This window comes from Pimephales promelas, chromosome 9, assembly GCF_988280905.1.
Source record: "Pimephales promelas chromosome 9, fPimPro1.hap1.1, whole genome shotgun sequence".
NCBI lineage: Eukaryota > Metazoa > Chordata > Actinopteri > Cypriniformes > Leuciscidae > Pimephales > Pimephales promelas.
In genome coordinates, this window is record NC_142777.1 from 31,694,629 (window position 1) to 31,933,511 (window position 238,883).

General features: G+C 37.5%; 10 protein-coding genes and 1 long non-coding RNA gene across 24 annotated transcripts; 7 read left to right on the forward strand and 4 right to left on the reverse strand.

Moving 5' to 3' along the window:
• Positions 1-4,637: 4,637 nt before the first annotated feature.
• LOC148977581 (uncharacterized) lies at positions 4,638-61,896 on the reverse strand. The gene is made up of 3 exons (XR_016169798.1): positions 61,614-61,896; positions 15,120-15,251; positions 4,638-5,137 (listed from the first exon to the last, which is right to left on the reverse strand). It is a non-coding gene; the product is annotated as an uncharacterized LOC148977581 (long non-coding RNA).
• On the forward strand, positions 48,164-52,539 carry LOC148977582 (uncharacterized). Its single transcript, XM_089135006.1, has 11 exons — positions 48,164-48,991; positions 49,128-49,224; positions 49,341-49,518; positions 49,700-49,976; positions 50,057-50,234; positions 50,393-50,469; positions 50,550-50,736; positions 50,989-51,237; positions 51,403-51,574; positions 51,733-51,881; positions 51,952-52,539. The coding sequence occupies exons 1-11, from the start codon at positions 48,710-48,712 to the stop codon at positions 52,125-52,127; spliced, it is 2,022 nt and encodes a 673-aa protein (XP_088991132.1). The 5' UTR covers positions 48,164-48,709; the 3' UTR covers positions 52,128-52,539.
• Positions 61,897-66,995: 5,099 nt separating the features above from the next.
• On the forward strand, positions 66,996-80,197 carry sncb (synuclein, beta). The gene is made up of 6 exons (XM_039649331.2): positions 66,996-67,151; positions 67,973-68,103; positions 71,826-71,855; positions 72,877-72,995; positions 77,424-77,510; positions 79,384-80,197. Exons 2-6 carry the CDS (start codon positions 67,983-67,985, stop codon positions 79,411-79,413), a joined length of 387 nt encoding a protein of 128 aa, XP_039505265.1. The 5' UTR covers positions 66,996-67,151; positions 67,973-67,982; the 3' UTR covers positions 79,414-80,197.
• A 709-nt stretch (positions 80,198-80,906) lies between these two features.
• Positions 80,907-83,060, forward strand: adirf (adipogenesis regulatory factor). The gene is made up of 3 exons (XM_089135007.1): positions 80,907-81,694; positions 82,358-82,420; positions 82,705-83,060. Exons 1-3 carry the CDS (start codon positions 81,616-81,618, stop codon positions 82,806-82,808), a joined length of 246 nt encoding a protein of 81 aa, XP_088991133.1. The 5' UTR covers positions 80,907-81,615; the 3' UTR covers positions 82,809-83,060.
• Positions 83,061-87,307: 4,247 nt separating this feature from the next.
• On the forward strand, positions 87,308-90,335 carry gprin1 (G protein regulated inducer of neurite outgrowth 1). Its single transcript, XM_089135008.1, has 2 exons — positions 87,308-87,540; positions 87,976-90,335. Exon 2 carries the CDS (start codon positions 88,052-88,054, stop codon positions 89,606-89,608), a length of 1,557 nt encoding a protein of 518 aa, XP_088991134.1. The 5' UTR covers positions 87,308-87,540; positions 87,976-88,051; the 3' UTR covers positions 89,609-90,335.
• A 16-nt stretch (positions 90,336-90,351) lies between these two features.
• Positions 90,352-107,462, reverse strand: cdhr2 (cadherin related family member 2). Its single transcript, XM_039677206.2, has 31 exons — positions 107,401-107,462; positions 106,845-106,916; positions 106,554-106,619; positions 106,311-106,450; positions 106,164-106,217; positions 105,995-106,084; positions 104,131-104,220; positions 103,923-104,045; positions 103,569-103,712; positions 103,041-103,116; positions 102,816-102,934; positions 102,437-102,655; positions 102,166-102,321; positions 101,451-101,609; positions 101,307-101,368; positions 100,890-101,133; positions 100,504-100,743; positions 99,983-100,055; positions 99,284-99,868; positions 97,953-98,024; positions 97,751-97,800; positions 97,426-97,583; positions 97,100-97,196; positions 96,917-97,005; positions 96,748-96,816; positions 95,861-96,008; positions 95,587-95,708; positions 95,046-95,159; positions 94,856-94,939; positions 92,120-92,183; positions 90,352-91,178 (listed from the first exon to the last, which is right to left on the reverse strand). Exons 2-31 carry the CDS (start codon positions 106,894-106,896, stop codon positions 91,017-91,019), a joined length of 3,921 nt encoding a protein of 1,306 aa, XP_039533140.2. The 5' UTR covers positions 106,897-106,916; positions 107,401-107,462; the 3' UTR covers positions 90,352-91,016.
• Positions 107,463-111,469: 4,007 nt separating this feature from the next.
• rnf44 (ring finger protein 44) lies at positions 111,470-128,806 on the forward strand. 5 transcript variants are annotated; one of them, XM_039677208.2, is made up of 11 exons: positions 111,470-111,774; positions 116,873-117,073; positions 117,191-117,410; positions 118,670-118,837; positions 119,495-119,668; positions 121,165-121,326; positions 121,699-121,814; positions 122,929-123,016; positions 123,306-123,427; positions 123,506-123,605; positions 124,492-128,806. In XM_039677208.2, exons 2-11 carry the CDS (start codon positions 116,967-116,969, stop codon positions 124,552-124,554), a joined length of 1,320 nt encoding a protein of 439 aa, XP_039533142.1. In that variant the 5' UTR covers positions 111,470-111,774; positions 116,873-116,966; the 3' UTR covers positions 124,555-128,806. The 5 variants fall into 5 exon arrangements, with proteins under 5 accessions (XP_039533142.1, XP_039533145.1, XP_088991135.1 ...); XM_039677211.2 differs by having other exon boundaries at positions 111,471-111,774; positions 118,670-118,789; XM_089135009.1 differs by lacking the exon at positions 111,470-111,774 and adding an exon at positions 113,892-114,303.
• Positions 128,807-130,889: 2,083 nt separating this feature from the next.
• On the reverse strand, positions 130,890-136,586 carry faf2 (Fas associated factor family member 2). Of its 2 annotated transcripts, none has more exons than XM_089135010.1 (11): positions 136,483-136,586; positions 135,492-135,560; positions 135,326-135,403; positions 134,920-134,996; positions 134,685-134,823; positions 134,463-134,548; positions 134,282-134,373; positions 133,416-133,593; positions 133,146-133,317; positions 131,794-131,937; positions 130,890-131,613 (listed from the first exon to the last, which is right to left on the reverse strand). In XM_089135010.1, exons 1-11 carry the CDS (start codon positions 136,543-136,545, stop codon positions 131,431-131,433), a joined length of 1,281 nt encoding a protein of 426 aa, XP_088991136.1. In that variant the 5' UTR covers positions 136,546-136,586; the 3' UTR covers positions 130,890-131,430. The 2 variants fall into 2 exon arrangements, with proteins under 2 accessions (XP_088991136.1, XP_039533139.2); XM_039677205.2 differs by having other exon boundaries at positions 135,269-135,403.
• A 506-nt stretch (positions 136,587-137,092) lies between these two features.
• Positions 137,093-139,969, forward strand: higd2a (HIG1 hypoxia inducible domain family, member 2A). Its single transcript, XM_039676602.2, has 2 exons — positions 137,093-137,316; positions 139,129-139,969. Exons 1-2 carry the CDS (start codon positions 137,130-137,132, stop codon positions 139,293-139,295), a joined length of 354 nt encoding a protein of 117 aa, XP_039532536.1. The 5' UTR covers positions 137,093-137,129; the 3' UTR covers positions 139,296-139,969.
• A 212-nt stretch (positions 139,970-140,181) lies between these two features.
• On the reverse strand, positions 140,182-147,426 carry cltb (clathrin, light chain B). Of its 6 annotated transcripts, XM_039676597.2 has the most exons (7): positions 147,299-147,426; positions 146,945-147,193; positions 145,421-145,470; positions 145,204-145,324; positions 144,079-144,190; positions 142,713-142,766; positions 140,182-141,360 (listed from the first exon to the last, which is right to left on the reverse strand). In XM_039676597.2, the coding sequence occupies exons 2-7, from the start codon at positions 147,132-147,134 to the stop codon at positions 141,189-141,191; spliced, it is 699 nt and encodes a 232-aa protein (XP_039532531.1). In that variant the 5' UTR covers positions 147,135-147,193; positions 147,299-147,426; the 3' UTR covers positions 140,182-141,188. The 6 variants fall into 6 exon arrangements, with proteins under 6 accessions (XP_039532531.1, XP_039532534.1, XP_039532532.1 ...); XM_039676600.2 differs by lacking the exon at positions 142,713-142,766; XM_039676598.2 differs by having other exon boundaries at positions 145,204-145,321; positions 146,945-147,376.
• Positions 147,427-148,611: 1,185 nt separating this feature from the next.
• On the forward strand, positions 148,612-191,200 carry pdlim7 (PDZ and LIM domain 7). Of its 4 annotated transcripts, XM_089135011.1 has the most exons (14): positions 148,613-148,771; positions 151,847-151,945; positions 161,603-161,754; positions 168,722-168,752; positions 174,322-174,338; positions 174,777-174,815; positions 176,581-176,735; positions 177,616-177,652; positions 181,952-182,013; positions 182,467-182,704; positions 183,096-183,276; positions 184,690-184,810; positions 188,029-188,144; positions 189,589-191,200. In XM_089135011.1, exons 1-14 carry the CDS (start codon positions 148,751-148,753, stop codon positions 189,673-189,675), a joined length of 1,356 nt encoding a protein of 451 aa, XP_088991137.1. In that variant the 5' UTR covers positions 148,613-148,750; the 3' UTR covers positions 189,676-191,200. The 4 variants fall into 4 exon arrangements, with proteins under 4 accessions (XP_088991138.1, XP_088991137.1, XP_039532595.1 ...); XM_039676661.2 differs by lacking the exons at positions 174,322-174,338; positions 174,777-174,815; positions 176,581-176,735; positions 177,616-177,652 and adding an exon at positions 170,160-170,353 and having other exon boundaries at positions 148,614-148,771; XM_039676662.2 differs by lacking the exons at positions 148,613-148,771; positions 174,322-174,338; positions 174,777-174,815; positions 176,581-176,735; positions 177,616-177,652 and adding exons at positions 150,056-150,215; positions 170,160-170,353.
• The last annotated feature ends 47,683 nt before the right edge of the window (positions 191,201-238,883 follow it).

Sequence of the window (238,883 nt, forward strand, 5' to 3'; positions counted from 1 at the left end):
CGACATGAGGGTGAGTCATTCATGACATTCATTTTTGGATGAACTAACACTTTAAGACAAGTTCATTTAGCTTATTTCTCTTACCCTTTGAGAAATAAAATAGGCTTTTTGTCCTTGTTTTAAGCATGGATAAAATTTGGATTAAAAATATAAAATACAAAACTGTTTGCTAATTGAGTAGGAAAAATAATTTTCATTCAAATTGTATTTTCTGAAAACAAGTGTTAATACTACATGCAATTTTGATAAACACGTATCTTGTTTTAAAGATGCTTAGATATTCTTATTAGAAAACAAGACAAATATGTTTTGTTTATATATATATATTGTTCTTTATTGATTTTTTCATATGGTGCAGTGATGTTGGAAACTACCGGTAGAACTTTTGTTCTCACGCTGACTTCACTTGAGGGTAAAGACGGCAAATTACCCTAAGACTACCTGAAATATCTCTAAACCTCAGCATGAATACACCTACACAGTAACTCTAACCTTAGACATGCTCCACACACAGCATGATGTTCATTTTGCATCTGTTTTTATTGCCAGTTCTCACCGCATTGCTTAATTTGTATCTTTCACTACCTGCTGAAGTAATCAACACAACACCTCACAATATGGATGTTGTTGCAAGTCATTTTCATACGAAAGCTTCTGCCAAGAAAACAAATGTAAATGTGTTTCTATTCAGATGCTAACAATGGGCCCACTTCTCGGTTGAGCCTTCCAGCTTTTCTTCTGTTCAAACAAAGATTCTCGGCTGATATCACATTGAAAGCATGGCTTCGTTCTTACACTGCGTCTCTGTGGTGGTTTTCAAACAGAGGCTTTAATGTCCAAAACTTGTCTTGTTTTTCACTCACTATTTTGTTAAAACAGGATTCAAATAGCATTGTTACTTACTTGTATGTAGGGATACATGTATAGTCATGTATTATTTAATATTGTTGACTCTTGTATTTTAACATTTTGTTTTTCTGAAATGTTGAAGAAAAAAAAAATCTGTTACTTACCACATTTTAGCATTTAGAGAAACCATGCAGGTTCAACAGCATTTTTGACATTGCCATTTGATTACCAATGAATAATTCTGCCGTTGTTTTAAATGAATCTACACCGGTAACGCGTTTAAAATGAAAGTAAACCAGGGAAATGTTCCAGAGGGTATAAAAGCAAAAACTGTGAAGCTATTTTAATTAAAACAGTTAGCAAAACTATATATTTTTTTGTGGTTTAAAACGTCCTTGTTTGATCTGGGGCCACTTTTCTAATTGGATGAACTTCAGTTTATGCATAACTGACATAATTCAAATGAGTTGAGTGTGCCAACACTGCTAATATGCTTTTGAATTTTTTTGGTTTCAGTTTATTTGGATGGTCCCGTTCTCATCCCAAGACGCCATATAACTGACGCTTTTGACCATACGTCAACATCCGACGTTTTAGGGTACCCTTTACTGTGAGCTAGATGACGCTATCTAATCCTAACCCTACCCCAGGCCTAAACCTACCCACTTCATCTAACTGACGTTAAAGGTAAAGGGTCAGTTAGATGACGATCAGGGTGCCCTGGTGTTGACGTATGGTCAAAAGCGCCAGTTAGATGACGTCTTGGGATGAGAATGGGTTGCTTTAACACATTCAGTTGACTATAAGTAACATTGCACCAACATCCCTTCTTACTCTCACTAGAGTGTTAGTAGAGTATTAGTAGACTGGTTTGTGATATATGTTGACATGTAGTTGCAAAGTTACTTATAGTCAGTAAAGTGTCTGTTGGAATAGCATTACAATAAATGGTTAGCAAATATCAAGCAGACTGTCTCTAATGAGAGTTATTTGACATTGTTGCAAAGTTATCATTGTTACCATTCATACAACTGTTACCTTTTTTCCCCTTACATTCCCATGATATCCTTGCACATACTTTGCAGAAGTAATATCTGCAGGTAATATCTTCTTCCCAACCTTTCTCAACCCCGTTGTCCGACACTATATTCAAAGGCACTCCATATATAGGTCAATGGTATTACATTTATTTTTGCTGCAATTACAACACAGCTTACTTACTTTTTAAAACTTTTTTATTAACAGAAACTGTGAGTATTGTATATAGCCTACAGTAAATGCATCATGTTCCAAGAACTGCATGTTCTTTAATTAAAACAAAGATATTGCTTTACAAATTTACTGTATGCTTTTTGGCATGGTAATTTATATTAGAGTCTGATTATTTAAATATATTAATAATAAGTACTTTTAAGTTACTCCGCAGCCCCCTAGTTAAGAATAGCTGGTCCAGGTCATTCAGTAATCTCTCTGGTCTCAATGCCAAAACGCATAAAGACCTGTTTACACCAATAAAGATAAAATACTAGAGTCCACATCAACGCATAATATCATTTGATTTATTATAAGCACACGCTGCAGTGCTGTCGTCTGCAGCTTTAAAACGCTCGAGCTGTCAATGTTTTTTATCGTTCATCGACTGAAATAAAAACCGAAACTATAAAAAAAAACTCTGTACTGTTATCATTGTTGTGATGTGGACATTACTATTCTTTTACAAATAGAAAATGATAAACAATATCTTTTTTATTATAGTTATCATCGCTGGTGTGAACAAGCCTTCATGTCCTTCATTTTATTTTTGTAAGTTACTTTAACACTTTTTTTTTTACTGAGGTAGGAGTTAAAATTATTTTCTGTGCTAAACAACATCATGTCAAAAATGCTCGATCATTCCTCAACGTCAGCTGTTCCAGCTCAACCTGTTTTTTCCATATGGATAGGAAGAGTTAGATGAAGCTCTGTCAGTGTGAATATATGGCCAGCCTTTAGTGAAACCTATTGGGATATTCCACTCTGCGCTCCCCAGATACAATATAGACTAATGTGACATTTGGAGTTCCTGTGGGCTGCATCGCTTTTGACATACATCTGTTGCCAACATGTTGATAACATAATATTCTAAAAAAAGACTTGTTTGATATGGGCAGAAGAGATTAGATGCGCAATGAATAATTCCCAAACATGTTTTCCGACCAGAAGTTTCTGCCGAGAGCATTCGCTGACATTTGTTTCAACTCATATTACCCATTTCCCTTCTATTAAAACGTGCCATTTGTTTTGCTAAGTTGGTGCAGAGTCACGCTGTCGCTCGGTATACAAATCCAAGCTGTCTTTCATATGGATGGGCTGAGAATTTCAGCCATGCACGCTGAGGTACAAACACAATTATTCTTTGTGGTCTCGACCCCATGCCGAGACAAAACACAACAGGGATTCCTTAGACGGTCTGAAGAATTTTTTTTTTTTTTTTTTTTTGAAGGAATGAAAAAGCAAGCACTCTTGTCTGGGTTTAAGTCTGGCAGGGGATTGAGTGGTGTGAACATGGGGTGTGTGTGTGTGTGTGTGTGTGAAGCAGACCTTTTTTTTTTCATCTTCTGCAAGGTAAGCAGTGTGTGTATACTTTACAAAGAGGGGTCATATATCATAAAGATAAGCCCTCCCAGTTCAATAACCGTGTATCTAATGGCAGACCAAAAAATAAAGGAAATCAATTCATCTAAAAGTGAAGTTCAGTTGAGGAAGGTCATGTGTCACGTGTTCTGTGACTAAATATGCAAAGGCTTCAATACAGACACACAGTATATGAGTTGTGGGTAATGGCTTTGTATGGCTTTGAAGGCATGACGGACATTTAAATTGTCTATATATAACCAGCAACTTCAAGACGTGCCTTGAAACTCTATTTCTAACCTCTATAATGAAGTAATTGGCGGCAGGGGAGGCTATTTATTGATCAGCTATTGCCTAGTTAATGCGTTTCCTTGAGTAAAAGAGGTCTAAACACATGCATTTATTCATACGAATGACAATCCCGCTCATAAGCGATGAAAATCACCGTTGATGATCGCATGGAATGCAGATAACCCGACGCAACAGCTCCAGGGCTCTCCGTTTATAACTGACGGCTGCTGGAATTATTGGTCCAGATAAAAATACTAACAGAATGTTATTGCTAATATCCATTTGCTTTGTTTTCCGAGTCAAGAATGATGAATGCAGATGGAAATTATAAGGACAGAGTGTGTTTTTGTTGTTTTTGTCAAAAGAATTACATCCATTTTCAACTTCCCTTAAATTGCTGGCATATCCTCCATCTTGTTTGCTTGCATTGTCAATTAACAGGGTTTCACAGTATTTAAAAATATAAAATTTTATCTAATTATCAGGAAGTTTTTTTTTTAAGATTTCCTGGCCTGAAAAGTAAAGGTACAATAATGTACCAAGTGCAACATGTTCCGTAATCAACATCTTTGTTGGTCCTGGAACAACATTCCAATCAACCAATCAGATTTGAGGGACAAGTAAGCTTACTACCAATGATGAATGCAGATGGAAATTATAAGAACAGAGTGTGTTTTTGTTGTTTTTGTCAAAAGAATTACATCCATTTTCATCTTCCCTTAAATTGCTGGCATTGTGCATGACAGCAACCAGTGCATGACGATTAAAAGGTGCATTCATTTTCTTTTCTTTATTAAAACGAGATTGCATTCCATCATTTTCTTTTCTTTATTAAAAAAGATTGATAGATTGATTGACTTTTTGCTATGTCTTCATTTCGTTTTGGTAATTTTCTCAAATGCATACATTTAAACAAGTCTGTATATAAATTTGAAAAGCAGCAATAACAAAAGCATGATGAAAAATGTTCCCAATAAAGTTTTAATGTGACTTGCACATTGCTGGTGACTTGCACAAATCCTGGTACATTGTATAACCTCTGGCATTTCGGAGGCTGAGATTCATTGCAAAGGCAGACTAAGCGATCAAACTATTAGAAAATATATTATTTGCAATCAACAAAATTTCTCATACATCATAATCGTGGCCAAATCCGTACAACATGCACCAGGCGGGGGAGAGGGAGGGGATGGGAGGAGGGATGAATGGATGACAGTGGGTTGCATAAGACAATAAAATCAAGGCTGTTCAAGAGCCGAGATGGATTGATGAGCCCGTTGAGAGAAAATGGCAGTCAGCCAGATATCTCAGAGGTCAACACAGAAGGATACCTCTCCAAAGAAATGATGCTTTTAAGAAGGCCAAGGCTGCCAGGGCAGGTTTCCTGTAGGGAAATCAGAAAAGGAGCGTGAAAGAGAGAGAGAGAGAGAGAGAGAGAGAGAGAGAGAGAGGGATAATAAGAGAAAGAGATGCAGCGTGTTGAACCTAAACAAGTGAGGGTGGGGAGCTGAAAGAACATGTACGGTTGAACTCTGCTAATTTAGATTAAAAAATTTCCATAATAATGAGATGAATTTCACTTCTCACACGTTACAATTATGGTTCTTTTTCATGGCTAACCGCTGCTAATTCATTCAGGTGGTGAGGCACACCTTGGTGCATTTAAATTTATTTATACCTCCATTCTCACTGCCAGAATTTACATACATTATTCTATTGTCAATCTTGTTTTATTAATCTACGTAATTGCATAAAAAAAATGCAACCGGAAAAAAAGAATAATGTGACACTTTTACATAAGTGAAAAAAAATCCCCCCATCTGTCCGTTATCATTTGCAGCACTGCTTTGTACAAACACTTGAGCTGTCAGAGCAGGATGCTGAAATCAGATTTATGCAAACCATATGCTGTGAAGATGAGTATGGTTTATAGGCAAAGAATAGTCTTATGCTCAGGTATTGCTTAAGGGTCTCGTGAAGTGTTGGTGCACTCTAAAAAACGATTCGTTGGCCGAACAACCATTACTTATAAAAGTAATTGGATCAAACATAAAAAATTAAGTATTCATAACTTTTCAACGTTTACTTAACATATATACTGTAGTGTGTGTAACACAAAAACATAAGTTACTAGGTGCACTTAAATGTATGTATAAATAAAATGAAAAATACATAAGGCATGTCAAAATTAAGTAAATCAAGCATATCATTTTAAGTACTATATGAGCCACGTGATGTGCAATTTCCCGTGATGCCTATCCAGACAAAAATTTTAAGCCATTTTATTTCACAGCACATGTGAAGACGTTGAGAAGAGGTAAGCTTATTTTTTGTACTTAGGCCTACACATGATCATTTATTGCATTTTTGGTCAAGAAATTTACTTTTAACTGAATTTCAGAATTGTTTCAAATTTTGCATCAACCATTAGAAACGTGTTACTTACGAATGTAAACGTTTGTAGTCTACATGTTAATGAATGAAATAAGTGTTTTGCACGTGAGTATTTGAAGAGTATATTGTGTTTTTTCAAAATATATGACCATGATGTTGGCTTATGCATTAATGGTGTGTTCACACAGAACGTCAATTTAATTATTTGCGATAGCAGATCTTGAAATCTGCCTCACACATTGTGCATCTCCTATCATTCACCTTTTGACTCCCTGTGTCACCCATGCTACAGCCAGCACCAAGGGCTACAGTTTCCTTCTCATGCACCTCTCGTCTCTGACGGGGCAGTAAAGAATATATCTGGGGTCTACAAGTAGATTTATGGCCAATATGGAAGCTTGCAAAGAATGATGTTTACAATTACTTGTGGCTTGAACACAGAATGAGCCAAGAACACACTACAAGACTTTAGAGCAAGCATGTCACACTTTAAGGTTTGAAATGTGTGAACAATTTGCGACAAAAGGTCCCAAATCACAACACTGATGATGATAGTGATAGGTACAGATGCTTTAATGAATTTCAAACTACTTTGAAATCAGACCGACCACTGTCGTTTTCCATTTTTTACTTTGTGTTCTGTGCAAATCAATGCAAAAATATCCTCCATGTTGTTTGCTTGCATTTTGTCAATTAACAGGGTTTCACAGTATTTAAAAATATAATATTTTATATAATTATCAGGAAGTTTTTTTTAAAGATTTCCTGGCCTGAAAAGTAAAGGTACAATAATGTACCAAGTGCAACATGTTCCGTAATCAACATCTTTGTTGGTCCTGGAACAACATTCCAATCAACCAATCAGATTTGAGGGACAAGTAAGCTTACTACCAGGGCTAGCTACTTCTACATCAGTGTTATTCACCAATCACTCCCTTCTGATTTTTGGGGTAACTTATGGGTAGGGTTAGATTTAGGGATAGGACTACATTTTCAGACAGAACTGTTTTTCCAGGATCCACAAAATATTTTGATCAAGGAACATGGGTAAAATCACAGTGACCAAAGATATGTTTGCGGTTACGTTTCGCTGTTAAATATTGGTAAAACTTTACAATAAGATTTCAATTTTGAACATTAGTTAACTACAACAGTAATAATTCTACAGGATTTATTAATCTTAAAGTAAATTTCAAAATTGAAGTTCAAAAGTTGCATTTGTTAACTTTAATGCACTGTGAACTAAAATGAACAAGAACATTTTCATTAACTAACATTAAGGTTAATGCTGCAGAAATATATTGCTCATAGTTAATGTTATATTTAATGGATTAACTATGTTAGCAAATTAGACTTTATTGTAAATTGTTACCAAAATATTTAACTGGCTAGAAATTGCTTCTTGTGAGTGCTGTAAAATCTGTAAAATATATGTTTTAAATCCTTTTAAACAGTTGGATAAGAGCATGATTGGTTGTGTAAAGCGAGCACCAACATGACAGAAAACTAGAAACTGTGGATCTGTGTGCAAGGCGTCAAGTCTAGTAGTATCTGCCTGGCATTAGCAAAAAGGCTTTGAAATCCAACAAATGCGCTGCAGTGGAAGATCATTATTCTGCCATATAGGTTCAGAAAGGACAAGAAAGGAAAGAAGTCGTGTCATGTAGCAGTGGGTTAGTTGAACACATGACATGTCTTGTTTTTTCATTCAATATCAAGATTTTAGGTAAAACTTGAAATTAATTAGCACTGTAACCATACAATCACCTTGCTTTCTTCCTTCACTCATTTATTTTAAATTGTCCAGCTGTGTGACAATCGATTTTCAAAAGTATAAAACGGAAACTCTTAATTCATTATTCATATGCGGTCATAAAAGGTGCATTCAAAGCTGTAATTAAGCAAGTAGAAAATGTATTTTGAAGTATGTCACATTGCATGTCAACTTTCCCAAAGTAGTTCATGTCACTTCACGATGACTCCTGTGACATATATTTTTACGGTTTTTTTATTTATTTAATTCCCCCATATAACACAGGGCCATTGCAGCATCCTGCAGTGCGGACAATGTTAAAATAAAGGCCCGCAGTCAGCCCTGCGAGAAGTTCCTCAACATTATTTTTTTCATCTCCGTCTGTCAAGAGCAGTGTCTCTCACTCCACTTAACAGCCTGCAGAAAATAAAGTACAGAAGCTTGTCATAAATGCCTATATAGCTTATTAGAAGCTCTGCCGACAATGTCCAACGGCTAAAATCAAACAAATTAAGCAAAGGGAATGTTCTGTCAGGCAGGAGCTGTCATACATACATATAGGTCATTGTGAGGCTGTGGAAAGACACAATTATGCCCCCTGCTGCACTGCTCTTTGGCCACTGATGGCATTTTTGTCCCATGATTCAGCCTGAGGATTTAAGCTTGCTCAGTCGCTTTCATTCCTTTTGTCTATGTTCCACTTTTTTTCCTAGTACCCCGAACAAAGCCTGTAAGGATACATGTAAGCTAAGAAAATTGAAAGGGGTCATTAACTGTATGTCAACTCATGACATTCACTTGTTCCTTGCCACTGTTGCCTTGGCTTTTGGCTTGCTTAGTTGGGGACATTTAATATTCAACAATTATTGATCTGTGTTGTATTATTTTCATGTTATCACTGTGAAGCTGCTCTGATACAATCTGTTTGGTAAAAAGCACTATATAAATAAAGGTGACTTGACCTGACTTGGTTTTTGCATTCAAAAACATCAAAATGAATAAGTAATAGGCTATTTTCTACCCTAGTTTTGAGCCAAGTTGAAAAACGCTCGTTTTTTATGGCCGTTTCACACTGATGACTTAGAAGTAAACGCCCACTGCTGTGAGTGGATAACAGTTTTGCATATTATAATGAGTTTCAACTCACCCGTCAGTGCAGATGGGGGAAATTGTTTTGAAAACGTCCAATGTTGTAAAATGGCACAACCGGAATGATTCGAGCATACATGTTCGCCCCAGAGTCCGTGCGTTGCACCATTCCTATCACTATCACGATTTTCACTATCAAGTGTAACTGGGTCACGTTACACACGCGATTATAAAGGTATAAAAGTAGTTGACAAGTAGTCTTCTAAAGCCATTAGCATTGTATGATGGACAAACCAACATGTAATCCTTATCTGCTGAAAACACAACATCTGATCATCACATGACATAAAAGAATGACTTTTGGGATCACTGACATCAAATAAGTTTAAAGCATATATGACTGCAAATGAGGTTTGAGGGGTGTGACTAATGAAAAGAGTAATTTATGGTGATTTATGGTACATTTTTGGAGCTTGGCAGTGAAAGTCACCATCGCTTCCAGTTTTTGGATACAGCAGCCAGGTCGTTCTACAAAACATGTTGGCAACGTGGGGTTTTAGACGACGTCAGCATAAATCACTCTAAGACGATTTAATATGGATAGAAAACAAAAACTATGAAAACATTTTATTAAACAATACACGGTTTCATTTGGTCTGTAAACCAATAATAAATGTTTGTGTGCATTTACACGTTTTACATTAATCAAAAAGTAAAAGTCTTTCTGGTGTTCACTGAAAACTGCAAAAACTTACTTGAATCCATTTGCATTAATATATAATGAAGATTTATGCTGATATTGTCCAAATCTTTGCTTTGCCTAGGGCATTTTCAAGCTTTTTGGAGGGTAATTCATCTTCTGTGTTCAATGGAAGAAAGAAAGTTGTACAGGTTTGGAATGACATGACATTAGTAAATCATGACATTACTCTAATTTTTAGGTTAGACAATCCTTTTAATGTTTCTCATAGTAGTCTGATCAAAGCACCCTTCAGACATCCTCATTATGTTCTTTGAAGAACCACTAGCCTTACTGCACCCTTTAGTTGAATTAATTTTGCTAACTGTGCAAACTGTAGACTCTGCTGGCACATGAACCCTCCATGAATAATACAAATTGATTCCACAAAGAGGCTATAAAACTTTGGACATTTACTATGCTGCACTGCCTGAGTTTTCGTTTTAACTCCCTCATAAATGAACACTCATGCAGGGGAAAATAAATAAAATCAACAAATAAATTATGTAGGTTTATCCAGATGTTAATCGGTCAAGTGGATTGAACCCTGAGTTCCAGGATTATCAGGAGAGCTTATCTTAAAGCATGGCCGTGTGTCCGACTCAAACGGTCTGAGTTTCTTGTTGAAGGCTATGACATCCCATCAATATATAATCTTCATAAAGTGCGACTTGTAGGGCACAAGGAGTTGAAGTGTTTAAATTCAACAAAATCCTTCACAGTTTGACTGAGATTTCATTAATGGTCATGGCTTCAATTTCAGTTTATCTTTCCTCAGGCCTTTATAAATGAACCGCATGACTCTTGGGCAGGAACATGAGCTCACTAGGACGGGTCAAATGTTGACAACTGCGCAAACCTCGGCTAAGATGTTTTAAAAATGTAGGTGCAGATAGGAGACATTAATAGCACTCAGGGGAGATGAGCATTTGCCAAGAGAAGATGGATTGTGTGTAAAAAGGCTGGAATTAACTTTTCACTGCAGAGGTGGGTCAGATAAGGGCTGCCTGCGGGACCCGGAAAGCAGCAACCAAGAGAAACAGTGGAACTGAGTGAGAAGGTGGGCGATACAATTATAAATTATACACTAGTAAGGAGTTGAAGGTGAAGACAATGCTAGCAAATGTCATCTTGTAGTTTTGGAGAACAGACTCCACTCTGAGAACATGATTACTCGCGTCTTTATTCTCAGAATGATGTCATCTGTACAAGCATAAACCCGGTTAAAGGATAGACATTATTCATCATCACTGCATGATTGTCACTTTTTGAATCATCTGATTTCTTCTGGCGCTTTCCGGCGCATGCGCAGAACGATGCGCATGTTACAAGAGGTAAAAACGATATGAATACTGTTCGTTTTCTCACACAAATAGCTCGTTTCGTGTCTTAGGCCATCAATGTGTACTTATGAGTCATTGATCATGTTTAATTTGGACTTCTCTGTGCATGCTCTTTGAGGTGATCCCGGGGTGGACCCCATAAATCTCCATTATATGTTCATCTTCATTTAATTTGGAAACAATAAGCCGTTTTGATTTAAACGCTGTTTAATGTTTGATTATCACGTTATTATCCAATTGATTGAGCAATCTTCTATCAATTGTTTCAGCTGCTTCTCCTCTGTTTTGATTCTGTACTAGTGTCATAGCACCCCGTGTAACAGTGAAAAGATGGGAAGCTGGAAAATGTTAATTAAAGTAAATTCTTAAGCACACTAGCATGCGACTAGACTACTCAAAAGTTCAGATATGCAGAATTAGAAATTCAAATATTCTAATCAATATTTTCAAACAATGCAAGTTTCATAAGACTGTATATGAAAAGCTATGTATAGGCTACTCGATCAAAATAGTTAACAACTACAAGCCATGTATTTGAATAATTTTACGTTTAAGTATATCTCGATCAAAAGATTGAGTACAAGTACATGCCAAATATACTGTATTTGGACTTTGCTCTCAGTATAAGTACAATTTAAATATATTTCTGAGAAGTACATAGAAGTATATTTTTAAGTATAAATATAGACTGAAAGAATGCTTATTTTTAGTTTAAATTTGAATTTGATATCTTTATTTTGAACATGGAAAAGAAAGTATAAAATATAAAACAATGTTACATAGGAGATGTACAATTGATGTGCTCAACAACAAATGAGCAGCAAACAAAGTACACTTATTTCATTAAAGTTTTATTAAAGTTTATTAAGTTTATAAGTTTATTAAAGTGTAAAAACCCTTACAAAAAAATTACATCAAATGGGATATGTAGCACAGCTCAACTTTTTTAGACATGTTTTTAGATTTTTCAGAAATAATATCAATATTTTCCATTAGATGTTAAGTGTTTTTTCTGTAAACTGGCTTCCATACCTGGCTTATTTAAAACAGTTGCTAAAAGTGTAGTTTTGCAAGACACTCCTTCAACTGGTATTAAAGGTTGATGTTCTTGACTTAAAGGTATAGAGTTAGATTATGTACATAGAAGTATAATATTTGCATTTACCACCCAGAAGAAGAAAAAAAAAACATTTTCCTTTGATGCAAGAAATGAACACCAAGTGGGATGCATAAATCAAATATGAAATGCAGTGTGTTTACAAAATCACCATAGGATATTGGCTCAAGCAGGCTTGAAGCGTATGAATCTTTTCATTTGGAAAAACATTGATGTAAAATAATTTATGGAAAATAAATAAATTATGTAACCCAGCAGAAATATGATCTTACATCTTGGGTGTTTTCTTTAACACTTCTCCTCTTGACATTATTTCAACAAGTCTAGCAACACTTTAATTAAAAACAGCGCCACACAAGGGGTTACGGTTGAATCAAGCGTGCCGCACAAGCCCTGAAAAGTGAAGCCAAAATGTCTCGATCGCCCCACGGTGACATGGTCATATAGGTCATAAACCCCGCCTCCCCGTGTTATTCAACGAGACGCAAGACTTTTTTCCAAAGGTGGTTTCTGTCATTTGCTGTCATTTATCACGCTAATGTAAGTTTGTATTAAGTTTGATTGACAGGTTCTCTGAGTGAAGTGGTCACTGAAGCACCAACAGACCTTTTTTCGGGAGGTTCAGAGGACAGAGGAGATTGTACTTACTTTATTTTTAACAAGCCTTTTATCATACTGCAATTCTGCGAGAGTGAGGGCGGAGTGTTGATTTTGCAGCTTTTCTTCCTCACAGCTCGCAAGCAAACAGCATTTTACTTGAACCGCGGACGATAAAAGATTGCTTAGAGATTATTTAATTAAAAATTGAGTTAAAATAGGGAGTCGAGACAGCACAAACCTTACGTGATTAAAGTGCAGAGGAAAAGAAAGCGAAGAATGACAGAGGCTACGTGCCAGTGTACAATACACAAAGCACTTTGGGTGACATGAAAATTGGATTCAAGCACACTGTAATACTGTACTACACCCCCAGGTAGCTGACAGAGGCAAATTTCTGGAGGAGCAGGAGACAGATCATGCCTGAGAGTATATGCAAAGGACAGTCTACACGGCTGGCATCTGATATGAGCCGAAATATCAAAGACAGACAGCTGCCTGCGCAGTCCTCCTCCACACTCAAACACACTCTCCCCTGATGCTCAAGAAAAAAAAAAAAAGCTTTTGATCTAAAACAACGTGAAGCTGCTGTATTCTCAGATGTGAATTAATATTGCATGGAAACAACCTTGCAAGCCATTCCTCTTTTTTTCTTTTTCTTTTCCTTACCCTCTGCAATGGAGTCTGCTGCAGCCAATTTGTCATTCAGACCCATCCAGAAATCAAGCAAACAGTGGATGTGCCTTATCCCCCATGTTGATGATGAGTCAGTGTCAGTTTGGGCAAATTAATGACGACAGCTGCTAGTGTTGTGAGTTTGTGTACAATTCCACCACTTGTCAATCATGTTTTTCCCGACTGGGGAGGTTTTTTTGTGCTGTCGTACTACAAACGGCATCAGCCTCGCTGTCAGCGGCAAGCTAATGATCAGAGCAACCCGTTCAAACATTTATATTGTTTTAGGCAGGTATCTTAATAAGACAGCAACGTCACCCCAAAAGACTATCAATCCCTAGACAATTGTGTTCAAGTCTTTTCTTCTTAATGCAGCAAAAAGCTGTAGGTTTGATATACAGTGGTACATTGTAAGTCGGATGTGGGATAGTCTCACTTGATATCCAAGACTTTAAAACAAAGAATTTCTGTTGCCTGATCTTCAGAAACAAAATGAAAACATTAGTTCTGTACTCAACATTAGTTTTGTACTGCGTTTGATTGTCAACAAAGACGTCTAGCAAGCAATCACATTTTGGAAAACAATTATGCCATGCGATGCTGTCATTTGTTCCTAAGTGTAACTAGGACCTAAAGCGTGCTAAACTGGTTTCATGATGGGTGCCTTGAAGAGGGGGTTGGGTTAACCTGCTAGTGCTAGTGCTAGTTAAAACGTGGATTATTCCTGAAATTCATAATTTATTTGGATATGTGTTTGTGTATTATTACATTAGGACATATCTAAATTCTATTGTACAACAGTTATATATTTCTGTCAAGTTAAACCGAACTTTTATTTTGACGGGTTGTCGTGATGACATTTTGAGTTTCTGTGTGTTGACGTCATGATGATAGTTTTTCTCAAATGAAGCGGTTAAAACAATGGTAAGGGTGATTTGGAGAATGTGACTGAAGAGTAATGATGCTAGAAATTCAGCTTTGGCATCAAAGGAATATTAAATTATATTTTAAAAATATATTCAAATAAATTATTTCAAATTGTAATAATATTTCACAATATTACTGTATTTATAATCAAATATATGCTACCTTGGTGAGCATAAACATAAAAATGAGTCTGTCTATATATATATATATGTGTGTGTGTGTGTGTGTGTGTGTGTGTGTGTGTGTGTAAAGTTTTGGTTTCACTATTAGCTACAGTACATGCTCGTTGGTTAAAGGGTGCTCATATGGAAAGCACTGTTCAAATACAGTGTGACACTTTTTTCTGATCCCATTCCTCCTCTATCAACCCATAATTTCCTGTCCTATCTCTGTTATCTTTTAAATAAAATTTAATAAAAGTTTGTGATAATTTGCAGCACCTCACTTTTAATGTTGTGCTTTTAATCACCTCTCTTTCGTTTTTATCTGAAGCCTTTTTTATTAAAAATTGGTTCCCAACTGCTTTGGAGTCCCATCTATCAACATTGATTAAGCAAAGCATATGCAGAAATAGGTCTGAAATGGAAGCTTTAGCGCAAGTTCGCCCATGAAGACTCAATTGTTACATCACTTATTACTTTCTCATCGAACCAATGGTGTTCTAACACACGTATTATAAAAGATGGGTACTTGCACATGTCTGAGTTCGCAGATGCTGGCGCCTATATTCACCTCCATCCTCCCCACCACCATCAGGACGGTCCCTTCCCATTCCTTCCAGGGGGTCGGCTGCGCACATGCCTTGGTCTTCAGGCAGGAAATGCAGAATCGGTTACCCTTCGGATTGTGAGTTACAGACAGGGCCTACAGGCAAAAGAATTTATATCACAACACTTGCTGGGCTGTTAATAAATCGATGCTTTGTTATATCATTTTGCCTTCCGAGTCTTTCTGGTAGTACTACACGATGGCAAAACAGTTTGAATTGTTAAACTTCCCTGGCATTTTCCATAGTGGCAGGTAATTTTAATCAGCATTTCTATGCTGTTAATCCTCCTGCACATCCCTTGACACCTGGAGAAATGAAATGCACTTCATTTGTCTTTTAGGTGCAGATGTAGACTCCAGCTTATGGCATTAGAGTATATGTCAGAATTCTTTAATTTGAAATTTCTGCACACAGGATCTTGATAGTAATTGCTGTGAGAATATCATATGAGCTGAGATACAAAGAGCATGACAGTAGTCCGGGCATCATGAATTAATGGACAGAAATCATAGCTGAATCTTATAAATATGTTTATTTATTTATTTTATTATTTTTATTATTATTTTTTTTTTTTTTTACATTTGTTTACAGTGGGAGGTTATTTTCATGAAATTAGACTTTTTTCATGATATTGTAATTTGAACCAGCTGGAAATATAAAATATAAAAATACAAATATAAAAATAAAGGCTGGAAATATATACATTTTTAAATAAAAATAACTCAATTTAAATCAGCATCAACAGCAGCAGCACAAACATATTACAAATAAATATTTTAATATTTAAATAAATCATGAATTTGAATAAAATGTATATTTCAAAATTATATTCATACAATGATGTCTTAATCTCCAGCAGAGAAGTGAATTGCACTGATTGCCTGTTTGCTGCAAAAGTCACTCTTTCAGATGCACACGCTTCAGAGTTAATCACTGGATCAAACCCTGAGTTGACAGAAAACGTGTTTGCTGAACCTTATCTAAACCAGGATGTCAACTCTAAACCTACTCTGAGCTTGTTCAACTAGCTTCATGCAACAGGCCTTTATTGTCCTTCTCTAACAGGACAGGAGTGGTGTTCCCCGATGAATCTGTTATTTAAAGAATTGGTTTTGTGAATTAATCAATGACTTACTCATATAGACTGGTTAAAGTGGGCCGGAACAGTCCAGAACTGCGTTCTGGCACCTCAGATAAATAAATAAAAATTAATAGATTAATTAATCTTAATCTCAACGACGAGCCGACTGACCAAAATCCCTTCCTCTCCTCCCCGCTGAACGCGAGCAATTACAAATGCGTGAAATACACTCACGATGGTCGAGCGCGGTAAAGTTAGCTTTAGGTTCGATATTCACCAGACATTTGTTTTCCCTTGCCACTGTTCTAACTAAGACGTAAGCAATGGAAGGGCATAAAAATGGACTTAAATGTAGCCTTGATGAGTGAATTATTCAGTGACTCACTACTAGACTTAGTCCCTGAATGAATCAGTGCCTTTACGATTCATCGGTTCCAAACGATTTGAAGTAATTGTTTATAGACCATTTCACAAGATGTAAACAACACTAGTCCAGAAGCACTTCCTGTTTCAGTTTGTAACTGTTTTCTTTATTTCACATGTAAAGAAAACATCTTAAAGATGTTTGTTTAAATTTTTGATTCAGTTTTAAATGTTCTGTTGGTTGTATTTTATCCCAGCTTTTATGTAGTGTTAAAAAACTGAAACAGGAAGTGCTTCTCGACCAGTGTTGTTTACATCTTGTGAAATGGTCTATATACAATTCAGCAACTCATTCTTAAAGGCAGTCACTTGTTTCTTCTGGCATATTTATGAAGTTCCAAACAAAGCCACAGCAGAAAATAGAAAATAAAATGTACCTTTAAACAGCAATGAATGAATTAATTGCCTTAATTAGTATTGCATTTGAGATCAGCCCAATCAGCAATGAATAACAATATATTTTTTTAGCAGAGACCCCACTAACTTGAAACAATCTCAAAGATTGTTTATCTCTGGGTAACCAGCAGGGAAGCAGTTTAAGAATGCTCTTAAATTTACATTTTAATAATTTTACATTTGAAAAAAAAAAAACCTGTTAGAGTCTGCATGATGCCCACAGCAGGCAGCATAGTACAAACAAAGAAGATACATCTAAAGAAGGGCGGTTCTAAAAACATGCATTAATGAATCCAGGCTCCATTAGTAAAAAAAAAAAAAAAAATAGAATGTCTAAAAACATGTTTTCAGGAGTGAGAGCCAGATAAAAGCTGTGGAAAGGAGACAGAATTATATCACATGTGTGTGTGAGAGAGAGAGAGAGAGAGAGAGAGAGAGAGAGAGAGAGAGAGAGAGAGAGAGAGAGAGAGAGAAAGAGCATTGATTGTAGAGTGAGATAATATCCAAAGCTCTCGCAGTTTTAAAGAAACCTTTATGTTTGATCAGGCCACAATGTTTCTGCATTGTTTTGCATCCAAGTTGCACTGACATGACATATGTGAATGTTCTCTGATGGCAGATGAAAGTATCGTAGGAAGGAAACGTGGCACAGCCAATCAATAACTAGCGAATCAACTATGACCATCCGCTTCATTAATGAGCAGCCATGTTGTTCACAACCCAGCTTTTCTTATTTTCTTACACACTTTTCCCTTCTTTCACAGCCTAACAAGGTAGTTATTTTATCACACTTTCAGCTTTCAAATGTAGTTACGTTCACGAAATGATGAAGTGCACCAAGGGAAGGCAATTCTGAGGATGAAACTGTCAGTGTCTAGGGGATCAAAGTAATTTGCGAAGAGCACACACATCAAACATCCCAGTACAATGTGTTACCTAGCAACCTCAGACCAGGTGTCTCACAGCAGATGGGAAAAAAAGAAGTCTTTTCTTCAGTTACGCAAGTTTATAAAAATCGATAACCAAGCAGAATACATGTGAAATGAAGGTAGACTGTGCCCTCCCCGATGCCGTTCTTCAGGCAGTCCTTCATACAGATTGCCAGGCTGCTTCCCTCCTACACACTCTCACATTCTCACCTGAGACAAAGCTGCACTGACGTTGGTGCCTCAGGTGGCCCGTTTCCAGCGAATAGATCCGTCAAGGCTAAGTTGGCCTATCAAGTACAATACGTCTCGAAAGAGGGTTCATTCAGCCACTGAGGGGGTGATGCTGCTGGGGTACCAGCAAGTGCTCAAAAATCATATTTCTGCACTGTAAAAAAATATTGTTGGTTTAACTTAAAAAAGTAAGTAACCTGGTTGCCTTAAAATTTTAAGTTGATTGAACTGGAAAAAGTGAGTTAATACAATGAAGGAGATTAATTTAATCATCAGAAACTCAAAATAATAAGTTCTCAACTAAATAAATTAAAAAATTATTAAAAAAACTATTATAAATTATTTAAGTTGATTTAACAAAAGATATATATATATATATATATATATATATATATATATATATATATAGAAATATATATAGAAATATATATATATATATTTACAGTTGGTTGAATGCAAGTTTGGTACAATCTAAGTTTGGTATAGGGATGGGCAACGATTAATCGCGATTAATCGCACCCAAAATAAAAGATTGTGTTTACATAATATATGTGTGTGTAGTTTTTATAATTAATTTGTATATATAAATACCCAAACATACATTAATATATTTAAGAAAAATGTGTTATTAATATAACGAATATATATATATATATATATATATATATATATATAATATTAATTGTGAATAAATATATATAAAATATATACATACAATACATGCATGTGTGGGTATTTATATTTCAGCAGTTATTATGTGTGTCCCGTATTTCTGTCGACTGAACCAGCGATATTAATCATTCGTCGAAACGATCGAAATGATTCGGATTCGTTCAGACCGTTCTGTCACTGAATCATCTGAAGCGGTTTCTCGGTCAGTAAGAACAAATAGAGAACAAAATAGCACTGGGTTCAGTTGTTTCACTAGTTTACTTTGAACTAGGCAGCATGGCCCAGTGGATAACGGAATGCAAAGCTTAAAGGAGTCGCGTTTACTCCCCGTCCCGGACACACTGTTAGACCTTACCAGGTTTTTTACTGTAAAATACTGGTAATTGCCAGTAATTTACTGTAAAAATGCACTAAAACTAATAAGTTGTATTTTTTAGTTAACTTGAGTTTTAGTGCATTTTTACAGTAAATTACTGGCAACAGTGTTGCCAGTATTTTACTGTAAAAAACTTGGTAAGGTCTAACAGTGCACTATTATTAAACAGCGTTGCAACATCCATTGAGAAGCGTTTCAATCGGACACTCCTCTCTGTTACAAACCACAAATCACTCAAGGATTTTAACTAGTTTTAAATCGGATGAAACAGCCTTAACATTCCCAACACCACTGATGAGGTAAATAGCAGGAACATGAACAAAGTTAGAATACTATAAATGCCACAATCACCACCCTTACAAACATTTACCATGAATGTAATAATTTACCATATGGTTTGGTTTGGGCAGAAATGTGGAATATTTATATTGAATACTGTGTTATAGTCATTTATTTTGCATTAGATTTATTAGGGGGGTAGAGGAATATATAATTTACTGTGTGCATAATTGTTTACCTGTTTAGGCATTTTTTATACAGTGGTAGTGAGCCACAAGTCTCACTGTCAGGATATTTTAATTTAAGCCTATAATAATTATTAATAAAATAATTCTTACCAATAGCTATGATAGCTGTAAAAAAGATATTTATTATGGTCTGCATACTGTTGGGTACCACATTTCCTAGTAAATGCAAAACCTTTTTTTTTTTTTTTTTTTTTTTTTTTTACTTTAGCTTACTTATTGATACTGTTATGTGTCAATAAATAAGCTAAACCCACCGGCCCAGCTCAACTTTTTGATTTAATAATGCGGCCCTCAAATGAAGCTAATTGAATAGCCCTGTTGTACAAGTTTTGGGGACATTAATGGACTCAATCAATCTACTCCATCTATCTTGTGACCATCATTCTGTATGATGAAGTCTTTGATTAAAATGTGACTTTTCTTTTTATTCAAAATGTTGCTTTAAAGAAAATCCCATTAACCAAATCTGAATTGGTCCCGTTAAAAATATTATAAAAACAAATTAATTAAGATAGAATATTTTTTCTGTGTGTGTGTGTGTTTAAAAGCATAGGCTCTGTTCTTTCTATTCTGTTCCAGAAAAACGCAGAGGTTTTTTGTGATTGTTGCGGGCAAAAATCCTTGATTATGTAGCCCGTTTTCTTTAAAAATTGCGATTTTATGCAATGAAATTGGCAGGAACTTGCAAAAACTGTGGTTTGATAAACAGAAAAAAAAGTGATTCCCCCAACAGTCAACACCCTGTTCTCACTAAGCTACACTGAATAAAATAATATGCTTTATCTAATCATAAAATTGTGGCAACATATTACAAGCAATATTATTAATTAAATTGTACAAAATGAGTGTCCTGGGTGAATGGAGTCCTCAGTACAAGTAAAGCAAATAAACCATGAATTGACACAACAGGAAATATTTATCTTTATCATTGATGTCTGATAAATTAACCAAAGATGCCTCTCTGATGCCTGCGATGGCTGCAATAGACCGCCCAATAGCACAAGCGGTCTCTTTCGCGGCTCGGAGAGAAAGATCAGTGGCCCGATATAGTTCTCGAATCACATCCCCAGCAGACAACAATAAGTAACACAGAGCACTAAACCGGATGTTCTATCCTTTCCTGGTCATGACGTCATTCGCCATGACGCTCATTCTCGCCACTGGACTAGTTAACACGTGCTTCAGACACAATCACGCAGGGACGTTCTAAAAAAGCGTCATCGACGCATCGCGAGTTCCCTCGAAAGGTGACCAGGAAGGAACATCTCCAGTTCACTTAGTTAAGGTTCTCATATTAACTCATGGGAGCGTGATATGTTGTTGCCCAAAGATCATTTTGTTGAGGTAACATGCCTTCCCGTTCACCATAGTAATCCACTTTTTCTCTGCTTCAGATGCCTCTTGAATGCTAGAGTTCATCAATAACAGCAGGGCTTCGTTTCGGCCGAAGTGGGATTTTCAGGAGAGACTCTGCTGGAGGGAGGGCAGAGGAGAGGAGAAGAGAGGAGATGTTCCTCTGGCTCACAGGGACACTTAAGTCAGCCAGCAGGAAGATTGATGTGACACTGTGTTTCTGGGCTGTCTGTCTTACGCAGCAGAAACAGGTGTAAATTAAATGGCTGATGAATGCTTGCTCTAATGTCTTTGACTGATCCACTCCTCGATTCCGACAGCTCGTCTGAAACAATGCTAAAACAAGGACACCGGATATCAGAGCTTACAAAAGAGAAGGATGTAAGCCCAACTCTTTTAAAAAATCATTGAAAAGGAATCAGCCACCCAAAGGCATGAAACATCAAGCGAGTGGCGAGGTTCAAAAGAATTAAATCAGCATTGAGAAAAGAGGAATAATTACTCATGTCAGAGTAAAACAATTGGGTTTGCAATATAATAATACAAGAACAACAGCATCCGGTACAAAAGTCAGATAATAGCCTGACTGTCATAAAACAGGAGATGAACATTGCAGTTCAACAAGCAGACACTAAGGACTCTTTGTTTATTTGCAGAATGGTTAGATGAGCACACAGATGATGAACAGTCTGAAGGATCGATGGATGGAGGAAGAAGGTAAATAATCAAAGGTAGGTGGTCGAGAAGGCAGTGTTGTAGTACTCGAGACTCGGACTCGTCTCGGACTCGGTCTCGAGACCATATTTTAATGGTCTTGGTCTTGTCATGGACTCGTGTGCATTTGGACTCGGAATTGACTCGTACTCGAACATTTTTTTTTTTAGGACTCGGAATTATTCCCGAGTCCACTCGAGTTCAATTAAAAATATTTTTCATGATTATTAATGTATGTTAATAAAATATTTCTTTAAATTGATTGACACGCCCAGTAATTGGTGATTTTCTAGTGCGCAACTGCGCATGACAAATTGTAATAAAATTACTTAACACCACCTACTATGTGGCCTTTTTACCCTAAACTGATCATATTTTTTAAACTAAGTAAATTCAGTAAAAAAAAAAAAAAAAAGGATTTCCCTAAGTAAATAAAAGTAAATTAGGTAATCAACCCTCACTGGTCTCTGTCTCGACTCGGACTCGACTCTCTGTGGTCTCGGTGTCGACTCGGACTCGAGTGAGGTGGTCTCGTCTACAACACTGCGAGAAGGTAGGCTACCTTCTCTTGCAGAGAATGAAGAGACCGGACAACAGGTGAGTGTGTGCTGCGTGCATGATGGAATATTCATTTGCACAATAGGGCCAGTTTACCATTTGCCAGTTTAAACATTCAAACGATTTTAAACGAATCAGTGCTCGCACGCTAGCGGAGATGATTTTCTCTGCCCACATTCAAAGAAAATCCGCCTCAAAAACAGCTGGCCAATAACAAAAGTTATTTTTCACGGAATATATTGCTTTAAAACGCAAAAATGTGTCAATTTCCGTCTTCGTGAGTATACTCTAAACATAGTTGGTTTTGTCTTTAATAAGCATAAAACACATGCCAGTATTCATGAACACAGAATCCGTGCGTACTTAAAGTGATGGCAGCCATGTGTCTGTCATTAATTTTGTTGTCAAAACAATAAAAGAGAGCTTTAAGTTAAAGGAATCAGGATTAATAGCCTATGTATTCAGGACTAAAATACTACCCAGTGTTATTTTCCATTTGATTACTTTATTCATTTTCTGTATATGAATACTAGTGTTAGACCTATTCAAAAACTTCTCTTTATTTGTCTTTATTTGTATCTTTATTCTATTGTGTTTATTTGTGCTACTTTTTTCAATTTAACTAAACAATTTAAAAATCAAGCTTCCTTGTCTTGTGTAAATGTTTTGAGAGATCTCTTTTTCCTAACAGTTTAGATGTTTTATTTTTATTTTATTTTTAAGGGAAATTTAGGCCCTTGGGATACTAACTATAATTTGCGGTTTTGCGTGATGGGACAACTTATAAGCAATTGTTATATTAATCAGTGCGATTTACTGCAATGTCAGAACCAGAACAAAGGTGGATGTTTCTTACTAGTTCAGATGACTAATTCTTATGTTGGTCATACTTCAAAAAATAATAATCTGTGATTCTGAATGCCAGTATCCACATCGGCAATGTGTTAGGCATCAAACAATGTTTGCACCAAAAAAACGCCGGACTGCAACTTTTTTTTTTTTTTTTGTCTTTTTACTAATTAAGGCCTTGCAAAGTAGTTCCATAAACCACAACTCAAAAATCAAAATTGCATACAGCAATTAGCAAAAGAAAAAAAAAAGATTTGGCTGAAAAATAACAGCTTAATGAGACTGCGAGGAAAATATTACAGAGATGTAAAACAGAGAACCAATATACAAAAGGCAAACAGGACATCCTCAACAACAACAAAAACAGTCTTTGGGGACTTTAGAAAATCTCTTCTTTTCCATTGAAAACAAGAGACCGTACCCTGAACTGTTCTGAAATGGGAACTTGGCCTGGGACCCAATGTTTGCAAGACTGATGAGCTTCCATTAACAACACCATGAAGCATCCCTACAATGACAGCTGTTATTTGAATACAGAGAGCAAAAAGAAATACTTCAACAATCTGTCATCAGCTAAACTGATGAGGGTATCTCTCCAAAGGCCTGTTAGCCAGGAAAAATGAAGGGCATGAATCTGGCTGCAGTCTTCCCTTTGAAACCAATTATTTTCTCCATCCTGGGCAGCACTTAAGTCTTACAATATGTCACCTTTTATCCAAAGTGTTGAGTGAAGTGCCAGTGCCTGGAGGTCAGTCCCTTGTCCACTCGGATCAAGCTCATTTCAAACGCTCCATGAAGTCGGCGCTCTGCTGTTGCGTGGCTCAATCGTTTATTGCCAGATTAACAGGAAACGGTTGCGCGCAATTCACCTCCCCAATGTTTCGAAGGTCAAAACCCTATTAATGTACAGTTAATGGCTTTCTCAACATGTTTTGTTAGTTCTTTTCAATCCTATTGATAGTTACTCAGAGAGGAGCCTTTTCAGAATGGAGTCACACAAGGTGAAAGTATATAATAATTTCCTTATTCTGAGCTAAACACAACTCTGTTAAAGTCCTCTTTCAAGTTTCAGTTCTGAACGCCACAAATTCTCATCAAAAGCCCTCTTTGTCTTTCTGTTTCATTGTCAGGGCGACTAAAACAGCGTTCATCTGTTCCACAACAACGTCCACGTCCGGATCAAAGGAAAACGCATCTTCTGCAAGAGCAGCAACAAATAAAAAGTGCGTGTAGGACTATCATATGATGCTAACTGTCATGCATGCATTATTCAACGGCAAGTAAACAAGAGAGGAAAGAAGAGCGAGACGTGTTTTGGCTCTTTACCAACTGTCTCATTAGCCTCACTCTGTCATGAAAAACAAACACTCACCAGGCTCACAGAACACAGCCAGGTCTCCTGTGGATGTGCTACATTCAGTCGCATAGACAGTTCCTCCAGTCAAACAACAGAAATCTTGTACTTACCTCTCAAAAGTCACCGCAGAGGCCTACACCTCGACCACCAGGGGCCAGTGATCTTCCCCACATGGAGCGACAGCGTATTCAGACTTACTGAGTGCCCCATCTGACACTAACACACCTGACTCTGCTAATGAAGGCTTGGAGAAGTGTCTGGTAAGTAGATTCAGGTGTTTTGGCACCAAACTGTGCCAGAACAACAAGAGGATGCTTGACTGCTCTAGTTGCGTCTGAAATATCTACACTGAGTAAAACCCTGCAAGTGTCAGGTCGTCGGTAAATATGTGCAATCATTTTATAGTATTATCTAGGTTAGGGTTGAGTGAATTTCTTAAAAACCAAGATTGAATTCAAGTCACATGATTAAAAAAAATGACACTAAAAATTACTAATGTAGATTAGCAATTAGATCAATCGATAGAAAGTTTTTCCGAAGAAAAAAAGAACACGTCTACTTCCAGAAGGTCCAACACATTGAAAATGTCTGGGATACAGATAACTACACTGAACAAAATTATAAACTCAACACTTTTGTTTTTGCCTCCATTTTTCATGAGCTGAACTCAAAGATACACAAAAGGCCTATTTCTCTCACATATTGTTCACAAATCTGTCTAAATCTGTGTTAGTGAGCACTTCTCCTTTGCCAAGATCATCCATCGCCTCACAGGTGTGGCATATATTCCATGTAGGATAACCATTACCAGCCAATACATTTACATTTTACATTTATCCATTTAGCTGACGCTTTCATCCAAAGAGACTTACAATTGCTATATATGTCAGAGGTCGCACGCCTCTGGAGCAACTAGGGGTTAAGTGTCTTGCTCAGGGACACATTGGTATCTCGCAGTGGATTTGAACCCGGGTGTGCAAGCAGAAAGTAAACTGATCTGGGACCGTATTCACAAAGAATTTTATCTTACCACTAGGAGTACTCCGAAAATCGCACTAAACTATTTTAGCTAGGAGTTTTCTCTTAAACGTTATTCACAACGCCTTTCAGACCTACTCTTGGTAAGGAAAAATGACAACTCCTAAACTAAGAGTGAGTCTTTGTTGCTACTGTATGGATGACATCAATTCTAACACAATCTCATCCCAAGACGTCATACAACTGACGCTTTTGACCATACGTTAACATCCGCCGTTTTAGGGTACCCTTTAAAGTCAGTTAGATGGGGCGTCATCCAACTGACACTTTACCTTTAGCGTCAGTTAGATCAGTGTTTCCCAACCCTGTTCCTGGCGGCACACCAACACTGCGTGTTTTCTTTGTCTCCCTAATCAAACACACCCGATTCAACTCATCAGCTCATTAACCCACCTGATTATGAGCTGATGGGCTGAGTCAGGTGTGTTTGATAAGGGTTACAAAGAATACACGCAGTGTTGGTGTGCCGCCAGGAACAGGGTTGGGAAACACTGAGTTAGATGACACGGGTAGGTTTAGATCTGGGGTAGGGTTAGGATTAGATAACGTCATCTAACCGACGTTAAAGGGTACCCTAAAACGGGGGATGTTGACGTATGGTCAAAAGCGTCAGTTGTATGACGTCTTGGGATGAGACTGCGCTGTCAATTCTCATGCTTCCTCACAATGACCAGAGTTATTGGTTGTTAGATGACAGGGCCATCATGCGGAACATTACACAGACGCAAAACAAATCATGGAATTACGACATCTAAATATAGCTTATGGTATAGTGTCCTACACAAAACAATAATACTAATGTCATCGAAATGCGTAAAGGCAGAGAGAGAGATTTAAATTAAATCAAGGTATAATACCCTAATGAAAACCGCCACTTGCCTAATAATGAAAAATGACACTTGCATTAACCCTTGCTTGGTTAATTGACATCCTATTAGCCTAAATCGACTATTTAAAGCAAGGAAATATTGCTCCTATTGTAATGTAATGTATGTATGTAATGTAATGTAAGTAATGTAATAGTTGAATGACAGTGGATTATGAACTTGCCAAAACAGAAAAGAAAGCCCAACTGGACGCAGGATCAGTTACTGCTGCGTGAGACATGGGAGAGGATTTGCATGCAGATCAATGCAGCATTCCAGCTTGTGTCGCGGACCCCAGACGACTGCGAGACGCGGTGGTGTGTGCTACAATCATTTTTGAATAGGTCATAGTGAGTTAGGAGTCCTCTCTACTTCTTTTAAGCTGTCCCAGACTTAGGCCCCTGGTCATGTGACCTTTCACACTAGTCACATGACATTAATAGATTTTAATCAAGACAATCTATTTAGTCATTCAAAAGTTGAATTTCTTGCTCAAAGTCAACAACATTTTTAGAGCTTCCAGAAATAAGAAAAAAGATGCGGTCACAATTGTGACCGGTTGGATTATACAACGGATTATAATCACTTATCCATACAGGTATATTTAAAAATGCTTTTTTCATTATTTATTTACTATAACTTCTCAACTTTATTTCAGAGTCTGAATGTTACTTAAATGTAAGTCCAAGGGATTTTTATACACATTTCTTCATCTCTCACTCTTTTTTTTTTCTTTTTTTGTTTGCCTGCCAGGTGAAATATGTAAGTCTAGTTGCTTAAAAAATGTATATCATTATCACACCTCTAAATTTGATTGGAAGTCTTATTCATGTCCAAAGCACATGAAGCAACAGTGTTGCAAAGATAATACTTAGGGTTTGGGGTTCATAAAATCCATAAGCTGCCACTATGAGCATTATTGAATTAGGACTTTTTAAAAATAATTTTATTAATGTTATTTTATTATTTACTGTCTTTTTTTCTTTTAATGTCCAGGACAGGGAACATGGAGGGAAATTGGACAAATGCATGATTCATTGCCCATTGCTCCACAGCTAACCGACACTAGGTGAATTTTAGGCTGTAATTTTTCAGTTTTGACTTGGAATATTCTAGACATCCACTGTCATGGTGCCTTCAAGTAGCTGCACAGATGCACATTATAAAAGCAGATCAGGCAGCGCTGAACAGGGTGAGATTAGGTGAATTCTGCTGCGTGACACCCTGACACCAATCACAAACATCTCTTCCGAGGTTAACAATCAATGAACCTCGTACAACTGCGATATATCCACAGCAGAAAGAAATCAGTATGGCCGAATAGAATTGATTCAATTTTTGAATTGCTCTGCTTTCCTTTTTTTCTTTCAGTGGGATTCATTCTGTCTGGTGGCTACACAGTAGATGAATTCCAGGCTTTTTATTGTTATTAAAAAATGCTGAGAAGAGGAACCGACTTTCATGTGAGAAAGCAGAGAAGCTACTTTTCATGAAGCACCTGTCACATTTTTTTTTTTTTTTTTTGCACATTTCAATGCACTTTTTGTTGAGTTACAACTACTTGCAGCAGTTAATTATAGGCCTAACATAGGCGATTCAAGATGGGGGGCTTCAAAGAAGGGCAAATACATTTTTATTTTTAATAATTAATTTTGTGACTTTATAGAAGTTATACTGTGCTTTGTTTGTATATCTGCTGGAATCTTTTACCCCTTACCTGTCACCCCCCTTTTGAGAATGGGGGTTAAGTTTGGTCTTGTTTTAAAGAAAACACTTCAAAAAATGAAAGTATAAAAAAGAAAGGACTGTTTTTGGCTTTCGATCTCACCCAGTCGATGAGAGTGTGTTTTCTGCATTTTCACTCGGGTACTTCCTAAGTGTAGGTTACCTAATGTTGTTGCAAACCCTGAAATGCATCTTAAATTGCTGCCCAGCCACAGCAGAAAGCCTCATAATAGAGGGGACGAAATAGATGCTAAAACACTCTATCCTGATCTTTTTCAATACTCGCAATTCCATTCCTGACTCGCTACAGTGGTTTTGACGAAACAAGCTGGTTTTTATACTGCCAAGGGTGTAGCTCGTACCAAGAGCATGATGAACTGAAACGTGTGTACGTCACGAAGAACCGCTAACATCCAATAGGAAAATTCAACTGCTGTAGCCACCGTTCAACCTGAAGAGGGCAGCACTAAGACATTTTTACACCATATATTGTAGATAAAACACTTTATACACAATTGTCAAAGTTACTCGAATTAATGACTGGTATTAATAAAGATCCATTCTTACAGATCATTCACTAAAAAAAGGTGGTTTAGGGTTTAGTTTACTCTTTAATCGAGTAAATTCTTGTCGACAATTAATTGATAATCGATTAACCGTTACATCCCTATAAGAGGCCTTTTCATTTATGTTATAAAATCTAACCAACCAAACTTTTCAAAAGTATTATAACATAACTTTCTGGATATGATTATACCCTACATTTCTTCTAATTGCCTCTGTGTTGTCTGTACAACTGATTGCTGCTGACAGACACTGCTGTGCAATTATTTCAATGAGTTTTTCGCTGGTCTGTTATTGTAGCGTCAACTACTTCAGATAAACACACCTCTCAATGGCACAAAAAAACAAACTGTGATTTGTTGCTTTACATGTTGGTCAGACAGTCTCTTCCTGTTAAAGTAGGTGGTTCTTGGCCAGAATAAGCTGTGAATCAGAGTTTATGCTGCTAGTCAGAAGTCCAAGATCTGTGATGAATCACTGCTGATTATGAATGTCAGAAGACATCCAGCATAGTGCATCACTCACCTGTACCTAGAATTAAACTCTTGATAATGTCTGACAAGTGTGACTTCCTTTCCTCTAACATAAACAATGAGCTTGCTTCTGGCTGCTCTATATGTGGGATGTGTCTGTTCATTCACAGAAGCATTTTGCCCCCAGTGTGGGCAATGAAAGTGGGTTTGAGTGTTGACAACATATCACACAGTTCTCCTCGAGTGATAATGCATGACAGCAATGATAATATGCAGAAGAAAGTATATTCCATCAAATGATCCAGATCTGCACTGCAGACTTTATGAAGTCATGACCTTGGCTGAGGTGAAGCGTGAGAGTAGCTGATTTGTTCTTTCTTATTTAAAGGTGAGCTGTGTATTTTTTATTTTTTTTTTAAATGTAAGCATTAATGCATCCCTTAATCCCATTAATACATACATGGATTGAAGACAATCCATTCTAATCGATGTTGGAGTGTGGTTGTAGGCAGCTGTATAAGCTTGAGTGATTGTACTTCATTCTTAACTTGCACTTGAGTACTATTGAAACTGAATGTGTGCTCTACATTCTAAGGTGAAAATTATACTACAAAGTATGATGTACACTTTCATTAAAGGTCGTCATGACTTAACCCTTGTGCATCAATTAAAAAAAGTTACACATAGGTACATAGAGGACAAAAATGTTTGTCAATCATAAAAAATGTGACACTTGGGAGCACAGACTTAAGTTTGGTATCATTTTAAAGAAGACCACAATTGCTGAAGTAAAAAAAAAATATATATATATATATATATATATATATATAATAAGTACATCCCCAAAAAAGTTATAAGTTTATGAAAATTATGTATACAAATTATATTATATTTTATAAATCAGGTTGAACTCTAAAACAGCAAGAAAATCAAAGCTATAAATCTAAATAGGTTGTGTTCCAAATTTGAGGATGATATCTCAAAAAATGAGCTTTCAATATGAGTTTGTTTGGGCGTACTGACATATATTTCCCTATTGGGTGCCAGTAAAACTCCACTGGTGCACACAGTGATTGGATTTGTTATTTACAACACACCCACACAAATATTGTTGCGTAATTTATCCAGTTGGCTCGAAGCAGAAAACAGGAATGAATCAATATTTGTTTTACAGGCCAAACCTAATTGTTAACTGAACCTGGGATTAAAAATGGCAGTTATTTGACCCGCTCTGAGCGGGATTCGAACCGTGGTTTCCGCCATGGGAGGCGAAAACACTTACAAGGACGTTAAAGACAGCAGCCTCTATAACATCAGTCACTAGCGCGCCTCTTGAGGCCAGGGGAGTGAGGATCTAAAACATGGCAGAACAGGGAGTCATTATTTTTGCAATTCCATCTGGTGACCCAAGTGACAGAGAAATTAACCCCTTCCCCCTTTAAATAAAGAAGAATGATCTGATCTGAAAGAAGGATGATATTGGAAGTTGAGAAAGAAAGAGATAGAGATTATCTGGGAGTGTTTCTCTGATGTGTAATTGGCCTCTTAAGAGGGGGAGTGTGAGCCAGAGAGAGCTGATGCAACAATAACGTCCCAGTTTTTCCTCTCTCAGCATGTAAACAAGGCTCGACTTTTGTACGCCAAAAAAATAAATAAATAAAAAAAGACCAAGATCGATCGATCTGATTCTAGGAAAAGAGCAGGAGGATGATGTGAGTGATGGAAGGCAGATGGACCTGAGCGGCCCACAGAAGAGTATCAGTCTCAGCTGCAAGCCGCACACTTCCTCACTCCACAGGCAGGAGGGAAGAGAGATAAGCCCCCCATATCTCTCCCCCCTGCCTGTGCAGATTACAGGCATGCCAGAGCTGTGGGTCCTGCTCTAATAGTGCTGTCCACTCACTCACAATTAGCCGTAATCATTACCACCCCGCTCGAAGGAGATTAACTCAGCCTTCATTTGTTTGGAGTTTACAGAGCTGCTCTCTCACGCCGAGGTGAGTCGCGGCAAGAGGAGATTCCAAGGACACAATATTGCCATCTGTTGGAAGGATGCCGGAGCTCCAGGAGTAATGTTAGAGAAAGAGGTAAAAAGTTGGAAGAGGGAAATATGGCTAATTATTTGTGCACACTGCAAAATTCAATCAACTATTCAACCTGGCATGGCACGTTGCAATCACAGTGTAGACCACTTCACTGATTACAATGGGAGGCGTTGCGCCATATTTTGCTGCTCTGTAATACGACAAGAAATCAAGGCATAACACGTGAATATTAAATGGGTTGTGCAGACGTTTATCTTTCAGGAGCTTATTGTCTTGAGCAAATCCTTTACCTTAGTAGGATATGTGGTTACACTTTATATTAGGTGTCTTTAATTTTTCATGTTGTATTGCAAAACTTTGAGGTGCGATACAGGTAAGGTTTGTGTTATGGGTGGGTTAAAAGGAAAGGGAAGGGTCAACAGTGTTACTATAGCAGTAATTATGGTTATTGACTCTGATTTTGATATTCTGTTTTGTTTCTATTAGTTCCTGTTTCCCTGCTCTGTTTAGTTTCAGCTTCCTTGGTTACTGATTATGGCCTTCTTTGTTCTTGTGGTTACAAACGATTTGCACCTCTCTCTCACTATGTTCGTCTTGTATTCATTCTGCCTGTTAAGTTCAGGGCCTTGTTCTCCTGAGTGTTTATAAAATAAAGACTGTTCTTGAACCTGTTCCGTCTTTAAGCAAGCTTACCACTATCGTTACAATTAGAACAATGTAAAAACATATGTTAGTACATTGTATCAAGTAAATAATTTAAAAGATTAAATGTTTTCACTTTTAATCCGATCCCGATACCTCAAAATGAATATCGGCCATTACCGATAAAACATTGATATCAACAAATCAAGGTTTTAAAATGTAAAAAATTGCAAATATAAGAAAAGTGCAGTAACTAATATCTTTAGGCGGTTTTTTTTTTTCATATTCGTGATTCGGTTGCTCTGAATTGTCAAGACACCATTCAAACTGCTTACTACAGATGCTAAAAACACAAAAACTCGAACCTGATAGTTTTTTTTAATGACGGGCGAAAGTTTCAGTGGCAGTGTGCAAGCGCGATTGACAACGTGAGGTCGTATATATATATATTATTGTGTGAAAATTTCGGGCTCAAATTTTGGACTCAGTGTGGGGCGCACACACACACTCCCAATAAAACGGCTCCCGTTGTCTTTGTGCCCCCTGGCAGGTTCTGTGCCTTCCAGAACACAATAACTATTACAAAAACCAAAATAATAAAACTAGAAATAGGTGTCCTTGTTACAGTGTCATTGCTCATTTAAGTACTGAGTGATATTAATTAACTACATGTACTTATAGGGTTAGGGTTAGGATATGGGTTGGTTTAGGGTTAGTTGCATGCAAGTATACAAACATAATTTATTAATAGTTATTAATACTATAACGGTGGTGGTGGTGCGGTCGAAGCAAGCATATAGGCACTGGATCCAAGTGCAGCACGCGCTTTATTTAACAGACTACAAACTCAAACAGACTAGATGCAAGACTCGGACTCTGACTCAGTAACAACCGACATCAACGTTAACCAATCAAACATTAAACAAGAACTCACAAAGACAAGGCTGAAACACAGGGCTTAAATAATCAGGGACAAACGAGCTAGACAAGATAACAAGGGGGCGTGAGAAATAAGCAACACCTGGGATAATTAATAGACAGGGAACCACTGATAACAATATTACAAGACACAAAACCCACACTATGACAAATACAGTAGCTACTTGTAAGATGCATAACAAAGACACTGTAAAATAAAGTGTTACCAAAAAAATAAATACTAATAATACTTTAAAATAAACTTACAATTTGCTTATAAATAAAGGTTCTTTAAACTTACTGGTAGCCTTAATTTCACTTTGGTTTATTGTTGCTTAGAAAAAACATTTTACACCAATATACACCCTGGACATGGGGTGTATTTTATAATATTCTTAATTTTAAACATAATAAAACAAATAGCTGCTTTTTGTATTTTAGAAAAAGGGATCTGTTTGCAAGGAGATCGTGACTGTATTTGATGGTCCGAATAAAATTTGAAAACCTCTAGAATAAGTAGCCAGAATGCATTTGTCTTACACTCAATCTTATGAGGACATTCTATTACATGATACCTGTTTTTTGTCATTCCTGTTCATATGCAAAGAACGTTGCACCAGACCTTGGAGCGTAGAAGCATTTGGAATGCATAAATCATCGGCTTGACATTTGAATGCTTCTGAGCAGTGCATGTTAATAGAATAACTTAAGAATACAAATTACTTCAATGCTTCATGATGTATTGAAGAGCCAAATGGGGTTTTTGAGCTAAGGACAGGCACAAAAAGAAAACAAATCTGACATGGCTATTACAAATGCATAAATGTGGGATCCGCCTAGGAAGGTATTTCTTTGCCCCGCTGTCCCTTCAAGTAACCTGTCCATTTCTGGTATCATTAAGCATTACATTGCATTAAATCTGGGAGGTTCCTCTATGCAATCCTTCAGTTCTGAGGAGACAGCAGATGTGGAGCTGTGGCCAGGTTGCTGTTTCTGCCTCTGAGTACATGCAGCCTCTTTGCTGTAAATAACACATTCATTGCTGTGCCGCCGCCTCCTCCTGCCAACTCTCTGCAGATACACTGTGACGTCCTGTGTGATTAGGAGCTCTCAAAGCAGACCGACCGGCCGTGACTTCAAAATTAGTGAGTCAGATTTCTAGAAGCTTTAGTTTGCTTTCCATGCACTTAACATTTATAGCGTTCCTCTGCTACTCGCACTCACGAAATTCACACTTAAAAAAACATCTGTTACTACTCTGTCTGCACCAAAAGCATCCGTATGTGTATTTTCCATGCAATTACAGTGAATGCAGACTGAGGCTTTCAAACTTCAAAAGGGATGCAAAAATCATCATTGAAGTGTCATAACAGTGGTCCACAGGACCACTATCGTCAAATACGATTGACGATTAGCACAGTTAGGATTGGCGGCATGGTTCTGTTCTGGGCGAGAACTCCCTGCCCATCCATGCAGCCTAGCATGAATACGAGCAGCAATATAACCCCCATTAGGGTAAACAGAATAGATCCAACTTGAATGCATTGCATATCATTAATTAATTTTAACGCACAAAATTATTAGAGAATTTTAGTCTGATTCAGGGGTAATCAGAATGCCAAATCCTGACTGGCGATGGAGGAGCTGGGGATGGAGGAGGGTAATTTGCTCCTGAGAAATGCAATAGATGCTGATAACACTGAAGGAGCCTATATATGTATACAGTAATTGGCATCGTATTTCTGTAGGTAGATGTGGTTCAGCTGAGAATCAGCTTATGAGAGCTTGACTAATGTGACCTGCCAGAACCTTTATGCGAGGAACAGATTGAAATTTAAAGGCGTCATCACACTTAGCAGGTTTGGTTAGACTGAAACAAACTCATGCGATTGTTGTCTTAAAGCAGCTGCCATCCAAACTCTGGACCAAGATCCAAATTTTCAGGTTTCAAATGAACTCAACACACAGAACAATGAACACAACACAAACCAAAGACAAACCAAAAACAGGACGTGATGTCACAAGATGCGCAGCACACAGCATTGTGTTGGATGTTCGGGAAGTTCTGAGGCAAAATATTTGTTATAAAAGTACATTTTTTCTTTCCTTAGGATTGGTGTTAAAACATACATTGTGAACACTAGCAAATCTTTTCAGTGAATCAGTTTAATTCACGAATAAGATACGGTTCTTAAGTTCAACTCATCGATGTAGCCCTCAATAGGGTCATGGGGTCTATACAACCCCAATCGACTTTTCTTAATTAAAAAAAAGGTTCCCTTCATCTCAGTGGAATAAGATTTTTTGACTTTTCATACATTATCTATCTGCACACACACACAAAAAAAAAAAAATAAATAAAAAAAAACGGCTTGATTCAGTTGTTCGGAAGGTATGTAAAAAAATGTTTACACTTCTGGTCTTCGGGGTCAATATGACCCCACATTGAAATGAATGGGAAATGTGAAAAAGCTAAATATATTTTCTTCATGTGTCAAAAAAAAAAAAAAACATTCGTCATAAATCTGAATTTTTACAGAGAAATTAAGGCCTAGTACTAGAGCATAAATGCAATGTTTCATAAAAAAAATAATATTTCATATGAAAGCTAATGGTGTAGCTGAGGAATTGTGTGGTATATGGATACAATAGTACTTTATATCTCCAAAAACACAGCATTAATGAATAGATGAGAAGTAGACAAAAATATATATATATTATTTGTATGATTAAAAATGTATATTTTTTATACAATTGTTGTGGTCGTACAGACCCCGAAGCCCAGAAGTGTAAACAGGAAACGAAGACCATTTGAAAGTTAATAACAGCATCACTGACTTTAAGGGATAGTTAAACTGAGAATGAAAATTCTGTCATAATTTACTCACCCTCAAGTTATTCCAAACCTGTATGAGTTTCTTGCTTCTGTTAAGAATATCTTTTGAAGAATGTTGATCACCAGATAGTTGAAAATAGCCATTGACTTCAATTACAAAAATGTCAATGGCTGTCCACTTTTTGTGTTGCACAGAAAGAAGAAAATTAGGTTTGGAATGGCATGAGGGCGAGGAGAAGGTTTAATTTTTGGATGAACTATTCCTTTGACATTTTCAACATTTCTCTGCTTCAGAAAGCTGTTACTACTCTGCACAGAAAGCATCTGCACTTTTTTGTTCCTTGTCACACTTTCTCCTTGCAGGTTTTCATTGACGTTCCAGCTTGGATAGCTGCTTTTCTTTCATTGATCAGATGAGGTTACAGTGAATAAATATTTTAGATCAAATTTGATGCATGTTGTATATCTGTGCTATGAAAAACACTGGAATCTTCCAGTCCAAGACTATATTTATGATAACCACCAGGCAGCTCATAAGTGATCTGTTGATTTCAAGACAACAGTGGAAATGCATTATACATTTTTATTTAATATAGCTTTTGTCAGGGGAAGAAGCTGTATGCTTACCCATGCCCTACAAATCAAAGCCCTTCAAGCTTCAGTTTTCACGCATCGCTCTAAATGATTCATCGGAAATTATCACTGGGGGGAAAATTAAATAGACTGATAAGCTGTATGTATTTGGTAAGTCGTATTAACCTGTGAGGGGTTGTAACCTTCGGTTGCATGGTACGCCCAGCTTATGCTATTGTGATGTTATCAGAAGAACTAAACATTGAATAGACCTTAAATGATAAGTAATTTTTTCTTTATTCTTGTAATTAATATTTCGGAAGACTTTTCTCAATGGTTTATTTGAAAGCATACACACAAATTTTTCTTTAAAAAAAAATAATTTCTGATTTTTTAAATATATATAAAAATTACATCAAAGGTATGCTTCAATATTTGTCATTATTCTTATATATAATGCTCATGTAGTTCCAAATCAATATTCAAATCCAGTTCCAAATCTATCCATCTTTCTTATTAATAAAATGACTTAAATCACTCATTTTCATAGCCTGGGTTTCCCCATACTGACGTTAGCCAGGCTATAATTTCCATGCAATTAAATAGAAACAAGAGATTTCAAGTTTCAGGGACAAAAAAAAAAGCACAATGGAAGTAAATCCTATGAGTCATGCACTATATTAGACACTTTTTGAAGTCAACAACTAAACAGAATAAACTGATTTATAAAAAGATTGGACTAAAAAATTATTAATTTCCAAATTAGTCATCCTTAAATCTCTCAGGAACTCTCATTTGCTCCAATAAGATCCTGAATGGACTTCAAGATTTATAGTCAATAACAACTTAAAGACTTTTAAAGATTTGGAAAAAATCCTGTGAACCTTTATTATGATATTTGATGGTGTTTTGTATCCTATTTGAAGCTTGAAAGCTTCAGTCACCATTGTAACCCTACCCTTGCACGGAGAAGAAAAACGAATTGCATTCTTCAAAGTAAAGTAAGTCACACATGCAGGATTGGAAAGACATGAGTCAGCGAATGGCGAACGGTTCCTTTAGACTTCATCCATTAAAACGAAGTGCATATTTGTCATGTTGGATTAAATCATCTTCATGAAAATTTCATTTGCATATCTTTATATGGCATTATAAAATATTATTTTAAAACACCATGTATGATTTGAAGCACATTCCCAAAGAGAGATTAGAAAAATATGAGAAAATATGGGCCAGTGCATCACAGTGTTCCCCACCGTTTCCCTCAAAGTGTTGCTTTATTTGGAGCCGTAACGTCCTGGCCAGGAATAAATTGAGTAAAAACTTGTTTCACAGTGAGAGAGAAGAGAAAAAAAGTGTGAAATTCCTTTTTAAAATGAATGCTGCATGCCACTTTTCCTTTCATCACTTATTCATTGAGAGCAAATGTTTTTCTCTATGCTTTTCTACATAAAGCAGTGCAGGAGCTTTAGACGTCCTCAGAAACACTTGCTGCTCTATCTCTCCACGTACTCACACACCGTTGTGGTTAATATTGTTAAAGCTGTTGTTCAGCAGGAGAAGAACACTGGCTCTTTGGATCTGCCTGGGGCCATGATGGATGAGGAGATGTTAGGTGGCAGGCAGTGATGCCAGGTTTCTTTAACACAAGAGTTGTAGAAATATCAGTTTGGATATTGGTGTTAGATTGCTGTCAGTAGAAACTCCAAGGCGCTTATTGTTTTATCTCTCAAGTTTATGTAACCTTCTTTTGCCCAAAGGTCTAATAAGTTTAGAAAAAGAGTATGAACCATGATTCTGTTTACATGCAACTTTGACATTGTCTGTTGTAAAACCAAAACTCATGTTAAAACTTGAGTCTTTCCTATAATTACAGTCAGGTCCATAAATATTGGGACATTGACACAATTCTAATCTTTTTGACTCTATACACCACCACAATGGATTTGAAATGAAACGAACGAGATGGGCTTTAACTGCAGACTTTCAGCTTTAATTTGAGGGTATTTACATCCAAATCAGGTGAACGGTGTAGGAATTACAACAGTTTGTATATGTGCTTCCCACTTTTTAAGGGACCAAAAGTAATGGGACAATTGGCGGCTCAGCTGTTCCATGGCCAGGTGTGTGTTATTCCCTCATTATCCCATTTACAAAGAGCAGATAAAAGGTCCAGAGTTAATTTCAAGTGTACTATTTGCATTTGGAATCTATTGCTGTCAACTCTCAATATGAGATCCAAAGAGCTGTCACTATCAGTGAAGCAAGCCATCATTAGGCTGAAAAAACAAAACAAACCCATCAGAGAGATAGCAAAAACATTAGGTGTGGCCAAATCAACTGTTTGGAACATTCTTAAAAAGAAAGAACGCACCGGTGAGCTCAGCAACACCAAAAGACCCGGAAGACCACGGAAAACAACTGTGGTGGATGACCGAAGAATTCTTTCCCTGGTGAAGAAAACACCCTTCACAACAGTTGGCCAGATCAAGAACACTCTCCAGGAGGTAGGTGTTTGTGTGTCAAAGTCAACAATCAAGAGAAGACTTCACCAGAGTAAATACAGAGGGTTCACCACAAGATGTAAACCATTGGTGAGCGTCAAAAACAGGAAGGCCAGATTAGAGTTTGCCAAACAACATCTAAAAAAGCCGCCACAGTTCTGGAACAACATCCTATGGACAGATGAGACAAAGATCAACTTGCACCAGAGTGATGGGAAGAGAAGAGTATGGAGAAGGAAAGGAACTGCTCATGAACCAAAGCATACCACCTCATCAGTGAAGCATGGTGGTGGTAGTGTCATGGCTTGGGCATGTATGGCTGCCAATGGAACTGGTTCTCTTGTATTTATTGATGATGTGACTGCTGACAAAAGCAACAGGATGAATTCTGAAGTGTTTCGGGCAATATTATCTGCTCATATTCAGCCCAATGCTTCAGAACTCATTGGACGGCGCTTCACAGTGCAGATGGACAATGACCCGAAGCATACTGCGAAAGCAACCAAAGAGTTTTTTAAGCGAAAGAAGTGGAATGTTATGCAATGGCCAAGTCAATCACCTGATCTGAATCCGATTGAGCATGCATTTCACTTGCTGAAGACAAAACTGAAGGGAAAATGCCCCAAGAACAAGCAGGAACTGAAGACAGTTGCAATAGAGGCCTGGCAGAGCATCTCCAGGGATGAAACCCAGCGTCTGGTGATGTCTATGCCTTCCAGACTTCAGGCTGTAATTGATTGCAAAGGATTCGCAACCAAATATTAAAAAGTGAAAGTTTAATTTATGATTGTTAATCTGTCCCATTACTTTTGGTCCCTTAAAAAGTGGGAAGCACATATACAAACTGTTGTAATTCCTACACCGTTCACCTGATTTGGATGTAAATACACTCAAATTAAAGCTGAAAGTCTGCAGTTAAAGCACGTCTCGTTCGTTTCATTTCAAATCCATTGTGGTGGTGTATAGAGTCAAAAAGATTAGAATTGTGTCAATGTCCCAATATTTATGGACCTGACTGTATGTGGATTTTATGCCGCCATGAAACAATACGGCATGTTTTACAAAAAAAAGAAAGAAAAATAATAATAAACTTTTAAGCCACATGGTTTTCCATCCAAAGATCACCTCAATTAACACAAATTCATAATGATTAGTACCTAATTTTGACCTGATTTTTTCTAAATCGCACATATTTTACGAGAGGCCCAATACGTATGAATTCGTACGAATGACATACCCCTGACCCCGCCCCAAAACCTAACCGTCATTGAGGTTTAGACAAATCGTACGAGTGAGATTGTACGAATTCATATGTATAAGTCACATTTTACTCACTCGTATAAATTTGTACGAATTGGTCGTGAGATAGCATTGGCAGGTCCACTCCATTGTGTAAATTTATACTGGACGTGAAAATATTTGTTAATTTTTTTTAAAAGATTTATTTTTCTATACATCTATTAAAATTCTGCTAGCGTGCTGTCCTTTCCTTGCTAGTAATGGCCTTCTCCTATAACGTCCACCCTGTTAATGTCACATTTGGTTTAGGTTCGCGTTTACGTTTCATTTCAAATTTGGCTTAGTAGGGCTGAATCTGAAATCACCCCCTATACACTATTCCTTCAAATTAGAGCCAGACAGATTTATCGCCAGGCCGATATTATCAGCCGATATTAGACATTTTCCAAACTATCGTTTTCGGCAGTTATAATGGCCGATAAATGAATATTTAAAAAATCTAATAAAAATGGACGAAACGCTTCAATCATGTCTTAAGTGTTGGAGTTGTATAGATTGTCCACCAGAGGGCACTCTACACCATCCCTGTTGGCAACACTCGTGTATAACGAGCCACACATCTTGCAACCCGGTTTATTCGGTGTTGTGAAGCCTCCTCTCCATTGACATCCATTCATAAAAAACGGCCTCTGCTTTCATTCCCTGTGTACCGGCATTAGATTTAGCCCAATTAGCCATTACGCTTTTTTGGCTAAAGGTTGCAGGCTTGTCAAAGTGGCTTTGTCATTAATCTCTATATAGCCCTCAAGTTTCCATTGTTCCATTCAAAAAGACATAACATTTTGAAATATGCACTTTAATGCAATTTAACAAGAACACACTGGTTTTATTTTCCTCAAAACTCAATAACATCCCTAAGACGAGATAGCATGACATTAGCGGCTACCGAACCTTGCTTGCCGCCATTATTAATATCGGATTCTGATACCATATAAGATTAAGAAGACATGACAGCTATATCAATGACATAAATGAGAATACTTCCCAGTCAATGTTGTAGAAATAAACAATAGCCTACTTACTGACATAATCTCTCATCGATTGACCGCTTGGCTTGAGTACTACTTCTCCCGGGAAATTTATTACCACGAGGTAAAATTTCCAATACAGAAAGGGAAATGACATCATACCCAGTGTGCCTTGCGAAACTCTTCGTGATTGGACGATGAAACGCTATCAGGAACGCCCGATGGGCCTTCTTGTGTCATTACGGGAACGCCTTGAACATTTGATTTGTGTCTTTTGCTGATGCACTAATCGTCAAAATACACTTACATCCTGCTGCTTTAATATGAACTCCAGCCATGAAAAAAATATGTAAATAAATGTCAAAAGAATTATGATCTCTCTCATCTTGCCTATATAGATACTGGCCCTCATTTATCAAAAGTGCGTACACCACATTTCCAGCGTACACCTTGCGTACACTCAAAACCACGGTGAGTTTGAGATTTATCAATATGGACGTTGGCGTACGGCACGCTCGAATCCTACACCAGCTCAGGAGGTGGTGTACGCACGTTTTGAGTTAGTGAGGAAATGCGCAGAAAAATTCCTAACACCACAAAACGCACTGACAAACTAAAAGATGACCCACTGTAAAACAAACAAACAAACAAAAAAAAAAAAACAACTTAGAAATTATAAACTTCAGTATTTATTTTTGTGTAACGTGGACTTCAATGTTTAATTTGTGTGACTTTACCAAAGCATTTGATTTGTAGCCTAAGCATATATTCCTTCAGTTGCGAGCCCACTTTACCCTGACGTTTCAGGATTATCCCCGGCAGGTGCGCACAGACTGGGTTCGGTAGCCTAATGAAAGGCTTTCAATGAACAAAAAATAATTCAGACTAACAAAATAATAAAAAATACATTCTTCTTCTTTTAAATGATAATAATAATAGAAATAATAATAACGACATCCTTCTTCTAAATAACAATCACAAAAAAAACAAAAGCATCATTAATGCAAATCATAATAATAAGAAGAATACTATTACAAATTGTCATGCAATTATTAATGTGAATGAATGGTACTTCACATCACATCATCATCACTATTATACATGTGACGTGATTCAAAAATTGAATACTAATTTCAGAAGACGTGCTGTAAAATAATGCATTGTGATAGGTCATTTCGGCTCCATGTCGGAGAAGTTTCTCTTCTTTGCCGTCTTCCGTGTGTCCATGGCGTAAAATAAGGGTGTGGGGGGAGCGGAGACTTGAATATTTAGGGGCGTGTTATTCTAATGACGATCGTTTTCGGCCGCGGGATTTATCATGGACAGGCATTGCGTACCTGGATTTCAAAGGTACGCACATCTTCATAAATCAGGCGGTGAGAGGAGTGTAAGCATAATCTTACACCAAAATATACACCCGTTTCTACGCAAGATTGATAAATGAGGGCCACTGTCTATGGATTTGAAAAGAGCAATAAACTCTTCTCTCTTTCTCTCTCATGCAAGCTGTTGTGCTTTCACAGAAGGTTGTAAAGATATGCTGTTAACTTGAATGATGAATATACAGTATAGGAGTAATTTTTTAGTGTATTTATCTTGTTTTCCAGTACAAATAAGTTACTTGAGAAGCAAAATTACTTAAAGGAGTAGTTCACTTTAAAAAAAAAAACTTTTTCTGATAATTTACTCACTCCCATGTCATCTACGATGTCCTTGTCTTTCTTTCTTCAGTCGAAAAGAAATTAAGGTTTTTGATGAAAACATTCCAGGATTTTCTCCATATAATGGACTCCAATGGGAACCAAATGGTTCAAGGTCTAAAAGACACTTTCAGTGCAGCTTCAAAAGGCTTTAAACGACACCAGATGATGAATAAGGGTCTTATCAAGCGAAACGATAGGTCCTTTAAAAAATAAATTAAAAATGTTAAGTTTTATAAGCTCAAATGCTTGCCTTGCTCTGTTCTGTGATGAGCGTTTGTGACTCTCGTGTTCAAACTCGTTCATCAAAATGAACAAATCTTTATTCGAGTCATGACTCGTAGGGTCCTAGATAAGACCCTTATTCATCGTCTGGTGTCGTTTAAAGGCCTTTGAAGCAGCAATGGAACTCTCATTTGGACCTTGAACCGTTTGGTTCCCAATGAAGTCCATTATATGGAGAAAATCCTGGAATGTTTTCATCAACAACCTTACTTTCTTTTTTACTGAAGAAAGAAAGACATGGACAGCTTGGTGAGTAAATTATCAGCATGCGTTTTTTTTTTTTTTAAAGTGAACTATTCCTTTAAGATATTACAATAAGTCTTGGTTTCTTAAAAAAATATCAATATGGAGTCAGAAAAATAAATTTTATTTAAAAAAAAAAAGCAAGTTTATTTTTCTGACCCTCATTGGCAATACTTTTTTCTTGTTTTAAGCATAAACTCACTTCATTGATTTGTCAGAAAACAAAACTTAATATCTTATTTTTTTTCTCAAGTGAATTTGGAAAACAACAAAAATACTTTTTTTTCCCTCAGATCCTTGTGGGTAATTTGCTTTACAGAGGTTTGTAGGGGGGGGAAAAAAGAGTTGTTTGATTCAGACGGGATTTGAATCACAAAATAGGTCTCTGAAACTTGAGGCATCCTTTTGAGGGAAAACTAGTTCCCTTTTTTGCTTATCCTTTGTACATGGAGCCGTCATTCTTGAAAGACCCAGCCAGAGTCTGATCAGAGACTGAAGCAGAGGTCAGAGGAGAAGTCAGGCGAGGTGACATCGCACCTCCACTGGGAGCCCATCACTGCGATGCAGATCATAATGATGCGCATATTCCACCTGTCAATCATGCCTCGACAGAAAAGAAAAGGATGAGAGCGGTGACGCAGACGCCCTTTTTCCAGACGGCTGAAATTTACAGCGGGTCAACAGAGATCATCTTCAAACCCGCATGCTTGTTTGCGCTCACTCGTTATTTCAAACAGACAACGATAACAACAAATCAACCAAAAGAAACAACCAAAACAAGGAAGCAAATCAGACGCTGTCTTCCTTTGAGAACTCCTCATTTGCCGTGTCATGTTTAGGGTGCACTACAAAGACTCAACAAGTTTCCAACTGAAACGTAGGTCCTTTTATCGTGACAGGTCCAAACAAAGACCACAGTGAGACGACGTTGCTTCAAAACATCACAGGGACAGAGTTTGTGAAGTCTCTTGGTGAAGCGCACAGCGTGAACTATAAACTCCCATGACAGTGTTCAACAGACGAGTGTCAATTCCCCTCTAACCCTTCATCACTAAGAGGATGTTGAGCTCAGGCACAGAGAGACAAGGCCACTTAACAGATTGTTATCATGATGCTGAAACTAGCAGCTACTTGCAGGCGTGCAATTCCCATTCACACTGAGATTTCACAGCTAAGTGGCTTTGAATGCAACCTCAAAACAAAGTTGCATCATTACGCCGAGAATTGAAAACAGGTGCTCTTCCATTCACAAAAACTCTACTTGTAGACTCTGAAGAAATGACCTTCCATTTTCCATTTATAATCACATAGGCTATTTGCTAATGTTAACCAATTACCAAATAGCAATTTAAGCATTTGGCCTTGCTTAATTCCAGTATGCAGTGCATCACTTTTCATTATCCAATCAGTTGGATGAAAGGGGTTATGAACTGCAATTCACATTACTTTAAGATGAGATTTAAACCATTAAATCATTAATATTTGAAAAGGATTTCATGTGCAACTGAAGAAGGCACAGTCTCCCTTAAATTTTAAAAGGGACCTGGAACAGACAGAAATAATTCCTAATTCATGACTGTATATGAGCATCAGAAATGTAATGACATATTATTGATGTTTAAAGCTGAATTGTGGTATTTTATTATAAAAATACTCTATCCTCTCCCAGCTTAATATGCAGAGACAACTCTGAGTAAGCCATGGACCCTTTTCACATTTCCAGGGTTCTCTGAAAGTCTCAAAAGTGATTATAGTTGGGTAAAGTTATGTACAGGTGAACGTACACCAATTATAATTCCCATTTGCCCCAGTAGCAAAATAAATAATCCAAAATAGCTTTTAGATGACTTTCCAAAAGAGGTAAAAGAGAGATTGCCATAACTCCCTCAGCCATTGTCATCTGTTTGCTATTGTTCTTAATGCCAAGTTAAGAAAAGTATAGTGGGTAACACTTTATTTTGATGACCCACTTTAGACATTTTACTAACTAAATATAACTTTACAAAGACATGTCAAGTACCAGTCATAAGACTGTCTGCTTTATATCTGCAAACACTTCGAAGCTCCTCCAACTGACATGTTACTAACTACAAGTAAATGTGTAACTACAGTACATGTCAAGTAAGTCAGTAGAGTATTAGACTGTCTGCTTTCTACTAAAATTATATTTTTGATCCTTCTCAAACAGACATTTTACTAACTACATGTAACTTTACAACTACATGTCAACTTTTTTGACTAAGCCGAACCCTAACCGCAATCGCAAAGTAACTAACTCATAGTTAGTGAGAGTAGTGTCAAAATGGACCATCAAAATAAAATGTAACCATATAGTGTTAAACATTTACATAAAATGATCAAATAAAAAAAAAATATATATATATATATATATAAAAACATTTGCTACCATAATATTTATTCTTTTTTAAGTGGTGATGAACTGAGAAATCAAACTTTCCTTGAGCTTTTGACATCTAAGAGGTCATCATATTATAAGAATATCCTGTAAGTTTCAGAACTGAAAACGTCCTTGTTAGTCAAATAAAAGCTTTTATTAACACCAGGCTCAGCTAACGACTCGTTTTTCAAAGTGGGGAACTATGACGACAAAGAGGATAAAACACCACCAGAAGAAGATCAACGCCTACTTCAACACTGCCAGTTTAGCCCCGCCCACCGATTCACGCATTACACGCATAGCTAAATAACATAGGCCTGCCTACCTCGTTATGACAAACCTGATCGAGAGTGAAACTCGTTATAATATGCAAAACTGTTATGCACTCACAGCAGTGGGTGTTTACTTCCAAGTCTTCAATGCGAGATGCCCATAAAAACCGAGCGTTTTTGAGCTGGGCTCAAAATTAGGGTAGAAAATAGCCTATTACTTGCATAAGTTGACCTCAGACAACAATATATAAAAAAAATTAAAAAGCCAGTTCATGACCCCTTTAATAACTGTGGAATTGCATCATCACATTAGAGGTGAGGGGGGTTGGGAAATCTGTTTGAAAACCATCACTGTACTTGCACTTCAGTTTGGTCACGCCAGTGATACAGACACGGAAATTCACCTTTAAACCTTAATATATTGAAAATAATGGAATAAATATGAAATAATACAATTATCAATACATTAACAAATGTTAAATCTGACAGACGTGGTTGTGATATTTTCATGGAACAAACAGTTGAAAAAAAAATTGGATTTTTAAGTATTACAATTATTGTTTCCCTTACTGCAAGACATTTTCTCAAAACAAACAAAGCTATTAGACTATTCATTCTGGCAACCGATTCTGGCACACAGCCAAGTGAGCTGACAGGAAACAAAGCAGCACCGATTGTCATGACAACGACAAAGTTTACCGCATTGCATTTCATTTCGGTAGGTCAAAGCTGCATGTTATAGCCCCGCTTTTATCCACATTTTACGCAGACTCTGGAGCCCCTTTGTGCAGCCCTACATCAGCTATGTAAATGGGGCCTTGTAAGACGCTTTTAGAATGTGTAATTTCATTTATTGCTTGACAGTGGTGACTAATACCAATTAGCTTTACTTTACAATAACCATTTAGCTGGAGAAAGTCATCCAACTTTAAATGTGCCTCAGGCTGACAAACAAAGCTTCTAAGGCAGAACTCTGACTTGATTTTAGTGGAAAATAGAGCTACAGTGTAAAGCACTGTGATAAAATATGTAATGCGTTTGCCATTTTTAGATATTGACTTCTTAAGATTAAGGCAACATGCATAATCAAGTATTTGGTTTAAAAAAAACGGCGAATGTTTACATGTACAGCTAAATGTTAAATGTTGTGCCCCGATGAGAGCATATTCTCACTTTAATCTTAAAAGATAAAACAGGTTTATTGCATTTTATAACACAAAATGCACCCTAATAACATAATTATTAGTTTAAAAGCGAAACGCTCTAAATTACAGACTTTTCCAGCCGTCTGAAGCTTTGTTTCTTTTCACAGCAGTGTCTCTTTGCTCATTAGATGAGCGCATTGATTTTATGATCGTCTGCGAGGGAAATGCACGATAGTAAGAGTTTAATGAATTGCTCGTTATTCAGTGCATTTCGTAAAAGTCTCAAGGCACCACATTACACTGATGCAACTCAAATTGAAAGGAAAATGCTAATGCACGTTTCTTGTAGCGGCACCTTATAAATATTCCCCAAATAAAGCATCTCCACAAACAAGCTCCCTGCTTCTCTTGCTCCAACACTGCTGTGTGGTTTTGGTTGACATACAGCAGACATCAGAGAAGCTTCAACCTTCAGCAGCAGTGCTGCCAGATTTGGAGGCAGAGAGCTGGGGGTGTTCAAGAACGCATCCCTGGATCTCAGCCTGAGCTGAAGACACCAGGATAGTCGGTCTGTGACTCTCCTGCAGTCCAACTTCTCAGGGACTGCCAGAGATCTGATAAAAATGAAGAAACATGGCACTGGAGGCCTCCTCATCTTTATGCAGAGCCAAGTTTAGGACAGGATTATTATTAAACCAAGTTTGCAGTGTTTGGCAAGTCACTCAAGAGCAGGCGGTCTGTGTGTGTGTGTGTGTGTGTGTGTGTAAGGGTGATAGTAGAAAAAATTCTGATCCTGAACTTTTTTTCCCTGCCACAGATGCATAAAGGCAAGTTTATTGCTAGTTATAAAGCAACTTTATAAAAGTTTATTCATTACATTCCACATTTTAAAAAGTACACGCATTAGCTGAATAAACGTTAGCCAATAGGATACATTCTTATAGAAAACAGTTGACTAGACAGGAGTCCAATAATAGCAAAACGAATCACTTATTCTAAAAAGAATTAAGGAAAGTTTAGACGTAACCGACATAAGGCTGTTTAAAGGGTAACTAAACACCAAAACAACTTTTTTTAGTTAATGATCTGGTAGAATGGAGCTTCATTAATGCTGTTCATTGATTCGAGTACATTTTTTGACAATCGAGTATAAAGTGTTTTCATTTTCAAATATATGGTGTAAAAACGTCTGAGTGCTGCCCTCTTCAGGTTAAACGGAAAGCTCCTGCAGTAGGGGTACTTGCTGACGTAGTGAACTCTCAGACGCGACTCTGTCACGCCCTTGGTGCGAGCTCACCACGCCCTTGGCAGCCCCTGGTATAAAAGCATCTGGTTCCGTCAAAACTACTGTAGCGAGTCAGGAGTTGGATTTATGAGTATTGAGAACGATCAGGATAGCATATATTAGCATCTAGTTAGCATAGCATTTATATAGTTATTTAGATTATTTCGTATAGCCAGGTAGTTAATTAGCATAGTTGTTAGTATATTGTTAGAAGCACAGTTAGTTAGTAGGCTAGCATAGTATTGCATCAGTTAGAATAGCATAGATTTTTAGCATTAGCTTTATCTGTGTTTAGTACAGTGGTCAGGATGGTACGTAGGTGTTGTGTTGCTGGTTGCAACAGCACCTCTGGACTGCATAACTTTCCACTAGACTTGGAAATTAGGCGCCAGTGGTTGCATGCACTTGGCCTGGAAGACCGGGAGTTCCCGCCTATCGCTCGAGTGTGCAACCTGCATTTTACGCGGGATTGCTTCTCCAACGCAATGGAGGTGGAAATGGGCTTCTCCACACAGCTCGCGCTGAGAAGCGACGCAGTGCCAAACGCTGCTCGTCCTGCATGGACTCCACCACCGCAGCGGCGTCATGATGTGAGTGAGCATATATTTTTAATCACAATTTACTGGATATTTTTTTCCACATAGCAGCAAAATATACTGAACGTAATAGTAATAATAATCCTGGAAAAATTACCTCAAAATGACTGAATATAAAAAACTTTTTTAGCGTAAAATGACCAGAGAAATTGGGTGCCAGACTGAACCAGTCATCTCCAGATCTGCAGGTGTGCAGGCTAACTTGAAGCCCATGAGGAGAAGCAAAGGTGATTTTGAATACTATATGGAGCTTTTGTATGTCTCATCATGTAGTCAAGATTATATAATTTTGTTTTGTATTTTTGCTGCTTATTGATAATAAATCTATTATTAATTTGTGCAGCCACCCAGGCCAGAATGCCTAACAGGAGTGTGTCGTGTGACACAGGCACACTGATGGAGCCTTTCACAGAGTGTCCCGGGGCAACCTCGACACCAATAAAGAGGAAAAGATGTGAGGTGTCCACTGATGACTCCAGCTACCATCAAGATGGAAGTGAGAGCACCATAAACTGTACAAGGTAATGTGTTTAGTCTCGTTAGGTTTTTCAGTTAGGCTATATTTAAATGGTCTAATTTAGCTATTTTTAAATACTTTTGATTGATTGTCATTAAGTTATTTCTGATACACATTACATAACCAAATTATGATTATTTATGCTTTTATTTAAATTTGTTTTAATTTTTTTTTTTTTTTTACAGAGTCTTTAATGAAGTATTACCCCACAAAGTGACTAAGTACATCGTTTATGAAGATAAACTGTTGGAGCTTTTTAGAAGATGCCCTGTCTGCACCCGGAGTTTGTTTGTTTCACAAACAACCATTGGGACACTTCTCCGTGTCAAACAGCAATGCGATTACTGTGAGTACTCCAGTGATTGGTCGAGCCAGCCAATGGTAAACAATATACCAGCGGGAAACCTACAGCTCTGTGCAGCTGTTCTGTTCACTGGCTCATCGTTTTGCCAGATATCGAAGGTGAGAGATAATAACATAGCGCTGTCATATTTGCATGTAACCCCTCAGGTTATTATATGAAGATGTATTTTTTCTTTTAGTTCTTGGATGCCTTCAAAATCCAGGGGATCTCTGAGCCGTGCTTCCACAAGCATCAGGCCAAACTCCTTATCCCAACCATAAACTGGCAGTGGAAGATTGAGCAGGATAACATTATTGAAAATGCCATTGCTGATGGGGCTGTGACTCTTGGTGGGGACATGAGAGCTGATTCACCTGGTAATAAATAACTCTTTAATTATATTATATAATATTATATATATATATATTGATGTTGGCTCAATATATATATATATATATTGATGTTGGCTTTGTGCAAATAACGATGAATTTATATATATATTGATGTTGTCTTTGTGCAAATAACACAATTGTAGGACATTCAGCAAAATACGGCAGCTACACCATGATGGACCTCAAAGCCAATAGGGTCATAGACATCCAACTAGTCCAGGTAAACAACTACACAATGAAAAAAATGTATTATGTGGTTTACTACATACTCTGTATTGATTTAAGTATTTGTGTTTGCAGAGCAATGAAGTAGGAAACAGCCAAAGAATGGAGAAGGAGGGATTTGAAAGAAGCCTGTCTCTTCTTGAGGAAAGAGGTGTTGTGGTCCAGTCTTTGGTGACTGATCGTCACACAGGGGTACAGAAGTTCATGAGGGAGCGAAAAAAGGACATTAGACACTACTTTGACCCTTGGCATATGGGAAAAGGTTAGTATTTTGAATAGAACGAAAACAGTACCAGTATTTCTAACAGAACATTTTTCAGTTGAAGTGGTAGACAATTACGCTGGAAGATTGCACAAAGTGAACTTTTTAAGATGCCCCAAAAAGGTTAATATATCACAACCTTTTATATTTATCATATAGCCTATACTGAATGTTAGTCCACCACCTTGGTCTATAAAGTGCAGTGGGAAACCACTGATTACAGTAATTGTTTTTATTATTGTTTGTGTTCAGGGCTTGGTAAAAAAATGGATGCCCTTAGTAAGGGTAAGGGACTGCAGGACGTGGGGCTGTGGAGAAAGAGTGTGGTCAATCACCTTTATTGGTCTGCGACCACATCAACATCTGGGGAGGAGGTAGTGGCCAAGTGGAGCTCTGTAGCAAACCATATTCAGAACATCCACTGCCACGAAAACACCCTGTTTCCTTCCTGTCTTCACGAGCCTCTGGTTGGTGATCAGACAAGACACTGGCTCAAACCAAGTAAGTACAGATAAGCTGTAACACTAATGTATTTTATTTTGTAGTTGCGTCACTCACTCTCTAGATTTATATTGAACTATCTTCATTACATCAAGTCAAAGTTAATCCAAATGATAAAACACTGTGATCAACTGTTGTATTAAGAACTTTAAGTCTTTTGTTTAGGCACAGCAGCATGTGAAAAATTCACAGCAATTTTGTTGTCACCACGTCTTCTTAAAGACATGCTCAAAATTAGTCCGGAATACCACACCTCTGGAATCGAGTGTTTCCACAGCCTCATTCTGAAGTTCTCACCTAAAAATGTGGTGTTCTCCTTCAAAGGAATGTTGTGCAGGTAAACAAGATAATGGATTATGCATTTAGTGCTGCTAACTAAATACACAAAAATTTTGTAACCTGTAAAAAAACATTTGTACCTTATTATAGTCAACTTAAGTCATGTTCGAGATCGTTTCAATATAATTTTGATTAATGTATTTTTTTCCCTTTCAGACTACAGCTTGCTGCGATGCATTATAATGAAAATGCAGGCAGATCACAGGCATCCACTGCAGCTGGTGATCTGCGATACTCAATAGTTTTCCCGAAATTCAAGCATGGAGAATTTACAGTGAGAGCTCTGAAGAGCAATCCTACCACAGGTAACTTATACTTGTCTGAGTTATCTCAGAAAAAAATATAATATATATTATAATAATTCTCTTTCTGAAGGCTACATTGACAAATTAATGGAGCTGCTGTTCCACCATGTGGTGGAAGACCCTCAGCCGTACCTGGACTTCTCTGGACAAATGGCTGTACCAGAAAAGCTTTGTGCTCAGTTTATTCGGCCCGACAAGGAGGAGGCAGTGAGCAGACACAGGTCAAGGTTCTTTAAGAACACATGAGGTTATACCCACTCTGACAGCTTGGACACACCTGTCTGTCATCTACAACATTCAAGAAAAAGCACTCTGAGATTTTACTTTGTTAAGGTTAAGAAAAAAATATTTTTTCTTTTAAGAAATAGGAAATTTCTTGGTATTTCTTTCTTTCTTTCTGCTGTATCGAAAACGTTCCGAACCGTGACTTTAAAACCGAGGTACATACCGAACCGTGGTTTTTGTGTACCGTTACACCTCTAGTCATTACTCTATGCCCGATATACTAGCGTTATAGGCTAAACTGTTTTTAGAGATAAAACTATTTACATTCGATAATCATGAAAACAATTCTCAGATAACGGTTTATTTTTATTCTAAACTGTTTTAATTTTTCTTATTTATTTTGATTATTTTAATTCCCTCTATGTAACGCACTTTGAATGACCATTGTGTATGAAATGTGCTATATAAATACCTTGATGAATGAAACTGCAAACTATCTTCAGTATTATTTCTTTAATTATAATTCTGACTCCGGGTCTTCATATCTGGTTCTGGGTCTTTGACTGTATACCCCTTACAATACATATTCATTTTGAGTTTTTTTTTTTTTTGTGTGTGTGTGTGTGTAGTGTGTTACTCCAGTTAAAAATGCTTCTTTAGAATTCATTTTTTACTGTATATATATATATATATATATATATATATAAATAATTCAATGCAGTGGGGGAAGGAAACCTCTGTATGGGCCTTCTTCAGGAAACTCTTCCCTGATCCGTGTCACAACGCAAGAAGGTATGACCACCCGAATGTGTTGGCCAAGGTACCCCCAACACCACCTAACGACATTACGATATGCAAGGTGTCTATAAGCGCTGAAAGACAGGTAGTGCACATGTATGTTGAAGTGGAAGATACATTGGTTTTTAATTAAGTATTCAATTTTTTATATATATATATATATACATTTATTTTTTTATATAAAATTTAACTAACCTGTTTGTAACCGTCTCTTCCATCTCACCATATAACTGTACGTAAGTGCCATATACAGCTTGTAACACATATGGGTTCAGAGCTACAGGCTCAAAGCCTGGATGTGCTGTTACACAGCCCACTCCACCAATCTGGTCACACCTGTGTACTACCTACAACATGAGAATTGTTTATTACTACTTTGTTAGGATGATTTATTTACTATTTATGTGGAGGTTGTGTTTTTTTCCAGGGTTCGTACAAGGTCCTTAAAATGCTTGAACTTGAAATATATGACATTGAACTTAAAATATTGAAAGACAATATGTGAAATCAGTGTTTCATTTTATTGATAAAGCAAACCATAAATAATCAAGTATATGATACAGCTTACATAGCTATACCTTGGGTATTTCCCGACAACAGACATTCTCTACCAGGGACAGTGAGCTGCAGTGCCCACAGGTGCACCTATTGAGACAGCATCATTTGTAATTGTAGAGGGAGACTTGCAATATATGTTTTTCACTTAATTATTAACACTACATCATACCTAAATATATTGGTTTTAATTTTTTGATAGTTCCGTTAGCATTTGTAATGAGCATTAGCCTAATATAGCCCTAATGCTAATTTTTACCATTCAGACACTGGCCCCATTCCTGCTTCGGATGCCGATCGCGATGCGGGAGTTAAGACCGCAGTTTGAGCCAGCGGCTCGAATTGATATGGCTCCGGACCTGTGTCCACAGACAATTCACCCTCCTCCACTTCAGGTGAAGGTGGGGGAGAAAAGTCCTCGACTTCAAATGATCGCTCCGTGGCAAAGCTACTTGCGTCACTCCAGTCACTCTCCATTTTAGAGTCTGACAGCAGCTGTCAATTAATCCGTCATTGCGGGTCTCATGTGCACGCCCCCCGCTCAGCCCCGCCCTCGGCTCGTCCCCTCTGTCTCCGCTGGGGTCTGCCCACTTTTTCAGCATTTTTCAAATTTTGCCAGTGGGTGGAGTCAGGCTTTGACCAGGGGTTTAGTTACCCTTTAAAGTACACTGTAAAAATGAATACGAGTTATCTGATCAAAAAAATGTGGCACCAGATTACAATCAATATTATTAAGTGATTTATTCATAGAACCACAAGTCATTTTTTTTTTTGTTTATGCCTAATTTGAACCAAACCAGAAACAGCTAGCAGGAGAGTTAAATCCGTCAACTGGCACATTTTTATCACGTGCCAATCTGTAGTCTAATTAAAGGGGAAATGAAGCAGTGAATCAAGTTTACATGATTTACAAGATGGATTTCCAATATAATCAACAATTATATAAGAAACATTACAAATGTAAACATTTAGAAGAAAAAAAGAAAAAACTTTGAATCTTTCGCCGCCAGGGCGCCGCCATTGTGCAGTTGACGTCACGGGGTTGGTTGGCTCAAGTTTAACAGGCTCTGGGCATTGAAAATCGCGACATCAAACTGTGTTTACACCAGTGTTTTGACCGCGAACGACTAATGTTAGGTACAGTCATTAGACAAAAAGACGAAGTCTCATGTTATATGTTGACAAACTGCACATAGAAACATTGTTCGCGATGTCTGCCGTCAGATATTCCCGTCTCGTCAACAACATGTAAGTTAGCATGTAACGTTATTTGTTAAAGGGGAAATGAAACGTCCATATTTTCGCACTGGTAGTGCTAGTAGCTACAGCCTACATACTAGGAAAAAGTGTCTCCGCTCTGACATCCTTCAGGGAAAGCATCGCCGCTGCCACACGTCTAACTCCCGGCACAGCATGGTAAACGTGCGCGCCGGTGATGCAGAATTGACCACGCAATACATGCTCAGCTCAAGATCAACCTCTTGACAACAGATGGACTCTGACACGGAGGGCATCGCAGGAACGCTACAACACCCACACTGACACCTTAAGTTAGCGTTGCAAACCCGCTCTTCGCCCCAAACCACCCTCGGCTGTTCTACATAGCAACGTAATTTACATGGTGTTGACGAGACGGGAATATCTGACGGCAGACATTGCGAACAATGTTTCTGCAGTTTGTCAACATATAACATGAGACGTCGTCTTTTTGTCTAACGACTGTACCTAACATTAGTCGTTCGCGGTCAAAACACTGGTGTAAACACAGTTTGATGTCGCGATTTTCAATGCCCAGAGCCTGTTAAACTTGAGCCAACCAACCCCGTGACGTCAACTGCACAATGGCGGCGCCCTGGCGGCGAAAGATACAAAGTTTTTTCTTTTTTTCTTCTAAATGTTTACATTTGTAATGTTTCTTATATAATTGTTGATTATATTGGAAATCCTTCTTGTAAATCATGTAAACTTGATTCACTGCTTCATTTCCCCTTTAAAGAAACATTTAAGATACAAAGAATAGCTTTGTCTGTTTCTGGAAGTGCTAACATGTGAACTTTGAAAGGAAGTAAGACTATCTCAAGAAATAATAACTCTTTTATTATTGTTCATATCTGCTGATTTAAACAGACCTGTCATTAAATTGTGTAAACTGTAAGCATGCTAAGTAATAGCCTTTTCAAAGTCATAATTAACACCTTGTAACTAAACAACATTAATATTTGAATCAAAGAGGGAAGCTCATTAACCAATGTGCTGTGGGCTTTTGGAAGAACAATGAAAAATTGGTGAATATTTCAACAGAGGTCACCGGTCCTCCAGAGGCTTGCTCTGGCAGACGGAATAAGGGAACTTTGTCAAATCTTTCCCTGTATTATTGATTAGCACGGGGCATGATATTGCATCTCTTTAATGGAGTGAAGATGGCGTGATTAAGAGCCAAGAGCAATGTCTAAGGGGCCATTAGTGTTGTGCTACAGCTGGACTTTATTAGACAACCAGGGATATCGATAAAGGTAAATGTTTTTTTTTTAGACACGGGCACATTGGCAACGCTGGGCCAGCATGTTTGAGCCATAATTAAAGTGAAGGTGAGCATAATGGCTCATTGCCATTTTCCCCATTGCCTTTCAAGTGCGGACCAAGGTTGGCTAGAATAATCTCCGCAAATTGTTGCATTCAGTCTTGATAATCTTCTCTCGCTCTAATGGATCCTAGGTATGTTTACCAAGTGGGAACACCTCACAAAGTCATTTTGCAATCGTTTTCTCCTTTGACACAATAATAGAACTTGAATTGGCTTTTTGATCAATGACATCAGTGGTTAACTTGATACGTTTGATAAGGACAGCCACCTTGAGCCTTGATTGCATAATGTATGGAGTGGTGTGTGTGTCAGTGTGTTTGTCTTCACTAGGTCGTAAGCTTGTGTCCAAATCATACATATACTTTTCCAATTAAACTAAAATGTATGTAATGTCACAATAGTATAGCAAAAAAAGCACTCTAGTAGCACCAAAGGTAGAAAAAGTCTCAAGAGGCTTTAAAGTGTCAGTGATACATGAGCTAAAAGAGGGAAGCAAGCTCATTTTCTTTGGAGGGTCTGGCCGCAGGACAGTCAAGGATGTGCAAAAAGGGCTGATCTGTGCAGCAAAGAGATGCAAGGAGCCCCTCCACTGCGAAGCGGTGAGAATTGTTTATTTGATATCCCTTTTCCTGGCATTAATAGTTGAATAAATAGGAATGGACAAGGCTGAAGTCTAAACAAGACTAGAGCCCCAAGCATAGCGCCTTGCTAATATTGGCCGGCTCTGCTTTTGCTGATGCGCGATAAAAGCTTCATTACAGCTGTAAGTGTGATACCCTCTAACATCAACCACAGACTTGTCAAATGAGCCCACTGGATGCTAAGAAGGGAAACATGTCCAAACATTGAACATAGATGCCAACACAAGCAATTGTGCACATGCACAGTCTAAAGATTTAAAATTGAACAGGATTTAACCAATTATATTTTTAAAAATAACTTTTTGAGTTATGTGATTTAAAAAGTTCTGTACATGCATTTAAGGATGTCTAAGTATTTGGTTTGTCCCCCATTTGCTTTAATAACAGCAAAACTCTCGAGCTGCAGGGATTTTGTGTAAAACTTCACAGCATCATTTTAGAATGATCCACAGAGAATTTTGTGTTTCAGTGAAAGCAAAAAAAAAACATCTGACAATTTAGATGATCGTCACAAATTTGCTTGGATTAGAAACCAGACTTTTTAAATATTATAACTTAATAAAGAATTCATGTGGTCTCATATAAACAAGCACAGACGTAAACACTTTAAAGGAGAAACCGGTGCTCTCCTAAAGAGACAAGCACACTTCATTTCTCATTTGTGAAAGCTGAATCAATGTTACCATTGTGCCTGAAGGTGCAAGCTGCCAGTAGATCTCATCTTGAGTACTTCAACATTCTGTGATCCCTCTTCTAAATCCCTCCACTTCAAGCTCTTTTTGTGTATCTGATCACATTAAGTGGTTCTAAGTCCACTGCTTTAGCAAAGGAGCTTTGAAAATAGCTAGCGTCTCCTGGATTGTGAAGTGCAGAATTCCATACTTGATGGTCATGGTTGGTGAAAGGCACAATATCCTCATAAAGGAGCTCAGAAGACGGTGTGGAAGGTGTTTTCAGCGTGACGGCAAATAAGGAAGAAAAGATTAGTGAGAAAAGTGTTTTTCTTGCTTGTTTTCTGTTCATATTTCATGAATTGAATGCTACAACAACCTAGTTAGCTTTAGTAAGGCCAGCGGGGGTGCTCCCCCTGTGGTCTGTGTGGGTCATAACGCCCCAGTGTAGTGATCAGGACTCTATACTGTCAAAAAGCATCGTCCTTAGGATGAGACGTTAAATTGAGGTCTTGATTCTGGTCATAAAAAAATCCCAGAATGTCCTTCTAAAAGGAGTAGGGGTGCATCCTGGCCAAATTTACCCACTGGCCACTATCCATGGGCTTCTAATCATCCCCATATACAGAAAATACTGATTGGCTTCATCACTCTGTCTCCTCTCCACCAATTAGCTGGTGTGTGGTGGGCATTCTGATGCACTATGGCTGCTGTTGCAACATCCAGGTAGATGCTGGTGGTCGTTGAGGAGATTACCTCCTTCCTTTATTACTATTATTAGAACACATTCTCATCCCAAGACATCATCTAACTGATGCTTTTGACCATTTGTCAACATGCAACGTTTTAGAGTACCCTTTAACGTCAGTTAGATGACGAGGGCGTCATCTAACGTAAGTAGGTTTAGGTCTCGGGTAGCGTTAGGATTAGATAGCATCATCTAACTGACGTTAAAGGTTACCCTAAAACGTCGGATGTTGACGTATGGTCATATGACATCTTGGGGTGAGAAGAACGGGCTGATCATTATTATTACAAACTTGTTTAGATGTGTCTACCCAAGAACTGCTTGTATATGCTGAAATGTGACAGCCAAAACATCTTTCTTCACTAACCACCATAGTATCCATGTATTCTGACTAAATATATTTTGAATATATTTTAAATATATTTATATATGTTTTTAAATATATTTATATATATTTAAAGATATGTTTCAATATTTTTAAAGCAACCTTGACATATTAAATATTTCATTATATTATTAACAAGTTATTGTTTTCAATCTTCCCATTTGTTTCAAAATTGACCTTTTGAAGACCTATTACTACTAAGTGACTTTTGGACGGCTCTTAAATTTGAAAAACAAAAAAAGGGGGAGGGGTCTATTTAAGACCTCCTAAATTACAGTTATAAGAAGTATGTGAACCCCCCAACAACAAAATGGCTTAAATCCATTCTCTGGAAGAGCCCTCTCAGAGTCCTGTCCTATTGAGATACTTTGCCATCTCAAGAGAGCGATTCACACCAGACATCCCAAGAATACTGCTGAACTGAACATTTTGTTTAAAGAGCAATGCTGTAAAAAATGGTTCCACCTGAATCATTGTGCAAGTCAGAACCACAGGTCTATCATGACAACTATCGGAAGATTTTTAGTATGATAATTTATTTAGGTCTTGACGGAATCGATCTGCAACGCTTGCTGCTGCTTCTGCAGAGTAAGTACATGAACTTGCTACTGCCAATACATACGCCGTTACGCTGCTGTATGTGAGACGTACTGCTTCAGCACAAATAGCATGTATATGAACTAGCCAAGCCATAGCAGATCTATACAGGTGGAGCTTAGGAAGGTGGAGGCATTCAGAGGAACTTGTATATATTCTTGTATACATCGCAAGTATGTATGCTACCAATTGTGCCCCATTTCTGATGGTAAAATTGTATTTTAACACTTTTTTTGAATTGTCTGCATAGTAGCCTATTCATAATTCTGTACTTTCTAAGGACTGTCTTTCCCATGTGAAAATGTTTGCGTCAAGATTCCCTAAGTTCCAGAAGAAATGGGGATTGAGGTGGTGACAATGGGAACAACATTACAATGCTTTGCACACAAGATCCTCAAAGCCTGGACACAAAAGCAGTAACAAACCTAAGAAGATAGACGAGGAAACTCATTAGCTTAGCGGCCCCCAGTCGAAGAACATAATATGGTGAGCAATTCTCTGCTCGCCGGTTGCCTGATAACACTTATTTGTCGTACTTCAAAGCCAAAGCGGTCTCCAGAAGCCATTCTGATTTCAGTGTCCTGCTGGCTGAGTGAGGAATGAGTTGAGAAATATGTTGCTTAACATACTCCTTCTATCATGAATTGTGTCTCAACTCATATAAACAAGTGCATGAGCGCATCGCCCCACTCTATTTCGAGGAGGGCCGAGAATTAACGATAGGTCTGTGGTTTTGCTTCCTTGTTTTTATTTTTTCCTAGAACGTACATGAACGTACACAAACCCGGACCTTGAAAGATCTGTTCATCATCTTTTCAGCATGACAAATGACATGAAGTTGTTTCAGAACATCTAGACGTGATGCTTAAACTTCTCACTTGTTTCGAAACTGACTTTGATTGGTTTCAGGGCATGTCGCCGGAAATAAGCCCAATACGCTTTTGATCACTCCAAGGGGAAAAAAAAAAACCTGAGCAACAATTTGAAGACCTATTACGACAAAGTGACTTACGCTTGCACGCTTTCTGGGGAAAACATTTTCTTTGTAGTGCAAATTATGCCCTTGTTCACAAATTCCCTTTTGACTTATCACAGTAGAACAGATCGTTCCCTTACTTCACCCCAGTGCACTTTTGCTAGTCTCCAAACTCGTCTGTGACCGTGCAGAGAGGGAGTAAAATCTATAGATGAACATTTGTAAATATTTGTTTGTTTTTTTCATTACTGGACTGACAAATTCTCCCTGTGTTTGCTCGTGCACCCAAATGTGTCTATTTATTGTCTCTTTAACTCTTTTCTTCCAGCATTTCTCTCTCGGATATCGGTTGAGGAGTTGATTTAAAATGCAATCGTAAAAACAAAGCATACCCGAGAGAGATGCTTCCTCCAGATAGAACCATAGATTCTGCATTAATACTTGATCTTGCATCACGTAGTTAAACTGCCCCCTGGTGGCACACAGGATTGAGAAGAGCTACCAGTAGCTAATTTCATAAACCGGCGCAAAGTCATTTTTGTTACGGTAATTTTCCCCTAAGGGGGGAAGTCAGTTTGTTATTAGAATGGTAATAGCATTCAGAAAGAGCTAACACTATCTCTCCAGTAGTCCTGAGTTTGCATTCATTATGCAGCCTTGTTTCTGAACACAGAGTTGAGGTTCCAATCACAGCGAGCAGATGTCTTAAGTAGCTTCACTTTGGCAACCGCGGTCTGCCGAAACCCTTGGGAAGCTCGTCTCTTGATGTGTCCCAAGTTCATGTGAAGTGCTTTACCGATGCAGAGCACTCGATCGAGCACGAACGCATAACATTTGCACATTAATAGTCACGAGCTTCTGTCTGACTGATGGCAGTTTATAGCTTTTTCAGCTGCTATCATCCACGGCAGCTGCTCTGTATATTTACCTATATTTATAATGAAAAAGATAATAGGATGCTATGCCATGCAGCAGTTATAGAGAGAGAGAGAGAGAGAGAGAGAGAGAGAGAGAGAGAGAGAGAGAGAGAGAGAGAGAGAGAGAGAGAGAGAGAGAGAGAGAGAGGTTTTGCGCAATAAGTTTGTATCTGCCTCCCCCTTCCTGCCTTATCAGTTTTAAATGTTTTTTTATAAGCATTTTATGTAACATAATTGTAGATTAACACTTAAACATTAATAGCAGCCGATAGTGCTGCTGGTAGGCAGCCAACTATAATGGGTTTACATAACTGGCGAGATTAGTGAAAGCACATTTTGATGTCCTCCTCAATGTTGTCAGATAATTATCCTTGTGGGAATAAATAGCCTATTTGAATACGGACCTCACTGGAATTACATTTTTGAAAATCTTAGCACATTCTTTTCTGTTTTATGTTATGTAGTTATGTGAATTGTTTCGGCTTTGCAACAGCTGAGGAGAATTAAGTTGCTGTGCGAAAACATGGTCTTTGTCGTCATCCGGCGGTGACGATGCTGAACTGCTAGTTTTGGCCTAAAGAGTATTAAAGGAGTAGTTCACTTTTCAGAAAACTTTTTTCTGATAATTTACTCACCCCCATGTCATCCAAGATGTCCATGTCTTTGTCAGTCGAAGAGAAATTAACGTTTTTGATGAAAACTCCAACATTTTTCTCCATATGCACTTCAGAACCAAACGGCTCAAGGTCCAAGTACACTTTCAGTACAAACTGCAAACTGTTCAAAGGGCTTTAAACGATTCCAGACGATGAATAAGGGTCTTATCAAGCGAAACGATCGCTCATTTAATAAATAAATTACAAATTTTAGGTTTTATAAGCTCAAATGGTCGCCTTGCTCTATACTGCGATGCACGTTTTAGACTCTTCTCCTGTTCGAACTCGTTCATAAAAATGAACAAATCTTTTCCCGAGTCAATTTGTTCGTTTAGTTCGTTGAATGAATCAAATGACTCGGAAAAAGATTTGTTCATTCTAATGAATGAGTTCGAACAGGAGAGTCGCAAAAAAAAAAAAACTAATCAATGAGATGACAGGTGGCATGTTGTAGATCGTGTACAAGTTTTTATTATCAGTTTTGATCATGTTGACAATTTGGGGGAAATATAACAAACAGACAGTAGATCAGGCTTTAAAAGGTTAACTTTAATGCAGACCCGAACCACAAGAGTTTTTATGTGAAGTATTTCACCACACTTTGACAGTTTTATTGACTTCTCTTGCTTTTGGCCTTTGACTTGAAAAGTTTCATGTCGTGAAGGCTGGACCTCGAACAGGATCATACAAAGCCAAACGTCTCCTGATTTCTTTTTGATCTCTGGAAAATAGAAAGGACCTTAAAGAAATCAAGTTGGACTGGTTTGAAGCACAGTGTTAAAACTGTTCACTCAGTGGAATCATGTGAGGATTGTAAGAATGTAAGCTCAGTCTGGAAGTATTGAGAGACCAGTACTAAGAGCCTGCAAAAACAATAAAAAAAAATAAAACAGGTAAAGAAAGGAAAGATCGAATGGGGAGACTTTTAAAATTTCAATGGCCAAAGTTAATTTGAAATGCATTTGTGGAGAGAGACTTCAATATACAGCTTTCAAATAACACTGACTGATAGGTGACTGTTGTCATTTCCTGTTCCCAGATATTGCGCTTCTATCAAGGGGCTTCAGGGCTTATCTTCCAAATTCTGAACAACAAGTTCATTGCATGGAACCACGGAGCTGTAATGGTTATTGTCAAACATGATGTCTCTGTGGGATCAATTCTGCTTCTGTCAACATTTTACTCAAAGAAACAATGCATTACAATTTCCTTCATTTTTCTTCTAAAAATGGATATTTGCAAAGTCAAACCCTACACATGATGGAGTTTTTTGAAAGTCTAAAAGTGCAGAAAGTTTTCTGTGACGGGTGAGGGTTAGTATAGAATTTGTAAAATTTGTAATGAGAAAACAAACTATGATGTGAATAATAATAAAATGCAATATATTGTTACTTCACCTTTTTGTCTAGGGGTGGCTGAAGGGAGAAACGTATTAAAAGGAAAGAAAACATATCTCCTTGAAATAAGACAAAAATAAGAGTGAGTTGGTTCTGTCTGCAATCCCAGCACTCACCTCTTTTACAGCAAGACTTCAAGCTTCAAGAGGGGGTTAAAACCAAAAGAACAACAAAAGGGTAAGCTACCTGGGAGTAAGGGAATCTAATTAACATATCAAACAAAGAATTAAAGAATCAACAGATCTCTTCCCTGAGGAGAAAAGCAATTATTTGTAAAAACAAAAGTGGCACCCATCTTCCTGCGTCGGCAGATACCAACAATGGGGCTATAGCACCACCATTCTCTCTGTCACAGCAGATACATCAGGCTTTCTTAAAGAAGCTTTAAGGCTCAGAGCACACAATATTCAACAATGTCTGGGAAAGCAGACAGGCCATGCTCTCTGGTGAACAACCACTTCCCTTTGTTTAAATGCAAGTTCTTCTCCTCCACATACTCTGACGAGGAACAGGTGGCACTGGCATCAATAAGACTCCTACAAGAGGACATGGAGGAACAGAGGGAAACGGGCAAAAACTACACATCCCAGCAGGCTGGGAAACACAATCTCACACACATTTTCACCAAATTATCAATAAATGGCATGCGTCCTGGGAGGTAACAATTTATTATGCAATATATTTATGAATACATTTATATTTTTGTTCCCCACGAGGAAACCAGCTTAAATCAGACTAAGTTTTTTGAACATGTAAAAATGCAGAATGTTTTCTGTGAGACTTGTGTTTAGGGTTATGGGATAAAATATACAGTTTGTGTGTTTTCTATCCCGATGGGGACTTAAACCTGAATCCACACAGACTCATGGGGACTCGTGTAACTGTAGGGACCTAAACTGAGGTCCCCATGGGTAAACACGTTTCCTGTTGGGTTGGTTTAGGGGTAGGCTTAGTGTAAAGGGATAAAATTTACAGTTTGTTCAGTATAAAAACCAGTATGTCTATGGAGAGTCCTCACAAAGATAGTAAACCAGATTGCGTGTGTGTGTGTGTGTGTACATGTTTTTCTATCCCGTTGGGGACTTAAACCTGAATGCACACAGACTCATGGGGACTTGTGGCACTGTGGGACCTAAATTGAGGTCCCCATGAGTAAACACACTTATAAATCATACATATTTTTTATTTATTTTTTTAAATGTAAAAATGGAGAATGTTTCCTGTGATGGGTAGGTTTAGGGGGGTATAGGGTTAGTGTAAGGGAATAAAATAAACAGTTTGTACAGTATAAAAACCATTGCGTCCATGGTGAGTCCTCACAAAGATAGTAAACCAGACGTGTGTGTGTGTGTGAGAGAGACACATCCTTGTCTTTGTGGGGACATTTTTGGACCCCATGATGAAAACAAGCATTTTAATATTTAATATTTAACCATTTGTGGAATGTAAAGGCACCATGAATGTTAAATATTCTCTATGTAACCATAGATGCAAATAAAGAACCTTTATTTTTAAGCCTGAGGATAGCCGTGTTGCTACTATAAAACATGCTGCGTGGAGGAAAAACAAACAAACAAAAAGTGAAATCACTTTGTCAGTCTTGGAAGACCGCGTCAGCTTCGTCATGGAAGACATAGTGCTGTTTAATAAACTTATTATGAAGTATGAAAATCCAAATATCGTGAGATTTTGCTTCCCGGTGTTTCATTAGGCTTGTTTGAGATGCGCCTCGCCTCGCCTGCAATGTAGTCGAGAGTAGGCGGCTGCAGTGAGAGGAGAAGTGAAAAAAAGCGCAATCAAGCCGGACAGATCTAGGGTTCTCGCAGTGAATCAGACACCTGTGAGATCAAAGGCGGATATCGCGGGATTAACGGGATTCACGCTCGTGCACGTGTTGCTAATAAACTGGATGTGAGTTCTGTTGCTTTTATATAAAAATAAATAAAATGTAAATAAAAACCAAACTACTTGTTATTTAATTACATTCCAAATAGCCTATGGTTTATCAATCTTTTTTTTCTTTAATACAGACGTGTTTTTATATAGCCTATTGTTTTAACAAAAATGAAATATAACCCATATGGCACTGTCAGATAGTTTATTCACCCATAGCCTATGTATACACATAAAACATGATATCAGTTTTAAAATCAAACATTTTAAAAGAGAACAATTCATCTGGTGTTCTTTTATTTTTATTTATTTTACTTTTTTATTAGAATGCAAGTTACAAACATAGCCTGCCTACAAGCACCACAATTCGTGAAACAAATAGGCCTATTATACAGCGACAAATACATAAACATCAGAATAAAATTAATAAAATAAATAAATCAATCAAAATAAGCTTAGCTTAAATAGACAGACTTACAAACTTCATCATCTATAAAATGAGAGCTATTTTTCACTTGAACATTTTAGAGTAGGCCTAGTATATTTGAGTTACTGACTATAGCTTTCTTATTTTTAACCCGTTTAAGAGATTCACAATATAGATCAGTTTCAATTTGAAAACAATAAATAAATAAAACATGGCCTTGATTTGGAGAATTTAGCTTAATGAATATGGAATTTACCTTCATCACTGTTGTTTAAACCAATGAGCATTAAGCTGTGTCGTCAGCAAGTCGTTTCCCATCATGCTTTTGATCAGCGCAGTCGGTGGAGAGCAACTGCGCGCGACTGCAGAATCCGACCCTTCCGCCTTGCGCTCGCGAGAGTTTTTTGACATACGTCGGCATGACATCAGAGCCAGGCGGACCGTTCTCGGACACATTTCTAACCGGCATGCATCTCGCGCTGATCACCGGTGATCGATTCTGCGCAGAATTTGCTCATCTCAAACAAGCCTATTGTGATTTGGAGGCTGCTGTCCGTGGTGCTGAAACACTACCTTTCCGTCTACAGCCAGTGCTCGTCAACAATCTTTACGAATTAGCGAATACTACTGAATAACTTCAACCAATGCTATACTAGGATAAAACAGCAGATGGCACGATAGGCATAAAAACGTGTTGTGTGTTTGTTACAGTAACTGCTGATGTCATAGGTGTAAGAGCTACGTCACTAAAAAGAAATCGACGATCCCCGTGATGTTTTAATGTGTGAAATCTCATTTTACTCCATTATACATAGGCTAATTAGGCGAAAATACGTATTCTAGACAGATCGTTCGGGAACTTTTGAATCACCAGTTGGTATTGATCTTTACAAGACTTTTGGACGAAATCAATTGGCCAGACGCGCCATTCGATTGCCTTTCAGAGGCAGGTGTCACGCTGCACCCACTTCAAGCAGATGGACAGTGGACACGACACTCATCGCTCGCAGAAAATCCCAACAAGATATGCACGAGAGCAAGCCTAATGGTCACTCCCTTCCTTCAGGATCGAAAGCATTTTGACTTACATTTATTATACAATTAACCGTTTAACATCCGGCTTGATTTTACTGTAACAGCCAGCTCGATATTAATCCACAGAAAAAAGAAGAGGGCACGCGATCACAAAAACATATGGATGGACGGATGGACTTGTCCCTCCACTTCTGTTTGGTCAATGCATATGGTAGTTTCTCAATAGATAGATAGATAGATAGATAGATAGATAGATAGATAGATAGATAGATAGATAGATAGATAGATAGATAGATAGATAGATAGATAGATAGATAGATAGATAGATAGATAGATAGATAGATAGATAGATAGATAGATAGATAGATAGATAGTAGTTATTTGAAACACGATATGAAGGGATGTCTATGACACGTATCCTCTGCGAGTAGCCTAAGTGCAAATGACATAACACCTGACAGAACAGTATTCAGCAGATGTTAAATTTGTGCGCGCGTGCCTCATCTCTTGACGATCTCAGTCACCTTTTTATATGATGAGGAGGATGCAGCATAGTCTCACTGTGTCACAGGCCATTACAGCCGGGGACTGACACCCCCCATGATCAATACCATGAGTTACGTCGATCGTCTCATCCTCTCGTCCTCATTGGCTGAGCGCATCCAAAGGAAGGCCCACCTCAAGATCGTAGAGTAAAATTTCCTTCCACGATATTTCAATCTACTACGCAATTGAAGCATAAGGTCGAAGAAGGTGCTTTAAAAGGTACGTTCTCGTTTTAATTTTCACGTCTTCGAGCCTGAAACGCAGTTGTTAGTGTTAAATATGAACCGAGATCGTGTGAAAATACCAAAGGTGCGCTCGTAAGGACACAAAGTCCCGTGCACATCGATGGAAACGAGTATTCGCGCGCTTGTATGAAAATTAAAACATTGCTTGTTGAATAGTGTATGCTACCTGATGATTAAACGGGCAATTTGTTTGTTTTCCCCGTGTCGTGTCCAGCACATCTTCTGTGTGAGGACATTGGAGAGGTGACACCATATTGCAAATGAGTAGTAGCCTACAAGATCCATCTTCTTTTTGCGTTTAAAATGAAATATCCTGTCTGAAACACTGTCAGTAATGTGTCGGCACACATTTTTCTCCTTTATAGCAGTGCATTCGGTCTGTAAGACGCCTCAAATTGACTGCATGTGCTATTTATATTTTACACAAGCATTAAAATGTCTCTCAGGAACCCATATGTATGTCCAGTGTAAATACGCGCTTTAGGAGCTTTGAGTAAAAAAAAAAAGAAAAAAGAAAAAATGAATGTGTTAGTGAACATCTCGATGACACCTCCTGCTGTTAAAGCTGAAAAATAACGTCAGCTGATGGTGTGAATGCTCTCATCTCATTGTGTGAGCATGTTTGGGCGTTTTATCTTCAGGGAAATTAGACTCCTTTTTGTTCGACTGACAGGCTGCTATTAACACACACACACTTGCTCTCAATTCCAAATTAACCCACATTTGTCATATACAGTGCAACACAACCCCTGTTTTCATTGTGCACTGCCACATAACTTGCTTTCTTGGATGCAGAGGGGCCAAGATGGATGTTTTTATGAAGGGGCTTTCTAAAGCTAAAGAAGGTATGGCAGTGGCCGCAGAAAAAACTAAGGAAGGTGTTGCGGTGGCTGCAGAGAAGACCAAGGAAGGCGTGATGTTTGTGGGTAAGTCATGGAGCATATAATGCTCTTTTTTTTAATGCATTCATATCACGAATCAAGCGTGAGCTTGGTGGGAGTGGGAGGGACCATGAAGCTCAGAGCCTGAGGGCCAGGAGGGGGTTGCTATCTGTTTCACTGCCTCTTCTCAGAGCATCACTATAGGTTCAGCCACTATTGTGTAATTTTGTGATTGGCTGGGATATTGGGTGGGGATTTCCAAGCCTCTTACGTGTACCACATCTTATTAAAATTAATAGAACTTTTTTTTTTCTTGTGTACTTTGTGGGCATTTTGAGCATGTTTATGTCTCTGTTTAGTCTCTTCACACTAAGGACGTTTAGTTTTTGAAATGATTTTAAAATAACATTTTCTAGTGCATGATGATTAATATAGGCCTACTACATTAATGATTAAGGCTCAGACCATTTGCACATTTATTGTGACAAGCACTCTCCAAATAAATGTGGAATTTAATTGTAATATTTTAAATATTCTAATATTTTAAGAATATCTTAATACATTGGCAATGTAAAAGCCAATTATTTCATTTTGTTCAAATATATATTTGTTGTATTTTTTTTACATTAGACTTGTGTTTCTGAAACAATACGAATGTGTTGTCATGTTATACTTTAAAATATATATAGCTGCCTTTATATTTTAGAAAAGTGGTCCATTGCAAGAGTATCAGCATATTTTTAAATATGCTCTTTCCCTCATTACTTGATATTTATTTTTAAACAAAATCTTGCTATTGGAAAAAATATATATTTTTCAGTGTTTTAGAAGCAATTGTTAAGCCCCCGGCTAACTGAGGGTTTTCAGCAGGACATGTATATATAATTCATTAGGGATTTTCTTTAAAAAATATATTTAGAAGAGTATATTTTATTCAAAATACACATTAGTAAATTAAGTTGTGTTATGACAAGCATTATTATAAAGTATTGTCAGGATAATCTATCTTTTTTTCTTACTCGGTTCAGTTTTCCTGTGCACATCATTTGTGGTGTGACACTAGATCACTCATCTTTGCAATATTTCCCACAGGAGAATACATAGTTGTATTCTCCTGTACAACAAATGCTATGACAGTCTTGTTTGCGTATCATTTCTGAGGTTGTCATCACTCATAAAGTGCACATGGCATGTTTAATCAACAATGGATTTTACATCTGGAAAATGAAAAGCTCTCAAAATACTGGGCTAGTATAACATGAACTGTAAACCCAGAAAATCCATTTAATGCAACCTGATCTTATAAGGTGATCTTTAATGTACACGCTAATTTGAGAGTGAAATAACACCGCGTGAGATGGTTGACTTCTGGAGCTGATCCAGCAGCTCCCAGATCTCCTATCGGGTTGGAAAAAAGCCGTACGGGCCACATGTCACACAATTCCATGAGCTCATAGCCCTCTATATGCACAGCACTCGTGACAGAGAGCTCTCAGTCAACACTGACAGGAGTGACGGTCCAAATTCTTATATAGAATTGAAAGAAAGGAAATATATCTCTCTAAGCTTGTCTGAAATCATTCCAGCCTGCTCTTCTCGATTCCTTGATCTTTGATCAGTAAGATGAGACGTTGCTGTAATTGGAGTCTCAGAGGGCATTTGTGTTTAAGTGCACACGGTCATCCCCAGCCACAGCTCTCATTCATACTCCTCTATTTTGATGTTGAGATGAATGAATAATTGAATCCCTTCACATAAAAAAAAAAAAAAAACTCACATCTGTACCACCAGTGTCCCAGGGAGAGACAATTAGGCCAGATATCTCAAGCCCATTTGCGGTTGCTTTGCGAGCACATCAGATCGTCCTGTACGGTTTCTTGCTGTCGTTTCCTTTGCGGTGAACACAAGCTTGCACAGTGACCTGGGATGCTATGCTTGAATGGCCTTATGGGAGTGTGTGTTAGCGCATGGAGGAGGGGTGACGGTTATCTGATAGGTTCTTGTTCCACCTTGGACAATAGTTGCACACTCACACACCTTCATGCACATGTGCCACCAACCCATCTGAGGAGAGATTGAAGAGGAAGTGGCCTCTGTTAATCTCACTCTGGCTCGTTTTGTCCCACTACTACCGGTATTAATTTCCTGTCCGTCTTTCATTTATTTCCTCTGAGGTTCCTCATCCTCATATCGAGCTGTGTATTCTCTGATGTGTACTATAGTAGTATATTTACGGTTTATTTTTGCTCACACACTGTTTGTTCTCCATACATGATTGTGTGTTGTGTGGCTTGCTGGGAGGAGATGTGCCATTACTTTACAAAACAAAACTATATTTGAAGAGTTCAGATGCAAAAGCCTCTAAATGCCATTTGAAATTTTCTTCTTTAATGATGATTTTTATCACTTGTAACTTGTATATTTAAGTTCAGTAATTTGACTTAAATGGCAATGATAATTACCTATTAATTGTTATTTAATTGAAATTACTGAACTTAAATATACAAGTTTGATAAAAATCATCATTAAAGAAGAAAATTTCAAATGGCATTTAGAGGCTTTTGCATCTGAACTCTTCATTTGTGTTTTTAAAAGAACGTTCTGCTAAACAATAACGATATACGTTGTTATATGTTTTATATGCCGTTTGTCCAAATAGGAATGCAATATAAATAATATGCAAATATATATAATATTATATAAATATATAAAATATATAATATTTGATTTTTTTTAACACTTTTATTGCATTTTATTTTCCCTAAATAGCAAATAAAAACTTATAATGGTCATCAAAGCTACTTTTATTTTATAAAAAAAGAGCATAAAACCAAAATCTTATGAAATGTGTTTATTATTATAAAGAAATTAAATTTCTATATTATTATTTTAAAATATTTAATTGAATTCTATAATGGAAAAACTACATCTAGCATCATTACTCCAGTTTTCAGTGTCACATGATCCTTTAAAAAGGCTCATGAAACATTCATTATTATTATTAATGGAATATTTATAATATTTTATGGAAACTAATACAATAGAAAATTCAAAAGAACAGCATTTTTCATCATATATATATATTACTGACTACAACCTTTGAATGACATACTGTATATATTTAGCATTCCAAAAAAGAGAAAAGTTTAGTAAAATGATGTACTTTACAGACATTTCTGTCAGTGATAGATTAAACCTAATAAATCACTTGTAATCTGCCCTTTTTATCTAAAAAGATACTTCTGCCACACTGTGCATTCATGAGCAAGTCTTTCCCCTTTTAAGAAGCAGCTTTGTGTTATAATGACTCAATTGCTGTAGATGAAACATATCAGCTTTGATGAGTCATGGTTGAATGACTCTAGTTTAAACAATCTATTAGCTCAAGAGTAATTTCTCTTCTTCTCTCACTTGTAAGAAACATACTCAAACCGCGACACAGAGTGCTATTTCCCATTACGGTATGTTGTAACTCCCTTTCTAGTGCTCCTGAGGTGTATTACTCATGCTGGCTGGTTAAAGTGACAGCCAGGTCTGAGATACAGGTTCTATTAGCTCTAATGATTTTTCAGTGAACCTTTAAATGAAGCTGCTCTGGGAGTTCCAGGCTTGTATTTCACATTGTCTTTGTACTTATTGCCTGTCTGTATCGTGGACCTACTTTCAACCTTATCACAGTTCCTTCAGAGGGCTTATTTAATGTGTGTTTCTATATTGTAATGGGCTGGGTATAAGTCATTTTACAATATTTTTTTGTGTGCTTGCAGGCAACAAGACCAAAGACAGCGTTGCAACAGGTAAGGTTATTCTGCAAACTGTTCTTTAGTCTTGTCTTGTAAATAATGGATACGTCTCATTTAATGTGTTCAAAGGGCATGGCTCACAGCCAGTAAGTGGAACCGAGACAAATAGCTCTGTGTGCCTAGGTGATATTTCAGAAGGTTATTGTCTAGGACAGATGGACAACTAGAAAAGTCACAGTGTTTTTCCGTATGATTAACTGTGAGCACAAAGTCTCTAAACCACAATACCTGACACACATTTAAAATAATTAAATATTGCTTGAATCTATGTTTTAATCATCCTTCTGGATCTCATCCAGACGTAGTTTTTGACAAAAAATGCAAAAAAAAAAAAAAACTTGCATGAAGCTAGAATAAATCATGATTTTTGTTCATCCATAATAATATAATGCATTCAATTCATGAGTGTTTCTTTTTCAAAGACAGCCATATATTCAATTATTTATCTTTTAAAAAAACATTGTTGTTTTAAATGCACAGTGGAAAAAAACTATTTCAAAGATCTATCTACCTGGTCTGATTATTTAAAGTGACTTTTGTTGGTATAATCCAATATAAGCAGGCTCTGTAAGTCATATTAATAACACTTTACAATAAGGTTCATAATGTATTAATTAACAATAAGCATACATTTGTTACAGTACTTATTAATCTTTGTTAATGTTAGTTCACAGTGCATTTTAACAAATACAACCTTTGATTTTAATAATGTATTAGTTAAGTTTAAATTAATATTAATAAATGCTGTAGAGGTATTGTTCATTATTAGTTGATGTTAACTTAGGTAGTTAACTACTAAACATTGTAAAGTGTTACCGTCATATAAAGTTGTATAGAATTGTTTTTTATTGAATAAAATCCATTTATTTTCATATAACCTCATAGCATTGACATAGTATAGAACAGTTGCTTTGTTAAATAATTGATCAATTTTTTTTTTTCTTGTCACCAAATAAAGATTGAATCCCTGAGTGATGTGTTTGTGTTGGAAATGGGTTGTCTTATCTCCGGTTAGTGGCTGAGAAGACGAAGGAGCAGGGCTCTCAGCTGGGAGGAGCTGTGATGCGTGGAGCCGGAAACATCGCCGCCGCCACCGGCCTGGTGAAGAAGGATGAGTTCCCCAGTGACTTAAACGTATGTTCTTTTATATATCATTATTGATTATTCTCATCTATCATTTTATTTTCATTCTTTCAAAAATATCACTGTAAAAATGTTCAGTGGTTACCTTAAGGAGCTATTTCTACCTGATCAAACTCTAAATAAATATATATTTTGTTGATGTAGTCAATGAAATGTAGTCCGTTTGACTGTCATAATACTTATTGTTTTTACTTGACTTGACATCGATGATTTGTCACATTTCTGCAATACAATATTCCTGCAATCAGTGGTGCACGAAGTACACAAATCAAGTTCTTAAAAAGTAAAAGTACAGAGACACTAAAAAAAATGACTCCAGTAAAAGTATTAAGTACATCTTTTACATTTTACTTGAGTTAAATTACAAAAGTACTTGATTTTTAATGAACTTAAGTATTAAAAGTAAAAGTACTGAGATGAATGTTTATTTATTTTACAATTTGATATTTTCCATCCTACTGTGTTGTGTTTTTTGCTAGTTTCAGCCCGACGCAGTTATCATTTTCACGTCCTGCGCCAGGATGTTTAAATAGCAAATGCACATGTGCCCATTTGTACGCCCATGGGCGTGCTGGTCTAAAAATACAGGTGCATTGTTGGTGCGTTGCTATTTTGAGATTATATTGTTTAGTTATTTAGAGACCGTGCTAGTAATAAGCGCCTATAGCCTATATTTATTCGATAATCATGAAAACAAATCTCAGAGGACGGTTGACTATGTACCAATTTGTAATTGGCTATATGCACGCATAAGTTCCGCATTTGACGCAAAGATGCTCAACAGTTTCTGGTTAGGGAGATTAAAGTGGAGGAAAACTGAGGATTATGGCAGAGTCTTCAAAATTTACTGTCCTCCCATCTTTGAAACAAAACTTTCATACGTGTAGATGTAATTTTGTATATAGTTATGTTTATTTAATATAATTTTAAAAAGAAGCATAAACACAACGAGGGGTGTCTGTTTTATCTGTTTTTGTGACTAACGTTTCTTTAGTACAACCATGGAGTATAAAATTCAATATAAATTCTCGGTATTGCATTGGACTCTACGATCGGCGGAAGTTTTCGAGCATCCTTAAACCTTCATTGGAAATACCTCCATGCATAGAGCCCATTTGACCAAAGGTTCATTTTGCACCAGAGTTGTCCTTTAAACTGCACCCTCCGGTTTGCAGGTATACCCTACTCCATTTCTGCTCAATTCATAGGCTAGAAAATGTATGAACGCTAATAGATGCACATGCACATCTTCTGTGTGTCCATCAGACATAGTCATAGTTGTGTGTTATTCCATGAGAAATAAATGCCACCTGAAAAAATAACTCTGTATATCAGACGGCTGTACACCCTACACACTCACCTTCACATCATAACACATGCCATAATAGATCGCCGCTTATCCCACAGGGAATATTGTGTCTTACTTTGTCTTTCTGTCCTGCTGAGCCCCCTCTGCTCTCCCCTCCCCCTCGTCTCTCTCTCTTTCTCGACCTTGCCCAAGGTCACTTAGCACTTTGCATATTACTTAATAATGCACAATGGGAGGAGAAGTCGGACAATCTTCAAACTTATGCAGATCTGTTTCCGTTTAAACAAACTGTTGATATCAGAGCTCGCTGGATTTTGAACAGTAGCAGTTATAGTGACAAATGTGTGGTCTTCCTCGGATTTTCCCCACCCGGCTTAAAAATTAGTCTTGTCCTATTTGGTGACTCAGTAATCTCTTAAATCACTTAGAGACAAAAGCTTCATAAGAAGCTTGCAGCATATGTGCTTTCAGTGTTTACAATTTTAGTGTGTGTGTGTGCATGCAGCCCACAATGCAACACAATGTCGCTGTCATTGATTTTAAGTGTTCTAGTGCATGATTTATGCCATCATCCCAGTTCATTTGGAGTACAGTTATTATCATAAGAAAAGTGTTTGATGGCCGGTTTAAGTGTGTAGTTTAGCGGTTTTGAAACTTACGAATGTGTGTGGGTGGTCAGTGCTAACTGTGTTACTGTACTGGACTGTGCCATTATGTGTGTGTGTGTAGACTAGAATGATCTTGTACATAGACACACTCACAGTGCCATTTGTGCCACACACAAATAGCACAGTCCAGTCTGATTGTGGGTCGTTCTCAGGAAACAGTGTCACTTGTGTGTTTTAGTGTCCACATGTCTTACTACTGATTCAAATCTAATTGATAAATAAATTTGAAACATTTAAATGTATGCTTTTAATCTGATTACATGCCACTTTTCATGACCCCACATTTAATACCATTACATTTATTGTGTAAATATTTTAATTAAAAATAGCCAAGTTTTTACCCTCCGTTTACTTTTAGAAGTTATTGTACCCGTGACCTTTTTAAATTTTAAATTTAAAAAAGTGTTAATTACAATTTTGTTGCAATTTATAGTATAAAATGTATGACATATTAAGAAATGTTTTTATAGACCGTAATTTAAGAATCTATATCCTCCGTTGCTCCGTACAATAATAAAAAACATGATTTCCTACTATAAGAGGATGTCAAAAGTTTATGTAGGCCTTTATTTGTTGTTTGCGTAAACCTTGCACTACACAAATTTACTTATTATAATTATTTTTATAGTGGCTTACATGGTGTACATGCCTCAATTTATACAGCACAATGGGTTAAATGAATAGATAAAACATTATTTCCTGATGACGATAAATTGTTTGATTTATCCAACCAGTCTTTTTGTGTTCATACATTATTTGCCTCTGTCCAGTCACCTAAATGCATAGTTATGGTTTTTTTGCTGTGTTTACTAAGTGCAAAAACTTTATTGTCAGACTAGCTGGGCCCTATCGTGTACCCGGCACAATTGACTTTTTCCACTGACGTATGTATCATTCCTATTTTGCACCCGTGCAAAGCAGACTTTTCCCTCCACAGTAAACTAGGGAATGAACTTGCGCTCCCTGGGTGGTACAGCGCAAATATGAGGCATGTTTTTTGCAGTTTTGCAGTTCCAGAAAACAATTGCGCCACTGACCAGAAAACCTGGTCTAAAGTCACTGGCGCGTTGCGCGTACATTCAGATGCTATTTTGAGCGCATGCTTGGCCATAATACAGAGTGTGAGCCATCAGAGGGCGCAAGAGTAATTTATCCCGCTGGTAAAATAGCAACACCGCCCAAGACCCGCCCACAAAGTTACTTGCACTTCGCGCTTGATACTTGCGTTTCAGATCGTTAAAATAGGGCCCTTAATTTCCCTTAACAAATCTAATCTGCCACATCTGGGAAAGTCAACGGGCATAGGATACAGTACTTACATTGTTTGTTTGAACAAGGTGATTGTTTTTTGTCTCTTCATTGCCGATATGTGGCATTTAGACAGTCGATTTTGTTCAGTTCAGGGTCATGTCCCCCCAGTCCCTAGTGCCATCTGTGCCCTTGAATAGCATTGTTTCTTGATTGACATGAAGTGTTTGACAGGCTGTGTTGTGATATTCGGACTGTAGATCGCTGAAATATGACCTAATTGACTGTGATAGCTCAGTTTAAAAATAAACCTTCCATTGACCCAGAACTGTAAAGAAAATCTTAACTACTTACTGTATGTAGGTAATGAGGGTCTCTCTTTCTTTCTGGCAAGACATAAAATGGAGTTTGATTAAACATTTATTGGGTACATATGAAGATGTAGCATGCTTATTAATGGACAGTGGCAGATACACCACTGATATATATTGTACATAGAGTAAACAGCACCTGAGACAAGTGCTTATATTTAACGTATATATACTGTATAAATGTGGAAAAACAATTATTTTCAACCCTCATTCTGACCCACTGTCTGAAATGATCTGTTTTAATACTTGGCTCATTTAAGGCTTGTGCGTGGAGTATGTCAGAAACTGAACTGTGAACAGTGTAGACAGCTTCGGTGATTATAATGGGTTCTTTTTGCTTTTGAGTGTACTGTACTGTACAGTGGAGGCAAATGTCAGCTTGAATGCCTGGGGACATATATATATATAGTGATGTCATGAATCCCACAACATCCAATCAAACAGTTTTTGGAGTTTTTTTACATAAATGCTTTGTTTCTAAAGAAGAGGACAGTTAAAACTTGCACTGTGTTTTAATGGTACAAAGACCATGTCAAAAGATTAGGGCAAATTGGCTTTATGCCCAGCTGCACTACTTCCTGAACTTCAGCCAGCTTCTTGTTTCCTGTCTGCCATTATTGGCCAAATTGATTAATTCAGGTGTGTCTGATTATTGTTTCCATGACTACTGAGGTCAAGCACACCTGAATGAATCAATTTGGCCAATAATGGCAGACAGGAAACAAGGAGCTGGCTGAAGTTAAGGAAGTAGTGCAGCTGGGCATAAAGCCCATTGGATTTCTCATGTCATGACATTTAATTGGTTTCACATGTGTATTCACAGCCTGAGTTTGGTCAGGAAGCCACTGAAGAGCCAATGGGAGAAGGTCTCATGGACCCTGAGGGACAGACATATGACGAGACTCAGCAGGTAAGAACACCAGCACTCACAGTGGCACCAAGACACACAAATCACAAGTCAAATCTCACATTGTTTTCTTTATGCTTGTATAGTTTTATAGCTATAGGTTAAATTTAATTTAATAAAATTCAAAAAGATACCGTAAAATGTACATTATCTATGAAATGTATTTATATATAATTATATATAATAGCATTAATTATATTATTGATTAAACGAAAAATACATTTTACGAAGTTAGTCTTGTCTCTTATTAGTCCACAGTCTAATTCTCCTCACATTCATTATTTAAAAATGAAAGCATAAAATAATGAATAATTTCATGTACACTTTTTCTTTGGTAAAGGACCCATGTAAAAACAGTATTAATAATCACCCTTTTATTTAACATTAATAAAATAAATAACACTTTATATGTATACACACACACAAACACACTCATTCCATCCTTCACAGAATTGTAATATGCAATTTAATCCCAGACATTTTTCTCAAACGTGTCTTCGGCATCTTTCTGCTTCCTCCCTTTCTACTATCACCCCTCCCCCTCCTTCTGTCACTGCCATGCTGGATGTGCCTGCATGGGAGTGGCAGTGATATCAAAAGCCCTGTTGCATTGTGGGTAGCAGATGAGGCTCCCCCTGTCCTGTTGAGGATATGAGCTCTTCTAGTAGATCCCGAGTGGGGCCATCAGAAAATTATAATGACATTTAAGATGTAAGGTATCTTCAGATGTCAGATCTTCAGACATGATGTGTACTTACAGTATATTCATTTAAATAAACCAGATGCTTGTGATCTGAGAGCTGTAGCTGCCACCTGCTGGGGGAAGTAAGGCAATGCAACAGACCTAGTTTACCCAGAAATGAAAATTCTGTCATCATTTACTCACCCTCGAGTTGTTCCAAACCTGTATGATTTTGTTTTTCTTCAGTTAACACAAAAGAGATTTTCTGAAGAATGTCAGTAACCAGATAGTTGATGGTAGCCATTGACAATAATAGTATTTTTTTTTTATTCCTACTATGGAGCCCATCAACTGTTTGGTTGCTAACATTATTCAAAAATATTGTCTTCAACAGAAGAACGAAATTCATACAGGTTTGGAAAAACATTTGAAAAAATTTTGGGTGAACTATTCCTTTAAACAATCAATGCCATAGGAAAAGCATAAAGCATATAAGCATATGTATAATTATTTTATATATATAAATACATGCTTGTAGATATTTAAGAAATATTTTCATTTATACACTGTATATAGATTTATATATAATTTATATTATATAAATATAAATATTTATAGAAATAATATTTTTTTCTTAAATATACAAGCATGTGTGTGTATTTATATATATATATATATATATATATATAAACAAAATAATTATACACAGTGCACCCACATATATTATGTAAACACAAACTTTTATTTTGGATGCGATTAATTGTTTGACAGCCCTGGTATTTATTTAATAGCTAGTCTTATTAAAACCTGTCTGAATTTCTTTCTTCTGTTGACGAGGATAGACGATATTTTGAAGAATGTTAGTAACCAAACAGTTGATGGGCTCCATAGTAGGAATAAAAAAACACTAATAGTCTTTGGGCTAATCAAAACCTATATGTTAGATATTAAAGAAAGTTGTTTAACTACAGTGAAAAGAACTGTAGTTAAATTTCAGTAAAAATGAAGCTGGTAGCACTTTACCAAGCTGGTAATTTTCATTAAAACAATGCATTAGTATTTTTGTAAGAAATGTTATGCAACCAATAAATGTAATGAACCATATGTGAGCTCATTTCCTTGTTGAAATCAAGTTGTTGTGAAACCAATTCTTCTCATTTTTAAGAAATGTCATTTTTCTGTTTCTACTCACAGGACAACCAAGATTATGAGCCAGAGGCATAAACTACACATTCCAAGTCCAAGTCCAGCCAGCAGCACAAAAAGTTTCTATCAATAACAAGTACAAATCCTAAACACAATAAACCCTGTTGCAAAAAAGAGAAAAAAAAAATCCAAAAACATAAATACGTATTCCAGTTAATCCTGCCGAGAAATGTTCTTCCTATCAGATATATACTTTTATTATGATCTATTGTAAATGTCATGTTCTGACGGTAACGTGTTGGATGTATCTCTACGCTGACTGCCGGAGGGCGCTCTGTCTCGTTTCCTTGACTCCCTCCCAATGAAACGAGACCTGCCCTCCCCATTGTGACTCTTTGTACTTGTGTACCTGCATTTCTATACGCGTAATAGATGTTTCAGATCTTCCAATAGCATATTGGGGGTTCAAATATCTTTGGGTAAATATGATATTATATATAGCTGTGTGCAATGCCTGTTTGTGGGATTCTACTTTTATTTTGTAATATTGAAGCAAGTCATTTATTTAATGTTTCTGAAGTAAGAGTTTTATACGTTGTGACTTTATAGTTGCTTGTGATATCATTCCAGTGGATTATTTGTTAGAATTGGGCAATTTGTATCTGTGTGTATGTATGCGTTTGTGTACTGGAGATTTTAAAGTTAGTGTAAAGTGTCTTGAGATGTTTATGGATGTCAGGTCAATATGTGCTTTACAATGCTGGAAATGTCAATATTAAGGTTTCTGTGTCATTCAAGACAGAGAATCCTCTGTATATAAAGAAAACAAACAAAAGAAATCTTTCTCTTTCTTTCCCTGAAAGTAAGTCTTTGTACACTCTTTTATGCCTGGTTCAGATTACACTATTTTTTATTTATTTATTTATTTATTTTATTTTTTTTGTCTGTTACGATTGTCACTGTGTCAAATTACGCGATTTTGACTCCTAAAATCGTGTCGGACAAGACACAAATGAGACTACACGTTGCTTCCTGACCAGTCATCGCATGCCGTCTTTAACGGCGCACGTGATGTTGTCGAGAAGGCGAAACTAGTTGCGAGTGACTTCCGGAAACGAACGTAAACAAAATATGGATAAAGCGGTTGTATTAGCTATCCTGTGTTCAGGAAGAAAAAAAAAAGAACAAGAAAGAAAATCCGACAATGGTCACGTTCCTGGATTGCTCGGCATTGGATTGCTCGGTTCAGCTTGATACACGGTATGGTGTGTGAAGTGGTTGAATTGCGTGCCATCACGGCCATTGCGTGAGACTTGAGAACCCTGCTCGAAGAGGACAGTATGGCTGTCAATCCTCCAAAGAAAACTTGAGGTAAAATTGTTTTCTTATATATTTTTAGTTTTAACGTTAGCACCAGTCTCTCTTTCGTTTTGCCATTTTTGAAAGTTGTGTAGGGAAAAGCTTCTGTGCTTCTATTGGTCAACCTCATACATGTGATGGAACCGCCATGGACGACCAATAAATTAAACATGATAGTGTTTTTGTCGTGATGTCGTGAAGCATCGCAGACGCGACGTAGGTTGTCGCCCACTAGGCTATGACACGCTATACGAAATGATACGACCGAATCTTGCGTCCCGTTTACCCATCCCCACGACACCCTAAGTCAAACGGATCATGCTAAAATCGGGCTAAAATCGTGTATTCTGAACCAGGCATAAGGTTACGTTTACACGACAATGCTGTGCTAAAACACAAATGTTTTTCTTTGTGATTTGCATTTTTAAAATGATCTCCTTCCCACTGAAGTGCATTATGAAAAAAATGTGGGAATGTTTTCATCAAAAACCTTAATTTCTTTTCGACTGAAGAAAGAATGACATGGACATCTAGGATGACATGGGGGTGAGTAAATTATCAGCAAAAGTTTTTTTTCAAAAGTGAACTACTCCTTTAAGTGTGTCGATCTTTTGGCTTCCAGAAATGTATACATCCAGAGAGCCCTGTCCCCCGTCCTCCCCACCGTCTCTTATCAACAGGAAGTCTGGCTGTGTCTCAGAACGTAGTGCTCCATACAGACATGCTGAGCCCAGCAGAATCAGTACTGTGCAATGGCTGAATAACTGGCATACCTGCATAAGCCGGGCTCCATTGATGGATTAGCATGTGTTATTACAAGAGAATGTGGTGCCCTCCGGAAGCAGAGGGTATTTAAGGGCCTGCTGGCAGCATCCCTCTTACGCCGAGCCGCTAGGACTGTGAGTGTATGTGCTCAGTATCATGGCTTCCTTTAAGAAGTCTCTGGAGGGGCTGAAGAACACAACACAGTCAGCCACTAAAGGCGTCACTGACAGTGCAGGTACTAATGGATGCACACTGCTCATCCTCTCTGTATGTTTGGTAACGTTCATTTATAGTTTAAGAAAGAACGGCTGACTAATTTACTTATGTGTTTTATTGTGCCACAGATAGATTTTTTTCAAGAACTTTGACCACCAGATTTCATTATTTAACTTTTTATTTGTTGATTTATGTTTTCATGTATTATTTTATTATTTATTTATTTTATCTATAATTTTTAAGATTTGATTTTAACATGTTTTTTACCTTTGTTTTACAAGATTTCATTAAACAGATACAGGATTGCAGAATCCAAAAAATGTCTGTTTTTTTAAGATTTGCATCTTTCAATTATATGACATATTTTCGTCAAATTTAATTGAGCAGTTGAGTAAAATAATACGACGAGTAAATTGTAACAACTGTCAACCTATTTAAGCCAGTCTACTAATACTACTAACACTCAATGAGAGTTGCAACGTTAGTCAACAGAAGGTGTTAAAAGGACCATCACAATAAAGTGAAACCAACATTTTTTTTATTTCATTTTATCATTATTATCATTTTATTTATTGTTTTCCATTTCACCATGCGTTAATGTAATTTTTAGATGCTGCTTTTTGAGAGACCCTTTCCCCATTGCGCATGAAAAACATCCAGCATATTTGATATGTTATTTCAGTTCAGGCATCGCAGGATGTCGTGCACCAGGTGGCAGAGTCTGCCAAAGAAACCACCAGTATAGGTAAGAGAAAGCTGCTAGCTGACGAGTCTGATATACATCTGTACAGAGATAAAAATGCACTTGTGTTTGTGCTTGATATTACAGTTTGTGTATGCAAATCATCTACAATCGTATAATACTGCACACAGAATATTCTGTGCATAATTTTGTCAAGCCATAATGTTTTCAATCTAAAATTGTATTGATTTGCTTATCTCTATCTATTTACTTGTATGTTAGACAAATGCGTCCCTAACGGATCTCTCCCTCTCTGTGCACGTGTGTGTGTGTGTGTGTACAAACAGCTGCTGAGGAGGCGTCCAGACAAACACAGTCTGCTATAGGCACCGCTGCAGAAAAAGCATCAGACACCATTAAGGAGTTTGGACAAAAAATGAGTTCTAAATAAATGCTGCACTGCTCAACCAATTGGACATTCCCTCTATAGATTCAACTTTAAACTTTGTGAAAAAAAAAACTATTAATAATTAGCAACTTTGCAAATGTACTGGCTTGATTTCATCTGCAGTTCCAACGCAGACTATGCCTAAAGATTTAATTTGAGTTTAGTTGTTGATCCTCATGTTTCCTGTTCAAATATGCATATGCTTTCAAAATACACGATACATTCCGTTCAACTGCTGCAGTGTCTCTTTATATCCATCTTACGTGCATTTCTATTCTAGTGTAGACTAATACGAAGACGTGAGGATATAGAGTATGCAAGAACACGTTCACTCTCTTAGTGAAACCTTCTATTATTTTTCTCAGCTCCCACGTCACTGGGGAGGAGGGGGGATCAGAGGAGGAGGTGGTGAACTGTTGCTATGGCAACATAACACAGATAGACCACAGTGAAAGAACTTTCATTGAAAAGTGCCTCGGGGCATTTCCTGCTATTCAGTATTCCTGTGGATGTCAAGACCAGAGATGATGTTTTTGATTATGAACAATAACCCTTTAAATAACGTGCAAAGTGTTGGCTGCTATACTCACCTATGTACGCATCCTGTTTCAAACATGTTGCACTGCTTAAAATCAGTGTTTATCAGTTCAGTGAAACTGCAACAAAGCATGGCAATGGATATCCTTTAGATGCTTTTTAAAAACTCATTTAGTTGAAAATAAACATCTTCATTATGGATGTATTTTGCCCTGTAGATGAACTTGTTGGGCTGTGTTTAGACTGCAAGTCTTAATGCACAGGTCTAATCTTTGGTTCACCCTGTTTACATTCATATTAGACTAGGGGTGTAAATCAGACAGTTCATCACAATACGATATGATATGATGCCAATACCTCAAAAAAAAATTCTGCGATACGATTTGATTCGATTCAGGGCTATGTTGATTGATTTATCGATATTTAGATATTATGTGGCAGGTGTACAAATGTAACTCATTACAAATGTAACCTAAATATATAACATTAACTTTTTATTAAACTCTTTGCAAATTGCAAATTGTACAGCGCTACCCACAAGGCGTGGAGACCCTACTCAACTCACGTACTCGTTCCCTCTTCTAGAGAGAACCGAGGTTACGTTAGTAACTAAGTATGTCCTTTTACAAGAGGTTCTCCGTACTGCGTAATATCTTACGCTAGGAGAACAAAATGTGGGATCCAACACCAAAGTCCCAAGGGCAGGTGCTTCAGGTGGCTCTTACAGTGTATAAACACCAGGGACTCACAGAGAGTCTGAGAAGAGAGGCTAGAAGCGTCATTCCCAATAAGTAGCATCCTAAGGGAGCTAATCACATCAACAGTGCTCCACACAGTCAGGGTGAAAATGTTCGGCTTGAACGGTATGGGTCTTACTTTTGCCCATGGAGATATTTTACCGATCAGCAAGGAGTGCTCAAGCGGCTTCAGTATTCTGAGCCAAAGCAATGGGGCAGACAGTACTGATCTTTAGACCGAAAGTATTTTAGCCTGTAAGGTGGGAACTTCTAGGTTATAAAACCTTATAAATGTAGACGGGGAGGCCCAGCCTGCCGCCATACAGATATCCTTCAAGGTAATCCCGCTAGACCAAGCCCACGACGAGGCCACGCCTCTTGTGGAGTGCGTTCTGACACCCAAAGGACACTGCAAGCCTTTAGAAGTGTGTAGAAGTGTGTTATTACAGGGCTATGGTCTCCCACAGACCTAGGATCAACAATTCACTTCAACAGTCTTCCTTTCATTTAAAACCAAGGAATTAGTGTCATACCAGCTGACAAATTTGTCAACATCAGAGAAACACTGCAAGGGATTTGTAGTCTTGTTCAGTAAGCTTATATTTTGCTGTGCCGTCAGAGAAGCCCCTTTCACACAGCGCATTAGTCCCAGAGTGCAGGAAAATTGCCAGAATGCCTTCTTTGTGAACGCAAACACAACCCGGGATTGATACCGGCATCGATGCCAGGTTGGGGACTTAGTAACATTGCCGGAATCAGTCCCGGAACACGCGCTGTGTGAACAAAAGCCAGGACCAATGTCGTAAAGGGTGTGTCATAGTGATGACGCTTGTGCCATTGCGCGAAGAAAGTTAGAAGAAAATTTGTGTTCGTCATCAACAAAGAAAGGACGAACAAATGTCTGCAAACTGGAACGAAGCAGAGACCAGGAGCTCCTCACTATCCGCGCTGAAGCTGAGATCGTTCACCAGCTTTGTGGAACGGTATGCGCGTGTACATGTTTTCGACGCATATGTTACATGTCTCATCCTGAAGTCATGTGTCTTTCTGGGATCTTTACGGGTTGTGTGTGAACGCACTGGCAGTGTGAATGAACCGAAATCAAACCATCCCAGGACAAATGCTGGGTCACTTTATCCGTGTATTTTCCGGAATCTCTGTGTGAAAGGGGCTCAAGTGGAAGGGGAGCAAGGCAAGAGACATTGGAGAAGGGTACAAACTCAGCTATCATGGTGTCACGTCGAGCCGAAATGGAGTAGGCTGCCAACAACCTCAAGACAGTATCATCGAAGTCGAACCGGCGAGCTTTTGCAGGCTGGAGAAGGCTCGGGGAACCGCTGAGTACTGCGCTTTTTACGGCGCAACACCATAGCGGGCGGAAGTGCACACTCGGGTAAAAAAGCCAGGCGAGTCCTTAGAGTCACTATGGGCAATAGCTCGCAATGATGGCAACCGCCGTCAGTGAGCGCGAGAGCCGCATGATCCTTACTCAGGCAGGAAACGCAGATGGCATGGTGGTCCCCATGTCCGAGTGTGGCTCGGCATGAGCCACAGGAACGAGGCATCTTTAAAAAGACGCTGCTCTATTACATATAATAAGAGTCAGAGTCGTAGCGGCACACACTCGGCAGAGTAAAAGGATATAAACGCCGAAAAACGTAGCAGGTACGGCGACTGAAGGCGGCAAGTCCCGCAGAAGGCTTTTTCTCAGACGGTGCGGCTTCTTCACCCCAGATCCAGCGACGCATGAGCTTCGCTGAAGAGATGAAAAATCAGATTATATCAGCCCATCGAGCTATATTTATAGGCCCAGGCCACGCCTGTCTCGGCGGGACGTGACGTAGTGGGCGTGAATCGCCCTCCATTGGATCTGACGTCACCAATTGCCTCTCTCGATAGGCTGCTGCACTTGCCGCAGGACAACCAATAGGCACGCAAGCCATCTTTCTTATGTTGTCTGCATGCTGCCGCAACGCGCTTTACATTAATTCAAAATTAAGAATTAAGAGGTTTTCCCCTAGTGTAATATATTATGCAGTACGAGAGAACCTCTTTTAAGAGAACTGCCAGCCACTGAGCCCATAATAGTGGTGGAAAACAGACTTGGTACGATTTCATGCAGCTGCAAGGAAGAATAATCTATAGATTCTTTTTGTTTTATATTTTCAGTTCAGTTCCTTTAAAACACAAATATAACACAGAAAGCTTATTTTGCATTTATGGCATGAAAAATCAAAAAGAATCACTTATCAATGCCAGGTTGTGTAGGTGTCTATACAAGCTACGTGGAAACACATTTCTTGAACTGTTTATTAATGGAAATTCCCTGAAGATGTAAGCAGACAAGATGTACCCATTAGTGTTCATATCTGTGGTAGAGCAAATGTCAAACAGTTTCATTCTGAGGAAAGGTTTCTCACCGCGACTTAATTTACAGTTGATCTCCACAACTTGTGGCATAATCTCCACCTCCACACTACCCACCATCTTTACATCCCTATCCACCTCCACCTCCTCCTCATCATCATTTGCCTGCATCCCCTTGTTATCAAAATATGGCATGTGTTTTCTGAACCCCCCACCCATTAACATGAGCACAGTCAACCCCCCCCCATGTACATGGCTGGTTGCTAGGCAACAAATATTCTGCGGGAGCGTGGTGTTGGCAAAAGCCCTCGATTTCTATGGTGAGAACATAGGCGATAGATAAGAGCTCTCCAAAACACAATCCACAGAATGGTGAGGTGCAATGTATGCGACCACATACATAAATCCAAAAAACCTGGGATGAGACATTTTATAGTAACCATTCAGGCTTAAACTTGCATGCTGTTCAATAGAATTCAGAAAGAATTTTAATTTGAAGATAATCTAATACATCTTTGCATCAGCATAGTGACCTACATTGTTTGTCCAGCCCTTTACACTAACATTGTTAACTGTGACGTGATGAAAATATCAGTTCATTCCATATATTTCAAAAGAAAAACTTAGGTGTATCATTTTTTTTTTCCAGAGATCACAAAAACATGACCGGTGCTCCCTTTTAGTGTCTTGTCTGCCACAGTAAATTTGTTTCATTTGATTTTTTAATTACATAAGAGCCATGTGTGACTTTTTTCTCCCCTCTTTTTTAAAAAAAAAAAAAGAAAGAAAAACGGGTTTTAATCACCATCATTTGCTTCTAATCATAAAGCTAGGGATACTTTGTCATTTCATTACCACTCACAGCCAGGTTGAGTCTGGTTTCCAGGGAAACTAAAAATCAGAAGCTTTCAGTACTCGCAGCCAAAGTGAAATCCAAGGACTACCATCCACTGAGATTCTTCTGGAAAGCAAACCATCTACAGTCTGCCTTTTATTCCGAGCACCTACAAGAGGAGCTTGGAGTGTGAAGACATGCTTTGGCTGAGAAATCTTTAAAAATATGGATACCGCTTTTGATCTGTCGTGCAGTTGAGGTATGTGTTGTTGGGGTGTTTTGCAATAACTGTCGCATTGTGTGTCGTCGTAGTTTTGGTTTTAGAGTGTATTGTTAGTGAGCAAGTTCTCTGTGTGTGGATGAACCGAATCAGACAGCTATGACATTACTGGATCTCTCTTTTTTAAGAATAAAAAAAAATCAACTTATTGACAAATGACACTATTCTTATTTTCTTAAGTATTATAAAGCTGAAATTTGATTGCAATTTTATGTAATAATAATTTTTAAGAACAGAAATTATGATTTTTGTCAGTGTCTGAGATCATTGCTTATCAATATGATTTGATATGAATTTTATCTAATGTAATGTTTTCAAGTAAAATGAGTATGCTATCATTAATGCATGTCAAGTGCCATTTTAATGACTGCACCAACATTAACGCACTAATGCATTTATGTAAATGTTTTCCAGCAAAAAACATCAGTGGTGTGACACCGTGAAGCTCAGACATTTTCCTGCCCCTCAACACAAACTCATCTCTAAACCCATGGAGGGTCCTGTTCTGACAGAAAGTGAAGTTTGGAAAGTTGGCTCAGGGACCAGCTCAAGTTTAAACACGGATGACAGAAGTATTGACTATTCGCCCCTTATGAATGACACCGTAACTGACGAAAACCTGTCAAAAGCATCTGAAATCCCAGGGATCTCAATCCAAGAGGATATCTGCGGCAGCATTCAGGAACAACCCGACCCAGAGGTGACATCAGATCAGATCAAGTCAGAAATTCCACATGAGCAGCAATTAGAAGAAGATTTACCTTCCACTCAAACAGCAGTAGAGAGCAATAAGCCACTTCCCGAGTCATCGTGCAAACAAGAGAGGTGTGTCAACCGAGCAGAGGAACCAGCAGATAATATATGCTTGGCGCTTGGCCGACAAAACCTTGACCAGGAGATTAACCAGGAGATCACCATACTGGTGACCAATCATGACTGTATATTTGAGGATGAGGAGGATGAGGAGTTTGGGGAGCAGACTGAACCTACTGAACACGAGACTGTTTCTTCCATTGAGGGTGGAGGAGTGACTGAGGAAGAGAGTCTCGATGGTTCAATCGTGGTGGTGAACATGATTGATGTCAGTCGAGTTCAGAAGACCAACGTGATAACCAACGCATCAACTGAGCAGAATACCACCAATGAAGAACCAAGATTGCCAGAAGATCCTGGGGATAGTAGCAGTGGGACAAACTCTGGGAGAAAAGGTTCAAGCACCCCTCAGGAGACAGACGCAAGGGCCTCAGTGGAAGTGAATGTCTGCAGTCTGGAAGATCAGCCTAAAGACGAAGGGGTAAAACCGGAGATAATCGAATCGACTGACTCCAGGAATGTCGTACGGCAAGAGACGCTTGACGTGACTCGGTCACCTGGACGCGCACAGCATGTGCAAACCCAGGTCAGCCTGGAAGTGATGTTCCAATCAGTGGCCACCAGCCCCATGACTCCTCCCGAGGGCTCTGCAGCGTTCATTTTTCCAAGCACCTTTGGAAAACTCGCCAACAAATGTAGTACAGAGGTGGCCTCGACCAAAGATGCAGAGTTGCAGGTGGGCTTGCAGGTGGAAGTACGTTCAGTTGCCACAGCTCCCATGAGCCCGATTACTCTGACCGCACCTGAGGTTATCCCAGAGCCGGAACCACGGATCGGGGTGGAGCCAGAGGAAGCTCCAGAACCCGTGCCGGAGGTGAGCTGGGACGAAAAGGGAATGACTTGGGAGGTGTATGGTGCAGTGGTGGAGGTGGCAGTGCTGGGTACGGCTATCCAGAAACACCTGGAGAAACAGATAAAGAAGCAAAATAATCAACCTTCGGCCTTGCCTGCTCCGACAGATGATCTGTCAGCGGATCTGACTGAAACATCTACGACGATGCCTTCCAGTCCTCCCCCCATTCCAGACCCGGGTGAAAGCAGCCCGGCCAAAGAACAAAGAGAGGAAAAGACGGTGCCGAGTGGCAGGCGTCGACAGAATCGTTTTCGCCAGTGGTTCAGGAACGTCCGGCGACCAAGTTGTTGTTCAAGGCCACGTCAAGATGAGGAAAACTAAGAAAGGCATGAAATTTGAAATCATCTTTAGACAATCTCTCCCAGCTTTGTGCACTTTGGTCGTGCACAGGACTGGGTTTTGTTCGATAATACACCCCTTTAACATTTTTAAGAGACATTGCGCCACAACAAGTCCCTGAATGGATCATCAACATTTTTTGGTTTAGTTTGATACACTGCAAACAATTACAGTCGTCTTGATTTCTCCTCGCACTTTGACTTTACAGTAAAATGGCTCCTTCTAGCTTATGAGTGTATATTTGCTTGCTTCTGTCAAGACCATGCTACCCTGATGTTGTGGTCAGTGAGGATCACTTTTAAAGTGCCCTTTTACAATATTTTACACAAATAATTTTACCTTTAAAATTTATATATTTCAAACATGTATATTTAAGGAGTGGTAGAATACATTTATAGAGTGACAGTACCAAGTACTGTATGTTAGACGAAAATTACCCTAGAAAATTCTTGGTGTTTCTGGCAATATGTAATGATTTTTTGACCGTGAAATGTTTGGTGTTCTTTATGGGTTTCAGATTCTTCTTTTTCTATTGGCTTTTGTATAACCATGTAATTATAAATGGATTTGTCTTGTTTTTGCAGTTCAGCACAATCGTAACAAACACACCTTCAAGCCTTACATTCTGTGTGATGTTTTGTGACTGTTGTAAAAGAGCTGTGAAGTGAATAGTTTTGAAAATAAATAATCTCTACAAGGGAAAAGCAAACACTTGATTTTGTCTCTCATTTTGATAACATGATACATTTTATTTGAGTAAAATCGTTTTTGAACATAACAATACACCAAAGATAAACAGTTTACGATATATACACCCTGGACACCAATCTGGCTTAGCAAGATATGATTTTTTTTTCTTTTGCTTGTTTTGATCAGACCTAAACTAAGCCGGCTAGTGCCAGGTAATATTTGGCAGAGAACACAAGTAGTTTTATACTTTATAAGTTTATGTTTTTGTTCAGAGACAGAAAATTATATGAAAAGAATTTTAAAAATGTCAAAATTTTAGAGTTTCATTCTTCTATAAAGCAAAACTTTGTACACAGTTTGAAGGATTAGGTATTACATATTGGAGATCAGACTTCAAAATGAAAAAAAAAAAGAAAAGATAATGAAAGGTAAAATTAGGCTTCAAAGTCTGTTTGAATTACCACTTGTTTTTAGTGCATTGAGAATGGCTCTTTTACAAACATCCATTTTCCCCCCCTGACCAACTCAACATTTCAAAGTGCATTGATGACTCAGCATTCAAAGTCATGGGTTAACATTAAAGGTCTTGTTTAGAGTTAGAGTTTGGCCAAACATAGAATAGGGTGAAATTAAGTCTTTTCTCCTTTTTTGGCAGAACCACATATAAAATGGCAGACAGGTGGAGGTCAGAGGTTGAAGGTTAGAGATCAGTGGTGTCTATGGAATGGTTTGTAAAAGTGAGACCAGGGCTGTCTGCATCTCTCTTCTTCCCTCGCTGGGCCAATGCAGCGCCCAAAGGCTCAATGTATGGAGAATCACTCCTGTTCTCATCATACTCCTCCTCCTCTTCTTCCTCAATTACCTATCGCACAACAGAAAACATAAGCACTAAGCTTATAAAGACTTCAAATGCACTTGTGTCCCCAGCATTTTACACCCTTGCACCATGAATAAATATGCTTGAAATACTGAGGAATCCAAAAGTCTGAATGCAATCACATTGAAAATCTAATTTAAATATCTTCAGAGTTTTGTAAACTTTTAGGGTTTAAAAAAAGCAAAACATATAAAAGAAATAAGAATAAGAAATATTTAAAATGCTACACTATTTCTATAATTTCTACTCAAATTAGTGACATCATGAAAGCCGATCAGGTGATCGGATGTTTTTGCCTCCAGTGAAGCACAAGATGCTCTTTGGATATTCACAAATTTATGTAAAACCTAATGATCATGTTCTTTAGCATGATTTGAGGAGTTCATGCAGTTTGAGTTCTGCTGGTAATAAAGCAAAACAAATAATAATAAATAAATAAATGAAATATATTATAAATACATACACAAATGATCAAATTCATGTTAAGGAGTAGTTCACTTTTAAAAAAAACTTTTGCTGATAATTTACTCACCCCCATGTCATCCATGTCTTTCTTTCTTCAGTCGAAAAGAAATGAAGGTTTTTGATGAAAACATTCCAAGATTTTTCTCCATATAATGCACTTCACTGGTAACCAAAAGGTTTTACTCTCCTGTTCGAACTCATTTATCAAAATGAACGAATCTTTTTTCATGTCATTTGGTTCATTCAAAGTCCATGGAATGTTTTCATCAAAAACCTTAATTTCTTTTCAACTGAAGAAAGAAAGACATGGATGACATGGGGGTGAGTAAATTATCAGCAAAGTTCTTTTTAAAGTGAACTACTCCTTTAATTCATTGCTTCACTTTTATGTTGTTTTTCACCAGTGGCCTCAGACTTTTGCACCCCACTGTATATTATATTCATTTTAATAATAAATTTACCATCATTGGCATTGTGTCTTTCTCTGTCATGGTCATATCAATGTTGTAGTCCAGGGAATTAAGGCTAAAACAGAACAGACACAACATACACACATAATCAGAATCTCACAAAGCAAATCTTCTGCATTGAGTCATAAGTGACATTATGGTTGAACGTTACCAGTAGAGACATTTTGGACCAGTTATGTAGCTTGAAAGAAAATCAAAAAATGCTTAATTTAGTATGCGGCATATAGCTTAGTGTGATTCTAAGAAATATAGGGTCACCAATATCACCACATCATCTAACTAAAACTATTGCTATAAAACTAATAATCTACTATTGCCCACATATCAACACATGCAGATGTTCATCTCTCATGGAGGACCACAGTATTGTTTCTTGACAATTGGTATATCTTAAAAGGATTTGGGAGATGCAGTAAGGTGGGCTTCCATGACAAGATAAATATGCATGCAAACACTTCCAGTGTAGTTCAGTGTCTTTCATCTTTTTCAGCAGAGTCAGTTTTTGAATATCCAATCTGGCATCATATTGTCCTGGGCTGAGTTTCCCAAAAGCATAGTAAAAACGATCGTACAACTCATCTTATATTACCGTCTGTTTCCCAAGTAGCACTTGAAAATCATCGTAGATCTTATTGAGAATAATTGTAAGTGCATTGTAAGAAGACAAAGTAATGAGGTCGCCTGCAGGACAACTGGCAGATAACACATTTAACTTTATTCAAGTGCCATGTGATTATAATATAAGGTTTTGATTGTAATATAACACTTTATTACTCGTTTTTTGTTTCATTGAATTTATAAATAAAATTGTTAAAAAGGGCCGAAAACAACAACAAAAAGAAATAATTTATTCTAATAATTAAATGAATGAACAAAAAAAATTGATAAAATAAAAGGCCATGTAGCCTATTTCTTGGTTGGCCATCATATGGTCCCATGCCATCTTTGTCCTTCTCTTCCTCCTCCACCACCTCTTCATCTTCCTCCCTGTTTGGACACTCTCATATGCCCTGACTATAAACATTCTCAAATAATCATGTTCTCAATATTCTCAAACTGCTGAGATGTTGTGTGTGCAGTCTGGACAACTGAAGATGGAGGCTGGGGCCTGGAGGGTTGTTTGGAGGACTAGGAGATGGCAGATGAAACTAATAGTTCCCCTGAGCATGAAGGCCCTGACTCAGTACCCCACCATGCATTCCAATACCACCACAAATGCCTTGTCACCACTTGAAAACAATTAGGCTAAACATTTCCAAATACAATCGTGTGCTACAATTACGAGCCATTCTACAAGGAGACATTTCAGCACTTGACATACTGACAGCGACACTTAAGTATCACTTCTTAAAGCACAGCTGCGTACGATCGTGAAAAGCACGTGAAATGAACATGAACGTTCGAAAAGTCGTCATTAAAAAATGCTCGTAAGTGCTAAGATCCATCATTACCTGGAAACGCAGCCCAGATCATTTAAGAGCAGGCGTGCACATGCATAAGTTCATATTTTAACTCTTGCTGTCCAATATAAATCTATGCAATCACAAACTTCCCTGAGAGACCAACAACTATGATATATTACGTAACTAAAACACTGGGAAAAAACAAACATTTTTCTTTTAAAAGTTTTTGCATGCATATTTTTAAAGTGAATTTCACATATGGAATACTTAGTAAGTATTTAAGTAAAATTAACAAAGAAAATAAGTAACTTTAATGTGACAAGATAAAGTAATTTTCTACTTGGTTGAAGTTTACGCTGCAAAATTCTGTTTCAAATTTAACACAGAATTTAGCCATGCTTTTAAAGTGTATGCTTTACTTAGTCTTAGAACATCTAAGTAAATAATAAATTGTATATTGTGTAGACAACATACTGTACATAATAGAGGTAATGTGGTATGCATCCGAACAAGGATGTATTAATTTGATCAAAAGTGACAGTGAATACAGTTATAATGTTATGAAAGATTTCTATTTAAATATAAATGCTGTAAATAAATAAAGCAGCACAAACTTTTTCAAAGCTGATAATAATTAAAATAAAAGTCACTATATCAGCATATTAGAATGATTTCTGAAAGATCATGTGACACTAAAATTGAGCTTTGCATCACATGTATAAATTACATTTAAAAATATATTAATTGCATATTTATTAGGGCTGTGCAAAAGTTAATTGCGATTAATCGCATCCAAAATAAAAGTCTGTGTTTACATAATATATTTGTGTGTGCTGTATATAATTATTTTGTATATATAAATACCTATGCATGCATGTATATATTTAAGAATTATTTGCGCTTAAATTCTGTATATATTTATAAATACATAATCTATATTATATAAATATAAATATTTTATATATGAATAACACATTTTCTTAAATATATACATGCATGTGTGTGTATTTATATATACAAAATAATTATATACAGCACACACAAATATATTATGTAAACACAGACTTTTATTTTGGATGCGATTAATCGCAATTAACTTTTGCACAGCCCTAATATTTATATTACATTATGTATTCATTTTTAAATTACATTTAAAAGACATTTTATATTAAGTAAAAATATTTCACATCATTACTTTTTCTGTATTTCGTAACAAATAAATGCAGCCTTGGTGAGCATAAGAGACTTTTTTTCCTATGCAGAATGTCATTTTTTTTACACTGTGAATCTCTAGCTCGATGTGTAAAGTGTACTTTCACTGTACCTCTCTCTGTCTGCGCTGGAGCTATCTTCATCAAAGCCGAGGTCTGTGGCTGTGTCGATATTCATATTCAGCACTGGGTTTGCTCTGTGGAATATCAGACAATTTCACACACCAGCCTGCTCCTGAATACCAGTTCAAAATGATATTACACTGGGCCAACGTTTTTGGTAGCTTGTTATTTCTGTCTCACCCTTCTTTGGTGTATTTGTTGGTTCCAGGAACAACAGGCCCGGTCTTCTGATTCTGTATGACCACTGTGGCTGCTGAGTTCATGGCTTTGGCTGCCTTCAGTTTCCTCTTGTAGCTGAAGGGTAAAAGAGACCAATACCATAACGTTGTAAAGTAGCTCCTGTATGTTCGTACATGTGTGTGGGTGGGTGCACTGCACATCAGAAGAGCTATTTTAGAATCATTTGAAACTAGTTAGCAGATTTGTACTGTTTGTGACCCAGACTGAGGTGAGAGTGTATTGTATAATCCTGGCTCCATGCATAATGTTGGGAAAAAAGTCTGACAGACATGATCATTCAAGTTCTCTGCATAGTACATTCACCCTAGATGAGCTTCAATGTCTTCCTGTCCAACAATTTTAGCAACATACATTTTACAATCTGGCTTTAAAGTTTCTCAAAAGGTGAAATATAAACAAATGGTATACATCAGAGACTGATAATCATGCAAACAAGACAGTGAATATTTCTTTAACATCATTAAACTATAATGGATCTTACTTTCTTCTGATGCACACGAGTGAGGTGGTTGTTACAACAAGAACGATCGCCAGTGCAGCCATCAAACCAATCATGATGAATACCTCTGTCTTGACTCCTCCGGTCTCAGTAATGGTTGTCGACTGTTAAGGGAATCGACATTTATTTAAACAAAAAAACTGTTTTGAACAACAATGTTGGCCTTCGTGCTAACTTTTGGAATAACTTGGAATATCATAATTCATCATGTGTTTTGAAAAGGGAAATTATTAACCTGTCATTTTAAATTACTTACAATGCCAGTAAATCCAAGCTCAGTTAGTTGGTATCCAAATTCCCTATAGACCTCCTCTGAATTCAGGATTGAGGTCACTGCATCGTAGTCAAGAGCCGTGCCATTTCTGAAGACAAAATATGCCTCCAAAATAGTCGTCTCTTCAGCTCTGCAAAGGACATAACAAATTCTCCTTTCACTGTATGGAAACCACAGTTAATTTCTGTATAATTTATATACTATGATAGGGTTAATAATATTTTTAATTCGCATGTAAATATTTTTTAAGCTTTCTCTGTACTTTTACTTTGAGATATTTTGATATTTCCTTATGTCATATTAACTTTGTTTTTTAATATTCCTATTTAGCTTTAATCTTATTTCATTTTTTTTTTCACCTAATAATTATATTTTATTTTATTTCAGTTGACAAAAACTATTTAAATAGTCAAAAATTAACAAAACTGAGCAGTGTGAACATTCTTTAAAAAAGTTTCCTTTTTTGTTCCACAGAAGAAAGAAAGTCATACAGGTTTGGAAAGACATGAGAGTGAGTGAAGAATGACAATTTTTCAGTCTATAAATGAAAAAACAAAATGGATAAAGTAATACTGGCCCTTTGTCAAAATCAAATCTAGACTTTACTGTAATTATCCGATAAGGACACATTTGCTTAATAACTGTGGCACTGGCAAGACAGGAAAGACCCTTTGGGGGAGACAATACGAACCGACTTAGATTCATTATTCTATGATGTACACGCCACCTGCTGGATCTTACAAATTCCAACATCGGAATGAAATAATAAAATAAAAAAAAATACAGATATTCCTGGTGTACATGTGTTTAGTGAGTTTTGATTTAGTTTACTGTATTTATATGTATAAATGGGGATGGTGGAACCTTACCGTTGAGCACGAGACTCGCTGAACACATTAAAGAATTCCACCGTTGCTTTTGTAGCACTTGTCAGAATACTGAAAGAGATACAGTATATCACACACATTTACTTTTTGTTTCTTTGTTAGAAATATTAAATAAATAAACAAACAATAATCACAATTCATATTTCCTTACTTTCTGATTTTACCCAAATTCTCATTGACCTCAGGCACAGGCGCATTAAATCTGAGACTGACTCTGTAGGAGCTGTCAACTGTGAGAAGCTGCAAAACAATGCCATTATGAATTGACCAAAACAAACAAGTCTAAATGAATGAATTAATGAATGAATTAATTGTAAGGATGAAAATTTTCTACCTCAACCAAAGAGGTGGAATTGAGACCATCTGGGTTAAATGCCTCCACCTCCACCAAGAACTTCCCTTTTTTATTACTATCCATTGACTTCTGGGACCTGGACATTATAAATAGGCATTTGCTTGTTTATCTTGTCCTCAGTGACGTGTAAAGCAATACATTAGTTATTCCCTAACCAGGGACATCATCATTTTGACTGTCGTACATGTGACAATTGATATTTTCTGATTCTGTTTTGACTTCCTTCAACGTAGACGGACAAATAATTTGATGGTGAAAACCACATAAGAACTTACAATGAGAAATTACAATTGTTAATTTCTCACCTTATATGTGTAGTGAAGATTCCTTCAGCATCTTCCTGAGCGGGAGAGTCAGCAGAAAGAAAATTTTCTGTGGAATTCCCGTCACTGCCGATAAAGTTCACCTTGGTAACTTTAAAGTTGGTTTTCCTGTTCTTTTCATCTGTGTCTTTGTCTTTGGCCTTAATAGGGTAAGAGGAAATAAACACAGGGAACTTACTTTATGGAGACTTAGAGACATTGCATTCTGACTTATACATTTATCCACTGTTATGTAATGGTTTATTACAGTACAAAGAGTGACAGATATAAAGAGACCACAAATTGTCAAGTAAACAATCACACTTACATAAACTCTGGCGACAGATGTGCCCTGCTCTACTTTTTCAATGACTACAACTGGAGAAGAAGAAATATGTTAAAACTTTTTGAAAGCATAATATACATTTACTTAGTATACATTTATGCTCTAATTCACATCAAAACAAGGTCACAAAGTGAATATTGAATATTATAAATATTACAAAATATAAATGAATATTTTGTTTTACCATAGAATTCCTGCGAGGCAATAAACTCTGGGGCGTTGTCATTGATATCCACAATATTAATAGTCACAATCCCTATAAGCAGGTAAACAAAATTTTATGAATATTTAATGCACTCAATATTAAAGGTATTGGTCAATATGATAGAGGAGATGGGAAATAAATATATATATATATATATATATATATATATATATATAAGATAAATGCGATATGTTAAACTTGAAGGAATAGTGCATCTAAAAAATAATTCATCCTTATGTTGTTTGAGTCCTGTAATTTTCTTAATTTGTAGGGTTAAAAGTTTGAAATCACTGATAACAAAGGAGTGCCACATAACCAATCATGACATGTCAAGTTTGAATATATATATATGGCTAGAAATTGTATTTAAAGGCAAAATGGAACAAAAACTGGAAAATGGAAATTATCATCCCAAGTTTTTCTATGGAAAACACCTGCTGTGCTCGATTTGAATTAAGAAAATTATACAATCTAGATCATTTTGGAGATGAGCTATTCCTTCAACAACAACAAAACATACTATTAAAAAAAACAATACTGGAAAGAAAGACAGGTAACACTTTACTTGAAGGGGTGTGCATAAGACTAACATGACAACTTCATAATCATGACATGACCTATGCTATGAATATGAAGGAAGTTTCATGCATGTTTATGACAACTGTCATTAAGTGTCATTTGCTCATTTTTGACATTTTTTATGCAAATATGACATTGTTTGAGATGTGTTTGTTATGACATTTTGACATAAACCAATAGATCATAACCTGTCGGTGTCTTTGTCATGACAACTTTAACTTAATTATTTAAGCTAACTTAAGAAACCACCAAGCTTTATTGGTTAACATTACATTAAACTGTCAGGTGGTTGGTTTTGACATTGGCTGTCATGAAGCCATTATAACCTTTTAATGACAAATTCAATGTGTACCATTGAGGTCACGATAAATATTCATGACAGTTATAATGCCTCATGACAGCCAATGTCAAAGCCAACCACATGACAGTTTAACTTAATTTCTGTCAAGTTGTCATGACTAGACATGTTATGACAGGTTAGGATGTTATGGTTTATGTCAAGATATCATAACAAAGACATCTTAAACAATGTCATATTTGCATTCAAAATGTCATTATTAAGCGAAAGACATTTAATGACAGTTGTCATAAACATGCATAAACCTTACTTCATATTCAAGACATATGTCATGTCATGGTTATGAAGGTGTCAGTCTTATGCACACCACTTCAAGTAAAGTGTTACCGAAAGACAGCACATTTTTAAGACAGTAAGAAGCAACCAAACACACCTTCAGTACTGTTCTTCCCCTTCTCAGTTAGAACATCAACCACCATGGCAGTCAGGAACACTTTATCACATTTCTCATAGTCAATATCATAACTTCTGATCGCTTTCACATCACCGTTACGCTCAACTTTGAACCACTCTTCTGGACATGGGCCTCTGGTGCCATTGCACTGGCATTCAGTAGAAACAAGCTCATATTCTAGACGGTGTTTGGTGTCCACGTCTTTGCCTTCGATTGTTTCCAGAATCTCTGGCAAATCGCTGTTCTCATTTACATTCAGGGTCATGCCGGATGGGAATACAGGCGGAGTGTCGTTAACGTCGTCCACTATCACTTGCACTTCAATTGTATCCTTTTGTTGACCCAAGTCTGAGGCCTCCACCTTCAGTGTGAAAGTCTTGCGGTCACTTTCGTAGTCCAGCTCGATGGCAGGATCCACCGTGATGTTGCCTCTGTAACCATCACTGAGCTTCTCAGAAAATAATATGAAACTCCCAAAACTGCCATCGGTGATGCTGAAAATGATACGGTTGTTTAAGTCTGTTTGGTCGGCGTCGCGAGCCAGCAGAGAGCCAACCAATATGCCTAAAAGGGACAACAAGAAGTGTCAGTTTTCATATTTGAAGTTTTATAGATAAGGAAATAATTACTTAAAATCATAAAGAAATGCATTCAGAAAAAGCACAACAATCTACTTGCCTCCTTCACTTTCCTTTACATGAAAGGGTTTGGGAGCAGGATCCAGGCACTGTGGAGAATTGTCATTGACATCCTGGGAAAAAATAGAAAGAAAAATCTAATAAGTTTGAATTATATTCATATATATATATATATATATATATATATATATATATATATATATTTCTAAATCTATTTTAAAAACTGCATATTAGACATTTAAATGTATAGGTTTAATTGCAAAGTCACAGAAGATTTGTTATCACAACATTTTTTCTTGTTAAATCAACTTAAATAATTTATTTAGTTCAGATAACGTATTATTTTAAGTTTCTGATGATTAAATCAATCTCCTTCATTGAATTTACTCACTTATTCCAGTTCAATCAACTTAAAATTTTAAGGCAACCAGGTTACTTAATTTTTTAAGTTAAACCAACAATATTTTTTTTACAGTAAAATTCAGCTTAACTTGTTTTGCGGGGGCACTTGCATGAAGTACCATAGTTGCGTCTCTAACTGTATAAATGGCGGATTCTCACCTCAACGTTGATGGTCACATTGGCTGATGAGGAGAGGGATGGTGTGCCCTTGTCTGAAGCGACCACCGTCAATTTAATCACACCCTTTAGAAGAGGGTCCATGGCTTCAAGGTCCAAATGACCCTCGTTTTTAAGCAAACCGGTGTCCGAGTTTATGGTGAAGTTACTACTGAAAAAGCTGTCCTTAATTTGATACTGGATTTGGCTGTTTGGTGTATTTGGCTTATCTCCGTCTATAGCCTATCAAAAATTCAAAAATAGGGAGACTTCTATTACATGGTAGTTACATGGATTAAAAATGTCATACAGAACATTCACACAATTTGTTCTCATCATTTGAGATGTCTACGCTGCTTTTTCAATCATAGTTACATCCATAAAGTCACCTTGATTTGAAGCTCCAAATTGCTGTCCTCTTTTACATAGGCCTCATAAACTTCTCTGTTCATCTCCGGTTTCTGATCATTAATATCCATAATGTCGATCATCACAACAGTGGTACCAATATTTCCTTTAGAATCTATGGCCTGCAGGGTGGGTGAGTAGGAATTGGTGCCTTCCCAGTCAAGACGTTCTCCATTTTTTACATAGATAGTTCCATTATTTTCATAGACATCAAATAATGACCGACTGAAGTCAGTTTGAGAAGGAAACATAGAAAAAAAAAACATTTAAGGTCATCATTTTAATTTTTTTATGCTCCAGTATGACCCTAAACAGTCACATATTTAGCTAGAAACTTGCACTAGTAACTGAATAGTTCTGGCTTAACCAAATTATTTCAGACTGAATATTCAACATACATGGTGTCTGGCATCAATCTGTAAGTGATTTTGCCATCATCCAAGGCATCGGCATCTGTTGCCTGTCAAAGCAGAACATCAGTGAGTGCAAGATAAAATTTTACTCACCACGCCAAGTTAAAGGTGAAATGAAAGTGCTCTTACAGTAATGGTAGCCACAACAGTTCCATCTTCACAGTGTTCATTAACTTCTGCATTATAAACATTCTCCTTAAACAAAGGAAGGTTGTCATTTATATCATTGATGTTAATGGTGACAGTGGCCGTAGAGGTGAAGGCTGCGCTGGCATCTTTAGCGATAATCTGGGAAGATATAATTAAGATTATCTTTTTGATTCAACAGTTGATTTTTGATTGAAGTACATCGTTTTTCTACAACAAAGAGGTTTTCTGAACATTATCCCTGTTTGACTGTTTAGGCATATTGATAGTCTCATCCTAAACTTGCATTTGGCATTGGTTGAAGTTAATTTAGAGGAACCAACATTTTTGACAAGTCATGGACAGCTATTTTTTATTATCATTTTGACTTCACCAATGAAAATCATTTAGTAAAGATGTTGTGAGATGTGGTGCATTTTCTCTTCAAATAATATACATTATACTACTGGCATAAAATGAATTGTTGTTGTTTTATGGCTAGTTACAGATGCCATACAGTTTAACATTTCCTGGTTTCCAAGTAGTTGCAATTAGCTTGAAACAGTAAAGTCCCCGCCGCGGCATGCTCTTCGATATCTGTAATCACTCTAAGTAATTGATCTTAAGTAGGAAAAGTCCTTTTCACTAAGCTGGGATAATTCTGGCATCTTCCAAAGTAACAGGCTGGTTATCTTATTTCACGCCTTCAAATACATACCTGAACATTCATTACTGTCTTCTTCTCATAATCAACCTTAGCAGGATCTTTTATTGTCACTTGTACAAAACTGTCTCCCAACCCAGAGCTGGGACTGACCAGGAACGCATCCTTATCAGGTCCGGCAAGTTCGAGATTAAACTCGCTGTTTTTCCCCTGGATCATAAATAAGTTAAATAATCAACACAATCCAAAAACATAAGTCATCATTTCAATAAAACACAAACAGAATCTCCTCAGAAGAAACCATCCAAGTGTTGTAACTACAAACCTGGTCTGGATCTTTGACTCTTATATTCAGGTCATTTACTGCCAGTCCTACAGATGAATGCTCATCGACCTTGCCTGTGAAGCTGTTTTTCTGTGTGCAGGTTTCACCCTCACACTCGTAAAATTCAGGGCCATTGTCGTTGATGTCGCCAATAGAAATCTGTAAATCTAATACTGTACTCGCAATAACTCCATCCACATTAGGGTTTGTCTCACGTGCCTGAAGTACAGGAAGAAATACATGAGCAAAAAATAAAAAAGTGCAGAAATCAAAGAATATGATAGGTATTTTTAAAGTTAAAAGTATTAGCCGTCATATAGTAATCACTCCGATATCATGATAACAGGACACAATCAAATTCATTAGTCAGTAAACTCACATTTATGTGCAGTGTTACAGTAGCAAGTATATCCAGTAACTCCTCACGGTCAAATTTAGTTTTGACAGAAATTTCACCAGTCGTCTCATCGATTTGGAACAGATCTGGTGCATTGGTATCTGTGTAAAAGGACAAAATAATAGAGACAAAAAAAAAAGATTTTTTTTTTTTTAAGAAAAAAGCTGTTTTATTTGAAGATTAAAATAGAATTTCCAGCGGACTCACTTTCAATGCTGTAGAGGATTTTGTCGTTGACCCCAGTGTCTGGATCTCTGGCTCTCACAGTAAAGACTGACGTACCCTGAGATAGAGAAACATATGGTGAGAGGGTCAAAGGTGAGACAAAGGTCATACATATATTTCACCAGTGGATCTCAGATGTTTAGCTTTGTTATGCAGATTTTACATTAGACACCAAGCAGTACAAACACAATACCAAAACTGTTTAGCTTACACTGAAATAAATATTAAAATGTATTAATATCAACTGCTTAATCTATTAAGGTTGAAAAGTTAAAACAAATCTTGTAAAATCTGAAGCAAAAAAACAAAACAAAAAAAAAACAATACAGCCAATACAAACAAATGAAACACTTGTGGGTCTTTATTTTGCAAGTTTTTTTTATTAATTTAATTTAATATTTTATTTTATTGTATTATTTGCATTTAACATTTTGTTTTTGCATTGGGATGTACAAGTAGAGAAGTACAGCATGACAAAATTAATTTTAAAACAAAAAATACACCACTCACCACATCCGAATTCTCTTCAATAGAAGCAAAGTTAGGTAAATTCAGAAACTGTGGGTTGATATCTGGCACATCTTTAACCGTCAAGAATGCAAATGCTGCTGTGGATTGAAATACTTGTGCACCATTCAATTGTCCACCACCATCCTGACAAAATCAATGAACACTTAGCACATGATGACACAGTAAAATGTATGTAGATTTTCAGATTGCTTTTTGCTTGTAAAAATTTTTTTTTTGCATCTTTTTTGCATTTCCTACACAGGTATCTTCCCTCAATCGTTTTCTAAAAACAGCCCATCACTTAGGCCTATCTAAATATGACGCCTATCTAAATATGATGCTGATGATACTCACAGATGCATTGATTCGTATCTGATAGAAAGGGCTTTTCTCAGTGAAGTTTAAAGTTCCCTTCAGGACAACAATTCCATTGGTCGCAGAAATTGAAAACAGGCTAGTCCCTTCATTTGGTACCACCTAAGACAAACATACTGTGTTATAAATACAATAAATGTGAGATGTGAGAGTGAACATGCAATTTATGCCATGGAAGGAAACATACTTCATCAATTTTGTAGGACACTATAGAAGCTTGGTTAAAATCAATATCTGTGGCGCTGGCTCTGAACAGTTCACTGCCGTCAGCTACAGTCTGAAGGAGAGAATAGGAAAACATCATGTATGTGAACAAAATAAACTGACACACACTTTCAATTCTTGAAGATTACTCTTGCTCAGAGACAAAGAGTAAAGTTATTGGAGAAGATTACACACAGAATTAGCCTCACATCAGCTCACATTCATCACACAAGACCATCACAGCTTGTAAACCTCAACTCCTCTTAAACGATTAAATTCAGCATTTACTCACACTCATGTTGTCCTAAACTAGTTTGACTTTCTTCTGCAGAACATGAAGAAATTCTACTTTTCTAATTCTTCTTCTTTCTTTAAAGTGGACTCATTTGCACCATAAAAATATCATAAAAGAGGTCTGTAAGATGTCAGTTTTCTGTCATTCCGAATTAAATTAGTCGTTTTCGTTTAATGAAAAAAAAAAATGTGTAGGCCTCTGGCTTCCATGTTTCAACCTTCAACGAATAAATTAGACTCGAATTATACTGATTTTTGACTGCGGTGTATCTAACACATTAATTAATGAAGGTTAACAAAACATAAAGATATTAATAGGATAATTAAATGTTGTATATTCTATGGCTTCCAGACTGTAGCAGTAATCTGCAGTTTTATAGAGCAATTCGCGCTGTTTTTCCGCTCAGTAAAGCATCCCACAAACATTGCAGTCCCACTGCACGTTTAGCCGTACGTGCTATAACACCAAATATATATAACATTTATTCACAAAAAGAACACACTAATTCACAATAAACTGTGTGCAACGAAAAACTGACTGTCATAAAATTCTAACTGAGGAGCGTCACGTGACGTGATCCAAGCCGTTACGCTTTTTCCAATGATAAAAGCCACAGAATCATCAATAAAATGACAAAAAAAGACAATCCCTGCCCCAAGACCAGAAATATGTAGATAGGGAGACTTCCAAAATGTTGTTCACTGTTGGTGGTTGTGTGCGATCAAGGAAGGGTTAGGAAACAATGGGAAAGGCTAGGCTACATGAGATTTTTGAAGGGGGAAGATGTTTCAATGTATAACAAATCAAATTTAAGCTATGCAATAACTACAGAAGTAGAAATACAATACTCAAATGAAATCGGCTGCTTTTGATACTTGCTTTTTGCCTTAGCATGAGCACCGCGTTTTTAAAACAGCTTTTAAACAATAGCCTACCTGTTTCGGCCAGTAGATGGGGCTGTTATCAATCATAAGATTTCATAATAACTGTGCAAAGTTTACAACTTGAACATGTTAATTTACCTTATGGGCTATATATTTTTGGAGAAATTAAATACTAAATACAATACAATAATATATATATATATATATATATATATATATATGAAGAGTTCAGATGCAAAAGCCTCTAAATACCATTTGAAATTTTCTTCTTTAATGATCATTTTTATCAAGCCTGTATATTGAAGTTCAGTGATTTCACTTAAATTGCAATGAAGATTACCTATTAATTGTCATTTAAGTGAAATTACTGAACTTAAATATACAAGCTTGATAAAAATGATCATTCTAGGAGAAAATTTCAAATGGCTCTTAGAGGCTTTTGCATCTGAACTCTTCATATATATATATATATATATATATATAATGGTATTTATTTTTCCAACCTAAGTAACGACCCTGTCATGGAAGACATGATGCAGAGTGGCCTATAATGCTAAATGATAAAAGCTACTTTGAAGGCATGCTTGAATGAAGAATGAGGAAAGCAGTTACAGAATACATTTTTAAATCCATTTCACCACACGATACAGTTCTCATGATAAACTCACCTCTAGGACCTCTATGTTGTAGGGAAGACCATTGAATACAGGTGCGTTATCATTAGCATCTTCCACGGGAATATATATGCTTTTTGTCACCTAAAAGGGCAGAGATCATATTAGGATAAATGAAAGTGAATTTTCTGACCATTGTAATACCTTTATATTCCCAACTTACATCTGAATAAACGCCATCATTCACCACAGCCTCTATGAATAAGAGCTCTTTTGACTGATGAAAGAAAACACAAACATTCATAAAGTTTGTTTGTTGTGCTTAATCTCAATTCAGGAGTAGAAGGCAGACCTTCTTAACTAACTATACCTCTCTGTCCAGCTGATTCTTGATCTTGACTTCACCAGTCACTGTATTGACCTCAAAATAACTAGCGTCAGTTCCTCTGATGCTATATTTTAGAGTGTCACCATCCGGATCAGATGCAATAATTTGAAATGCAACTTCGCCTGTAGGGTTAATAGATCATTGGGAAAAGGTTACATTCAGGCATAGAACAAATAATGCAAAATGGGATTGAGTTTAAGAGTTGAGACTGGCTGATGTACAGACCAACTGGAAGATCTTCTCTCAGGGATACCACACCCATGGTAATCTCAGGGACAGAATTACAATACCCTGCAGAAAACACAAATATGAACCAGTACGTGAGTCAGACTTTTATATTAAATAACCACGTTTTCTAATTCTTCTCTGTAAATGACAGTGAAACGAGACTTAATCACATTGGCTTCTCTCCACTCAATATATCATTGTCAGATTTGGACTTTGAGCTAGTGCAGTATAACCAGCCACATCTTATTGAAAGATGAAATGGACACTGACTAATTCTCAGATACTCACCAGAGGCTAAAAAACAGAAAAGGAGAAGCAAAGAAGTCCCCATCCTCCCCATGTCTGTCTATAAAATAATGTCTGTAATATCAAAGAAACGAAACACAAAATCACAGTTAAACGCAAACCATTTCCACCTCTAAAATTAAAGAAGATAGAACTTTGATTATTTTGCTAGTGGTTTATTTTTCAAATGTTATGAAACAAAAAGAAAGCACAATACCTAATACCTTATAGTATCAAACTCTAATAACAAAGTAATTAATAGTAAAAAAAAATTAAAAGCCCTGGAATGGTTGAATATCATAAATACTTTCACAGATTTTCCATTTAGAATACTAATGAATAAATAAAAAGTAATAAATCTCAAATATTTCTCCTTGACTATGAGATTAGATTTGTCAAGATATCGAATTCAACATTGAATTAAATCTCAGTACAAACCCATCATTCATGAAAAAGTAATCTGCAAATTTTCCGGTTTATAGGCTATTGTTCTAAATGGTAGTAACTGAATATAAATAAGATATAATAAGTGAAAATGAAATGGCTGATGAAGACTTACCGTGCCCAGTCTGCTCTTATAGTGCTATTCCGACAAGTGGCGTTCTTCAAAATGAGGGAACAATATAATATCTGAGACCTTTGCCTAGTGCATCACTGGCTATCACTGTCCTTCAGTTGTAAACATTAATCATTAACAACGCTGGGGAGAAAAGCCTGCGTGCTTAAGGCAGTCTTCGCACCTTGTAGACAGATGATAAAGCTGCTTACTGGCACCACATAATCAGATCCTAAAAAACAGTGTTCAGGGAATGGTTTAGCGGAGCAGCAAGTCTGGGTAGGCAAACAAATGTCACAACAGATTATGTCTAGAATAATCGTCCATTCACACATTCATTCAGCAACTCAAACGATTAATGAAGGCTGCAAAGTAGCTAACTGGAACATATTTATTATACCTGATTGGAAGAGATCATAAAAGGTATGGAAACCAGAGAAAAAGAACATGGCACGACACCATTTCTAGTGAAGTTATAGGGCAGCCAACTACTGAACCATGTGTCCTCAGATCCAGGTTTTCTTTTCTGGCTCTTTCTTGGCATCACCCCAGTGAGCTGAACAGAAATGTGGTGTGAGAGATTTCAGGGAGCAAATGAGTTCATTAGCTGTTCAAGAACCTCCCTACTCTCTGCCCGGCTCTAATGAGCCCACTTCCCTCGTGGACCTTCATAATTAACGAGAGAAAGACAAAAGATAACTCTCCCCTGGGAGGAACTTTCTCCTGGGACTGACAGAAAAGCTTGTGTTTGTTTGTCTCTAATTGTTTGGTGTTTACCACACTGGAAATGCTGTGGAATGAGGGATCAAACCCACTCAAGCCCTAATCCGAGAATTAATTCTATTAAGCAGCAAGCAACATATGCTCTATTTTGACTTTGTACTGCTGATATATACAATTCAAGATTCAGTGCTTTAAACTTCAGTTTATAGTTCTGTATCACTGAATAAAATAATTTACTTTGTATATCGCACACACACAAACACGCACACACACACACACACACACAATGTTTTTATGTTTTGTGGGTACTTTCCATAAACAAAAGGATTTTTGTACTGTACAAACTGTATATTCTGTCCCCTACCCCTAAACCTTCCCATCACAGAAAACTTTCTGCACCTTTACAATAAAAAAAAAAACAAAAACAAAAAAACAAACAAAAAAACAACAACAACACAATTAGTCTGATTTATTGGCTGTATTCCTCATACACTATAAAAAATGCTGGCTTATTTCAACCCAAATTTGGATCAAATATTGACAAACTGGGTTAGTTGGGTTAGCATTTTAAATTACATTTTTTACCCAAAGTTTGAGTTTGTCCATATTTTACCCAAAATTGGGTTAAAACTACCCAGCATTTTTTAGGGACCAAACAACATGTCCAAGGATTTTGGATATTTGCCTTTTTGTGGGGATATTTTGTTCTCATAACATAAGGTTTACCTGGATACACACACACAAAGCGCATAAAACAGGTTCAGTTGTTATTTTATTTTATTTTATTTTGGTTCTTGACTCAAAAGAACCAAAAAGGTACATGGAGACATGTCTTAAATTACTGCAAAATACTTTCATGTTTAACAGGTTATTTATTTTTGTTCTAGCGATTTTTTCTTTTTCACAGTTTATCAGTGGCAAATTTGTGTGGCCTGTGACTTTGTAATGCGTTGATTTTAGATATATAAAGGTGATAAAAATGAATGTCATGAAGGAATAAATCTGTAAACAAACAAGCAAATCACTATCACAGTACTGCTATTTAACAAATTGCAAATGTTTGCCATTTAAGTCTATCGTTCAGGTATCATCTATTCATTTCTGACTTAAAATTATGTGGGTATGCTAGAATAGTACACACAAATACACAAATCTCTCATAAATTTTGTAAAATGTGACCTGTTCATGCCACATGATGCATTACATTAATATGCCATAATCTTATCATTTTAGACTTTGGTTTACGACTTCACATAAACTGACGTGAAATAGGTGAGGCCCAGTGATCATCCCATCCTAAGGCACAAGTCTTTAATGATATGCAAATTGTGTAATTATGCTGGAAAAAGAAGTAGTGTTTACAGGCATCATGCAATCATTTTCACTGTAATAACAATATAAGTATGTGTGATAAGTTGCTTTGTTTGTCATACACATGAACACAGTTTAGTTAATCATTTATAGATCGAATAGCTTTCCGTGACAATAAAGTGTTTTGCTCATTTATTGCTGACAACACGGCAGCCATCTCACTAAGCAACGGTTATGAAAAGTATGGACTAACACCCTATTATTAGACCTTAATGTTTAAGAATGCAAAATAAATAAACAGACAAAAATTTGATTTCAGTAGTCAATAGCTTATACGATGGCGAATGATTTATTGATAGACCCTCACTATAATATAATATAGACTTTGTAAACACACTCCAAACAACTTTGTAACATCTTGTTTTATGAAGAAACAATGAAAGAATCACATAATGGTGTAATCATCTCAGGTAGTGTCTGCTGTTCCTCGTCTGGCTGGTAGAGGGAGACAAAACAAAGCACATTCTAATCATAGACTGGCAATTACGTAATGTGACCCTGATTAGTTTTTCCATAATGGATGCAAGGAATCAAATTGATGATGACATATACCTCCCTCATGATGCGAACAGCTTTAATAAAAAATATACCACAGGCAATAACCACAGATCATCATCGTTATAAAGTAAAACAATACATTCAGGCAGCTGTCTATTTAGAGGATGCTCGACAAGGATTTGAGCTTTTATTCATTTTTATTCAATGTGGAGAATATAGGATAATGGCACAGTCTATGCAATGACCTAACTGTAGCCCTGCAATCTTGTTAACCGAGACTTGACATTGGGAGTTCATGAGGACAAACTTGTACAGTGTTTACGGTAGAGCAAGACAACTGTGGCAAGCCATTTGAACATGTATTCCTTAGCGTATCTATTTAGTTTCTTACATTTTCAATCCATGGTTTGATTGAATTTCATATATAAACATCCACTTGCATTGATTGTTCATTCAGTATTGAAAGTATAATTCACACATACAATCATAAAATTTCCAAGAGATTCAACACATGTATGAAGACTATACTGCTTTTTTCAAAGTAATATTAAGAATCCTAATAGTATCTAATCCACGTGTACTATAGTATTTATTTGTTAAATTCTAGTACATAATTATATTAGTATCTACTTAGAATAACAATAATTCATTATGTGGAATTTACTTGTTTGAATATGAAAGTGACTGCTAACAAATGAAGTTAATGAATAAGTAGTGACTAATTCAGTATTTGTCCATACTTGAAATACTAGAATGTAGTAGGCTACTAATGAATAGTTAACGACACTTAAAACGATTCTATAGTTGGACAATTATTTACTAATAGAAGTAGGCCTATCACTATATTTCACTGTAAAAAAAAATCAGTTCAGTTCAGTTTATGCCTTGAATTTTTAAGTAATCAATTTGGTTGTAGCCAACTTTAAATATGTTAAACTGACTTATAAATCGAGTTAACTCTTGTATTGTAAAAAGTTGGAAATTGCTCAATTTTGATGAGTAAATGTAATGTAAAAACTAGGGCTGTGCAAAAATTAATTGCGATTAATCGCATCCAAAATAAAAGTCTGTCTTTACATAATATATTTGTGTGTGCTGTATATAATTATTTTGTATATATAAATACCTATGCATGCATGTATATATTTAAGAATTATTTGCGCTTAAATTCTGTATATATAAATAAATACATAATCTATATTATATAAATATAAATATTTTATTTATGAATAACACATTTTCTTAAATATATACATGCATGTGTGTGTATTTATATATACAAAATTATTATATACAGCACACACAAATATATTATGTAAACACAGACTTTTATTTTGGATGCGATTAATCATAATTAATTTTTGCACAGCCCTAGTAAAAACCTAAGTTGTGGCTAATGACTAATCTTACAATTTATGAGGAATAATGCTCAAACTGCTTGCCATAAGCAAGCGGCCTCTAAATGCCCCACATAGGGGTATGTCACAAAAGCACGCAAATAGGCGGCGGATGATAGTGGGTTTAACCGAGTGCATTGGGTTCTCCAAAGTCTGATGCATTCCGAGAGTGCTTGTTTTGCGCGAGATGCGAAGAGTAATGCCACATTCTGCCTTTATTCTTCGTGCGAGCTCCAGTTTGTACCTTTTTCCCAAATCAGTGGTGAAATCCACGGAATGTTCCATTAACAGGAACAGCTGAGGATCATGCCGCACCGAATATGGGAGAGATGTGAAGAATTACAAGGAGAAATGTCAGCGATTGCGATGCTCACAAATTAACAATCAGGTAACGCACGCGCCTGCGTCTTCGTGTTGATGGCGTGGATTTCCGTGGGTTTTCACGGTCTTGAATGCATCGCACATAGGTATAAGCGTGTTTTTATATCTTGTCCCCCTAAAGCCTTGAGCCCCTCCTTGTTTTGTTGCTGTAATGCTGTAATGTTTACATCGGATTGGAAGTGCACGGATGGATTGGACGCGTGTTTGCTTGTCTCGCGCTTGATGTGCGTGATTGTGTGCACGCGCAGCGCAGGTTTCACTAGAATCGGAATTATTTTCGCTGTTTTCTCGTGAGTTAAAGATTAGGAAGGAAGGTTACATTGCGGCGTTTTCTCTGCAGTGAAGCCGCACAAAAGAAAATGCTGCAAAAATGATTCTGACCCATGCGATTAGACGAATTAAAACTCAAGTATTAGCCTATAAAATGGTGCACTTTGCCTTCCTAGTTCTTCTATAGTCTCATTAATGCTTTGAATTGTGCATTTTTTTTAGATCAAGTGAAATCTATATTTTTGATGTCAGTTTATGCACTTTAAAATGCATTGAATAAACAAGATGTTACTCTGACAGCTTTGAGACGCTTGCATGTGATTCTGTCCGCCGGCTCGCCATTTGGCGCAAGGCTTATGTAACAGACTGGGCTGTGTCACACTGTCTCTGATGGAGGGACGGATGAGAACTGCTAGAGAGAAGAGAAACCAAACACAGTTAGACTCTCCAACAACCTGCCTTTTATTTATTACACACACTGATAATAACACTAAACATTGTGTTATTATTATACCATAATTTAAAACAATGCTTAACATGTTTTGCAATGGTAATTTAAATCTTCATCATAAATTAACTTGTGTAATAAAATAAAAAAGCAACTTAAACCTGAAAACTGCTGAATGTGAACAATTTCTATTCTACTCTGATTTTCTATAGGCTACTTTTCTTTTTTTGTGATAATAATAAAATCAGTATTTATTTTGTAAAATTATACTGCATTTTTAAAAGAAATGTTTAACACTATTTTTTTTGCCAGATAAATTAATACTTTATTATGTTTGCCTCATAAAGTATTATTAATATAAATGATAATGAAAATACAGGCCTAATATTGCATTTATTATGTTGCAGTGGTTTAGTGATATATTGCAAACATTTCTATATGAATCCCATATTTTTTTCTTGATTTTGTTATTAAGCATTATCCTATATAGACAGTCAGTTTAAATTCAAGAACACATTTTAGAGAACCATAAGATGGTTCAAGGAGTGGAGAAAAGGGCTTCCACTTACAATAATAGTTTGTGTGATGTTTATTTGACATTATTTTGAAGCATCCTTTTTTATTCCCATGACATGTTATTTGAACTTCTTTATATGTAGCCTAGTGCATTGTACTGTTTTAATTAGATACTGTCTCACTGAATTGTAATATACAACACAACTGTGCATTGCATCACTGTTGTTTGATCACTGCAACAAATCCCTTGTGACAAACAGCATCCCCTTTATCTGGGACTACCCATGCAACCTCAAAATTAATGTCAGTGGCATTACCGATAACATCCACTGCCATGCTTATGGTTAATGTTTTGACTTCTGCACAACACAAATCAACTGACTTCATCTGTCGGATTGCAAAAAAAAAAAAGAGGTGCTTATAGTTTGCTTCTTGATTTGTCAGTTATTTACTTATAAAATAACTTTAAAGTGAACCGATTGTGAACAAAAAAAACAAAAAACAAAACACTTTATTTTCTCTTTTGTTAAGTTAATAAATTACGACAGCTATATAGGTTATACTATAATATTAATCTATCATTCTAAATATTAAAATACAGTATTGAAGTTAGCTTGTTCTCTTGAAAAACACAATGTGAAACAATGGACTGCAGCTAAACTAGACCAAAAAAAACTAGTGTCTACAGGCAGTGTGAATACAACTGCGTCCCTTTTTAATTCAATGAACTTTTTTTAGGACCACTTAAAGGGGGTTGAGTTTGTTTTTGGCAAAGAGGAAGTGTGAAAACACCCCTAAGGTTGGTATCAGGCTGGAGCAAAGCATCTAAAAAGTGACTGGCTGACTGTCTGTTGCGTGGTGGTTTTTAGAGGAAGAAGGCGTGACTACATACAAGCACAGTAGCAGCACACAACCACCACAACAATACTGAACAGCACCCATGTCACAGATAATACCCAGTTTGCATGCGACGGATGTATTAATAAAGGAAACAACAACTGTACGCTATTACAAGTTTGTTGGATATAGTTAACGGATGTTAGGCTGCGGAAGAATATGTGTTTTCTCTTTCTGTGCTGAAGCTCAACGTCTGTTCAACAACAAGATCGAGCTCGTTGACGTGAACTAGGAAACGGGACGATACCTTATTTTAACCATGACTGTTTGCTAGTGTACCTGGACGATTTGTTCTGGATTAGTCTGCAAATTCACCAAACAAGACAAACTGCATCGTTTTAGTCGCCAACAAGCAGCGCGTGGACGAGTCGGAAACTCGCGCGCCATTGAAAACAAGTAAGCTCGGTTGGTGTGATCATACTTTGATTATTGGACACAGAGCTGTCACGTATAAGCTAAAATAAAACCGACAACACTCTTGATATTCAAACATTGCAGACTGTCTAAATGTGGCTTTCAAGCCAAACCATGTTTCTTTTGTCAGGGGTGCATCCCTCCATTTCCTGTTTAGGGCTTCATCTGCTCGGGCTATATGCTAGCGATAGCATTTAGAGCTTGGGGGGTGCATGAGATTGATTTAATTCAATTTAATGTAATGCACAAACTCCGTGTAATCTTGAGAACATGTTTTAAAAGCACGAGGGCAACTGCGGATGTTTGCACGAGCTCCGCGCGCGCGTGTATAACTTCGGCCTTACGACTCTTTGTGCTATTGTTCATCTACTGCTGGGCCCAGGTGACAATTTAATTTGTTTTATTTATAGGAAATGTGTACTGTCCTTATGTGAAACACGTACCGTGTTTTAATAATATCCACCAAGTTCATTCAAATGATTATTTTTGTTAAAAAAAGGCACGCGAGGTTTGGTGGCGCTCCTTTGTTATTGCTTTGTCTGTGTGGGAGCACATGGCCATCCACGCTTTTGTTGTTGAAGTTACAGCTCCCCCTCTTTGTGGCAAATCAGCCCCGTCTTTCCATTAAACACTGTTTGTAAAGATTTGCTGTTATTTGTTTTCTTATTTTACACATGGCATTGAACGTTTAAATGTCACTGTGATGAGAAGTTTTGCTTGCGTGAATCATGCACACTTCACTGATTTTGTTAAGAGGAAAGTAATACAAATGATTTGAAATGTATATAAATAATGACAAAAATGATATAAGAAATCATTCTGATGCCTTTCAGTGAGGTGTGATGTCTACTTGCTTGAAAAGGCTGGTTTTATATCATTTCTGCTCCCACAGTCTTGGTTTACTTCAAGGATTACACAATGAATAATGTCACAATCTATAAAACAATACAATACAACTTTTTTAAGGCAAATCTAAGCATATTTTAATTCAATTAGTATTTCACTGTTCTTGGATAATGGAAAATGACCTATTTGTTTATTAAAACTATTCTTGCTGTTTTGCTTTGAGAACATTATATATTATATTATATAAGGCTATATTCTGGTCTTCACATTTTCACCAAGTCAGGGTAATTTTTTAAAGGAATTAACCCCAGAGTAGTTGTTAGCTTGTATTTTTTTTTTTTAATGAAAGGAGACATTTTGAAGAATGTTCTGTTTTCCATACAACAGATGTTTATCGACTACATACAATAGACTGAAAATATTTGTTGTCAAATGTCATTCGGTTGCTTGTGATTCAGACTACAACAAAAGTATCTGTAAACAAAATATAAATGCAACATCATGCAAATGGGACTTAAACTAGGTTCCCTGCATGCTAAACAATAAGTGTATCACAAGACTAATTTGCCTTGTGTTTTGAAAGACGTGTTATTACAGCACCTCTCTTCTCAGTCTGTCAGTAACGCTAGGGTGAGCTTCAGCTTCCCAAAAGCATTGTTAGCCAACTATGGTCAAAAGTTCCGTCGTTTTCAGCATATTTCAACAAGTCTGTGTTTCCCGAAACCATAGTTCCAAGTAACGAACATTCGCAAATAGCATTGCAAAGTTGTGTGGTTGGAACGGCAGCTTTTAGAAGCATCGTTTCTTGTTTGCATGACTCAATCCTTATCTTGAACAAAATAAGCAAGCTGACGTTCAGGACAATTTATATCTTTCATTTTGAATGTATGCAAATTTCATTTGCATCTTTTAGTTTGTCAACAGATTTAAAGCAGTTTTTGAAGCGCGTGCATGTGCTGTAGTACAAGAAGGAGCCTATGATTGAATCTGAAAATTAAGCAAAATAACCTAGAAAAAAATGAATTTGTAATTTATAGTGCAATTGGTTCACAAAAAAAACCTAATACTAGCCTGAGGGGGAAAAAACAACCCTCTCAAGCTTACTGAAGGAAACAGTAAAAAAAATAAGAGCAAAGAAACTATTTACAAGCATAAGGACAAAACTACAAGGCAGGCACTAAATAAGGAATGCTACATAAATTGTATAAATTAATTCAATACAGTGCGTAGTCTTAACTGTGAGTTAAATACATCCAACATGTATTCTTATTAAAGTTACAAAAGTGACTCAGTCAGGAGGAGTGAGTGATATTCTCTTTGTCTTTTGTTGTTTTATTAATATTAATGTCAGCAGGTTTATTAGGCTGCTGTCATTTTAAGACACATCTGTTTTTATGAAGCCCCTTCTTCCGAAAAGCACGATATGTGCTCTTGTCAGTTGGCTGGACCAGTGTGTTGTGATTGGTCAACCGCTTCGAGCATATTTTAGAAATGTCACACCACCATTATGAGTTTTGAAATGCTACTAAAGCAACTCAATGAGGCCGTTCCCCTTATTTGCTTATACCTTGGGCGGGAATTATTTAAATGAGGGATATCGAGGTTGGAGTGCTTCATAACTTTCCTGACCACACTACGTCCTCTTTAATTAACTTCACTTATAATGCACGCTTTATTCAATTCACAAAACCAATATTTCTTGTGTTTCAAACAGAGTTCCGACAATCTGAAGCTGTTAGACACAAGTGCCTCTTGCACTACTGGTTCCCCACCCCAGGCAGGTGTGACTCGTTCGTACAACGTCACAAATGCGACCATGGGAAGTAGCAGTGAGTAGGCGGCCATCAACAGCCCCCTTAAACCAGAGGAGGGTCGTCGGGGAGCCTTGCATCACCCCTCTGCACCTCAGGAGAAGGTGGGTCAGGCAGTGGCATTTGAGTTGGATGAAATTAGCGTTTTATAAAAAAAAAAAAAAAAAAAAAACATCTTCACAGTGACTACTACTTACGTTATGTGGGCGTTCATGTCCTAGTCCTCCAGTACGACGTCAGTGGGGGCAGCGAGATAGACCTGCTGTGCACACTTCCCTACATCAGGATGAGAACTTCCTCCACCCTGTCTTCTCCCAGCATCAGCAGATTCCTTTAGATGAGTCCAGGCAATATAGCCACACCAGTGCACCTCCACGCATGCTGCATACTGCCACACAGCCCCCCCAGCAGAACTCCATCATGGTGGATCTTCACGAACAGGTATCAGTTCAAACGACAGTTGGGTCCCACACTCACATTTTTTGGAAGCCACTCTCCAGGTGTTGTTCTCCATTAGAATAAAAACCCCTGTTGTTTTTCACAATGCCCTCATGATACTGAATAGACAACTAAACAAAATAACACATACTTTACTAGAGTTTCTGTTAAAATGTTAATTGATAATATATATATATATATATATATATATATATATATATACATATATACATATACGATTCAAATATAAAGACTTGTTTCTTTACTGGTGGAATCAGTGTTTTTGAACAAATCGCTTGAATGAATGTTTCAATGAAAAAAAAAAAAAACATTTAAAGGGATAGTTCACTTTGAAATTAATTTTTGATATGTTTTAGCTTACCTCAAGGTCATCCAAGATGTAGGTGTCTTTGTTGCCACAGTATTTTCAATTTTGAAATTTTTAGGTCAAACCGTTCTTGTCTGTCAGTCATATAATGCAGGTATATGGGGTCCACCTAAAAGAGCATGCACAGAAAAGTCCAAATTAAACATGATTTAATGACTCGTAAATGTAAGTACACATTGATGGCCTAAGACATGAAACGAGCGGTTTGTGTGAGAAAACGAACAGTATTTATATAATTTTTACCTTTTAAAAATGATATAAATACTGTTCGTTTTCTCACACAAACCACTTGTTTCGTGTCTTAGGCAATCAATGTGTACTTTCATTTAATTTTGACTTCTCTGTGCATGCTCTTTGAGGTGGTGACCATAGAGCTGCATTATATGACTGACAGAGACAGAGACAACAACGGTTTGACCTAAAAATATCAAAATCGAAAATACTGTGGAAACAAAGACACCTACATCTTGGATGCCCTTGGAGTAAGCTAAAACATACCAAAAATTAATTTCAAAGTGAACTATCCCTTTCATATAGACATTATCCCTCGGTTTCACTGACAAGGCTTAAGTCTAGGCTAAAATGCATGCTTGAGTTGTTTTAACTTGCACTGACTCGTCTAAAAAACATGATTGTGACAAAAGTTTTGTTTCAAGATTCACACCAGTAATGTTAAAGGCACGTTTATAAAATCACCTATCTACAATCCTAATTGAACTAAGGTCTAATCCTGGCTTAATCCAAGCCTTGTCTGAGAAAGTGTGATCAGATTGCAGTGATATTGCTGACATCAGATGATTGCTGTGATGATGAAAATCAGAGATAGTGGCTGTTTTTTAACAAGTAACCTGAACTTTTTGTGTCGTCCTTCAAGATGCATCAAGGATCAGTTCCGATATCTTACACAGTTACCACGGTGACGACCCACGGTTTTCCCATCCACACCGGGCAACCTATCCCAGCCTGCAATGCTCAGCAGCTCCCAGCATGCTCGGTAATGTTCAGCGGACAGCTCTCTCTGCTCTGCTGCCTTCCTCCTCCAGTGAGTTTGAAAAGGAAGAGCTGGAATGTCAGTGAAGTCTGTGTAGAGCACACCTAACATGTCCCATCGCTCCAGCTTTACTTTAGCCGATGTATGTGTGTCCCAGGCAGCCATTATGCCCACCTGTCCTGCTAGCCAAAGATATTCGATTACGAGTCTTGTTCTGTACGTCCCACTCATGCTTCCACATTAGACATTGGTATAAAGCTACATTGCATTACATTACATTTTATGATGCAACTTTCAAGGGACAATGTGAAACCCCCTTAGTTTGTGTTTGCATTGTCACTGCAAATGTCTTTGGGGTATTTGATCTTTACAAAAGGTGTACTTTCTGCTAATTTCACCATTGCATTTGTGTCAACATACCCACCTCTGTACTACTTTTTATGTGGCAATAGTGATGTTTTTCAGTCCTCTTTACGTTATGTATGCTTAATGAAATTATATAAACTAAGCTTTTCCCCGTCATTAACCCTAATGCTTTTGAAATGGTTTTGAAGATTTCTAAATAGTACAGAGTAGGGAAAGTGATTTAGTCCAGAGTATGTTAGCATGCAGTATTCAATTGCCCATCCTCACTTTCTTCACGAGTGTATCTATGGTGTGAGTGACTCTTTTGTTGTCTGGTGTTTCTCTCTGTCTGTCTGTCTGCAGCTCATTCAGGCCTGCACCATGCAGCACCTTCCAGTGTCCTATCAGGCATTTCCACCAATGATCTCCAGTGAGCATTTTATCCTTCACCCTAGTCCGCCAGTGCCGCCTCACCAGCCGCCTCATCTGCCTCCACTCAACCAGTTTGTTCCCATACAACCCCAGCACCCGCGCATGGTGAGTGCAGATCACATCTATGAATGCTACTAAATGGAAGAGAACTATTATTAATGTCCTTTTTAATGCCCTTGTGTTATATATAATATTCTTAAAATAGCATTATGATTTTGACATATTATTATTATTATTAAGGATGGTATTTTTTGATTGCTGTTATCTTGGACAGCATGGTGGCCGTTGGCTGATATAAAGCTATGTGTAATAGTAATATAGTATGTGATAGATGTAATGATAGCAGATAACACCTGCAGGACAAGTTAGGGCTGCACGATATTTGAAAAAAAGTGTAATATTTAGTTTTTCTGCAATATAAAAACAATTTCACCAGATTTGAATAGCTGTATTGTAAAGAATTAATAATTCTAGGATGATTGGGGTGATTTTATGGGGTAGTGCATCTGCATAGAAAACAATAAATAAATTACAAGTACAGATAATTATAACAAAGATACAAATGAAATGAGCAGTGCTTTGTTTTTCAGTGTTTTGTAGACCTAAACCTAACAGTATTCAGGGACAGAAATTGAATAATCAAATGTAAAATAACACTGCGTAGTCTTCGCTGTGTAAATTAAATTAATTAATAAATACAATGTATCTTTTTTATAAGAAGTTTGACTTTTCAAAAAAAAAAAAAAAGAAAATAAGTGATTTTCTCTTTTGTTTGTTTTACATTGGTGACACAAACATCTGCGGGCATATTAGGCTGCTGTCACTTTAAGATAATGCAAAAATCCAATATAATGATACACATTCGTTTCCTTTCTCAATCGTTTACAACATAACCGATCGTGTTTACGAGGATACTCTCCGAGAGAGGCATTTTGACTTCATTTTGCGTTCATTTGTCCGTTCAAGCTCAAAAAGGACTGAAAGAACTGAAATTTTGTGCATTTCAAAAAAGTTACATTGACAAAATGACCACCATCTTCATGGTGTGAGTACTTCTATATCACTGTAGCTGTAAATGTAGTAATGCAGTTATATTTGCAGGTAATTCAACACTAAATGTTTTGTTGCATATTTATGGAGTAGTAGTAGTGCTATTTTTTTATTAAAAAATGCAAATTTAATATAATTTGATGAGTTTCCTTCTTGATAAATACATGATTACTTTTAAGGAGCTTATTTTTAATCTGCCTACATATTTACATTGTTACATCTGAGAGTTACAGTTACAGTTAAAAGCATAAAACTGTAAATGTGATTGGATGAGCCATGTTTGAAGGTTACAATGCTGTTCCCAATGTTGAGTGTAATGCATTACAGTAATCAAGTGTGTAATGTGATTACTGTTACGGTGCAATTTGTAAAGCAAACCCATTACAATCTAGAGACAACAGTTAGTCATTGGTAACAGATAAGCCCCCATAATGGATAAATAAATGATATCCTTTGTAAAATAGCATTGTTTTATAGTATTAATTGTCATAATCTTTATGTTTTTTTCTTTCTTTCTGGTTGTGCAATGTCTTTTACATGTGTGTATTCAGCCTCTGCAGAGGGTGGAGAATGAAGTGGATCTGCGAGGAGACCAGCATCCGTTAGGAACATTCTCTTATCCTCCAGCCCACCATCCACCAGCAATGACCCCCTCCGTCCCCCTTCAGTACCTCCCCCAGGAGCCCCTCCATCAAGAGCTACCCTACGGAGTGGTGAGATGTCTTTGCTTCTGTATGTCAACAAAGCATAAATCGCAGTAAACAAGTCTTAATTTAAATGAGAAGCATTTGCATAAACAAGTAATGACATTATGCAAAATTAAGGGCCGTGGGTTTAATGCATTAATTTAACGAATTAGTCATGGAAAAAAAACAACAACTAGTCTTCTGACATTTCATATAGTCGATTGGTGATGAACATGAAGCAGGGAAACAACTCACTGTGATTGAGCCTATAGAAAGCAGTTAGAATATCGGGGCAAAAATGAGTATTTACATCATATGATATAGTAGCTTTGGATAAAGTTGGTTGGTAAATGAAAAATACTCATTTAAATGTTTTTTCTCATATGTCTATTTCCTCAGCCATATCCGCACATGCTGCCGAGGCGTATAACTGGACAGAGGTACCGATTACAGCAGCCTCTGCCTCCGCCGCCTCCTCCACCGCCCTACTACCCCGGCTTCTTACCATACTTCCTGTGAGTGTCTTCTGTTGTTTATAATACAAATCAAACACATTTTGCCGTATTAATTGTTTCATATTCTAATAATGGACATTGTAAGCTTATAATCAGTGTTTGGGAAAGTTATTTGTAAAAGTAAGGCCTTCATTTAGTCTGTTCCCTCGCACACAAGAGATGTCTCTAGCCGGGAGTCGAATTCGTGTCGCTGCCAGCAACACTATGGCTCCGACTGGTTGTTTGAGCAAGTTAAAATTTCATTAAACTGCAAAGTAATTTTCAGTTCTTTCTTTTTTAAAACGTAACTTGAATGTTAATGTAAATTTATTAAGGAACGACTTACTTGCATGTTATATCAAAAAAGTAATCTGATTACTTAAAGGAGTAGTTCACTTTTAAAAAAACTTTTGCTGATAATTTACTCACCCCCATGTCATCCGAGATCTCCTCGTCTTTCTTTCTTCAGTTGATAAGAAATTAAGGTTTTTGATGAAAACTTTCCAGGATTTTCTCCATATAATGGACTTCATTGGGAACCAAATGGTTCAAGGTCCAAATGAGAGTTTCAGTGCAGCTTCAAAGGGCTTTAAACGACACCAGACGATGAATAAGGGTCTTATCTAGGACCCTTCGAGTCATGACTCAAAAAAAGATTTGATCATTTTGATGAACGAGTTCAAACAGGAGTCACGAACGCTCATCACAGAACAGAGCAAGGCGAGCATTTGAGCTTATAAAACTTAAACTTTTTTATTTATTTTTTAAATGAGTGATCGTTTATCTAGATAAGACCCTTATTCGTCGTCTGGTGTCAGTTAAAGCGATTTGAAGCTGCACTGAAACTCATTTGGACCTTGAACCGTTTGGTTCCCATTGAAGTCCATTATATGGAGAAAATCCTGGAATGTTTTCATCAAAATCCTTCATTTCTTTTTGACTGAAGAAAGTAAGAGATGGAGATCTTGGATGACATGGGGGTGAGTAAATTATCAGCAAAAGTTTTTTTAAAAGTGAACTACACCTTTAATGCATGTTTCTTGTAATGCATTATGCCTTTGTGATATTTTTTTGCTAGAGTGAATTGATGGTTCCCATGATTTTGATGCTAATGTGTTTGTGACCTATGAAACAGCTCGATGCTACCTGTGCCTCCAACTGCTGTGGGTCCTGCTATCAGTCTGGACTTGGATGTAGATGATGTGGAGATGGAAAACTATGAGGTGAATGAGAATCCTCACATGCTGGGTGATGTAGTTGCCCCACTGTTTTGTATAACCTGGCTTGTCCAAAAATCAGCCACTGATGGTTTGAACTGTCTACTGACTTCTAAAAGTTTGTACATGCGATCATTTTCAATAAGAGTGACTCTGTGGGACTCTGTAGTTGAGAATAGGTTAACTTTATAGAATTAGTGAGTTACGTTATAGAATTAAAGCTAATTTTGGAAAACATTGATAACTTATCACAGTTTGTGTGGAGAGTTTTGAACACTTGTGATTTTTCTCTCAGGCGTTATTAAACCTTGCCGAGAGACTCGGAGAAGCGAAACCTCGAGGACTAACGAAAGCTGATATAGAGCAACTTCCGTCCTACAGGTTCAATTTAGAAAACCACCAATCTGAGCAAACTCTGTAAGTGTTTTCTGTTATATAATCTTGGAAGTTTTGATTGTGACCTTGTATTGATGTTCCTTTTGACTTTTCTTATAGGTGTGTTGTATGCTTTAGTGATTTTGAGTCAAGGCAGCTACTTCGAGTATTACCCTGCAACCACGAATTTCATGCGAAATGTGTAGACAAGTGGTTAAAGGTAAGAAGAACATCTTAATGCACAATAACAGCAAAACACTAAGATGATGTAAATAGTAATGGTCACTTTATAGCCCTTAATCCTGTAATTGTGGACAAATGTGGGCACAGAGGACTTGGGTGTGATCCTAATTTTTATTTATTATAAATGTTAAATCACTGTCTTCGATAAAGTTTTGTCTATACATTTATGGTGTTTTTATTTTTTATTTTGAGGGTATTTTTGAATTTATTTACTTCAAAAAGTACCATATTTTCTATGTAAATGATGCTTATTTTTATGTTTTATTTTTTTGAACTACATTAAAATATCATTCCAATAAGTTCATAGAGCTAAAACCAAAAGATGCAGTGACTTTTGGCTTATTTTAGAGTGCTCTAAATTACAGTTTTCCCATTCATTTCTATGGGTGCCCATTTTTGACCCAAATACAAGATTAAGGATTTTTTTCCCCACCCTCTTTACTTTGTAAAATTGAGTCAAAAAAAAATTTGTGTTTTCAGGAGGCAAACTTAGGAAAAGTAGCCAAGTCTGGGCTACTTTTGTCTTTATTCAAACCAGGTCTTTATTAGTCTTTATTCAAACCTTTTGTCTTTATTCAAACTTGGCTACAAGTCTTTATTCAAACCAGGATCCCTTGAGCAAGTCTTAAAGCTCACTTTTGATCAATTTAATGCATCCTTGCTGAATAAAAGTATGATTTTTTTTCCCTACTGGCCCCAAACCTTTGAATGGTAGAAAATATTTATTTTTTCAATCAATATCTACTCATATTTAGTAAATGTTGATTTAAGCAGGCACAGTTATTGGCAGATGCATATATCAGGTAATGGTGTGTAGAAACGTCACTGGCTTTCTAGAAATTAATCCGTAACATGTCTTGCAGACCAATCGCACCTGTCCAATCTGTCGAGCCGACGCGTCTGAGGTTCACCGCGATGTGGAATGAGTTCAGGTTTTTGTCCTTCACTGGAAAGCAGCACAAATCCTTGAGTGTGTTCTGTGAGTGGGGACACCTGATCTCCAGCCAAACGCAAATCTACCCCCCACCCCGCTCCCAACCCCACCTCTACAATAAGCAATCTTGGAATTTGTAAGGAACCTGTTTGACCTCTGCTGTGCGTCATTGTGTGAGTTTCATGAAAGCTACTGCCGCCTATAGCAACTTCGGAGTTCTGGAATTGTGACCATTGTTTTTTTGTTTTTTATCCATCTTTCTTTTTCATTTCCCTGCCCTTGTTTTTCGCAGATTCCAAAGATAACCTGTAATACGTGTTGTGTTGGCATATTTGTTTACACAATTGAATATTCTCTAGTTGTTTGATCACAGATGATTAAAATCGTGCTTTAGTATCGTTAGGGACTGCGGGAGCGGGCTAAGATGGCGGTGGTCTTTGGTTTTACTGTGCAATCAGACGAGTCGGTAAGACGCGGCCGCTCCGCCGGTGAACGACCATCATAGATGCATGTCTCTACAACGGATGATGGGCTGGGGGACTTGTTAATAATCTATGTTTTGCAATAATGTATTGATCATTTGAATATCTTAATCCCGATCCTCTTTTATCTGCGAATGCTGTTGTGAAGGTGTGACTTTCAGTGGTTCAAAGTTCCAAGGCCTGAGGTTAAAGAGGGGAAACGTAGACAAAAAAAAGGACTGGGAAACGACATGGGGCGTGAGTCCAATGTGTCGTAGAGACATTGAGGAAGCTGTGGGGTTTTGGCTTTTTTGCTGTTTGCTGGCAAGGCCAATCTGACTGACCCATGGGGACACAGGGACGAGGACAGCACACTGCCTCTGCCAGCTCTCCCACCTGGCTGCACTGCACAACCCACATCCATTCTGGACATCCCGCCGCCTCACACTCAGCTGTGCAACTCTTTCTCGGCTAGATCCAGGAGAACATCTCACGGGCCACGCGCGGACTGTTCTTTTAGACTAGCAATATCTGACTCGACGAGATCCACCGCATTTCAACCACAAGAGGAACGTCGGATGAAGTCCATGGGGAGGTCGCATTTGCCTTTCCAGAATGACTTTTTGGGGAAGGGTGGAAGACTTTGAGGAAAGCAATACGTGCAATGAGTGCGAGAGGTGAACGCAACGTTTCGACCTGATTTTGGAGGACTAGGCCTTTTGTTTTTCCTCATTCGTGAGCCAAATAATCAATATACTCTACAAGATTTTAGCTCTGCCTTCTCAAGACCTTGACAAGCACAAACCTGTTACTAATCTTCAGTTCCTCTTTTAATAGTATACGTTGTATTTTTTTTAAAGTGGTGTTATTTATTTCTTCTCTAGAGAGCGTTTTTGAAGGATTCGGTCGGAATACTAAAGCGCGTTTTAGTTTGCCTCCCGTTGTCAGGTCTCAGGCCATGTTCACAGTGTCAAGTGATGTGAAAGAAAAAAAAAAACATTGTATGCATAGCCTTGGTGTGAAAGGTTGCAAATTATCGTCTTGTTTTTAAGACAAAAGAATGTTGAAACCCTTTGAATTTCTAGCTACGCCCCCCTCTCCTGTGTGCCAGTTGACTGTTGTCGTTCCACGGAGATCCCGGGCAGGATTCGAAACGGTAGAGACACGGAGCGTTAGGGTCGTTTAAAGAAAAAGAAAAAAAGATGCACTGTAAAACGCTCAACTTGTGGTTCACTCGATTCCAAAAAACAAACCTGAATGTTGTTCGGGTGAAAACTATGAACTATTTGGGTATTTTTTTTTTTTTTTCCCTCAGTACTTTAATTGTAGGACTTTTAAATATATATATATATATTTATATTTTAAATATATATATGTATTCCTGAGTCGTTTGTCCACTGAATAGTCATTGTAACTCAATAGACACACTGGCTTTCTCGGGTAAAGGGACTCTCTCATGAGAATGTGAGTATCTTGCGTTTGCGTGCCAGGTTTTTAGAGAAAAAAAAAGCCATTGTCATGAATTTAATCCACACTTTTGATAATCTATGTATACATATCTGTTCACTGGCATATATTTTGAGTATAACAAAAAAAAACAAAACAAAAAAAAATCACTCAGGGCCTCTCTGTAATTGAAAAATATAGGAAAACAGTCCATTTCAAATTGGATTGATGCCATGGAGATATATTTGGGTATTCTGGGTTGTTTTCCTCAGGCCGTGCATATTTTAAATGTAATCAACTGAACTAATATTCCTTTTTTAACTAGTGGTGAATATTATTCCATTATAAGACTGGCATGCAAAGAACAAAAAAAAAAAGATGAAGTGACATGTTGTATCGAGTGAGAACAGGCTTTTCGTCACTGCAGCCGATCATTAGCGTATGTTACTCGAACCTGTTTTCCAGCCGTTGCGTTTTTTCCGTGTTCTTGTACTTGAACCACACATAAAGGTTGTAATCCCGTTGAAAAGGGTGCCACGGTGCACACTGTTCTACCTAGACCACTTCCAAGACTATTCTTACAGTGTTTGCATGATTTAAGGATTAAAAAAAAGAGAAGAAAACAAAAGACTAATAAAAAATGAAATCTGTATTTTCAGTGAAAGATATCAGGGGTGGGCAAGTATTTAATTGTGCACAATATGCATGCATGTCTTACCAGGTCCCAACTGGTTTTTAGGTAGATCTAGTTGGCTTTGGGTTCTGGGTGTAGGGGACTTTCTGCTCAGCTGATAACTGCCATGCACTGTACTGCACACATTTGTAATAGAACCGAATGACTACAAGATTTTATTGTGCTTGTACTTGCAAAAGAAGAATAAGATAAAAATAATAATAACGATAATGTAGGATGTTTAAAATAACAAAGCTCGATGCCAGCGGGAAGACTTTTTGAGATGATGGGAAATGTGATTGGCTCCTCACCACATTTGTGCTTCTATTGTTGCCTCAGTTAGTTACTGACACACTTGCCTGGAATCTAGATAATGGAAAGCCATATAGTAAAAAGGTGCTAGATATTCTATATTTAGGTGTAATGCTACATTCACATAAGAGAATGCAATAGTTTGTTATGGGTCTCTATTCATACAGCATGCAGTGCTATTCGTACCCTCACGGAGGTCAGCATCAGTTAATAACGTTATCAACAAGGGTTTCAATTAAGAAAAAAAAAAGAAAAGAAAAACTATTTAGCTTTACTTGTATGTGCTGGTAGACAGTGACCTTTTTAAAGGATAATATATTATTTCACCGCCCGAGTGATCCGATTCAATACATCTGCCTTAAATGGAAGTAGTAGGAGGTTTTGTGTGGGTTAAAACGACACGGCGCTATCACTCATTCACCAAAACGGTCCGAAATATATGTACCTGTTGTACGGTTCTCTCTACCTTGAGCATCTGTAACTGTTAAGTTGTTGATATACACGCAAGCACTTTTGCTTGGGGTAACCGGCTGTGGGCTATTTCTATTATATCCTTATTTAGATTTATAAAGGAATTTTTCACAATAACCAAGATTCCTTAAGAACCTCAGTGTTACCTGTACTGAATTACTAAAAAGAAAAAAAAAGGAAAAAAACAACAACAACAACCTATGAGTTATGATGATAAATAGAATCTTGTAGTCTTTCTGTGATTCAACTAATAAATAATCTCACAGCTTGTGTGGTGGAAAATTGTGTTCCAATAAGCAGCTAAATACTTTAGGATTTGTGATTTGTTGATTGCTCCATAGACGCCACTGATTGTTTACCAATGATTTCTTGCTGTGGTGGGATAGTGGATTGTTTACTGTTCTATTCTCCTCCTGGCCTTTAGGGGTCAGTCATTGCCTGAACTCCAGACTTACCCAGCCAACAACAGGGCCAGGGGCATGTGTTCTGTGTTAGGAAGATATTTTGCTTTGGTACTTGCACATTTACAGTTACCTCATTTTTGCCATGTTTGTATTTGGAAGAAAAAAACAATAATAAAAAAATGAAATAAAAAAGCTAATATATATATATAATTATATATATATTATATATAGGAAATGGTTCTTAATGCTATAATTTTTTTTTCATTCCATTGGAATCATTGTTTGTAGCAATTAACATAACTAGTTATAGTGTATTATAAATACATCTGTATACTGATTGAAATTTTTAAGATTTGTACTTTTTTTAAATGAAAGTTGCTAGTTCTGCTTTACCGAGTAGTGCAATCATATTTTTTTTAATTGTGGCTGATTGGAGAGGGTTGTTCACTAATAAATGTGTGATGTATACTCATACTACACTGACTAAAGTAATCAATGCTTTAAACGTTTTGCACAATACATATGTGTTGCGGTTTAGTTACTTGTCTGAGGGTTTCTGTCTCTCAAAACAGTTGAAAGGTGAATCTCATAAAGAATGCCCAGGTCATATTTGCCCATGTAATCAAAAGGAACATTATTTGGCGCAATAATTATTTAGACCTAGGGAAGCACAATATATTGGTGTTATATCAGTGATGGGTGTTCACTTTAAAAGAACAAAAAACTTTTGCTGATAATTTACTCTCCCCCATGTCATCCAAGATATCTATGTCATTTTTTCTTCAGTCGAAAAGAAATTTAAGGTTTTTGATGAAAACATTCCAGGATTTTTCTCCATATAATGGACTTCAATGGGAACCAAGAGGTTCAAGGTCCAAAAGACAGTTTCAGTGCAAACTGTTCAAAGGGCTTTAAACGATTCCAGACGATGAATAAGGGTCTTATCAAGCGAAACAATCACTCATTTAAAAAAACAAAAACAAAGTTTAACTTTATAAGTTCAAATGGTCGCCTTGCTCTGTTCTGTGATGCACGTTCGTGACTCTCCTGTTCGAACTCGTTCATCAAAATGAACTAATCTTTTTTCGTGTCATTTGGTTCATTCAATGAATGAAATTAATGAGTTAACTCGGGAAAAGATTCGTTCATTTTGATGAACGAGTTCAAATAGGCGAGTCACAAACGCACATCACAGAGCAAGGCGAGCATTTGAGCTTATAAAAATTAGCTTTGAATTTTTTTTTTTTAAATGAGCAATCGTTTCGCTTGATAAGACCCTCATTCATCGTCTGGAATCGTTTAAAGCCCTTTGAACAGTTTGCACTGAAACTGTCTTTTGGACCTTGAACCATCTGGTTCCCATTGAAGTCCATTATATGGAGAAAAATCCTTGAACGTTTTCATCAAAAACCTTAATTTCTTTTCGACTGAAGAAAGAATGACATGGATATCTTGGATTACATGTGAGGGAGTAAATTATCAGCATCTTTTTTTTATTTAACTACTCCTTTAATACCTACTCAATAATTTGTTTTAGGTAATGTGATTTTTTTTTCCCACCCATTTTTCCTTGAATCTAGCATCGTCTAGGGGATTTAACCCTTTAATATAAGAGAGCATCCCTTTGAATTTGTGAATAAATATGATAGTTCATTCTTGGAAAAAATTACCTTTATTAAAGTTACCCAGACACACTCACAAACTTTCTTGATTATTACTCAAGTAATGACTTAAATCTAGTGGTTATAGATCTATGCAGTCTATTATCTAACCAGTATCCCATAGATCTCTCCTTTATTATTATAATCACTATTTTGTTTTATTCAAACAGAATGCATTTATTTATAGCAGATTTAAAAATCAACATTTATACATTATAATGTTGCATAAATTCACTTTTAGCATAAAAAATTGTAAAGTATAGATTGATAATAACCACTTATTGGTCATAACATGAGAAAGAAAAAAAATGATTATCGTATTGGCTAAAATATCCGTTCATTCTGTTTTTTTTTGTTTTTTTTTGCATTGAGACATGGGCAATTTACATTCTCAATATTGAGCACATCATTACTGCGATACAGTAATATAAATCTTCAGTCTGTACACAATTTGTTGATTCAAATCAGAATAAAGGCAGCACAAGAAATACTACCTTTTTGATTGGATGACTTGTCTTATATGGTACATGCATCTATGATTAATGGAGAAATTGTCTACAAAGAAAAAGTCGCAACGCAAAAAGAAAACCTTAATGGCGTCAATAGACTGCCTTTTGATTTGGGGGTTAAATGTAACCCATCTTTTGACCAACTTTGTGAGATTCACCCTAATAGTTAAGACTCACATTGAAACAGACTTAATGCTATAAAACAAAGTAATCTGAGTTACTACCTCTCCAATTACTTTAGAAAATTGTACAATGAATGGTTTAAGCCATTATTCAGCACCATATTTTATTTCCATACCTACAAAAATATTAAAATCGCCATGGCTTCAGGTTTGTGCAGCAGGCTGCAACGTTAAAGTTGAACCAGAACATTGTTAGTCAAACCACAACAACATTTTAAAATGTTTAATTTAGAATTGGAAAATGACATCTTTACATGACCAGACCCATCAGATGGACGACAGGTAACATAGGCATCTATGAATTACCACAGGCACACTATGGGCAGACTTGCACTATACTCTATATATACAAAGCCACATGGAAAGGTTGTGGCCTTTAGTTTTCTTATCTGAACCACAAGCAGCCCATCGGATCCTTTGCTGACAACCTCTCTTTTGGTCATTAGATGAGATACAATTATATGGTCGACTTTGATTTGCATAAAAAACAAAAAGAAAAGAAAAAGATAACTCTGTTGTGGCTTCCAGGCTTTTCCTTAAATATCTAAGTCATATATTTACAGGGCTGTTCACCTTGCACTCATTTTACAGAACAAAACTTCACTGCAGGGAAGGATGGGATATTATTATTCTTTTTTTTTTTAAATTCAGTAAAAGGTTTCTTTCAGTGATCCCTCGTCCAGGCCATCGAACAAACTGGAGGGGAGGCGGGACTCGACTCGTGAGCAGAGGGTTAGCAAAGCTAAATGTCAATCGTCTGTGAGGTCCTGCACAAAGAGGACTTCTGACCGGCTCAGACCGGCTTCCTTCAGAGAGGGGGGATTGGGCTGCTCTTCCGTCGGCAGGCAAGGCAGGACCCGGCGTGGGAAATTCGTTACTATTTGGAATTTCTCAGGGGTCTCTTTCAATGAAAACAGGAAGTCGTGTATTACCTAAAAAGGGGAAAAAATACGTTTTAGCCACTGGTTTTAGTCCAAAATTCATTTTTAAATATTAGGTGGTATCTCATAATACTTCAAAAAGTGTCTTTTCTTCAACCACAGAAGTTGTAGAAGCTGACATCAAACTGTTATGGTTCTCAACACTGTATAAGCGATGCAAAGGGCGTTTACCGTCAAAGACTGGCTGAAGAGAAATCTCCGTTCCACGCGAGTGTCGTTGGGCAATTTGAACACTATTTTGACACTGTCAGGGTCGTCCGAGGGCGGCTCAGGGGGAAGACACTCAGACTTGCGCTCCTTCTCTTCTTCCAGTGTCTGCCATTAGACAATCATCAGGAAGTCATTTAATGAAATTTGTCAACTGACTAAACAGTCATCGTGAACAGTTATTCATGATGTGCAGAGAAAAAGACTGCAGGTTTTTCCTCTTTAGGTTAAGTTTTTGGAATTACAACTATCCATGTTTTTTCATTGATTTTTAAATGAAAATCCAATATCGATCTTGCGGAGCACGTGTGAAGTGATAATCTTGAACTTCCTCTTTACTTCTAGTTACAGCATAAATACACAAGTATGAATACAGTACAACTTATCAAATCCATATCATCATCTCACGTCAATCAGTGTTTCAACCGCAGAAAGACAGAGAATGTCACGTAACGTTACATTTACCTCAGAAAAGCCATTCAATGCCCAAAAACGAGTTTGTCGGCTTGAAAAATCAAGAGAGGAGCATTTCACTAAATATATGAACTATTGCATGTTTATTGTATTTTTATTTAATGTGTTCTTCAATATTTAATGCAGTTTTGAATAAATCCTTCATAATTTTTTGTCAACCATTATTAATACCATTATTATAACGTTATTTCAAAAGCTTCCTTATGTGAAATGCAAGTAGCCTACAAATCAGTTACTTTTAATATTAGAACAGTGAATCTGATAAGCCAAAAGAAATTTAATTGAAATACAAATCAAATTGTGAAATTTGAGTCAGCAGCACCAAGCCATACCATGGACAGCTTAGCTATTTTACCGTGATCAATTTAAGGGTGCTTTTGACGTCATTGATTTGGGTCTGTTTACCCGTCGCATGGTAACAACAACGCAGAAGGCAGCAAAATGCATAGCAGTGCTCACCTCACTTTAGATTTAGGTTTTGTTTTCAGCACTTGCGTCTTTCTGCTTCTAATGTACTGGGAAAAGTACACAGGAGTCCAGCAGAAATGTGATGTATATATTTTTTTGCTTGGAGTGCGTCAGGAAAGTAAGAACACCGTTTTATTGAATCAGACATCAATAGCGATAAGGATTTACTTCCGTGATTTAGTACGATTGCGACTGTTCTGTAGTTCACATGAACCGTACCCCAAAACACCTTTTTTTATTCAGACATTGTATGGTTTTGAAGTGCTAGTGTAAAAGCACTCTAAAAAAAGACTAAATTTCTTAATTTAAACAATTGACAACAAATGTATTTCTAAAATAATTTATTGCACTTTAAATAATAGCAAATCCCTTACTCTCAGTCTCCTCTCCTCTGCGAGTATGCTCTGGCGTGCCTTCTCCTCCTCTTGGCGTTTCTGCTCTTGTTCTTCTCTTTTCTTTCTGTCTTTTTCCTGGTCTGCACGGAGGGACTCCAGGTAAGCTTCATCCTGCTGCTGCCTCAGTACCTGCGTCTGATTCCTCTCTTCCCTGTAGTCACAAAACAGAAAATGATGTTTGTGTGGTAATATTATCGGTTACAATTAAATATGCGTAGGTGCAAGACTTAACATTCTTTGTGACCTTACCTCTCCAGTTGCTCTGACATGAGATATGTCTGGTTTGCCTCCATGATGAAGTTCAGCTGGTTGATAAGATCCTCAGGCTGGATCAGCCCCTCCAGTCTTCCAACAACTGTCATTTTGCGGTCCTTCAGCATGATCATAGCCAGGAAGGGATAGGTGTTCTCACGCAGGGCCTGAGAGACTGAACACACAACATAAAGGAAACAATCTTAAACCACATCTTGTGAGGTAATAGGGGTAGTTTAAGGAACTAGTGGTTCCCTTAGGGACATTTTCCTGGTTGCTAGTAGGACCTCTGAAGTGACGTAAGCCGTGTTTCTTGTTGTGACTTATTTTAACGGCGCTGAGAACGCCAGAGCCCGAGCGAACAGTGCTCGCATTTTCCGTGTTCATTCGTATCTGTATAATAAGTTATTAGATAGAACTGTTATACATAGAAAGTAGACCGTATATGAAAAAGGTATTAGCATTTGCAGTGTCCAGTGTTGCCAGCTGTGCAGAAATACATAATCGTGTTTCTATTGGTCCCTTCAAAGTCCTTATAGCGTAAAGGTTAAGAGGCCCATGTTCGTAGAGTTAGTTTCTGGAGTAAATGTGTCTTTAAAAATGGCGGGTGCTGGTGTTTAGCAAGCGTTCGGCCAATCAGCTTACACTAACGTCACAGATAGTTCCTACAGTGCTGGTTTAGACCCTAATCTGAAGTAGGGGCTAAATTAGGAGTTTCTAAAACTAAAATCATTCCTAGTTTCTGCAGTGCGAACACACCAAAATCTGGGAACTGAAAAGGTTCCTCCCTTATGATGACACCGTAACAATATTCTGATTAATATTCAGAGATTAATCAGAGACGTAGAAGTGACGTTGGTTACCTCTGTAACCCTCCGGCTTGCTGGTGGAACATGCCCAAAACAGCATCCTTGTGTTAACGAAGGTCAGTACCTCTTCTGAACATAATGTGGCTCTGAGAGAGACAGACAGACAGGAGCTCTAGTTATGAAATCAGAAGCTCACCAGATGTAACATGAATGAAAATCACAACTTTAAACCTACCGGCAGAACTCATCTGTGTCCTGGTGATCATCTCCATGAAGATAAACTAACAAGTAGCGAAGTTCTCGCTTGGCATCATTCAGAGCCTAGAAGAGTTAATTTTATACACTTTTTGATTTACTTCATGCAAGTCATTTCAGTCTGCCTGATTAATGGGTTAATAATTACAAATTTTAATGGTCTTAAACTTGTAAGAATGTTAAGATAAATACATCAACATACCTGACTATATGTTCCCTGGTAGAAAACAGGATGCGATCTACCATATTTCTCCTCAAAACTATGAATAAAGGACATGACATCTCCAACAGGATCTGTGACACGACCCCTTGGATCTGGCCGAATGAATCTTAGGGCAAACCTGAAATATTTAGGGAAGGAAGAAACATCAGTGGAAAGACTAGTAGCATTAGTGTAATATAATACAGGTCTTTGTTAAGTTCAACTGCTTTAATACCTGAATACATCCAGAAGTGTATAATACGTAAACCTGAAGGGAAGCATTATCAAGTAGTAACTCCAACCTAATAAGCCCTGTAAAAAAAGTAAACGTTTATATAAGCACTTTGTTTAATATTTATAGAGAACATGTTGCGATATATTGTTTTGTCAAAATAATCACATGGTGAACGGCATTACCCTGAACTGTATGTCACACCAGGCCGAAACCAGCATACTACCACTTGACATTTTTATATTTACCACAGCTGCATAAAAACTTGCATTTAGCATGTGTCATTTTTGAAAACAGTGGTACGAACAAAATTAGGAAATACACAAAACATAAAAACCAAAGACCCTCTTACTCTAGGCTGTGGCCTTGAGACAATATAGCTATACACTCTGTGGTCTGTTGTGTTGACCTGCAACGGTCTGGCGGGCGGCGGGTTGAACACACTCGGAACTCCTTCTTGCTCATTTAGTCTGTCTTGTACAGCAGCCTGCAACAAAGGGAGATTATATGGTTCCTAATACAGAACGATAAAACTAATATGACTGGATAAATTCATCTGGTTTACCATCTCTCACCTCAATGTTCCAATTGTGCTGTTCTAATGTGCGCCGACATTGGTCCATTGACTCCAAGCCTGTCAGGTCCTGAATAATGTGTGTCATGTGTCAACAAAAGTCTTTAGGTTAAAAAGAGAGCTGGAATCTATTGTCACAATAAATTAGAAAATAAATATCCAGTTGCCTGGCATGTTTATTGCCAAAAGTTCTGCTACTGAATCAAACAGTTGGGTGGCGATATGTTTGACAAATGATAGATTACGCGAGTGTTTTCGAGATCAGTCAGTCACTATTCAAGGGCGTAATTCTTTTGTATTAACGCTACTCTAACTCAGTAGTAGATGTGGAAGAAGTAACGGAAACTTCTTTATTGATGATGGTAACTTGCAACCAGTTTAAAACAAGACAAATAAACTCATCCTAAAATTCAGCAGGTTAAAAGTTTAAGTGATGCCAGACTGGGAGCAGATTAGGACTGCGTCTAGAAACCTAGCGAGCTGTCTATCTAGATAGCATTTTTAATATTAAACTTGAATTACGCATCCGTATGACTAGCGGTTCTCCATCTGTTTATATGTAAATAAAAATAAAAACACTGCAGCCAAATTAGACAATAGTTTAGCCATCATAAGCGCTCTTGACTTTACTTTGATCAAATCTACTGTCTAGGTAAGTTAGGCAGCTCTCTAGGTTTTGAGACACAATAAATGACTCGCTGCTAAAGTGACAGCTGCCATTTCAACTAAAACGAGACAGATGTAAACTCTAGAAAGTCTATATGTGGACACAAATCAAAAGGTTATTATTCAGATTAATTTTATATTACTAGGTGCAGTGAAGCTGGTCTTGGTTGAGTAAAAACTAACGATCTTAATGGGAGTTAGCTCGCTGACTGGTCATTTATACCTAAAGCGGCTGAGCTGGATACCACGAACACATTTTTTTTTCTAATAATTGGGCGCATAAAATATTTAATCAATATGTGTTACCAAGGCAATTTAATCGATACCTGAAACTGGAGGAGTTTTTCAGTTTGAGCCTGAGATAATTCCTGTTCTTCTGGCGCCGCCATCTTACCTCGCCGAGCCCTAATAAAACGTGATGACGTATAAAGCGTGCTGCTGACATGACGAATACGTTAAACGTTGCACAAACAACTCTTTTCTTTTTTGCGCCACCTGCTGCGCAGGAGTCATGTGGCGCATGTTTTGTTTTATCTACATTGTTTTGAATGTTTTCACTAAGAACAATGTTCATACGTTATATACAATAAACAATCTATGTGTAGAACAGTAATAATAATTAATCTATTTAAATTATAATATAAATTATACCTCAAAATGGAATCTTTAAAATAAAATTTCAGCACCAGGATAAAAATCTTTAATAACGTTTCATTATCATTTTTGTTTATTTATTTATTTTTTACTTTTGCTGTGCAAATGCATTTCTTATAAGAATATATATCACCAATCTTCAACACGGGCAATTTAACAAACACATGTGAATATGTGAGAGTTTTTTTTTCTATTAGTTGTTTTAATTAATGAATAAATCAATATAATTAAATAATATTTTATTGTAAATTTCTTCATGTGTCATGTGATACACAGCTGGCGGAAACGCCGTGTTTATTCAACTTCCTGTCAACCGATCATGGCAACTGCAACGACCCCGGTTGTTGGCCAAGATCAACCGAACAAAACAGCTTCTCCACCGGTCGTGTTTGATTTGTCTCAGCCTCCGGTCATCGAGGGATTTACCCCGCTGCCCAGGGCGAGGGAAGAGAACTTTAAAGACAAATTCATCAGGAAAACGAAAGAAAATCCATTCGTTCCTATAGGTGAGTTACATAAAGCAGTGACTTACACAAGCTGCACAACACACATTATAATACAACCACCATAGAACTTCATATGATCTTGTTTACCAACATTTAAACACCGTTAAACATAAAATGCCAAGAGTTTTGAATGAGCTTAATGCAGTGCCATAACATTGAAACGTCTTATGCCATGTATTCAATGTGCATCATATGGCATCTTCTGAATCACACTAAGTTATAGGGTTTCTACCATACCTCTGATATTTCACTTTTGCACTCATAGTTTGTCTTTCATCTCCCCTTGTCAAAGTAACACCAGACATTTAAACAGAGTTCATTTTTATGTTTAACGGAAGTGCTGTTGTGCAAATTCTTTGCTGTGTCAAAGCCAGGATAGAAGGATAACCAGGATAAAATACAATAAACAGAAACAGGGGCATTATTGGTGTTGAAGCTTGGTCAAGGCTGAATATGAGCCATTATACACAATAATTATTAACTGTTTAAAAACGTACCTACTACATTTGGTTCTTGACCATTGAAAATAGTTAAAATTCAACAATTTGAGCATGGAGCTGCTTTGAGATCCCCATATCTATGGGACTGAACTCTATTGGACCCTTAAAAACTTTTCTTTTGGAATCTAAATTAATTAAGAATGAGAATCTAGAAGGATATTAATATCCATATATATTGAATACTTTTGGAGTTACAAGCATGACAACTTTAGAAAAAGCAGATGTATGACACTCTGACAGGTATGTTCTTTGCAGTTGAGCTGAAAAAAAAAAAACACACAGATATATTTCTAGTTTTAACTTTTATTTCAATATATATTCCTCTTTAAAATAAAAAGGTCAGCTGTATTCAAAGTGACCCACGTTTGGTTTGAGCAATGTACGTGTACAATTTATTCACCAATATATTCATGGAGACGCATTAATGTGTCCATATCTCAGGGATTGAACCATCGAGGGGCTTTAAAATGAAGATACCAAAAGAAAGGAACAAGAACCAGAATCTAAAAGGATATTATATGTTTAATGCTTCTTGAGTTACAGTCATGCAAACTTGTGGCACAGAAAAACACAGGAAGTGCTTTTTGCCCTTTTTGAACCGTCACCATTGGCATATAATGAAACAAAGATTGCTAAAGTCAACATATTTTACTAATAGACCAACCAATCATTCTAAAGTCATTTTTACACTCCTGTAATTTGGCTCCAAATCTCAGGTGAATATTGTCATTTTGAACCCTCTACAAAATAGTGGATTACACCGTAAATGTATATCTGTGGGACATTTAATATTTGGCTTTCATCACTATTTATGTTCGTCTTTGCAAAAAATAAAAAAATAAATAAAAATTGCGTTGACACGCAATGACCCAATAATATGCTTATTTGTGGCTTAAGAAATATTTCATATTATCAATATCAGGATTGAAAACAGTTTGCTGCTTAATGTTTTGGTGGAAGCTGTGATAATTCTCATTCGGACACCAAATTGTACTGAATATAGTACTTTTGGCTGGGAGTTAGTGATAGGAAATCAGTATTTTCTTTGCATCCGTTGATCTCTGGCTGAGTGAAGTTGTGAACATCAACGAGAATCCCAGGGCTTGATGGTTTTTCCACTAAACACACCCTTCTCTCCATTTGTGGGGTTTGAATGTGACCCATGCAGCTATCCAGCTGGGGTTTACTCAAAATACAAGCTAAAGAAAACAGAAATGGAAGATAGAATTAAAAAAAAAAAACATTTTGGCACTTAATGTGTATAATCAAATGGAATAGCTGCAATTTATTTTTCTGTGGTCTTCCTCCTCAGGCTGTTTGGGAACAGCCGGAGCATTGATCTATGGCCTCGGCGCCTTCAGACGGGGCAAGACCCGACAGTCCCAGCTGCTAATGAGAGCCCGTATCTTCGCCCAAGGCTTCACGGTCGTTGCTATTGTAGTGGGTGTGGCTGTGACGGCACTGAAACCCAAGCAGTGAAGAGAACACAGAGACCCTGTTTCACCACACTGACAAATGCCTTATATGGTCGATGGGTGAAATGTTATATGAATATGGAGTGAACTGAACATTAAATGCCAATTGTTAGCATTTTTTATTTTCTTTAACCTCTTCAGACCTGAAGTTTTCCCACTGAGCAAAAACAAAATAGCCCAGTGTAAGATCTCATATTATAGATCGACGGGTGGCACTATTTATGAAAGTGTATCGAACTGCCACACGCATTTAATGCCCAGTATTTTATTTAAAGAGCGTCCCAGAAGCCACTGTTGTGGTTAAAGCATCTGGTTGACAGGCATAGGACCTGTTTCTCCATGTTGATGACCATTTCTTGAAACATTACATTGCTTCTTACCTCAGTTTTCTATTATGCATGTATGCGGACTAGTCAAGCTGCAGAATAATGTATTCAAAGATAATGGTGATTCATGATATTATCTAAAGTCTCCACCTGTAATAAATGTCTTATTTCTTTATAAAAGTTACAATGAATGTCTGAATTCAGAAGTTTTTCATTGAATTATTTTTATTTATTGAATACACAATAATTATTGCATGGTTTGCATTGATGCGCACACATTTATTTGGAATCAGGGTGAGGGCTAAGAGATCTATAAAAGGGAGTTTCATTACTAGATAGCTTCAATTAGTCAGATCATTTCTTTGGTTGTTAACTTTTGTTAGTTAGTTGTAACATGCAAGTAAACTTTCAACCAAAATTCAGTTTTCAATGGAAACAAGGCCTCAAACTTGTACAAAGTGTAGCATTTATACACCTGCCATTAAGTAACAAGCAGGACAACAAAGTCAACATCTGGACTATAAAAAGGAGTGTTATTTAACTTCCAGCATTTTTGTAAAAGAACAACTATCTTCATTACCGGTATTTCACTGTGTTATGTTTTATTTCTAGGGCTTTTGGACACTTGACTGATGAAGGCCTACAGGTAGTAAATCTCACAGTGAGAAAAGGTTTAGGCACAAGATTCATTGCTGTAGACTGAGAATCAGGAACTGTACACTTGACAAATTGCATTGTTTAAAAACTGTATTATTAGTCCCATATGTATGTAGTAACAGTGGAAAATATTAACCGCTACATGAGCACAGTGCAATGAAGGATTCTTCTTCATTTGTAAAAGATTTCTGCTAATTTAAGTAATTAAGAAGCTGTTATGAGCAGCATGCATGGGAAATTAAAAACTGCAGATTACTAATAATTATTTGAATATTAAAAAAAGTTGTAATGTGAAAATTATAATAGGTCAATAACCTTAGCAAGCTCAGAAATATCTAACGTCCCTCTTGGCAGTGAACAGAAATACAAAAAAGCAGACGATGGCAAACCCAGATACTGCTTCCACCACAGCATTCAACTAATGAAGACAAAAAAAAAAATATTACATAGCATAGGGTGAGAGATGGTAACTAAACTGTATCCAAGTATAGAATGTAAACTAATACTTCCATTTCCTTTGTTACAAGGCAACAAAGACACTTTTGGTTCCAGTGAGTTAATGCTGTCTAATGGTTTGCAGGCACTGCAAATGTCACAACAATCACAAAATAACTTGTAAGATAAAAAACAACAAAAAACATGGCATTTTAGATAGAACTGCTGCCTTTCATGGACACTGGGATAAAGGGAAAAACCATGAATTCTTTTGACCTGTTTTTTTTTTTTTTAAACTTAGGGAATAGCCGAAATCTTCTGCCATTGTGAAACACCAGGGTACACAAATAGGAAGTTTAAATACAGTAAAGTGTACACATTCAATGACCCCATTAAAACTTAAATCTGTTAGTGTTCAGCCTCACTAAAATAAAGTGCAAGAGGGAACAAGAAAAGAAAGCCTTGGAGATATGGTTACGTTAGCGAACCAGAGGCGTCTGTTTTAGAGAAATAAGAACGGAGCGCATCCGAGACACGTCTTTAGTCATGCGGCTGGTCTTGGGGTTGAAGTCGCATAGACGGGCCACTTTCTCCCATTCTGTTCCGGGACTGTCATCATCACACTCCTTGAGGAAGGCCTCCTCTGATGCTCTGAAAGAACAGACAGGAGAGAATCATGAGCACCAGCGGTCATGTCATGCCTCGACTTTCACAGACAAGGCTTAAGCCTAGTCCCAGACTAAAATACATATATTTGAGCTGTTTTAACTGAAAGCTACTTGTACTGGCATATCTTATCAAATATGTGCCATTGTCTAAAGATGCACACTAGTAAGGCACTTTTATAAAAGCCACTTAAACACCCTAATTGAACTATGGCCTAATCCTGGGTTAGTCTAAGCCCTGTCTGTGAAACCGGGCCCAAATTAAAACGAGAGATCGACCAACATTATTTTCTATGTCCGATGGTAATTATTTTCTGATCTAACTATGTCTGAACCATGACAATTTTTTTTAAAGTCTATGGTCTGAACACACTGAATGTGAAAGTTACTAAATGTGACAATCACAGCCAATCAGAAGATATATTTTAATTTATTTTAATATTATATTATATAATTATTATTGTTCCATTAGGAATACTGTCTAGTTACTGTATTTTGACTTACTTTGTACGATGCACTTTGACTAACTGTTTGTAACCAGTATTACACTGTCCTGTCCTTTAATTTATGTGTCTGCACTTTGACGCTTTATCCTGGCCAGGTCGCCGTTTTAAATGAGAATGAGTCCTGTATGTGCCTACCTGGTTAAATAAAATAAATAAATACATTTTGTTATGAGTAGTATATAAAGCTATTTTGCCTAAACTTCTGCTTCTTAATTGAGACTAAAAGGGGAAACTTTTAAACCTATTAACTAGAAAAAATTGAATATCTGTCAAATATCGGTCAATTTAATATATATTAATAAATATATTAATATTTTTATATTTTATTAATATTTAATATATATATATATATATATTTAATAAATATTAAGAAATTAATCAGATCTCTGAAATAAAGCATGAATGTGTGATTAAACTATCATTCAAAAGTTTTGGGTAGGTAAGATATGTTTTGAAAGAAATTATAGATTTAGAAAAAAGTTACTATAGAAATTATAGATTTCTATTTGCTTTTAAAAAAAAAAAAACATACTATTTATCGAAAAAAATCCAGAAAGAAATGCATCACAGTCTACAAAAATATTTGTGTAGTTATAACAATATAAAAAATAGTTTAACAGTTAAATGTGTAATAATAATAATTTACAATATTTCAGTTTTTACTGTATTTTTGATTAAACAAATGCAGCATTGGTAAGCAGAAGAGATTTCTTTCAAAAACATCCTCAATGACTCCGAACATTTGAACGGTAGTGTAATATCTTTGTTTATGTGATGCAAGAAGCAAGGAACTGTGCATTTATGTTATTTCACTGATTTGCATTAAACATACACAAAACCTATGGCATCAGAGTTGGGCTGTTTGTAGAAAGCCTTATCAGCGATCCTAGTGCACAAACAGGCAGGACAGCAAAAGAGGAAATGAAAACAAGATAAAGGAAAGGAAGAGAAAAATAGGAGCCGGAAAATGAAAGGGAGAGAGGGATACATAAGAAGAACATCAGTCTCACACAAGCCGCACATCAAAATAAGTGTTAAAGTGCATCAAATCCTTTTTCATGATACTAAGAAGACTGAAGATAAAAGTTGAGATTAATCAACAGCATATGTGATCAATCATACCCTGCATTATTTCAAATAAGATTTTTGCTTCTAAGGTACAAGTCTACATTTTAGCCATCATTGGACCCGAAATTAAAATTATTTTACTTGACGCACCTTTGTTTCTCTCTCTGCTATTGGATTACAAACACACAATATTGAACGTGAATGAAAGGGATGGTACGGAAAATAAAAAATGCTGTCCTGCTGAGTTTAGCTCCAACTCTGCTTAAAGAAAATAAAACAAAACAACTTAGTCTGTCTCCAAAACCCCCCTTAAATAGAGCATTATAGTTGAATTCACTCCCTCTCAAGTGAACTATATTAGTGGAGTAATGTATGGCATGGTGAATGAGGGTGTAGGGGTCGATTTCAGATACAACGACACTGTGGTTGTTCAGGTGTGTTTGATTAGGGTTGGAGCTAAACTCTGCAGGACAGCGGCACTAAAGGGCTGACGCTGCCCATCCCTGGCTCAAGTCAAAGTTCATGTCATTTCTATCAATAATAAAAAGCATGCAGACAACTTTATGAACAGTCTTCTCTGTACACATGAAAATCTACAGTAAAACAAAGGGAGTCAGATACCATGCAAGAGTTAAGAGGTGTGAGAGGTTGCTGACATTAAAAGCCAGCAGTAAGACTCATAATTAATGAATTACAGTAACTACGTTTACTTTTGAGTATTGAGAGCCCCTCTAAAAGATACTGTATTATTCATATATTTAAAAAAAAATACATATCAGAAAACAATGTCTTTAAAGGGACTATGTGTAACTTTTTATGTAATTTATTATTTAAAACCAATATTTTTTATTCATAAATATGTCCTCAAATGGTGTACAAATACCTCTGCCAATTATATGACTTATCCTAGATGATAGCAATTCGTACACAATGTCCCTTTAAATCAAGTAAAATAATAATACTGACAATAGTAACAATAAAACTCAGTTCTGGCAATCATTTTATAAGACATTCTTCATATTAATTGTTTTTTGTACTGGTAGTTCACAAGTGTCTGCATCTTAATCTTCACTAACAAAAACATATAGTTCAATAAAGCATGGATATTAAAGATGTTAGGGTGAAAATACTTGTTGTTGGCTTTATTTTTCTCCATCTGTTCATTCTGGTGTACATGCCAGTCCTCTAGTTCTTTCCGGGCCTTGTCCCTCCACACAGCCTCAGCTGCTTTAGAGGCGGAATCTGCACATCAGAAACCAGAGAAAGTTCATATACAAAGCTGCTTATTTCACTCACCTTTGTTTGCAAGATAATAAAAGGTTTGGCTGCCTGTTTGTTTTTAAATACAAATTCATTTTATGATTTTTTTTTAGAACTATTTTCACTCTCAAATGTCACTTTTATCAGTTCTAACTTTATGTTTTGCTGGCCAGTTTTACAATCTGGTACCTATTATGTGGATGTAGCATTACTTAAAAGTGAAACTTTTTGATTACTGCTTTTGTTAGAAAAACCCTATTCGCTTTTATCACTCATGATTCATTTGTTTACAACAAAGTATCTGATAATCATGGAAACTTGTTTCCACCATGGAATGAAAAGTACATCTTTTTTCTTGAAATGACAAATCTACAATTGCCAGTTTATATCTGATGATTCTAAGATATCTTGCAATTGTACGTTTATTTCTTATAATTCTTTCTGATTCAGAATTGTGAGATAAAAAGTTGCAGTTTCAGGTTTAGTATTCAGCTGGTCATGTGATCTTAAACATGCTGGCCACCGTAAGAATGGACCAGTCATATGTGGAATAAACTGGTATAAACATATTTTTCAAAAGTACTATTAACTAACTGATTTTAAACTGTGCTGGTTCCACAGAAAGGGTTTAGATTAAGCCAGGAGTTAGGGCATTTAAGTAACGTGTCTTAGAAAAAAAAAACATTATTGATGTGTATCTTAAGGCGTGTATCTCTATTTTAAGATATGTCAGTACAAGTTGCTTTCAATTAAAACAGCTCAAACATGCATTTTAGTCTGGGACTATAGGCTTAAGGCTTGTCTGTGAAACCGAGCATAGATTAAATAAACTTAAACCAAGCTAGAGTTAAGATAAATTGCCTGTATCTAATATGACATGCCAAACAACTGTCTTAATTGAACTTGGCAGGCTATCCAGTTAGTAACACACACACACACACACACACACTCTATCCTATTGACGGTTATTTCTAATTCTACATGAAATTAAATACCTAATTCCTCCAGCCGTGACTTTTGTTCCTCCCTCCATTTGCGCAGACTTTCAGGTTCTTGTCTCAACATGTCGACTTGAGCAATGGCTGAGTAGCCGTCAGTTGTGCCGTTGGTGTCCTCCTTACGTTACAAATGATGACGCAATGTTAATAACGTGTTGTAGTACATAAAAACATTTAATATGACAAGATTAGTTGTTTTTTTAACCACACTCACCTGAAACATATCTCCGTTCACAGCAGTAGCTGGTGCTCCTCCAAAATCACCTGCACTCAAAAAGAAGAAACAACGAGTTTCAGCACTTGATAGGCAACAACTTGTACACTGTGTTGATTTATGGAAACATTACAGGCATCACCGGAATGCAGCACACCTTGTTGGACTGTAGCGTAAAAGACCTCTCTTACAATTTCTGGATCTAGTCAGCATGGGCTGGTGTGTTCTCTTTCATTATACTCAATGGCTTTTACTAGTGTTTTTTCAGTGGTTTGTTTGCTTGTCTTACCCTGACAGGTACAGATGTGACTTTAACTCCAGCATTAAAGCTGATTATGTGATGCTAGACTGCTAAAAAAACATTGACTAGAATTTTTGACTAGGTATTAGTTTGACTAGGTATTAGTTTTTAGTTCAGTTAAACAGCAAACCATATATACCATGATTCTTCATGGTTGTTGTAAATCATAATTATTATATTATTAATCTTCTCTACTGTCAATAGCTCATTTTGATGATGACGTAGATTAGATTTAGAGCATATTTGCTATATTTTTGCTATATGTATTGCAATGATGATTCATTCTAACAATCAGTACAGTGTAATTATTTTTAATCTGTCACCTGATGGATTTTTGGTTTTTGCCACTGTTGCCTTGGCTTTTGGCTTGCTTAGTTGGGGACAATTAATATTCAAAAATATTATTGATCTGCCTTACTTAAGGTGGACGTTGACACAATTTTTCTTCTAGAAACAAACTGTGTTGTATTATTTTCATGTTATCACTGTGAAGCTGCTTTGATACAATCTGTATTGTAAAAAGCACAATATAAATAAAGGTGACGACTTTTTACTATGAATCAATTTGCAACACTTTACTAAATCGTACTACGGCAGTACTATGGTACAGTGGCGGTACCCAGTGGTAATACCATGGTACTTCTATATAATGTAATATCATATGTTACATGTAGTTACTATAGTAACTTAACTCTAAATTATAGTTTATAACAATATGTCACGATTCTATACATATCATGATACGATAATATTGAGAAATCTGGTGAAAGGTTAACAAAAAATGTACTGTTGATTAATATGCTAAATTTGATATTACATTGTAGGTTTAAATGAATAGGCTTGGACTTGGTGCTTGTAACCCAAGGACAATGGTGACACCAGAACAATATTCATGATTCTGAAGCTGAAATTATTGAGTTATTGTAGATGAATATGTTTGCATGCTTTCACTGACTAGATCTATTTAAGTACAAATACCATGGTACAAGAATAAGGGATGGTCAAAAACCATGGTACGTTTTTGGTAAGTGATGGTCTCATGGTATGGCACTCCACGGTACTTTTAAGAATTCCATGATAGATGTCCAAAACAGGGTAGTACTAGTACTTATGAGTAAGTATACTGTACTATATTTTACATGAGTTTTTACAATAAATAAATAAGTTAACTTGAATATTAATTTGATTAAGGAAAAGCAAACAGGCCGGCGTTACACACGCACCTCCGATGAACGTGTACGTGTCCGCGGGCGGAGGTCCGTCGTCGTCCTCCAGCGCGCCGAAGCCGAACCCGGCGCTGTCGTTCTCGATCACGGCGATCTCATTCTCCTGCTGGGCCAGAAACTCTGCGGCCGGGTCTTCTTCTGTATGAACGCCGTTGTCGGAGGCGACAAACCCAAAGTCGTCAGCCATGTTTAACAAAGTAACACCGGCTTCCGTAAAGCTGCACTAAATCTTCCAGCTGTTTTGTTCTTCGAGCAAGTTGGTATTGTTTGAAAGGAAGAATAAACGTAATTGTTAAAGGATAAACGAAGACAGATTCGTATATAAAAAAAAGTATATAAAGTAATTTGTACTTTTAAATGGCAGCAGGTTGGCTATGAGTTGAATGACGCGCAGCTCTCGTTGTGTTGGGAGTGTTGTGAAAATGACAGGAACAATGTTGAACACACACAGTTGATTTTTGGTGTTGTGTCTCCATCTACTGGAGAGAGTACGTAATAACAAACCTACGTTAATCATAATTCATGATGATTTTAATTTTTCAGTCTTTAAATGTTTTTTTTTGGAAGGTTATAGAAATAATATTTTTTGTTTAGCATATTTGGAAACATTAACGAATTGCAATGCTGCGCTTTCTCAGTTTTTTTTTAAGCGGCACATGCTTCTTGGACTTTCTGGAAGACAATTTCCAGCAAGCTAGGTTGAAATTTGAACGTATTAGGCCCAATAACTAAAGTTTTATGATCTTGAGATTTCCCTACACATGACCTGACCTCAATGAAGTACCTGAAAATGTAGTAAAGTCAAGAACAGTTAGGCTATAGCACTGACCTGTTGAACATAGTTTTCTGTAAGTTATTAACCTTCAAATGGTCTTCGTTTCCTGTTTACACTTTTGGGCTTCGGGGTCTATACGACCATAAGAATTGATTGAGTAATTGTAGGCCTACAAAAAATATACATTTTTAATCATACAAATAATATATCATTTGTTTTTGTTTACTTCTCATCTATTCATTAATGCTGTGTTTTTGGAGATATAAAGTACTTTTGTATCCATATACCACACAATTCCTCAACTACACCATTAGCTTGCATAAGAAATATTTTTTTTTATGATACATTGTATTTATGCTCTACTAGGCCTTCATTTCTGTGTAAAAAATTAAGATTTGTTATTATTTTTTTTTATCTTTTTTTGACACATAAAGAAAATATATTTAGTTTTTACATTTCCCATTAATTTCAATGTGGGGTCATGACCCCTATTTTTTTTTTTACATACCTTCAGAACAACCGAATCAAGCCCAGTTTTGTGTGTCTGTATAGATAGATAATGTATGAAAAGTCACAAAATCGTATTCCATTGAGTCGAGACGAAGGGAACCTTCGTTTTATTAAGTAAAAGTCGATTGGGGTCGTATAGACCATGATATGGTATAGACCCCATGACCCGTTGGGGGCTTCTAAACAATGAATTAGTATAGGTAGATAAAACAATAAAAAAATAGAAAGAGTTTACAAAACAGTTTACAAAACAGTAAATCGGTAATAGACTCAATGAATGTCCACAAACTTGAACATCTTCATTTATGAAAAGTCTAGCCACGGGGGCGCGCTCACCGAGCCCGTGCGTCAGGGCACCACGTGACGCATGACGTAATATCAGAGATCTACTAAAAGAAAATCCAACAGGGAAAACCTGCGGCTTCTGCGCGCGACCTGACGCCCAAGTCCTGAAAGTTGTGAAGTTTACTTGATCTCTATTTATAACAGCTCAACACATCAGAGGACGGAAGCCTGCGATGTCTGTCGATCACAAGGAGGTAACTTAAATGCTCTGCTTCCCAACTTCCTTTTGGATGTACCACCGGCAGCAACTGGGCTTTAAAAGAGTGTATTACGTTTCTAGGTTACATACATTGACTCTCATAGTATTGCTGAAGGCTAAACGGTTATGATGGCAAAATTATGCATCAGCTTTAGGATACTTTGGGACTTATCCTAACATGCAATTAGTTATACATTCGTTTACACTATAATCTGTGGTTTGGCATCTAATCTGGATTCTCTAAAGAGCTAAATGTTTTCTTTGTAGGAAATATTCTTTTTTCAGTGATTCGTTTTGAGATGCAAATTAGCTCTTGTTATACAACTCTCTATGTACAATATATATGTCCCAGCTTTGACTGGGATCATGTTTTTGTACTGTCCCTATATAAATAAACTGAAATGATGCTTTAGTTGTGATGATTACAAAGTTATTGTGTAGTTGTCATTTAGTTTCATTGACTGAAGGCCACGACATTGGTTTTATTTCCACATGTTGAGAAAGTTAAATTATGCAAAGTTCATGTAAGTTTGCAAAGTACAATATTTATGCGTGCCCTCACATGAACCCTATTGATAGAAAGGAGTTCAGAAAGCTTGATCACTTGCCTGTTTTTATTGCATAGTTATGTGCTTTTTTATTTCATTTTTAATTCACCATTGGGAATGAGATGTCAGGCTTTTGAATGAATATTATTTTAGAAGTCATTTTTATCACAAAGGACTGAGTGAAATTGGAGGTAGTTAGTGGAAAATTGAAATGCACACAGAAAAGAGGATCTTTCAGAACGTACAATGCCCTCTCAATTACAGTTTTGCCACAGGGTTTGACAACAGCTGCAGTTTTGTATTCAGTCTGACATAACCTACATGGGGTGGTACAGCTTTGCCGTCTAAAACATATGTTATTCGCACAGTGCGAGAAGGCCGTTCAGAATTCATAATGGTTTCTCAATTGGAGTTTTGCCACAGGGCAAACACAGCGCTGCTGTTGCATTCTCAAATTGCTGTCACATACCCAACTGTGGGTGCAACCATGGAACATATGTTATTCACATTGAGAGGAATGTTCATTTGGCTTCCCACCCATCCAACCTGCCTTCTGATGTCTTTTTCTGGTAGTTTATGGGTTTAAATGTTAAATCTAGAGCCAGAGAATCTGAGAGGTAGTAGATGTTTTCTCTTCCTTCTCTCCCTCCCTCCCTCTCCCTTTCCCCCTCTCCGTGACTCGTGGGTGATGGGCTGAAATAGTTTGGTGTAGTTTTACATTCCTTATATAGCCTGTGGAGTAAGAGAGACGTGGAGCGAACCCGTGTCACAAAGAAGGAGGGGAGGGAGTTGAGCTTTGCCAGCAGTGAGAAAGTCAGGCTGTCTCGCAGTGCCAGATTTCCACTTGGTTTTCTGGAGGTTTGGGTGACAAGTTTTGGTCCGTGGCATAAGGTATGTGTGTGCAGTGCCACATTGTAACAGGGAAACTCTGTGTGGGATAGGATAGCCTCTGGAGTTGGGAGATTATAAGTCACAGGGAGGGGGGAAATGTCATTATTTTGGGGCCTCAGCTTGTCCTTGGCTTTTAGTTTTATGTCATGTTACTATTTGATATTGTACCAACCCGTAACATAATCAACAGTGTCGCAATGATTGGCTGGAGGTGCCAGAATGCAGTAGTTATTAAATTAATCTGCTAACATATCATCATGCATAAGCGTGTCATGTGCTCATGCTTCTTTCAAACAGCCATTGAGTGCTATAAATCTATGCTGAGCTGCTGAAATGTGCTGGGTTGTCTTTTCAGAATATATTGCATTTTCACTAATGGATTTGATAGTGTAGAAGTAGATAATGTGCGCTTTCATTGTCAATCACTGACCAGTAATTTGCAGTTCACCACACAATGGAAATATATAGGTGCTTATTTCTGTCACCTACCTGATAATTAATTTAAATAAGCCGAGTCTCAAATGTCTCTGTGAACAATTGACCACACAGGAGTAAGTGTTTTCAAATGGTTTCAGTGCTGTTATCCTCAAACCAAATTAGTTAAAACCTGATATTTATACTTTTGTTTTTTATTTGTCTAGTCATTTTGTTATGCGTGTAGTGTTTTTCACAATACTCATGGTTTTAAACCAGCTTTACAGATATTTTAATATGAATATGTGAGTATGCTGTATGCAAATAAAATTGGACATACTTCTATACAGTGTTGGGTGTAAGTAATTAGTTACTGTAATTTAATTACTTTTCCCTTGAAAATGTAAAGTAAGGTATTACTCTTCATTTATCTGTAATTAAATTACAGTTACTTCTGATGTAATTGAGGTAAATACTGTGTATAGATCAATCCTGCATTTTATGAGGTGTCTAAATTGTACGACCGCACACGTACAAATTCGTATGAATTATTGTCAAATATGTATGAAAAAAGTGTGAAATGCCATGAGATCAGACATAAAACAATAGTGGGTTTAAGATCAAAAAGTATTGTCTGATGTTAAAATGTATGTTTTTATAATGTAACCTTCTCCACCTTGGTCAGTTTAAGGAAAATTCATGCAATTTTATAGTATTTATTTGAAAGAATTAAAACAGATTCATGTCTATACTTGTATTATTCAGCTGGTTGAGATTGATATGGGATTTTGAAAGTAATTAGTAATTAAATACTTTTTAAAGAGAGTAATTGGTACAGTAATCTAATTACACTGTTGAAGAGGTAATTCATTACTTTTTAGAGTAACTTACCCAACACTGCTTCTATATCCAACTTTTGGATATATAGTTTCCAATATAACCCTTTGAAAGGTTCCAAAAGAGAGTTTACTCTACGTATGCGAGTAAATTTGGATATATTATATTGTTCAAAGTTGTACTATAATTGTTTGAGATATCTGGGTTGTTGGGTTTAATTCACGCACAGTCAGACATCAACAGCATACCAGACAGTGTTCACATATGTGGCTCTGGAATGTTTGGTTTTATCCTTGTTAGGAGCTTTGAATCACTTGTAATATTATTACTAACTACATGATGGAATGAAACAACCTCTCTTTTGTTTGTTTTCTCTTCAGGCCATGAATATATATTGTGTAACACTCAACGGACCTGCTCCCTGGGGTTTTCGGCTTCAGGGTGGCAAGGACTTCAACATGCCCCTGACCGTGTCCAGGGTAAGTGACCTCATCTTGGATCTAGCGATGGGTAATAGACATGTTTTGTAATCGGCTTAAGCTGTCAGCTGCATTGTAATGATGTATTCATCCCATTTGTTCCCTTTAACATTTCAGTTTGACAAATGAACAAGGTGTTTCGCAGACTTCGTTTAGATAGCATGAATCCATCACTCACTCAAGGTGTTTTGATCCCTCTAATGAGGTTTTGCAGCAATTCTGTGTTAGTTTGCGGCCCCGTCTCTGAGTGCAGAAAGACATCAAACAGAAACTCAAAAGGAAATGCAATCGAGTTAATAAGAACAGTGTGCTCATGAGGTCTATTTCAACACTTGCATTCCTTCAGAAACATGTCACCGCTTGATATCAACCCCATAAGAAAACGGCTGCTTCAGAACTCCATTCAGATGTCTCCTCACAAGGATATGTTATGCTTTGTTTAGTTTCCAGCATGCGTTGTTCTCTCTTTAAGGTCATTGAATCTTGGCTTAATGGCACCTCCAATGGAGCATATTGAACAGATCAGGTCCAGATGCAGAATTTCCATTCCTTTTATGAACAGTGTTGTTTGTAGTATACACAAAACGTTAGCTCTGGTAGTGCTCTTGTAAACCTAAAAGGTCATTTTGTATGAATACCATAGGGACGATTGAGGCCTTGGTTTTGATAAAGGTGATGCATGTAGGTTGATTCCACAAAAAAAAAAAATATTGTGACTCTGTACTGTCTTCAAAACATTGCTCAGTTTGTTAAGCATCCTAACTAGCGATGCGTTTCCCAAAAGCATTGTTAGCCAACTATGGTTGCATGTTCCATCATTACCATCTTAGTTCAACGATTCAGCATTTTAACGGAAACCGTGGTGAATGCCTAGTTAATTTCTCCAACGATGAATTGTAGCGCGGTGGTTAAGCAGCGAGTTATGTCTTCATTTGTGAAACACCCCAGCACAAGACTGGAACACTGGATTAGCTTGGGTCAAGACTGTCTGTTGGCTCAACCAATGACAGACGAGTTTGAAGAGTCATTTTAGCAGTTTTGCTAAGTTATGCTAGTGCAGCGGAAAAGACACTCTTCACAAGTCTTGTGTCTCCTTGTTTTATTGCATTAAGTAATGTGTGTTGTTCTTAATGATTGATATTGATTCATTGGCCTTTTTTCATTTTGCCATTTTGAGAGTAATGACCATAGGTATCCATAATAAAGGCTAGATGTCAAGCTGATGTAAGATGAGTGATCAGCGCGAACACAAATACTCTTATCTCGTTGAAATCTTGACGGATTTTCAAACGGTTTGGTTTCTTACAAACGTTATTACGTGTCTATAATTCTGGATGATTATTTATTTATACACTTAATATTCATAAGTATGTACTGCCGTGTCTATATAACTACATCTCTGACGTTTAGAACAAACCAAACCGTTCGAAAATCGGTTGAAAATTGAGCAAGTTATGGTTGTTTAAAAAGTACATACGCCATTAAAACAGTGTTACAAGTGAGCGATGGCCGCCAGGTGTGGACGTCGACCTCCATTGGCCAGCAGCGCGGACGAGACATCTAGCCTTTATTATGGATATCTATGGTAATGACTACCACTTGACTGAAAAAGTTACCAAAAGTAGCATTTCACTTGTGTAAAAATTCCAAAGTTTCCCAACAGCCTCATTTACTTGAAATTATTTGATGTTAATATCGCCTTCTAAATACTTCTAAAACATTTTTTTACAACGTTTTCACCATTCTTTTTCTGACATGGTAGTATAACCTGCAGCCGTGTACATCTGTTTAGCCCTAGACGTCTGTCGGGGTTGATGACTTGCATTGACACTCCCTTAAATGTCTGCTTCAGTCAAAATGGTGACTTCATCCATCAGTGTGTGAGCCGCCTGCTGTTGCCAGATGTTATGCAATGGCAGGAGCGTGTCTGTGCGTGTCATTCTTAACCTGATTTTAACTTCTCATAAAGTGCATTGCAGGGTCTTGGGATTATAAAGAATGACTTCACTACAGGACTGAACAGATACCAGCATCTCCTCACGCTAGAGCGAACACAGCAAAAATGATTACTATCGTTTTGGAAATGAAGGATATCTTCTTCTTTTTGAGTTAAACTGCAGGAGCCGCTTTAGCGTTAATTTGAAGAAATGGAAACTTGATAAAAGTGGAGATAAGTCCTTCCCGATGGAATCAGTTATTTACTTTATTTTTCAGTGGCTCCTCTTGGCCTCACAAAGACTATTCAATTGCAAATCCCTAAATTGGCAAGTGGTCACCATTTACTACCCTTAATGCTAATCACATGACCTGGGAAGTGCTGGTTTTCAAACATTTCATACCTCAGTTGTCGTCACCTCTTGAGAAACGTGAAAATGAATTTTCACAGGAATGTTACAGTCGGACCGCTTCCTATGTTCAGCTTGACATCACTCATTACTGTGACAGGAGGTGACTCATTAGGTGTGTTTGTTCTGTCGTTTGAGACTACACTATGCTGTTAAAGGTGATTTGTATAGTCTGAAATGAAGGACGGTGATTCATTCATCTTGACAGAAGGCTACACCCTTCTACATTGCCTTACTGTTGAGTTATGCAGTGTTAAATCACGCTGGGTTGAAACAGAGCGTGAGTTAATGAAGATATGCTCTGTCCACAGGTTTTAAAGGGGGCTAATCTGAATATGGGTGGTCTGTTTCCCCCCTTCTCCGCAATGGGAGAACAAAGAGGCTAAAGAGTGAGGTATTATGTGCCAATGCACACAAGGCTGGCCATTCAAACAAGAGAATGATGAAATGGAACATGGTGGCTTATTTATAGAGGACTGCTTAAGCATTTGCTGTTATACACAATAATTAGTGGTACTTGATTTGAACAAACCACTAATCCTGTGTTTTAAACTTTGGCATCTAATTCATTCTGCACCGCTTGTGGATGATAGTCTTTGAGGAGAGGTGCTTTCTCAGCAATCTAGTGATTCTGGTTTGTGCAAATACACAGAAATCCCAGAGACTTCCATTTAAATGAGGGACCTAAGCTATATTTAGGGACCAGGATGTCTCTTTTGACTTGGGCCATTAAGTAACCACCTAGTAACACCCTAACAACTTAAAACAAACCCAGTCCCCAATACTGCAGTCTAGCAGCATTAGCGACTGTATTTTCCCCATGTCATATATGGATTGAGTTCATCAGCTGATGGTATTTGGAAACTGGACTGGCCTTAATATTTTTCCTGAGCATTTTTCATTCCTCTTTTGCTGCACCTCCTCCTCCTGTTTGCTTTCCATTGGACACCTCGGCACATTTCTTCAGCATTCCTAGGATTTTAACATTGCTTTCCTATTTCTGGCAACATAGCAGCCCTTTGTCTGCTTTTGTACCCACTATCCATTAATGTCTCCAGTCATCATTCCCAAAACCAGATGAAATGGTTCTTGGACCTCAAAGGAATACTTTCCTGGTGAAATCAGTGCAAGTAAAACCTACAGATGAGATGACACACTCAAACAGATGGATCTGTGTGTACTAGCTGTGAAATCCATAATGATTGCAGTGTACAAATGTTATGATTTGCTTCAGTGGATGTCCGTCTGGTTTGCATTAGCAGGCAAAATACCATTCATCAAATTAAACAACTGCAATTAGAAAATTATGTATGATGTAATCTTTCTAAGATTAGTGAACAGTTTGTGATTTTTTTTTTTCTTTCCCTGGGGTTCCAGCTCTGTGACGTTAACCCGAACCGAAGCTGCTCCCTTGAAGAAATTTATTACTTTGTGCATATTATTCTGGAGGTTAGAGACCCCATAAAATCAAAATGGGAGTTTTGTGGCTTTTAGTCAATGACTGTTAGCTTTTAGGCCATCTACATGCTAATGGGTGTTTAAAAGTTGACATAATCCAATTTATATCATGTATAAGGATTTAAAATGAACTGTCCTTTTTTTCTCATTCAGGAAAACAGACCTATAATACTGTTGACTAAATCTGCGCTCACTTATTTTGTTCAGCAGTCATAAATTCTCTCGAATGAGAATTTCCCTCTATTGGCTAATGTTTATAGTTTTATATTTATGTTAAAAAGTTTATAAAATGAAATGTTTTATGCTCCTATAATCCTGTGGAACTTAAAATTTTTTTTTTTTTTTTACTTTACTAGTACAGTTCAGGGTTCCCATGGTTGTCAAGAAAATTAAAGAATTAAATTATTATGAACTAATCTTTTGCGTTCATATTCAGAATCCGTTTTTTTTGTTTTGTTTTTTAAAGGCAGAGCTACAGCCGAGTGTAGGGTTTTCAGTGAATAACTACCTACATTTTGGTCTGTTCCTCTGAGAGTAAAGCACACAAGTAGACGACTGTCATAATATATTATTATTACTTTTACAAAATAAAAGAGAGAGATGCACTTGACATTCCTCATGAGAAACATTTACTTCTTGGTTTACCGATCGTATTCCCAGTGTCTCTGGCCCGTGGACCTAATCATCCAAGTTTGTCACAGTCATTTTAACAAAGTTTGTCAATATGTTTGTTTGCTTTTGGAGGGATTGTTCGCCAGCGTGGCAGTGGCTGCTCTTGCAGACCTCTGAAGACAGTTTGGTTTAAAGCTTGGCTCTTACATCCAAGATATTTATGGCTCACTCATATCAGCTGACGCAATTGCACTGAGGCCCATAGTCTTCCAGCCCCCCAAAAGGAAATGGAAAGTGAAATGCGACAAGGATTTTAACGGGGTGATCTTTAGGGTCACCACATAAACTTTAAGCACCATCAAGGACAAAAGGATAGGCCACTGCGTGTCTGGAGTAGAAAATTTTAAATGGGCCATGATTTTAAAGACTATTTAGCATTGGATATCCAGGACATACATGGGATATGTCAACGAATCTATTCTTATTGTTGAATGTGACCCAAATCATCCTCCATTGACCATTTAATATGGCTGCCGTCCTCGTTTGTAGCTGTTTATACGAGTGCGTTTTCTTGTGTCGTTCTGCACATTGATGTCAGAGGGTTTAAGGTTTCTCTACTCTTCCCACTTTGACTTGTAAAAGGTCTTAGCGCAGCACTTAACTGCCACCAGACTCAAGTCTACGAACAGCTGGGTTCTGAACTTGAGCCAGGATCACAGGTGGCCGTGTCCATCAGCTTCATTTGCATACTCAGCCGTCCACGTTCCCCTGTCTTCTTTCTTTCTCTTTTGTCTCTCTACCTTTTATTTGTGTGTGTGTGTGTGTGCCCGTTTTCCTATGCAATTACTTTTAAAGGGATAGTACACCCAAAAACAAAAAAAGAAAAACTAAAAAAAACTCCTGTCATTATAACTCACTCTCACGATTTTGTCCTCCCCCCCCATCCACAGACCACAAATAGATGTTTGGCAGAATGTTTGCACTGCTCTTTCCCTTTGAAAGTGAATCGTAACAAGGGAAGTACTAAAAGCACCATATAATTATTGTTGATTTAGAAAATCAGTAAAGTCACACGGACCACTTTTCTGCGCTTTTTGAAATTTTTCGCAAATTTTTATCAAAATCACGATATGGCTTACCGTGTCCTAACCAGACGCGATGCGATACAATTCTAGCGCTAAATAATTTGTCTGTCCATGCTAGATGCAACACAATGGGCTCTATGCAGGGCGGTATTTCCGGTGAAGGTTTAAGGATGCTCGATAACTTCCGCAGATCATAGAGTCCAATGCAAAACCAAGAATTTATATTGAATTTTATACTCCATGGTTATACTAAAGAAACGTTAGTCACAAAAACAGATAAAACAGACAGCCCTCGTTGTGTTTATGCTTTTTTTTTAATTATATTAAATAAAAATAACTATATATAAAATTACATCTAAACGTATGTACGTTTCGTTTCAAAGACTGGAGGACAGTAAATTTTGAAGACTCTGCCATAATCCCGTTTTCCTCCACTTTAATCTACACAACCGGAAATGGACGAGCGTCCTTGCGTCAAATGCGAAACTTATGCGTGCATATAGCCCATTGCGAGATCCGTCAAAATCAATCAAAACCCACAGCCAATCAGAACCGCATGTGGGACAAGTGCACAGCACTAGAGAGTATCTTGATGGCACTCCCGAAAAAACTGACGTTGGGTGACGTCACTTCTTGTTGACGTTCAAAGTATTGTCAAACAAAACGGAGGCTATAACTAGACCCTCCCTCCTCCTCATTCCATCCCCTCCCCTTGTGGTTTTACTGACACTTCATTCAAGGTGTAATGTCGCCATGTTAGATAAATGCTTTAATGCAGAACAGAATGCAGAAAAAGAGAAACATTACCAGAAAAACACGATAAAACGTTTCGTCACCTGAGGTTATAACTTTAGCTCCCATACAAGGATCCAAAAATAGCAAGTCAGTAGGCTATGAATGAACATTTCAAATTCATGAACAGTTGGTGAAAACAATCATTCAAACAAACCGTCACCCTACTGTGAGTTTGCTTGATCATTTACAATAGAGATCGATAGCTAGCTGCTAGAAACCTATATGTTGTATTCACCAAAGTTAGCGCATTTTAGGTCGTGCAGCCCTAATGTGAGTGATCGAATGTTCATTGTCTTTTGGATGAACTCTTTTAAGACCTCTCCTGGTCTGGTCCGTTTCCTGTACGCTTGCCAAAGCGCTACACCTGAGGGAGGACTTTCTGCAGGATTGTTTTTCAAACCGCAGCCATTTCCTCATGATGTCCTGACGACGTCACAATGCTTCTTATGTTTCATAAATATTTGCATGGTCTCAAACAGGCTGTTGAGGGCTGAGGCTCGAGGACAATAAGTTTTGTTCTCTTCCCCCAGTGCCGTCTAACTCCGGATTCCGATTCAGAGCTCAGCAGAGAAGACTTGTAAATGTTTGTTGAAGTGAATAGAAGGCGGTCGAAACAGGAAACGTGGTAGAACTCGGAGAATGGAGGGATTGGGAGCCTGAAATGACCAGAGCAGATGGTAAAACTTTGGGTACAGCTTTATATAGACATGAGGACTGACCATGTGCATTGCATTCAAATACATGCCAATGGCAAAAGCTGGATCTCATTAGGGTGCTACCACCAAATGTCTTATTATTTTATTACACAGACTGAGTGCTATCAATGATGCACAAAATTTTGCATTTTGAGTGCTTTTATTTGTTGCCAAATGTGGTGGTTATGTTTGGGTCCACAGGGTTAAGGTTTCTCATGATCCTGTTAAACTATCTGGCTCAAAAAGCATCTTTCTCCATTGATGCCTAGCCATTTAAAAGCAGAGCAGCTGTGATCGAATGATGCTTTTTGAGTGGACTCGAATCTTTCCTATTCACCGTTTTTGTGGGATTTTTTTTTAGCAAAGTTTCCTCATAAAGGTTCATCTCCAGCTGAAATCTAGCTGAACTACTTGCCAGATCAACAAAAGGTCAGAGAAATTCCTCCAAAGCTTGTCGAAGCACGCATGGTTTGGAATGGATGTTCAGAAATTTTATATGGCGGATCAGTTTGGCGGGTTCTAGGTTGTGTGCTTTGTCATCCGTGCATGACGGTCAAGTTGTTCACACTTTGCTCAGTAGTTATCTGAAACTGTTGCTGGCCTTAAAAGGCATCAGACACAGGTTGGCCTTGGAATTTCACATTTTGGTTGTGCTCATTCCAGTGGTGAACAATATACACTTAAATCTGGGACACATGTTCTTCTTTAGGACGTCAGTGATATACTGGACGTGACTCATATGTTTCTAGACATGGTAAAACGTAATTTCCCCATTCATATTGTACACACCGAGTCAGCAGTGCCGACGTTTGTATATTTCCCTACATTCTATTCTATTCACTTTCCCTTTTGGGCGACGCCTCCGGCCTTTTTCTGAGTGATTTATATGCTCGCTTTATTGCCAAGATGGCCTTATCTGAAAGCACTGCACAGAGAGACTGTAAAAGTCAATGCTGCGTTAAAGTGCTGGATTATTTTAGACTGGCTTTTGTGTGGATTTATCAACAGTATTACATTGTGAGTTCTTTGTCTGTCAGTTTGCCTGTAGACTTCACTTCCTCTCAGGTGTGTTTGTTCTTGTGCGGTAGGGTTTGATTGATTGGAAGTTAGATGTGCTGTTTCTTTCACTGTTGTGTTTTTGAATAGTTCAGCATGAGGTGTGTGGCTAATATCCATTTATTTTTGAGAAAACGGGTCAGGTTTGCAGGTTCAGAGAAATGTTCTCATTTTTATCCTCTCAACTGGGAAGAGCCCTGAATTTAGGCCTCTTCAAAATCTGGGTCAAATTAAAATACAGTCATCAGCTTTTACATAATAAATAAATGAGTTTATTCCTTTGGATATTAATCAACTGCTTAGTAATTACCCTAGCAACCACATACAAATGTGCTTTAGAAACCTGGGGCCTCATGTATCAACACTGCGTACGTACAAAAACACGGCGTACGCCAGCTTTCACGTTCACGGCCAGATGTACTAACAGTGAAATTAACGGAAGAATGTGCGTTCCTCCAAGTAAACTTCATTTCTGGCGTACGTACATTTGCCTTGATTTGTCCGTTGGCGACTCCTAGAGGCAATAAGGTGAAGTGGCAAACATTACTCTACGAATTGTTCTATCGCACCACCAGCTGTCAGATATTGCTTAATGATATGTCAAATAATGTATCAATTACAAATTATGTCACACGAGTCTTATTAAAATATTCTATTATGCAATAAAGTAAGAACATAAAGCATGTGCAAACCCATCTAGCAATGGCAGAGTTGGCTTTACTATAGGAAATAAAAAATAAACTTCATTATTTCGGTCAGTAAAGGTAAAAAAAAAAAAAGTAATATTTTTATTCAGCCAGGACATATTGAATTTGTTTAAAAGTGCCCGTACATGCATTTATAATGTTAAAAACGATTATAAGATTTCTATATGTGTTTGATTTAAGTTTTTATTCATTAAAGAATCCTGAAAATACTATATCACGGTTTCAATGAAAATATGAAGCAGAAGCACAGCTGTTTTCAACACTGATAATAATCATAAATGTTTCTTGATCATCAAATCATCATATTAGAGTGATTTCCGAAGGATCACGTGACACTGAAGACGAGTAATGATGCTGAAAATTCAGCTTTGATCACAGGAATAAATTACACTTTCACATATATTCACATAGAAAACATTTTCAGTGGAATTTCATTTCTTGCAGGTTTCTTTAGCCATTTCCTTGCAGGTTTCTTTTGCCAAATTGGACTATTACCATTTTTAAATTAATTTAATTGAGGGAGGAGACTGGGTGGGGCGTTGTGCTCGTGCATGTGCGCTCAATTTTACGTTAATTGGGATGTACAAAGAGAATATGCGTGGGATCCTTCGTACGCAGACATTCATACATCTGGTTTTTTTTGTGCGTACGCACATTTACAGCTTTGATCGTACGCTATGTTTTAGTATGAATTCAACGCAAGTCTTTGTACATGAGGCCCCTGGCACCCTTGTAACCACTTACAACACCCCTATATTGTGTTTGTTTTCAGCACCACTCACTTGCTTCAAAAAATGGGAATATCTGGTTTAGATTTGAAATGTTTTGAGTTTGCTGAAAGTCTTCCCCATGACACTTCATTAGACAGAGTATGACTAATGTTTGTTCTCCATGTCTGTTTCAGCTGACCCCAGACGGCAAGGCGGCCCAGGCCGGGGTGGGTGTTGGAGATTGGGTGGTATCCATCTCTGAGGCCAACGCAGAGGAGATGACCCATGTGGAGGCACAGAACAAGATCAGAGCCGCAACCGACTCTCTCACACTCACTCTGAGCAGGTACACACACGCACACACTTACTCAAGCGTCTTTCATCAGTGTCTTTGAGTTTCAGTATCACATGACGGGGGAGAGGATGACTTAACAGGAAATTGAGTTCTCTGGTTAATCCATCACTCAAACCCCCTTTTATTACAGTCTTGAAAGATAGAGTGTGAATTTTACAACATGTGTCGCATTAGAAACAACCAAACAAATGTATTCAGATGTCTACAACTTTCAAAGAGCTTTGAGGGGCTTTGAAAAAAGACTAGTCGGACACCATTTGCTTTAGTTAATAGATACCTGTGAAGAGTGCTACCCTTCCATTCGATGTAATTGTCTGTTTTTATGGGTTCACCATTGTTTTGATAAGGATGCCAAAACCATTGCCTATAGGGTGCAACAACTGGACGCCAGATGTGAAAAAAATAATTGTATCCAATAAATTTTATTTAAATTAAACCTGCCACAAGCTTTAAGAGTGGTGTAGCACTGTTTCTGTGAATAGATAAATAAATATATATGTATATGTGTGTGTGTGTGTGTGTATATATATATATATATATATATATATATATATATAAGTGTAAAAATGACAAGCATATAACTCAACATATCAATGTATTTATTATAACAGTATATAACTTAGTATTTATTATTATTTTGTTTTTCAAATGTTACGATTTGTCTTGGCGCTGGTTGGTGTGGATCTAAGAACGCTTTATTAAACAGTGTTTTTATCTGTGTGTTTTAATGCCTATTGAAAATCATGGTACGCAACGGCAAGATCGTAGACTTGAATTACAGCGAATACACAAACCGATGCACTGTAAATTCATTGCAGATAAAACCTCTTCCAGATGCATTAATCTAAAATCAATGGAAAGATACTTCAAAACCAAGGCCACATAAAACTGTGCAGTCACTCTTGTGCTCTTGTGATATCATTTGGTATCTAATTTTGGTCTGTTGTTTTGAAAATGTCAGTGTGACTTTTAAATGGTTACTAATTCAAACTAATTTGGCCCAAAATTGCGTCTAGAGTGCAGATCTATCAAGATATACCAAATGAAAAGGTCTTTTGCCTGTTTCCATGGCAGTTGTGTTGATAACTTGCCATGGGACCTTGTATGGCATTTAAGCTGAATTAAATGGCCTCTAGATCTTCTTCAGGCCTCCTGTGTTGTGCAAATAGATTTTAGGGCAGGTATTAAATACATAGAACAAATCTGCTAAATTCACTCTCATGCTGTGTAATAAAAGCGTCCGCTGGCTCGGATGACCCTGGGCTAAAGGTAGAGCAGATAAGCTGGTGAAAGAGTGCTAACTCCGTGACTTGAGTTGCCCTTCACTTTTCAGCTTGGAGATGGGAAAACTCATCTTGTGCCTTGGGACGCAATTCTCAAATCGCTTCTATTGCACTTCTTTTGGGAAGCTGAAGAAAGATCCCAAAAAAGGAAATCTAATGGACCATACCGCCCTCAGACAGAACAGGAGCTACTGGTGGAAAGAGTCGAGTGTCTGTGGTTAAGCGATGAGTAATGGTAAAAGAGGAGTATAGCTGCAGAGTGACGGATGCACTCCTTCCTGCTCTGTCATTAAACCATCCCTGTGATCAACACAAGATGACGAAGAGCCTGTTTAATGGGCCAAACCGCAGTTATGAATGTGGTTTTCTTCCTTTTTTTAGGTGTGCGAGAAGAATCATTTATATGTCATCACATGGGTAAGCTCTTGTAGCGGTTAGTAATGGCCTGTTTAAGAGAAGACGGATAAAAACTTGCACTTGAGTTATTAGAATTGCGTCTCCCTTGATAAAACATGGCTTAGCTCAAACGGTATTTGCATGACTATATATGTATGCAAAACTGTTCGTCTCTTTTCACTGGCAAATCTCATGAAAACTGTCAAGACAAGCATGCACAGAGTAGGTTACATCTGAATTTCAATTTACTTTGTGGCCGTGAAAGTATTTATTTATTTATTTTTTAATCAATTGCATTGCTTCACTGTCATTTACAAATCCTCTCCCGTGGCCTCATGGGATAGCAAAGTGTTCATGAAATGTTAACTTCAGAATCTCCTGTTTTTCCAATACTTTGTATTCGGAAGTACTACTTTTGTGGCGTAATGTATTTCGCATACTATATAATAGGGAAGTATTTGATTTTGGACACAGTCGGTGTCATGTTTCACCCAGAAATGTGTGTATAGTATATTTTAGATGGTAAATGAAGGTACAATATGTAAGTTTTGATGCTCTAGCGGTTAATAAACACGTGGAAGGACATTGTAGTCAGAGTTACTTCTCTCTGTTTATGTGACGAGTCACGCAGAGACTGGGCTACGCCGCAGCGGTTGTCCTGCTCGCTCTAAAATACTCCAAATATAAGCACTAATTATTAGTGTACCGTATGATTTAGAAAAAATTATGTTTGGAAGATAGAATCATGATATACTCGCTCATTATATTAATTTTTGTCAATTTTGAAAAAAGTCACAGTATACCTTTTTAAATAGCATGTTTTTATTTTGAATTTTTTTGTTATATTATTTAAGTAATTTTGCATAAACAAAATAAACCCTATTAATTAACCTATTAAGATAGTCAATACTACAATGATGTGTACTGGCAAATATACTCAGTAACTAAATACGTATTTCATTTTTTTTAAAGAAAAGGAATGTCTGTGCTTAATGAAATACAGTGTGTGTGTGTGTGCATATATATATACATATATATATATATATATATATATATGTGTGTGTCTCTCTCTCTCTCTCTCTATATATATATATACGTATATGTGTGTGTGTGTGTGTGTGTGTGTGTGTGTGTGTGTATATATATATATATATATATACAGTATATGAAGAGTTCAGATGCAAAAGCCTCTAAGTGCCATTTGAAATTTTCTTCTTTAATGATCATTTTTATCAAACTTGTATATTTAAGTTCAGTGATTTCACTTAAATGGCAATGATAATTACCTATTAATTGTTATTTAAGTGAAATTACTGAACTTAAATATACAAGTTTGATAAAAATCATCATTAAAGAAGAAAATTTCAAATGGCATTTAGAGGCTTTTGCATCTGAACTCTTCATATATATGTGTATGTATGCATGTATGTATGTATATACAGTAAATAGAAATGTATATAGGAATATATAAAACATATATAGAAATGTATGAGAATGGCTGTCTTAAATGGTCCTAAAGTTGGCATTATTTTCTTTATTCAAACTACTATAATTTCTTCTTTTGTTCTCCTTTTTAGGGATTTTGTGATGCAACATGATGCATGCATTTCTTATTAAGATTCAACTGGATATGCTATTTCAGATCAGAGAGGGATTGTCATTGTCTAGTTGCCTGGTTTGAGGGAGAACATAATTGAATGAGTTCAGTTCTGTCATATTGTTGCTGATTCAGAGACCAGCTGATTCTCCAGACAGCTCTTTGTCACAGGCCCCAATTAGTTTGAGTGCTGGGGGACGGAATGAGCCGATTGGAGGTGTGAATGAAAGTGGGCGTGTCCTTGCGAGTCATTTTGCTGGTGGTGAAGTGATGTCATTTCTTGACATTTTTGTGGAGTTTGTTATGACATAACTGTGAAAACATCTGTTTATCTGTGTTCATAATTACCCCTTTGCCCAGTATGCCGATAGATGTCTAGTATCTTGACTGTTGTTTTGAGTGCTTTGGTTGTCAGACATGTCAGTGTATCTGTCGTTGTTGTGTATCACAGATAAATTACAGTGTTTGCATCCCATGGAAAGGCATACTTGAAGACACATGTCTGAACTTGTCTGTATTTACTCTGGGATATACTTTTATTACAGAGGGTGGTGTCGTTTTTGGTTACAGTCGTTTGGACAACCTCTTCAATTGTGGTTTGTAAGGGTTCTTTGAAACATAGTCTCTTTTTAGCGCTATTGCTTTATATCATTGTCCTAGTTCGCCCTTCCTGTGTGTTTTGGTTTGTGAAGTGTTTGTTTAAAGCATTAACTTCAATGTGAAGTCTTGATTGATTTGTCTTAACATGTTTGTCTTAATCTTTTGTCGAAATACAATAGCCACTGAAACAGGGTTATCTATGTAATGTCAGCTGAACAGCCGCACAGACAATTAACCAAAAGCCAGTAGCTGGTTTCCTTTAAATTACTGTTTTAGGGTGTGTATTACAGGTTGTCTGGAATTATGTTGTGTATTAATCGGATGTAATCCACAAGTTTCCTACGCCCCATGAAGCCTTGCGTCAAAAGTGGGCGCGACTTCCGGTTGGAAGTAAACAAAGCCCGATTTGACATGCTTGACACTCGTTCATTCAACAGTTGACAGTCATTCAAGTTATAGCGATCCAAACTAGCTAACGATGTGGGAACACAACCTCAACGAAATTAAAAAGGGTGAAATAACAGTACCTTTACCCTCTGCAGTAGTTGATTGGGAGTATAATAACATTATTAATAATCAATACTCATCAAGGCATGGTGACAGACAGTTGTGCGAGCTGACAAACAATTAAAATAAAAAATACACACTTAGTCATTGTGCTTTGGAGTTTATTCAAAATTATAAATGAATGTGCTGCTTGAATACATTAACTGGCACATTTGGTATTCTGTCAACACAGGCTTTGATCCTGAGTTTAGGTGTAACATCAGTAGCGAACAGCCAAACACATGCTGATAAAAGTTTATAGAATATTAAGAATTTAAACAAATGTACACAGGAAGATTCGTCGTCTTTTGGGAGGTGATGGAAACTACAGTCGTTGGCAGGATCACTCTGATTTCGTTTTCAGCTTATGTTCAAAACAATCACGTTTAAGCCACTGAACTAGTTTAATCCGGTTATACATACAACCGCGAACAGCACATGTTGTCCCTGAGCTCCGTAACACCATCTCTCATAAAGATTTGCGTCTTTAAATAGTAAAATAATTCTCTGAAAAACAGCTAGCCTCTTCGCTAACTAACACACAAAATACCATTGGAATGCTACTTCCGCCGCCTCACCGGAAGTTTCACCCACTTTATTTTTTACAGGAGCGCCCCTCGGAAACTTGTGGATAATGCTTGCAAATTCAATTTCATGTTGATTTTTCTGCATATTTATTTTTTAATTGTCATTAGTTTTCGTTACATCTTAAATTGATGGAAAGCGGGTATTCTACATTTCAGGAAAACATTGGAAGGTTTAAAAAAAAAAAAAATTAATTTATTGATTTGCTTGTGGGAAAATATATTGCATATTGTCAGTTGCATTGGACGACGTTCATTTCCTGGAACATATCACTTTTGTAAAACAGCCTGGCTGTGCTGTTTTCTTCGACATTTTCTCTCTGAGCTGTTATCTGTAAGCAGCCCACTGTGCAAAAGGACACCATCACTGTCACAGGAAGTGGTGTATAGGCACAGGAAATGCAGACTCGGGGAGGCAGCTGATGGAATGCAACATTTTTTCCAGCCGAGTCAAACTAACCTAGACAGTCCAGTTTAGGACAGAACGCAGTGATTATTTTGAGGAATACAGTGATGGTTTTGAGTGGCAATATCATGGTACTAAAGAGTGGTCTTTGGTCTTTTTTTTTTAATTAAGAGAATGAGCTCAATAGTGAAAAAAAAACTGTTTGTAAATGTGTTTTCATGCGAATTTTAAAGGGATACTTCAGGATTTAGCATTAAGCTTTGTATTAGTAGGAAACCTGTAGTATTTTCAAATTACTGTGCTTTCCACCCTCATATCCCCCTGAGACGAGAGATTTACGTACTTTTTTGTCTGGAAAAAATCCTATGATGACGCAAAAATCGTCATTATGTGTCATCAGAGGATTTTTTGTCCAGAGACTAAAGACTACAGTCAGTAGTAGGGTCTGTCCCGCATGTTTTCAACCCGCCCATAGAGGGTGGATCTCACTTACAGAATGTACACATAGTGTCAGCCATCTTGTTTTGGAAGCTAAGCTAGCAAGCTGAGTAGTAGGGGTTACCCTCCTCTTTTTCCCAGACATGTCCCGCCTTCAATGTCTGTCAGCTTTTGCTTTCTGCAGTCGCCATTCATTGTTTACATGCAAAGCTTTTGTTTCAATCTAACTGAATTCAGTCCGATTGGTGAATCTGAATATTGTGTTTACATGAACGCTAAACAAGTGATCGGTTGATGTGCGTTTTAATATTGCTAAGAAAATTCCCGCTCCTCCGTGAGAGATACAAGACCGGTGCGTCTCACAGGTGTTGCTCATTGGTAATCACGCCACCAGCCTCGCACCGTTCTCCCGCGGGCGGCTCTCACTCGTCTTGCTCGCCACAGTAAACATAATGAACGGCGAATGTAGAACGCAAAAGCTGAATCCTGGAAATTTTGGGTGATCTCGAAACACATTTTCGGGCAGACTCATCACGGAGACTCGCTAGTAGCCTAGACTTGTTGTTTAACTACTACGCTCTGTTACCTGTGGGCGTGGCCTCCTAGGGCAGCGAAGCAAGTGCATTCTGGGAGTTGTTGTCTTTCATCCACAGAAGCCAAAAATACATTTTCTGGCTTTTCTCAGTCTAGAAAGCTCCAAATTCAAAAATAATTTCAAATTTATTCTACGTAAATGACCCCTTTTAATCTTTCCAGAGGTGAAGTGATTGTGTCTTTAATAACTAGATTTTTCTTATTTATCCATATCTGATTTGTTGCTATTCCACATGTTTGAGTCACATGTGTGTATTTTAAAAACATTTGGACAGACATCAGGTATTAATCCACACATACAGCTGCAGCATTCCATTCAGACTGATAAAATGGGATTTGGGAGCCAGAAAGAACCAACTGAATTCCCATCATGAGACTTGTTGAATTTGGCACAAATGACTGTTTAGTCTTGATTCATTAGACTCTCCATAGTTAACATTTTAAACATTTCAGTGAAATGAGTCATTTTATGAATGAGCGTAAGTGAATTTGTTCTCTAATTTTCTCTCTGCAGAGCTTTTCATCCTGCCGGAGGAGAGCAGAAGGTAAGGCGGTGACTCTCTTTCTCTTCTGTCAGACTGAACTGCAAAGCTTTCGCAAGACCACTCAACCAGCTCCTGATATCTGAAGAAACACATTTAGATCTGTTCTCAAGTTCTCAGCTGCTGTGAATACTTCAGGACTGAGCACACACACACACACACACATCTAGCTAGCTAAATGTCGTATATATGAGCATGCCATATAATATAATTTTTAAATATAACATTATTTAATAACTACAACTAGACCCTGGAAGAACTTTTGCAAACATTTGCTATTTATGAATAACTTTTGTCTTTAAGTACATCCTTATACTTCCCAAAGGAATTTGGCACAATTTGGCATTTCTTGGCACAACTTTGTCCCAAAAGCACATCTAAGTTAACCCCCACACACATAGTTATATCTCAAATACACAATGCTTCATAACTCATTCATAACTCATTCTCATGTAAGTTTCATGGTTCTGTTAGCTTTCGTGGGCTGGTTGCACTATATTGCGAAAGTTTGGGTGGTTTGTCTATTTGCCCGTCTGATTTTAATGTTAAACCTCTTGAATGCACAAAACCAGACTAAATGTACAATTTCTCAGTAGGCCATTTGCACATGCTGTAAATTAATTGAGACTTTATGGATTTTATTGCTGGATACATTATAGCTAGAATTGCAAATTAAAAGCTTAATAAACTATTTTAATTTGTGTGCATATGTGTATATACAACATATCTAAAATGTATTCATTTAAATATAATTTATATTACTTAAATTTATATTATATATGACAAATATGTTTTTTTTTCATATTTGACACACATATGACAACTATATTTGAAACTTTTGAAAGAAATTTTTCTTAAAAATTATTTGTTATTTTATAGTTGGGTCAGTGAAAATGTTGGCTGGGCAGATAAGAAAAAAAAAGTAGCATTAAAACTTATCAGATTGTATCTCCTTCCACAATGCATTGCATTTGAATGGGAGAAATCACGCCCTCATGTGGCTGCAATAGATCATAGCACGGGTGTCTGCAACAGTGCCTGTTATAATTCTAGTCATATCAGACAGTTATGCTTTTCCTTTCGACCCATTCAGGTACAAAGTACAGATAAAATGAAGGAGGTCCTTTAAGCCGGACCTTGGCCTGATCTCAAGATAAATATTTTTGCCCAGGGCGTGTTCATACTTCTTAAACAATCGCCCTCCACTTTCTCCGTGCTCATAATTTGCTGTGAAAAGACAGGAAGACACCTTTTTTCCCTCCAGTTAATCCTCTCATTTGGAGAGGATTAACTATTAAACCGTATCTGGGATTGTGCATTCACCTGTGGTGCCACTAGTGTTTATGAATGTGTGTGTGCATGATCTGACATGCATGGTGTTGCTTTGCACTTGTCTTTCTCCACATTCAGGATACACTCGCACCTACATCCAGTCAGCCCAAATACTCGTTTGCACCGAGCACAGCCATAAACAAGATGGCGCGGCCATTCTCCGCAGCTTTTGGCAATGGCAGCAAGGGGCCTGTCATCAAGCCAGTGTCGTACGCCCCCAAGCCTAACTTCAACTCGCAGGTGCCCAGCAGCACGCCGCATCCTCACAATGGGTAGGTGACCAGCCAGCCAGGTCTCCAACTGAGACTCAGGCTCATAATCTGTCTTTAAAGCGGGCTTTGAAAGCCACAGGACCTGCTTGATGAGCTTAGTCCACAATAATGAACCTCATCATACCCAAGGCTGCATGTTTCTAATGATGCAGCAATACCTCAGTGATGGGTAAGAACGCCCGCAGCTCCCAGAATTCACTGTGAGCGTGAGTTGTCTGGATGCTAGCTCTGAAATTGGGCTGCACAATATTGGAAAAATAAAACTGACATTGTGATATTTACTCTTTTTGACAAATATATTGCAATATAAATAAATACGGGAATGTTTACCTGAGGACTTGAATAGCTATATTTGGAAAAAAAAATTATAATTCTAAAATTAGTTGGGTTATTTTTTTTTGTAAGCAGCTGGAAAAATAATGAATAACAAATAAATGATACCATAATTTTAGGGCCTATTATGTTTTATATAATAATATATTCATATAATTATTATTTATCAATTAGTTACAGTTATTTATTAATTAGTTTGTCTAAAAAAACTGAACAGTTAATTAGTAAATTTAGTTATATATATATATATATATATATATATATATATTAAGCTATATATATATATATATATATATATATATATTAATCGTGCACTGTATAATTATTTTGTATATATAAATACACACACATGCATGTATATTTAAGAAAATAAATATTATTTCTATATAAGATATTTAAATGTAAATGATATATAAATCTATACAGTATACAATATATACATGAAAATGTTTCTTAAATATACAAGCATGTGTGTGTGTATATATATTAATCGTGCACTGTGTATAATTATTTTGTATATATAAATACACACACATGCATGTATATTTAAGAAAAAAATTTCTATATAAAATATTTAAATAGAAATTATATATACAGTAAATCTATATACAATATATACATGAAAAAAAATTCTTAAATATACAAGCATGTGTGTGTATATATATATATATATATATATATATATATATATATATATATATATATATTCAATAATTTTACACAGTGCACCAACATATATTATGTAAACATAAACTTTTATTTTGGATGCAATTAATTGCGATTGCAATCGTTTGACAGCCCTAATATATATAAATATATACATGTATATAAAAATAATATTTAGTTTTATTATTGTAATATTTATATATATATATATATATATATATATATATATATATATGCACAAATAATATTTTGTTTTTATTATTGTGATCTATTCAATAACGCATTAAACAAAAGAAATATGTTGAAATATTGTAACTGTTGCATTGTAAAATAAGAAATCGAGTAATTAATAAAAATAATACAATTTATGATATATTCTGGTGATTAGTAGCGCATGTATTTATTTAATTAAACTGTCAGACTAGTCGCGATATGTCAAATCGTGCAGATTGCATTTTAAGTCATTGCGTTCCTGCGCACGGTGAGGTTTGGGGTCAGTGAGTTCAAAAGTCTGGTCTTTAGTGTTTTTCCGGATTTATTATGCGTGCTTGTAATAAACGATGTGGCATTAAGCAGCTGTGTCTGTTTTCCTTGTTGGAACAGGCGGTTGCATCGCCACCTCAGTGACCAGACTGTTCTGGGACCCGCTCGAACACGTCGTCATCATCTGTTTTCCTCTCCACCTCTTTATCATCCCATCGCAGGGACATTCTGCTCCTCTTTTCCAGCATTTTAACGAGCACTTTTATTAAAGCTGATCAAAACAACAGATGTTAGCCGTCAAGTCCGGTGGAGTTTAAGACGGTAAAACTGTGGTTTATTTGATTTATTTATTTAGCATAAACGCATGAAGGAGTTTGTGAAGGTCTAAGGTGTTGATCTAGCCAGGTTGAGAAGGTTGAAGTCTGTCTTTAGGCCTGGGCTTGATGTTGTCTGTTGCTGTTTATAGAGTCCAGACCCTCCCATAAAATCTGCTGAGCCCTCAAAATGCCGTTACGGCCCCGGTGCTGAATTACTTAATGGCCTTACTTGGAAAAGCTCCTGTCTTGTAATCCACCTTAACACAAGTTTCCTCACAAACAAATTGCAGGAAGGTGATGTTTTATTCAAGTAGATTCAGAAGCCTTGAACTTCAGTTGGATTGTGGGAACATTTTCTGGAGTGTAGTGCAGGGAAGGAGGCTGAATCCGAGCTCGGCTGTTGGAGTGTGTGTGTTTTTTCAGCACTGAGGTCTCCGTGTTCTCTGGAGATCACACAGTCACGTCAGCATTCTGAGCATGTTTACTGCACCGCACGCCTACAAGCTTGTTTTTACAACTCTTCACTCTAAGGGGCACTATTGCTTGCAGTGTTTGTGGAATGGTACCAACTTTTGAGATTTGAAATATTATGTTCTGTTATGCATTTTGTTTTGGGGTCAATAAGATTTATTTATTCATTTTTTAAAAAGAAAGAAATTCATACGTGTATCGACCACAGCCATATCAATTTGATTGAAAGTAACAGTAAAGACACTTATAATATCACAAAACATTTCTGTTTTAAATAAGTGCTTTTCTTATGAAGAATACTGTATCGAAATGTATCACGGTTTCCACAAAAATATTAAGCAGCACAGCTCATTTTTAATATTGATCATATTTAAGAAATAATTTTAATAATGAATGGATATTTTCTACTTGCTCAACTTTAATGCTTAAAGGAGTAGTTCACTTTTAAAAAAAACTTTTGCTGATAATTTACTCACCCCCATGTCATCCAAGATGTCCATGTCTTTCTTTCTTCAGTCGAAAAGAAATTAAGGTTTTTGATGAAAACATTCCAGGATTTTTCTGATATAATGCACTTCAATGGGAACCAAACGGTTCAAGGTCCAAAAGACAGTTTCAGTACAAACTGCAAACTGTTCAAAGGGCTTTAAACGATTCCAGACGATGAATTAGGGTCTTATCAAGCGAAATGATTGCTCATTTAAAAAAAAAAAAAAGCTCAAATGGTCACCTTGCTGTGTTCTATGATACGCGTTCGTGACTCATGTTCGAACTCATTTATCAAAATGAACGAATCTTTTTTCGTGTCAGTTGGTTCATTCAACAAACGAAATGAACGAGTTGCCTCAGGAAAAGATTTGATCATTTTGATGAACAAGTTCGAATAGGAGAGTCACAAACGCTCATCACACCCTAACCCTAACAGAGCAAGGCGACCATTTGAGCTTATAAATCTTTTTTTTTTTTATTATTATTAATGAGCGATTGATTCTCTTGATAAGACCCTTATTCATTGTCTGGAATCGTTTAAAGCCCTTTGAACAGTTTACAGTTTGCACTGAAACTGTCTTTTGGACCTTGAACCGTTTGGTTCCCATTGAAGTGCATTATATGGAGAAAATCCTGGAATGTTTTCATCAAAAACCTTAATTTCTTTTCGACTGAAGAAAGAATGACATGGATATCTTGTACGACATGGGGGTGAGTAAATTATCAGCAAAAGTTTTTTTTTTTTTAAAAAGTGAACTACTTTCTTTAATGAATCATTGGCTAGACATTTAAAATTATTTTATTCAGTTGTCACAAACAACTTGAAAACTCCTAAATCTTTTAGGAACCATGTATGTAGGCTAATGTTGGTTTAATGGCGTAAAGCCAGATTCAGTGTCAGTTAGATCTAGTGGTTGTCATGTTTGGCAAAAGTTGCAGGGATATCTTTAATAATAAAAGCACATTAAAAGTACAAAAACAGAATCATTTAACTTATTTAACAGGAGGTATACAGCTCATATTTTCTGTCGTGTTACTTAAAGCACGCTGTGATCCCTTTCACCACTAGAAACACACAATTTGCTTTGTTTGTTTGTCTCTGCATCATGTCTTTCTAAATGCTGTGTATTCTGCTCCGTTTGATTTATTTCTAAACAATTTTCTCTTCTCCTCTCTCTTTTTTTTAAAATCTCCTTTGTCATTCCACAGATGGAAGTTCTTGACAAGTTAGTAATGCCTTTCCTTATTTCCCTCCTGCTCTGAAAAATGTGTGCAATTATTGTTTTTGGCTATCAAATCCCATCCCCGTGGCTCTGCCTCTATCCGTTTTCATATATTTGTTTCCCTAAATGTAATTTATCTTTCCTTTTTCCCCCAAGCCTGCATTGTTGCAGTACTTGCTTTAGGAGACGGCAGATTTCTCACATCTAAGCTGCCGTCTCAATCTGTAATTATTCACTATGGGATTGTAAACGTACAGCTTTATTCCAGCGCTGGTATTTCAGAGCGCAGTGGACGGTCTTTGTTCACTCGGTGTAAAGTCAGGCTGCTTTAATGGACACTGTTGTGTTCTTTTGTTGTACTCCTCCCACTCTTCCTCTCTATTGTTATTTGTGCTCCTTTCCCTTTTTTTCTCCGTCTTCCCTCACTCTCCCGTTCATTAGAGGAGAAGCCTTCTATGAGGAGTTGTACCCTGAGGGGAAGTAAGTGCTGAATGCTTGTGGCTCTAATGCACTATAGCTAAAAGAACTTAGACCTGCCGCTGACCTCACTAATAAACTCTTGCTTTTGACGACATCAGACCATGTTTCATTGCTTTTTCACTCAGGAGTTGAACTGCATTGAAACTGCACTTTAGCTGGGTCGTTTGAAACTATTAGCAAATGTAGTCGTGCACTTTGAGTGACTTCATTAGAGCATGAAGCAATGATGTGGAGCCTGAATAGAAATGCAATTTCGTGGGTGTTCAGATTTGATTTTTTTTTTTTTTTTTTGTGCGTGTTGTGTTTGTCATGTAGTTATGAATCTGATGTGTGAAAAACAGGGCTTTCAACCGTTATAGACCCTCCCACCAGACTCTCAGCCAACCCACAGACTCCAGTACTTCACACACAAAAGAAAATCTGATATATTTTTACTACATTTATTGAAATAATAAACTGATTAATACTATTTTGAATAATAACTCTGATTTAAGACTCTTGCTTCTATCCAAAGCAACATTTTTGTCACATTTTTGTTAATAATATTCAATGTAAATGCCTGGTTTAATAAAGCTGCACTGGGAAACAAGCTGAACCACAGCTTAATTTTTGTACATTTTGTAATGTTGTATTAACTTTACAAAATTAGATAAAAATAATTTATACAAATAAAAATGGATGTTAATTACTTTTAAAAACAATTAGGGCTGTGAAATGATTAATCGTGATTAATCACGTCCAAAATACACACATATGCATTTATATATTTAAGAAAAAGGTGTTATTGATATATCATATATTTATATTTATACATAATAATAATTTTGTATAAATATATATAAAGTATATACATGCAAATATTTCTTAAATATATGTGTGTGCGTGTATTTATATGCACAAAATAATTATACGCACTACACACACATATATTATGTAAACAAACTTTTATTTTGGATGCGATTAATCGTTTCACAGCTCTAAAAATAATACATTATAATTCAAATAGATGGCTTAAATAAGAAACATTTAGTTAGATTTTAGTTTAAAAATCTATTGCCCTTCTCCATGGACCCCATCAAAATACCTTAAAGAGATGTGCACCCCCCAAAAAAATGGAAATCGTCATCATTTCTCACCCTTATGTTGTTCCATATCCATAAGACTTTTGTTCATCTTTGAAACGCAAATTAAAATTCTATGTTCCTAAAATTATGATGCTTTAAAATGTTCAAGAGATTGATGAATTTAAAGGTTTAATCCAAGATATCTGAGAGTCGCAATCTCTTTAAATGATAAACAGATTTTAGTTAGATTTTTATTCACAATATAAAAATTGGATTTGGAATATGAATGAAAGGCTCATGGGTTTTGAATGACATGAGGGTGAGTATTTGATGATGGAATTATATTTTCTTGGTTGAACTATCCCTTTAAGACTCCCCTGGTTGAAAACCCTGGCACTAAAACATCACCTCACTAAATTATACAATGCTAATGATAGTTTCTGCACCATAACAATATAGTTACTCTAATAAAACTGTGGTTGCTTGGTGTTGTAGCAAATGTAACTCTATTTAGTCAGAAACTGCTTACCATGTTACATTTTTGTAAAGGAATTTATGCACCCCAGATTTTTTGGGGGGGTTCCCTCGCTATGTTTGGTGTAGTCGTTTCTTGTGCTGCACGCATTATGTGAAGCCATTTGTGGATTTTTGGTGGTGTGCTGTGGTGAATGAGAGAGGTTACGAAGGGCTCATGTCTCCAGGCACGGTTTGCGGGTGGAAAACACGGCCTGCTTCATTCCCAACGATCGCAGTAAGAAGAGACTGATCCAGGATACGGAGGATTGGCAGCCGCGCACCGGCACCACCCAGTCTCGCTCTTTCCGAATCCTGGCCCAGCTCACAGGCACTGACTTCAGTAAGTCAGACACATTCAGACCACAGCCTGTCAGCGCTGTATACTCCTCTCAGAGCAGTTGCTTCTCATTCTGGCTTTTCAGCATCTAAGCTCATTAGTGTCAATGGGTTTCTCTTGGAAAAGATCGTTTCTCAGAGAGTCGGTATTTTGTGAAGTAATGTGGAAAAAGACATTCCTAAGTAGGGACTGGAGTTATGAAGAAAATCTTTAACCGTGAAACAAAAACTATTCATACTGATGCACATCATGAGATGGTTTGCTCCAGAAATTTTATCCATCCGTCCATCTAGTCGTTCTAGCTCGGTACGTGCGTACATGCAACTCTAATTATTAAATAATGAAGCTGTTAAAGTACTGTTTATTTTTCTACTTTTTGTCATAAAAAAAGTTTTATCTATTTTTTTAATTGCACATTTTCTGCGGAAGACTATATAGAGTTGGATCTCCCAGCCGATGTTCCTAAGTAAAAATCCCTTTTTTTTACTTGGTGGAAGGGACTAATCTTAGTGTAGGAGGGAATGAAAGCGTGTCCTAGAGGACCCATCCGCTGATCTGATATTGAGAGTGAGATCATAAAGAAGTAAGAAATGTCGTCTATCTATAGCTTCAAGGGTTATGGCTGAGATTTTCTCCTTTGTGCGATCTAGAGCCTGAGTGACTGTGATTTGCTCTTGTGTAAGTGGTAGGAAAGAGGTGTTCAGTCAACCATTGTTGCCGTACCTTTCCTGTACATCTCACGGGTTTGACTCTTGTTGAAAGGTGATGGGTAGTTCCTTTAAAAGCAGCAATCCTCAAGTGTTTTGTAGCATTGTGCAGACCTTGACCGTGGATTTGTGTGTCTAATGGTTGGTCTGATTGGTATCTCTCCTGCTTTCCTCAGTGCAGGACCCGGATGATGAGAACATGAAAAGGTCCAGGTAAAGAACTGTGTGAACTTGCTAATGAAGTGCAGTTTGAAGCATTAAATCGCTAGCTCTGACCTTTTACTACCCTGATCTCTGGCTAACTCCTTAGATCAGCTCTCTGCGGAGAAATGATGAAAATATGCTTTGATCCGCATTATGAGCTCTTGTCTGATGTGTGCATTTGCAGTATAAATTCATACACGGAGTGCTGTGTGCTTTATAATCAGACCCACACAGAATCATGCCCACAGATTTCTGCGGAATACAAATGCCTGTCATGTATAATATACAGTTTTGTAGATCTAGTTTACTTGCACCGTTTCAGATAACAATTCAAATGAATAGATTTTTGATGGGTGGATTACGTAGAGGAAGAAATGCAAGGGTTTATGAAATTATTACATTCCAAGTAAAGTTTGTTCCAAGTAGTTAGTTAGTTAGTTAGTATTTCTAGGCTCTGGAAGGATGCTTTAAATTGGTCGAAAGTAACAGAGTGAAGACGTTTCCACAAAAATAGTAATAGCATAACTGTTTTTAGCATCGATAATTAAAACTTCTTGGGCAAATTAGATTTTGACCGCCCCAACACCTACAGAATTCAAATTCATTGATTTTTGACCAATGAATTTGATTAATACCTACATGCCTACAGAATGCACTTCTTTTTTTGTGATCAACTCTTTATTGTCTTTAGAAACAACGATAAAACAAACATCTACAAAAAAATAAAAAATAAAAGACAGGGAAAGGGGGAACAACAGACACATTAAGAAATGTACAGTATGACAGAGAACACAACATAAGAAAAAATATATATATATATATATATAAAGCAAAATAAAATAAGGAATCTTTATACAATCGTTCCTTTATATAATCCAAAAATTTTTGAATAAAAACATTGCCATGCATCAACGGTACTGGGTTTAGCCTTGTTAGAATGCACTTCTGTGAAATAATGGGAATTTGGACGTAACCCAGTCCTGCTAATCCTGCTTTCAGAAATAGACTTTCCTATTTTCCTATACTATTTCAAACCAAATGTTTTCCATACCCTTAAAAATCACCCATCAGAATACTCTCTCCTGTGTGTAAATGCCCTTAAAGCGTTTGGCTTATTTAATTGTTGACTTAAAAAAAAAATAGCATGTTGTTCCAAATCCATTTAGCAGGTTTTCCATTAAAATTAAGATGGTAAAAGTGGGGAAAATCTGCAGATTCTGTCTGGGCCTGAGTTTTTTTTTTTTTTTTTTTGTTTTTTCTGAATACTTCACTACTTGCATATTTTGCATCTTTTAATCTTTCTTCATTCCCTTCTGATTTGTTTTTCTGTTCTGCTTCTCTCTCAACCTTATTTTAATTCCCCTCTTTAGTCTTTATATTTGCTGGCATGTGTTTCTCTCCCTCTGTTTTATTCTCACTGCTCTCCTAATTTCCTGTTCTCTGTCGTGCAATGAATGGCAGGGAAAAGTTCCTCACTGAGATTCAGAGTCCCCGCTATGCCAGGCTGAGAGACTGGCATCACGAGAGATCTGCCCGTGCCCTCAACATCAAGTCCTGAACGCTCTGTCTCCCGGGCATGAGAAGGCCGAGGTGGCTGAGAAACGGCCGCACTAGATACAAACGCATCACCTCAATACCGCGTGCCAGCTATGGGTGAACACCAACCCCAGCTAAACCAGGACAAAACAATGTTGTCCAGTTAATGAAAAAATGTAAAAACAAAAAAAAAACAATGCAAGTTGAAAATAGCAAAAACAAATGTGAAAAGAAACGAAGGCATAGTCGGAAAAAACACACAAATTGAGCCCTGCAGCCAGTTTCCATTAGGAATATCTGAATGCTGTTGGTATGACGTAGACTCCTTTCAAGTGGTATCCTTTCTACAAACTGATAATCACGTTAATTTATTGTTATTATGATTTTTGTGGTTGTTCAGAGGTGTTATCCATCACAGGACTGTTCTTATTGCTCTTTCTGATTGTTTGTGTAGCCCCCCTTGGGATTTTTTTTTCTTTCTTTCTCCTTTATATTTCATTCTTTTTTCTGACTGTAATTTAGCATAATTCACTATTATGATGTCATCTGATCGCTCTTCCTCTGGTTCTGTCTCCAATAAGATAAAAGAATCTGATGACTCATGTCTATGAGTACATAAAACATTGTGAAACTTTCTGCTGTCCTCCTTTATTTTCTTCAGCCTCTGTTTGTTCCCTCTTCTTCATTTCAACATTTTCTGCTTTTTATACTGTACATGGCTGTTCCTTAGTATTTTAAAGAAGTGAGGGAAAAAAAAATAACTTCCTTGTTGTATTTAATTGTTATTTAAATCACTGGTTTAATTAGCTTTTTTCAGTAGGGCCAAATAGATTTAAACATTGAAATGTTAGCCTTGCCGCCTAGTTAAGCTAACAAGCATTGCTTAGCACAAGTATTACTAAAGAACATCTAAGAAACACTGTTGAAAAGGTAAGCTCAGTCAGCTTTTATACTATCGTTATGGTTATAATTGTGCTCTTCTAAACTATTCTAACTCGAACGTTCTGGAAAAATGTTTTGTTTTTGTTTTTTTACATTTTACTTCGGACAACTTTGGCTTCAAAATTCATATAAGTTGTGTTTATCTGTGATAATTATCTTGATCAACAAAAGTTTATGATAATTGCAAGTTTTGTCTATCACAGAGCTTGTTTTTAGCCATAATCCAAAAGCCTATGGGAAAATCCTATTGGGTTTTTTTCGAGGGAACCAGCAGGATGCTAACTACTGGTTGGCCTAGGCTACAAAGTGACGTCATACCTGCACCCCTCTAGAAATAAAAACACGAGACGATGCACTCATTAATTCTGCCATATAAAGACTTTGATCTGACTGTTATATTATTGGTCTGACGATGACATAATTTTTTGCAGAACGGCTTTATAGATTAAATTAACTAATTTTATTAATTGATGTTCTTTACAACAAGGATCTAACTTCATTTGAGCAATAGCTGAAATGCGTCATTTTCCTGTTATCATTTGAAACAATCTGTTTTGTATAAATAAAGGTGACTTGACTTGGGCATTACATAAAATACTGCATTTAAATAGATATAATTGTTTTATCTTGACCAAATTCTGTCGCCTTATGGATAAAATTCAGTGCGGTGCACTCTGGGATTGGCGATTCTAGTTTATTTTTTGGCCAAACCGAGGGTAGAAACTAGTCAGTGTAATTTTGCTACTTACTGTTTGAACAGACTTGCTGTTGTGCTTGTGCCTAAAAATATTGCCTAGATGGGCAGCTCACTAGGGTTTTTGACAGAACTGAAATGTGTTTTGTGCAAATAAGTAATTAATTAAAAATCTGTATGCATCGATTTTAATTCTCTCAGAATTTTCTGCTAGAGATTGAATCATTCGTTATCTCGCTTTGCCTAACTGGTTTGGCAATAAAACCATGTTTGACAATAAAACATAAGATAGACTTGTTTGGCTGACTCTGTATAGATTTACGCCGAGGTAACTATTCATTTGAGAAGGCACCAAACATGAGGAATGACATTCTCATAATTGCAAACATAAAACTGCATACACGCATCTGGAAAGCACATGACGGTGTTATTCTTGTGTGATCATGTAGCTGTGATGAAGTACAGGATCTGGATATGTTTATTCATTTCATTCAGATGATGTATGGTGAAAAGCTCATAAATGCTACAACTGACATTTTTTTTTTGAGTAACCTGTAAGCTAAAACCACACAGTCTAAATCAGCTTAAATCACAACCAGGGGACTGGGGCCCCTGCTAACTTTCAAGAGGGCCTCAATTTATACACACACATACACAGGTTACTCTAAAAAAATGTCAGTTGTAGCATTTATGAGCTTTTCACCATACATCATCTGAATGAAATGAATAAACATATCCAGATCCTGTACTTCATACACATACACATACACAAACACATATACGTATATGTATATATAATCTTTAAAAAAAGTTATACCTTAGGTTAAATAAGAAATATCTTTGTTATATGTTGTATATGTTGAAGAAAAGGCTAAAAAAAATAAAATAAATAATAATAATAAATAAAGATGCAATGTTTTTTTATTCACAATCAAAGCAGAAAACACCCATCCTGTAGTTTAATTTGCATAAAATGCCATGTCATAATGTTTTAATCTCGATACTTTGTTCAGGGGTGTATTTTCCATGCAGGATGTAGATATCAGAGTTCGCATAGCTTAATGAAATTTTCATTGGCTCTGGCTAACGCCGTTTTATAATGACCTGTGTTCTGAAGGGAAATTTTCTTTCTGCAGTCACGGAGTAACTCCCTGTCCTGCCAAGTCCAAGCCAGCAGACAAACCTGATGAAGTTCAAGGTAAGTACTCTCAGAACTGACAGAATAGATTGACTCTCACAGTACACACACTGACTCACAGCCCCGGAGTCGCTCCCACGGGGAGGACTTAACTCGCTGACTTGTTCACGGAGCGGTCCGGCTGGCTCAGGCAGGCCTGATGTTAATGGGAAAAGTGAGACATAAGGGGCACTGATGTGTTTATAGTCAAAGATGATAATATGACTCTATTATCACTCTCCTGAGATGCGGTTTATATAAGCTGAATTAAACCACGAGACGCTCCTATTGCTCTCCTCTCATGTTGTTAGCAGCATCTCAATGATAATGATATCTCCTGATAAAAGCAAGCATTTCATTTTTTTTAGACTACACTTGCACTCGTTTTAATAGACACACCGCTAACAGGTCTCTGTTGGACCATAGTGAGGAAGTGCTGAAAAAAAAAAGTTTCATTGTCTTTTTTTTGTCTAGCACCAGCTAAAGCGCCAGTGAGTTCCGGCCCATCCTGCAGGCCTCCATGGGTGACGGACCCCGGTTTTGCAGACCGCTACCACCCAGACAAGACCAGCACGGTGGTGACCCAGCACAAGCAGCCGGTCCAACCCACTCCCATGCAGAACCGCAGCTCCATCCTTCAGGCAGCACAGCAGAGCCCTGCCGACTCTAGCGGCTGTACGCCGCTCTGCGCCGCCTGCAACAAGATCATCAGGTACGGCTGGAGTCGAAAATATAGCAGTTAAAATCCCAAAGCTAACTGCTGCAGGCAGCCCAGAATACCTCCAAATCAATGATGAGTATATGTGCTAAATGTCATTACTTGAAGACATGGGGAGGGATAAAAGGTTGTCAAACTTTGTAAGGCAGGAATATTTCTTAAAATACGCTGAGCACAGAAATAGCGGCATGTCCTTGGGCTTTCTGCTGTGGAGAATCGATACGGAATGCAGTGGGTTTTTGCGTCTGACCTACTATTTCCATTAGAATGGCTTTTGCACACTGAACACTTAAGAGTGCTAAACCCAGCTCCTGATGCTCGAGCTGACCCTTTCACCTCAATGCAAAAGGCTTTAGTTGTAAGACTACGTGTGCCTGTGTTCTAGGGGACGCTACGTTGTGGCGCTCGGTCGCTCCTGGCACCCCGAGGAGTTCATGTGCTGCCAGTGTAAAAAGGTGTTGGACGAGGGGGGCTTCTTTGAGGAAAAAGGATCCATTTACTGCACCAAGTGTTATGACAACCGTTACTCACCCAACTGTGCCAAATGCAAGAAGAAAATAACTGGGGTGAGCGCATTTCCTACCGTTCTGCAACACAAACACACAATCTAGTTCCTTTTAGTAGAGTTTCACAGGAATATACACTGATCCATTCAAACTGAGTGGTGGAATGGCTTGTTAAATCATTAAGGATGCTGGTAAAACAAAATAATACCATACTCTTTACTTGATATCTGAATGATTTTTGGCATAAATGCAATGTAGTGTTGGATATTGCCACAGATAAATCTGTGCTACTTGTGATTGATAGGTAACACTTTACTTGAAGGGATGTGCATAAGACTGACATGACACTTTCATAACCATGACATGTCTTGAATATGAAGTAGGGTTTATGCATGTTTATGACAACTGTCATTAAGTGTCTTGACATTTTGAATGCAGATATGACATTGTTTAAGATGTCTTTGTTATGACATCTTGAAATAAACCAATACATCATAACATGTCATTACATGTCTCATCTCGTCATGTGTCATGAATATTTTTCGTGACCTCAACTACAGTGGTACACGTTGAATTTGTCATTAAAAAGTTATAATGACTTTTCATTTATTTCGGTTTGGTCATTTACAGATCATTTGAAACATAAACACTACAGATGACCAGGTGCAGACGGAATCTAAAGCTTATTTTGCCTGCCCTTAACTTTGGAATCAAATACAACTCATTAATGACAACATCTGTTCATAAAATGAACATTAACACATTAGTGGACCATTGTCCACACCAGAAGCAAGCCTGTCTAATTCATTTTTATTTTCCAATGTTATTCTCTTGTAAATATTTTTAAACTGGAAAAATAGACGTGACTTGTTTTAACTCATTACAGCAACTATTCCACAATTTAACTCCTTTATTGGATAAACAGTGTTCTCTTAATGTCGAATGTACTTGTGGTTGGTTAAATATACTTAATCCTCTAAGATTATATTTACTTTCTCGCTGGGAAAATAATAATTGCAAGCATTTAGGAATTTTATTATATTTGACTTGGTAAATAAACTTTAACATGTACAAATCAACTAAATCATAAAACTTCAACATTTTTGATTGATGAAACAATAAATTACTTGGTGAATTGTAAGGTGCATAATTAATTAATCTGATTACCTTCTTTTGTAAAAATTACCTTCTTTTGTCACATATTAAAATAAAAAGATGGTTGTAAATTGTAGAAGAAAAAAAAACTATGCAAGTTAATGTTATAATATGACAATATAATACTATGACAATGTCAGTATGACCTTAAAATCAAACAAAAGCTATTCTGATTGCATGGCATGAGGCTGATGATGAAGAGCAGTGCCAGTGGGGTAACGTGTGCGAGAGTTTAAAAGTGAGAGTGGAATGATTTTGGAAGTGTGAATTCATAGGTGACGTGCGCAGCTCCCTCACACCCCTCTGTCCTCTCCACAGGAAATCATGCACGCCCTGAAGATGACCTACCACGTACAGTGCTTCCTGTGCGCCGCCTGCAAAATGCCCATCAGGAACCAGGCCTTCTACATGGAGGAGGGAGAGCCCTACTGCGAGAGAGGTGAGCGAGTCGCACGCCCGGCCGCACATCTTATCGACAGCCCCTGCCGAGAGCCGAGCACGGGCTCCTGCGGTGTTTAATCATTCAAATGCTGCCACTTCACTTCAGGCTTCAAATCTGCTCCATACCGGCCCTGAACATTGATTAGGAGCTTTGCTGAGAACTTTTATGCTTGAGAATCTGCTTTAAATTTGCAATTAGTAGAAAGTGCTTTGCTGCTCAATGGAACCATTAATACTTTTAGTTCAGGTTTTTTTTTTATTATTCGAATCACAAGACAGACAGATTCAAACTCATGCTGACCACATGAGCAACCAGCTGAAAGTGTCAGCATGTGCAGTAGTAGCCACTTTTTATTAACTTTTTGTGATGCTTACATTTATGATGCAACAAGGCATTAGGAATTTTTGTTTTGTTTAATTTAATTTGGTTTCGACACTTTAATTTATAGGACTAGACGGAATTATGACTGTGGGTGTGTTCACACTTGCCATGTTTGGTTCGATTAAAACAAACTTCGATGCAAATGCACTGTTAGTGTGATTTCATTTAAATACGTGTCCAAAATAACCGCTTCCAGATTAACTCTAGTTCGAAGGAATTATAAATGGATCACAGACCATGTCACAAGACCTTAAAAAGACAGAATGCTCAAGCATACCTGTTTTTTTTTTCTCATCATAGTTGCGATGTTGCCCATCACAGTTCAATAGAGGCATCAGAAGCGCGTCTCCTCACTGAAGGATCAGTAACGGGGTCAATTAGGCATTTTTAACTGGTTGAATCAGCTATCCTGAGCGTGATTCTTTTTTACATCCGCTGTCATGTAGTTGTCATGCAGTAAGTGGCAGAAAATGGACCTTCAGTTGGGTTTGGAACCGCTATTAAAAGCAGGGTTCCCACGGGTCCTTGAAATCCTTGAAAGTTTGTGAATCTGATTTTTTTATTTTTTTTTCCAAGGCCCTGGAAAGTTTTTGAAAATAAACATGCATAGATACAGGTCATTGAAAGTGCTTGAATTTATTTTGTGCAAGAAATTTTCTGGAAAAAAATCCATATTATTCCCTCCGCTCCATTAATGTGTTATTTTGCCAACACTTCATAGCCTATGCATATTAGCTTGCTTGATTTACGCATTTATGCTTTACGTTAAGTGTTTCCGCTTGAGGTACTTTTTGTACGTTGCCATGACGTTCACTCACGCAAGACTAACAATGTATCCTACAAGGTAACACGATGTAAACTTGCTCTCACTTGAAATGTGTCCCGACATTAATTCCTTGAATTTAAGGGTATTGGACCTGGAAAGTCCTTGAAATTTGAAGTTAACCAAGGTGTGGGAACCCTGTAAAAGTAAAAGAAGTGCAAATCTTTGTGTAAACTTTTTTTTTTTTACTCCGTAATGATGGATCTGCCCCTGCCCCTAAGAAACTCTCTGTACATCCCTGTATGCAATGGATTGATTTTAATAACTTTAATGTACTTTTATATTAATGTAATGTAGGCTAGTGCAGTGTTGGGAAGCTACTCTGAAACTGTAGTTTGACGAGCTACAAGCTACTCGTAAGTTAAAGTAGTTAAACTACATTCAAGCTACCCTTTTGGAAAAGTAGTTAGCTACACTATAAGTTACTATCAAAAAGTAGCTTGATTGAAACTACGTTTTGCTTTTTGAACAACGTATATTATAAATAACTGAATAAGTGTCTGAGGAATGTTTTAAGTAAAATATTTAGTGTTTAAAACAATGCAATACAATTATGATTTCAAAGAGTATTGTTTTATTACACAAAACACTCAAATATCTCAGACTGTTTGTCAAAAGTGCAAAATTGCAACAAATAGCCTACAACATTGCAAGAACAAAATATACATCCAACGTAAATTGCACGTCAAATATTTAGTACTTAGCTACTGGCTAAAAAGAAGAGAAAAAAAAAAAGCAAATGAGCTACTGCCAAGCTACTGAAAAATGTAGTTAAGTTCGTAGCGTTGCTCCTTGTAGTTAACTACTGTACTCCCCAACACTGGACTAGTGAGACTTAAAGAAGGACATTATTGGAAGGAGCAGGAGACATTAGAACCAAGTGTTTAGAGATTGTTTGTTCTTTTATTTTGGACCTTTTGACACTTGTATTTATCGGAACCATGAGAAGCGACCCATGGGTGAAGGGGCTCGGGAACGTTGCGGATCAGATTCGAACTTGCATTCCCACATGAGAACCACGGTTGAAATAGTTTTGAATTCAGGACTGATATTTGTCATGCTAAGCTGTGCTTGTTCATTCATTTTGTTTCCCGAGTGGTGGAAAGTTGCTAAATTCAGCCACCTTCCATGTTTAATTCATATTTATGTAGTGCAGTTAATCCCATTGTCACATTTGTTGGGCCCCTAATCTTACATAAACAGACATTAAGCGATCTAAAGGGAGTGCGTGTCTTTATTATGTAAATAGGCTTGCATTGCTGTTCTGGTGCTTTGCAGCTTTGAAGAGTTTCGGTTTTGTGTCAGCAGCAAGTGGGCAGCTGCTTCTGTCAGAAATAAAGAGCTAGTGTTGATAAAATAGCTGCAGTCTCAGCACCTTAAAAGGATTGTGCTTTAAACCACTTACCTTGCGTACGAGACGTAAAGCCTGCAACTTTTTAAGTTTTTCGTAATGGGTAAAACTGGGGCAATCCAAATAGGAATCTGGACTAGTGCATCACACTGAGCATGTGAGGCCTGAGAAAATGTAATCCCTTTCGATAAGACATTTCTTACTTCCGTCCTTCGGATGAGACGTTAAACCGAGGTCCTGACTCTCTGTGGTCATTAAAAATCCCAGGATGTCTTTCGAAAGAGTAGGGGTGTAACCCCGGCATCCTGGCCAAATTTGCCCAGTGGCCTCTGTCCATCATGGCCTCCTAATCATCCCCATATATACCAATTGGCTTCATCACTGTCTCCTCTCCACCAGTAAGCTGGTGTGTGGTGAGCGTTCTGGCGCACTATGACAGCCGTCGCATCATCCAGGTGGATGCTGCACACTGGTGGTGGTTGAGGAGATTCCCCCCTCTATGTGAAGCGCTTTGAGTGTCCAGAAAGGCGCTATATAAATGTGATGAATTATTATTATTATTATTATTACTTTCTTGTCTTGTTCTCTCTGTATCTGACCAAACATTTCCTCCTCGCTGGCTTAATAGGCCCTTTTTGGTTGGTTTGTTTTTCTCTGCAGACTATGAAAAGATGTTTGGTACCAAATGCCATGGCTGTGACTTCAAGATTGATGCAGGGGACCGTTTCCTTGAGGCGCTGGGCTACAGCTGGCATGACACTTGCTTTGTCTGTGCCGTAAGTCATTTTGATGCATTGGGACCTGTCCCGAAACTCCATCTTAAACTTTCTGCACCACGCAACACTATCAAGAAACGGCCAATGTGAACCCAGACAATTCATACAGTGACTGTTTGCATGAAGTTTAACTTTTAAAAATTTTCCAGATAAACAAAGACATGAACTTTATATTCTCTTATGGAAGGATGCTCTTGCCATTTATTTAACTTTTTAGGAATTCATCCATTTTTATTTGTGTCCCTCATTGCTCCCCACAAGAGCACAATAAATAGCAAAAAAATCATGAGGGATTTAGGCATGTTATTAGCTAAAGACTTTTATTATTTTTTTATGTTTTAATATTATTTTATTAAAACAATTTATTATTTGTATTTTATTAAATTAATAAATACATATCTTAAAATTGCATTAATACATTCTATTGCATTGTAAAATGAAAAAATCTAATATTTAATGATAATAATATATTGTCTTATAATACAATGTGTTATAATAAAAGTATTAATATAATTGCTATTATTGTTGTTTATGTTATTATTATAATAATAATATTTATTTATTTATTTATTTTTTATTTATTTTATTTTTTTACAGAACAATGATAAAATTGCAATAATAACATTTGGCCGGCTTAATTTGCGTTCAAACATTAAACCATTGAGCTTTTATTTTGGCGGTAAACCGCAGAGAGAACTTAATGATTCTCGTTGTTGTTGACAACAACAGATTTATAATGATTCTCTTTACAAATTTGGGAATATGGTTGGCGCACGTTGCGTTCCAAATGCACGTGCTATGTGTTTGAGTCGCTTATAATTTACAAAGTAGCATTTACTGTGAATCGAAACTGAAAACTAACCCTGCGCTGTGCTTTACTCTGAAACATGCAGAGCGTCAGACTGTATATTTATATTACTACATCACATCCATGTGATTTCCTGATTGCCCTAAGCCATATATCATAACCATGGATTGTCAAAATTCATAAAGTTACCAGGCAACTGGCGAGTAACACCGTTCAACAGCGGCTCGCATGTGCCATGTGGGGCTTTGAACCCTAACATGTTAATAGTGTCCCGCAGATGGCAGCAGAGGCTCTGTCCTTTCTCTTGACATATTGCATGTTCAGATATTCATACAACAAAATATTCCGGGGGCCATGACATTTTTATGAAAATGATCAAAACTGCCGGTGGTGTCTGTAAACTCTTTTTCATAAATGCCAGCGGGGGAAAGAGTCGATTTATTTAAAAAGATCTTACTGAGTTAAATGCTTTCTAGACTTCAAACATTTCACCCCTAATATTATTGGCTTCTAGCAAGTAGCAAATGATGAATCGCAACATTCAAATAGCCCTGTTGAATAGTCTCTTTGCATTAGCTCCATGACGGATAAAGAGTTTGCTTTCCACTGTTTAATCCTCATTTTTCATCTCCTCAGATCTGTCAAATCAATCTAGAGGGGAAGACGTTCTATTCAAAGAAGGACAAGCCACTGTGTAAAAGCCACGCTTTCTCTCCGCTGTGAGGCTTCAAGGAGGGGCCGGAGCGGAGACTGGGGGGTCTATGCCAAACAAGAACAACTACTTTACTTGAAGCCTGAAACATATGGCTGACTGACAGTGATGGATACAGTAGCTCCGCAGGCTTTCACCGGCTGTTATAGCCCGCTTCGATCAGCGTTCACTAAGAATGTGTCATTCAGCAAAGCACGGATCTGAATGTTCAGTAGCTTGATACGGTAAGCTGACGGTCTGGCCTCAGTTTTGCTGTTACGATGCCAGTCATTCAACTGGAAAAACGGCTTATGAACGAACTGTTGGAACCAGGATAACAAGGCATTTGCATGTCCCTCCTCATCCACCTCCACCTCCAAAATTACACCTGCAGTATTCACAATGCTTTGTAAATCCAAAGATATTACACGTTCTTCCTTATACGGCTCACTTTACTTTCACTTTTTAGATGGATTTGGTTCGTTTCAGCATTTCAATGTTTGTAAGGTCATGTTTTTTTTATAATGGATAATGAAAATTAAGCCATTTGTAAGAATATTAACTTTTTTATGACTTCATCTCCATGACACTTGAGCACATTTTCTCTACTTGTGTCTTTCTAATTACTGTACAGCAATACAATAAAAAGAAAAGTATTTATACATCTTTATAGTATTTGTACTGCCTTTTGTTCTTATTTTAATACAACCAAAAAGAAAGTCACCATTAAACATAAAGGGAATGTGATTATCATGAAAATATTGGGAAAAAAAAAAACTAACGTGATTTTGGTGTAAAACGTGACCTTTTTTATTAGCATTTTATGTATATTTGTCATCCAAAGTGTCCTCTCTGTTGTCACAAATAAGGCCAAAGCATCCCCCATGCAATGATTGAAGCAATCGAGTCGTACTCCATACAATCCATTTTGTAGGCTTAAACATTGAGCATGTGATCTACTCAGACAGGATCTTAAAGTGGCCCCTCAATCCTCTAGATGCTGTGCAGCCTACTTTTTTTGCTCTGCCTGATTTGCTGTGCCAGGGTACTTAAGGTAATGGCAAACCACATAGGAATAAAACGCCCCTGGCAGCTACGCTGAAATACATTAGCACTGATTGCATGAGTTCCATCCTGACCCAACCAATTGTCTGTACATGTCTTCAATACTAAATATGCTACATTCATCTGTTCTAATCAGACAGGTAGTTTGAATTAAGGAAAGGCTTGTGAAGCCTTAAAAAAAACGGTTTGCATTGGCCTCTTTAGAGATGCTACACCCAGAACATCATTCCCTTATCGTGATCTCCAATTGGCAGAAATGCAATATCCCTCCAATATCCTGCTCTTAGAAAGTTATATAAATTTGAGGCAACAGTTTAATTTTTGTACTTTTATTGTATTGATAATGTGTTATGCATCAAGTATCACGTGCATTTTATAGCTTTTTAACTATTGTGTCAAACTGCTGTATTCTGTGCAGAGGTTTATTTGTGAGAGGTGCAAATCATGTATAAAGAAATGATGCTCGAGACACTAATAAATCACCTGCAGTCATGTTGAGCGCGTAAGTTGATTCTTCCTAATATTTAGTTCTTCGTTGCTCTGGTTACTATTTGTCAATTAAGTAGGGCTATTTTTCGATCCTTTGCTTATTTATTATCTATATGTTCACTTAATATCTGCATTGTAGCTGTTTAGAATTTAGGCCGCACGCCTATATTTTTTTTTTCTGTTGCTTTGATTACTTTTAGTATTAGGGCTGTTTTCGATTCTTTGCTCATTTGTAATTGTTTAACTTGAATAAATATCTGTATTGTACGTGCTTCTATTTTTAATCTATTTTGATTTTTGTCGCACGCCTCAGGGATTAGAGTTTGTATATTTTGGCACTTAAGTAGCGCTCTTCAACAGCCAGTTGAAGAGCTTGTTTCGGTTTCGCCCATTCTCGGGTTATTGGCTTTTTGTGCTAATTGGATTTATGCACAGCTGCACTACTTCCTGAACTTAAGCCAGCTCCTTGTTTCCTGTCTGCAATTATTGGCCGAACTTGATTAATTCAGGTGAGTCTGATTATTGTTGCCGTGACTACTGAGGTCAGGCACACCTGGATTAATCAATTTGTCCAATAATGGCAGACAGGAAACAAGGAGCTGGCTTAAGTTCAGGAAGTAGTGCAGCTGTGCATAAAGCCAATTGCAAGGGCCGGCTGCAGCCGTTCTCACTCAGTGATTGGAAGCACTATATCAGTGCAGCGTGCGTGCTGGCGCTGTTCAGCCTCCTCGTGTGAAGTCCGACGAGAGTAAAGACCTGCGACTCTACCTGCGTGACTCCACCGAGCAAAGACCTTTCCTATCTTTTTACTTATTTCACCTAATTAACACGTGCTTTCAATATATTCCTGTTGTCTCTCGACATCGACCTCTCCTCATACACAGAAGGTGTAATACTGTTAATCTACACCCTATCCCCTTATCCTCATTCTCACCTCTCTCTCTCTTTCTATGGGTCTATGGAATTGTCAATAAAGCTGATTTCATTCCAGCCTTTGCATCTCGTTCTACCATTTATATCCTGGGCTTGACTGAGACCTGGATACATCCAGAAAACTCTGCAACCCCTGCTGCTCTCTCTAACAATTTCTCTTTCTCTCACACTCCCCGCCAGTCGGGGAGGGGTGGGGGTACTGGTCTTATCATTTCTAACAATTGGAAATATTCAACTCTCTCTTCTCTATGCAATAACAACTCTTTTGAATATCATGCTATTACACTTACAACTCATTAAGATCCATATTGTACTCATATATTATAATGCATATTAAGTTTTGTCACAGTTTAAATTTAGAGTAATATTAAGAAGTTGAATGCAGATAATTCTGATCTTCGTCTGTATGGGCTAATTAGTCGTCGATCGTTTGGTAATGCCTTGGGGGTTTCAGTAGAGGGATTCCGGTGTGGTGAAGAGATGAGTCCCCCTGAAGAGATGGGTCCAAGGGGGTAATCCATCAGCCGGAAGTTGAAGCTGCCTCCGGGGGCTGCAATTGTAGCGGACTATCACCTGCTGTTAGCATCCCATTGCCTCCCATTCATTTTGGCGTCACTTTGACAGCAAATAACTTGCGAATAACATCTGAGGCATCCAAAGACTCCATTTATCCATTATTTATTTCTAAAGAAACACAACAATGTATAAAAGGCTCCATTACTTTGTATGTTACGTTATGGCCAAAATTTTGAGTTTCTCTGATCTTCTTGAAACTCTTGATTCTTATAGAAGGCCATGAGACTTTGACCTGAGTGCAAAAAATGGAGTCTCTAGACCCTTCCTGAGCTGAGATATTGAGATCCCATGTAGCATTTATGCCTTTATAAAAATAGTGGGTTCGTGGACGGTGGAATTATGGGATGGCGCTTGGTCCCACAGACTCAGGGGCCCCCCCTGAGTGCAGTAAAATAGTTTTTATCATGACAGGAACTTAAATTAAAATGTCCAAAAAATAAACTACCCAAATCCCCATTCAATAGATTGCAGGCGGGCTACATTGGGATCTCAATATCTCAGCCCCGGAAGGATCCAGAATCCAGAGTTTTGAGAAGATTGGAGAAACTTAATTTTTCCCAACGAAAAAAAAAAAAAAAAAACGACAGTGGTACCCCTTTCGTTTTCGAAATTTTGAGTTTCTCTGATCTTCTTGAAACTCTTGATTCTTATAGAGGGCCATGAGACTTGGACCTGAATGCAAAAATCTGCACTCAGGTCCAAGTTTTTTGCACTCAGGTCCAGAATTTTTTTTTTTTTTTTTGCACTCAGGTCCAGAATCCAGAGTTTCAAGAAGATCAGAGAAACTCAAAATTTCGACCCCCCCCAAAAAACGACAGTGTTACTTGTCGTTTTTTTTGTGGTTTTTTTTTGGTGCGAAAAAATAAGTTTCTCCAATCTTCTTGAAACTCTGTATTCTGATAGAGTTTTCGACTCAAATTTCGACCCGAAAAAAAAACGACAGTGTTACCCCTTTAGTTTTTTCTTCATTTTTGGGCAAAAAATTAAGTTTCTCCAATCTTCTCAAAACTCTGGATTATGGTAGAGGGCTGTGAGACTTTGACCTGAGTGCAAAAATGGAGGCTCTAGACCCTTCCAGAGCTGAGATATCGAAATTCAAAATTTCGACCCGAAAAAAAAAATCGACAGTGTTACCCCTTTCGTTTTTTTTCCTTTTTGGGCGAAAAATTAAGTTTCTCCAATCTTCTCAAAACTCTGGATTATGATAGAGGGCTGTGAGACTTTGACCTGAGTGCAAAAATGGAGGCTCTAGACCCTTCCAGAGCTGAGATATCGAAATTCAAAATTTCGACCCGAAAAAAAAACGACAGTGTTACCCCTTTCGTTCTTTTTCATTTTTGGGCGAAAAATTTAGTTTCTCCAATCTTCTCAAAACTCTGGATTATGATAGAGGGCTGTGAGACTTTGACCTGAGTGCAATAATGGAGGCTCTAGACCCTTCCAGAGCTGAGATATCGAAATTAAAAATTTCGACCCGAAAAAAAAAAACGACAGTGTTACCCCTTTCGTTTTTTTTTTTCATTTTTGGGCGAAAAATTAAGTTTCTCCAATCTTCTCAAAACTCTGGATTCTGATAGAGGGCTGTGAGACTTTGACCTGAGTGCAAAAATGGAGGCTCTAGACCCTTCCAGAGCTGGGATATCGAAATTAAAAATTTCGACCCGAAAAAAAACGACAGTGTTACCCCTTTCGTTTTTTTTTTCATTTTTGGGCGAAAAATTAAGTTTCTCCAATCTTCTCAAAACTCTGGATTATGATAGAGGGCTGTGAGACTTTGACCTGAGTGCAAAAATGGAGGCTCTAGACCCTTCTAGAGCTGAGATATCGAAATTCAAAATTTCGACCCGAAAAAAAAACGACAGTGTTACCCCTTTCGTTTTTTTTCATTTTTGGGCGAAAAATTAAGATTCTCCAATCTTCTCAAAACTCTGGATTATGATAGAGGGCTGTGAGACTTTGACCTGAGTGCAAAAATGGAGGCTCTAGACCCTTCCAGAGCTGAGATATCGAAATTCAAAATTTCGACCCGAAAAAAAAAACGACAGTGTTACCCCTTTCGTTTTTTTTTTTCATTTTTGGGCGAAAAATTAAGTTTCTCCAATCTTCTCAAAACTCTGGATTATGATAGAGGGCTGTGAGACTTTGACCTGAGTGCAAAAATGGAGGCTCTAGACCCTTCCAGAGCTGAGATATCGAAATTCAAAATTTCGACCCGAAAAAAAAACGACAGTGTTACCCCTTTCGTTTTTTTTCATTTTTGGGCGAAAAATTAAGTTTCTCCAATCTTCTCAAAACTCTGGATTATGATAGAGGGCTGTGAGACTTTGACCTGAGTGCAAAAATGGAGGCTCTAGACCCTTCCAGAGCTGAGATATCGAAATTCAAAAATTCGACCCGAAAAAAAAACGACAGTGTTACCCCTTTCGTTTTTTTTCATTTTTGGGCGAAAAATTAAGTTTCTCCAATCTTCTCAAAACTCTGGATTATGATAGCGGGCTGTGAGACTTTGACCTGAGTGCAAAAATGGAGGCTCTAGACCCTTCCAGAGCTGAGATATCGAAATTCAAAATTTCGACCCGAAAAAAAAACGACAGTGTTACCCCTTTCGTTTTTTTTTTTTCATTTTTGGGCGAAAAATTAAGATTCTCCAATCTTCTCAAAACTCTGGATTATGATAGAGGGCTGTGAGACTTTGACCCGAGTGCAAAAATGGAGGCTCTAGACCCTTCCAGAGCTGAGATATCGAAATTCAAAAATTCGACCCGAAAAAAAAACGACAGTGTTACCCCTTTCGTTTTTTTTCATTTTTGGGCGAAAAATTAAGTTTCTCCAATCTTCTCAAAACTCTGGATTATGATAGAGGGCTGTGAGACTTTGACCTGAGTGCAAAAATGGAGGCTCTAGACCCTTCCAGAGCTGAGATATCGAAATTCAAAATTTCGACCCGAAAAAAAAACGACAGTGTTACCCCTTTCGTTTTTTTTTTTTCATTTTTGGGCGAAAAATTAAGATTCTCCAATCTTCTCAAAACTCTGGATTATGATAGAGGGCTGTGAGACTTTGACCTGAGTGCAAAAATGGAGGCTCTAGACCCTTCCAGAGCTGAGATATCGAAATTCAAAATTTCGACCCGAAAAAAAAACGACAGTGTTACCCCTTTCGTTTTTTTTCCTTTTTGGGCGAAAAATTAAGTTTCTCCAATCTTCTCAAAACTCTGGATTATGATAGAGGGCTGTGAGACTTTGACCTGAGTGCAAAAATGGAGGCTCTAGACCCTTCCAGAGCTGAGATATCGAAATTCAAAATTTCGACCCGAGAAAAAAACGACAGTGTTACCCCTTTCGTTTTTTTTTCATTTTTGGGCGAAAAATTAAGTTTCTCCAATCTTCTCAAAACTCTGGATTATGATAGAGGGCTGTGAGAATTTGACCTGAGTGCAAAAATGGAGGCTCTAGACCCATCCAGAGCTGAGATATCGAAATTCAAAATTTCGACCCGAAAAAAAATCGACAGTGTTACCCCTTTCGTTTTTTTTTCATTTTTGGGCGAAAAATTTAGTTTCTCCAATCTTCTGAAAACTCTGGATTATGATAGAGGGCTGTGAGACTTTGACCTGAGTGCAAAAATGGAGGCTCTAGACCCTTCCAGAGCTGAGATATCGAAATTCAAAATTTCGACCCGAAAAAAAAACGACAGTGTTACCCCTTTCGTTTTTTTTCATTTTTGGGCGAAAAATTAAGTTTCTCCAATCTTCTCAAAACTCTGGATTATGATAGAGGGCTGTGAGACTTTGACCCGAGTGCAAAAATGGAGGCTCTAGACCCTTCCAGAGCTGAGATATCGAAATTCAAAATTTCGACCCGAAAAAAAAAACGACAGTGTTACCCCTTTCGTTTTTTTTTCATTTTTGGGCGAAAAATTAAGGTTCTCCAATCTTCTCAAAACTCTGGATTATGATAGAAGGCTGTGAGACTTTGACCTGAGTGCAAAAATGGAGGCTCTAGACCCTTCCAGAGCTGAGATATCGAAATTCAAAATTTCGACCCGAAAAAAAAACGACAGTGTTACCCCTTTCGTTTTTTTTCATTTTTGGGCGAAAAATTAAGTTTCTCCAATCTTCTCAAAACTCTGGATTATGGTAGAGGGCTGTGAGACTTTGACCTGAGTGCAAAAATGGAGGCTCTAGACCCTTCCAGAGCTGAGATATCGAAATTCAAAATTTCGACCCGAAAAAAAAACGACAGTGTTACCCCTTTCGTTTTTTTTTCATTTTTGGGCGAAAAATTAAGTTTCTCCAATCTTCTCAAAACTCTGGATTATGATAGAGGGCTGTGAGACTTTGACCTGAGTGCAAAAATGGAGGCTCTAGACCCTTCCAGAGCTGAGATATCGAAATTCAAAATTTCGACCCGAAAAAAAAACGACAGTGTTACCCCTTTCGTTTTTTTTTCATTTTTGGGCGAAAAATTTAGTTTCTCCAAATCTTCTCAAAACTCTGGATTATGATAGAGGGCTGTGAGACTTTGACCTGAGTGCAAAAATGGAGGCTCTAGACCCTTCCAGAGCTGAGATATCGAAATTCAAAATTTCGACCCGAAAAAAAAACGACAGTGTTACCCCTTTTGTTTTTTTTCATTTTTGGGCGAAAAATTAAGTTTCTCCAATCTTCTCAAAACTCTGGATTATGATAGAGGGCTGTGAGACTTTGACCCGAGTGCAAAAATGGAGGCTCTAGACCCTTCCAGAGCTGAGATATCGAAATTCAAAATTTCGACCCGAAAAAAAAACGACAGTGTTACCCCTTTCGTTTTTTTTTTCATTTTTGGGCGAAAAATGAAGTTTCTCCAATCTTCTCAAAACTCTGGATTATGATAGAGGGCTGTGAGACTTTGACCTGAGTGCAAAAATGGAGGCTCTAGACCCTTCCAGAGCTGAGATATCGAAATTCAAAATTTCGACCCGAAAAAAAACGACAGTGTTACCCCTTTCGTTTTTTTTCATTTTTGGGCGAAAAATTAAGTTTCTCCAATCTTCTCAAAACTCTGGATTATGATAGAGGGCTGTGAGACTTTGACCTGAGTGCAAAAATGGAGGCTCTAGACCCTTCCAGAGCTGAGATATCGAAATTCAAAATTTCGACCCGAAAAAAAAACGACAGTGTTACCCCTTTCGTTTTTTTTCATTTTTGGGCGAAAAATTAAGTTTCTCCAATCTTCTCAAAACTCTGGATTATGATAGAGGGCTGTGAGACGTTGACCTGAGTGCAAAAATGGAGGCTCTAGACCCTTCCAGAGCTGAGATATCGAAATTCAAAATTTCGACCCGAAAAAAAAACGACAGTGTTACCCCTTTCGTTTTTTTTTAATTTTTGGGCGAAAAATTAAGTTTCTCCAATCTTCTCAAAACTCTGGATTATGATAGAGGGCTGTGAGACTTTGACCCGAGTGCAAAAATGGAGGCTCTAGACCCTTCCAGAGCTGAGATATCGAAATTCAAAATTTCGACCCGAAAAAAAAAACGACAGTGTTACCCCTTTCGTTTTTTTTCATTTTTGGGCGAAAAATTAAGTTTCTCCAATCTTCTCAAAACTCTGGATTATGATAGAGGGCTGTGAGACTTTGACCCGAGTGCAAAAATGGAGGCTCTAGACCCTTCCAGAGCTGAGATATCGAAATTCAAAATTTCGACCCGAAAAAAAAACGACAGTGTTACCCCTTCTGTTTTTTTTTCATTTTTGGGCGAAAAATTAAGTTTCTCCAATCTTCTCAAAACTCTGGATTATGATAGAAGGCTGTGAGACTTTGACCTGAGTGCAAAAATGGAGGCTCTAGACCCTTCCAGAGCTGAGATATCGAAATTCAAAATTTCGACCCGAAAAAAAAACGACAGTGTTACCCCTTTCGTTTTTTTTTCATTTTTGGGCGAAAAATTAAGTTTCTCCAATCTTCTCAAAACTCTGGATTATGATAGAGGGCTGTGAGACTTTGACCTGAGTGCAAAAATGGAGGCTCTAGACCCTTCCAGAGCTGAGATATCGAAATTCAAAATTTCGACCCGAAAAAAAAACGACAGTGTTACCCCTTTCGTTTTTTTTCATTTTTGGGCGAAAAATTTAGTTTCTCCAATCTTCTCAAAACTCTGGATTATGATAGAGGGCTGTGAGACTTTGACCCGAGTGCAAAAATGGAGGCTCTAGACCCTTCCAGAGCTGAGATATCGAAATTCAAAATTTCGACCCGAAAAAAAAAACGACAGTGTTACCCCTTTCGTTTTTTTTTCATTTTTGGGCGAAAAATTAAGTTTCTCCAATCTTCTCAAAACTCTGGATTATGATAGAGGGCTGTGAGACTTTGACCCGAGTGCAAAAATGGAGGCTCTAGACCCTTCCAGAGCTGAGATATCGAAATTCAAAATTTCGACCCGAAAAAAAAACGACAGTGTTACCCCTTTCGTTTTTTTTCATTTTTGGGCGAAAAATGAAGTTTCTCCAATCTTCTCAAAACTCTGGATTATGATAGAGGGCTGTGAGACTTTGACCTGAGTGCAAAAATGGAGGCTCTAGACCCTTCCAGAGCTGAGATATCGAAATTCAAAATTTCGACCCGAAAAAAAACGACAGTGTTACCCCTTTCGTTTTTTTTCATTTTTGGGCGAAAAATTAAGTTTCTCCAATCTTCTCAAAACTCTGGATTATGATAGAGGGCTGTGAGACTTTGACTTGAGTGCAAAAATGGAGGCTCTAGACCCTTCCAGAGCTGAGATATCGAAATTCAAAATTTCGACCCGAAAAAAAAACGACAGTGTTACCCCTTTCGTTTTTTTTCATTTTTGGGCGAAAAATTAAGTTTCTCCAATCTTCTCAAAACTCTGGATTATGATAGAGGGCTGTGAGACGTTGACCTGAGTGCAAAAATGGAGGCTCTAGACCCTTCCAGAGCTGAGATATCGAAATTCAAAATTTCGACCCGAAAAAAAAACGACAGTGTTACCCCTTTCGTTTTTTTTCCTTTTTGGGCGAAAAATTAAGTTTCTCCAATCTTCTCAAAACTCTGGATTATGATAGAGGGCTGTGAGACTTTGACCTGAGTGCAAAAATGGAGGCTCTAGACCCTTCCAGAGCTGAGATATCGAAATTCAAAATTTCGACCCGAGAAAAAAACGACAGTGTTACCCCTTTCGTTTTTTTTTCATTTTTGGGCGAAAAATTAAGTTTCTCCAATCTTCTCAAAACTCTGGATTATGATAGAGGGCTGTGAGAATTTGACCTGAGTGCAAAAATGGAGGCTCTAGACCCTTCCAGAGCTGAGATATCGAAATTCAAAATTTCGACCCGAAAAAAAAACGACAGTGTTACCCCTTTCGTTTTTTTTCATTTTTGTGCGAAAAATTAAGTTTCTCCAATCTTCTCAAAACTCTGGATTATGATAGAGGGCTGTGAGACGTTGACCTGAGTGCAAAAATGGAGGCTCTAGACCCTTCCAGAGCTGAGATATCGAAATTCTAAATTTCGACCCGAAAAAAAAACGACAGTGTTACCCCTTTCGTTTTTTTTTAATTTTTGGGCGAAAAATTAAGTTTCTCCAATCTTCTCAAAACTCTGGATTATGATAGAGGGCTGTGAGACTTTGACCCGAGTGCAAAAATGGAGGCTCTAGACCCTTCCAGAGCTGAGATATCGAAATTCAAAATTTCGACCCGAAAAAAAAAACGACAGTGTTACCCCTTTCGTTTTTTTTCATTTTTGGGCGAAAAATTAAGTTTCTCCAATCTTCTCAAAACTCTGGATTATGATAGAGGGCTGTGAGACTTTGACCCGAGTGCAAAAATGGAGGCTCTAGACCCTTCCAGAGCTGAGATATCGAAATTCAAAATTTCGACCCGAAAAAAAAACGACAGTGTTACCCCTTCTGTTTTTTTTTCATTTTTGGGCGAAAAATTAAGTTTCTCCAATCTTCTCAAAACTCTGGATTATGATAGAGGGCTGTGAGACTTTGACCTGAGTGCAAAAATGGAGGCTCTAGACCCTTCCAGAGCTGAGATATCGAAATTCAAAATTTCGACCCGAAAAAAAAACGACAGTGTTACCCCTTTCGTTTTTTTTCATTTTTGGGCGAAAAATTTAGTTTCTCCAATCTTCTCAAAACTCTGGATTATGATAGAGGGCTGTGAGACTTTGACCCGAGTGCAAAAATGGAGGCTCTAGACCCTTCCAGAGCTGAGATATCGAAATTCAAAATTTCGACCCGAAAAAAAAAACGACAGTGTTACCCCTTTCGTTTTTTTTTCATTTTTGGGCGAAAAATTAAGTTTCTCCAATCTTCTCAAAACTCTGGATTATGATAGAGGGCTGTGAGACTTTGACCCGAGTGCAAAAATGGAGGCTCTAGACCCTTCCAGAGCTGAGATATCGAAATTCAAAATTTCGACCCGAAAAAAAAACGACAGTGTTACCCCTTTCGTTTTTTTTCATTTTTGGGCGAAAAATGAAGTTTCTCCAATCTTCTCAAAACTCTGGATTATGATAGAGGGCTGTGAGACTTTGACCTGAGTGCAAAAATGGAGGCTCTAGACCCTTCCAGAGCTGAGATATCGAAATTCAAAATTTCGACCCGAAAAAAAACGACAGTGTTACCCCTTTCGTTTTTTTTCATTTTTGGGCGAAAAATTAAGTTTCTCCAATCTTCTCAAAACTCTGGATTATGATAGAGGGCTGTGAGACTTTGACTTGAGTGCAAAAATGGAGGCTCTAGACCCTTCCAGAGCTGAGATATCGAAATTCAAAATTTCGACCCGAAAAAAAAACGACAGTGTTACCCCTTTCGTTTTTTTTCATTTTTGGGCGAAAAATTAAGTTTCTCCAATCTTCTCAAAACTCTGGATTATGATAGAGGGCTGTGAGACGTTGACCTGAGTGCAAAAATGGAGGCTCTAGACCCTTCCAGAGCTGAGATATCGAAATTCAAAATTTCGACCCGAAAAAAAAACGACAGTGTTACCCCTTTCGTTTTTTTTCCTTTTTGGGCGAAAAATTAAGTTTCTCCAATCTTCTCAAAACTCTGGATTATGATAGAGGGCTGTGAGACTTTGACCTGAGTGCAAAAATGGAGGCTCTAGACCCTTCCAGAGCTGAGATATCGAAATTCAAAATTTCGACCCGAGAAAAAAACGACAGTGTTACCCCTTTCGTTTTTTTTTCATTTTTGGGCGAAAAATTAAGTTTCTCCAATCTTCTCAAAACTCTGGATTATGATAGAGGGCTGTGAGAATTTGACCTGAGTGCAAAAATGGAGGCTCTAGACCCTTCCAGAGCTGAGATATCGAAATTCAAAATTTCGACCCGAAAAAAAAACGACAGTGTTACCCCTTTCGTTTTTTTTCATTTTTGTGCGAAAAATTAAGTTTCTCCAATCTTCTCAAAACTCTGGATTATGATAGAGGGCTGTGAGACGTTGACCTGAGTGCAAAAATGGAGGCTCTAGACCCTTCCAGAGCTGAGATATCGAAATTCTAAATTTCGACCCGAAAAAAAAACGACAGTGTTACCCCTTTCGTTTTTTTTTAATTTTTGGGCGAAAAATTAAGTTTCTCCAATCTTCTCAAAACTCTGGATTATGATAGAGGGCTGTGAGACTTTGACCCGAGTGCAAAAATGGAGGCTCTAGACCCTTCCAGAGCTGAGATATCGAAATTCAAAATTTCGACCCGAAAAAAAAAACGACAGTGTTACCCCTTTCGTTTTTTTTCATTTTTGGGCGAAAAATTAAGTTTCTCCAATCTTCTCAAAACTCTGGATTATGATAGAGGGCTGTGAGACTTTGACCCGAGTGCAAAAATGGAGGCTCTAGACCCTTCCAGAGCTGAGATATCGAAATTCAAAATTTCGACCCGAAAAAAAAACGACAGTGTTACCCCTTCTGTTTTTTTTTCATTTTTGGGCGAAAAATTAAGTTTCTCCAATCTTCTCAAAACTCTGGATTATGATAGAAGGCTGTGAGACTTTGACCTGAGTGCAAAAATGGAGGCTCTAGACCCTTCCAGAGCTGAGATATCGAAATTCAAAATTTCGACCCGAAAAAAAAAACGACAGTGTTACCCCTTTCGTTTTTTTTCATTTTTGGGCGAAAAATTAAGTTTCTCCAATCTTCTCAAAACTCTGGATTATGGTAGAGGGCTGTGAGACTTTGACCCGAGTGCAAAAATGGAGGCTCTAGACCCTTCCAGAGCTGAGATATCGAAATTCAAAATTTCGACCCGAAAAAAAAACGACAGTGTTACCCCTTCTGTTTTTTTTTCATTTTTGGGCGAAAAATTAAGTTTCTCCAATCTTCTCAAAACTCTGGATTATGATAGAAGGCTGTGAGACTTTGACCTGAGTGCAAAAATGGAGGCTCTAGACCCTTCCAGAGCTGAGATATCGAAATTCAAAATTTCGACCCGAAAAAAAAAACGACAGTGTTACCCCTTTCGTTTTTTTTCATTTTTGGGCGAAAAATTAAGTTTCTCCAATCTTCTCAAAACTCTGGATTATGATAGAGGGCTGTGAGACTTTGACCTGAGTGCAAAAATGGAGGCTCTAGACCCTTCCAGAGCTGAGATATCGAAATTCAAAATTTCGACCCGAAAAAAAAACGACAGTGTTACCCCTTTCGTTTTTTTTCATTTTTGGGCGAAAAATTAAGTTTCTCCAATCTTCTCAAAACTCTGGATTATGATAGAGGGCTGTGAGACTTTGACCTGAGTGCAAAAATGGAGGCTCTAGACCCTTCCAGAGCTGAGATATCGAAATTCAAAATTTCGACCCGAAAAAAAAACGACAGTGTTACCCCTTTCGTTTTTTTTCATTTTTGGGCGAAAAATTAAGTTTCTCCAATCTTCTCAAAACTCTGGATTATGATAGAGGGCTGTGAGACGTTGACCTGAGTGCAAAAATGGAGGCTCTAGACCCTTCCAGAGCTGAGATATCGAAATTCAAAATTTCGACCCGAAAAAAAAACGACAGTGTTACCCCTTTCGTTTTTTTTTAATTTTTGGGCGAAAAATTAAGTTTCTCCAATCTTCTCAAAACTCTGGATTATGATAGAGGGCTGTGAGACTTTGACCCGAGTGCAAAAATGGAGGCTCTAGACCCTTCCAGAGCTGAGATATCGAAATTCAAAATTTCGACCCGAAAAAAAAAAACGACAGTGTTACCCCTTTCGTTTTTTTTCATTTTTGGGCGAAAAATTAAGTTTCTCCAATCTTCTCAAAACTCTGGATTATGATAGAGGGCTGTGAGACTTTGACCCGAGTGCAAAAATGGAGGCTCTAGACCCTTCCAGAGCTGAGATATCGAAATTCAAAATTTCGACCCGAAAAAAAAACGACAGTGTTACCCCTTCTGTTTTTTTTTCATTTTTGGGCGAAAAATTAAGTTTCTCCAATCTTCTCAAAACTCTGGATTATGATAGAAGGCTGTGAGACTTTGACCTGAGTGCAAAAATGGAGGCTCTAGACCCTTCCAGAGCTGAGATATCGAAATTCAAAATTTCGACCCGAAAAAAAAACGACAGTGTTACCCCTTTCGTTTTTTTTTCATTTTTGGGCGAAAAATTAAGTTTCTCCAATCTTCTCAAAACTCTGGATTATGATAGAGGGCTGTGAGACTTTGACCTGAGTGCAAAAATGGAGGCTCTAGACCCTTCCAGAGCTGAGATATCGAAATTCAAAATTTCGACCCGAAAAAAAAACGACAGTGTTACCCCTTTCGTTTTTTTTCATTTTTGGGCGAAAAATTTAGTTTCTCCAATCTTCTCAAAACTCTGGATTATGATAGAGGGCTGTGAGACTTTGACCCGAGTGCAAAAATGGAGGCTCTAGACCCTTCCAGAGCTGAGATATCGAAATTCAAAATTTCGACCCGAAAAAAAAAACGACAGTGTTACCCCTTTCGTTTTTTTTTCATTTTTGGGCGAAAAATTAAGTTTCTCCAATCTTCTCAAAACTCTGGATTATGATAGAGGGCTGTGAGACTTTGACCCGAGTGCAAAAATGGAGGCTCTAGACCCTTCCAGAGCTGAGATATCGAAATTCAAAATTTCGACCCGAAAAAAAAACGACAGTGTTACCCCTTTCGTTTTTTTTCATTTTTGGGCGAAAAATGAAGTTTCTCCAATCTTCTCAAAACTCTGGATTATGATAGAGGGCTGTGAGACTTTGACCTGAGTGCAAAAATGGAGGCTCTAGACCCTTCCAGAGCTGAGATATCGAAATTCAAAATTTCGACCCGAAAAAAAACGACAGTGTTACCCCTTTCGTTTTTTTTCATTTTTGGGCGAAAAATTAAGTTTCTCCAATCTTCTCAAAACTCTGGATTATGATAGAGGGCTGTGAGACTTTGACTTGAGTGCAAAAATGGAGGCTCTAGACCCTTCCAGAGCTGAGATATCGAAATTCAAAATTTCGACCCGAAAAAAAAACGACAGTGTTACCCCTTTCGTTTTTTTTCATTTTTGGGCGAAAAATTAAGTTTCTCCAATCTTCTCAAAACTCTGGATTATGATAGAGGGCTGTGAGACGTTGACCTGAGTGCAAAAATGGAGGCTCTAGACCCTTCCAGAGCTGAGATATCGAAATTCAAAATTTCGACCCGAAAAAAAAACGACAGTGTTACCCCTTTCGTTTTTTTTCCTTTTTGGGCGAAAAATTAAGTTTCTCCAATCTTCTCAAAACTCTGGATTATGATAGAGGGCTGTGAGACTTTGACCTGAGTGCAAAAATGGAGGCTCTAGACCCTTCCAGAGCTGAGATATCGAAATTCAAAATTTCGACCCGAGAAAAAAACGACAGTGTTACCCCTTTCGTTTTTTTTTCATTTTTGGGCGAAAAATTAAGTTTCTCCAATCTTCTCAAAACTCTGGATTATGATAGAGGGCTGTGAGAATTTGACCTGAGTGCAAAAATGGAGGCTCTAGACCCTTCCAGAGCTGAGATATCGAAATTCAAAATTTCGACCCGAAAAAAAAACGACAGTGTTACCCCTTTCGTTTTTTTTCATTTTTGTGCGAAAAATTAAGTTTCTCCAATCTTCTCAAAACTCTGGATTATGATAGAGGGCTGTGAGACGTTGACCTGAGTGCAAAAATGGAGGCTCTAGACCCTTCCAGAGCTGAGATATCGAAATTCTAAATTTCGACCCGAAAAAAAAACGACAGTGTTACCCCTTTCGTTTTTTTTTAATTTTTGGGCGAAAAATTAAGTTTCTCCAATCTTCTCAAAACTCTGGATTATGATAGAGGGCTGTGAGACTTTGACCCGAGTGCAAAAATGGAGGCTCTAGACCCTTCCAGAGCTGAGATATCGAAATTCAAAATTTCGACCCGAAAAAAAAAACGACAGTGTTACCCCTTTCGTTTTTTTTCATTTTTGGGCGAAAAATTAAGTTTCTCCAATCTTCTCAAAACTCTGGATTATGATAGAGGGCTGTGAGACTTTGACCCGAGTGCAAAAATGGAGGCTCTAGACCCTTCCAGAGCTGAGATATCGAAATTCAAAATTTCGACCCGAAAAAAAAACGACAGTGTTACCCCTTCTGTTTTTTTTTCATTTTTGGGCGAAAAATTAAGTTTCTCCAATCTTCTCAAAACTCTGGATTATGATAGAAGGCTGTGAGACTTTGACCTGAGTGCAAAAATGGAGGCTCTAGACCCTTCCAGAGCTGAGATATCGAAATTCAAAATTTCGACCCGAAAAAAAAAACGACAGTGTTACCCCTTTCGTTTTTTTTCATTTTTGGGCGAAAAATTAAGTTTCTCCAATCTTCTCAAAACTCTGGATTATGGTAGAGGGCTGTGAGACTTTGACCCGAGTGCAAAAATGGAGGCTCTAGACCCTTCCAGAGCTGAGATATCGAAATTCAAAATTTCGACCCGAAAAAAAAACGACAGTGTTACCCCTTCTGTTTTTTTTTCATTTTTGGGCGAAAAATTAAGTTTCTCCAATCTTCTCAAAACTCTGGATTATGATAGAAGGCTGTGAGACTTTGACCTGAGTGCAAAAATGGAGGCTCTAGACCCTTCCAGAGCTGAGATATCGAAATTCAAAATTTCGACCCGAAAAAAAAAACGACAGTGTTACCCCTTTCGTTTTTTTTCATTTTTGGGCGAAAAATTAAGTTTCTCCAATCTTCTCAAAACTCTGGATTATGGTAGAGGGCTGTGAGACTTTGACCCGAGTGCAAAAATGGAGGCTCTAGACCCTTCCAGAGCTGAGATATCGAAATTCAAAATTTCGACCCGAAAAAAAAACGACAGTGTTACCCCTTTCGTTTTTTTTCATTTTTGGGCGAAAAATTAAGTTTCTCCAATCTTCTCAAAACTCTGGATTATGATAGAGGGCTGTGAGACTTTGACCTGAGTGCAAAAATGGAGGCTCTAGACCCTTCCAGAGCTGAGATATCGAAATTCAAAATTTCGACCCGAAAAAAAAACGACAGTGTTACCCCTTTCGTTTTTTTTCATTTTTGGGCGAAAAATTTAGTTTCTCCAAATCTTCTCAAAACTCTGGATTATGATAGAGGGCTGTGAGACTTTGACCTGAGTGCAAAAATGGAGGCTCTAGACCCTTCCAGAGCTGAGATATCGAAATTCAAAATTTCGACCCGAAAAAAAAAAACGACAGTGTTACCCCTTTCGTTTTTTTTCATTTTTGGGCGAAAAATTAAGTTTCTCCAATCTTCTCAAAACTCTGGATTATGATAGAGGGCTGTGAGACTTTGACCCGAGTGCAAAAATGGAGGCTCTAGACCCTTCCAGAGCTGAGATATCGAAATTCAAAATTTCGACCCGAAAAAAAAAACGACAGTGTTACCCCTTTCGTTTTTTTTCATTTTTGGGCGAAAAATTAAGTTTCTCCAATCTTCTCAAAACTCTGGATTATGATAGAGGGCTGTGAGACGTTGACCTGAGTGCAAAAATGGAGGCTCTAGACCCTTCCAGAGCTGAGATATCGAAATTCAAAATTTCGACCCGAAAAAAAAACGACAGTGTTACCCCTTTCGTTTTTTTAAATTTTTGGGCGAAAAATTAAGTTTCTCCAATCTTCTCAAAACTCTGGATTATGATAGAGGGCTGTGAGACTTTGACCCGAGTGCAAAAATGGAGGCTCTAGACCCTTCCAGAGCTGAGATATCGAAATTCAAAATTTCGACCCGAAAAAAAAACGACAGTGTTACCCCTTTCGTTTTTTTTCATTTTTGGGCGAAAAATTAAGTTTCTCCAATCTTCTCAAAACTCTGGATTATGATAGAGGGCTGTGAGACTTTGACCCGAGTGCAAAAATGGAGGCTCTAGACCCTTCCAGAGCTGAGATATCGAAATTCAAAATTTCGACCCGAAAAAAAAACGACAGTGTTACCCCTTCTGTTTTTTTTTCATTTTTGGGCGAAAAATTAAGTTTCTCCAATCTTCTCAAAACTCTGGATTATGATAGAAGGCTGTGAGACTTTGACCTGAGTGCAAAAATGGAGGCTCTAGACCCTTCCAGAGCTGAGATATCGAAATTCAAAATTTCGACCCGAAAAAAAAAACGACAGTGTTACCCCTTTCGTTTTTTTTCATTTTTGGGCGAAAAATTAAGTTTCTCCAATCTTCTCAAAACTCTGGATTATGGTAGAGGGCTGTGAGACTTTGACCCGAGTGCAAAAATGGAGGCTCTAGACCCTTCCAGAGCTGAGATATCGAAATTCAAAATTTCGACCCGAAAAAAAAACGACAGTGTTACCCCTTTCGTTTTTTTTCATTTTTGGGCGAAAAATTAAGTTTCTCCAATCTTCTCAAAACTCTGGATTATGATAGAGGGCTGTGAGACTTTGACCTGAGTGCAAAAATGGAGGCTCTAGACCCTTCCAGAGCTGAGATATCGAAATTCAAAATTTCGACCCGAAAAAAAAACGACAGTGTTACCCCTTTCGTTTTTTTTCATTTTTGGGCGAAAAATTTAGTTTCTCCAAATCTTCTCAAAACTCTGGATTATGATAGAGGGCTGTGAGACTTTGACCTGAGTGCAAAAATGGAGGCTCTAGACCCTTCCAGAGCTGAGATATCGAAATTCAAAATTTCGACCCGAAAAAAAAAACGACAGTGTTACCCCTTTCGTTTTTTTTCATTTTTGGGCGAAAAATTAAGTTTCTCCAATCTTCTCAAAACTCTGGATTATGATAGAGGGCTGTGAGACTTTGACCCGAGTGCAAAAATGGAGGCTCTAGACCCTTCCAGAGCTGAGATATCGAAATTCAAAATTTCGACCCGAAAAAAAAAACGACAGTGTTACCCCTTTCGTTTTTTTTCATTTTTGGGCGAAAAATTAAGTTTCTCCAATCTTCTCAAAACTCTGGATTATGATAGAGGGCAGTGAGACGTTGACCTGAGTGCAAAAATGGAGGCTCTAGACCCTTCCAGAGCTGAGATATCGAAATTCAAAATTTCGACCCGAAAAAAAAACGACAGTGTTACCCCTTTCGTTTTTTTAAATTTTTGGGCGAAAAATTAAGTTTCTCCAATCTTCTCAAAACTCTGGATTATGATAGAGGGCTGTGAGACTTTGACCCGAGTGCAAAAATGGAGGCTCTAGACCCTTCCAGAGCTGAGATATCGAAATTCAAAATTTCGACCCGAAAAAAAAACGACAGTGTTACCCCTTTCGTTTTTTTTCATTTTTGGGCGAAAAATTAAGTTTCTCCAATCTTCTCAAAACTCTGGATTATGGTAGAGGGCTGTGACACTTTGACCTGAGTGCAAAAATGGAGGCTCTAGACCCTTCCAGAGCTGAGATATCGAAATTCAAAATTTCGACCCGAAAAAAAAACGACAGTGTTACCCCTTTCGTTTTTTTTCATTTTTGGGCGAAAAATTAAGTTTCTCCAATCTTCTCAAAACTCTGGATTATGATAGAGGGCTGTGAGACTTTGACCTGAGTGCAAAAATGGAGGCTCTAGACCCTTCCAGAGCTGAGATATCGAAATTCAAAATTTCGACCCGAAAAAAAACGACAGTGTTACCCCTTTCGTTTTTTTTTCATTTTTGGGCGAAAAATTAAGTTTCTCCAATCTTCTCAAAACTCTGGATTATGATAGAGGGCTGTGAGACTTTGACCTGAGTGCAAAAATGGAGGCTCTAGACCCTTCCAGAGCTGAGATATCGAAATTCAAAATTTCGACCCGAAAAAAAAACGACAGTGTTACCCCTTTCGTTTTTTTTAATTTTTGGGCGAAAAATTAAGTTTCTCCAATCTTCTCAAAACTCTGGATTATGATAGAGGGCTGTGAGACGTTGACCTGAGTGCAAAAATGGAGGCTCTAGACCCTTCCAGAGCTGAGATATCGAAATTCAAAATTTCGACCCGAAAAAAAAAACGACAGTGTTACCCCTTTCGTTTTTTTTAATTTTTGGGCGAAAAATTAAGTTTCTCCAATCTTCTCAAAACTCTGGATTATGATAGAGGGCTGTGAGACTTTGACCCGAGTGCAAAAATGGAGGCTCTAGACCCTTCCAGAGCTGAGATATCGAAATTCAAAATTTCGACCCGAAAAAAAAAACGACAGTGTTACCCCTTTCGTTTTTTTTTCATTTTTGGGCAAAAAATTAAGTTTCTCCAATCTTCTCAAAACTCTGGATTATGATAGAGGGCTGTGAGACTTTTACCTGAGTGCAAAAATGGAGGCTCTAGACCCTTCCAGAGCTGAGATATCGAAATTCAAAATTTCGACCCGAAAAAATAACGACAGTGTTACCCCTTTCGTTTTTTTTCATTTTTGGGCGAAAAATTAAGTTTCTCCAATCTTCTCAAAACTCTGGATTATGATAGAGGGCTGTGAGACTTTGACCTGAGTGCAAAAATGGAGGCTCTAGACCCTTCCAGAGCTGAGATATCGAAATTCAAAATTTCGACCCGAAAAAAAAAACGACAGTGTTACCCCTTTTGTTTTTTTTCCTTTTTGGGCGAAAAATTAAGTTTCTCCAATCTTCTCAAAACTCTGGATTATGATAGAGGGCTGTGAGACTTTGACCTGAGTGCAAAAATGGAGGCTCTAGACCCTTCCAGAGCTGAGATATCGAAATTCAAAATTTCGACCCGAAAAAAAAAACGACAGTGTTACCCCTTTCGTTTTTTTTCATTTTTTGGGCGAAAAATTAAGTTTCTCCAATCTTCTCAAAACTCTGGATTATGATAGAGGGCTGTGAGACTTTGACCTGAGTGCAAAAATGGAGGCTCTAGACCCTTCCAGAGCTGAGATATCGAAATTCAAAAATTCGACCCGAAAAAAAAAACGACATTGTTACCCCTTTCGTTTTTTTTTCATTTTTGGGCGAAAAATTAAGTTTCTCCAATCTTCTCAAAACTCTGGATTATGATAAAGGGCTGTGAGACTTTGACCTGAGTGCAAAAATGGAGGCTCTAGACCCTTCCAGAGCTGAGATATCGAAATTCAAAATTTCGACCCAAAAAAAAAACGACAGTGTTACCCCTTTCGTTTTTTTTTCATTTTTGGGCGAAAAATTAAGTTTCTCCAATCTTCTCAAAACTCTGGATTATGATAGAGGGCTGTGAGACTTTGACCTGAGTGCAAAAATGGAGGCTCTAGACCCTTCCAGAGCTGAGATATCGAAATTCAAAATTTCGACCCGAAAAAAAAACGACAGTGTTACCCCTTTCGTTTTTTTTTCATTTTTGGGCGAAAAATTAAGTTTCTCCAATCTTCTCAAAACTCTGGATTATGATAGAGGGCTGTGAGACTTTGACCCGAGTGCAAAAATGGAGGCTCTAGACCCTTCCAGAGCTGAGATATCGAAATTCAAAATTTCGACCCGAAAAAAAAAACGACAGTGTTACCCCTTTCGTTTTTTTTCATTTTTGGGCGAAAAATTAAGTTTCTCCAATCTTCTCAAAACTCTGGATTATGATAGAGGGCTGTGAGACTTTGACCCGAGTGCAAAAATGGAGGCTCTAGATCCTTCCAGAGCTGAGATATCGAAATTCAAAATTTCGACCCGAAAAAAAAACGACAGTGTTACCCCTTCTGTTTTTTTTTTCATTTTTGGGCGAAAAATTAAGTTTCTCCAATCTTCTCAAAACTCTGGATTATGATAGAAGGCTGTGAGACTTTGACCTGAGTGCAAAAATGGAGGCTCTAGACCCTTCCAGAGCTGAGATATCGAAATTCAAAATTTCGACCCGAAAAAAAAAACGACAGTGTTACCCCTTTCGTTTTTTTTCATTTTTGGGCGAAAAATTAAGTTTCTCCAATCTTCTCAAAACTCTGGATTATGGTAGAGGGCTGTGAGACTTTGACCCGAGTGCAAAAATGGAGGCTCTAGACCCTTCCAGAGCTGAGATATCGAAATTCAAAATTTCGACCCGAAAAAAAAACGACAGTGTTACCCCTTTCGTTTTTTTTCATTTTTGGGCGAAAAATTAAGTTTCTCCAATCTTCTCAAAACTCTGGATTATGATAGAGGGCTGTGAGACTTTGACCTGAGTGCAAAAATGGAGGCTCTAGACCCTTCCAGAGCTGAGATATCGAAATTCAAAATTTCGACCCGAAAAAAAAACGACAGTGTTACCCCTTTCGTTTTTTTTCATTTTTGGGCGAAAAATTTAGTTTCTCCAAATCTTCTCAAAACTCTGGATTATGATAGAGGGCTGTGAGACTTTGACCTGAGTGCAAAAATGGAGGCTCTAGACCCTTCCAGAGCTGAGATATCGAAATTCAAAATTTCGACCCGAAAAAAAAACGACAGTGTTACCCCTTTCGTTTTTTTTCATTTTTGGGCGAAAAATTAAGTTTCTCCAATCTTCTCAAAACTCTGGATTATGATAGAGGGCTGTGAGACTTTGACCCGAGTGCAAAAATGGAGGCTCTAGACCCTTCCAGAGCTGAGATATCGAAATTCAAAATTTCGACCCGAAAAAAAAACGACAGTGTTACCCCTTTCGTTTTTTTTCATTTTTGGGCGAAAAATTAAGTTTCTCCAATCTTCTCAAAACTCTGGATTATGATAGAGGGCTATGAGACTTTGACCTGAGTGCAAAAATGGAGGCTCTAGACCCTTCCAGAGCTGAGATATCGAAATTCAAAATTTCGACCCGAAAAAAAACGACAGTGTTACCCCTTTCGTTTTTTTTCATTTTTGGGCGAAAAATTTAGTTTCTCCAATCTTCTCAAAACTCTGGATTATGATAGAGGGCTGTGAGACTTTGACCCGAGTGCAAAAATGGAGGCTCTAGACCCTTCCAGAGCTGAGATATCGAAATTCAAAATTTCGACCCGAAAAAAAAACGACAGTGTTACCCCTTTCGTTTTTTTTCATTTTTGGGCGAAAAATTAAGTTTCTCCAATCTTCTCAAAACTCTGGATTATGATAGAGGGCTGTGAGACTTTGACCTGAGTGCAAAAATGGAGGCTCTAGACCCTTCCAGAGCTGAGATATCGAAATTCAAAATTTCGACCCGAAAAAAAAACGACAGTGTTACCCCTTTCGTTTTTTTTCATTTTTGGGCGAAAAATTAAGTTTCTCCAATCTTCTCAAAACTCTGGATTATGATAGAGGGCTGTGAGACTTTGACCTGAGTGCAAAAATGGAGGCTCTAGACCCTTCCAGAGCTGAGATATCGAAATTCAAAATTTCGACCCGAAAAAAAAACGACAGTGTTACCCCTTTCGTTTTTTTTCCTTTTTGGGCGAAAAATTAAGTTTCTCCAATCTTCTCAAAACTCTGGATTATGATAGAGGGCTGTGAGACTTTGACCTGAGTGCAAAAATGGAGGCTCTAGACCCTTCCAGAGCTGAGATATCGAAATTCAAAATTTCGACCCGAGAAAAAAACGACAGTGTTACCCCTTTCGTTTTTTTTTTTCATTTTTGGGCGAAAAATTAAGTTTCTCCAATCTTCTCAAAACTCTGGATTATGATAGAGGGCTGTGAGAATTTGACCTGAGTGCAAAAATGGAGGCTCTAGACCCATCCAGAGCTGAGATATCGAAATTCAAAATTTCGACCCGAAAAAAAATCGACAGTGTTACCCCTTTCGTTTTTTTTCATTTTTGGGCGAAAAATTTAGTTTCTCCAATCTTCTGAAAACTCTGGATTATGATAGAGGGCTGTGAGACTTTGACCTGAGTGCAAAAATGGAGGCTCTAGACCCTTCCAGAGCTGAGATATCGAAATTCAAAATTTCGACCCGAAAAAAAAACGACAGTGTTACCCCTTTCGTTTTTTTTCATTTTTGGGCGAAAAATTAAGTTTCTCCAATCTTCTCAAAACTCTGGATTATGATAGAGGGCTGTGAGACTTTGACCCGAGTGCAAAAATGGAGGCTCTAGACCCTTCCAGAGCTGAGATATCGAAATTCAAAATTTCGACCCGAAAAAAAAAACGACAGTGTTACCCCTTTCGTTTTTTTTTCATTTTTGGGCGAAAAATTAAGTTTCTCCAATCTTCTCAAAACTCTGGATTATGGTAGAGGGCTGTGACACTTTGACCTGAGTGCAAAAATGGAGGCTCTAGACCCTTCCAGAGCTGAGATATCGAAATTCAAAATTTCGACCCGAAAAAAAAACGACAGTGTTACCCCTTTCGTTTTTTTTCATTTTTGGGCGAAAAATTAAGTTTCTCCAATCTTCTCAAAACTCTGGATTATGATAGAGGGCTGTGAGACTTTGACCTGAGTGCAAAAATGGAGGCTCTAGACCCTTCCAGAGCTGAGATATCGAAATTCAAAATTTCGACCCGAAAAAAAAACGACAGTGTTACCCCTTTCGTTTTTTTTTCATTTTTGGGCGAAAAATTAAGTTTCTCCAATCTTCTCAAAACTCTGGATTATGATAGAGGGCTGTGAGACTTTGACCTGAGTGCAAAAATGGAGGCTCTAGACCCTTCCAGAGCTGAGATATCGAAATTCAAAATTTCGACCCGAAAAAAAAACGACAGTGTTACCCCTTTCGTTTCTTTTCATTTTTGGGCGAAAAATTAAGTTTCTCCAATCTTCTCAAAACTCTGGATTATGATAGAGGGCTGTGAGACGTTGACCTGAGTGCAAAAATGGAGGCTCTAGACCCTTCCAGAGCTGAGATATCGAAATTCAAAATTTCGACCCGAAAAAAAAAACGACAGTGTTACCCCTTTCGTTTTTTTTAATTTTTGGGCGAAAAATTAAGTTTCTCCAATCTTCTCAAAACTCTGGATTATGATAGAGGGCTGTGAGACTTTGACCTGAGTGCAAAAATGGAGGCTCTAGACCCTTCCAGAGCTGAGATATCGAAATTCAAAATTTCGACCCGAAAAAAAAAACGACAGTGTTACCCCTTTCGTTTTTTTTTCATTTTTGGGCGAAAAATTTAGTTTCTCCAAATCTTCTCAAAACTCTGGATTATGATAGAGGGCTGTGAGACTTTGACCTGAGTGCAAAAATGGAGGCTCTAGACCCTTCCAGAGCTGAGATATCGAAATTCAAAATTTCGACCCGAAAAAAAAACGACAGTGTTACCCCTTTCGTTTTTTTTCATTTTTGGGCGAAAAATTAAGTTTCTCCAATCTTCTCAAAACTCTGGATTATGATAGAGGGCTTTGAGACTTTGACCCGAGTGCAAAAATGGAGGCTCTAGACCCTTCCAGAGCTGAGATATCGAAATTCAAAATTTCGACCCGAAAAAAAAACGACAGTGTTACCCCTTTCGTTTTTTTTTTTCATTTTTGGGCGAAAAATGAAGTTTCTCCAATCTTCTCAAAACTCTGGATTATGATAGAGGGCTGTGAGACTTTGACCTGAGTGCAAAAATGGAGGCTCTAGACCCTTCCAGAGCTGAGATATCGAAATTCAAAATTTCGACCCGAAAAAAAACGACAGTGTTACCCCTTTCGTTTTTTTTCATTTTTGGGCGAAAAATTAAGTTTCTCCAATCTTCTCAAAACTCTGGATTATGATAGAGGGCTGTGAGACTTTGACCTGAGTGCAAAAATGGAGGCTCTAGACCCTTCCAGAGCTGAGATATCGAAATTCAAAATTTCGACCCGAAAAAAAAAACGACAGTGTTACCCCTTTCGTTTTTTTTCATTTTTGGGCGAAAAATTAAGTTTCTCCAATCTTCTCAAAACTCTGGATTATGATAGAGGGCTGTGAGACGTTGACCTGAGTGCAAAAATGGAGGCTCTAGACCCTTCCAGAGCTGAGATATCGAAATTCAAAATTTCGACCCGAAAAAAAAACGACAGTGTTACCCCTTTCGTTTTTTTTTAATTTTTGGGCGAAAAATTAAGTTTCTCCAATCTTCTCAAAACTCTGGATTATGATAGAGGGCTGTGAGACTTTGACCCGAGTGCAAAAATGGAGGCTCTAGACCCTTCCAGAGCTGAGATATCGAAATTCAAAATTTCGACCCGAAAAAAAAACGACAGTGTTACCCCTTTCGTTTTTTTTCATTTTTGGGCGAAAAATTAAGTTTCTCCAATCTTCTCAAAACTCTGGATTATGATAGAGGGCTGTGAGACTTTGACCCGAGTGCAAAAATGGAGGCTCTAGACCCTTCCAGAGCTGAGATATCGAAATTCAAAATTTCGACCCGAAAAAAAAACGACAGTGTTACCCCTTTCGTTTTTTTTTCATTTTTGGGCGAAAAATTAAGTTTCTCCAATCTTCTCAAAACTCTGGATTATGGTAGAGGGCTGTGACACTTTGACCTGAGTGCAAAAATGGAGGCTCTAGACCCTTCCAGAGCTGAGATATCGAAATTCAAAATTTCGACCCGAAAAAAAAACGACAGTGTTACCCCTTTCGTTTTTTTTCATTTTTGGGCGAAAAATTAAGTTTCTCCAATCTTCTCAAAACTCTGGATTATGATAGAGGGCTGTGAGACTTTGACCTGAGTGCAAAAATGGAGGCTCTAGACCCTTCCAGAGCTGAGATATCGAAATTCAAAATTTCGACCCGAAAAAAAAAACGACAGTGTTACCCCTTTCGTTTTTTTTCATTTTTGGGCGAAAAATTAAGTTTCTCCAATCTTCTCAAAACTCTGGATTATGATAGAGGGCTGTGAGACTTTGACCTGAGTGCAAAAATGGAGGCTCTAGACCCTTCCAGAGCTGAGATATCGAAATTCAAAATTTCGACCCGAAAAAAAACCGACAGTGTTACCCCTTTCGTTTTTTTTCATTTTTGGGCGAAAAATTAAGTTTCTCCAATCTTCTCAAAACTCTGGATTATGATAGAGGGCTGTGAGACGTTGACCTGAGTGCAAAAATGGAGGCTCTAGACCCTTCCAGAGCTGAGATATCGAAATTCAAAATTTCGACCCGAAAAAAAAAACGACAGTGTTACCCCTTTCGTTTTTTTTAATTTTTGGGCGAAAAATTAAGTTTCTCCAATCTTCTCAAAACTCTGGATTATGATAGAGGGCTGTGAGACTTTGACCTGAGTGCAAAAATGGAGGCTCTAGACCCTTCCAGAGCTGAGATATCGAAATTCAAAATTTCGACCCGAAAAAAAAACGACAGTGTTACCCCTTTCGTTTTTTTTTCATTTTTGGGCGAAAAATTTAGTTTCTCCAAATCTTCTCAAAACTCTGGATTATGATAGAGGGCTGTGAGACTTTGACCTGAGTGCAAAAATGGAGGCTCTAGACCCTTCCAGAGCTGAGATATCGAAATTCAAAATTTCGACCCGAAAAAAAAACGACAGTGTTACCCCTTTCGTTTTTTTTCATTTTTGGGCGAAAAATTAAGTTTCTCCAATCTTCTCAAAACTCTGGATTATGATAGAGGGCTTTGAGACTTTGACCCGAGTGCAAAAATGGAGGCTCTAGACCCTTCCAGAGCTGAGATATCGAAATTCAAAATTTCGACCCGAAAAAAAAACGACAGTGTTACCCCTTTCGTTTTTTTTTTTCATTTTTGGGCGAAAAATGAAGTTTCTCCAATCTTCTCAAAACTCTGGATTATGATAGAGGGCTGTGAGACTTTGACCTGAGTGCAAAAATGGAGGCTCTAGACCCTTCCAGAGCTGAGATATCGAAATTCAAAATTTCGACCCGAAAAAAAACGACAGTGTTACCCCTTTCGTTTTTTTTCATTTTTGGGCGAAAAATTAAGTTTCTCCAATCTTCTCAAAACTCTGGATTATGATAGAGGGCTGTGAGACTTTGACCTGAGTGCAAAAATGGAGGCTCTAGACCCTTCCAGAGCTGAGATATCGAAATTCAAAATTTCGACCCGAAAAAAAAAACGACAGTGTTACCCCTTTCGTTTTTTTTCATTTTTGGGCGAAAAATTAAGTTTCTCCAATCTTCTCAAAACTCTGGATTATGATAGAGGGCTGTGAGACGTTGACCTGAGTGCAAAAATGGAGGCTCTAGACCCTTCCAGAGCTGAGATATCGAAATTCAAAATTTCGACCCGAAAAAAAAAACGACAGTGTTACCCCTTTCGTTTTTTTTTAATTTTTGGGCGAAAAATTAAGTTTCTCCAATCTTCTCAAAACTCTGGATTATGATAGAGGGCTGTGAGACTTTGACCCGAGTGCAAAAATGGAGGCTCTAGACCCTTCCAGAGCTGAGATATCGAAATTCAAAATTTCGACCCGAAAAAAAAAACGACAGTGTTACCCCTTTAGTTTTTTTTCATTTTTGGGCGAAAAATTAAGTTTCTCCAATCTTCTCAAAACTCTGGATTATGATAGAGGGCTGTGAGACTTTGACCCGAGTGCAAAAATGGAGGCTCTAGACCCTTCCAGAGCTGAGATATCGAAATTCAAAATTTCGACCCGAAAAAAAAACGACAGTGTTACCCCTTCTGTTTTTTTTTCATTTTTGGGCGAAAAATTAAGTTTCTCCAATCTTCTCAAAACTCTGGATTATGATAGAAGGCTGTGAGACTTTGACCTGAGTGCAAAAATGGAGGCTCTAGACCCTTCCAGAGCTGAGATATCGAAATTCAAAATTTCGACCCGAAAAAAAAAACGACAGTGTTACCCCTTTCGTTTTTTTTCATTTTTGGGCGAAAAATTAAGTTTCTCCAATCTTCTCAAAACTCTGGATTATGGTAGAGGGCTGTGAGACTTTGACCCGAGTGCAAAAATGGAGGCTCTAGACCCTTCCAGAGCTGAGATATCGAAATTCAAAATTTCGACCCGAAAAAAAAACGACAGTGTTACCCCTTTCGTTTTTTTTCATTTTTGGGCGAAAAATTAAGTTTCTCCAATCTTCTCAAAACTCTGGATTATGATAGAGGGCTGTGAGACTTTGACCTGAGTGCAAAAATGGAGGCTCTAGACCCTTCCAGAGCTGAGATATCGAAATTCAAAATTTCGACCCGAAAAAAAAACGACAGTGTTACCCCTTTCGTTTTTTTTCATTTTTGGGCGAAAAATTAAGTTTCTCCAATCTTCTCAAAACTCTGGATTATGATAGAGGGCTGTGAGACTTTGACCCGAATGCAAAAATGGAGGCTCTAGACCCTTCCAGAGCTGAGATATCGAAATTCAAAATTTCGACCCGAAAAAAAACCGACAGTGTTACCCCTTTCGTTTTTTTTTAATTTTTGGGCGAAAAATTAAGTTTCTCCAATCTTCTCAAAACTCTGGATTATGATAGAGGGCTGTGAGACTTTGACCCGAGTGCAAAAATGGAGGCTCTAGACCCTTCCAGAGCTGAGATATCGAAATTCAAAAATTCGACCCGAGAAAAAAACGACAGTGTTACCCCTTTCGTTTTTTTTCATTTTTGGGCGAAAAATTAAGTTTCTCCAATCTTCTCAAGACTCTGGATTATGATAGAGGGCTGTGAGACGTTGACCTGAGTGCAAAAATGGAGGCTCTAGACCCTTCCAGAGCTGAGATATCGAAATTCAAAATTTCGACCCGAAAAAAAAACGACAGTGTTACCCCTTTCGTTTTTTTTCATTTTTGGGCGAAAAATTAAGTTTCTCCAATCTTCTCAAAACTCTGGATTATGATAGAGGGCTGTGAGACTTTGACCTGAGTGCAAAAATGGAGGCTCTAGACCCTTCCAGAGCTGAGATATCGAAATTCAAAATTTCGACCCGAAAAAAAAAACGACAGTGTTACCCCTTTCGTTTTTTTTCATTTTTGGGCGAAAAATTAAGTTTCTCCAATCTTCTCAAAACTCTGGATTATGATAGAGGGCTGTGAGACGTTGACCTGAGTGCAAAAATGGAGGCTCTAGACCCTTCCAGAGCTGAGATATCGAAATTCAAAATTTCGACCCGAAAAAAAAACGACAGTGTTACCCCTTTCGTTTTTTTTTAATTTTTGGGCGAAAAATTAAGTTTCTCCAATCTTCTCAAAACTCTGGATTATGATAGAGGGCTGTGAGACTTTGACCCGAGTGCAAAAATGGAGGCTCTAGACCCTTCCAGAGCTGAGATATCGAAATTCAAAATTTCGACCCGAAAAAAAAAACGACAGTGTTACCCCTTTCGTTTTTTTTCATTTTTGGGCGAAAAATTAAGTTTCTCCAATCTTCTCAAAACTCTGGATTATGATAGAGGGCTGTGAGACTTTGACCCGAGTGCAAAAATGGAGGCTCTAGACCCTTCCAGAGCTGAGATATCGAAATTCAAAATTTCGACCCGAAAAAAAACGACAGTGTTACCCCTTCTGTTTTTTTTTCATTTTTGGGCGAAAAATTAAGTTTCTCCAATCTTCTCAAAACTCTGGATTATGATAGAAGGCTGTGAGACTTTGACCTGAGTGCAAAAATGGAGGCTCTAGACCCTTCCAGAGCTGAGATATCGAAATTCAAAATTTCGACCCGAAAAAAAAAACGACAGTGTTACCCCTTTCGTTTTTTTTCATTTTTGGGCGAAAAATTAAGTTTCTCCAATCTTCTCAAAACTCTGGATTATGGTAGAGGGCTGTGAGACTTTGACCCGAGTGCAAAAATGGAGGCTCTAGACCCTTCCAGAGCTGAGATATCGAAATTCAAAATTTCGACCCGAAAAAAAAACGACAGTGTTACCCCTTTCGTTTTTTTTCATTTTTGGGCGAAAAATTAAGTTTCTCCAATCTTCTCAAAACTCTGGATTATGATAGAGGGCTGTGAGACTTTGACCTGAGTGCAAAAATGGAGGCTCTAGACCCTTCCAGAGCTGAGATATCGAAATTCAAAATTTCGACCCGAAAAAAAAACGACAGTGTTACCCCTTTCGTTTTTTTTCATTTTTGGGCGAAAAATTTAGTTTCTCCAAATCTTCTCAAAACTCTGGATTATGATAGAGGGCTGTGAGACTTTGACCTGAGTGCAAAAATGGAGGCTCTAGACCCTTCCAGAGCTGAGATATCGAAATTCAAAATTTCGACCCGAAAAAAAAAACGACAGTGTTACCCCTTTCGTTTTTTTTCATTTTTGGGCGAAAAATTAAGTTTCTCCAATCTTCTCAAAACTCTGGATTATGATAGAGGGCTGTGAGACTTTGACCCGAGTGCAAAAATGGAGGCTCTAGACCCTTCCAGAGCTGAGATATCGAAATTCAAAATTTCGACCCGAAAAAAAAACGACAGTGTTACCCCTTTCGTTTTTTTTTTTTCATTTTTGGGCGAAAAATGAAGTTTCTCCAATCTTCTCAAAACTCTGGATTATGATAGAGGGCTGTGAGACTTTGACCTGAGTGCAAAAATGGAGGCTCTAGACCCTTCCAGAGCTGAGATATCGAAATTCAAAATTTCGACCCGAAAAAAAACGACAGTGTTACCCCTTTCGTTTTTTTTCATTTTTGGGCGAAAAATTAAGTTTCTCCAATCTTCTCAAAACTCTGGATTATGATAGAGGGCTGTGAGACTTTGACCTGAGTGCAAAAATGGAGGCTCTAGACCCTTCCAGAGCTGAGATATCGAAATTCAAAATTTCGACCCGAAAAAAAAACGACAGTGTTACCCCTTTCGTTTTTTTTCATTTTTGGGCGAAAAATTAAGTTTCTCCAATCTTCTCAAAACTCTGGATTATGATAGAGGGCTGTGAGACGTTGACCTGAGTGCAAAAATGGAGGCTCTAGACCCTTCCAGAGCTGAGATATCGAAATTCAAAATTTCGACCCGAAAAAAAAACGACAGTGTTACCCCTTTCGTTTTTTTTTATTTTTGGGCGAAAAATTAAGTTTCTCCAATCTTCTCAAAACTCTGGATTATGGTAGAGGGCTGTGAGACTTTGACCTGAGTGCAAAAATGGAGGCTCTAGACCCTTCCAGAGCTGAGATATCGAAATTCAAAATTTCGACCCGAAAAAAAAAAAACGACAGTGTTACCCCTTTCGTTTTTTTTTTCATTTTTGGGCGAAAAATTAAGATTCTCCAATCTTTTCAAAACTCTGGATTATGATAGAGGGCTGTGAGACGTTGACCTGAGTGCAAAAATGGAGGCTCTAGACCCTTCCAGAGCTGAGATATCGAAATTCAAAATTTCGACCCGAAAAAAAAACGACAGTGTTACCCCTTTCGTTTTTTTTTAATTTTTGGGCGAAAAATTAAGTTTCTCCAATCTTCTCAAAACTCTGGATTATGATAGAGGGCTGTGAGACTTTGACCCGAGTGCAAAAATGGAGGCTCTAGACCCTTCCAGAGCTGAGATATCGAAATTCAAAATTTCGACCCGAAAAAAAAAACGACAGTGTTACCCCTTTCGTTTTTTTTCATTTTTGGGCGAAAAATTAAGTTTCTCCAATCTTCTCAAAACTCTGGATTATGATAGAGGGCTGTGAGACTTTGACCCGAGTGCAAAAATGGAGGCTCTAGACCCTTCCAGAGCTGAGATATCGAAATTCAAAATTTCGACCCGAAAAAAAACGACAGTGTTACCCCTTCTGTTTTTTTTTCATTTTTGGGCGAAAAATTAAGTTTCTCCAATCTTCTCAAAACTCTGGATTATGATAGAAGGCTGTGAGACTTTGACCTGAGTGCAAAAATGGAGGCTCTAGACCCTTCCAGAGCTGAGATATCGAAATTCAAAATTTCGACCCGAAAAAAAAAACGACAGTGTTACCCCTTTCGTTTTTTTTCATTTTTGGGCGAAAAATTAAGTTTCTCCAATCTTCTCAAAACTCTGGATTATGGTAGAGGGCTGTGAGACTTTGACCCGAGTGCAAAAATGGAGGCTCTAGACCCTTCCAGAGCTGAGATATCGAAATTCAAAATTTCGACCCGAAAAAAAAACGACAGTGTTACCCCTTTCGTTTTTTTTCATTTTTGGGCGAAAAATTAAGTTTCTCCAATCTTCTCAAAACTCTGGATTATGATAGAGGGCTGTGAGACTTTGACCTGAGTGCAAAAATGGAGGCTCTAGACCCTTCCAGAGCTGAGATATCGAAATTCAAAATTTCGACCCGAAAAAAAAACGACAGTGTTACCCCTTTCGTTTTTTTTCATTTTTGGGCGAAAAATTTAGTTTCTCCAAATCTTCTCAAAACTCTGGATTATGATAGAGGGCTGTGAGACTTTGACCTGAGTGCAAAAATGGAGGCTCTAGACCCTTCCAGAGCTGAGATATCGAAATTCAAAATTTCGACCCGAAAAAAAAAAACGACAGTGTTACCCCTTTCGTTTTTTTTCATTTTTGGGCGAAAAATTAAGTTTCTCCAATCTTCTCAAAACTCTGGATTATGATAGAGGGCTGTGAGACTTTGACCCGAGTGCAAAAATGGAGGCTCTAGACCCTTCCAGAGCTGAGATATCGAAATTCAAAATTTCGACCCGAAAAAAAAACGACAGTGTTACCCCTTTCGTTTTTTTTTTTTCATTTTTGGGCGAAAAATGAAGTTTCTCCAATCTTCTCAAAACTCTGGATTATGATAGAGGGCTGTGAGACTTTGACCTGAGTGCAAAAATGGAGGCTCTAGACCCTTCCAGAGCTGAGATATCGAAATTCAAAATTTCGACCCGAAAAAAAACGACAGTGTTACCCCTTTCGTTTTTTTTCATTTTTGGGCGAAAAATTAAGTTTCTCCAATCTTCTCAAAACTCTGGATTATGATAGAGGGCTGTGAGACTTTGACCTGAGTGCAAAAATGGAGGCTCTAGACCCTTCCAGAGCTGAGATATCGAAATTCAAAATTTCGACCCGAAAAAAAAACGACAGTGTTACCCCTTTCGTTTTTTTTCATTTTTGGGCGAAAAATTAAGTTTCTCCAATCTTCTCAAAACTCTGGATTATGATAGAGGGCTGTGAGACGTTGACCTGAGTGCAAAAATGGAGGCTCTAGACCCTTCCAGAGCTGAGATATCGAAATTCAAAATTTCGACCCGAAAAAAAAACGACAGTGTTACCCCTTTCGTTTTTTTTTATTTTTGGGCGAAAAATTAAGTTTCTCCAATCTTCTCAAAACTCTGGATTATGGTAGAGGGCTGTGAGACTTTGACCTGAGTGCAAAAATGGAGGCTCTAGACCCTTCCAGAGCTGAGATATCGAAATTCAAAATTTCGACCCGAAAAAAAAAAAACGACAGTGTTACCCCTTTCGTTTTTTTTTTCATTTTTGGGCGAAAAATTAAGATTCTCCAATCTTTTCAAAACTCTGGATTATGATAGAGGGCTGTGAGACTTTGACCTGAGTGCAAAAATGGAGGCTCTAGACCCTTCCAGAGCTGAGATATCGAAATTCAAAATTTCGACCCGAAAAAAAAACGACAGTGTTACCCCTTTCGTTTTTTTTTTCATTTTTGGGCGAAAAATTAAGTTTCTCCAATCTTCTCAAAACTCTGGATTATGATAGAGGGCTGTGAGACTTTGACCTGAGTGCAAAAATGGAGGCTCTAGACCCTTCCAGAGCTGAGATATCGAAATTCAAAATTTCGACCCGAAAAAAAAACGACAGTGTTACCCCTTTCGTTTTTTTTTTCATTTTTGGGCTAAAAATTAAGATTCTCCAATCTTCTCAAAACTCTGGATTATGATAGAGGGCTGTGAGACTTTGACCTGAGTGCAAAAATGGAGGCTCTAGACCCTTCCAGAGCTGAGATATTGAAATTCAAAATTTCGACCCGAAAAAAAAACGACAGTGTTACCCCTTTCGTTTTTTTTTCCTTTTTGGGCGAAAAATTAAGTTTCTCCAATCTTCTCAAAACTCTGGATTATGATAGAGGGCTGTGAGACTTTGACCTGAGTGCAAAAATGGAGGCTCTAGACCCTTCCAGAGCTGAGATATCGAAATTCAAAATTTCGACCCGAAAAAAAACGACAGTGTTACCCCTTTCGTTTTTTTTCCTTTTTGGGCGAAAAATTAAGTTTCTCCAATCTTCTCAAAACTCTGGATTATGATAGAGGGCTGTGAGACTTTGACCTGAGTGCAAAAATGGAGGCTCTAGACCCTTCCAGAGCTGAGATATCGAAATTCAAAATTTCGACCCGAAAAAAAAACGACAGTGTTACCCCTTTCGTTTTTTTTCATTTTTGGGCGAAAAATTAAGTTTCTCCAATCTTCTCAAAACTCTGGATTATGATAGAGGGCTGTGAGACTTTGACCTGAGTGCAAAAATGGAGGCTCTAGACCCTTCCAGAGCTGAGATATCGAAATTCAAAATTTCGACCCGAAAAAAAAACGACAGTGTTACCCCTTTCGTTTTTTTTCATTTTTGGGCGAAAAATTAAGTTTCTCCAATCTTCTCAAAACTCTGGATTATGATAGAGGGCTGTGAGACTTTGACCTGAGTGCAAAAATGGAGGCTCTAGACCCTTCCAGAGCTGAGATATCGAAATTCAAAATTTCGACCCGAAAAAAAAACGACAGTGTTACTTACCCCTTTCGTTTTTTTTCCTTTTTGGGCGAAAAATTAAGTTTCTCCAATCTTCTCAAAACTCTGGATTATGATAGAGGGCTGTGAGACTTTGACCTGAGTGCAAAAATGGAGGCTCTAGACCCTTCCAGAGCTGAGATATCGAAATTCAAAATTTCGACCCGAGAAAAAAACGACAGTGTTACCCCTTTCGTTTTTTTTCATTTTTGGGCGAAAAATTAAGTTTCTCCAATCTTCTCAAAACTCTGGATTATGATAGAGAGCTGTGAGAATTTGACCTGAGTGCAAAAATGGAGGCTCTAGACCCATCCAGAGCTGAGATATCGAAATTCAAAATTTCGACCCGAAAAAAAATCGACAGTGTTACCCCTTTCGTTTTTTTTAATTTTTGGGCGAAAAATTAAGTTTCTCCAATCTTCTCAAAACTCTGGATTATGATAGAGGGCTGTGAGAGTTTGACCTGAGTGCAAAAATGGAGGCTCTAGACCCTTCCAGAGCTGAGATATCGAAATTCAAAATTTCGACCCGAAAAAAAAACGACAGTGTTACCCCTTTCGTTTTTTTTCATTTTTGGGCGAAAAATTAAGTTTCTCCAATCTTCTCAAAACTCTGGATTATGATAGAGGGCTGTGAGACTTTGACCTGAGTGCAAAAATGGAGGCTCTAGACCCTTCCAGAGCTGAGATATCGAAATTCAAAATTTCGACCCGAAAAAAAAACGACAGTGTTACCCCTTTCGTTTTTTTTAATTTTTGGGCGAAAAATTAAGTTTCTCCAATCTTCTCAAAACTCTGGATTATGATAGAGGGCTGTGAGACTTTGACCCGAGTGCAAAAATGGAGGCTCTAGACCCTTCCAGAGCTGAGATATCGAAATTCAAAATTTCGACCCGAAAAAAAAAAAACGACAGTGTTACCCCTTTCGTTTTTTTTTTCATTTTTGGGCGAAAAATTAAGATTCTCCAATCTTTTCAAAACTCTGGATTATGATAGGGGGCTGTGAGACTTTGACCTGAGTGCAAAAATGGAGGCTCTAGACCCTTCCAGAGCTGAGATATCGAAATTCAAAATTTCGACCCGAAAAAAAAACGACATTGTTACCCCTTTCGTTTTTTTTCATTTTTGGGCGAAAAATTAAGTTTCTCCAATCTTCTCAAAACTCTGGATTATGATAGAGGGCTGTGAGACTTTGACCTGAGTGCAAAAATGGAGGCTCTAGACCCTTCCAGAGCTGAGATATCGAAATTCAAAATTTGACCCGAGAAAAAAACGACAGTGTTACCCCTTTCGTTTTTTTTTTTTCATTTTTGGGCGAAAAATTAAGTTTCTCCAATCTTCTCAAAACTCTGGATTATGATAGAGGGCTGTGAGACTTTGACCTGAGTGCAAAAATGGAGGCTCTAGACCCTTCCAGAGCTGAGATATCGAAATTCAAAATTTCGACCCGAAAAAAAAAACGACAGTGTTACCCCTTTCGTTTTTTTTTTTCATTTTTGGGCGAAAAATGAAGTTTCTCCAATCTTCTTAAAACTCTGGATTATGATAGAGGGCTGTGAGACTTTGACCTGAGTGCAAAAATGGAGGCTCTAGACCCTTCCAGAGCTGAGATATCGAAATTCAAAATTTCGACCCGAAAAAAAAAAACGACAGTGTTACCCCTTTCGTTTTTTTTTTCATTTTTGGGCGAAAAATTAAGTTTCTCCAATCTTCTCAAAACTCTGGATTATGATAGAGGGCTGTAAGACTTTGACCCGAGTGCAAAAATGGAGGCTCTAGACCCTTCCAGAGCTGAGATATCGAAATTCAAAATTTCGACCCAAAAAAAAAAACGACAGTGTTACCCCTTTCGTTTTTTTTCATTTTTGGGCGAAAAATTTTGTTTCTCCAATCTTCTCAAAACTCTGGATTATGATAGAGGGCTGTGAGACTTTGACCTGAGTGCAAAAATGGAGGCTCTAGACCCTTCCAGAGCTGAGATATCGAAATTCAAAATTTCGACCCGAAAAAAAACGACAGTGTTACCCCTTTCGTTTTTTTTCATTTTTTGGCGAAAAATTAAGTTTCTCCAATCTTCTCAAAACTCTGGATTATGATAGAGGGCTGTGAGACTTTGACCTGAGTGCAAAAATGGAGGCTCTAGACCCTTCCAGAGCTGAGATATCGAAATTCAAAATTTCGACCCGAAAAAAAAAAACGACAGTGTTACCCCTTTCGTTTTTTTTCATTTTTGGGCGAAAAATTAAGTTTCTCCAATCTTCTCAAAACTCTGGATTATGATAGAGGGCTGTGAGACTTTGACCTGAGTGCAAAAATGGAGGCTCTAGACCCTTCCAGAGCTGAGATATCGAAATTCAAAATTTCGACCTGAAAAAAAAAACGACAGTGTTACCCCTTTCGTTTTTTTTCATTTTTTGGGCGAAAAATTAAGTTTCTCCAATCTTCTCAAAACTCTGGATTATGATAGAGGGCTGTGAGACTTTGACCTGAGTGCAAAAATGGAGGCTCTAGACCCTTCCAGAGCTGAGATATCGAAATTCAAAATTTCGACCCGAAAAAAAAAACGACATTGTTACCCCTTTCGTTTTTTTTTCATTTTTGGGCGAAAAATTAAGTTTCTCCAATCTTCTCAAAACTCTGGATTATGATAAAGGGCTGTGAGACTTTGACCTGAGTGCAAAAATGGAGGCTCTAGACCCTTCCAGAGCTGAGATATCGAAATTCAAAATTTCGACCCAAAAAAAAAACGACAGTGTTACCCCTTTCGTTTTTTTTTTCATTTTTGGGCGAAAAATTAAGTTTCTCCAATCTTCTCAAAACTCTGGATTATGATAGAGGGCTGTGAGACTTTGACCTGAGTGCAAAAATGGAGGCTCTAGACCCTTCCAGAGCTGAGATATCGAAATTCAAAATTTCGACCCGAAAAAAAAACGACAGTGTTACCCCTTTCGTTTTTTTTTTCATTTTTGGGCTAAAAATTAAGATTCTCCAATCTTCTCAAAACTCTGGATTATGATAGAGGGCTGTGAGACTTTGACCTGAGTGCAAAAATGGAGGCTCTAGACCCTTCCAGAGCTGAGATATTGAAATTCAAAATTTCGACCCGAAAAAAAAACGACAGTGTTACCCCTTTCGTTTTTTTTCATTTTTGTGCGAAAAATTAAGTTTCTCCAATCTTCTCAAAACTCTGGATTATGATAGAGGGCTGTGAGACTTTGACCTGAGTGCAAAAATGGAGGCTCTAGACCCTTCCAGAGCTGAGATATCGAAATTCAAAATTTCGACCCGAAAAAAAAACGACAGTGTTACCCCTTTCGTTTTTTTTCCTTTTTGGGCGAAAAATTAAGTTTCTCCAATCTTCTCAAAACTCTGGATTATGATAGAGGGCTGTGAGACTTTGACCTGAGTGCAAAAATGGAGGCTCTAGACCCTTCCAGAGCTGAGATATCGAAATTCAAAATTTCGACCCGAAAAAAAAAACGACAGTGTTACCCCTTTCGTTTTTTTTCATTTTTGGGCGAAAAATTAAGTTTCTCCAATCTTCTCAAAACTCTGGATTATGATAGAGGGCTGTGAGACTTTGACCTGAGTGCAAAAATGGAGGCTCTAGACCCTTCCAGAGCTGAGATATTGAAATTCAAAATTTCGACCCGAAAAAAAAACGACAGTGTTACCCCTTTCGTTTTTTTTCCTTTTTGGGCGAAAAATTAAGTTTCTCCAATCTTCTCAAAACTCTGGATTATGATAGAGGGCTGTGAGACTTTGACCTGAGTGCAAAAATGGAGGCTCTAGACCCTTCCAGAGCTGAGATATCGAAATTAAAAATTTCGACCCGAAAAAAAAACGACAGTGTTACCCCTTTCGTTTTTTTTTCATTTTTGGGCGAAAAATTAAGTTTCTCCAATCTTCTCAAAACTCTGGATTATGATAGAGGGCTGTGAGACTTTGACCCGAGTGCAAAAATGGAGGCTCTAGACCCTTCCAGAGCTGAGATATCGAAATTCAAAATTTCGACCCGAAAAAAAAACGATAGTGTTACCCCTTTCGTTTTTTTTTCATTTTTGGGCGAAAAATGAAGTATCTCCAATCTTCTTAAAACTCTGGATTATGATAGAGGGCTGTGAGACCTCGACCTGAGTGCAAAAATGGAGGCTCTAGACCCTTCCAGAGCTGAGATATCGAAATTCAAAATTTCGACCCGAAAAAAAAACGACAGTGTTACCCCTTTCGTTTTTTTTTCATTTTTGGGCGAAAAATTAAGTTTCTCCAATCTTCTCAAAACTCTGGATTATGGTAGAGGGCTGTGAGACTTTGACCTGAGTGCAAAAATGGAGGCTCTAGACCCTTCCAGAGCTGAGATATCGAAATTCAAAATTTCGACCCGAAAAAAAAAAACGACAGTGTTACCCCTTTCGTTTTTTTTTCATTTTTGGGCGAAAAATTAAGATTCTCCAATCTTTTCAAAACTCTGGATTATGATAGAGGGCTGTGAGACTTTGACCTGAGTGCAAAAATGGAGGCTCTAGACCCTTCCAGAGCTGAGATATCGAAATTCAAAATTTCGACCCGAAAAAAAAACGACAGTGTTACCCCTTTCGTTTTTTTTCATTTTTGGGCGAAAAATTAAGTTTCTCCAATCTTCTCAAAACTCTGGATTATGGTAGAGGGCTGTGAGACTTTGACCTGAGTGCAAAAATGGAGGCTCTAGACCCTTCCAGAGCTGAGATATCGAAATTCAAAATTTCGACCCGAAAAAAAAAAAACGACAGTGTTACCCCTTTCGTTTTTTTTTCATTTTTGGGCGAAAAATTAAGATTCTCCAATCTTTTCAAAACTCTGGATTATGATAGGGGGCTGTGAGACTTTGACCTGAGTGCAAAAATGGAGGCTCTAGACCCTTCCAGAGCTGAGATATCGAAATTCAAAATTTCGACCCGAGAAAAAAACGACAGTGTTACCCCTTTCGTTTTTTTTTTTTCATTTTTGGGCGAAAAATTAAGTTTCTCCAATCTTCTCAAAACTCTGGATTATGATAGAGGGCTGTGAGACTTTGACCTGAGTGCAAAAATGGAGGCTCTAGACCCTTCCAGAGCTGAGATATCGAAATTCAAAATTTCGACCCGAGAAAAAAACGACAGTGTTACCCCTTTCGTTTTTTTTTTTCATTTTTGGGCGAAAAATTAAGTTTCTCCAATCTTCTCAAAACTCTGGATTATGATAGAGGGCTGTGAGACTTTGACCTGAGTGCAAAAATGGAGGCTCTAGACCCTTCCAGAGCTGAGATATCGAAATTCAAAATTTCGACCCGAAAAAAAAAAACGACAGTGTTACCCCTTTCGTTTTTTTTTTCATTTTTGGGCGAAAAATGAAGTTTCTCCAATCTTCTTAAAACTCTGGATTATGATAGAGGGCTGTGAGACTTTGACCTGAGTGCAAAAATGGAGGCTCTAGACCCTTCCAGAGCTGAGATATCGAAATTCAAAATTTCGACCCGAAAAAAAAAAAACGACAGTGTTACCCCTTTCGTTTTTTTTCATTTTTGGGCGAAAAATTTTGTTTCTCCAATCTTCTCAAAACTCTGGATTATGATAGAGGGCTGTGAGACTTTGACCTGAGTGCAAAAATGGAGGCTCTAGACCCTTCCAGAGCTGAGATATCGAAATTCAAAATTTCGACCCGAAAAAAAACGACAGTGTTACCCCTTTCGTTTTTTTTCATTTTTGGGCGAAAAATTAAGTTTCTCCAATCTTCTCAAAACTCTGGATTATGATAGAGGGCTGTGAGACTTTGACCTGAGTGCAAAAATGGAGGCTCTAGACCCTTCCAGAGCTGAGATATCGAAATTCAAAATTTCGACCCGAAAAAAAAAACGACAGTGTTACCCCTTTCGTTTTTTTTCATTTTTGGGCGAAAAATTAAGTTTCTCCAATCTTCTCAAAACTCTGGATTATGATAGAGGGCTGTGAGACTTTGACCTGAGTGCAAAAATGGAGGCTCTAGACCCTTCCAGAGCTGAGATATCGAAATTCAAAATTTCGACCCGAAAAAAAAAACGACAGTGTTACCCCTTTCGTTTTTTTTCATTTTTTGGGCGAAAAATTAAGTTTCTCCAATCTTCTCAAAACTCTGGATTATGATAGAGGGCTGTGAGACTTTGACCTGAGTGCAAAAATGGAGGCTCTAGACCCTTCCAGAGCTGAGATATCGAAATTCAAAATTTCGACCCGAAAAAAAAAACGACATTGTTACCCCTTTCGTTTTTTTTTCATTTTTGGGCGAAAAATTAAGTTTCTCCAATCTTCTCAAAACTCTGGATTATGATAAAGGGCTGTGAGACTTTGACCTGAGTGCAAAAATGGAGGCTCTAGACCCTTCCAGAGCTGAGATATCGAAATTCAAAATTTCGACCCAAAAAAAAAACGACAGTGTTACCCCTTTCGTTTTTTTTTTCATTTTTGGGCGAAAAATTAAGTTTCTCCAATCTTCTCAAAACTCTGGATTATGATAGAGGGCTGTGAGACTTTGACCTGAGTGCAAAAATGGAGGCTCTAGACCCTTCCAGAGCTGAGATATCGAAATTCAAAATTTCGACCCGAAAAAAAAACGACAGTGTTACCCCTTTCGTTTTTTTTTTCATTTTTGGGCTAAAAATTAAGATTCTCCAATCTTCTCAAAACTCTGGATTATGATAGAGGGCTGTGAGACTTTGACCTGAGTGCAAAAATGGAGGCTCTAGACCCTTCCAGAGCTGAGATATTGAAATTCAAAATTTCGACCCGAAAAAAAAACGACAGTGTTACCCCTTTCGTTTTTTTTCCTTTTTGGGCGAAAAATTAAGTTTCTCCAATCTTCTCAAAACTCTGGATTATGATAGAGGGCTGTGAGACTTTGACCTGAGTGCAAAAATGGAGGCTCTAGACCCTTCCAGAGCTGAGATATCGAAATTCAAAATTTCGACCCGAAAAAAAAACGACAGTGTTACCCCTTTCGTTTTTTTTCCTTTTTGGGCGAAAAATTAAGTTTCTCCAATCTTCTCAAAACTCTGGATTATGATAGAGGGCTGTGAGACTTTGACCTGAGTGCAAAAATGGAGGCTCTAGACCCTTCCAGAGCTGAGATATTGAAATTCAAAATTTCGACCCGAAAAAAAAACGACAGTGTTACCCCTTTCGTTTTTTTTCCTTTTTGGGCGAAAAATTAAGTTTCTCCAATCTTCTCAAAACTCTGGATTATGATAGAGGGCTGTGAGACTTTGACCTGAGTGCAAAAATGGAGGCTCTAGACCCTTCCAGAGCTGAGATATCGAAATTAAAAATTTCGACCCGAAAAAAAAACGACAGTGTTACCCCTTTCGTTTTTTTTCATTTTTGGGCGAAAAATTAAGTTTCTCCAATCTTCTCAAAACTCTGGATTATGATAGAGGGCTGTGAGACTTTGACCCGAGTGCAAAAATGGAGGCTCTAGACCCTTCCAGAGCTGAGATATCGAAATTCAAAATTTCGACCCGAAAAAAAAACGACAGTGTTACCCCTTTCGTTTTTTTTTCATTTTTGGGCGAAAAATGAAGTTTCTCCAATCTTCTTAAAACTCTGGATTATGATAGAGGGCTGTGAGACCTCGACCTGAGTGCAAAAATGGAGGCTCTAGACCCTTCCAGAGCTGAGATATCGAAATTCAAAATTTCGACCCGAAAAAAAAAACGACAGTGTTACCCCTTTCGTTTTTTTTCATTTTTGGGCGAAAAATTAAGTTTCTCCAATCTTCTCAAAACTCTGGATTATGGTAGAGGGCTGTGAGACTTTGACCTGAGTGCAAAAATGGAGGCTCTAGACCCTTCCAGAGCTGAGATATCGAAATTCAAAATTTCGACCCGAAAAAAAAAAACGACAGTGTTACCCCTTTCGTTTTTTTTTCATTTTTGGGCGAAAAATTAAGATTCTCCAATCTTTTCAAAACTCTGGATTATGATAGAGGGCTGTGAGACTTTGACCTGAGTGCAAAAATGGAGGCTCTACACCCTTCCAGAGCTGAGATATCGAAATTCAAAATTTCGACCCGAAAAAAAAACGACAGTGTTACCCCTTTCGTTTTTTTTATTTTTGGGCGAAAAATTAAGTTTCTCCAATCTTCTCAAAACTCTGGATTATGGTAGAGGGCTGTGAGACTTTGACCTGAGTGCAAAAATGGAGGCTCTAGACCCTTCCAGAGCTGAGATATCGAAATTCAAAATTTCGACCCGAAAAAAAAAAAACGACAGTGTTACCCCTTTCGTTTTTTTTTCATTTTTGGGCGAAAAATTAAGATTCTCCAATCTTTTCAAAACTCTGGATTATGATAGGGGGCTGTGAGACTTTGACCTGAGTGCAAAAATGGAGGCTCTAGACCCTTCCAGAGCTGAGATATCGAAATTCAAAATTTCGACCCGAAAAAAAAACGACAGTGTTACCCCTTTCGTTTTTTTTCATTTTTGGGCGAAAAATTAAGTTTCTCCAATCTTCTCAAAACTCTGGATTATGATAGAGGGCTGTGAGACTTTGACCTGAGTGCAAAAATGGAGGCTCTAGACCCTTCCAGAGCTGAGATATCGAAATTCAAAATTTCGACCCGAGAAAAAAACGACAGTGTTACCCCTTTCGTTTTTTTTTTTCATTTTTGGGCGAAAAATTAAGTTTCTCCAATCTTCTCAAAACTCTGGATTATGATAGAGGGCTGTGAGACTTTGACCTGAGTGCAAAAATGGAGGCTCTAGACCCTTCCAGAGCTGAGATATCGAAATTCAAAATTTCGACCCGAAAAAAAAACGACAGTGTTACCCCTTTCGTTTTTTTTTTTCATTTTTGGGCGAAAAATGAAGTTTCTCCAATCTTCTTAAAACTCTGGATTATGATAGAGGGCTGTGAGACTTTGACCTGAGTGCAAAAATGGAGGCTCTAGACCCTTCCAGAGCTGAGATATCGAAATTCAAAATTTCGACCCGAAAAAAAAAAACGACAGTGTTACCCCTTTCGTTTTTTTTTTTCATTTTTGGGCGAAAAATTAAGTTTCTCCAATCTTCTCAAAACTCTGGATTATGATAGAGGGCTGTGAGACTTTGACCCGAGTGCAAAAATGGAGGCTCTAGACCCTTCCAGAGCTGAGATATCGAAATTCAAAATTTCGACCCAAAAAAAAAACGACAGTGTTACCCCTTTCGTTTTTTTTCATTTTTGGGCGAAAAATTTTGTTTCTCCAATCTTCTCAAAACTCTGGATTATGATAGAGGGCTGTGAGACTTTGACCTGAGTGCAAAAATGGAGGCTCTAGACCCTTCCAGAGCTGAGATATCGAAATTCAAAATTTCGACCCGAAAAAAAACGACAGTGTTACCCCTTTCGTTTTTTTTTCATTTTTGGGCGAAAAATTAAGTTTCTCCAATCTTCTCAAAACTCTGGATTATGATAGAGGGCTGTGAGACTTTGACCTGAGTGCAAAAATGGAGGCTCTAGACCCTTCCAGAGCTGAGATATCGAAATTCAAAATTTCGACCCGAAAAAAAAAACGACAGTGTTACCCCTTTCGTTTTTTTTCATTTTTGGGCGAAAAATTAAGTTTCTCCAATCTTCTCAAAACTCTGGATTATGATAGAGGGCTGTGAGACTTTGACCTGAGTGCAAAAATGGAGGCTCTAGACCCTTCCAGAGCTGAGATATCGAAATTCAAAATTTCGACCCGAAAAAAAAAACGACAGTGTTACCCCTTCCGTTTTTTTTCATTTTTTGGGCGAAAAATTAAGTTTCTCCAATCTTCTCAAAACTCTGGATTATGATAGAGGGCTGTGAGACTTTGACCTGAGTGCAAAAATGGAGGCTCTAGACCCTTCCAGAGCTGAGATATCGAAATTCAAAATTTCGACCCGAAAAAAAAAACGACATTGTTACCCCTTTCGTTTTTTTTTTCATTTTTGGGCGAAAAATTAAGTTTCTCCAATCTTCTCAAAACTCTGGATTATGATAAAGGGCTGTGAGACTTTGACCTGAGTGCAAAAATGGAGGCTCTAGACCCTTCCAGAGCTGAGATATCGAAATTCAAAATTTCGACCCAAAAAAAAAACGACAGTGTTACCCCTTTCGTTTTTTTTTTCATTTTTGGGCGAAAAATTAAGTTTCTCCAATCTTCTCAAAACTCTGGATTATGATAGAGGGCTGTGAGACTTTGACCTGAGTGCAAAAATGGAGGCTCTAGACCCTTCCAGAGCTGAGATATCGAAATTAAAAATTTCGACCCGAAAAAAAAAAACGACAGTGTTACCCCTTTCGTTTTTTTTTTCATTTTTGGGCGAAAAATTAAGTTTCTCCAATCTTCTCAAAACTGTGGATTATGATAGAGGGCTGTGAGACTTTGACCTGAGTGCAAAAATTGAGGCTCTAGACCCTTCCAGAGCTGAGATATCGAAATTCAAAATTTCGACCCGAAAAAAAAAACGACAGTGTTACTACCCCTTTCTTTTTTTTAATTTTTGGGCGAAAAATTAAGTTTCTCCAATCTTCTCAAAACTCTGGATTATGATAGAGGGCTGTGAGACTTTGACCTGAGTGCAAAAATGGAGGCTCTAGACCCTTCTAGAGCTGAGATATCGAAATTCAAAATTTCGACCCGAAAAAAAACGACAGTGTTACCCCTTTCGTTTTTTTTTCATTTTTGGGTGAAAAATTAAGTTTCTCCAATCTTCTCAAAACTCTGGATTATGATAGAGGGCTGTGAGACTTTGACCCGAGTGCAAAAATGGAGGCTCCAGACCCTTCCAGAGCTGAGATATCGAAATTCAAAATTTCGACCCGAAAAAAAAACGACAGTGTTACCCCTTTCGTTTTTTTTTTTCATTTTTGGGCGAAAAATTAAGTTTCTCCAATCTTCTCAAAACTCTGGATTATGATAGAGGGCGTGAGACTTTGACCCGAGTGCAAAAATGGAGGCTCTAGACCCTTCCAGAGCTGAGATATCGAAATTCAAAATTTCGACCCGAAAAAAAAAACGACAGTGTTACCCCTTTCGTTTTTTTTTTCATTTTTGGGCGAAAAATGAAGTTTCTCCAATCTTCTCAAAACTCTGGATTATGATAGAGGGCTGTGAGACTTTGACCCGAGTGCAAAAATGGAGGCTCTAGACCCTTCCAGAGCTGAGATATCGAAATTCAAAATTTCGACCCGAAAAAAAAACGACAGTGTTACCCCTTTCGTTTTTTTTCATTTTTGGGCAAAAAATAAGTTTGTCCAATCTTCTCAAAACTCTGGATTATGATAGAGGGCTGTGAGACTTTGACCTGAGTGCAAAAATGGAGGCTCTAGACCCTTCCAGAGCTGAGATATCGAAATTCAAAATTTCGACCCGAAAAAAAAGACAGTGTTACCCCTTTCGTTTTTTTTTCATTTTTGGGCGAAAAATTTAGTTTCTCCAATCTTCTCAAAACTCTGGATTATGATAGAGGGCTGTGAGACTTTGACCCGAGTGCAAAAATGGAGGCTCTAGACCCTTCCAGAGCTGAGATATCGAAATTCAAAATTTCGACCCGAAAAAAAAACGACAGTGTTACTTACCCCTTTCGTTTTTTTTTTCATTTTTGGGCGAAAAATGAAGTTTCTCCAATCTTCTTAAAACTCTGGATTATGATAGAGGGCTGTGAGACCTCGACCTGAGTGCAAAAATGGAGGCTCTAGACCCTTCCAGAGCTGAGATATCGAAATTCAAAATTTCGACCCGAAAAAAAAACGACAGTGTTACCCCTTTCGTTTTTTTTCATTTTTGGGCGAAAAATTAAGTTTCTCCAATCTTCTCAAAACTCTGGATTATGGTAGAGGGCTGTGAGACTTTGACCTGAGTGCAAAAATGGAGGCTCTAGACCCTTCCAGAGCTGAGATATCGAAATTCAAAATTTCGACCCGAAAAAAAAAAACGACAGTGTTACCCCTTTCGTTTTTTTTTTCATTTTTGGGCGAAAAATTAAGATTCTCCAATCTTTTCAAAACTCTGGATTATGATAGAGGGCTGTGAGACTTTGACCTGAGTGCAAAAATGGAGGCTCTAGACCCTTCCAGAGCTGAGATATCGAAATTCAAAATTTCGACCCGAAAAAAAAACGACAGTGTTACCCCTTTCGTTTTTTTTATTTTTGGGCGAAAAATTAAGTTTCTCCAATCTTCTCAAAACTCTGGATTATGGTAGAGGGCTGTGAGACTTTGACCTGAGTGCAAAAATGGAGGCTCTAGACCCTTCCAGAGCTGAGATATCGAAATTCAAAATTTCGACCCGAAAAAAAAAAAACGACAGTGTTACCCCTTTCGTTTTTTTTTCATTTTTGGGCGAAAAATTAAGATTCTCCAATCTTTTCAAAACTCTGGATTATGATAGGGGGCTGTGAGACTTTGACCTGAGTGCAAAAATGGAGGCTCTAGACCCTTCCAGAGCTGAGATATCGAAATTCAAAATTTCGACCCGAAAAAAAAACGACAGTGTTACCCCTTTCGTTTTTTTTCATTTTTGGGCGAAAAATTAAGTTTCTCCAATCTTCTCAAAACTCTGGATTATGATAGAGGGCTGTGAGACTTTGACCTGAGTGCAAAAATGGAGGCTCTAGACCCTTCCAGAGCTGAGATATCGAAATTCAAAATTTCGACCCGAGAAAAAAACGACAGTGTTACCCCTTTCGTTTTTTTTTTTCATTTTTGGGCGAAAAATTAAGTTTCTCCAATCTTCTCAAAACTCTGGATTATGATAGAGGGCTGTGAGACTTTGACCTGAGTGCAAAAATGGAGGCTCTAGACCCTTCCAGAGCTGAGATATCGAAATTCAAAATTTCGACCCGAAAAAAAAACGACAGTGTTACCCCTTTCGTTTTTTTTTTTCATTTTTGGGCGAAAAATGAAGTTTCTCCAATCTTCTTAAAACTCTGGATTATGATAGAGGGCTGTGAGACTTTGACCTGAGTGCAAAAATGGAGGCTCTAGACCCTTCCAGAGCTGAGATATCGAAATTCAAAATTTCGACCCGAAAAAAAAAAACGACAGTGTTACCCCTTTCGTTTTTTTTTTTCATTTTTGGGCGAAAAATTAAGTTTCTCCAATCTTCTCAAAACTCTGGATTATGATAGAGGGCTGTGAGACTTTGACCCGAGTGCAAAAATGGAGGCTCTAGACCCTTCCAGAGCTGAGATATCGAAATTCAAAATTTCGACCCAAAAAAAAAAACGACAGTGTTACCCCTTTCGTTTTTTTTCATTTTTGGGCGAAAAATTTTGTTTCTCCAATCTTCTCAAAACTCTGGATTATGATAGAGGGCTGTGAGACTTTGACCTGAGTGCAAAAATGGAGGCTCTAGACCCTTCCAGAGCTGAGATATCGAAATTCAAAATTTCGACCCGAAAAAAAACGACAGTGTTACCCCTTTCG

Excerpts from the sequence above, each read along its gene's own strand:
- LOC148977582 (XM_089135006.1), top strand. The coding sequence starts at position 48,710 with ATGGTACGTAGGTGTTGTGTTGCTGGTTGCAACAGCACCTCTGGACTG. Across the intron at positions 48,992-49,127 it reads CACCGCAGCGGCGTCATGAT|CGTAAAATGACCAGAGAAAT; the intron begins GTGAGTGAGCAT and ends AAACTTTTTTAG. Across the intron at positions 49,225-49,340 it reads GCCCATGAGGAGAAGCAAAG|CCACCCAGGCCAGAATGCCT; the intron begins GTGATTTTGAAT and ends TAATTTGTGCAG.
- sncb (XM_039649331.2), top strand. The coding sequence starts at position 67,983 with ATGGATGTTTTTATGAAGGGGCTTTCTAAAGCTAAAGAAGGTATGGCA. Across the intron at positions 71,856-72,876 it reads CAAAGACAGCGTTGCAACAG|TGGCTGAGAAGACGAAGGAG; the intron begins GTAAGGTTATTC and ends ATCTCCGGTTAG. Across the intron at positions 72,996-77,423 it reads AGTTCCCCAGTGACTTAAAC|CCTGAGTTTGGTCAGGAAGC; the intron begins GTATGTTCTTTT and ends GTGTATTCACAG.
- adirf (XM_089135007.1), top strand. The coding sequence starts at position 81,616 with ATGGCTTCCTTTAAGAAGTCTCTGGAGGGGCTGAAGAACACAACACAG. Across the intron at positions 81,695-82,357 it reads AGGCGTCACTGACAGTGCAG|TTCAGGCATCGCAGGATGTC; the intron begins GTACTAATGGAT and ends ATGTTATTTCAG. Across the intron at positions 82,421-82,704 it reads CAAAGAAACCACCAGTATAG|CTGCTGAGGAGGCGTCCAGA; the intron begins GTAAGAGAAAGC and ends GTGTACAAACAG.
- gprin1 (XM_089135008.1), top strand. The coding sequence starts at position 88,052 with ATGGAGGGTCCTGTTCTGACAGAAAGTGAAGTTTGGAAAGTTGGCTCA.
- cdhr2 (XM_039677206.2), bottom strand. The coding sequence starts at position 106,896 with ATGGGGAGGATGGGGACTTCTTTGCTTCTCCTTTTCTGTTTTTTAGCC. Across the intron at positions 104,046-104,130 it reads TGTCCTACAAAATTGATGAA|GTGGTACCAAATGAAGGGAC; the intron begins GTATGTTTCCTT and ends TGTTTGTCTTAG. Across the intron at positions 96,009-96,747 it reads AGCGAGTCTCGTGCTCAACG|AGCTGAAGAGACGACTATTT; the intron begins GTAAGGTTCCAC and ends TGTCCTTTGCAG.
- rnf44 (XM_039677208.2), top strand. The coding sequence starts at position 116,967 with ATGCGACCATGGGAAGTAGCAGTGAGTAGGCGGCCATCAACAGCCCCC. Across the intron at positions 117,074-117,190 it reads CCTCTGCACCTCAGGAGAAG|TCCTCCAGTACGACGTCAGT; the intron begins GTGGGTCAGGCA and ends TTCATGTCCTAG. Across the intron at positions 118,838-119,494 it reads TCTGCTGCCTTCCTCCTCCA|CTCATTCAGGCCTGCACCAT; the intron begins GTGAGTTTGAAA and ends GTCTGTCTGCAG.
- faf2 (XM_039677205.2), bottom strand. The coding sequence starts at position 136,545 with ATGGCGGCGCCAGAAGAACAGGAATTATCTCAGGCTCAAACTGAAAAA. Across the intron at positions 135,404-135,491 it reads AGCACAATTGGAACATTGAG|GCTGCTGTACAAGACAGACT; the intron begins GTGAGAGATGGT and ends CCTTTGTTGCAG. Across the intron at positions 133,594-134,281 it reads CAAGCCGGAGGGTTACAGAG|TCTCTCAGGCCCTGCGTGAG; the intron begins GTAACCAACGTC and ends TTGTGTGTTCAG.
- higd2a (XM_039676602.2), top strand. The coding sequence starts at position 137,130 with ATGGCAACTGCAACGACCCCGGTTGTTGGCCAAGATCAACCGAACAAA. Across the intron at positions 137,317-139,128 it reads AAATCCATTCGTTCCTATAG|GCTGTTTGGGAACAGCCGGA; the intron begins GTGAGTTACATA and ends CTTCCTCCTCAG.
- cltb (XM_039676597.2), bottom strand. The coding sequence starts at position 147,134 with ATGGCTGACGACTTTGGGTTTGTCGCCTCCGACAACGGCGTTCATACA. Across the intron at positions 145,471-146,944 it reads CACGTACACGTTCATCGGAG|GTGATTTTGGAGGAGCACCA; the intron begins GTGCGTGTGTAA and ends TTTTGAGTGCAG. Across the intron at positions 142,767-144,078 it reads AAAAATAAAGCCAACAACAA|GATCGCTGATAAGGCTTTCT; the intron begins GTATTTTCACCC and ends TTTGTGCACTAG.
- pdlim7 (XM_089135011.1), top strand. The coding sequence starts at position 148,751 with ATGTCTGTCGATCACAAGGAG. Across the intron at positions 148,772-151,846 it reads TGTCTGTCGATCACAAGGAG|GCCATGAATATATATTGTGT; the intron begins GTAACTTAAATG and ends TTTTCTCTTCAG. Across the intron at positions 182,705-183,095 it reads GCCTGCAACAAGATCATCAG|GGGACGCTACGTTGTGGCGC; the intron begins GTACGGCTGGAG and ends CCTGTGTTCTAG.